General features: G+C 38.8%; 6 protein-coding genes across 22 annotated transcripts; 4 read left to right on the top strand and 2 right to left on the bottom strand.

Annotated features, from left to right (window-relative positions):
- Positions 1 to 36,222: 36,222 nt before the first annotated feature.
- Positions 36,223 to 70,975, bottom strand: hhip (hedgehog interacting protein). Its single transcript, XM_023957598.1, has 13 exons — positions 70,691 to 70,975; positions 66,865 to 67,057; positions 63,337 to 63,481; positions 61,789 to 61,990; positions 57,315 to 57,466; positions 55,717 to 55,890; positions 55,451 to 55,594; positions 55,178 to 55,296; positions 53,627 to 53,750; positions 52,498 to 52,643; positions 50,789 to 50,870; positions 38,976 to 39,124; positions 36,223 to 38,434 (listed from the first exon to the last, which is right to left on the bottom strand). The coding sequence occupies exons 1-13, from the start codon at positions 70,973 to 70,975 to the stop codon at positions 38,238 to 38,240; spliced, it is 2,112 nt and encodes a 703-aa protein (XP_023813366.1). The 3' UTR covers positions 36,223 to 38,237.
- On the top strand, positions 61,880 to 141,716 carry LOC101166773. Its single transcript, XM_023957600.1, has 11 exons — positions 61,880 to 62,014; positions 75,075 to 75,136; positions 125,283 to 125,468; positions 125,583 to 125,747; positions 127,437 to 127,475; positions 127,567 to 127,646; positions 127,780 to 127,876; positions 128,231 to 128,308; positions 131,136 to 131,372; positions 132,590 to 132,686; positions 141,096 to 141,716. Exons 3-10 carry the CDS (start codon positions 125,420 to 125,422, stop codon positions 132,640 to 132,642), a joined length of 798 nt encoding a protein of 265 aa, XP_023813368.1. The 5' UTR covers positions 61,880 to 62,014; positions 75,075 to 75,136; positions 125,283 to 125,419; the 3' UTR covers positions 132,643 to 132,686; positions 141,096 to 141,716.
- Positions 141,717 to 150,451: 8,735 nt separating this feature from the next.
- Positions 150,452 to 177,837, top strand: frem3 (FRAS1 related extracellular matrix 3). The gene is made up of 24 exons (XM_023957553.1): positions 150,452 to 155,627; positions 156,510 to 156,599; positions 167,039 to 167,185; positions 167,750 to 167,980; positions 168,067 to 168,192; positions 168,311 to 168,562; positions 170,977 to 171,126; positions 171,215 to 171,424; positions 171,510 to 171,707; positions 171,797 to 171,961; positions 172,086 to 172,268; positions 172,336 to 172,466; positions 173,604 to 173,762; positions 173,844 to 174,147; positions 174,230 to 174,361; positions 174,452 to 174,783; positions 174,872 to 175,064; positions 175,146 to 175,250; positions 175,544 to 175,671; positions 175,746 to 175,880; positions 175,955 to 176,081; positions 176,167 to 176,354; positions 176,432 to 176,578; positions 176,648 to 177,837. Exons 1-24 carry the CDS (start codon positions 150,599 to 150,601, stop codon positions 177,194 to 177,196), a joined length of 9,411 nt encoding a protein of 3,136 aa, XP_023813321.1. The 5' UTR covers positions 150,452 to 150,598; the 3' UTR covers positions 177,197 to 177,837.
- Positions 177,838 to 177,869: 32 nt separating this feature from the next.
- On the bottom strand, positions 177,870 to 185,664 carry smarca5 (SWI/SNF related, matrix associated, actin dependent regulator of chromatin, subfamily a, member 5). Its single transcript, XM_023957563.1, has 24 exons — positions 185,386 to 185,664; positions 184,009 to 184,134; positions 183,753 to 183,919; positions 183,568 to 183,668; positions 183,370 to 183,470; positions 183,087 to 183,266; positions 182,744 to 182,899; positions 182,506 to 182,637; positions 182,349 to 182,417; positions 182,159 to 182,268; positions 181,832 to 182,058; positions 181,531 to 181,652; positions 181,278 to 181,430; positions 181,020 to 181,152; positions 180,413 to 180,561; positions 180,208 to 180,330; positions 180,021 to 180,128; positions 179,836 to 179,949; positions 179,639 to 179,761; positions 179,389 to 179,521; positions 179,164 to 179,282; positions 178,832 to 179,044; positions 178,607 to 178,717; positions 177,870 to 178,368 (listed from the first exon to the last, which is right to left on the bottom strand). Exons 1-24 carry the CDS (start codon positions 185,467 to 185,469, stop codon positions 178,303 to 178,305), a joined length of 3,120 nt encoding a protein of 1,039 aa, XP_023813331.1. The 5' UTR covers positions 185,470 to 185,664; the 3' UTR covers positions 177,870 to 178,302.
- Positions 185,665 to 185,789: 125 nt separating this feature from the next.
- On the top strand, positions 185,790 to 194,278 carry usp38 (ubiquitin specific peptidase 38). Of its 2 annotated transcripts, none has more exons than XM_020700080.2 (11): positions 185,790 to 185,897; positions 188,183 to 188,873; positions 190,015 to 190,150; positions 190,253 to 190,382; positions 190,528 to 190,629; positions 191,006 to 191,164; positions 191,266 to 191,459; positions 191,543 to 191,636; positions 191,716 to 191,822; positions 192,001 to 193,330; positions 193,736 to 194,278. In XM_020700080.2, the coding sequence occupies exons 1-11, from the start codon at positions 185,883 to 185,885 to the stop codon at positions 193,898 to 193,900; spliced, it is 3,123 nt and encodes a 1,040-aa protein (XP_020555739.2). In that variant the 5' UTR covers positions 185,790 to 185,882; the 3' UTR covers positions 193,901 to 194,278. The 2 variants fall into 2 exon arrangements, with proteins under 2 accessions (XP_020555739.2, XP_011491253.2); XM_011492951.3 differs by lacking the exon at positions 185,790 to 185,897 and adding an exon at positions 186,250 to 186,406.
- Positions 194,279 to 197,278: 3,000 nt separating this feature from the next.
- On the top strand, positions 197,279 to 249,334 carry gab1 (GRB2 associated binding protein 1). 16 transcript variants are annotated; one of them, XM_023957565.1, is made up of 15 exons: positions 197,279 to 197,363; positions 197,864 to 198,036; positions 231,891 to 232,019; positions 233,424 to 233,589; positions 236,659 to 236,884; positions 237,053 to 237,145; positions 237,509 to 238,188; positions 239,054 to 239,148; positions 240,191 to 240,491; positions 243,507 to 243,593; positions 245,056 to 245,149; positions 245,346 to 245,381; positions 245,636 to 245,756; positions 247,389 to 247,517; positions 247,613 to 249,334. In XM_023957565.1, the coding sequence occupies exons 2-15, from the start codon at positions 197,965 to 197,967 to the stop codon at positions 247,769 to 247,771; spliced, it is 2,388 nt and encodes a 795-aa protein (XP_023813333.1). In that variant the 5' UTR covers positions 197,279 to 197,363; positions 197,864 to 197,964; the 3' UTR covers positions 247,772 to 249,334. The 16 variants fall into 16 exon arrangements, with proteins under 16 accessions (XP_023813333.1, XP_023813361.1, XP_023813362.1 ...); XM_023957567.1 differs by lacking the exon at positions 245,636 to 245,756 and adding an exon at positions 246,465 to 246,540 and having other exon boundaries at positions 197,304 to 197,731; XM_023957564.1 differs by having other exon boundaries at positions 197,305 to 197,731.
- Positions 249,335 to 250,499: the final 1,165 nt, after the last annotated feature.

Genomic DNA, 250,499 nt, shown 5'->3' with positions numbered 1-250,499 from the left:
AGAGATTCATTTTAAAAAATGGAGTTTCCTCTTGATGGCCAACAACAACTTAAATGTTATGTTTAAAAAATTAGATCCTGTTGTATCACAATTTTTACAGATAGCAGAATATTTTCTTATCAAAAGTAAGTCAAAGATTTCCCGAGGTAAAAATCTAATAAATGTGAACATTTTATGAAGACAATTAATGAATCCACTGAGTTTTAAAGATGAATTATTTCTCAAACATAATTTTTTTCATAAAAAAATCATTCAAATGCAATGCATTGTGGTCTATATTTGGCAATAGAGAGTATTGATAGACAGTGGTTTTTTGCAGAGACTTCAGGGAAACTTATATGGCACTCTATTGGCGAACACACCCCGTGCACTGTGAGTATTGAAGGAATTCGGACACAACCATATTCTTGTGAGGGCAGGATGTCACACCAGACACGCACTGTCTCATTCATGAGGTGGCTCAAAAGCAGCACTAAGTGTGTATTCAGACCGGAAAAGTCTGCCCGAGTCAGCCTAATTTGGTCCGGATCGAGTCTTGAACTGAACCTTATGCTTGGTCTTTATTCAGACTGATAAACAGCTGGACATTTCTGATTCGAACCAAAGCTTGTAAGCAAAAGCAGGTGACCAAAGATCTCTTCAGTCATTGGCCAAGAATTACAAATAATGTAAGTCCTGCGCTTTGCAATCATTGTCGGGATAGTTGACTTATTTAAACTTTATATATCACTGAATAATTTTGAACGTCTGTTTTAACGTCAGGTACAACACTTGTTCTTGCTACTTTGGTACGGCTGAGGCAATCTGCTAGGCGGTTACTGAAGAGACAACGGCTAAGAAGGTATGCTGATGAATGTTTATGACATAGATTTTCAGGAAAACAGTGTGAGCGATGTAGACCACGTTATCAGTTGTTTCAATGAGTCTGCATTCATCCGACTAGATTTCAATGAGTTGCTGTGTCTTATTGTCATAGTTGCTAACTTCCTGCTATGTTTACGTCTCATAATAACCAGCTACAGTTGGTGTTTGGTCCGGTACGAGCACAGAGCCTATTCAAACTGAGGAAACTCAGTAAACCGTAGCTCAGCCTGATTAAAAAAATCAACTGAGACCGCATCGAAAGTTGGTTTAGAAAGCGGTTCCTGGTCCTGGACCACGGTCTCCTTGTGTGCATTCAGACTGAAAATTTGTTCCGGATTATTGGAGAAAACCAATTCTGAATGTATCCAGTCTCAATACACCCTTAGTTTAGAGACAAGGTTTATTTAGCTGGATGGAATTGTCTGCGTTGTGTCTAATTGTGCCTGGTGTGGGCCATGGAGTGCCATGGACAAAACAACTTATAACTATTACAGGCCTGCGCAACAATTGTGAAACAAAGATAAATAATCTGAAGATGAGACATTTTTGTCTTTTAGGGAATGGTTCAGTCCAATAGAGTAAATACAAACATTTTATAAACATCCCACACTAAATGTTTTTTTTCTTCCAGATTTTTATATTTAATTGTGTAATTGGAATAGCTAGATGGTTTTATAAAATTAATCCCTTTTATAAATTATTTGTTCTGTTTTGATGGAAACTTCAAGATGATAGAAGCTGTATTTATTTATTTCTTCAGCTCCTGAACATCTTTTCAGCCCTCATCTCCAGATGTGCCTTTAAAAAGATTGGGGACTAAAGGAAGGAGGAGGTGGAATAGCTTTCAGGTCGGAGGAAGAAAAGGACATTGAAGGAAACATATGTTAGTGTAATGAAATGCTTCCATTGTCTGTGCTTAACATCGCTCTCCCTATTCCATTGGTGTGCATCCCCCTGATCCTGCCATGCGAAACACTAATAATATTTCAAGTCTACCAAAAGGCCATGCACGTTTTTTTGCTGAATCCCATTTAGGTGTTTTCCAAAGATAAAATTATCATAATACTTCAGCCCAAGACTATGGGCAGCAGACATTATGGACATAATTCAATAATGTATTTGAAAGCACAGAATAAAAAACAAGCTTTCATTAACGTTCAGGTATAAACAGAAGTGGTCCTCATTCTTTTCTTTTTTATCTTTTGTAAAATTACAAAACAAGTCAAAAAGGGGGAAAGATTTTAAAAGTAACTCCATTTATCACTTTTAATTATGTTCCTATATGAAAGCATTTTTCTTATTTTACCAGAATAGATTAATCTAGTCTGCTTTATCTTCTAAAATCAGTTAAAAATCGACCTGTAATGGAACAGTACCTATTAAAATGATACTGTCTTAGTAAGCACAAGAGGACATTGGCAAAAAGATTTCTCTACAACAGGAAGCAGGCCCAGTTAAGGCATTTGTTTTGCTTTGACCCCCTATAGAAAACAAGAAGAGACAAAAGCAAAAAAAATTAACCCGATGTGGACAAAATTGTTGGTACCCCTCAGTTAAAGAAAGAAAGTCCACAATGCTCACTGAAATGACTTGAAACGTTCAAAAGTAACAATAAATTAAAATGTATTGAAAATTAAATAATCAAAATCAGCCATTACTTTTGAGTTGTTGATTAACAGAATTATTTAAAAAGATAAAATAATGAAATAGGGCTGGACAAAAATGATGGTACCTCCATAAAAGACTGAGAACTAATTGCCCAGGGGGTCATGATGAACTCAGGTATGTTCTATAATTGACATCACAGCTGTTTTCAAACCCATAATCAGTCAGTCTGCCTATTTAAAGGGAGACCAATAGTCATGTTGCTTTTTGGTGAAAAGGTGTGAACCACACTGAAAATGGACAACAGAAAGCCAAGGAGAGAATTGTCCCAGGACATTAGAAACAAAATTATAGACAAACATCGCAACTCATGCAAAATGCATGTTGACAAGCCACAAGGCTTCTGGGAAAATGTCCGTTGGACAGATGAGACAAAACTGGAGCTTTTTGATAAGGCACATCAGCTGTTGGTAGACTCAAAAATGAAGCATACAACAAAAAGAACACTGTCCCTACTGTGAAACATGGAGGATGCTCAGTTCTGTTTTGGGGCTGCTTTGCTGCATCTGGCACAGGGTGTCTTGAAGTTGTGCAAGGTCAAATGAAATCTCCAGATTATCAAGGCATTCTGGATAGAAATGTGCAGCCTAGTGTCAGAAAGCCTGGTCTCAGTCACAGGTCATGGGTCTTCCAACAGGACAAGGATCCAAAACACACAGCCAAAAACCCCCAAGAATGGCTAAGAGAAAAGCGTTGGACTATTCTGAAGTGGCCTTCTATGAGCCCAGATCTGAATCCCATTGAACATCTGTGGAAGGAGCTGAAACATGCCATTTGGAGAAGACACCCGTCAAACCTGAGACACCTGGAGCAGTTTGCTCATGAGGAGTGGGCCAAAATACCTGTGGACAGGTGCAGAAGTCTCATTGACAAATACAGAAACGTTTAATTGCAGTGATTGCCTCAAAAGGTTGTACAACAAAATATTAAGTTATGGGTACCATCATTTTTGTCCAGCCCTATTTAAATAGTTTTTTTTTTATATTTCTGTTAATCAACAACTCAAATGTAATGGCTGATTTTGATTATTTAATTTTTAGTAAATTTTAATTTATTGTTACTTTTGAACGTTTCAAGTCATTTCAGTGAACATTGAGGACTTTCTTTCTTTAACTGAGGGGTACCAACAATTTTGTCCACCACTGTAGAACCCAAAAAAGCTCAAGATGGAGCAGGAGCTGTGTGAGTCATACATCCATAAAATAAAATATTTTTTTGCACGATGCAGCCTCTCTAAACGTGTGTAAAAATATAAAAGATTTGTTCCAAGAAATGAGGAAAATGGAAGTACAAAGATGGTTTTATCATGGGATGTTGCCTCTGTTTGCAAAGACAAAAGACTGGGGACATCATCAAAACATTTTACTAATAATGTTCTAGTATGCAGCAGCAAAAAGGAAAACTTGCTAAGATTTTAGCTTTATCTAATGCCTGTTTGCTATGTTTTTTCGTAAAACATACAGTTTTTTAAGATAACGATTAAAAAGGATTTGATGCTCCCAGAATCCCGGGTGGCTGTGGTGCAGATTGGAAAATTGCAGGCTTGAAGGCCTTACCAGCCCTTGTGTCAAGGGTCCTTGGGCAAGACACTGAACCCCACATTGCTTCTGGTGGTTATAGGTTTGTGTCAGTTTGGGGCAGTGGAGCCACTACCAGTGTGTGAATGGGTGAATGGGACTGTGACTTAAGGTAATGAACAAAATCCCACAGGTGTGGGAATTAACTGAGACCAGGTGTGAACAATCACACCTGTTATGTGGGAGTTCTAAAGCGGTCGTCTTCTTTGGAAGACTACCTTGTCTCAGCCACTGTCATTGTAATGTCAAACATCAGGCCTTGGGAGCTTACGCTTTGCTGTTTTTTTTTTTTTTTACTGAAATTGCTTCTTAATCTGCCGCTGAACATGTGGATCAGGTTTGCTTTGCCACTAAAAAGAAAGACAGGACAGGTTTAGTGGAGAGTAAGTAGGCCCTTAAGGCCTGGAGTTTGACACCCATCTGACTTTTTGAACCCAGATTCTTATAAATTACAAGAACATTTATTTTAAAGTAAATTCAACCTTAAAAAAACTCTAAAATAACCATAACTAGCATGATCACAGATGCCTGAGCCCCTGTGTGTGCGCCCTTGTGCATGATCAGTCACAGGACTTTAATGAGACCAACACTAAAAGCTACATTTCAGAGGACAGTTCTAATGAAATGTATCACAAAGCCATGGTGAGACTGCAAAGCTTGGTACATTTCAGTCCTGCTGTTCTCAGCTCACCCTTATGTTGTGGACCATGTACAACAACTTTAGCTGTGTCAAAAATATTAGGTTGATGGGTATTGTGACTATGAGCAAATACACAGATGCTTTTGCAAGGTGACAACTGACTATAGTTGCTCATGCACCAATTGTTTAGTTTTATACTAAAAAAATCACATCTTCCAATTAGTGAAGGGCATTGCCATGTAAAATGTGCTTTTTTTTATACTTGCTTTGACTAAATTTGGAAAACACACCACAACCTTAGGAAGAGGCACTGGAGTCGACCTCATATTTTTGGATGCTATCATGATTCTGCAAGAGGTGGCAAAGTTTACTGAACGTAACTTTTTCTGTTTTTGATTTTTTTTTCCAAAATGTGTTGGGCAACCTGGACATAAATGGAATGCAAAGCTTGCTGTAATAATGTTTTATTAGGTGGTAATTGTTAATTAAAGATTTGTTAATTAAAGAATAATTATTGTATTAATAATTGTTTTTGTGAAACTGTCAGTTTTACCTATCTTCTCTGGCTAGAATACAATAAAGGGTGTCTTTGTGTGTAGAAAGCATTTGAAAAATAGAGCAATGAGAAACATGTTTTTTTTAACAGGCTTTCACTCAAATGAACAATTGTCCAGCTTTAACTGCAAGTCCATGGAATATCATCTTGATTAAGTCTCACGCTGAGCCACATATACTAAACCCAACAAATATCCCAGGAAGTGGGGAAGAAAGTTTTAATTTGGGTCACTGGAAATAGTCAGGCATTTTCCTATTAACATTGACCTAAATAGGACCTTAAGACCTACATGCTGGCCATGAAGCTAGAAGACAGGGGTAATCTGAACTAGGTTAGAGTTAGAGAGAAGGAGTCATTTAGAAACCTTGGAGAGTTGCCTGTCTCTAACCAGACAGAGTGAGAGTGGACTCCAAGGGTGGGATTGGTTACAGCATTAGCTACAAAGACTTCCATGAATTAGCGCAGGGTTCAGACACTTTGTGATGACTGACGCACTCTTTCAAGTATGCAATTCATTTAGCTCTTCAAGGTTTTTGGCAGGTCCATCCATTTTTTTGGAGCAATGCGAAGCATGACTGCAGAGCATCTGGTCAGCTTACATTTCATGGCTCCTTTGGATTGGCTTTTTTCAAGTCCTTCTAGAAATAATACTTAGGGTGTTAATATTTGAATCTTGTCTCTAGGGACTCTTAGTCTTCCTTCCCCACATTTAGAGCACAGACAGACACCAACTGTTTATTTATTAAATTACATTCATTTCCATTTCCTGCCTCAGGTATTTCACAAAGAATGTGTTGTCCTACTGTCTAAAAACCTTTGCGGTACATCTTTGCTCATGTTTCCAAAAGATCAAGACCTACTGGAACTGTCCCAATGCTTTAAGCACTCTAAAATTGTCCCTCTACCCAAGAAGTCACTTATCTTAGGGTCCCTGCTTGACTCTGTAGAGTTTGGCTGCTGGAAAAACAGATCTGTGGTTGATTCAGTCAGCATGGAGATATGATGCATCCTGGCAAAGCCTGCCACCACCATTGACGCAACTTTCATTGCCAGGTGCCAAAGTTCCAGTGAACTGTATAGGAGCAATTGCAAAATTAGTCCCAAATGCAGCAATGGATCACAGGCAGTATTTCCTACATAAGGATATGGACCAAATAATGCAGGAGTAGAAAAAGCAAAACAAAACCGAAAAGCTTTGATTTTAAAGTCCCACACCGACAATCTTTGATCTATTTTAAAATCGTTCCCATTGGTCTTTTAATTTAAGATGATGCTGTTTTTAGTCAAAAGCAAGCAACCTGTGTCGTTTTTATTACATAGTTTTTCTACAGAGCGGCAGTTGTTCATAAGAAACTTGTTGTGGGTTGAACTGTTGGTACGAAGTAAGCCTTCCCTCATTTCCCATTATCCCTTTGTTCATACTCTTAATGCTAGCTAACAGCCCCTCACAACCTCAATCAAACATTAGCAGTGCAACAAAAACACCAAGCAATATTGGAGCTATCTGTCAGAAGTCAGAGCTCTGCCTCCTTTTTCTGGTGACCAACGGGAACCGTCTCCAGAGTTCTGAGTACACTTCATCTTCCAGCAATCCTGGCGCACAGTTTCTGGACACACACCTGACTTTTATTTGCAATCACTCACAGTACACTTAAGCACTGCACTGTGCCTCACTCAGTGCGGTGTGTTGTTTTTGCCACTCTACCAGCATTACTGAGCGTTATAGCCAGACCTGATCTTCTGCTTTCCTGACCCTGTTTTGTCTCTGACTCTGTTTGCCTGCCCCGAATATCGCCTGTCCTCAATGAGATAATGCCATAAGAACGTGTTACAGTAAAAACACCAAAATACATTGCAGTGGGTCTTTAATAAGATAATAATAACTACAGTGATAAACTTTATTTGTATAGCACCTTTCAAGATAAAAATCACAAAGTGCTTCACACTAAAACACAGTAAAACACCAAGATGAACGGAAATGTTGAATTTTCCTTCTGTAAAGTGAAGGCTGTTCACTCAAGAAGGACAAAAAGATTATTTTGTTTAACATTGTATCTTCATTTGTTTATTTGAAGCAAAATGTCATTTGTTTCGATTATTACATTTTATTTCAATTTAGTAATCAGTGTTATTCATTCAAAACTGTTTAAATTCACAAAAATTAACACATGTATTGCTACAAATAACATCAAATTTATGTTTCTTTCTTAAAAAGGAAGAAAGAAAACTTCCAAAGCTCCTACTGGAACTTTTTCAGCAAACAGTTCAGTAGTTTATGCATTTTAAAGCAATATTAGCGCCATAAGTGCATAACTTTCATTTATTATTTATTCTCTACAACATCGTGAGTGGGATCACAAGGGTTACTGGAGCCTATCGCTGTAGAATTTTTCATTTGTTAAAGACTTACGAATAATGTTCACAGCCAACAGAAAAAAATACAGAATGAAGTGTTGCACTTTGGTTACTAATATTGATGAAATAAGCAAATTGAGAGAAGTTTACCATGTAAGTTTGTTGCATAAATGAAATAAACCTCTGAAATGAAAGAGAAACATAGTAGAGTTTGGCATATTTAATAAGAATTTGTAGGATTGGATTGATCCCCTGTCTGATGAATTATTTGTTTTGTATTTTGTTGGATTTATTGATTTATTTTTTGCAAGTGTATTTCAGTGGTTTCGTTTTCTTTTTCCTTCCAGTGTGTATTCAGACTGGAAAAATCCTTTGTTCCGGATCAAGTCCACTGAATTTGTTCCGGATCGAGTCCCGAACATTGCGTTTGGTCTGTATTCAGACTGCTATCAAGTGGACCGTTCTGTTACAGACCAAAGCTTGTAAACATAGGCACTTGACTAAAGAGCTCTTCACTAATTGGCCAGGACCTACGAAGGCTGATCAAAACAAGAAAAAGACGGTTGTGCTGCGCTTTACCATTCTTATCGTTAACTTTATATTTTGATTACCAGTTTTGACTGTCGGGAACAACACTTTTTATTTTACTTGTTACTTTGGTACGGTGAAAGGCGTGCTGCAAGGCGGTTACTGGCAAGGCGATGTGCCATGTGTGCTTTCACTCAGAGGATGCCAGCAACTGCAGTGACGGGGAGACATTGGCTAAAAAGGCAGGCTGCTAAGAGTTTATGGCATATAGATTGTTGGGAAAACAATGAGAAGCAATGTGGATCAAGTTAACAGTTGTTTTAATGAGCCTGCGTTCATCCGTCCACATTTCAAAGTGTTGGTGTGTCTCATTGTTGTGGTGTTCTGCCATTGTTTTTAAGGGAATTTTGTTAAGGAACTACAATCTAGCTTTTAGCATGACGTCACAGCAGCGCTTGTCCGGCGCGTGCCGCGTAAAGAAAAACAGAAAAGCATGTGAGAATCCGTGTCGAATGTGTTGCTGCAAGGTCAGATGACAACTTTAAGCACAATGATCAACTTAACCCTTGTACTATCTTGTGGGGTGAAAATGACCCCACCCTTACATTGAAGTGTTCTCCCTACCATGACAAAGGTGGAGAGGATTTCATGTGATTCATGGACACCAGTGAAGATCACAAATCATTGAAGAAAAAAGGTTCAGCGCAGTGTCTATTGGGGTCTAGATGACCCAACTCCCAACATTAAAGTGCCTTGGATAGCACAAGGGTTAAGACTGGTGATTTCACCATCCTTTGTAAAGATCTGCCTGTGCTCACTCGTGTTCAGATGTTGTGTCTTCAAATTTGTAGTTTCCTACAAATATCACACTGTTGGACGGTTCAGACTTTAATGGCGTGCGTCAATTTCTGGTAATGCACACTCCGTCGGCCGTTAACCCTTACTTATACTATGGTCCGGGTGAATGCTTGATTCTGATTGGCTGCTGGGTGTGGATTAAAAAGTGGTAATGGACAATGCTAATGTACACCGAAAAAAGAGATTCCGGTCACATAGTTTAAATGTTCTATATCACTGTGCTGGCTTCTTTGAAACAAACTTTAGCTTCAGCATCTGGACAAAAAAAAAGAGGTGAACTTTCTCTCTGAACTGATGTTTTTGTCCCAATCCTCAGTTCTGTTTAGTGTTACCTGTTGGGTCCTGTGTGCAGGTTGTCTGAGCTCTATTTACGTGCTCTCTGTGTGGGAGATTTGCTTTATTTCAGTCTGGTGTCCTGGTTTCCTGGCCTGAGTCATGTTGTTTTTGAATCCTGTTACATTTGTGGAGTTTTTCCCCACCTAGAATGGTGTGTTCTGTTATTAAAAGAACTTCCCTCAACCTTGTTGTTAAGTCCTGCATCTGGTTTATCCTGAAACACCTTGACAGCTTTATCTAACGTCTATCCTGAAGCTCAGCATGCATATTCCTTTACTTTGCTGCGCAGTTGAGTTGAGGCGCAGCCATTACCATGACCATAGTATAGGCCCTTTAAACAAACAAAAAAATAGCAAAAATAAAGTACTAAAATAGATTGAATATTTATTTCTTCTGTGAGTGAGCATAGCATAAGTGGTATTAAGCATTTCGAAGTGTCCATTATCAGAAATTAACAGACTTCACATAAGCAACCATCCGATGTGTGTTGTCCATTGATTCCTGATAAAAGACACCTCATCAGCCATTATCCCTTACTTAACATTCAGTTTTTTGCAGTTTACAATTTTGTTTTTTGTTGTCTCACAAACACAAACTTCTATTGTTGTATTTCTACAGTTTTTTTTCACAAGATTCACATTTCGTTTTAGTTTGAAGGAAAAAGGTTTTTACTGTTTTGGGGTTCAACTTTTCATTTACTTTGCTTTTTACTATTGTCTTGTTCTCCAGATATGAAAACAAAATAAAACGACTACTCCTTTGACTGTAAAGTAGAAGGTCATTGTTGTCAATTCCTGTCAGGACCTGTTCAACTCCCCTGCAGGGTTTATACAAAGATTGCTTGGTTTCTTCTCTGATAGTTTGTCCTGTGTGCCACAAGCTGGCCTACATTTACCCCATCTGTGGCCCTCAATTGGTGCTGTTTTTAGAGAGAGAACATCATAGCACAGCAGTGGAACTGATAAATTTACAGATGCAGTTTGGAGGTTGTTGACAGGATCAGCAGATCTAATGTGGGCAGAAGAGGCCATGTGGATTTTTACATCTGTAAGATGCACTTCTTTGAGTCCTGGAATTTTCTGAAATTAAAAAAAAGATTTTGAAATAGTATTCTTTTTTCTTCCTTTCTTTCTTTATGTTTGATTTTGAGGAACCCACTAAATAAAAAAGCAAGCTTGGATGTGTGCACCGACACAAGCACAGGTGGGGAGTCTCAATGGAGTCTTTAAAAAAAAAACAGACAACCTTTCCCAGAGGTTTTTTGAGTCCCAATCCCAATCCCAATGTGATATATGGTGGTTTAATGTACAGATCAAGACTGCATGTTGGACTGAAGAGAGAACCATAGATCTTCAGTTACAAATTTTACATAATAGAGTTGTGTCAAATGTTTTTTTTTTATATAATTTCTTCTGTTATCTCTGTGAGACTGTTTTCAGAGTTTTTTATTTCTATATCCATTCATCCATCCATTTCCAGAACCTGCTGGGTCCTGTTGCCGCTGGAGCCTATCCTAGCACCTGTTGGACAAATGTGGGGTACTCACTGGGCAGGTCGCCAGTCAGTTGCGGGGCTTGTTTTTTTTATTTTCACCTCAATCTTTTTCCTTTGAGGCATCTCATCAGTGGAGCAAGTTACAACAAATAAGAACAAGAACAAACGAGGAAAGGTGGCAAATGCCACATGTTCTGCTTTTTGAAGCTAAGCACTTTATGTATTACAGAATCTTGTTCAAGAAAATTGCAAACTTAGGCACTCCCCTAGACAAATGTGCTACTTCAGAAAATATTCTATGTTTTTTTTTATCTTTCTTTAATTTTCCCTTTTTTCTGGAATAGTCTTGTAACTTTTACATTGAGTTTTTGTGACAAATCCTTTTGTTCTTTTTCCCTTCCTTTTATTATGTAATCTACTATACATAGTATGTTGGGATGCATATGTAGGCTAAAGCTGATATGTGTTGTCTTGTGCTGTTTTCAATAGGATGGGCAGTGAAATCACATTGTAAACTTGACTGAATGCACATCCTTACGTCACCCAGGAGATGTCAGTGTTACACAACGAAAAGTTCAAGTGTTCCTAGAAAGTGAGCCAAAGATGTCTTTGAGAGCGTCTTGGCAGCAACCTGACTCACTTTAAACATTTCTACATGCTGATGGAAAATCAGATTGTAAATCAGGCTTCAAGAAACACGAAGCAAACATTGAAGGTCAGTGTTGATTGGGGCCATTGGAGCAAAAATAGACAGAATAAAGCTAAAATTAAAAAAAAAAACTACATTCCACCAAAGCAGTTGGTTAAAACCTGTCAGTGATGGGAGACGCAATCCGTAGCAGTTGCAGTGCGGTCAGATTGAGGTGAGGTTTTGAGGTTTGTCGGCTCCTTCTCAAGTTTAGCTTTGGTAGACGCTGGTGTTTGGTTTGATTTGTTTTGTGTGAGCTTAGGAATGGCAAGGTTTCTTAAGCAAATGGAGATGTCTTTACATTTTAAGTAACTTATGCACTGCATGTATGCATTGAAATGGTGTCAGTTTAAGGGGCATTGCATATTTTTCTACTTATTGGCTCAGTCAAGGTGGATATAACTTCACAAGTTAAGTTTTCACCTCTCAGATCCTCTTAAAACAGGTGGGAATGGTGGCACAATGTGTATCAAGCTGTTATACAGAGGGCCCTACTGTGGCATTTGTGTGATTGAAAGCCACTAGAAGTGGAATTGCATGGGATCTTTCCCGCTTCTCAGTCTGCAGACCGCTGCCAGCTCCTGCAGTTAGTTCGAGTCCCACTCTATCCTTTCTTTGATGCCCCAGGCCTCTTAACTAGAGCTGGAATGGAGGAGAAATGGAAAGAGCTGCAGGGATATAGCTGGATGTGTGCATGGCATGACTGAGGCCAGGTTTATTAGCCAGCTCACCACGATTGCAGCTGTTGTGGTCTTTCTAACAATGATTGCACTGTTTGGTCCTGTTCAGCACTAACTAAAACTTACTCCTGCCAAAATACAGTGTACACACACGGTTATATGGACGCATGCACAGAAAAACATGCTCACTCATCCACTCCACATTCTAGGAACTACAATTTATTGCAGCCGTTGACATCGTACGACTGGGCTTTAAAGCATGTTTTTCACTAAACCACCTGCAGACAGAAGCCTAAAATACAAATAAATTGAACTCCTAGGAATAAAATGATATTTAGTCAAGAAATGGACGCACAAAAATATGAACGGACAAAGAATGTAATCAGAGCTACAGAAAAATGGAATGTGCTTCTTTTCAATGCCGTTGGGTTTTATTGTTGCACAGTATACCAGCATCCAAAAAAAAAAAAAAACCTTTGGTCCCAACCACTTCCCCTCACCTTCTCCAGAGTGGGCATTCCAATATAGATTAAGAGGAAATCTTTCCTGTTCTATCAGGGATAATCCCTCAAACAAGGCTTTCCCTCTCTCATATTAAGAATGATTTAGGCAAACTGAATTCCGGTCACTTTAAATCTTTGCTTTTATCTCATGATGCCTTTGTTTCTGCTCTTGTACGTACCTTTTGGAGAAAGTAAAAGGAAATAAGAAAAAAAAAACAGATTGAATAGAGTTCAAAGACTTCATTTGGTTTTTATATGTTAGTCTGAGAAGGAATTACAAGAAAGAGAGACTCAGAGGCTTTTTTTTTCTCGGGGTCACACAGAAAGCAGTGTCTCACATGGTTTTACCCAACATAATATGCTTTAAAAGTGACAGAGAGGACACTGCTGCCTTCATGATACCAACAGACTTTAATGGTGGCACATAACTGGGTACATCAGGTTGGCTAAGCCGCTGTGATGCCGTTCTATTTTCACCTCTGAAATCCAACAAAAGCTTTATTTTCATGTCCTTCTTTTCAAATCAAGCCTCATGAATACATTGAATTATACGGCCCCAGAAGCGATACGGCAAGCTTTATTTAGTTAAGCTTGTTTCAGTCAAATTCAGCTGTGTGTAACAAAAAATCTGATGTGAATGCTGCAGGCAAAGAGCTGTCACAGTCTTTCAGCTCCACTGCTGATTTTTTGGGCTGAGGCGAGGCAAGGCGAAGCGCTTGCTAACAAGATTTATAATTTTACGCCAAAGTTTCAAGTGTTTTTCTCTAAGTGGTCAGCATCTAAAAGTTTGAATTCGTTTATGGAAACACCACAGCGTTCCTCTGCATGAGTCTCAAAGGTTCAATGGAAACATAACACTGAAATCATTTGTGAAAAAGCCTTTTCTGATAAAGAACAGGGAGAATTCACAGGCTTTTTTTTAAATGCTAAAGTGAAAGGACAGTATGTGGAAGACAGGGTTTTAGTGGTTTTACAGTTCAGTGGTGGCGTTTGAAAGGACACTCTTTCAGCAACGTGGGTGGCACAGTTGTTCCAAGCATCTCTGCTAACGTATTGTCATTGGCTTTATGCACTTGTCAGCCTCTTTGCTCACTGTCTTGGGGATAAATGTTGATTCTGCTTCATGCAAGGTAAGCTGAGGCAGCAGAACTTGGATTTTTGCAACAGCTTCCATTAGTGTGCTTGTCCACCCGCAGTCATCCTCTGACATGCTTTTTGCTGTGTTTTCTCTCGCAGAAGTCATTTTCGAATACCGGTCCACTGTTCTTGTTGCTGCTCCTCCGTGTGAAGTCCTGTGTGGCGTGTAAACAGGGAAGGAGAAAATAACAAGCAGAAGAAAAAAATCAAAATTTTCCCCATTTTACCACACGCCCTGTTTGGCACACACATCCCTTGCTGTCCTTTATTTGTGGCCTATGTACTCCGGCATTAACTCTTACTATTTTTTGGTAAATAAACCAGTTTCTGGTAGGAATTACACACATCTCGGTGTGAGGTCCTTTCCTTAAAGGGGCCTGGATCCTTTTATCTAAAATGTTTTTTATTTCTGCTTTTGTAAGACACTTTTGACTGCTTTGAAAAGAGAGAAACCAGGTTTTTCTAGCGTTTCTGGGGGTGAGGTTAGGGATTTTTCTCAGCATTGTGGTGAGATTTATTCTAAGAGGCTGCATTTTTTCCTGATTTCGCTCTTTGTTCTCTGTAAGTAGTTCCAGGTTCCCCCCCCCCCATGCACACACCCACCCTTCCCTCTCACACACACTTGGGCCTGTGTGTGTGTGATGTGCACAATCCTTGCTGCTTTTCCACATGGGCATATGTGTGCGCCAGAGGGGCACATGTGTGAATGTGTGCATGCAAGGGCGAGGCGGGGACTTGATGTGACACCTGCCGCTGCGATGAATAGGGTCAGTGGCAGGGTCCTTCAGCAGGCGGCAGCTGCTTGTTGTCACTACAAACCCAACTCTCTCAGTGAATCAAAGCCTCCAGGACTACCAGTGAAGTCCTGACCCAACACACGGTGCCCTTTGCCTTCATCTGCTATCATTACAGCCATTACCTTCAAGCATTGCAGTCCCCCCTTCCCCTCACAGGGTCAAGATCTTTGAGGCTGGGAAGGAAACTTAAAATTGAATCTTGATTTCATGAAGGGAAAAGATCAAAAGCAACCTTCCGTTGGCACTCTCTGCACCTTCTGCAGGTGGTAAGAGGCTTCCAGACAGCTGCTGACAGGAAAAGATTCTTGGTATTTGCTCAGTCTGACCTGTCTATGCTCTCTTGCTGTGTGGTAGTCTGCCTTGCATGTGACGTAGTTGGTCTGAAAACATTCCCTATGGCATGGCAGGAGGAGAGGGGCAGAGAATAAACACAAGAAAAGCATCAGTCTGCGATTTGTTTTGCCTTGGTTTTCAAATGCCTCTAAACCAACTGCACGCCATCTGCTCCCTAACTGTAAATTTACATCGTAGAACCATTTGTATCATATTTGCTACAAACATTTTTGAGACCCCCTTTTCATTTACATGATCAACACCTATAAAACCTTTCATAAGAACAAATTGTGAATAACGATCCATGTTTTCTTCCATATAGTACACTATCCTTCCACTAGGGGCAGTAGAAGGGCTTTTCCTGCTTATTTTTAAAAATGGCTGCTTCCATGAAACGTCAAATTTTGGCGGGAAAAGGTTTGATCATTTTTAAAACTTTATGATGAGAATAACTAATCTATTGTTATTCGTGTTTTAAAATGACTACTTGCTGTATTGAAAGAATGAAAAAATTGTTGATAATTAACTCTTTATAACACAATTACACCTTGTTAAAAATGTGTGCTTTTTGAACAATATTTTCAGTTATTTTTTTAATATAAGATTTTAAACAAAATTTGTTGTGAGCTAAAGCTTTCCAAACCATTCAGTGTTTCATATTTGATCAAATCTATAACTCATTTAAAAAACTTTTTTTTTAATTATAGATTTCTTTAGAGAGTTTTAAAAAATGCCTTAATTTCAAAATATCTGAATTTTATTTTATTTATGTCAATGTAGAGAGTTTACACTCCTGAATGTAAAGAAAGAAAAGACACATCGTCTACCCTTATTCATCCAGCAGAGGTCAGCCTTTTATTGACACAGTTTAAAGTCACTAAAATTCATTTTGAATAAAGGAAAAAATATATAAAATGTACATTCAAGGGTTTCATTTCTGTGACTAGCTGGGGGGAGAATGGAAACAGAAATAAAGTAACTTTACTTTAAGCAAAATATTGCAGGCGCAGGAAATGGAGAGAAAAAACGTAAAGCGTGGCAACAAGTTTTCCTCATAAAAGAAATGAAATAGCTAACAACAGCTAATAGAAATTTCACTTTGCTTTCTTTATGTCAGCTAAATTGTCTGCAATATCCACTTCCCCCTTGCTTTGCTTTGAAAGGCCTCATAGAGTTAAAGTGAAGAATGTATTGGTTTGATCCTTTTGGAAAGTTTGTAGTTGAAGTAGCGGATATTCCTGGATTGTGGAATTCTTCTGGGCCAGCAGGTGTATCCGTCGCCAAAGAAGTCCCCCAAACACCGACAGGTGTAGGAACCGTCCATGTTGACGCACCAAGCATGGCGGCTGCACGTGTGAGACCCAGTCAAACACTCATTCTCGTCTTTAGGTGAAAAAGGAGGAGAAGGGATTAGAAAATCTGTCAAATATGCCTCTTTTGTTGTGAAGCAGATAAATGAATAACTGGGAACGCATGAAAGTAAGCTGGAGCTGCTTCATTGTTATGTCCGGACCAGCTGCTCCGAGCCTGCTTGAGAGATAATTTTTGCAGTCCTCATCACACAGACAAAAATAAAAACAGCTTGTGGGTGAGCTATGAGTGCTCATCAAATAAACATGGTTTCTGAATTCTCTGGTGCCAAGCAGTTCTGCAAAATCCCTCTCGCTGCCAATTAACACTGATGAGAGGAACATGTGGGGATGGACTGTGATCCATTTAGTCATTTACAGTGCTGACATGGTGAAGATCTGAGAGTGTGGGGAAAAATCCTGTGGCTTAGTGGTCATCATGGATTCCTGGTTTGATTCTGGTGTGCAGCCTGTGCTGTACGATCACTTACATATTTCCTTTCAATATTACCAGCAGAATATTTTTCTAAAAATGTTTGATTGTACCTGGGCATTTTGTGAACTCGTAAACTCACCACAGTCAAGTCAAAGTTTCTCAAACCCACAAAAATAATAAAGTTTATAAGCCTAAAAAGAATGTAAAATTTGGCAATTTGGAAAACATTTCTCCGTCTGAATTGACATGTTAGGTTATTTAAAATCTTACTGGGCTCAATTGAGAGAAACTTCATTATTTGCTGCTGTTCACTTAAATTAAACTAATCAAAATGGTCACATTTGACATTATTTTAAAGTATTGTAATCATCAAGATCCAAGATTTTTCAAAACATTTTTGCAAAAGGGCAAAATGTTTTGGAAGCTTTTTAGCCGCCTTGAAAATGAATTTGTGGTCATTGTTTTCTCTGGGAAGTCATTGAAGAAACATGTTTTTAGCCATTCCTCTATATCATATTCCCTGTTTTTCTAATAGTACACTGACATTTCTTTGTTAGGAACTCTATCAGAATTAGGACCAAGCTGATAAGATTTTCCTTCACTTTCAACCCTCTGGTCATGTTCATCTCCTGGCACTTACTTAAATTAACTGGTCTGTTTGAACTAATCTTAAATTAGTGCAAAATAGTATTTTTTATCACCACATTTTTACCCAGCATTCTTCAACAAAAACATTCTACACTTTTAGCTGTGAACAAATTTTTGGGGTGTATTCAGACTGAAAAAGTCAATTGGTGTAGAGCGAGTCCGTTTAATTTGGTCCAGATCCTTCACCTTGCGTTTGGTCCAGGTTCAGACTGCCGTCAACCGGACCTTTCAGCTCTAAACCAAAGCTTGTAAACAAAACCATATGACTAAAGATCTCTCTTTAGGCCAATAAAGGAAAAAATAATGGAAGTCCTGCGCTTTGCAATCCTTGTCAGGATGTCTCACTTATTGACCAATTTTGAACGTCTGTCTCTTTTTATTGCACTTTTTACTTGCTGTTTTGGTCCAGTGGAGGCATGCTGTAAGGTGGTTACTGAGGAGGCATCGGCCAAGAAGGTACGCTGATAAGTGTTAATGACACATAGATTATGTGGAAAACAGTGTGAGAAGCCTTGTGCATCACGTTAGAGTTGTGTTAATGAGTCGACTGCATTTCAATGAGATGCTGTGTCTCATTGTTGCTCCGCTACTGTGTTAACATCCTGTAACGACAGGCTATGGTGGGCATTTTGGTTCAGTTGTTCCACTCTGAGCACAGACTGAGAATACTCAGAGCGAAGTGGAGCTCAGTCCAATTGGAAACCTATGGAGACCACCTCAAAAGAAGGGCCAGAGAGCGGTTCCAGGTCTCAGACCAGGGTCTGCTTGGGTGTATTCAGACGGAACATTTGTCCCAGATCAGGGGAAACGAACTCTGGTTCACTTTGAATAAACCAAATGTGTTCAGTTTGAATGTACCCTTAAAGTTTCACTCCATTCATCTTTTGATGTATTATGCAAGTGTTACCAGTGGTCTTTTATTCATGACTGTGCTAAAATAAAATAAAAACTGTTTTGTTTTTAAGGACATAGTTTCTGCAGAGCTGCAGTACTTCATTAGAAATTTGCCACTGAGCTGTGGGCGGGACTGGTGGCTCGGACAAAGCCTGCTCTCATTTCCCATCATCTCTTTGTTTACACTCTCTTCTGGTAGCTCCCAGCCCCTCACACCCCCCAACCTAACATTACCAGTGCAACAAAAATGGCGAGGAATTTTAGAGCTATCCAATCGTACAGTTTTCAGCCAGATGTCAGCTCAGACAAGAAAAATGAAGACATACGGGGATCTATCTGTCTGCAGGTGATGAATCAGAATGGAGCTGAGCAGGGGAGCTTGTGGCTCGCTGACTGTAGGACTTAACGTCACTGCTACAGGTTTTTCAAATGGCTTTTTTAAATTCACAATAATTTGAATAAGGAAATAATCAGAAACACAATTTTAAGCTTAATTTTCTTAATACATGTCCTCCATTATGAGAAAAATGCTACAAAAACATGTTAAAAACACCAAAAACATGATTTTAATGTTAATGGAAGGATTCCCTCATGTTTGACTATCCTTTTTTCTGCGCATATTGCACAGGCTGCCCAAATCATAACCCATCCACCTCAACAAAAACATGAAACAACTGCATTTTTCCCACACAAAGCAACATTTCATTCAAGCAACTTTTTACCTCGACACTCCACAGAGTTCTTCACAGTCGCCATCACAAAACCTTTCGCACAAACACAAACAAAGCTGCCAAAAGTGTTCTTGCAGGTCTGACGTGATGGACACACATCACCTTCCTTACACTCATCGACATCTGCAGAAAAAAAAAACGTGATTAAAAAAGCAAAACAAAACAATGGCAGTCAAAATCTCTCTCTGCTTGTTAACACATCTTAGTCTGCCCTTTACCTTTTTTTTTTTTTTTCCAAATCCACAAACATGCACACACATGCCTAACCTTTTAAGGACACACGGCCAGTGATTTTTGCTCAAAACAGCAATTTGTTTCCAAAGGACACAAATTAGTACCTAGGTCCTGCAGCTTTGTCTTTGTTCTGAAAGGTGTGCTGCTGTTCAAAGACAAGAATGGACACAAACACTCACATGCTTCCCTTACGTTGTTTAGGGGATTTTCCAAACAGCTTTACTTACAGTATCACAGCTGACTAGGATATGTTTCTGATAATTGCCTGAATCTAAATCATTTGTTAAGTTCTAGTTACCATTGCATCCTTTGTAGTATAACTCATTTGTCTCTAAACGCTTACATAAATTGTGTTAGAGGATTTTTTTGTTTGTTTGTTGCAAACTGCCATAAAAAGCCTGACATGTTGCTTTTTCTGATGTTTGACCGATAATGTGAACACTGTACTCCTGAAGGAGCCTTTTTTCTGTTTGTTGCCTTTGTGGTCAGCTGAAGTAAAGTCTTGAAGAGCTGAGAAAATGGTTTTCATTTATTTCTGCCTTGGATATTGAATAATTCCTGAAACAGTTCCTGCAGTTTGAAACTGTTTTTCTTTCCATCTAAACCCAACTTTCTGATTGTTAAGGGGACTGAAGGTCATGAAGCATTTGCTTATCAAGTTCTGCTTTTCTTGAGATTACATGCTCAATACAAGCGGGTTTTGTTTCATAACTCCAAACTGACAAAACTCTGAAGGACTCTCTGGATGGATGGACACCTCACAGTTTGGTTCATATCCTGGGTGTGGAGCTTGTGGGTACAACATGTAGGTTTTCTGTGGCGACTTTGGCTTCCCTCCCACAGTCCTAAAAGATTCATGTCAGTTAATTAAATAGGGATTCTGAAAAGTGGTCACACAAATAATTGTCTATAGTTGTTTGCTTCTGTGTGGCCCTGTGACAGGATGGTAGCATGTTTAGGGTGTACCCCGTTTCCTGCTTAGAGTGGGTTCTGTGATTGGCTCCAGCAGACTTCAGTGACCCTGAACAGGAGACAGCGGGTGAAGAATATGGAAGTAGGCCAATAACACACATGAAACTCAACCTACTCTACAGTCCCCACAACAGCTTCAAAGGAAACTGTTCTTGCTTGCACAGTCACTTAAATACCATACATTGTCTTTGAACACATATTGCAGCTTATGTTTTGATCGAAAATGAATATATCAACACTTTATATATCATTTGGCAAAACAGCAACCTCTCCCGAATACGGACAGAGTCGCACCGAAAAGTGACTAAATTTGAATAGAACTCCAGAGAGATAACCAGATTAAATGCGGTCAGTGCAGAAATGTAAATCATCTACTACTTTTGTGATGTCATGAAATGTGTCGCTGCTGAAACTCTACCTTCACAGGTTCTACTGTCAGCAGCCAGACGGAGACCAGGAGGACAAAGACAGCGAGCTGCTCCAGCTCTGTCGAACTGACATCCAAACTGGCAGCGCATTGAGAAACAATCTCTCTCCTCTGGAACACAAAAACGTAAACACCGACGTAGGAATAAGCAACATTAACAAGAGTGTAGAAGTTGCTTCAAACACAAAAAAAACCTTTGCCAGCTCCATTAAACTGTCGACTCATTACTGAATTAAGAAATATTCACTGTTGATATTATTTGATTTCTTTCCTTGGTTAAAACCTTGTCACTCACTGGTACAGGTGTATCCATCTGCATTGAGCGAGTATCCAGACTCGCAGTAACAACGATAGCTACCGGGTGTGTTCATGCAGCGCTGGGAACATGGCCTCTCCAGCAAACCGCACTCATTCACATCTGCAGTTAATATGGAACATCATTTAAGCAGTTGGTAAAAATCCTTGCGGTAAATGATGCAGAGGGAAACAAGTAATGGTAAGAAATGAAAAACATAAGGCTAAATCGCACCCCACCTTCATCACAATGTGGTCCTCGGTACCCCGTGAAGCAAGAACACTTGTCGGGGCCCACACATTTCCCGTTAACGCAGGGCTTTCTACAAACAGCTGTGGAAGACGGCAAACAAAAGACACATCTAAATCTGCAAAGAATAACTACTTGCTTTTTCTGATTTATGAAAACAAAAGTACTGTTAATAAATCTTCTGCACAAGGTAATTTTGAGAGGTCATTTATTTCAGCAGTTTAACAGCTGCCAATCACAGCATGCAACTTTATCATTCGTTTGGGGCCGTGTGTCCTGTCTCCCGATGGCCCTTAGGAAGCAAAATGCTCAAATGTTTTTACCAAGTATGTTTTAACTTATCTGCCATTTGCTGGGCAGGCTGTGTAGACCGGGTTTCTTAATGACAACAACAGGCTGTTCATCTCAAAACAGTAACAGCGGGGCTCAGCCCAGGATCATGCCTGAGCTCGTCCCACTAGTCTACTAAAAGATGTCACGTTCTGCCTTGCATAAATGTGGAAAGGAGATGGACTATAGCATAAAGCCTTTACCAGCACATCCTCAAAGATCCTCAGTGGGATAGACGTCTAGACTCTGTGCTCAAAGTGTAAATTGGAAGTGGAAATTGGAGTCAAAGATCCAAATATTTCAGCCTGAAGTTTTGAGTAAAAATTCTTTACAATACTCTTTCACTTCAGCACAAAGATTGGAATGGCAAAATCAGTTAAATTATACTGAAGTATTTAGGGGGAAAAGGTTAAATTCTAAAGAGAAATAACAGACATAAAAGTTGCAGTTCCAAAAAATGTATTATTACTGCTTGCCTTTGTGTCTTTTTGTTGTATGACTAAAGGCTTCTGGCTAAAAAATCATTGTAGACAAATAGTCACTGAAAATGGCTTACGCTGACAAAGGCCATTAACATTCCTCCATCCAAAACAACAGGAAATGTCCCAGCCGTAGTTACAGAGTCCAGGCTGTCCATGACCCTGAATGGGATCCAAAGTATCTTTCAATAACCTGTGGAAACTGAGGTAAGAGTGTCAGGATATTGTGACAAATCATGTGACAAAGTGCCTTTCCTAAACTTTAAGGAACGCGTTATCTAAGAGGGTAAACAATGTCAGATAGAGCTAATGTAAAATGGTATTGTAATTTTTTAAAATACTTAATTAACATTTTTTTATTTATTTCAGTGGTATAAAATAAAAACCAGTTTATTGTAGTTATTTACAGGCTTACTGATGGCTAGGGACACATGTTTACATATAGCCAAACATAATCCTCTTGCTGTTTGTCTACAATGAATTTTAACACATTTCCTATATATACAAAAGAAACTTTACTTTTAGCAACTGATGTAAAAATGAATTGTTTTAAGAACCAACCTAACAATGTAAACTGTAGCCTATGCAGTTTTTAAAGTTAAGCATAAGTAAAGAATACAAAATAAAGTTTTGAGGAGCTTGAATAAGCTACAGAACAAAATTGCCATGAAGGAGCTGCAATCAGAACTCAACTGCTATTAGTAAGTGCCTATAAAAGAGTTGTTTTTGGTAGTAGTTCTAATTCTTTCTTGCAGATTTTTAATACAAGTTGATGAATCTTATTTAAATTCCATATTATTCTACTGAAGTTAGCATATTAATTTGAATTGGTGTATTGAAGACCACTGGATGACAACTAATTACGAAAATGCTTTAATTTTCCATCATCTCCTAAGGTTGGTGTTTATGTCATCCAGTTTTCTCACTTTCTAATAACAAAAAAGGGTTTAAAAAAAGAATTGATCGCATAACTAACTCACACTAATTGCAGTGAAGAAGTTAATTACCTGCACATTCTGGGCTTGATTGCCATGTTACTCACTTAGAAACAACAACCTAATTTTTAGACAATTTCAAATGTTTTTTTCCAAGGTAAAACCAGACGACATAAAAAACCCTCTCACCTTTCCTGATGATGGGCCACTGAGAATAGAATCAAATGTCCAATCACCCCCAAAAACTGTAACATGAGATCAGTCATTTTATCCATCAGAATTTCTTTCTTTCAGCCTAAAACTACATGTTAGATCTTTCTGAAATCTTTATCCTGTCAAACCAGGTCGCTGTTCTCTGAAGAGCGTCTTCTACAAACTGCAGTTTGTGTTTGTCTGAACGGTGAAGTGGGGGTCACATGGTGTAATTGTATGGTGCTGACAGTAAGAGGTGTGTTACCTGTGAGAGAAGAGTAAAATACAGAGGAACGCACAAAAAAATGTTAGGGTTATCACCAAAGCTCTTTTTCATAAATGTCTCTGACATGGTGAGGTCAGTTGAAGTGCAACTTTTAGGTTGGGAGTAAAAAAAGTTGTCCTTTGAGATGTCTTATAACGGGAACAAAAGCTGCTCGCTGATGAGATTTATTGTTCAGTGAACGAGACACTGATAACGTCTAATCTAAAAGTTTTTTCATTTTAGCTAGACAAATGTGGCTGCATGTTTAAAACGGTTGTATTTTAAAAATGAAAAAAAAAAAAAGAAGTCCTGCAGCACAATTTGAGCGTTGGGTGTGGCCGTCAGACCGTCAGTGGCAACCAATCAGAGACTAAGCTTTGGGCATGTGACATGTTTAATGATGGGATCAGTGGGTGGAGTCAAAAACCAACATGGAGGATAATCTAATTGCTCTTGTCCTGAACTTTTAGATACTCTAATTTTATTCTGGTCCCCCCCCCATAGTCGACCCCCTCACATTTTCACCTAGCCAAATCTGTTTTTTGCAAAAAGGTTGGACGTCTCTGACTTAAGCCGTGGATGCTGGAAGTGCAGAGTCAGCTGATTGACGGCTGCCCTCATTTCAACTTGGATCTGCACAGTGCACTGGTACAGTATGTCTCTGTTAATGCCTACTGACACAAAATGGGGGCATCACAGTTTGCTATTTAGATGTATACATATGTATAGATATTGTCGTACTGTGGTTTCCCGGTGATGGCGATTGCGCAACTCTTCAGGACGTGCATGGGGAGGGAAATCACTGCACACGACAAGCACTCTTTGCTGGGAAACTTTTACTCATCTTGAGCAGGTAAGTACAGGTAACGCATTTTAACAGCAACAGGCTTGCAATATTTGCTCAGGCTCTTGATCGGGCACAGAACAGCAGAGAGACCTGTCCATGCGATGAGCGTGAGCACTTACTGAAATCTCTTCATGTTACCCACAACTTAATCTGAACTCCAAGTATCGCGTTACTTCTTTAACCAGTAAGAATTGGCTGACAGGGGGTTATCCTATGTTGAAGTAACTGCCTTACAATATTTTATATATTAACTTGACTGTGATTCCTTTCTTTGAGTCCTAACTTCACCTTACCTTAACAAAACATCAACTTCACTTATAAGCACTAGTTCAATTGAACACACCAACAAGTCATTTAAAAAAAACATAACTTGAACAAATGTTCTTTGATTTAATTTTAAACCTCACCAAGTCAAACACCACAATTGTATCAGGACCTGCCTGTCAAAAAAGGGTCAAATCCCAGCGATGATGCAAGTTCAGGATGGGACAAGTGCAAATGTCATCTGAGAATTTAGCTCTGTCTTTCATCTGTTAGCACTGGTTCAGGGTCTGTGTGGATGCCTTTAGGATTAAGAGCAGAGAGACCTCCCCCCTCCCCAGTTCAATTCCTTGTACCATTTACAAGTGCATGAGACAAGTACCCCAGTGGAGGTCTTTGATTCCTCAACTTGAAAAGGGATGTCTCACAAAAGGATCAGTTATCAACTGAAGTCTCTTTTACTTATTCAAAAATCAAACAAAAAAGAACAACCTAAAAACACAATCTAGATGTCTGAAAAGATTCAACTCTGTCAAGAATTGGAGGTTTTACTGCTGGGCTAGAGTCTATTTACACAGAACCTACATATTTACTGTCAGTTGTACTTTTGTACATGTTTATACAAGTAGTGGTATTTTGTAATGACACCACAAAGTGGAAGAGTTGTGCTTTGTGTTTCTTCTCCATTAAAGAAAAAAAAAGTTGAATCATTGCATTTCCATCATCATATTTAAAATTCAAGATTTTTTGTGCCAGTTTTACAGTTATTTTGTTTCTTAGTTAATAAGATTTGTGGATTATGACTAGAAAATGATTTTTTGCATCCCTTCAAAAACTGTTTTTGTTTTCTCTCCTAAACCTTAATATTTATTACGATGATTGAGATCTTTTTGTCGTAGATTTAAACTTTTGCAGTTAAAAAAAATCTTCTCAAAGAAAGACTCAAAACCTGGGAATATAATCTTGATAAAACTGACTGCTGTCTTCATGTTTTGTGCTTGTGAATCATTTGTTTTATACACACCTGCTTGACAGAAAGACAAGAAGAAGCAGCCAGAGTTTAGACCTACTATGAAGAGCTTACAAAAGGGAAATAAATGGAAATGTCAAGCAAAGGTAACTAAATACATTCCAGAACAAGAACTTGATGTAGGAGCTCAGATGAACACTTTGTACCAAATTTGGGATAAACGTTGCTCGAGGAGAAAAAAAACACAAAAGGAAAAGAAAAAAAAGATGTTTTGCATCTTGTTGTAAAGATGGATGAGTGTAAGGAAAAATGAAGCATGTGATGGCAAACTCACACGCAGGAAAGAAATGAAGACCCCCAAAAAAGAATTGAAAATCCTCACAGAAGCATAGAACAACACACTACCCCTGTGTTTTGACTTATCCCTTTTCCTTTTTTTAAAAGAAGAAGAAAAAAAAGGTGCTTTTTGAGGGTGCTTCGCTGATTTATGACCTGGGACTTTCACCACCACATACCCGTGACAGATTTTGTTTGGAAAATGCTTTTAACAGGTGACCCTCGGATGATCAACAATCCGGGGTCGGGGATCAGAGAGGCTAAGCAAAGGAGTTGTCAAGGTGTGAGAGGTTAAAGGTCGGAGGCCAGAGATGAGGTCACCAGACAGGACACCTTCCAAGGCGTGATGAGGACAGCAGGGGTGCTCTGACAAGAAAAAAATGTTGCCGTTTTCTGTCAACATCAACTTTAAGCTTTCACGCTGACTTCCATCGCACGCTCCAAAAGAGAGTTGTGTAACGCTTTACCAACTTTAAGGCAAAAACATTGATGCAAAGCTGGTTAAAAAGAGACATTCTAAGCTTGCAAAGGCTGATATTATTCCAGAGGATGTGATACATTTTTGCTTATACTTCTATTAAGGAAGCTATTGAGTATTTAAAATTAAAAATGAAACTCCTTTATTCCTTTTTTGTGTCAGAACCTTTTCTTCACACCAGCCTGCATGGCTGTGGGCTTCACTTGAAGTGGAGGTACACAGTGTACTGAGCGGCAGAGCAGCCATTAGATACAGAGCTTTTCAGAGCTTAGCACAACACCACAGGCAGCTTCTGTACCAAAACAACGATTAAGGATTTGGCAAGTTGAGGTGGCCCTGCCAAAAAGCTTTCATTTTTCAGGAAATTTTTTATTTGGGTTATCTTTCTTTTTCTGTAGAAAGAGAAAATGCTGATAAGTGTGAAATTAAATTGATTGAAGTGTTGCAGCGACATGATTTATTTAGTCAATTTGGAAATTGTTTCCTGATGTTACAGCAAGAGTTATGACATTGCAATAAACTAAAATAAGCTATGCAAAATGCACCAATCTTTTTTGGTGCCTTCAGCGGCAGATATTGCTTTGTGGTTAAAGGTAAAGTTTTGTATCCACTTACAATGTTTAGATTGGGAATTCTGCTAAACTATTCATATTTAAATGTGTTTCTGGGGTAAAATCCACATATTCAAACTAAAAGAAACATGTGCTCTGGCTTTAAAACCTTAAACAGATCAAATGTGAGATTTGTTTCTAACACAGATTTGTATCATCCTTTTGTGCAGTTAAGTACATAAGAAAATGGGAATCATCTGGTCACGTTTAACACATGATAACTTTGTGTTAATGCTGGCATGACAGCTGAAATTAAAACATCTTTTATTTTGGTAAAAAATATTTAATCATGTGCTCAAAGCTAAAGAATTTCTGCACAGAACATCACAACATTTGTCTTGCTATTCTCCAGCAAGGTGATGTCTTAACATCCTCGATTTGTGTTTATAAGCTGGCGCAAACAACTGTCACTGTTTGTGAACGTTATTTGCCATGCAGATCTGCTTTTCCAAAATCTCGTCTTCATCTGTGAACTTTGCTGCAGAAATACACAGTTGGAATGGGATATGAATAATGCCATCTGGTGACGTGTTAAACCTCTAAAAAATGTTTAGAAATACATTTGGGCTCTTTATACATGATGCTGCAAACTGTCACTGCATGCAGCTCCTCTGGCAGTATTCACACACACTATATGTTACCAGATTATTACCATTGCAGTCCAGGATGAATGATCTCAGAATGTGCCTGTGAAGCAATTGTAAATTTCTATCTTAGACCACCATAGAATTTACAGAGTAGAAATTCTGTTACCAGCACTTTTGAAGTATCAGAACACAGTACGTTTAGTTTTTTAATTATGAGCTATGCATTAAGCTTAGACTATATGAACTAAAACCAAACTAGAAACTATGGCCTAATAGCAGGCTGAAGCCCCTTTTATAGAACAAAAGGTGCATTTGATGTCTGTATTTGCCCCTTGGACTGATTCAGGTTGATCTGTCAGGTTTGCAAAAGGCCTGCCCTTAAAGATCCACTCTTATGAAAATCTAGTTTTTGGTGTTTTTAGCATGTTCTTATAGCATTTTGTAATGATGGAGGACATAAATAATGAAAATTAAGCTTAAAATGGCATTGTGCCATGTTTTGTGTCATGTGGGTTTTTCATTATTCATATGGTAGTGAATCAGGAACCGGCAGGTGATAAGCTTCCTGCTCTGCTCCATTTCGATCCATCCACTTACAAATAGATCAATGTTCTTCTTCAACTTCCTTGTCTGAGCTGGCATCTGACTCCAAACTGTACGGCTGGAAAGCGCCAATATACCTAGCCATTTTTGTTGCACTGGTAAAATTAGGATGGGGTAGTGAGAGCCTGAAAGCTAGCAGGAGAGAGAGTTAAAAAAAGTATGACTGGAAGTAGGGATGGGCTTCCTCTGCACTAACAATCCCACGCCACATTTCAGAGGTAAATGTCTGATTAACTCCAGCCGATCTGCAGAAACTATGTCCTAGAAAACAACACAAGTTTTTTAATTTTGGCAAAACCCAGCGTATTCCTTACCGTCTAAATGCAATATTCATAACTGTGCAAGAGATTTTGTGCAATCTCACAAATAATCAATCATTTGTGCGAGGTAAAAAGAAATAGAAAATCTTAAAGAGACATTGATAGATGACTAGCTAACGTTCCAACCTGTGGGTTTTACAGAAGTTCAGGAGCCCGATGATGGTGGAGTATAAGCTCTAACGCAGCCTCAATGTTCTGCAAGGCAGGCTGCGGTTGACATTTGGACGTAAAAAAGCATATATGTTGTGTTTTTGTATTTTTATTTTTGAAAGCTCTTTTATATTTGTTTCGGTTCTGTGAGCTAAACATGCAGTATATTTGAGAATATTTAAGGGTACAAACAAGCAGTTATTTTGAAAATTAAAGATAAAGTTTCATTTTGAAAAGTAAAAAACCAAAAGTTCTTATGATTTTAATTGCCTGATTTATACGTTGTCAGTCATCTGTATATTATTTCAGATTTATGTGAGGAAAATTAAAAAATGTTGTAATTTTTTTAATATTTTAAAGCTAAAGTAATTATAGGGAGCGTTTGCTCAAGTTTTATTTTTAAATCTCGAAGAAACACATTACTTGGCATTATGTGTTGTTCTTTGTGCATTCACGCAAAGCCTCTGTTTATTTTCTTGCGCCGTGTGATAAACTGTTTGGCACATGCAGCTCGCTAGATCAAGCCATGCCAGTGCAGATAAAAAGGCGGCAGTCATCTGGCAAAGTTCACTGCCGTGTACACACAAACAACACCGGAGGGTGATGCCAATGACCCCGGTTCTGCCACAGCAAACCACAACTTTGAGAACACAAAGACAGAATGTACCTCTATTCCTTTTCCTCACACCCTTTAAAGTGGAGAAAATGCTTGTTTTGTGAGATAATAGGCATGGAGGCATGTTTATCAGAACATGCATATTTGTGACAGAGTGGAAAGAGTGCTCTGTGCTGCAGAGGTCAGGTGCTGGTGAGCGTTAGCAGACACGTTTATCCAGGTTGCGGATCCTTTTTTGGCTTTGCCTGCATGCGCTCACGGAGAATGCTGGGCCGCAGACTGGTGAGTGTGTCCCTGCATTGACTGTGAGTGATGTAAGATCGAGATGAGCCCTGCAGATTAAGACTGAAGACAAACCCAGACTCCTGCCAAGATGAGCCACAGTGTATACAGAATACTATAACAATACAGCTACACCAGCACTGGCGTAAACCATTTGCATAACTTCTTTTAATGTGTTTCGGAAAATTTCGTCTCTGCTGAGAGGACGTACCCCCTCATGGAAACTTATTCTTTGGTGGTCTGTTTCAGTCAACATCAGCTGTTTACTTTACCTAACAGAGGATCAGAAAAGGGGAAGCTGACCTTGAGGGAAGTGTTGCCTTTGACAGCAGCCACACATGTTCGTGTGGCTTCTATGCAGAAATATATTTGAAATACTTAGGTAGGATAAAGACCCGGATACTCCTGCACACTGACTAAAGACTCAAGCAGAATTGGCAATGTGATGCATGTCTAAAATTAAAAAAATGTGTGAATGAATATGTTAAAACATGAAATGTGAAATATTGATTTCTGCTTTGAAAAATGTTTCAACACAAAGCTGATGCACAATTTTTAGTAACTTTTCAAATGTTCTCTACAGGCCCACTTATACTTGATTTACGACTTTTCCAAAATTCATGAAAAATATAGTAAAAAAAATCCCTTCATAATACTTTATTTAGAAAATGAAAGTTAATATTTTTGTTAAATAACTTAAGGAAATCCAAACGTTTTTGTTTTTTTTATGATTATGCAAAAAAAATGACCAGGTCATTTAATACAGGTAATTGGTTTCAACTATGATTGACCTACATGTATGTTTATTGTTATTTATTATGGACATTAATGAGCTGCAACGTTTAGCCCCAGAGGGACAGCTAGACAGTACAAACAATACTAACAAGTATGGGCTTTTCTGCTGTGTTTAGGTTATGGATCCAATTTCAAGGAAATGGGCAAGATTCAATTCAAGAATTGACAAAGCCTCTTGGATAAGAGGTGAAACGCCTTCTAACTTTAAAACTAAGTACAGATGACAGCCCCTAAACCTACTACTATGATGGAATCAACCTGGATGAATGAGAGTCTTCATGGACATTAAAGCTGGTCTACTTTCATATGCAAGAATGGATTTGATAGATTCCACTAAAGCACAATGATGCACAGTAGTACATTTATCAGAAAACGTCTTTAGGGTTCATGACATTCATGACCTAAGATCCGTGGTTGGATTGCTACTGCAGCATGCTGTGTTCATTTCTGCCATACGTTAACCTGTATTTTAAATGTAAATGAGTAATTGACAGTGTTAATTTGTACAAGTGCACATTTTTGTTTTGCTTCAGACACTTAGACCTAGAGTTTCCTGGATATTTTCATCATTTTTTGTGGTATTCTCCCTGCCCATTTAATTGATATAACAATGATATAAAAACACCCTCTTGACCAGCGCTAAGATGAGCTCAGAAGGTTTGCTTACATGCCTCTTCCCTGAGCATTTTCCCTACTAAGAGGCTTGTTTTCTATTAGCTCTTGATTTTATAAAGAATTATGCTCTCCATTTTTCTTGTTTGATTTCCTTAGATGATAATTCTTGTTTCATTTTCTAGCTCTCAAAGGTCCCATTCTGCATTTTGAATCAACTATTCATCTAAATTTCTGGCACCACTTTTAGGTTCTTGGATTCAATGCTTGTTTACTCTCTCTAACCACAGCACTGATTCGTATCCATGAAATGATGAAATTAAGGTGCCCACTGGGGCTCAATCTGTTATGTTAACACACGCTGAGCTATGGGCAGCACTGAGTGCCGTGGAAACAGGTAAGATGAACAAGGACTATGAGGGCCATCATAAAAGTAAATAAATAAATAAGAATAAAGTAAAATTTATGAGAATAAAGTCGTTAAGTTATGGGAAACAAGTCAAAGTTTTGAAGTTATATTTTCACAAGTCATAAATTGAGAATTTATGAGATTAAAGTCATACATTTATTAATCTACTAAGAAAAATAAAAAAAACAATAACAACAAAAAAGAACCAAAATCATATTTTAGTTTAAGAGACGTGGACCGCATTGTTATCAGTTACTTCAACCTTTTTGTCACAAATAAAGAAATGCTAAGTCTTTTAGTGAGTCAACATAAGATTTTTGAACAAGGACATTGAAAAGAATTAGCAGGAAAATGTCGCACAGATTTGGAAGAAATCGTGTCTTGGGTGGAGAAAGAAATGGTTGGATTGGGTGACTTTAGGGACATCGCTGGTTATGAGCAATTCAGAGGGGCTTTGTGGCTCCCCCAAGAGACATTGAGACTGGCGATAAAGATTCTTGACCCACAAGGAGTAGATTTCCATTCATGTCGTCAGCAGTATAGGTCCAAAATTTGCATCATGGCACATAAATTCCTATGATAAACTAAAGCCTTATGGCATCACCATAAATGGCTGCATTGATGGATTTGGTCGGCATGTAATGTACATCACCAACTTTAGTTAGTGGTGTAAAATGACAATTTTTTTCTCGTACTTTTATGACTTTGTGCTAAAAAATTCATTTATTTTCTTTCTTTTAGTACTCTATCTTAGGGTGGAGATGTGCCCTTTTAATGTTATGAAAAAACTAACGGTCCTGTTGTTCAAAAGACACAAGGAACAGAGAAAACAAAAAAAACATACAGAAATTCCACTTTTCGTCTGTAACGTTGATGAGATGATGCTTCCTTTGCGTTGTTTTAGCAATAGCAGTCAATAGGGGGTCCGACAAACACCAGCAGAAGGCTTGGAAATCGACTCATACAAGATAGTGCACTCACAGACATCCAACAATGAAATTTACTATTAGACTAAAAAGTGCAAAATAATACACACAAAAAAACTGGAAACAAAATTAATCACTTGAAATGTGACATCAACTAAGCTTACAATTTACTACACATTTACCCGTTATTTTCAATTTTTTGGTCAGACTGTGGTGAAGTGGTTTAGTGCAGCCCGACCATAGTGGAAACAGTTACTCATGCTGCACAGATAGTCAAGTAAAGATGTCATAATCATGGTGAACATCAGGATAAGTTTCAAACACTGTGTCCTCTGTGCTCAGGGGTGGCATCCAACAACTGCAGCTGCAGTTCCGAAATATTCATTATAATGTAGCTTTGATTCAGTGTCCAGACTTTAAAAAAAGGGTTAGTGGTTTTTTTTTTTGGTCCTTCTTCTGATTAGCTAGAAAAAAAGACATGGTGGTCATGGTGTTCCCTGTAAAAGACAGAGCAAACAGCTTTATCCAAACCACAAATCAAACACAAAACAGTAATATCATAGTTTTACTACTGAAAGCACTGATGAGGAATTGGATTGGCTGCTCAGAAGAAGAAAAATATGCATGTTTTAAATTATGCATGTAAGTCAGCATTTGTACCTGCTCCATCTTATGTTCACTGCAGGGTATTAGAATATTAGAAAGAGTTTTTGTGATTTTAAAGCAACTTTCATTATGATTTATCTAATGTTTTGGTTACTTGTAGTAGGAGCTTCCTACTATTTAGTGGTGCTATGCAACAGTGAATCAAGAGTTTTAGTAAGAAATGTCATTAGGTATAAGTTATGGCTTATTTATCTCATAAAAGGTCAAAGGGTCGTATTGATTGCACCAACACACCCAACCACGACGCAGACGAATAAAGTATTGTCGATCTGTAGAAACTATGTCCTTGAAAACAATATAGGTTTTTTGATTTTCGCTAAAAACTTCTAAATCCTAATTAAAGACCACTGGAAACTCAGAGGGGGACTTTAAATCAGTGACAACAGCTGACATTTAAAGCAATAAAGATTAGTTTGAGCTTAGCTTTCACAATTTGCACAACTACTCCAGATGCTTTACAATTTTTAGACAAAGTTTTGTGTCTCCCCATAACATGTCATATCATGCTGATAAAAATCATGTTTAAATGCCAAGCTATTGTTTTAAACAAAACGTTTGCAAATGGGAACGTTTTGGAACTGTTGGCTCAGTCTTTTTGTTCTAAATAAAATACGAAGAAAGAATGTTTCAGCAGTACTGGTACTAGAAATTGCATGTGTTAGGCTAGGTTGGCACAACTTCATAAATGTCTGACTGTGAATGTAACTTTGGCAGTTTGTCTCTTGAGTGGTTTTGAAAGAGACTTGTCACCACGTCCAAGCTGACAGCACACTGATTTGTTCACTGCATGAAAGATAACATCATAAAAACTGTTGATCATTCAGCAATTCCTTTGAGAACATGTTTTAGCAGTTCCTCCATTTATTTTTCTTAGTTGGCTCCAATGTAGAACTGGCTGTGCTTAAAAAAACCTGTGAAAAAATGGCTATTTTTATAAAGTACTGGACGTTTTTTGGCCTGTTTTTGAAGATGCCTTATTATAAAAGTGTTATTACTGAATTCCCAGCTTTCTTACCTGGGATTTCTTTTAAAACTAGTAAGAAGTATACAACACATAATCCTAACAGACTGGCTAGATCTGAAGTCAGACTTTCGCTAATTACAAAGATTAGACATTGAATTTAAATGAATAAATATTAGGGGCTTTGCAGGATGAGATGATCCATCCATCATCCATCTTCTTTTGCTCATGCGGAACAGGGTCACGGGGGCAGCAGTCTAAGCAAAGATGCCCAGACTTCCTTCTCCCAGCCTACTTCTCCAGCTCCTCTTGGGGGACCCCGGGGCGTTTCCAGGCTCGCCATGAGGTGTAGTCTTTCCAGCATGTACTGGGTCTTCCCCGAGGCCTTCGCCTAATGGGACACACCTGGAACGCCATCCAGGGTGGCATCCAGTTCAGATGCCTAAGCCACCTCAACTGGCTCCTTTCAATTAAATGATCCACTTGAAAAAAAGGGGTGACGTCTTCTTTCTGAAGTTGTCCTACTTTATGTCTGTAACTTTGTATGTTTGGCAATGATTAAGAGATCTTTAATAAATATTGATGTAATTTATTGAAATCTGTTGTGTCTTTGCTTTTGGGAAGGATTGACAAAGCGGTTTACAGACCTTGTTGAAGGGGTAATTGGGGGCATCAGACCCAGCAGGAGAATCTTTGAAGGTGGAAAAAAAGAACAATGGTTCACATTTTCATCATGAAGCTATTGTTTTTCTTCTCTGCAGGTTCTCTCCTGTTACCCTTTAAGTATTGCTTCCACTGACTCAGTGGTGTATACAACATTATAGCATAGCATTCACTTCCAACCATCTCAGTCCTACAAATATTTGGTATACAGATTTTTCATGTTTATTCAAAGTACTGAGTTACACTGGGGAAGATAGCCAGACAAGGGCCCTTTAGGAGGGAAAGAACTGTTCCAAATGAGAAGTAATGATTCATGCCACAGATAGTGTATAAACTCAAATATATGCTGGATCTTGCAGCACTACTGGCCGTTTCCATTTTATGCTTGTTAAATTGGACCTGATCGTAGCTTAGACAACTGAGTATCACGTTACTCTAAATATGGCTGTGTGTTCACATTTGTATGAGTGCATGTGTGAGTGTGATCAGAATGAGGTGGGTGGTCTCCAGTCACTTATCATTATACAATACGAAAGCCAAATTGGTATTTTGAAAAGGAAATTAATATTGCCATGATCAGTGGCTCCTGCGTGCCTCCACGAACCAGTGGGTTTGTGCTGATTGGAACGAGAGGTGAGATTCCGCTTAAAAAGAGGAACTTTTTAATTTTTTCTTTTAGAATAATACTGAACATTTCATTTGTATGTACAAATTTGACCCTGATTTTTCCCCGTTTAAGTGTATTTATTTTTTTTAAATCTATTTAGTGGGGAGGATTAAAACTAAGAAGAATTCAGCACAGATGAGCTGATGCTTGGAACTGGAAATTAATGTGGTAACTTTAGGGGCTCTCTTACTGTTGTGATTAAATCTGCCAGGCCAACCAGCCACATGTTTCTGACTGAAAAACTGTGCTTTCGTATCCATATTAAGCTCACCTTTCAGCATATCCCTTCAGGGGTCACCGCAGGTGGTTTGGCAGACAGTTTTTACGCCGGATGCCCTTCCTGACATAACTTTGTATTTTATGCGGGCTGGGGACTGGCACAGGGGGTCCCAGACTTGGGCCCCCTTGTGGCTACATAAGCAGTAGTGTGAAGGGTCTTGCTTAAGGACCCACACTGAAGGAAGCTCATTAGACCCTTGGTAAGTGAATCCCGGTTTCCTGCATGCCAGTTCTATTAATCATTCAGAATAATTGCAATATTGCTTATTCCAGCTTATTTTTTCCTTTTAGATTTGATATTTTTCTTAATCATCCTTTGACTTCTGGGTTGAAGCGTGTTCGAAAACAAAAGACACTAGAAATGCAATGCCTTGAGTAACCACTAGGGAACTCTTTAAAGCAATGCAATAAAGTAAATTTTACAGCAGCAGGAAACATAGTTACAAAAGCCTTTTTCAACTCAATGAGCTAAATTTTAAAGTTAAAGCAACTAAATCTTTTCATAAGGGTCTTTTTGACCTTTTAGTCAATATGTCCCATCTTGTTAAGACAGGGACAATTCCTTGCGTCTTAGAGGTCTAAATGTATACACTGTAATGATAAATATTTTTTCCACCACGTAAATTTTAATTTAAGCTTGTTGCTCTTGATAATTAATGTCAATATTTGTTTTACATGTACATGTTTTCTTCAGTACATTTTCCAAAAGGTAACATTCCAAAGCACCACACAAATATTTAGACATGCTATAAATTTTAATAGACATATGGGTATTTTTGAAGAAAAAACAAAGTTATCCTTAGTTTTATTTACAATAGAGGAATAAAAAAAGCCACATACAGCACAATGGTAAAAACAACAGACAACTTAAATAATTATTTTATTTGTGTAACTACTTAAATAATGAAAATGGTTATTCTATTCACACCACACCATCTCAGCAGCTACAATGGAACTTTCACATTAAGTGCTAAAACAATTCAGATTTTCATTTTACATCATGAATTCCATCTTTGATATATTAAAACAAGGTAGAGTGGATCTATTTTAGCAAACACAAGCAAAGCGGGAGATGAATACGTCATCAATTTTGTTTGGAATATGCCTCTCAAAGTAGCTTGAGACAATCGTGTTTGAAACTCAAGCCCAATTGATGGTCATCTGAAGGAAATAGAGATGAAAGAAATGGTCTTAAAAAGGTTTTTCTTGAAGGAATTTGGGTGTGCATGGATAAGGATTTGGCTAGTTTGAACCTCTGTTTGGCACTCATGCACACACACACACTAATGTTGCTCCTGACATTTCCAACTGCTATTTCAGCACAGGTCAAACACTCATTAGAATTTTATTTATTTTTTTGTTAAATTCCAGTCAGAGTGAAATCTGGCCGTCACTGATAAGATCTTCAGTCTTTGATCAAGCTCACAACAAAGACTGGTTTTGACAGTGGTCATCAAACCATATGCTGGGGAAGAGTTAGATGGACTCTACCAACCGCTCTGAATTACTCTATGCAAACAAGAAAGAAGAAAGTCTTACATGTACTTCATAAAAAGCTGCAATATGAATAGTTACAATATAAAAAAATGACATGACCTGACAAGCTTTGTGAGAAACTGCCTTCTATAAAACACCATATTCTCCCATATATTATTACGTTTAGAAAAATAAACCCTCCTCTATGATAACAATTATGCTAGCTTGTTTTTTTCCTTTTTTTGCAATGCTAAGTAGTACTTAGGTAAGCTCTACTGGAAATATACATCAGTTCCTCTTCCCTTTGTAGTTGAGTTTCAGCTTCTGTTTCAGTGTGTTTGTTTGAACGACGCTAGTGGAAAATACAGACGATATGTGTGAGAGTGACACCATTGGAATTTCGTTTGTGATACGCTTAAATTAATTTAGAATAATAAAGTGAATGAAACAAACAAGACACAAAATAAGATAAGCAATACAGTGCATGAAAGTGAAAAAAAACCTCCATTCAAGTTGTAGAAACTGATTTTTATCAATGCTGCTTAGATGACCCCACTCACAAACTCACACCATGTCAGAGTCATGTCCCTGAACTAAATACAATGGAACACATGAAGAGGCAGAATCCGTCTTTAGAATCGTACAACACAAAGCACTGTAAGCTCTACACGACCAATCACTTGTATTTCATCAGTCTGTGTTGACAGATCATTTATTTGAATGGACCATGAACCCCTCTTGAGCCATGCCACCCCTTTCAGTTTTGAATGCTTCAACAGCTCCTGAACAACCAACCGTCTCCACATATTTACCTCAAACTCCACATTTGGGGTTTTGTTACAACAGGGAACACCACGACCCTTTGGACTGATCCAGTCTTGGGTTAAAATGGTCCACTTCTGAGTAGCTCCTACTCCTACAAAAACCCAACCACTCCAGGTAAGCTAATTATTTACTTGAGCTTTCACAACTTTGTCATGCTTGTCAGTGGACTCGTTGCTGTCTGGAGGCCTCGTACATGTCAACGCGGTTTGAATGCCAGGGCTGGTGTTCAAAAGCAAATAGCTTATAGGTGAGAGGAAGAAAAGTTTGGTATAGTTATGTGGGTCCAATGCAGTCTCACAGGGATCCTGTATTTGGATGTTGGTGTGTATGCATTTCCGCGTGGGCTTGAGGGGGGATTTAAAGGCCCTGTTAATGACACCATATATATAGTCTGCTGATGGTTGTAGGTAGATTTGTGTCAAAGCGACCAGTCCCCTCCCCTGCACAGCCCTATACGATGTAGCTGCTCAGATCTAGAAGATATGAGGTCATATCGATGATGTGGTCCAGGATTCCATCTTTCTCCTGGTCGTTGGGCAAACCCCGCTCACTCTTCTCACACTGAAGGCCAGAGTAGCCACTTTTGCACAGACATTTATTGGGTTCCATACACACCCCTCCATTGCGGCAGGCCGGCTCACATTTGGCTACAGTCACACAAGAAAAAGAAGAAAAAAAACACAGGTAAATTTCAGTTTTTTGAACACATAAGAAAAACAAAGTCACAAACAGCATATTTTTGATAACTAACTTTTTGTGTCCTTTCTCACCAGAAAATTTCCAGCCTCAGTTTAAATAGCGGTGGTGGCAAAACATTTACACATTTGTTTGGTTTGGTTTGCTGGGAGAATTTGATCAGAACTGACCACAAGGGCTGGACATAGAAAAAAATAACTGATATTGACTTGTTCTCCACTAAAATAGTAATATCAACTCATAAATTAGTGATCTTTTAAGCAAACCCCACCAGGGTCCATTTGCAAGGGAACTGAGAACCTTGTTTTCGGGGAGACCAGGATTTACTTGTTGGGGTTTCTCAAAGGTTCATATAGTCTTTCACACATGCTAAACAACGTGGATTAGCAGAAAACACAAAATCAGGTCCAGAATAACCAGACCAATGAGAAACCACCTTAAGAGAAGTAACATGTGCATGTTGAGCCGAAGGCTACAACTAAAAACATTTACCAATTCTGCAAAAGGGTCCTTCCCAGCCTGGGCTACAGCAGCACTTGCCAGTTGGAGTGCAGTGTCCATTCTTGCAGTATCTGGAACAAGCTGTCATCAGGAGCTCTGGTGGCTCCACCTGGCGCTGGCACTCTTTGGGTGAAAGGGGCCTGTAGTAGGAAGAAGGACAAGAACAAGACAGTAGGAGTAAGGAGAGTCCATATGGTCCATCAGTTTAGTAATACAACAGTAGAATTAGTCACTAAATTAATGATTTTTTCTTTATACCAGCTGTAGTAAAAGTTACAGACATGACTCCTTTAATCCATAAAGCAGCAGTGTTGTATATATTTATTTTAACTTTATTTTTAACTTTTCCTGTCCAACAGCTGAGCAAACAGATGAGAGCTGAAGGCCTCTTGTCTTGGACGTATTATACTGTTACAACAAGGGTTATGGATCTTCTGACATACGAGGTGCATATTTGTATAAACCCCTTTTGTAATTTAGACTAAACTTTATTTATACAGATTTTATTTGTATCAGTTTTTTGGTGGACCAGACAGAAAAGAACACGAGGGAAGAAGAGATAGGGATGTTAGAGAGGAAGTAGGGGGGATAAGGGCACAAAAGACAGGGAGAAAAGAAGAGGTGTTAAGGAAATAGGAGGATGGTTATTGGGTGGGTGGGGGGTGGGTCAAAGCAGTCCACACACACACTCACAAGTTACAAAAATACCTGTTGGCTCCAAAACATGTCAACATGTACACAATACAACTAGAGCAGCAGTGGGCAACCTTTTTGACTTAGGGGTCACATGGGGTTCTAAAATTTGATAGAAGGAGCAGATGCTTGGAGTGAGAAAAAAATAACATGGAATCTGGATGAAAACATTTGGATTGAAAATTATATTTGAAAACAGAGTTTTTAGTTTAAAACTTTTGTTTTCATTTTAGAGCAGATAGCTCCAACAGCTTGATGTACCTCGTGTAAAACTTATAGAAATGCTGCATTCATGTGGTGTTTGAATGATGGGAAGAATGAAAAACAGCAAATCTTCCAACACCACAAGGATGTTAGTGCAAGGGTCCCCAAACTTTTTCTTTTAAGGGCCACAATAAGTCTTTTTCTTTAAAACTTTAAACTTCTTTCGCCTTTCTTTTGTTGTGAAGCCCTTTGGTACCCTTAGGGAGTGGTAAAGTGCTATTTGAATAATATTTTATTTATTCATGATCCATTTAATGAAATAATATTTATGAAATTAAAAAATGACCAAATAAGTGAAACAAGTGATATGTAATTTCGAAAGACAAAAAAGTCAGGAAAAACTATACTGATACATAAAAAAAATATATATATATATATATATATATATATATATATAAAAAAGTCTGTTTTCTCCCATCGTAGTCCTGTTGAGACTTTGAGGGCTGCAGCTCCTCACACGTCTCACAGTTTGCACTATACTTCCAGTATAAAACTGACTACTCATCCAGTAATAATGAAAAAAAGCAAATTTCTGTCTTCTGCTGCAGCTAAGCATATACCTGCGTTACCTTTTCACCAGTACAGAGTTTCCTTGTTTATTGCAGGAGTTATGTTCTAAAAACAACCAGTGATCAGTGAAATCTGCAAAGTAAAACTCCTCACTACACTACAAACCACTTTTCTCAGACATGCATTTTCACCCTTTTCTCTTGTTTCCATTCAAACTTTTCGTAGAAATTAGGTCCAGGACATTAGAATGAAAACAAAGATCTGATCGTGATCACAGATTTATGTAGATCTGAAAAGCTCTGCGTTTCTGTACAGGAGACATGGCACGGAGGAGATTGATTGACAAGATCTTCAGCCAATCAGGAAACAGAACAGGGTGCGCTGTTTGAAAAAGAAACAAAAAAGCAGCATAATCGTTCTAAAAGAATGAGCGAAAACACGAAAGATGAGATGCAACACAGAACAGTAGGAACGCCTTCTGTTCTGTTTGACAGGGATTTTAGAGGGTTTCAGATCGGGGCAGAGACTGCAGAAGGTTGGATTAAAATGTCACGTTCTATGAGGGTCTCGATCTTGTGGCCAGATTAAAATAAAATCATGCAACTCTGATATTGTTCAGTGGGCCGGACCAAACATGGAGGCGGGCCACATCCGGCCCACGGGCTGTAGTTTGCCCACTCCTGAACTAGAGTTTGCATGCACAAAAAGATGCATACAAACCAACACATGTAAAGCATTTCATTCAATCACACAAACTATTTGTGCAAAGGTTAGCTGACACATGTGCTCGCGTGAGTGTTTATGTTCTGCTGAGGTGGATGATGGAATGTAAAAAAAAAAAAAAAAAAAAAAAGAAAAAAAAAAAAGAGGGAAAGTGCCCGGTCATCCCCACACCAAGAGCCCCAACGAAGCACCAGTGGTAGCCAGGACCCCCCACAAACACCCGCACAGTATAGCAGACAGAGGAAATCCGCCCGCAGAGCAATCATGTCCACCACCCACTCTGGGGCCAGAAGGGACCGACACAGGGGCCCCGAACGCCAGAGAGGCACAGAAGCACAGCCAGAAGAATTGCCCGGGGGCCCAGAGCGGGGACCCACCAAGGGGAAAACACCCCCAGCCCCAGGAGTGTTATATTTATTTGTTTGGTTACTGAAAAGAAACTTTTGATTTATTTTATTAATGATTACCCAACCAACTGTGCAGCTGCAATACACACAGGGGCTTTCACTTTTTGAGTCTCACAGATATAAACAGGATTTGGAAAATTCCCACAGACACAAACATGAACATCTTCACACCATATGCATCAAGTCTGAACCCAAAAAGACATATTGTGATCATTCCATAGAAGCACAAACATCCAGACACGCACACCAGCAACTTAACTAAAAATGAATTATTAAATATCACGCTCTAAAAAATGTGGAAATAATACAGCGCATATATAATCAAGTTCAAATGGGAATTGTTTGCTTGTGCCAGTTTTTCAAAGACACATCCTAGATACATTCCAATGTGAACCCTATATGCATTTGTGAGACAGGACAGATATCATTTGGTTGTTCTGTGGTAGAAAAAAACCTTCGGCTCTGTTAGACAATGAGAAAATGTGCACAGATGCAGACAAACAGGCAGAGTAACTGGAATTCTGTTCCGAGCTGCTGGTAGAGCTGAGAAGCATTAGCAGTGAGGTCAGTGTGCGTGTTTGTGTATGTGTGTCATGTTTAGGCCACAACATAGCAGTCCTCATCGATCATAGCCAACAACAAAACAGTCATTTAACAGTAGGAGCCAAAACTCGATGGCTCTGAAAACAAGTGTGGCACATCATTTTTTTCTCCAAACACCCAAATTAGTTGCTTCTTTCATTGGCCAATTTTTTTTCCTGCTATCATTTACAGATCTTGTGTTTTTATTGTTTAAAACAACAAAACAAAGAGAAAACAAAAACACTGAAGCTCTTTTTCTTTGTCAATTCAATTCCAAATATTTCTTTGGATTCATAAATAATGTCGAGTTGTTGTTAAAAAAGTGTCTTTGGCTGCTACAGTGATAGATTCATTGGTCTGGCAGATTTTTCTACATTTTTCTAAATATTTCAAGTTTTGACAAATTTTTTTCAGAGGGGAGGTTTCTTCAGAGATTTTGAAAAAGACATTTTTTAATTTTTCAAATCTTCTCAGAGACAGCACTGGGTTGTTCTTTGGCTGTTTTTTTTAAATGCAATATTCACAAAAAAGGCTTAAAGTCACAATCCAAGTATATTTCTATCTATTGTAAAAGCATTCCCAGTTGTCTTTCAAGCATGATTGTGTAATTTTGAGCAAAAACCTGTCGTTTTAAGACATATTTTCTGCAGTGCAACAGGAGCTTATTCGAAATTTGCCTTGGAGTTGTGGGCGGGACTGTTGGCGCAAAGTAAGCTACTGTTATTTTGTCAACAACTTTAAAGGCAACATGCTTTATTTAGATTATGTCTAGTGGCAGCAAGCCTCCCCTACACCTACCTAGTTAAAAAACAAACAAATAATAATGCACCTGACTGGCTGTCAATTCTCCCACATCACCAAGTTAAGACAGCCACCAGTTTGAGCAATATTACCATAGAACATCCAACATTTACATTTAGATGGTAAATTCCTTGATATTACCGTGTTATTCAGAATATTATTCATACATTCAACTAAATATGCATAAAAAAAGGGAAAGGAAAAATCGTATAGAAGTCACACTTTTAGGAGAATTTATTTAACAAAATACGGAAACAAGATCGGGCACCCACTCTTGAAAGGCAAGTCATAATAATGGAAAATATAGCAATAATAGACTAAATATATGCACACTTCACTACCAGAACACATTGATATGTATTTAGCTTCCTGAAATATAGAAGGAATCTAGTATATTAGTACAACACATAAGCAATTATTCAGATAACCATAACATGCCAACAAGCCAACTAAACTATTTATATCAGTTCAAATCACTAAATCTGTTTAATTCTTTATCATCCGTGTTGCTTTAAAACAATGTAACCAAGCATGGCGTAAGACTGCGTCGCTGTCAGTAGCTGCTATACATACACCTACAGCTCCCTCTATAGGTCATTTCCGTTTATAAAAAAAACAAACACATAAGTCGCACTTGATTATAACTAACACCCCCTGCCAAACTATGCAAAAAACGTATACTTAAACTGAAAAATACGGTATGCGTTTGCTTTAGAGAAAGCATTGATTACTCTTCTCTACTCGATATTTTTATTTCCTATGTGACCAAATAGAGGTTATTCATTTGATCATATTTACTTAGGAATACAAATAATGCATTTATATAAATGGTACATTTTTTCCAACTTTCATTTTTTAAACGTGCTCCTTTAAAAAAACAAAACACTTCTACTGTTGTGGTAGATGCAGTAAAGAAAAACATCCAATTCGTGTCTCTTAAAGCGGTTACAATTTTGGAGGATAGAAGGTAGGTTGATTCCCATGATCCTTTCAGCACCCAACTCCAGACCTCAACCCTGCTGGCTTTTGTTGTTGCAGGCTGCGTGCAGTTAGAAAAAAGGGAACTAAAGAAGGAAGAAAAGAAATAGAGAAGGAAAGAGAAAGAGGGAGAGAGAGAAAGAGTCCCTGGAGAATTGGGGCGGTCTATGGCTAACACTGTTAATAGCAGGCAGGGGTCAGCAACACAACTAAACAGTCTGTACGACTGCCAGGGTGACTGTGAAAACAACACCTGCTGGTAGCACCACTTGACAAAGGCAGCTGGGTCAACAGCCACTGTGGGAATTTATCAACTTTAGAAGGGGTGGTGTGTGAGAGAAGGAGGGAAAGAGAGCCGGCAATAGTGCTCTGACATGAGTTAAGTACAATAACAGAGATAGATAATGAGAACGACAAAAGTTAAATGGTGGCATTAAAATAAAAATAGAGTCTATGGGTTTAGAAATGGCTGCATAGCTGAATAGACAAAGACTGCAGGTTAGGATGAACAATCTACACCCATTTGCTTTTCTTGTTCATTAATACATCCTAACAAAGACTTAACAGTGCTCTTCCTTTAATTTGTTTGTGATGTGTTTGGCTATTATCTCCATCCTGTACATGTCCATTAAGTATATTACCTAAAAAGTTGGCAAGACAAACACCTCAACAATTACATAATTAAACATGGCTGTGTGGTCTCTTTTACTGTTCTTTTACTGAACATATTATTTATTGTTATGGTGTGTGACATTTATTATGTATTGCGGAGGCTAGGACTTTTCATCCAAAGTAAAAAGGACATTTATATGCAGGATAAACATATACATATAGTACAGACCAAAAGTTTGGACACACCTTCTCATTCAAAGAGTTTTCTTTATTTTCATGACTATGGAAATTGTAGATTCACACTGAAGGCATCAAAACTGTGAGTTAACACATGTGGAATTATGTACATAACAAAAAAGTGTGAAAAACTGAACATATGTCATATTGTAGGTTCTTCAAAGTAGCCACCTTTTGATTTCATTACTGCTTTGCACACTCTTGGCATTCTCTTGATGAGCTTGAAGAGGTAGTCACCTGAAATGGTCTTCCAACAGTCTTGAAGGAGTTCCCAGAGATGCTTAGGACTTGTCGGCCCTTTTGCCTTCACTCTGCGGTCCAGCTCACCCCAAACCATCTCGATTGGGTTCAGGTCCAGTGACTGTGGAGGCCAGGTCATCTGGCACAGCCCCCCCCATCACTCTCATTCTTGGTTAAAATATCCCTTACACAGCCTGGAGGTGTATTTGGGGTCATTGTCTTGTTGAAAAATGAATGATGGTCCAACTAAACACAAACCGGATGGAATAGTACGCCGCTGGAAGATGCTGTGGTAGCCATGCTGGTTCAGTATGCCTTCAATTTTGAATAAATCCCCAACAGTGTCACCAGCAAAACACCTCCACACCATCACAACTCCGCCTCCATGCTTCACGGTGGGAACCAGGCATATAGAGTCCATCCGTTCACCTCTTCTGTGTCCCACAAAGACACGTTGGTTGGAACCAGAATTCTCAATTTGGACTCATCAGACCAAAGCACAGATTTCCACTGGTCTAATGTCCATTCCTTGTGTTTTTTAGCCCAAACAAGTCTGTTCTGCTTGTTGTCTTTCTTAAGCAGTGGTTTCCTAGCAGATATTCTACCATGAAAGCCTGATTCACACAGTCTCCTTTGAACAGTTGTTGTAGAGACGTGTCTGCTGCTAGAACTCTGTGTGCCATTGACCTGCTCTCTAATCTGAGCTGCTGTTAACCTGCCATTTCTGAGCCTGGTGACTCAGATGAATTTATCCTCTGCAACAGAAGTGACTCTTGGTCTTCCTTTCCTGGGGCGGTCCGCATGTGAGCCAGTTTCTTTGTAGCGCTTGATGGTTTTTGTGACTGCACTTGGGGACACTTTCAAAGTTCTCCCAATTTTTCCGACCAACTGACCTTCATTTCATAAAGTAATGATGGCCACCCGTTTTTCTATATGTAGCTGCTTTTATCTTGCCATAATACAAATTCTAACAGTCTATTCAGTAGGACTATCAGCTGACTACTACCACTACAACTATCCACCTGACTTCTACACAACACAACTGATGGTCCCAACCCCATTTATAAGGCAAGAAAATTAAACCTGACTGGGCACACCTGTGAAGTGAAAAACATTTCAGGTGACTACCTCTTGAAGGTCATCAAGAAAAAAGGTGGCTACTATGAAAAACCTAGAATATGACATATGTTTTTAGTTGTTTTACACTTTTTTGTTATGTATATAATTCCACATGTGTTAATTCATAGTTTTGATGCCTTAAGTGTGAATCTACAATTTTCATAGTCATGAAAATAAAGACAACTCTTTGAATAAGGTGTGTCCAAACTTTTGGTCTGTTATCTATCTATCTGCATACACACACACACACACACACACACAGGAAGAACAAAATAGAAGTTTTTTTTTGTTATGCAGCATTCTGGGAGCTGATAGAAAAGGTGACCTTTCAGGCTAGACGTTGTAGATATGCAAGAGAACGAACAACCCACTGTTGATAACAGTGCAAACAACACGTAAAGACACGTGTCTCTAATAATATCCACAGTAAGACCTCAGCGGCCAACGCAGTTTATAAAGGAAGTCTAAAGACTTCATTTGACATTATCTACATTTTTTTGAACTGTGCTCAGTATAGTTTAATCTGTCTTACTTAAAGATTAAATGAACCAAACTCACTCTAAATTTGTTTTGAAAAGTTGTAATTAAACCCAACCTTTTCTGATTGAATGAAACCTAACTTGATCTTTTTTAGTTAAAGGGCCTATACCATGCTATTCTTAGGCCTTTTATAGTAAACAATGCACATGTTTGTGATACTGTATTACCTTTCACTCACAAAATAATGCATTTCTTTATTAAATAATAGTTATTTTTCTGAGCGTTTTTCCAACCTGGAAATAAGACGACTCAATCTCTGAAGCACCGGCTGTCGATCACCGCTAGCCCCATGGAGAAAGTGGGTGTTCGCTTTGGAGTTTCTTTTCGTGAGGAATGAACATTATAATACACTTAAAAGCTCAAAAAATTGATTTTGTATGGTATAGGGCCTTTAAATACTTTAATATTGATGGCTTAGGAGAGGAAACTTAACTCTGTTCCTGTAACTAAGAAGGCAGAAGTTCAAAGTGAAAAGTAAACATACACCTTCAACAGAAGCACAATTCTAATGATCAAGAAGATCCTACAGAAAAAAAGGGACCAATTAATATATGAGGCAAGAAACAAAAAGCTTTTCTCTCCTATCCCAAGCCTGCCAGCCTCTTTTCATTAGAACCTTCAAAAAGCATTTTATATTAGCGCAAACATGTTCAGAAAATTTGTTTTAAGGTAGTACATCATTTTAATGTGGTATCAAATATAAAACCGATCTGTGTTTCAACATCACAAGGACAGTGCACTGTGTTCTGCGTCCTGATTGGCTGCTCATCTTTTCAATTTCTTCTGTGCCGTGAATTCTGTACAGAGAGTGCAGCTTGCCAGAGTTACATAAATCTTCATCGGGATCAGATCCTTGTTTACTGGACTTATTTTCCTAATGTTTGAACTGTGAGACTTTAAACAAAAAAAAAAAAGTGAAAATGTTCATGCTATCTGACAAACGTGTATAAAGTGTGTAGCTTTTGGGTTTTTCAGCCTTTAACAACTATAACCATACTAAGCGGATTTCACCTATCATGGATTATTTATGGAACGTATCTCGTGCGATAAACGAGGGAACACTGTATCATGTAAATGAAAGAATATACTACTAGACATTGTGTGACACAATGTATGTAGATAATGGTCATTTCCTGGTCACTATGCATCATCAACTGCTGAAACAGAAAAAAAATGTATACCAATGCACAGCTCTAAGTAGACAGAGTAGACATGTACACACTGGGAGATAATCTTTGACAGCGAAAAATGGTTTCTAAACAACAGAAAAGAAACCTAAGGTGGGACAGGCACTGGCGTTTAAATTGCCCGACTCAACAGTCCCAAAAATGGCAACTGGGTGGGTAAAAGTAAAGTTTGAAGACATGGAGGGTACATCAATGGGTATTCCATCTGCCAATCAAAAAAAGGATGCCCATTAATATGTAAAAAAAAAACAAAACCTTTTATTAAATCAAAATAAGATTTGGAACCAGACTGTAATCACAGGAGTCCCTCATTAATCACTGTAATTACATTCCCATAAAAGCAGCAACAGGGGAAATCTGTGAAGCAGTCAGCTTTTTTTTTTTTACAATTACTTCAGATAATTTAAGGTTGTAAAAACCTTCACTAAACACTTCGTACACTTTTTTTTCCGCAGACATGAACATTTTTCCTCGTTTAAACTCTCAAAGTTTAAACCTTCATAGTATTATAAAATGAAAACAAAGATCTGCTGCGATCGAAGATTTGTGTAAATTTGGTGAGAAGAAATAGGAAGGAAGAGATTGATTGACAGTGGTTTATAGCCAAACAGAATGTAGAACACACCTGTGTTATAGCGAGGAGCCACTGCACCTTTATTTTTAGAGTACCGGTACATTTGTACTTTTTTAAAGGGGGAGTTAAAAGGAAATTGCTCCCCTTTTCAGTGGTCTTCTAAGGAATTGCAACATTTGATACTTCCTGGTTTGGGACAAATTTGAGAACAGAAGATGAAGGATTGACTTTGACCTGAACTTTTTAGTTTCGTTTTAGTACATCTGCAAACGTTCACCTCATCAGTGAGGTCAAGATAAAATATTTAAGGAACCAGACTTTGGAGCTGAGACATTCAGTCCCTTCAAGAAAATATTTGCAAAGTTTGTACTATTGAGGTAAGGATGGCATTAACGAATGTGAAGGACATCAATATAACAACTGATGGGTAACCATTCTGTACAGTTCAGCATCAGGCTAAATGTCACCACATTGACAGCTCTTTTTTTCCCCTTTTTCTTCAGGTTTTCACTATTTAAAAACAGGAAATGCAGGAACTCAAATATAAGCATCACGCACACCTTCTTTTCATCGCGTCCACCTTAACTAACACTTTACACATTCCACGTGTTTCAAAGTGCCTGGTGGCCTGTGTATTATTAGTGGGGTACTCCAACTGACAAACAAATACCTAGCAATGAAGTCATCTGGCCAGGACATGTTTACACAAACACTGCTGAGCGATTTTTATGGCTGATGTTTTCTTGCGAGCCTTTAACACTCTAACAACTCCCACCCCCCTCAATTTTTCCAAACACAGTTGATCAAAACACGGCACACGATTCTATACTGGACCACAAATACCACTAAAGCAAGCCTCCGTCAGATTAACGTTTAGGATCTAGACGTTCCTGCAGTGTGAAAAAAAAAAAATAGGACGAGCCGCCGGACATGATAAGTTACTGAGTTACTACCCCCGCTTCCGCCCTTTTTCACCTATTAACAAAATCCTAATAACGAAGCCAGTGTGTTAGTAGCCAGGACTTCCACACCACAGGGTCCACACAGACTAAACACGTCCAGTTAATGGTGGAAAGAATTATTCTGTTGAAGAAATGCGTCCACCAGCTTTGCCAGAAAACATAAATACAAAGAAAGCCACTAAAACCTATTTAAAACATCTGTGGTGTAATTAATTGAGCTAATGCCTGGGTGGCACTGTAGTCACCAAGGAATAATCATCCGCAAATATGTTTCTGCTGTGATTAGTTTTATATTTTTACCGTTAAAAAACCAAACAAACAAGGAATTATGTTTTTTATGTACATTAATGTGATTGATTCATCTTGGGCCAACACCTTTAGATTTTTTTTTATTCCCATGCACAGAAACTGACAGTAAACTTTACAAAACGATCAAACAGCACAAACTTTAGATTTATTTAAAGACCCATTGAGAAAAAAAAACATGTTATTAATGTTTTTCCACATGTTTTTGTAACCTGTTTCTCATGATGGGGGACATTTTTAAAGAAACTTAAGGTTAAAATTTATTCCATCAATAAAATCCATAGTGTCTGTAGTTACTAACTGACTTCTTGGTTCTTTTGTTATCAGACATGGGTTTTGTCTGATAACAAAAGAACCAAGAAGTCAGTTGCCTCAGAACTGCACAGCTGGATAGCTCCTACATTGCTTGCCCCTTTTGTTGCACCGGTAATGTTAGGTTGGGGTTGCGACGGCTGTAAGATAGCGGATTAGAGTGTTAAAAAGGGATGACGGGAAATGAGGGAAGGCTTATCCATAACATAGAGGCAGATTTCTAATGAACTACTGCCACTCTGCAGAAACTAGAAAATGATTTTGGCTAAAGCTGGCATAATCATAATTTAAAGACAACAGGGAATGATTTTACAATTGATCAAAAGTTGATCAGAGTGGGACTTTATCAAAATATTTTACCAAAATAGATTGTTGCTTAAGTATTAGCATGAGCATAAAGACTTATTTTTCCGTTATACAAATGAGAATATATCTTTTTAGTTGGATCTTCAAAAACAGACAAACTTAGAGCAGTTAAAAAACTATTCTTTATTTTAAAATTGCAACTTCATAAATGTTGCTTGGCATTTTTTTTGGCAGAGGTGAAAGGTCACATGACACCATTTCCTTGTCTCAATGATATATGCAAGCCATAAATTAGGAAAGAATTGTAAAGAAAATAAGTGAGGAAGTATATTTGATGTTTAATGAGAAAAGTGTCAGATCATGAATGGTATGGCACAAAATTTTGATTCACCTGGCTATTTTTGCTTTTGAAGAAAAAGTAACTTAATTTGGAAGGATTTTTTGATCTTACCTTTTAGGATCTACTAGCTTGAAGAGCTTTCCACTGTGTGACTGAGCCATGTTTTTACTGCTTGCCAGTATGTAGACTTCACCTGCGAAAGAGAAATGTGAAATCTGCTTTACTATCTTACAATTTATTCATTTTCAGAAGCAAACGATAGAATAAAAGTAACATACTCCTGTGTAAGAAGAAAATAAGTGCACCTAGGGCAATGCTGTACATGCCAAGGGACTGTAAGGAAGGGTTTTAACGGGACCATTGGATACTCATGACTGGGAAAGGGGGAGATAATTTAATGAAGAACAAGCCTGCAAGAAAACTCCATAAGGGGACAAATTGTAAACATGTGTCTGTGGGGCCCCTTCTGTGGGACCTACAGTTCTTGCACTGCTTGCAAATCATGATCAAATGCAGGAATCCTGAAATACCTCATCAAGTAATACAGTGTTTTTCAACCTTTTCTGAGCCACGGCACACTTTAACCTTAAAAAAAATCCCGCGGCACACCAGCATCCAAAAATCAAAAAAAAAACAAAACGGAGAAACTCAGTATGTATTGATCTACAGCCCCTCCACAATCTCACATGCATTTTTGAGATAATTGTTGCAGAAAAAGCTGGAAACTGCAGCTGTTTTTTTTCCTAAAAGATGCAATAAAAGTTAAGTTAGAAGATTTAAAAACAGTTTGTGTGTTCGTTGGTTTCAAGACGTTTAACAACAGATCTCCTTGTGCGCTGTCACTCTCACAACCCAATGCATCATGGGAGATGTAGTGCATAAAACGGCCGGCGGAGATCGCGTCTCTGAGCTTCATTGTTTTGTTCACTTGTTCCACGGTCTGATACCGGATTCCTCGGAAAGCTACACCGATAAAGACGAGATTTAGCAGGTATTTTTGTTAGAACTGAGCGATTTTACGAGCTAAATCGGGACAAGGAAGTGAAGACTTTAACCACTTCTGATTGGTCAGACTGATGACATGTGATTAAGTTCACATGTCATCACATGTCACATCACATGTGATTAAGCGACGGGACTTTTCTAAAATACAGCCGGAGCTGCAGCTGAATCGCGGTACGTCATTCTTATCAAAATGTCTTTAATAAAATAAAATAAACGCAAAGAAAAAGTATTTTACGATCTTTTATATTCCTAACTACTCAGTGTTTTATCAGGGGCTGTTTTGATGAACAGAGAGCTGAAATCCCGGAGATGGGAAATGTTTTTATATCAGTTAATGAGGGTGATTTCCCACGGCACACTTGACCATCTCCCACGGCAAAATAGTGTGCCGCGGCACACTGGTTGAAAAACACTGAAGTAATAACTCCAAGACCTGGCAATAACTGTGATCAAACATCTCTAATGGCTGTGTGAGTGATCATCTATAATCAGAAACATCAGAGATGACAGTTATTAATTCGGCAAGTGCCTGGTGGACGTTTACCAGGTAAAATATGAGCAAGTATTAGCAAAGGAAGCCAATTAAAGTGGTTCAGTTTTCAGAAAAACATAAATGGTTTGGGGTAATGGATTTTAAATTGTAGTTCATGGGATTATTGTTTTAATCAAAACCTGCAATAACTTATGTGACGAATCTGATAGGTGATTATAAACAAATATAGGGAAGCTGTAGAACAACAAGGGCAGAAAAAAAAAGGGAGAAGTCCTAAAGTTGTGATCTGTACTTTTTTTTTTAATGTCATGGCATCACCTACCTTGCTCATCCTCTCCAAAACCCAATATGTGTCCAACAATAGTGGAGCCGCAGGAGCCTGCTGAGCCAAGACACATAGCCTTTTCCTGCCACTCTTCACCGCTTGCTGAAGTTGAAAATGAAGACTTTTGAAGAATCTGCAAGTTACTGCAAAGAAACATAAGCAGGTCAGTTACAGCCATCCTGCCCTGTGATTCAGTTTCTAGGAAAGCGACAACTAAGAGCAATAAATGTTAAATAAAAAGGTTTTGCTGTCAATATTACGCAATCACACTGTTGTGGAAGAATACGGCTTACTCCTCTTTATAATCTTCTTTGGGCAATTTCTGTTTGTAGACGTGTTTTTACAGCTGTCATGGAGTTTCAATCAGGCTTAAATGTGGAACATGGTTTAGTCCTCCTAAACTTATATTGGTTTCTCTTAACTATATATAAAAAAAGTAAACAATATTGATAAAATGCTTGTTTTATTCTACAGATGACATTCACATACTCTGCTGTTGCTCCATTTAACATCTTAAAGCAAGGTTTTTACTTCTGATAATATGGTTCAATGACCCATCTTCCTTTTCAGTTGCATAGCTGACGTGATGGTATTGGAGACCTCAGGTTTTAGTTTCAAAACAAACATCAAGCTGGAGCCTTTTCTCTGCCACAACAACATGCTCCCAAATTATATTGACACACAGAATTCTACGACCACACATTGTGTCAAAGGCAGTGCCAACTCCTCATAGTGGTCCCCCACATTATTTACTTCCTATGCTTACTCAAACGTCAGAGTTTGACATCAGCAGCGTAGGATAAATTACAAACCAAAGAAAAGTGTGAACAGGATGTCTAATCTCCATTTACACTCAGAGGGCTGTGACAGTAACACAAAACTTGTTATCCTCTGCATGGGTGGAACTCTGTATTTACGCTGGCACATATCCATGCAAGGAGGAATTCTTTTTGTCATTAGATTGTAGGGAAAAGCCTCAAGAAGTCATGGATCAGATGCTCACTTCACCAAAAGAATGAAGCCAATTTTTAACATAATGTAAACAAAGAATAATACACAATTTTACAAAGAAATGTATTTTTTTGCTATAAAAACAACTACTTGGGTTCCTTTTTTTGGCACTTACCCATTTTTATCACCGAACACATAACTTCCATAGAGTCTTCTAGACTGGCAGCCCCTGTAGATAAAGCCCCCCACAGGTGGTGCCCATCCGTTGGACTGCAGGTCATAGACAGAGGGTTCATTTTCTATAAAGGCACAGGAAGACGCAGGCTTGATTTAAGGAGATCATCTCAAACTAGGAAATGCTTGATTATTTGCAATTTATAAGAATAAACTAGATTTGGCTGAAAGTCAGGACAAAATTGCTGGTCAGCAGGTGATTTGATCACATAAGGAGGCATTAGTGACAGAAACCAAGCATCAAGACTTTACATTTTATCCACCCCCAATCTTACTCTGATAAAAAATAAGTTCAAACTTAAAGATCCACCCACGTAATATTTTGAGCTATTTTTAAAAGGTCTTCCCAGTGGTCTTTTAATTATTATTATTATGCTGTTTTTAGCCTTATTAAAGAATCTATGAAGACAGTTTCTGCAGAGCGACAATAGTTCCTTGGAAATTTGCCTCCGAGTTGAGGTTGGGACCATTGGCTGCCTCTCCTTCCTTTCTGTGTTGAGGAGCGAAGCGGAGCAAGGAACTTGTGGCCCAAGTAAGCTCATTTTCCAACAGCATATTTTCTTCTGCTCTTCATTCACAACGATTGGACCAAAGAAATACTCAGAAATGCGATTTTAGACTTATTTTCTTTACATATATCCTTCATCATCAGAAAAATGCCAGATGAACATGTTAAAATCACCAAAAAACACAATTTTCATCAAATAAACCGTCACTGTGAGGTTTGTTCCCTCCCACTTTACATCTTTAACATAAAGTTTGCTTATAGTCAGTTGTTTTTCCAAATATGAATTTGCAAATCTGTTTAACTGTAGTAAAGACTCATATGTATTCAATACAGTTTGTGCCAAACTATTAGATTTGATGATTGTCCAAACACTCTAATAAAAGTAGTTTATTGTGTGATTAAACAAATGTTTTTGCTTTTTCCAAAAGATTTTTTAAGAATTAAAAAATAATTTAACATTTCAAATAAAGTTGTTACACAGTATCTTTTTGGGATTCCCATCATTTTAGAAGATTTGAATAAATGGATAGAATTTATCTTTTTAAATGTGTGCATGTGCTGAGTTTAATTTCTAGGAAGTTGGTTACATAACTCAAAAAGTATCAGGCTAAATAATTGAAGGTGAAATAAAAAACAAAGAGAAGGAATTCTGATTAACAAAAAACTACATGTATAATTTATAATTATATAATGTCTTTTCAAAAAGTTTTTTTTTGTTGGGGGGTTGCCAAAACTTCATTTTTACAAACTTCAACACAAGAAAGATGTAATTTTCAAAATAAAAGATTGTGAAAGATTGTTTAAGAGGTTGACGGTTTTTCCATTTCATGTAATGTCGTGAAATTAAACTCAAGCAAAGGTTGCGTTCAGTTACTGTTAACATGGGATCTATCAACACTGCAAAACAATGAACTTTTTCCAAATGCAAAAAAGGTAAATATTATGACCATTTCTTTAGGAAGTCTCATGGAAATAGTGACTCACCATAATCTTTCCCCTTAGTGATTTCCAATATTCTTCCCACCGATGTGTTTTTGCCACTGGCGTCTGTGCAGAGTATAACAAGACTTCCATTGTCTGACGGAAGTCGATCCACTGCACACCTAGAACCATATTATACCAGAAATTAATCCAATATAAATAATCAATGATGTCTTTATACTTTGACAATGCAAACTGTTTATTTTCTATGAGTGCATCTACCTCTGTAAGAAAACTTTTTTTTTATACAGAAAACTTCCATCTGCTGTCCCTTACCTGCCTGGATCGTGTAATCCATGTGCAAAAATTTCAGGCGGCTGATTTGTACTGTTAAAGTAGGGATTGTTCCTGGGTATGGAGTAGGCCGACGAGCAGGAATCTGTGTCCACGTCCACCCTCAACACAGAGCCTGTGAAGTCACTGCAGCCCATCACACAAACGCAAGAGAAGAATTGTAAAGGTAAAAGATAAGATGAAGTTCGAACTTGAGTATGGTTAAGGTATATACATAAAAAAACAATTCCATTCACTTTCAGGCTCACCTGAGTCCGTCCATTTCCTCCATATCATCCAGTGTAATCATGCCGTCTCCCAGAATGATGTGCAACAGCCCGTTGGGGCTGAACAAAAGTTGGCCGCCGAGGTGTTTTCTGTGCAACTCGGCAACTTCCATTAACACACGGACTGTCCTTGTGTCCACCTGGTTAGGGTTTTTCCTGTTAGAAGCGTTTAAAAGCCATATCACTGTCATGCACATTTACTGCACACCCATATGGCTGCCACACAAACAAACAAAAATAATATCAAGACATTTACAAAAATGCAAGAAGGACTTCAATTCATCCAATCTTGTAAAAAACTAGTTTTCCAAACCATTTTGGATTAAATCCCATCTATTACACAACTACACCTTTCATTACCCTGTGATTATCAGAGTTTTCTGAGAAACAATTAAAAGATGCCTTGAGGAACAAAATGCTGACATTGCACAGCAAAGAAAATCCAAAACTGGATGAGTTTACATTCTGTCTGCAGATTTAGTCTAATTTAATCTAATGTATGTTGTTGTAAAAACAAGACAGTGGGTGGAGATGTCAAACTATTGCACAATTGCGTACACAAAATATGAAATTTCGAGTTTTGGTAAGAGACAGGTGCCTAAAGACATAACTAAAAATTTTAAGAAATACAGGTCTTGATCAATCACAAAGTTTTTTTTTTTAACTGTCCTCTTTTAAATGGCACCATGACTACTAAGGAAAACTGTAATTAAGATATGCTCATTAAGCAAATTCAAATGCAACATTTGGCACATTCGTGAGAATATGCAGTTTCTATAAACCTCAAACATTGTGAAAGAAACTTGAAGTACCAACCAATGTGACCAAAAAAAAATACTGCCATCATCACGTAAGTGCAAAATCTTAACACCAGGCTTGACTTACATCCCAAATCTCCCTAAAACCATATTATTTTTCATCTTTTTGTCTTATTGCATATCAACAAAATTACTTGACATGCTCTTGTTTTTGTTGCCATGGTTTCTGGTACTAATAGTCTACAACTCATTAGAATTTTATGAGACATAGGTTGTGTTCAAATCCCTTTCTTTATTCACTACTCAGTGCACTTAGTGCATTGATGCTCACTACATTGGCAAATATAGACAACAGTGCATTCCGATTTAATGATTCTTATGTTACAAAAAAGTGATATTGAAATGTATCTTTATAAACCATGCAAGTTTTCATTATTAGAACACAAAGGATTCTTAAATAGTCTTTAAAAAATGTTCATAGTTTAATAAAAATGTGTTTCTATGAAATCAGTGACATCATATTTGGCGGGGGGAAAAAGGTGAGAATGCTGTCCGAATTACTTATAAAAATCCAAAGGCACTAAATAGTCCAGCACAATATAGTTTTTTAGTAGTTGGATAGTAGGGAGGGAACTTGGATACAATTGATCGATACAAGCAATGGGAACTTCTAACAGTTTTTACAGTTTTGTTACAACATTAAATTAGTAAAACACCTTGAGAACTACCCCAAAACCGTAAAAGGCCTGTGGTTTCAGTGTTCCTTCAGGCTGATGAGAGTAAACATTTAAAGGTAGATGTGGAACACACTTATCCCATTACCTTGAAACAGTGTATTCAACCACACGGAGAATGTGGTCATGGGGACCGATGGCCCAGCGCTCTTGGTTGGTGGTATAAGAGACGTAGAGTTTGCCATTTTTTTTGTAATTGGGGTGGAATGCCAGGCTGAGTAGGCCCCTTTCATCTCCACCCTGCAGTCATTTAAAAAGAAATACAAAAGAAAAAAACAAAGAAGGACCAGAAGTTAATTACGTCTTTCCTTGGCTTCTGCAAAGTAGAATGGTGGTGAAATCAATCCCCTGCTCATCTTCATGTGAAAACGAAACTCCTGCAAGCCCCATCCCTCCCCACCTCCATTTGCCCTCAGGTTGCCTAATCCACTTATATTTGTCCATCACACCCCCCTTTTCACAGCCATACTATTATGTCAGTTCTCCTCTGCACACCTTTGCCTTCCTTCTTTAATATTCTATTACCAGCCTTTATAAAACATTTGACTGTTGGAAGAGATATACCCCCCCCCCCCCCCCAACAAACACAGGCACACACTCCCACACACACAGACACACTCCACCCCCCACCCCACTCAGACCAACAAGAAGGTCTGGGGCCCTGTGCCGCCCAGACCCTCCCGGTGGCCTCCATTGTGTGGTGATTTGTGTGTGTAATCTTTGGGGGATATTTGTGAATGCTGAGCTGAGTGGTTAAAAGAATTTATTAGCTCACTCACAGTTCATAGAGAGCACAAAAGTGCAGGGTGCTTCAGTCTGTGCTTTTTGCTCCCAGTCCCCTTACCCTTTCCTGATTCACACAGAATCTATGTAAAATTCGAGCCTTGGATGTGAAGGGGAAAGAATGATGGAGTCGAATTAAGAGGAGAGGGGAAAAAAAATAAAAACTAAACAAGAAATAAGCTGCCAACTCCCACTGTCTTGGCAACATGTTTAGAAAACATCTAAATTGCTTGTGTAATATGTAAACCTTTGTCTCACCCTGGAGGCAGCAGCATCAGTTGTCACCACCCTGGTGGTCTACCCATCACAGTTAGCTATAATCATAAGCTATAGCATTTCATTCCCCAGGCAAACACAGCCAGGTCTGTCCTTTTAATGTTGCATTCTCTTCTACAAAAAGGACGAATGACCAGAATCAAACCTACAGCCGTTTACGTGAGCATCTCCGTCCATACAGCTTTCAGAAGATATTTATTTTTTGGTAAAGAGAAAGCCTTCTGCCAAACCTAACTTTTATTCAGCGAAAGGTGGTGTAGCAGTTTAATCATTTAGGCGTCAAAAAGGTAAATAAGAAAAAATGTGCTTTATTTCTTGGTGACACTTGGAGTGAAACTTACTTCACATGAGGTCTAATTACAACAGTCAAACCAGGGGTGTCATCATTAAACACGTTTTCTTTTTGGCAATGTAGTTGGATTCAAGACAGCCGTAATTTTTCCAGGCAGCAGGATCAGACCAAATTTCCCACGATGCATTTATCTGTGTATTTTTTCCATAATACATGACACAGCATTCTTTTATTTCCTTCAATTCTGAACTCAGGAGTTAAACTTTAGGCCCAGTCCAACTCTTGGCATCGCTCCACGGAAAGCGGAGAATATAACGGATGAGGTGTGGTTATTATCTGATGATCCATTACATGGAACAGTGATCTTGTCTGAACGACAGTGAAACATGGACGCAAAAAGCCTCCTAAGTGGGCAGATAACAAGCTGTTTCATGGAGGATTCTCTACCTCCACGTCAAAGCAAAACCTCATGACTCATGCTAACAGATCATTCAAATCTTTGAAGCAGGAGAAATCTTTATCTGATTGGAAAAAAAAGTAGCTTAATAACATGTGCATTTTCACAGCAGTTAACAAGTATGGCTGTGGCTTAATGTAAGCATTCTGTCAGTAAAGCTTTATATCGCTGATTGATTGCTTTTATCAAAGATTAAAGTTTGTTTCTATAATCCGCAACGTTTTTAGGAACTGCTGAAATAAGTATTTTATGAGTTAAGCACAAGCATTTATAAATAAAAACTATAATTTCCTTAAGTATAAAATTTAACTAAATTTGAGAGTAAAAACAATCAGCCAAAAATGTGGAAAGGTTTACAATTTATAGAAAAGGGGAAAAATCCAAGCGGCACAACATGCCTCGAATTGCACTTGATGTTTGTAAAAATCTGTAATTTTGAACGAAAGAATGGTTTAGAAATGACAACAGCCATTGACTATTGTTGTATGCAGCCATATTATTACCTGTGATTAATACTAAAACAATTGTTTTAAAATGTGCTGATGTGACAGCCATATTAACTCGGTTTTGCAAAGCGGTGTGCTACATATGCAAATTTAAACCTTAATCTCAAATGGTACTGAAACAAAAACATTGCTTGTAATGTTGGAGAAAAAAAGTCCATCTCTAGAAAAAAAAATAAACCACCATGGGGAATAACAGAAGAGTGCAGTTTGGCATATTCTACAAATAAAAGATTTGAGCAGTGCATTTTAAAGGTTTGTTTTGCAGCAAGAACATAAAAGAAAAATAAAACTTTTATACTTTGATGACCAGTAAGGCAAAATTTTGCAAAAATATGATCTATTTTACTATCTGTAAGCAAGGTATCTTTGTTGTTCTGACACTAAAACCTATGTTAATCATGTTCTACAATGTAGGAAATAAGAACCTTTGCAGGTTGGCAGAGGTGTACTTTCATTTTAATAAATGTAAATTAATACATTGATTTTAGCTGACAACAAGACATCTAATCTACCACTTCTGTTTAAATAAGCATCTACGTGACTGGAGGGGATACAGACCGTCTCTAGTTTTGGATAATCTAAAACCTATTTTATAGTATAAGAAGCTATTTGAGGAAAACGTAATATTAGAAACAGGAATTCTTAAATTGAAACATCCTGGTATGTTAAAGACTACTTTGCACACAAGACTTAGAACCATCATCGGTAGGGCATGTTTGATTTGGAATGTGGATGATGACCGGAGAGTCATGAGTGAATTTCAAGAGAACACCCACAACGCAGGTAACGTCAAAACACAGCACCAGTTCTGTGGTCTAATTGACACAGAAGGGATCCCAGACAGGAGGGGCATAGAGGAGCACAAGGAAACACAGAACATTACAATCAAAGCATGTGCGTGGAGCTAATGATAAACTCATTATCTGCCTTATCTTCTGGCTGCCTGGGTTCCTCTGTCTGTATAAAGGCAGCTCCATCCTGTTGATGCTCCCAGTAAACACCTTAGCCCTCCCCAGTTCTGTCAACCCCCAAGTGTTTGTGGGCCTGTTCTAGCAGCCAACATCACAGAATAGGACTCCTGGGACCTGCATGGGATTGAGCCACAGCTAATTGTCATAACAGTCATTCTATCCACAACCAGTTTGGACTAAATTATGATAAGAGAACTGAGAAGAGCAGGAAGTGTATCCCACAGAGTGTAGTTGCCAATTCAAAAGCTGTGGTCTGTTTGACTCTTTGTAAGCAAAGGGGTTTGTCAGCAGAGAGGCAAGGGGCATGTAAGCTAGATAAACTTCCTGTCTAGGAGTGTGCCCCCCAAACCTCCCAGCTATCTCATACCCTTATGGAATCTAAACAATTTCAGAACATTTTTTACACTCGGCATCCAAGATCATGTTGCTGTTAAGAATGGTAAATAAATAGTCTCACCACTAGAATGAAATTAACTTTGCAACCAACATTTCAAGATAATTTTTGACATATTTGGACCAAAACACTAAATGTATCTTTTAGAAGACATCCACGGTACTCAAAGATAGAAAGTGTTTTCACAATATGATGCAAAATATTGATAAGATGAATGAAAAAAAAAGGCTTCTGTCACTGAACTTGGACTTGTTATGCTCACTTTCTTAATAACAAACAGAGTATTGCAACAATGGTGGAAAATCCTTCCATGGATACAGACAGCATTTGTTTAACGTCTGGGCTCTTTAAAGCATGCATTACCAAATACACCTGACCGTAATAAACCAGCCAGAGAGACTAAACAGTGTCAGACCTCTATTAAAAAAATACTTAAGGCAAGGTTTCAATTAAAAAGACTATTAACCCTGTTGGGTGTACTGCTTTGTGGGCTGTATGAAAGTTACAATCATTTTATCTGTTTCAGACCTTCTCAGTGCGATACCAGGCAGTTTAGGAAAACCATTAAAAAAAGGTTGTAGGGAAAATTAGCAGAACAATTTGCACAAAGTTAACACACAGGTAATGTATGTTGAAACCCATTTGATTAATTAAAGATTGTTTGGTTTGGGAATAAAACTGGATACCCTTAATAAACAAGTTCCACTTAACAGGCATTTATCTTGGCTTTGGTCTTTGTATAGTAAGGACTTGCATTTGCACATTTGTGTTTCTGTGGGACAAGTTTTATAACATTACTTGTTTACCTATGTGCTCAAATGACATTGATGTTAACATTTTACTTTTATAAAACCTAAACATTAGAAAGCCAACAAAATCCTACCTTAAGGCCGTTCTGCACCAGCTTGTGGATGTCTAAGAAAGGTTCCTTGATTAGCTCGAGGTTATGGGTGAGTATCCTGACAATTCCCTCCCTCTCCAGGACAAAGAGCCGTTGAGAGCCATCGCCACAGTGAACCACAGCTACTGGCTGCTTTAGACCACTCAACACCTCCTGAGCACAGTAGCAGTTGTGTTTGTGTCTCCTGGGAAACAAGGAAGGTAAAAAGGTCAGTGAAGGATGCCGACACTACAGTTATGAGAAACAAGGGATGTGTACATCCTGTAGACCTAAATGAAGTACAACAGAATATAGGCTTACCATTAACTATTCATGGCATAAAGGAAATTGTCTTAGTAAAAACATAACTATACCCCCTTTAACTGTACAGATTTGTTTGCTGCAAAACTATGAACACCTTTTTCACTAATCCCCCTTTCCTTATTTTTTCGATTCTGTACATTTTATTTTAGAAAAGAACCACACTTAAAAAAAAATGTTCATTAGCAAGAGGGAGTCTCTGGGAGTTGGTGTGTGGTATTTATGTTATTGCCAAGAAAAAACACAAGACACAATACCAATGCTGATGCCACTAGAGTGCTAAATTTATTGTTGGGATATAGAAGATTGGCATAAGAAGGTTGATTGTTATATTTAACCCCTCTTCAGTTGTGTAGTGGTACAATTTAGTATTAGTATTATTTAGTATTAAAGTATTACATTCAAAGCATCAAAATGTCAACCAATAAATATCTTTCTTTTTTAAAGATCATTGTTTTTAATCCAAACAATCCACTGCCATCCTTGCTAAAACCTTTAGAGGAGGAGTTCAATCATTAACTGGCCCAACCTTTTATAAGATCTGGTACAACAGGAGTTTTGTCCATTCATACCATGCATCTCTATTGTCAACATTAAAAAAGCAACAGCCCTTTTGGCTTCCCAATTATTATTACATGGTCATCCATGTAGGGCCAGATATAAAACATTTTAAACATGATAATGTGACTACCTACCACTTAAAACCACATCAAACTGTCAAACATAACCTACAGTCATATGTCATGAATTATTTGTCTTTTTTCTGTTTTTCAATGTTTCTGTTCTTAATCATTCTATACAGCCACTTCTGCTCTCTGGACTCGTCAACCTAAAAAATCTAGGGACGACTAAACGGCCTGTGATTCAGGTGCATGTGCCCCATTGCTGTCTTGCCTCAGGAAAATCAAAAATAAAAGGTAACCCCAGAGGACAGAAAGCAAAACCCTTGTTGACGTGGGGAGCTTTTTTTCCCCACCAAACCTGAGTAAAAACAATTTTAATAAGACCTGACATGACCTGGAGAGTTAAATACCATTTCTGAGGAGTTTGCCAAAAAGGAGCAGTAAAACACCATGGCCGTCTATAACATAAAAGTCACATGTTTACATGTCAAAGCTTAAGTCGTAGAATTGATGAAACATAAGAAATCTACCGTACTTTATTTAAAAAGTAAAATAATTACTATTGTAGCATGCTTGTGTTCCATGGGGCAGCTAGGCAGCAACAAACCTGTTTAGTCCATCTATTTTTTCATCTTCCAAGTAGTTTGAATCTTGCCCGAGAAGTTGCCTCCGTTGAAAATCTGGAAAGCATAAGCCGGCACCTCGCCTCCCATAGTACTGGCAGAATTCGTCCACATCGGCTTGGAACAGTTCTATCAAACACAAAAGATACAAACATAAACGCCAAATCGCAGCTTTGGGTGTTTCTTGATCACTTGATTTGAACAAAAAACAACAAGAAAATGCAGTGTGGTCAATGTGGCATTTCTGAATAAACAGAAACATTTCTTTTAGAATGAGCTATATTGATTTACATCAAAAAAAAAAAAAAAACTCCAAAACTCTGACAGGAGATTTGCATTAGCAGAGAGATTATTCACAGCTGTGGTTTTTCACAACAATATAGTTTAAAAATGAAAAAAAGGAAAGGGAAAAGTGGGGTCTCACAGGCACTCAGTGACTTTAAAACAATCTTGACAATATTGTTTCCTCTACTCTATACCCCAGAGGACGGAGGAGAGAAAATACACTGGTGGTAAAAACACAAACAGGGTCTCCCAGTCCCTTCTTTCATCTCCTTCTGCTGCCACACACTGCACGGGGCTGACCACATTAAATACTGGAGGTGATAGGATATCCCCTCAAACATCTAAACACATCATGAAGATCAAACATGTGTAGAAACACTTGGACAGGTCTGGTCATACCACCCACATGCTTTGTGTCTGCAGTTATCTTTAACATGTCGGTTGGGGACCTTGAGTTCAGGATAAGGGAATGAGTGAAGGGAAGATATATGAGAAGAATGGAAAAGGTGGGAGGCCCATGAGCCAAAGTCGGGGAGGTAAATATCTATATGGGAGAACAGTAGTCAAGTATGTCGCCTAATCAAGTATGTCGCCTTCAATGTAAAACCTATGGTCAGTACTTTTAAACTATCAAACACATGTATTTTTGCAAGTTCTGTTTGACGTGATCATGTAAAACGAATCAACACTAAATGTATATCTGAAATATCGACCAGGGCTGCCCAAGCCTGGTCCTTAAGATCTTATCAGCCTGTCTGATTTCTAGCTTTACTTGCAGCTGATTACCTAGATCAGATATTTTCAGTCAATCAAAATGTAGACACCTGAGTCACCAAAAAACCTGTAGAGAGAATTGTGAAATTGGTAAGCGGTAGAACTTGAAGTTGTAAAGAACAAATCCTTCTTTTAACTCTTCCTCTAAAACAAGCCCCAAGCATCTAAAGATAATGTAAAATGTAGTCAAACTGAACAGTATGTTGCCATTACGGTAAATAGTTGAACTTTCTTTAAGATGTTACTAAAAGGAAAAACATGAGTGGAAGGTAGCATGTCAAAGAAAAAAACAGGCAGCAGACAAAAAGAGGGTGAAGAAAGAGGAAGAGAAACAGAGAAATAAAACTCTGTCCATATCCCTGGCTCCCCATGCTAAAGTTATACTTCCATCTGGTTATCTTCCAAAGCAACCTGGGTGGCCCACCCAAAGTACTTGACATCTTGATGCACTTCAGCAGTTTTACATACACACAACCTTTGTAGAAAAATAAATGTGTCATTCGTCACCACATATGCTGATCTGTGGTGGGCTGAGAGGGGTAAGCAAGACAGAGCATAGCAGCGAACACAGGGAAAATAGGATTCTTTTCTGGATTCCTCTCTTGAGCTTTCTGGGTTTGACTCAGAGCCAATGTTTGTCAGCTTATAAACGTGCAATGTAATGTAATGTAACTTCAGACAGACCGTCTTCTTCTAGTCTCCTTCAAAATTCTACTAGGACTCAATCTTAACGTAAGAATCGACGTTATTTATGTGTTACATTCAGATGAGTATGGTATGTATGAGGCTGATATATGACTGACTTGTGGCATTTGGCATGTAAGTGGATTTAAAAGTCTTTAAAAGTGTTCTGTACTTGCAGATCTCAGCAAATCGAATCAATTTGAGACAGAGATTGGAACATGAGCTTGCTTGAAAAGATATTGCTATCAAAAAAAAAAAAAAAAGGATCATATTTGGTATTGACTTTGAAAGCACAGCCACCAGTTTCTCTGTAACCCTTTAACATGAATGAGAAAATGCTTTGAGAGAAGTTCCTGTATTACAGCACTATAAGAACAGAAAAACTGATAACACCACTGGAATCTTACCAACTGAATACTAGAAATAACCTGCCTTCTAGTATTAAACTACACAATGTTTTAATAATCAATACTTAACCCACAAAAGCAGCTACTTAGTGTCTTCACGGCATGTGTTGTTAGTGGCTAATTAAACTCATAAGGGAGGAGGATGTTTTTAATTGTGCATAGTAGCCGTTCCTTCCCTGGTAGGCAACAAACTTGACTGTTAGGTGAGTAAAGGGTGTTGAAGTATTTCCTCCTGCATCCATTCAAAGAGATAAAGACATGGCATTATTTACATATACTTAAAAAAGAGCCCCGATAGATTGTGCTAGGAGCCAGAGTGTTTGACAACAGTGGCTACAAGATGAAATAGTTATTTTGAACAATACTTAATGCTGGTGCACATTTGTAAGGGGACAGCAAGCTTCCCTTTTAATATCTGTGCATCAACACTGCAAAAGATATCCTTTAACATTACATTCGTATTGTTCAAGGGCTTTTAATGATCAACAACAGACACCATGTTTTCTAACTTGATTATGGTTTGCACATTTAAGATCTTATTTAATGAGGAAAAATGTAATACTTAGATTGACAATTTAAAATTTGCTTTCCTAGGGTTGCAGATATTTAGAAAAGAAAGTTTAATTTTTTAAACTAAAACTATTAAATCAAACTTTAGTTACAGTATAATGATTATGTGATACTTTAATGAGGATCGGAATCGCCTACTATCAGTGTAAAATAGCCTGAAAGTCCAACTGTCAAAATCAACTCGAAGGCGGGAAAGCATCTCAGTCCTATCTCGACCGAAGCTTAAACCCTGATTATAAAACACAAGAGATACAAAACAGGTTGCTTTAAGACAGTTCTTGCTTCTATTTCTAAAGATCTTGAAATTTGCCAATGAAATGTCATTTTGGCGAACTAAAAAAATAAAAAGAATTAAAAAGAAAATATCACCTGTTGTAAGTGACAGAAATGTTTAAATTTTGCTGTACACAATGTATCAGATTTGTTTACATTCTATTTGGCTGTCTACGCACCAAAACAAGGAATAAATGGTAAAAAAAAAAGGATTTACAACATGAAGAGGAGATAATAGATAAGATAAGAGTGGGTTTAATACATTTGCACAGACCAGAATACAGAGTTTTTCCATGAGTTTGAAACCCGGACAAGACTAGAGTGAATTTCCTTAATAAAATAAGATATGATGTAATTTTTAGTTTTTCATCACAGCCTTAACATTACTGGTGTATCACAGAAGCAAATGTAAATTATGTTTAATTATTCTGGATCTTTGTGTTTAATTATGTATCACCAGTTAATAACATGAGCAGTGGTTTCAGTTACATTTATGGTCTGTGTTATAAGTGTGTTTACCTGGTATGTGGCCCCTGCATGTGTAATAGAACTTGTGACAGAAATCCAGACAGAGTCGTGGCAGATCTGGCTCCCTGTGTGGCTGTCTATCTATGTCCAGGGAGTGGAACAACACCTGGGCGTTCGGGGAGCAGCGAGCACACTTGATCTCATCCAAGAGATGTGCACATTCCGTATTATTGGTGGAAAAAATCTGGAGAGAGCGCAAACACAGAAAACAACATGGTTTCAAACAGCAAAACCAAGTCAACATCATGATTAGAACTAGTAAAAGTTTATGGTAATTCTGAAGATGTGTGAAGATGATTTCAGAGTAGGAGATATAGAAAAACAGACTGTTGACTGAGCAGTTAAGTAAACCTTCGCCGTTAGGTCTCACCATTAAAAAAAACAGTTTAATTATTCAGCATTACCTCTTTAAAAACAACTGTGACTTATTTGGATAACATATTTAGACTTTTGTCTGCCTTTCCATGAAATTTGCAAAATGAATTGTTGCGATTACACGGTTGAAGTGATTAAATAACGGAAAACAGATGCCTCGCCAGATTTTTCCTTGTTACCTTCCCCAGATACCAAACAAAAGAGCTAGTGATCTTTTTCCTCAACCCCTGCTTCAGCTTGACTCAAGCAAATTCAGATATTCTGATAAACCCTCACTCTTATTTCCGTTGTTAAATCACATGTTAAAGGTTACTTTTAACTCCTTATGTGATTTTAAGATGTCACTTAGTTATTGCTGGTAGGGGTTGCCATTTGTATTTGTGATATAATCCCATCTGAAAGAGCTGTGGACATTAAGTAAATAAAGACAAATAGCAACTTCAAGTGTGTAACTTGGTAGGTGGGGGGGGGGGGGTAATTTGCAGGAGTACACAAAGAGTTAATCTAAAGGAAATTAGTATGATTATTTACATAACAAATTAGCTATAATAAAACACAATGTAATCTGTTTAAGGCCAAGAGCAGCGATGCTTGGACAAGCATGCAGGCTGGCTGGTAGTGTTTTGCTTTGTGTGGGGTCCATGTGTAAACACCAATTTAAAGATAGACATGCACATCATTCCCACTCTGGTATCAACAAATTAGCAGTCTGTCGAAGTCAATTAAACCAGGGGACCCAAGAGCTAACATATGGACACCTTGCATTGGGTTGCAGTACAAACGGCGACTGTGGAAAGGGTTTTACAAGGTCTATTGAGCTACGCTGAATCGACAGGTGGCGGAGCTGCTGAGAAAAACCTGATGTTCTAGCTGGGGGAAAGCTTACAGGAAATCAGAGAGGATTAAAAACATAAAAATCTTACAAAAGGAATAATCAACTCAAATCCAAATATAAGACTCGGCGACCTGAATAAATATCTAACTAGAATTTGATCAGAAATTCGATTTTCAGCAATGAAAGGGAGCCTTGTGCTGGGCATGACCTTGTATGTGAGCTATGTTCCTCCATCCTTTACTTTCATGCCATGTAGTAATGTGGGCATGCCTGCTCCCCTGCTCTAAATTGCACATTGATTCCGTGTGCCATGAACTGGCACAGGGTCTACAGAGAGTGGCATTTGTGTGCTCTCAGCCATGCTCTGTGTCCATATGTTACCGGGATAGACTCCAATATTGCCATCATCCTACCAGCACAAGAAGACCTTTGTATGTTTCTGTTTTGGTAAGTTTCACAGTAATGTTCCTCAAAATGCCAAAAGAACGCAGGGGTGAGACATGTAGGCTGATAAGGTTTACATGAAAATAGTTGACTTCTGAATCCAGATGCTCAGCTTCATGCAAGAAAACAGCTGACAAAATTGCTTTATTATCAAAAGAGTTGTGGCAGCAACATTGAAACGTAAAAATCTTTACAGATTTACACCACTTGTGTCAGCAAATCTTTTAAAGCTGTTTAGCTTGCTGTTTCTTCCATACACGCTCCAGGTTTTATGCAGTCAATAAAACTGGCAGGAGACATGGTATATAATTTGTTGCTTTATTGCTTGTAACAAATGCTGAAAGAGGACATATTGTCCATCAAAATATAACATTTTCCTAATCTAAGTGCAAAGATAGATATTCATACGGTCGGAAAATTGTAAACACAGTGGTCTTTTGATTATGAATATGCCATTTTATCCAAAATAAAAACACAAACAAACTGTGTTGTTTTCTAGGACATAACTTCTGCAGAGCAGCAAGAGTTCATTAGAAATTTACCTCCGAGTTGTGGGCGGGACTGTTGGTGCAGAGCAAGGTTGCTTTCCGATAACCTATTGTTTACACTCTCTCCCACTAGCTTACAGCCCCTCATAACCCCAACCTAACATTACAGGTACATCAAAAATGGTGAGCAATATCAGAGCTATCCAATATAGCCATACAGTTTTGATCCAGATGCCAGCTAAGACAAACAAAGTTGTACATGGACCTATTTGTCTGCAAGTAGAGCAGGGAGCTTGTGGCCTTCAATGCTTTTTTTTGTCTGCTTCTGATTCACAGCGATTTAATAAAAGAAATACTTAAAACAATTATTTTAAGCGTAATTTTATTTATAGATGTTGTCCATCAAAAGAAAAATGCTCAACTTTCAGGGGAGTGGGTCTTTAAAGGTGATAGAAATCAACGAAAGAGGGATAGACAACTCTAAGCTTTATGGAAACCCTTTTCCTTAGGGATAGGGATGCAAGTTTTCTGGCACAGTGAGTCAGTGAAGAACACACACACACACACACACACACACAAAAAGCATCAACTTGGACAGGGCTGATGACTTGAGGGGGGGGGGGGGGGGGTTGTTCTCCAGCTTCTCCTATTAGCGAAACCAACAAACACAATAGTGTTGTTGTTATTCCTTTGCCATAATCAGAAAGGGCTCTGTGTGTGGGCAGTGTAGTGGGGAGGAGGAGAAGTCGAGTTCGTCCTATTCAGGACCCCCCCCCCCCCCTCTTCGTTCGTATTTGCATGACTTGAGCAAAAGAAATGATGCAATATGGCTTTTTGTCGCAACACAAAGTGAGATACCACCCAGCTACTGAAATATCTGAAGAGTGCTTTACATAACAAAGGACCAACGGAATTTATTTTAGAAAAGTTTGGTACTTACAGTGGCGTCTTTTCTGCATTTCCGGTGTTTACGATATACTACTCCCCTCTATATTTTGTTTTAAGTAAAGTAGTTAGGTACATGCTAACTCTGTGAATAGTGTAATAGGGTTCGCCCAACAATTTTAACCTTTTACGTTAAGTACAATTTGTTCGTCGTATTGTCCCTCGGACGTAGCGTGGTTACATTTTGAAATGAATAAGGGTAAAACAAAATCCTACCTTAGGAGCAAAACGTTTCAATGGTTTCGTAACAGTATAGCAGCTTTCTCTCCTGGCATTTGTAGCCGACTGTTGCAGGACGTAACGTAAATCGGGTTATTGATTGCCATGGTAACGCAGAAGCGCATTGGACACGCCGCATTAGGGCTGCACTCGTATGTGATGCACCTGGTAACGAAACGCTGTTTCACCCAGGAAACTTCGACGTTCTTCTAATTTTAAATGTCAGGTAAACTAAACGAAGCACACAGGTCTGCACGTACAAAAGCGGGAACTCACGACATCAAATCCAGTCATAAATTAGCGGGGACGTAAACGCTAATGTCGCAAATTCGTAGAAATCGACCCAATTCAAAAACTGCTGGCAAAAATGTTCCCCCTAAAAATTCTGTACTTTCCCTTCACTTGCTCATTTCGACATATAGCTGACACAAGAAGACATTAATGTGAATTACACCATCTAAGATCATTTTCTGGGAGGAGAAAACAGCGTGGTAACTGAATTTCAACCTACCCTGGCATCCATACGGTGCAGAATCTGATAGGCAGCTCTCCTGGTGGGACAACAGGACACACGGGAATACAACATGTGGCAAAGTTCTCCGCTGTTGCTGCTGCTGCTGCCGCCGTCATGCAGTACTTTCCGCTCCCTTTTCTTCAGCCGCTTGGGCAAACTCCCGTCATAACATCTTCTACGCCTGGGGCTTATTATTTCTCCTTTCTCGCCGAACTTTGCGTCCCCACATTCCCAAACGTTTACAGCCACGACCAAGACGAGCACAAACTGCAAATGCTTCATAATTTCAGCAAAGCATCAAATGTTTAAGAAAAAAATAGCACAAAAAAAAAAGCTCACAAAATGTATTTTAGTTTTTATAAGCGGAATAAAAATGTGATAAAAAATATATTTGTAATTGTTTACACGACTGCCCACACCTAATGTACTGAAGACTGATGCAAAAACATAAATTATCCTAATTCCCCCCCAAATGTTGATCAAATATTAAAAACACAAGAAATATTTTAAAAGAAACCAATATATCCTTAATTAAAAAAAAAAAAAAGTCAAAAACAAAACAGCTTGATGTTCCTTTCAAATGTTATTCCCTTTGAGCAGTTTGTTCGTGCACGGGACTAAACAACTATGAAAATAAAAAGTTGCCTCTCACTAAAGTCCTCAGAGCGCTCACATGTTTTCCCGTGCTCTTTCCTCCTTCTTTTTAACCATCGCGCGAGAAGCGGGGCGAGCGCGATGACGTATTACCTCGCGGGAGCGCGCGTCGGGCTCCAGTCGCGTCCACGAAGAGGTAAACAGTTACCTGTCAATGCGGTGAAAGGACCCACACACACGCTAGAAATCCCGGTGTTGGAACAGTTTATAGAAAATAAAATAATATTATTGAATAAGTGTGTTCTATTATATTTCAGTTTGCATAGGTTTCCATTCTATATTTTTACGGCAGCTAAAAACAGGTGTGTTGTACTTTAGGCCAGCTTTGACAACAAAGTCGCAAGTCAAATTCAGTTCAATTCAACAAAAGGCTACTATTTGTATTATCAGAGAACTCTTAAAGCTTTTTTATTGTTTTAGGTTTTTTTTTTGTAATTTAATTGTTTTTGCAAAGAAAAAGAGACTACATTATATTTATTGAACCAATAAATGCTTTAACATAGTTACAGTAGACGGACGTACTCTAAACTTTACACAAAAGTCAATTAATTCTCACGTAATTTATCACTTGAGACATGCTATGTTTTTTGTTTTATTCTGCAACACATCACATGCTTTATGATAATGTGAAATCAGGCAGACGTCACCTGATCTTGGGGATCTGTAGATCTCACCCGATCCCTTTTCTCATCTTATCTACAGGAATCTGGAGGACGTGGAATCCAGGAATTGCTGATTTGATTGTAAGCAATTATGGAAATGACTGCGGGTAGTGAAACTGTGGCTGGATTCTGCCAGATCTGACCCTGCCACCCTCACATTCTTTGCATTGCACAGCTGGAGGCGTTTCAGGATCACATATAGCTTGGCTGCATAGGATTTTGTAAACCGAACTGAGGTGGAATAGGAAGGGAAACAATCTGACACCATCACCACTATGCCCACAAACAGAGCCCCCATGTACAGAAAAGAACATAACTGCATTGTTGAAGAGTGGTATCATATGGGATGCAGCTGTGGAGTACAGATTGGAATACATCTGCGAGGAAGGACTGACAAACAAATTCAGTTTATAAATGAAGACATTTGCTTAAAGCACTCTAAACTAGAAAACCTGTCTTTATATTTCAACCCGTTTTAAAGAGGATATGAAGATGATTATCAATAAGTACTCTTTTGTTTTCATTTATGATATTACCTGTTTCAATCTTATTTCTGGGTAATTCCCCATGCTCTCTCCTGTGCAAGGATGTCCCAAAGGATGGTGGTTTGTTTCCAGTAACCACATAGCCATCAACAGTATTTTTCTGTAGCTCCATGAGCCCTCAGTGCTACACCCATTATTTCCTCAACTGAGCAGATGTTGAAAGTACACTCTACCTCAAGTTGTGTTTGATGGTCAAAGCTAAAGTGCGGGTTCAGCAGGGCTTGTCAGCTGAGCTGCAAGACTAAAGAGTATAATCCAAATTTGAAAGTAAGACAATGTCATGGTGAGAAAGCTATTATCGGATATTTTTTTTATAATTTGGAAAGGTTGCTATTTGGGGATACAAGCTTCCCCCTCCTCTCTCTCTTTTTCTTCTATATCACCCCTCCTTTTATTATATATATATATATATGTGTGTGTGTGTGTGTGTGTGTGTGTGTGTGTGTCCAACACACGAGTTCAGTTCCATTTGTCTGCTCAGTTGTTGGACAGGACTAGTTCCAGAAAAAAATGTTGTTGTTTATGTTAAAGTCACAAAACATGAAATATTTTTCTAAATAATCTAAGAAAATTCTAAATGGAATGCTTCCAAAAGTAACGAAGCAGATCTTTAATTTGAATGACAAATGAATTGTAAAAATAAACAACTTTGCAAATGTGCAAAAAGTTTTTTTTCCTTCAAGAAAATTGAGTGAAAAATACTGTTATGTATTTGTTTACATTATTAATGTGCAAATTACTTGAAAATGTTACTGGCTTTATCAGTAAAAGAAATTCATTGATATCAGCCAATTAATTGCTAACAGCATTTACTGTACTTTACTTTGATGGCAGGTATCCTTCACTTAGCTGCACACGGCAGCATTGTATCAACACTCTCACTTTTTTTTTTTAAACCATGCTTTGGCAGGTGTTTGTCGTAATGCCTCTGAAAGTGCTCACAAAAGTCATTAATAGTCTCCCCCTCATCTATTTCTTCAGACTTCAGGGAAAAGCAAGCAAGACACCAAAAGATCAAATTCAGTAGCTAGTTCCAGCTGTGTGAGAATGGCTGATTTCCACTTGAGCAGATCTAAACACATGAGGACATTTTAAGTGTAGTGACTTATGCAGCGTCATCCACAGTGAGGCAGTGACTGAGCCTGGGCTGTCTGCCCAGCATCAACAGCTTTTAAATCATGTCCTTCAGCCACCAGACCACACTACCTCACCTACGGCTTCCTTTACTTTCCTCACTCTGCACCACCCAGGAGTGTCCTTAGGCCTTGTTTGGCTTACGTATACACATGACACGAGAAAGTAAAGCCACCCAGGGCTTCTTAGTGCAGTTGCATAGCACACACCAAGTTGCACAAAGAGGAGTGAGGAGTATAATGGTTCATTTTAACAGTGATTCGATACATATCATAACTTGTGGTTGCGGCTGCGATTCATAGTCGATTTTAGTTCATTTTGAACGATCCGATTCACTGACCTAAAACCGATCCGGGACATCTTTAGCCAAAATGCAACCAATGTGACTCAGACAGTTTTCCAGATTCCTTGTATTTCTTGCAAGATAATCAAGTGTAAATTAAATATGTGAACAAACACACAAGTAAAAAAGAATTCATATTAAATCCATTCACATTTTAATTTCATAAAGTTCAGCCCACTGTTGATTTTCCACATGAAAATAATACAAGCGGAACATTATTAGAACATTCTAGCACACTGCATGGTCACATGTCTTAAATTCAAAGGGTTTCCACACGTTGGCCTGGAATGATCAGTTTTTGCTGCAATCACGTGTATGTTGTCTGCTGTGATGCACTTTTCATTTTTACGTTATAGTAAAATGAACCTACCATACCTCAATGCAAATGGTATTTTCCAAGATCAATTATAGATCAATTTATTTCATTTTGAAACCATTTTTAATGGTATAGGTTGATTGGATTTAATTTGATTAACAGCTTCAGACAGATTGATCTGATTGGATAAATAAATTAATCGTTACACCCCTAGAGTGAGTCCAACTGTTGAAGCTGATCTTGAGTATGCAAATGTAGAATGGATTGTAATAATTGTCTTCCTTTTCAGATCTACATTAATGCTTACTTTGATTTCTCAATGGAATGAAAAGGAGAACAACAGAGTTGGAAATAGCTCTTTGTTAGTACTCACCTAATGCTTTAGAAGGAGTTTTAACCATTTCTGTCCTCTCTTGTAATGGAGAAACACAAATTCCCCAAAGGGACGCAAGAGGTTTCCATGCAGATGGATGACTCTTTGTGGTCACTTGTTTGTAAATGTTTCCATTGGGGGGGGGTCAAACAGATCCCAAAGCAGTACCATGTTAGGCACTGTACATATGTGTGCAAATTGCAGATTCATTACAGTCAAGAATCGCTGCACTGAAAATGATTTGGTGAGAGGGGATGGGGGCAGGCAGCTGGTGGTAAATGTAGCCTGGTGTGGGCAGCAGTGATGGTGGTCCCTAACAGTCCATTCTCTCTGCCTTCCTTCCTTCTCCTTCAGTCCCAGTATCCTGCAGCCCTCGACCCATCTGTTCCTATTTGGCCTCTCAATCTCACCATCAGGTAGGCCGGAGCTGCTGAGAGCTCTTTCAACTCAAGGCATCTGAACAAACCTGACAGAGGGGGGTGCAAAAACAACTGTGCACCTGCAAGTCTTTGTCCATACACTGGAGTCGTTGGTAAATTAGACCTAACCAGTGGGATTAATTGTCAATCCATTGTAGGTTTGTTAAGAAGAAACTCCAAAAACACTTTTCTGTCCTCGTTTTATATATTTGTTTTGGGAGTTCTTTTTTTTCTTGTAAGTATAGGCACCACCCTCCTTCATTTTAAATACATTGTCTACATTCATAATTGTTCATGCTTTGTAAATAAAACAAAACCATGTTTTTCTCTAGTTGCAAGCATTTTATCCAAAGAATTCTTCCAGCTAAACATAAACTACAAGAATTTAATTAATTCTAACTAAATAAGATAGATCAGATGCACAGCAAAATATGGCAACATATGCTTTTTATGGAATTTACAGTCTTAAAACATCAATGGAAAAAGCTCCTAGAACCTGTGGTTTCCAAAAAGGGAAACATGTTTAATGACTTTTCGTCAGAGTAATTTATCCTTGCTTGTAAAGTTCTTTATGTAAAAAAAGTGATAACTTCCTTACAGTTTGAGATCTTTTTATCCATCCCTATCCTATGTATGGTATGCAAACTCTGCCTGACTGGTTATTTAGGTCATATATCATAATTATGTATTTTAAAAAACAGTGTCAAGTGTGGAACATATTTTTCATCTTTTTGCTTCAAATGTAATTCCTCCTAGTCTCTTTTGAATTAGCTTCATAGTAGCCCTGGTATGTCTTTTGGTTAAAGTTTTGTGGTTTGAAAAATGTAAAGTGACAGCTTTGTCACCTCTTGTGTCTGCCTCAGTTTTTCTAAGGTCAGTGTGAGATGAATATGTTTCATTGTTCATGCCTCTGGCACATTTATGTTCTGTCTTACTGTTATTCTTTTTATATTACCTAACACTTAATAGCAGCAGGGATTTTTTTTTCTCCTCATGGCCTTAAGGTTTTCATTAGAAGCAGTCTAAGCTTTTTGTCAGATGGTGGTCTCCATGCTGGCCTAACTCATGGAAGACTTTAATTAGTCTCTATAAACAATAAAATTGATTACAGAAAACAACATGAAATTGAGAATCTCAGATACACAGAGAAATAAAACTATCATTTGCAGGGAAAGAGGATCTTGTGGAAAAAAATTTGGCAATAACTAAAGCTTCATGTGTGATTGCCTACGTGCATCGTACCTTCAGACTCCTCTCAGCAGGGTTCATCTCAGACTAATGGGGTCACTGGCCTGTCTGCCACTGTACGCCCTTTCCCATTCTTCAAACCCTCCAACACATTGACAGATGGACAGACAGCTTGTCTCATGCGCTCTCAAACTAACGATATCTTCGTGCGCGGAGCAATCTGTACAAAATATGCAAACAGTTGCAGGCTTATTAACTACTAAGAACTCAAAAACATAAACACTGCATCATTATCATACCCCTCTGCTCCAACAGTCATCCAAACCAGACAACAAATTAACTAAAGGCAATGACCATAAACACAGGCGAGATGTTTGTACTTTCTTGAGGGAAAAATCATTTTTGTAAATAATTGAAGAATCAAAACATGAATCAGGACAGTGTAAAACCCCAGTTTATCTCAAGTTAATTGCAAATACACAAAACCTTGTCAGTGCAGTGCCCATGATGTTATAATCCAGATGCTGATAGCAGTATTGGACCACCAAGGACTTTAAGTATACTTACTCGAGTTGTTATGCACAAAAAAGTGGATATTTTTCTCGGCACCACCTTAATCTTTGTCAGGGGAAATTTGAGTGTGAGAGAATTCAAGAAGAGCAATCTGGCTGAATTCTGTACATGGAAGCATTTAAAGAAATTACTCTTGAAAATTAACTTCATTTAATGTACTTTATGAATAATCAACAGCATTCCTGAGTCATTCCATTCCTAAACATCTGACAGTCTCTAAAGGTGTCTTTTGGCATCACTGCTATAGATCACAGCAAATGGTCTATGTCACACATGAGTGTGAACCTGTAACCAAGTCCATGCTTGGAGGATGAAGAGGTGATAGTGGAATAAGGCAGCGAAACTTCAAAACTAGTGACCAGAGGTTTAACCCCAAAAAGATTCAGTCACAAAATAAGAGAAATCCTTAAAGTAGCTGTTGCATATGGGACAACCTTAACCAGACGATGAAGGAGTTGTTTGGGTATTGAACAATTTAGCTGCATTGACCATGCTTGCACATCTTTTTTATCCACACAGTCATGCAGCCTCTAATCTTAACCATTTTTATTTCACATGAACCACAACTATGGGCTAAGTCAACATTTTATCAAATGATTATAAACAGCAGTGTCATTACAAGAATTGTTGCCAGCATAGGCAGGTGTTGAACTTCAGCACTCACAAATCCAGCCTTTTTAGTAACATGCTGTAAATTGCCGTCTTTCTATTTACTGCATGACAGAACCACATAAAAAACAAATGGGATGCTAAGACAACATCATCTCACAACTGGAATCCATATTTCTTAGGAAATATGTCTTAAAGTTATGTTGTTTTGGTTTCACAGGCACTGACGTTGACGCATGTGGCATGTTTTATGTTACAATGTTAAATATTCTGGGCCTTTGTGTTCCTGTGGCGTGCCTTTAGCCCACCAAAAGAGTTGCGTGAATTCTGATGTCAGTCGACTGACGCCAACAGCGCTAGTGAGGAAAAACAGCCAGCAAATTGGAGTATAGATTGATCATAAATCATTTGTGCTCTGCAGTGCACCAGTCACACAGAATTTCAACACTTGTGCGTCTAGGCAAGAGTTTTTTTCCCCAAACCATCTCTCTCAACCTTTGGCTTGCGTGCCTTTTCAAAGACTGAAAAAAAAAAAAGCTAAGAAGTGCTGCATACTCAAAATATTTGTGTGCTCATTTGGATACAACAGTACAATCTGATTAGATCACTGTCTGCCATGTTTTTTTACATTTTGGTTTGGCCTGCATTTTTTATGATATAATAGAAGGATAAGTGGTGCAGAAGTTAAACCCTGTTTACACCATCTTTTAATTTTTTTTTTCCAGTTTTGGTCATGATAGAATCCAAATAAAACCACATAAAAAGGCTGAATGAATGGTTAATAAATGAATCTATTTTGCAAAATAAGGGCAAAAGACATCTGTAAAACAAAAACAGCAACAAAAACGGTCATGATGTTCAAAAAAAACCAAATTAAACTGAAAATCTGGAAAAAGTCTCAGAATACACAAATAAAGGGAGAGCACATGAAAAAAAGAAAGGTTCAGAAAATAGAACATTTCGGCTGAATTTGCTGGATAAGAAAAAAAACAATTAAATAATTTTTTTTAATTCTTAATTCAAATTAGAAGGTAAAGTAAAGAGTTTAAGTTAAATTAGGTATTTATATCATAATTTATACAAAACTACAAAAAAGTTTTTTGTTTTGTTATTTATTTTTATTTATATGTAGTTTTATGTTGCATATTTGGAATTCCAAAAGCCAAGTTCCATGACTAGGGTTTGGGCCGCTGAGGCACCCGCCTTCGACTGCCACACAAACCACATAGCACCGGCCCCTTTTGAGGTCTCCTATGGGTGGTGGGCCCATGGAAGAGTGGTCCCATGTTGCTCCTTCGGGCTGAGCCCGACCGGGCCCCGGTCACCAGGCACTCGCCTCCAAGCCCCAAACCCAGGCCTGGCTCCAGAGGGGGGCCCCGGCGACGCCAATCTGGCCTTGATTTTTACTTGTCACCTACGGTCACGAGCTGTGGGTCATGACCGAAAGAACAAGGTCCCAATACAAGTGGCTTAAATGAGCTTCCTCCGTAGGGTTGCTGGCGCTCCCTCAGAGATAGGGTGAGAAGCTCGGTCACCCGCGGATAGCTCGGAATAGAACCGCATCGAGAGGAGCCAGTAGAGGTGGTTGGGCATCTAGTCCGGATGCCTCCCTGCAGAGGTGTTCCGGGCATGTCCTACTGGGCGAAGGCCCTGGGGAAGACCCAGGACACGCTGGAGAGACTACGTCTCTCGGCTGGCCTGGGAACGCCTCGGGGTCCCCCAGAAGAGCTGGAGGAAGTGGCCGGGGTGAGCAAAGTCTGGCCATCTTTGCTTAGACAGCTGCCCCATGACCCGGTCCCGGATAAGCGGAGGAAGATGGATGGATGGATGGATTTGGAATTCCATATAACATTTCCTCATTTTTTCCTGCAATGGGAAATTATTCTGCTCTTGTAAATTTGTATCTTTGAATTAAAGGATGTTTGACTCCAGATTAATTTAAGATACCTTTTATTGCACTTTTGTTTTTGATCACTGTGCTTTTAAACACATTTCAATTTGTTGGTAGACCAGCTACAAATCCCACCAGTCCTTTTTTCACATTCCAATACTTGTGTTCCTCCTGTGGTCTGTAAAGCTGCTTCAAATTGCTCAGCTTCGTGCCCCTACCCATGAGTCTGATCTGACAACGGAAACTGTTGACTTTTTGCTGTTGTGTCAAATGAACCACATGCTCCCATTTGAAAAAGATTAAAAAAAAACAAGGGAAATAATTAGATTTATTATAAACAGGGAGGTTTCCAAGATCAACTCCATTCTGGACATCCTTAAATCACTGTGCTTAGTAAGAACTTTCTTAGTTCTTACTAAGAAAGAACCATAGGAGAAAATTAAGCCGTACTTTAGGAAATGTTTTCCTACAAAAGCGTGACAAACTCACCAGAGGCCAAGGACGGATGTGACATGTGTTTTTAACCATCTTTGTTGCATACTTAGCAACCAGTGATTTAGACATCTATTAATCTTGTACACCACATGAACAAATTACTTTCCAATATAGCTTGCACTCAAATGCAGGGATTTCCAACTTCCTATACAGTTTTCCAGTGGAGGTGTTGTGGAGATGTTCCAACAGGGCAGAGCCTAAGGAGAGACCCAAGATTCCAAGACCCAACCTCCTTTGCGTTCCTGTGGATGAGTTGAGAAGAAGGACCATAGTAAAGCCTGGAGATTTTGTTCAGACTGTTGGCCTTGTGAACCACTTCTGTATCAGTATAAACACAATATATTAATGACCCTCCTGAGATCTGTGCGTTGAATGGGTGCTCATTTGCAAACCGAAATGAATTATCTCCATATTTAAATCCGCCAACAGACATGGAACCACTTTTTCACAAAGAAATTACACCTATTTACAACACTTGGAAAACCAAATGTGCTATTGATTTTGTTCAATTTCAACATTTTTTTAGAACACAACACTACATAATGATAAAAAAGCTACCGTAATTAAGTCAGAGGCAGTCAGAGTGTGTGTCATCAATATGTCCTAAATGCCTTTTAAAGAAAGTTTTGAGCACTAACATACCTCCTGATGAAATTTTTGAGTTTTGTTTCATCATTTTTGTGACAGTCATTGATACCTCTACTGTGCTCTCTGGGGCTTAGGATTGATCAACAAATTTTCAGGGTAATTTGTTAGCTTATTAAGGAAATACATTAAAGGTAATTTTCTTTAGGCTTTACTTTATATAACTGATCTGGTCATTTGGTTTAGATACTAAGTGTGGAAGAAACAGAAAGCCAATCAACTAGACATTTTTTATAGCATGGCCTAAAAGTTTTCTAAGGCATTTTTGCTTGTTTTGTAGTATAAGACTTAAAATGCACAAATTGTTCATTCATTTTGACCTTAAAACAAATTATTTCACATCGTTTCATAACCAAAGACACAAAAGAAGATGGTTAAATGAAAAAAGGCAGCACAGTGCTGAGATGACGCAAGTGGTAGTTGTTTAGCAAGTTGTTTGGAATGGTTTTGTTTCACAGTCTGAAGTTCTAGCTAAATATTTACACGGTGTTTGAGGTGGTCAGAAAGTACACTGAATTCTGCATCTTTCTGTTCAGAAGCAGCAAGATAAAACAGGGCCAAGGTAATGAAGTCAACTTCATCAACTAATGTCATTAGTGAGCAACTGACCCTTTTACCATTAAGGGCCCTTAGACAGATATGAGTGTCATTGACCTAGAGGCCATATGTGGCATGTTTGGGGCCTGCAAAATATATCCAGGGCTCTAACCTATACAACTGAGCCAATTAAAGCTGTGAAAGGCCAAACAATACAATCCATCAGTCAGGTTTCTTGGGTAAACAGGGGTGGGCGGCCCATGTTCGGGTGTAAACTCCAAATCCCAGAGAAGCTAAGGGTCAGTAGAGTTGTTTGATTGTCTAATTGGGGGTTGCCTGGACTGTGTGAGAGAATGAGCGATAAAAAGATGGAGTAATGGAGACTGAGCATGCGATTTTATGTGTGCGTGTATGTGTAAATAAATAGCTATATGTAAATATATGTGTGTATGTGAATGTGTGTGCATTACTTCTCAAACAGTACCGGTCCAGAGGCACAGAGACATCTAATGAATGTGTGTTTGTTCTTCAGACCCCACACATATCTGTTTATTTGAACATCGGATAGTGTTCCTGAACTGTTTTATCCTCCCCGTGTTTGCCACTTAACACATGCACCACAGTGTTGGCTTGTGCGGCGATATGCCAGGATTTTTTTTTAACGGAGAAAAGTATAAGTCAGCTTGACAATAATAATAGACAAACAAACCTTATCTTGTAGTTTGTGGACACAGTGTTCCCCTTCATTATAGTTCAGTCTTCATTATGAGGCTGAGTTATAACCTAAACAGTTCCAGAAGCGTCTGTGCCAAAGGCAATGAGCCAGCGGAAGATTGGCGGTCGGTTTAGTGTCAATGATGTGGTAATGTGGGTCAGGGATAGCAGCAGCAGCGGTCATTGCACAGTGGCTAAAAGCCCAGGCAGACCACCAGGGAGGAGGCCTTCACCTTTTTCTTCAGCCATCAATCACTTGTATAGACATGTGGATGATACAAGCAAACAAAATCCAATGTTCTTCTGTGTACCCTACCATAATAGATGGCTCTTATGAAAGCCAGAGTTACCTTCTGTCAAATACAATGTAATCCCTAATGATTCATGCTGTGTCTCTCATTTATAAATACGAAGGTACACCATGCATCACTTGCAAATGACCAGTGTGTGCTTTTTATGTCCACTCACTATGTAGCTGATATGGACAGCCACAGTCCTCCAAAGGTTTCACAGTTTTAAGGCTGGAGAATGACTGAGACATAGTTAAGCCATAGGAGGAAAATGGCAATTTCAGAAAGACACGTTAGACAGATTTTATCAAAGAACATGCATAAAAACAGCTTCACATAGTCCAGTCACAACAAAAACTTTAGGTCTTCTGAAATCACTATCATCTTCCTATAAAGTAATAACATTAAATGTTTATAGGAGTTGTCCAATGTGACGTATTCATTAAATGTTTTGTATTCTGCTTTTTCTGTCTGTCAACCTGGAGCACACTCTGATAAGATTATCTCAAGATTTATGTAAACCTTAGCATATTATAAATGACAACTCTTGTTTACAGTTATCTTCTTGAAATTCATGCCTAATAACAGTGACAATAAGAAAGAAAATTGCTTTCTTGGAGCTTATTAGGGTTCATTTAAGTTTTGCTGTTTACAGCACGTTTTCTTGTGCATACATGAGTAATGTAAGTATTGAGATATATGTGTACCTTTTAGGTCAGTATAAAAATGTTTTTTTGTTACTGTACTTTTAGATTTCTGTCATGTAGGGCCCTGAGCACTTGTTTTTCTTTGGTGGTGTTGTGACAGTTTTTGCGGGAAGTCATCCCCCCTGAGTCTTTCAGTTGCTTAAAACACTCTACTTCCGCGTAAGAACTTATTGCCCACCCAAAGAGGTTATAGGGATTCTCGACTGCCCTCTCTCTGCCTAAGTGGGTGGTCCTCTGGGGTATGACTGAGGCACAGGTGGAGCATTGTAGGGGTGCTCACAAAAATAACCCCCCTCTTCTCACCAACAACCTCTTTTGCCACCGTTTTCTTTTTTCTTTTTTTTTTTCCATGTGGCCCACAGAAAGGTAGACCGCATATTGCAGAAATGTTCATTACATCATTAAAACAAAAATTGACATACACAAGCCTTTGTGTTCTCTATGCAGGGAAAATTTGAGTGCATTTAGGAAAAAACCTTTAGGAACAAAAAGGAAAGAAATGTCCCCTTCCAAGCTGAAAATATTCTCGTGCTCTGCTCTGGTAAATAATTATGGTTTTGCTGAGCAATGTTTTATAAAGTTTACACAGTTAGTTTAGTTCACCTTATCTGTTGTTTAGAACCCCACAAACCTCCAGGAAGATGTTGACATATGGCAGCTCTGATACAATGTACAAAAGCATGGATTACTCGTGACCATAATAAACAAGAGTATAAAGGAGAGATCTGTGCTAAGTGGGCACCCTGTGAAGGCTGACTCTCCTCAGACCTCCGTGCCTTATTATGATTTCTTTCTTTTTTTTCAATTCAGCTTACTGTATACTAAGGAATACAGGATGTAATCACATTCGTCTCAAATAATTCCACCATGTGACTCAGATGGTAAGTGACTGCCGGCCACCTGCTCCAGTGTTAACAGAGTGGTTTATTGTTAAAGGTCTGGAGCACATTAATGAAGATTGACAAAGAACCCCACCTCCAATTCTTGAAATGTCGAGAATATGTTACTTGATAGTTGTCATGCTTTTTGGCTTGTGTATGTGCAAAAAATGCAGCAGATGCTGACAAATGCTAATGTGCACAGACATATGTGCGTGGTTAATTTACCTGCTCTGAAAGAGGATTTTTAACCAGCAAAACATTGCCCCAAAGTTAGGAGTCAGTGTTAATCTCATAGAACATGCCCCCAAAAACTTAGCATAAAATGTGTCTTAGATCTTCTTTTTTTATCAGAAATATTACTGTTTTTACAACACTGGGAGAAACAAAAAAATATTTTAGGAAATGAGAATAATGTCAAAGAATCAGCCAGCTGCATGTGAGGATAAGTATCTATTATCAGAGTTCCTATCCTCTGACGTCTCGCATAACTTCCTGCTCAGATCTTTGCAGGGTCCAGATGGTCACATTGGCCACTTGGGAGAGTAAGAAGCCTAAAGAGACAGTTTAACAATGTGCAATTAAGGGACAGATAAACTAAATTCTCAACAAAGAGAGCCATTTCCAGATCACTGGCTTCTGAACTTCTATGTTGCATCAAACTGCATTCCTCTGCCATAATAGTAGACGCACATAAATGAGCTTGAATAAGAGATTTTGTCTCCTTTTAATGATAGCATCCAAACAATACTTTACTGATCCAGCCGGAAAACCCTTAGTGTGAACCTAAAAAACTAAGGATTCAGAGCTGACTGATGACTTTTGTGCTTGGATGCATGCTAATTGATACCCAAGGAGATAAGAAATTCTTGACCAATGAGCCTAGCTGCACATATCATTACACTCTTGAGTTTCAGTCTGTTTTGTTCCACATTAACATTTCACAGAAGATCAGGCGCCTGCCCTCTGTGTTTTACCCCAGGGAGCAAGAATCCCCTGCAAACTGACACTGATACAATCTCCAGGTAATAGCTGCAAGACTGAAAGCCTGAGGGTGACTGAGAAATAATGTTTGCGTGTATGCATGCGTGTGTTTGACTCAAAGAGGTGCCCAGTTCCACTGGTGTGGTGGGGGCCAAAGTTCACTCAGAAACGTGCGGGTTGAGGTTGAAAGGTGCCGAAGCCACCGTCAAAGGTGAGAGTAGGATTTCAATCTCCACACTTACCCTCACCGTCCTCCCCTCACTGCTCTGCCACCTACATTTCCCATTATGACAGACATGAAACCCCCCACATATTTTGATATGACTTAGGTCAAAGAAAATGAGGACGTGAAGACAACAAAGTAAAACAGCAGGGACTTCAACTCTAAAAACAAAACCTTTTGTCAACTTTGATTTAATGGACACAACAGAAAGGGATCATTGTTATACTAATGTAGTCCTGAATCTTTTGTTCAAAGTTTTTACGATATGAAGTGTCAGCAAGCCTAAATAATCAATTTAATAAATAGAAAAAAATGTTTTTAAATAATTTTCGAAGTCACAACATTTGTTTTTGCAGTTTAATGTAAGATTACATCTGCTTAAGTCTGTGGTTGAAAAATTTTACTCTTTTCCTTAGAATAATTTACACCAGTTGGATGAATTTAGAGGTAGTGTATTTACATTGTAGCATGCATCTTTAGCATTAGATGACTGACTAGTTATTGAACTATAAAAAATCATTATACCTCTGTTAACCCTAATTTTTGAGTAACTTCCTTATACCTTGACCTTTTAGGGGTTTGAAGTCAGTGGGTGGCAAAAAAATGCTGGTTTGTTTGGTTTGGTTTGTTACTGTTCTTTGGTCAAGTGTGTTGTTGCATGCCTGTAAGTCATAGGGCTGATTCTTAGAAATAACAGAAACAAACAACCCCCAAAACAATAGTCATTTAAGACCCACTTCCATGAAATCGTGTTTTTGGGTGTTTTTAACATGTTCTACATGCATTTTTCTAATGATGGAGGACAGATACAAAGAAAATTAAGATTAAAACTGTAAATCTAAATATTTCTGTATTCAAATTATGTTAAATCCAAAGCAGACAAAATAATGCCATTTAAAAAAAGTTGCAGTTGTTACTTATAAACTACAATCGACAGGCCACAAGTTCCCTGCTAATTCTAAATCCTCCACTTGCAGACAAATAGATCTATTAACGTCTTTGTTCTGAGCTGGCATCTGGCTCAAAACTGTATGGCTGGATAGCTCCTATTTTACTTACCATTTTTGTTGCACTGCTAATGTTAGCTTGGAGTTGTAAGGGCTGTAAACCAGTGGGAGAGAGTGTGAACAAAGGGATGATGGGAAATCAGCGCAAACTCACTCTGCGCCAATGGTCCTTCCTGCAATTCAGAGGCAAATTTCTTATCAACTCCTCCCGCTCTGCAGAAACTATGTTAATAGTCATTATTAAAAGACCACTGGGAATACTTTAACAAAAGTTTAAAAGAGGATCTGAGTGGGGGATTCAAAAAGTACAGGATGAAGCTCTACATTTTGATATAAGAATTAGTAAAAACTTTGTAAGCATATGATTTATAGCTCTACAAAAGGTGTCATATGAGCAAAAATCAACTTGATGGCGGCAGGGCTGGGGAAATTGCAGAGCAGATACCACAAAACTTTTAGTCTTTTAGTCCACCAAACATGTTTTGACTCTATTTGCAAAGTGTACATAACTCATAGTGGTAGTACTTTGGTTAAAGACCACTGTAATCAGTCTAAAAAATCGCACTCAAAGTGGGTGAGCTTTTATGGATCACTTTTCCTGCATTTAATTGGCCAGATAATGTCCATTTACCCATGATTACACTGACAAACAGGGTGCAGGACCTGTTTTCACCAGTATATTCAGTAAATTTTGTTATATTTTGAACAAAGAATAGTTTTCGTGTAAAAAAACTTACTGCAACCAAAAGTGTGAGAACATGTATGACAAGGAAATGATCTATACAACGTCAGAAACTTGAGTTTGCTTAAAAGCAACAACAAAAAAAGCTTGCAGAGCTGTACAGTAGAGTGATGTTGCCTTATAGTGAGAAGGCTGTGGTTCAAATCCCAGCTTGATCATTTTGAGTGGAGTTTGCATGTTTTACTATGTATGCTTGGGTTTTCTTCTGGCACCTTCCTGCAGACTTCATGCTTCATAGGTTAATAAATTACTCTAAATTGTCCCTTAGGGGTGTGTGGCCCTGGCAAACTATTTAAGGTGTACCCTGCTTTTGCTCTTAAGTGGATAAGACAGGTTGTGGCAACCCCAGAGACCCTGCACAGGACCGTGTGAGAGTACCAGATCGGCGAATGAAAAAACAACCATGAATAACTTATTATGAAATAATAACTTTCTCACATGTTGTCAAAGAGTTAACAGTGCTGGTTGGAGAGGTTTTCCTGGCTGAACAACAGACAAATGCAACACACACATTTTCTCATGTGTGCAATGTCATTGTGAGATATTGTGAGTGGGTTGTGGAAATCCTGCTTCCCTGATGCAATGTACACACCAGGCATGTGATCTGTGTTCAAGAATGCGCCAAACTGGCATTTTTAAATGGGCTGTTAGCCTGCTGTGTTCACACTAGACTGCCGCTCGGTGTGAAGTGTCGAGTGGTGCAAATCTCATAAATTGGACTCCAGGCTTTTACTTTCACAGCTCTATTCTGAAATATGAAAGGGGTTGGTGTATAGAATTCTGGCTGGGCACAAACCACAATTATTAATTAATTCTACATGATCAATCTTCAAATGGTTGTTTTGAGAAAACGATACCCATAAGTCATCCGTCTGCTTCCTATGGGGGGGGGGGGTCTTTTGAATGTTTTGTATTATGCAATAAAGTTAATCTATTTTATCACTATGAAATCCAAGTTCCTTATTGGCCAAACTTCAACTGGTTTAACTTTTGATGCGTGTTCAATGGCTGTGCATTTTAAGCCCAAAAACTGACTTACAAGCGTTCATAGCTATGCGTTAACATGAGAGTTTTGAACATGGAAGCCTGAAATGTGCATATTCCACCTTTACATAGACTTTTCATTGGAACTGCACACAAAAACTTTCTAGGACTAAAGGGGATCCATTCCTCTCATGCTTTGTTCTGGAAATTGCCAAATTTTGTGTGCTGCAATGCTACTTACATAAAAAACAATGTAAGCATTACATATGAATCACAAATTAGCAACAGATTTCATTTAGAAGCCCACTGCATTGAAGCTACACCGAAAAAAAGGCACAAAGTAGTCTGACATTCACAGAGACTTGGTGGAACAAATCTTCATGGTGGTGAGCATTTGTATTTGATTACATGTGTAATTTTTTATCCTATAGTGTCTCATTACAGTATTAACCCCATATTTGCGGGGGTTAGGGAACAGAACAGACTATCGAGTGTTTTTTTTAGTTGAAAAAATGAGACTGAAGGTCCTCTTATTGACATATGTTCTGAAAATCTAAATTGCCTTAACACCTGAGCTTTAGCTCCAGTGATTACATTCTTTTAATTACAGTAATTCTTTAACCGTCGTTGCAGTTAATGTAACTCCAGAGGCTTCTGAAGTGAAGATGGATTTGCACCAATATGCAATGTTTAAGAACGTAAAGTGTGTCAGAACTTTGAGGATGGAAAAACTGTGGAGACATTTTTCAGGATTTGTTGTTCAATGATCTAAAACAACAGTGATGTTAGTTTTTTCAAGTTGTTTATGTTACTACTGACTTTAACTAGCAGGTTGACTTGGTTAAAACATGTTTAAAATGACAAACATGGGCCCAAGAAGCCAGCACCTGAGGGACACAGCCGCTGTTGCTGAGGGCCTTTTCCCCCTCTGTCAGGGATGGGGTAGGGGACAGAGGATCAGAGGTCCCATCTTCCTTGTGTAATGTATGTGTGTTTGTGAGCGTTTGTGTGTGCGTGTATTTTTGTGGGGTAAACGGTGTGTACTAAAGGGTGAAGTTAAAATTGGCGGGTAAGGCGCTGAGGGTCCTATAAGTCTGAGAGGGGAGGGACCCAATTTCAGTAGGGGACCACTGCCAAGTAGCTCCTCTCCCCAAGGTGCATCCCATGCTGATGAGCCATCCCCGCACACACACATGACCCTAAAAAGAGATTATTATATAAGGAAGAGGTAAGTCGGGGACAGCTGGTAGACTGTCCCCCGATTGGTTCCTACATGAAATCTAATGTACAAATTAAGTTCAAACCAGCTGCAGATATTTTACAGAGGATAATGATAAACTTTCCTCTCAATAGTTAAGGAAATTGGAGGCTAAACAAAAGAAGAAACGTTGTACAGGCCAGTCCGTAAAAATATTGTCTAAAATTAATCGAGTTAGTGACTTAAAAAAGGTTGGGGACCACTGATATAAGGGACCAATTACTTTCTCTACAAATGGCCAGGGGGATATGTATGATAAAATAATCAAGAAAGGGGTCAATACTTTCATGGTATCATAAGCACTAGGATTTTCTTTCACAACTGTGCTTTAGATGTTGAAGGAGTGGTGGGTGCATGCTTTAAATTGAGCCATGGTTCCTTGGATAGCTGGCAAGTCATTCATTTAAGTAGATTATGCAGTAGTTCATAAAAAACAAAAAGGTCAGGAGTGAAATATGATGAATATAATGCCAGCAGTGTGTCTTCTGCATTTTGAGTTGGGGCAAATTTACCATCCTGGAGTCTTGGAAAAATTGTTGCCCTCTTGCCAAAAGTGCAATTATTTGAAGTAAGGAATTTTTTTGTCCTTCAAAGTTTAACAGTTTTGATATAGAGTGGCCATTATTGGAAATTGTTTTCAAGTTATTGAAATATTTTCTTTTCTTTCTTGAAGAGCTAATGACACTTATGTCCTTGCAGTCTAATCTTAAACTGTCTGATGAAAGTTTAGAACTGTCTTAGTATGCTCTAAGTTCTTACTTTTGACACATTTAATTCTCATTGTGTTTGTTACTGGCATTGACCTCTTGACTAACAAAGGTCCCATGCAGCTTGCCTAGTATTTGATCTGAAAGTGGGAGATTTTGGCTTCCACAACTATCATGGTAATTTCCCATTTGAACTCAATGGTGAGTTTCTGCAGGTGCAAAAATGCTTGGACAGCTATATGTTGGGTTCTGGATGGTGAACTGTCCTTAGAGGTGGCACTTTACCCAAAAAATTAAAAATCCACAACTGTTGCTACTAAGTAATATTATGAATAGTGTTAATATCCCCTATTTCCCCATTATGTGTGGACTTTATATATAAGTATATCTAATCCCAGTGTCTTACTTTTTTTTTTAGCTCAAAATATTTTTGCTTCATTTCAAAAGTCAGAGCTTTCATATAATGTGGATCTTGCCTCAGAATTGCTGATTTTGTATTGGAATCTGTGGAAAACCAATAGAAATACTGTCATGGGTTTTGTCCCCTGTTTTGGTGATAAAAAAAAAAAACCCTGGGTAGTGTCAAATGGCCACAACATTCAGACCTATAAACCATTACCTGAATAAGCCTGACAGTTGCGGTTGTGAGTGATGTTGTGGTTCAGCAGTTTATAAAACGTCAAGTTGAGGAGCTTTATAGCTCTTGACTGAGGCCAAACAACATGTGGGTTGTGCAAGAAGTCAACTTTGAGAGTTTTGGTGAATCATTTATGATACAAATAACTAAAACTCTTGCTGCTAATTAATAAAAAAAAAATTGGAAACTTAAGTGGCGTGATTGATTTATCCTAAGCAACTTTAAATCCACAGTTCTGCAGGTGGGTTGCAACGCAAACACATTCGCTCTTGCATGCGCTCAGCTGACATTCATCTTTTTAAAAAGCACACATAGGTGATATCCCATAAATTCCTTTTTAATGGAGACATTGCGGCAACTTTGGAAAAAATAATATTTTGGAGCTCCCAAATCTGGGGGGTTTAAAACAACAATGGAGCGGAAAACCTGTAACGTTCTGTCTGAAGACATTTTTTGAAAAAGAGGAATCGAAAAACCATCTGTCGTGGTTGATAATTAAATATTACAGACATAGTACAAAATATGTTGTTTGAATGTTTTTGATCATTTTGACATTCTAGTGTTTTTGTTGTTGATTAAATTAGCTAAAATGAAAATATTAACCTTCATATTTGGTGCAGTTGCAAAGAAGTGTTGAACAAATAAGGTTGTGCCATTTTACTAATCTGATTATTCATGAACTTTCAAAATATGTCAGTGTGCTAATTTCTGCTTATTTATACATGTGTTATACAGAAGGGGTGTCTCTCAAAATGATATAGTGACTGAAGTCTACCCAAACAGAAATTTCTGACCCTTTCTGTTTTGTATTTGAGCAATGTATGGTATTTACTGGTACATCCTGCAAATTTGGACCCAGACGGTATGTGATCCTCAGACAAGACAGAGTTTCCTCCTCTTGTAACAACGTTTTATCTGAAGGATCAGTCTGGCGAGATTTTTCAGACACTGGGAGGGACTGAGAGAGAACTTCTCTCCTTTATGATGCTTTAGAGCCTTGAGCTTTATGGAAAAGGAATTCTTGCTTTGTTTTTATTTTCTGTTAATTCAACAATACACGCATTAAAGATTCTTTTAACTGTTTTTAGCAAAGATTTTTTTTTCCAAATATTTTTATTTCAATTTTTCCTTTTGTGTGTGTGTGTTCTTGTGCTGGTTTGCATCTTCACCACTTTCTGTCTCTCCCTATCTCTGCCTAATTGTTGGTGTTTCTATGAAAAATAACAAGGCCCAGGGCCGTGCGTGTGCATGTGTTTTGCACTGGCTGCATGGACTGGATGCTCTGCCTGCACTGGGCCTGCTTCTTGTGTGGTCCTCCAGCAAACTTTATGATTTATTCAGCTAAAGGCAGAGGAGCACGACCCCCAGTGACCACAGAGAGTGAGCTGCACGTGTGTTTAATGATTTCACCACAAAAATGTCTGCTATGGCTTGGCCGACATAGAAGCTCAGAGTCCCCCCACTGAATGGATGAGGGGTGTGTGTGTGCATTTACCTGTTTATGCGTGGGTGTCTAGGGGAGTGGTTTGAAAACATGGTCTGCCTAAGTTAATATAAATTCCTACCACTATGTCTAGATATGGGATTACAAGAAACAAAGTGAAGAGACAAAAAGCGGTCTTCTTGGCATGTTGCAAATGTTTTAGACATCTGTCTTTTTTGCAAAACCCCGTTGTGGTATTTTACTCTTCACCAGAGACCCCTCTGTGGTCTTGCCCCCTGTCTTTCATTACCAGAAGGAGATTTCAGGAGCAACAATTGTGGACACAGACCAAGTTTTCAGAAACATAGAAAGATGCCGAGATGGAGAGGGGGTTGTTATTTAAGAGTTTTTTTTTTTTTTTTTGTCCAGGTCTGCTGGCTCAAGGGAGCCATTGCTGAGAGTTTGGATCTGGATGCCTCATGTGGTGCTGCTTCTCTCTGTGTCAGTTTTGCCGCATCTCCCCACATCTCATTTTTGGACATTCTTGATATTAAAACAAAACAGGGACTTTGCCTTATTTTTCGCAGATTACAAGTAGATACAAACAGGTACCTCAGATGTCGGGAAGAATTGAACAATATCCTTAAAGTGATTGCGCACAAACCTGATCCAGTCTACAAGCAGATTGGAAGAATTTCTGACCAATCAGCATCAACCTTCATGTCCGTTTCAGTAATTGTCTGACTTTCGTGGCAATTTTGTAATGCGGTGCCCTGCTCTGTTTCCAGCACAGAAAAGAGAGAATTTCTCTGCAGCGATTGTTTTGAGACCAAAAATAGTTTTGTTTGCACGTATTTTTGAGTTTCAAGTGCATTGTTCTGTTTCAAGTGCAAAATAATTTTTTTGAGCACACTAAATTTTTTCGCTCAGGGTCCAAGTTTTACGCTCATAATAGTGAGTGTTGCACTTGGGATACTTGCACAAAAATCACTCAATAAAGAATCAACAATGTTTTGTTTGATGAAAAGTCAGTATTGGCTAACAAAAACAGATTTAGACACCAAGCTAATGACTCCTGAAATCTGAATTTCCAAAGATCAGATCCTTTGAATGCGACTAGTTAGACGCTTTTCTTCTTGTTGTCCTCACATATGTTTCTTTTTATTTTCTATTCATTTCAACCATCACCCGCCTCACTATGTGATACAGAAAATACCTTATGTTCCTGATGGCTTAGGAAAATATAAGTTTAAAAAGTAACATTGCAAGAATTATTGCAGGCTTTCAATCACTAGAGAAAACACACAGGGTGCTAAAGCTAACACTTCTTTTCACTGGTGAGAGGTCCTTTACTTCAAAAATTGATTGAAAGACCTTTGTCACAGTTGACTTACAAAAGCGAGAAGAGCACAGATGGAAGCAGCCTGATGCTTGCGATCTGCTGATGACCTGTTCAGGCTTCAGCAGACCCCTGTGACCCTGAACAAGAAGGCAGTCATAAAATGTGTAAAGAGACTTAAAGTTGAATAACCAAAATTTAATTGACCCATTTCTAAAATGTTATCACTCAAAAAGAAAAAAAAAAAGGCAGACATGTGGCCCAAAAAGTACTAACAATTGTCCATCATTCTACCACATCAGAGGGATAAGACCAAAGAGCTACTTGAGAAATGCTCACAGAATTGTTTTTTTGTCATGCTACGGAAATTTGTTTCTACCATGTGAACCCTGCTGTGGACAGAATCTCTCGTGTTGTCATATTGCTTACATCACAGCAGGTTTTTGTCTGTGTCTGCATGAATGTCTCCAGAGTGTCTCCACATGTGTGTCAGGGAGTGAAATCGTATCAAACCAGTCATCATTACAGGCTCATTCCGAAACCTCAGGGGGCATTACACAACGGTGCACAGTGCACAGTGGGTGTGACACAAGCGCGTTCATAAACCCCAGGCTCAGGGCTCACCGTGAGTAATGAGTCCACCCTGCAAAACCTAAGCACACGCCCAGGGGCCAAGGAAATGTATGTGCTCACCATGTCTGGTATGACGACCCCCCTCCTCCACTGGCCAGGAGCAGAAACTCATATCTACTTCTGTGTCTTTGATCTGCTACAATATGGCAAACTGTGTAAGACTTTTGGGCTTATAGCTTATAGCTCAAACTTGCTGCTGGAACCTTAGACAAATACTAATTCTGTGTCTGTGAGCTTCTGTCTTTTCTTTAGATTTTTCTATAACTTTCTCTGTTTTACACACACCCAAAACAAACATCAGCAGGCTCAGACATAAATCAAAATGACTAAAAATGCAAAGCAAACATTTAGTGATGATAATAGGATTTGTTTCTCAGCAGGACTTGCCGTGATTGGTTGATGTACCACTTTTTGCAGTGAAAGTGGAGTTGGATTTATTTAATGTCCTTACTTAGATTAACTTAAGTATAAGTCAGTGGAAAAGTCTGATTGATACAGTGTCTCAAGGTGGCACCCTATATGGGTAAATCCAATTAAATCGTTGTGCTGTCCTAGGCACTTTATCATTGGGAGTTGGGTAATCTAGACCCACTAGACAGTGAATCGCGTAGGGATTGTAAAAACGTAAAACCCAATGCCCGTCACTCACTGCAGCGTTTGAGTGTGTGTTTGGCTCCGTATCTGCATGTGAGCAGTCTTTCTCACATCTAAAGAACATTCAGACCAACCTAAGATCACGTTTAAAGTCTCAACGCCTGCATGAAGCAGAAACTCACCACCTATCAACCAGACTAGACAATCAACAAAACTACCACGAGAAATACTCATCATTTATTAGCAACAGCATAACAATGTTATTAAAAAGGATCCACAGACTTATTGTACTTTAAAAATGTTGAAATTACATCAAATGCACACATTCATTTGTATATTTAGTTTTAAAAAAATTGTCGCGGACTGAGTTTAATTTGGCTGTTGGGCCGCGTTAAAAGTTCTGGGGTTCATTGAAGGCATCAAGCAGAGATCTGATTGGCTCTCAGTTCTGTCGCTCAGCCTGTTGTTTGGACCAATGGGGTTCAGCTATGGGCCGAATAAGGAAAATGGGAGGGCTGGAGCGGGGCAGGTGAATATAAAGTTGGGAGAAACGCTCTCTCTCGTCTCGGCAGGAGAGATTCAGGAGTTGATGAATTAGTTGTACGGCGCTTGTTGCGGTCTACAGTAACCAGAATAAAGAGCTTTAAAAGAGGTTAAGTCTCCGTGCATCAGTGTGGGAAAGAGACACAACATTATTGTATGGCTCTTTCGAAATTACATTTAAAAATATGTGGCGTTTATGGCTCTCTCGGCCAAAAAGGTTCCCGACCCCTGATTTAGTGCCTGTTCGCTCATAATTTTCTAAATATGAGCAGCCAGTGCATAATTCTTGGTCGCACAGACCCATAAGAAGAGTTAGGTTTAGGCTAATATGGTTGCACGTAAATACGTGAGAATAACATCAGCGTTTATATATATATATACCAAATAAGTATTTATATATATATATTATATATATATATATATATATATAAATAACGTTGTATTTTGTCTCAAGATTGGTAACACAAATTCACGTGATTGTTTACAAGGTTTCTCAGCACTGTGCGGAGCGGCATTTCTGCATTCAAAAGCCGCCTTCGCCAGCTCACACACCGTCACGCAGAACAGCCGGACGGACTTCTGTCTGAAGCCTCCTCTGGAGCGCACACCGTAACAAAGCACCTTCCCTTGCCCGCAAACACGAAGCTACCAGTACGGCTGCTCTTCTTAGTGTCATGGTTCACTTGCCTGAGCAGCTGACCAGTACTGTTTGCGCTCCACCGTCTACGCGTGACATAAAAGCCAGAGCAGTAATGACCCACGATCAGAATAAATTGTTTACATCAACAATCGGCATAGCCCACCCATCTTGATCGGAAGGAAATTTTGATCCGAATGAATCCGATTGGGTCAGAATATTCCGAAAGATGTCTTTACATGACACATTTTTATTCTGACGAGAATTGTATTCCGAATACTTTTGGCAAAGGAAACGCAACTATTGATTTATTAGAAACTCCAATCCAAAGTCACCGAACGGTTTTTACAATAGGGACTATCATGAGGTTAAGTGTCTTACCCAAGGGAAGATTTGCTGTCAAACCTCTTACCAAACAGTGATGTTTCAGCCACTGCCACAGTCCATCTCCAACACTATTGTAAAGAATCACTGGCAAGTAAATCTTTGAAAAACATACCTCACCCATTTGTCTCAGTTTTAATCAAGCCCTCACCTTCCGTTCTCAGATTTGAAGCAAACCCTAAAATAGTCTGGGCTGGTTTCAGATAAGAAAGATTTCCAATTGCCGCCCGTGTAAATAAGTTCAACTCAAGACCAAAAATAAAAAACATATGTAAAGCCTAGTGTCAAAACTAAGTTATAGTTACTAGTTACATTGCCCAAAAAGCCATTGAGTTAGTAACTCAGTTACTGCATCTTAAATGTAATGAGTTACTCAGCAAAGTAACTACTTTGCTGAGTAACTCAGACACAGGTTAAATACTTCCAGCGTAATTTGCCACAGGTGAAAATAATGACAGAACGTAAAGACAGCGAGAACGAGAACGGCACGAAAACCGGAAACGCCAAAATAAAGCCCAGAAAAACCTGGAAGTGCAAAAACAAAAGCCTAACCACACCGCCCTGGCCCCAGTACCTGACAGTACCTCCCCCTCAAGGGGCGCCCCTGGGCGCACCACCAGGCTTGTCAGGGTGCCGGCGGTGGAACGCCCGGATCACGTCCTTGTCCTGGATCCTGGAAGCCGGCTCCCAAGTTCTGTCCTCGGGACCATAACCCCTCCAGTCCACGAAGTACTGAAGACCCCGACCACGTCGTCTGACATCCTTCAGGCGGCGGATCGTCCAGGCATGAAGTCCGTTGATGACACGAGGAGGTGGAGGCGGGGGAGCGGTCTGCTGGAGTGAGCTTGTGGCGAGAGGCTTGAGCTGGGACACATGAAAGACTGGGTGGACACGCATAGTCCGTGGCAGGCGCAGTTGGACCGCCACTGGATTGACCACCCTCACCACCTCGAAAGGGCCGTTGAACCGAGGAGACAGCTTCCTTGACTCAGTCCTCAACTTGATGTTCGCCGTAGACAAAAGGACTGACTGACCCGGCACATAGGTGGGTGCCTGTAACCGATGCCGGTCAGCCTAACGCTTGTTGGTCGCGGACGAGCGCAGGAAGGCAGTACGGGCCTCCCTCCAAATGCGTCTGCAGCGTCGGTAGAGATGTTGGACCGAGGGTATGGCCACCTCCTTCTCCTGCTCGGGGAACAGCGGGGGTTGGTATTCCAGGGAACATTCGAACGGTGACATACCTGAAGCCGACGAGGTCAACGAATTATGGGCATACTCAACCCACGGCAGTAATGAGCTCCAGGAGGTCTCATGGCGTGAGCAGATGCATGGAAGGGCCACCTCCAGGTCCTGGTTAGTCCTTTCGGCCTGTCCGTTGGTGGAATCCTGAGGAGAGGCTGGCAGTGGTGCCAAAAGTAGAACAGAACGCCTTCCATACCTGCGAGATGAACTGCGGGCCCCGGTCGGAAAACATCTCCATCGGGATGCCTGAATACGTGATCCACGACCAGTGCGGCAGTCTTCATGGTGGAGGGCAGCTTCTTAAGGGCCACAAAATGGGCTGCCTTGGAGAACCGATCCACCACTGTCATGACCACGGTCCTGCCAGCCGAGGAGGGCAACCCGGTCACAAAGTCCAGTGCGATATGGGACCATGGTTGACTCGGAACTGATAGGGGATGCAAGAGGCCAGCAGGCGGTTGGTTACTCACTTTGTTCTAGGCACAAACCAAACAAGCAGCAACATAGTCCCGGGTGTCTTGCGCTAGACTGGGCCACCAGAACCGGCGGCGCAGGAAGGGGATCGTTCTGCGGACTCCGGGGTGCCAGGTAAGGCGCGTGGCATGACCCCAATGGAGGACCTGACTCCGTACAGCCCTGGGAACGAAGAGTCTATTTGACGGTCCTCCGCCAGGATCCGGCTCCCGGGCTTAAGCGTCCCTGATAGTCCTCTTCAGATGCCAGGAAACAGCACCCAAAACACAGTTAGCGGGAATAACAGTTGTGGGCTGCTGATCCCCTACAACCGGTTCCTGCTGCCGAGAGAGAGCATCAGGCTTAACGTTCTTGGAACCAGGGCGGTAAGACACTGTAAAATCAAAACGGGTGAAAAACAACGACCACCTGGCTTGCCTGGGATTCAGCCGTTTTGTGGTCCGGATGTACGACAGATTTTTATGATCTGTCCGGACCACAAACGGCTGAGTCGCCCCCTCCCGCCAGTGCCTCCATTCCTCAAGAGTAAGTTTAAGGGCCAGGAGCTCCTTGTCCCCCACGTCGTACCTTGACTCTGTTGGAGAAAGCCGATGAGAAAAGAAGGCGCAGGGATGGACCTTACCGTCGGTGCCCGACCGCTGAGACAACACCGCCCCCACCCCTGTGTTGGAAGCGTCGACTTCGACTTTGAACTGGCCGGAGGGGTCGGGCTGGATCAAAACAGGCGCGGTGGGAAGCAGCGCTTTCAGACGTTGAAAAGGAAAAGAAAAAAAAAAGCGGAATCAGCAGCCTCAGTCCACTGAAAAGGCAAGGACGGGGAGGTCAGACCCGTAAGAGGCGCGGCGACCGAGCTTTAGTTGCGAATAAACCTACGCAGAAAATTAGCAAAACCCAAAAAACGTTGCTTTTGTTGCAAGCACTGGCTCTGTCGGTGAGGTGTGAAATGATGAACGCCAACTTGGCACGATCCGTGGGGTAACTGGCTGCCTGGAGCTCAAAGTGAAGTTCACATTGTGTGATGAACGCCCGACAGTCCCCCGAAGCACCGGAGAACCTCTCCGGGCGGCCCAGCGAAACCGCAGGGGTTGAAGGACCTCTGATCCGGAGCCACCGGAACAGACGCGGAGGAGGATGGCTGGAATGAATGAGCCGATGGCAGCGGCTGCTGGATCTGTTGCGCCAACTGGTAGAGGCGATCACCTATGGCAGACATTTGCTGCTCCTGGCGGGCGGACATCTCCAGCATTCCCCTCCGCAGAAAGTTGAGCCGTTCCTCCTGCTGGCGGAGGGAATCTTCTGCGCCTGCTGCGTCCATGATGACGGGATCGTAATGTCAGGACTTGCAGGAGAGGACACAAGCACAGGACGCAGGAGATCGTAGACGAAAATCGTTTTAATGCTCAAAGCTGAACAAACACAACCAGGTTAGCAAAACGATCCCGTAATGAGGACAGGGGAGACACAGGAGAACAGCACGAAAACCGGAAACGCCAAAATAAAGCCCAGAAAAACTCGGAAGTGCAAAAACAAAAGCCAAACCACACCGCCCTGGCCCCAGTACCTGACAACTACTCCAGTTACTTTGGCAGTTAAAATACGGCAATACATTTGATATTTTTCTTTAGCTGCCCGAAAGCATAACAAAGCTGAAATGCTTCTAGTAATTTGGCATGGTTCTACCAGGACATTATGTTGGTTTATTACAATAGAGAGATAAGGGATTGAAGTGTAGAAATGTACTTATTTTTTTATCAGAATTATCACACAACACTGCAATAAAATTAATAAAATTATCGTATTGAAGTATGACGGTTTTTAGTATTTTAGCATTCATATTTTTTGTTTAAATAAACAAAATAGTTTTAATAACAGTAACAAAGGGGGAAAATGAATATTAAAAAACATCAACAAGAATAATTAGCAACAATTAAAGATTTCTCTGTTGCACTTCATATTTTTTTATTATATTGCAGCTTAACCTGAACTTTGACAATGATTTGCTTTTGTAGGATGAGGTCATGACTTTCTGATGATGTTCAGTTTGTAAAAGGCTAATAATTACATGCAGATCAGGAATGTTATTTTTTTAGGACCATTTGTGATTCAAATCTAGACAGCACAACACACACCTAGTACATGGACAGACACAAACATTTTAAAGCCTCCTCCGGTCTGAATCATTGATATAATGAGATTATGTTGTTTACTGTTTCTAATCAGGAAAAAGGAAAAATATTTATCGGAAATATTCAGTTCTGATGAGATTTTCTCCGCCTGTGTCTGCAAAGTTAAAGAAAATATTTGCAGTTGACAAGAACACGTTTACGGTCAACCACAAACGTCACTACTGCGACAGCTAAAAGATCCTTCAATCGCTGCTCTTTTTAGAATGACTTGCTTGGAAGGATGTAACTTATGGGGGGATTTATTGCTGTCATTGCATTAGTTTAAATTTGTAATAAGAGTGTAAGAATGGTAAATAATAATAATAATAACTTTATCACAAGCATTACAATTACATTAGATAAGGTGAGCTGTTCCAAAACAATAAAATGTTGTTGTTTTTTTTAACTTGAGATATATAGATAGAACTGAAGGAGCTCCATGGTCTCATGCAGAGGATGATGAGGAAGATCCAAGATGCTTTCCAGTTTCCATAACATCCTCTTATTACCCACCAGAGTCACAGACTCTAGGGGACATGCCAGAATGGATCTCTGCACCGGTTTGTGGATCTTCTTCCTGTTCCTGTTCCTGTTCCTGTCAGTGCATCTGCACCCCCAGCAACACACTCCACAGAAGAGGCCAAATGCAATAACACAGTCCTGCAAACTCTGAAGGACAGCAGTCTCCTCAGTCTCTCCCGCAATCACCAGTTGCTTTTCCGGTGGCATTTTGTAGTTATTTTCATAAAATGCTCCAAATTGGATACAACCTTAAAATCAAGGGCAATAAATGGGGATGTCTTGCAGGATGCTGCTGTAATTTTGCAGTTAATTACTGTATTATATTAAACTTAAGTCACTTTATACTTTATACCTTGGTCTTTGAATTTTCTTTCTTTCTCCTCCTCTTGTTGTTTGGCAGAATCTAATAATTCTAGTCATATTCACTTGACTATTTTTTCTGATCCCTTTTAACACCCTAATCCCACCCCAACGTTCACTGTCTTGCCACCTTGTCTCTCTTTTAGAAAGTGCTTGTTTTGGACCCTGTCATCAATGTGCACACATGGTACAGTCTTGCTAATTACCACGAGTGAGTCATGGAGTGTTTGAGACACTGTAAGGGATGTTCTCTGCTGTTTTTGGCCACCAGATTCAAACCCATGACAGATTTTCCTATCGCTTCTCACCCTTTTCCGTACCTATGATCTTTAGACCTGCTCAAAAGATGAAAAAAAATGGAAAGGACCTTAAATCACTTTAACCGCTCCTCTCCTCATTTGCGTCATATGAACAAATAAATTTTAAGTTTGTGTCATAGAGAAAGAACACATTTGTAGAAGGTGTGACAGTACTGCAATGACATCACTTAATCCTTTTGAGTGTGTTTGAACAGCTGAACTAGAAACGGTAAAAAGCGTTTTCTACCTTCCCTGAAGGCCCAAAGCGCCTTACAGTCACAGTCCCATTTGCTCATTCACACACACATTCACACTCTGATGGCGGCTCACTGCCTTACACTGGCGCCAACATGTCACCATTAGGAGCAATGTGGGGTTCGGTGTCTTGCTCGAGGACACTTCGACACATGGGTCGGTAGGAAAGGAACCGAACCTGCAATCTTCTGACCTCTCTATCTCTACACCACTGAAGGACAGCTTTAGCGCTCCTCATGTCCCACTAGTAAAAGTAAAGTGTTTGTGGGCACTCCTTGTTTAAGTTGTGAGTGGTGGTCTGCAACTGGTACGGGGACAACAATAACAAGTTCACTTTGTTTCTTCTTCTCTTTTACTAAATCTTTACTGACACGGATTACCTTCAAACATAAGATGAACTTTAGGCTATTTTTTTTTAAGGGAGTTGAGTCAAGGCTGTATTGTTTGGTATTAGTCAAAAAGACGATTTTGGGGAAAAAACATTTCAGTGCAAAAATCTTCTTACCTGAAAGTTCTGATCTACTCCATGAAAATTTACCAAACTCAACAGTAAAGTTGACTGAAGGACTACTTCAGGTGCTATTTAGCACAAATGGGTAGTAGCGAAACTGCAGACTGTAGGATCTAATGGCAACAAGTTGGCTAATAAGACAGAACTGTACTATTGATGTAGTTTTAACAACCCAAGGAGTTTACCCAGCAACAGGTGCTTAGTGGACACATCATCCTACTCTTTGTAGTATGTGTAATTTCACAGCACTAGTTGATGAATAAAGCCTTTAAAATTCAGTGTTTGCTAAAATACTTCTGAATTTATTACAACTGAAATTAAACAACTACATTACATTTTCACTCTGGGATACATAATACATAGTAAAACTGTTTTCAGACTGCTTTTACACCACCACAGAATGACCCAAATTAGACTATATGCCTCTGTTTTAATGACTGGCTACGATTCCAATTTTACCCTTGACAAGATTTAAATAAGGACTCATTTGCTTTAAAAGCAATGGGGTAGGTAGCAGAAGAATAGGCAGAAAAGTGTTCTTTCAGCCAGAGAAATCTATCATTATCCATGTAATAAGGGGCTAACTGCCTTTTTAATGTTGCAACTGAGAGCAAAATGAATGCTTCCAGGCTAAGTGATAATCACAATGCCTTGCCAAAGGACAGGTTGCCAAAAAATCCACAGCAGCTTTCTATTTCTGTTTTTCTGTCTATAAGCCTGGTTTAGAGTGGGTGCTTGATGACCAATTGCTGTCTTAATTTAGAGATGGACATCATGAAAGGCTTTTGATGTCAAAAATCTGTTCCTATATTTATACTTTTTAATGAAAGAAACATGTGGGTTTGTAATGGTGAAAAATGTTTCTCAGTGGGTGGCACTTCTGTAGACAGGATGAGAAGCTCAGCATTTGAAAGGTCAGAGCAAAGGTGGCATTTTAAAAGAATGCCACCACATCTATAAAATTATGAAGAAAATTTGATTAGCTTTGAGGCTCGACAAGGAAGAACAACAAGAGCTGAAGGAGACACGGCTTACTTAAATTTTTTCTTTTTTTCGTTATTGTTCTTTGTTTTGAGCATCTATTACCTCTACAGTATATGTAGAATGAACCTCTAGTCTCATAGGAGGCTTTTCACACGTAAGATTTATTTTCTACTAAAATTGTGGCAGCAAAGAAGATCTACCAAACAAACAACTTTGTTGCTAAATTGAAGTATTGATGAATATTATGAATACCGGTATTTATTTCAGCACAAAGAAGCACAAATACATTTAATTATGTTTGGCCAATACCTTTTTATACATCTGTCCGAAGATCCATCCATTTGTTTGTCCGTGCATCCTTCGTTCCATTTATTCATCTTCTGGATTTTGATTGCACCAATATGAGCAAGGATGCTTTTCTCTTTGATCACCTTCTCCAGATCTTCCTGAAGAACTCTTAAATGTATTCTAAGACACCTGAGGTATAATCTCTCCTGTGTTGAGGGTCTCCAATGAGTCTTCTTCCTAATTTGGTGTGCCCATCACACACAACAACAATGTTCTGTGTAGTGGTATTACAACCCAAATCATGATCATGTGTGCTTTTTGTCTGACTGCTCAGTTGCAGTTATTTGATCATGTTAGATAGAAACCCGTCTCTATGTCATGCATTGGCCATACATTTTATGTTATCTTTATCAGCATTAATTGTGTTGACAATGGAACAGCCTGATCGCTGCATTGTCTTCACTATCAGTTCCTAACATTTTTACCAAGCTTATGTTTAAAACTATAGGTGTTAAACTCCAAGGCCAAGCGTTCCGCGTTTTCCGAGAAACCTGCCATTGCAGCATCGAATTGACAAAACACCTGATCCAGGTTATCAGCAGGAGAAAGGGGAGGGTTTCTGAAAAAATAGAGAGCGCCGGCCTTTAACACCTGGAGTATGACATCACTGATCTAAAGTTTGTGGTGGCAAAACTCGATGACACAATCACCAAGCCTTTCTCATTTTAACCCAATAAATTGTGACTTTGTCATCTTGACATATCTCAGTGCCTTCAGAGGAAAAAACAACAAAGATAATTGCTTTTTTTCTTCTGTCTACCGTGACTTATTAATCACTCTTTTGGGGATCCTCCTACCATACCCGCTCTAAATGTGTGTAATGAATTATTTTAAAAGGGCTTTTTTTATATCTTTTGAAGGGCTCTCCTCTTTGAATCTGGGTATAGGGCAGCCAATGGGTTCAGCTGTCTTTTATTTCTGTGTGGTCTCCATCCCTTCTGCCATAGTGTGGTCAAAAGAATTGAGAGTGCCTCATATAGTCCTTCATCCTGCGCAGTCAACAGAACAGGGGGGCCTCTTACAGCAACCAACAGTCATTTGAAGATGGGGTTTGTGGCTGGTTTCCACCCACAATACCAAGCTGTGTCCCATTAGACTTTGGGATTTAATTTGGGAAAAGGTCTCAAATTGTTTTTGGGACATAATGATCTGTATGTCAAAGCTGTCTTCACCTTAACATATATCTGTTTTTGAGTTAATCCTAAAAAAAAATCAGAATAAATGAATTAACCAGTAAAAACAGAATGCAGTAGTAAATCGTTCCTACAAGAAACTGGTACATGATAGGGAGAATCGTTTTGTTGTAAACATTTTTTGACTAATATTTTCTGCTCCAAAGCACGCCTGTCCACCACTAAACCTTGAGGGCCAATGTCTTGGAGGCTTTAAGAAATTCCATCCTTGCCTGACCAACCTGCTGCTGATAACCTGGACCAGGTGTGTTTTGCTAAAGAGAAGCTGTGAGGGCAGGATCAGATTACCCTGGAGGATTGTAGTTTGACACCTGTGCGTTAGAGATCCTAGCATTTGTTAGGTTGTAGTTGTAACCATTGATCATTCTGTATTGCTATGTTCTTGTTAGAGTGAAAATTCTTCTTCTTTCTGACATCATCAAAGAAGCCATGGTTGCAAAGTTTTCTTCAATTTATGCTTTCATAAATGCAATGCAATTGAGTCTTGGAGATAGCCCTTTTATCATCTTCCCATGAAGTGAACTCAAAGCACTTCAGGTAAAATTGGCAATCATTTTGATTTTTTAAAAGGTTTTTGGATGATCTTTTTTATAATTCCTAACAAATTTCAAGTGGCTAAATACCCCTTTTCCAGATTCCATGGTAGCAACCAATGTGCTCTGATAAATGGCAATGCCTGCCCACCCAGGGCATTAAAATCTGAATGCTACCAAACCAGAACCCCTCCATGCCAATCTTTAAGAGAAAGTTGAACTTTCTCAATTCAACTTCCATACTTCATTTGTCATTTGGGCCATGATATCTGGCTTTTATGTCTTTTAAAAAGGGTTAGGTTTACAATTTCATTTGACTCTTTTGAAAATGTTCTTGGTTGTTCAATAAATTAAACAGTGTCATTTGTAATGTGCAGTAAGTAATGCGCGTTAATTGGCCTGAATGTTATTGTCTTTGGTTTTATTTTCTTGGTATTTTTTCTTTTGGTTGTTTTTACTAATATTTGGTTTTAGATTCAGTAACTTATCAGGTTGCATGGTGTTTCTGCTCATGCTTGTCACAATAACACCTGGCTTTGGTTTGTATTCATCCCAGCTGCTTCTTGTTTGTTAATTGTCTTTTAGTTACACATTGTCAGGTCATGTCACCCCTCTGACATGCCTTCTTGGCACATTTTAGTGATGTTTCAGTTTGGTCTTCTTTTAGTTCAGATTTTTGAGTTGTGTCACATACACTATAGAAGGGTGCCTGTGTTTTTTCCTCTTTCCTCGTTGCTGTCTATGCAGCTTTTCTGATCCTGGCAATCATGACCCTGGCCAAACCTTTGAACTGACTAAATCATTTTTGTGGGGTTTAATCTCCTTACATGTGTTTTCTGGCTCCAGTCTAGGTCATGCTTTGTAAGGAATGTTGATGAAAAATGGCAGGTCATTATTGCATAGCATATCTCTTCTGTCCTGTTTGCCTTAATGGTAATAGAGCTAAAATGGTATGAAATTACTGTCACAGTAAGAGGGCCTTTGCACAACCTGGGTGTCTTGAAAAGCTAGTATACAAGAACAAGGTTGAATATAAACTGAACAACATTTTTTGCAACCTTCCTCTTTTGTTCTACAGCCATATCCTCTTTACTCTTTAATGCTACTCTATTAGGTTTTTATGAACTCAAGTTTCTCTGAGAAGGTCATTGGAGTGCTAATGTTTTGCAGGGTGGGGAACAAAGCACAGAGCCTGTAAAAGAAGCCGAAGTTCCTGAGGGAGGAGACCAAGCAGCTGCAAGCATGGGGTGTGAAGGTTTCAGTTACCTGTTTGTTGCTCGGACACACTGAATCTTCTCCCCACAACTCTGGTCTACCTGGGTGGGCCATATTTGCTTCTTAAGAGATCTTATGGTGTAAAGGAAAGCAAAGACACACACAAAACTAAATGATTATTGTACTCTCTGATGTGATGGACTCTAGCATTCTAGACCTCCGTTGACCCATATCTACTGAGCACAAGTCCTCGGGGTCTTGGGTGGATGTCAAGAGGTGTGGTGGCTGTCAGTGGTTGACCCTGCACCAGCTTTCTGATATCTCCTGTCACACATCACTAAAGCACTTCCCTTTCTTTTTTGGCCTCCTCACACTTCATTCTCCTCTCTAAGGCCTCTCTAGCCCCATACCACTGAACTGAATGTGTTCATGTTTTCTTGAATGTGTGTGTTTTTCTGTTGAGCAGAAATTGTGCCACATTTCAGTTTCAACATGAAACTAGGGATTTGGTTTCAGTTTAACATCTGCTTTATTGTTGATTGGGTTAGGGTTAGGGTTGATTGAAAATCGCACATAAAATGAGATAACATCAAGGAAGTTTATCCTTTTTTTAACAAAGCTAATTAAAGAAGGCCTCATAATAAGAGCTCACTGCCACTCCAGCAACTTAAATCTCAGTTCAGCTGTTTCACCGCGTAGATTGCTTTAGTGAAATTTTGAGGTTTTTCTTGATGAATAAAAACTTTTCCCAGCAATCAAAACAATGAATTGTTTCATTTTAAATTCACACAACAGGTACTAAACTGATCGTTGCTTTATGATTATTTTTTTTGTCATTTTTATATTTCCAGGGCCCATATGGAAGTCATAACACTGAAATTGTAAACTAAGTTCATGAGTTTTAGGATCATTTCACAGAGCTTAAACAAAAAGCAGGAGCATCTGATAATCAAAACAAGAGAAGCAAAAATGAGACTGCACACCAAACTTGGGAATAACACTGGACAATGACATCCAGGCAAGACAAATAAAGCAAGAAAGTTCATACTATTTTTGTTTTAAACTCATAACCCAAAGGAACAAAAAGATGCATGGGGACAAAACAATAATTATTGAACTACACATTTGTGCAAGTTTGCTTCATCTATCTATCTTATTTCAGTACCTTTTCTTTACAGACCCACTGATCAAAATTGTGTTTTTTGTGTTTTCAACATGTTCTTGTAGCATTTTACTGATGATGAAGGACATAGATGAAGAAGTAAGGGTAAATGGCCAACAATGTATGGATTATCAGAAATTAACGCACGACGTGGAAGCCTGAACTGTCCAACGAGAAGAATTAAAAGCCTGCCTTAAAATTTTGAGTCAAGAAAACAAAAATGATTTGTTGTGTTAACATCATTTTTTGTTGTACCAAATTAAAATATCTTCTTTAAACAAGGTACTGGTGTTTTATTCTGATAGAGATTTGAAAGTCATGTAAACTTCTTTTGGTTTTGTTATAACTTAAATAATTTTTCTCACCCTTATTAAAAACTTAAATTGTTTTAAGCAAGGGGTTTCAATTAAATGACGCTGCAAACATTATTGAAAAGGACTCATGTATTTGAGTAGACCTAAAGAAGACTATAAAAGAATTAAAAAAAAAGATACCCTAAATTAGAACTACAATAGTTGAACACCAAGATTCCTCCACACTCTAAGAAATGTGACGCTGAATTTACTTAAGGCAACAGGTTGCACACAATTAGGCTAGTTATGTCACGGTGCCTCTGTCAGGTCCCCCCCCCCCTTCCCCTCTCTGCTTGGCCTAATTCTCCGCAGCTGCCGCCACTCATCTCATCAGCCTGCCAGACCTTCAAAAGGAGCTCCAGGACCAGTATTCTACGTGAGTTCGTTGCCTCTAATGGTGCATGTTCTAGCCTCCTGTGATCCATGTTTGATTACCCTCTACTTCTCGCCTCACGCCTCTTTGTCCTGTTCCAGGAAAACCCTAGTCCACGAGTGAGCGGTCAAGCGGACGTGCCGAGCAGTTTCCATCCACACTCACCTCCTGCAGTGGAGCACTATTGGATTCCACGTCAACTCTCAAGCCACGGTCGGTTCCTCGAGCTGCGTCTCCTGTCCTCGTCTTGTCTCGGATCTACGAACCCACCTCCAGCCACGTCGCCTCCCTTCCGTATCAAGACAACATCACCAGCTGAACCAATAAACCCACTACTTACCATAACTCACCTCTTGTCATCCTTCCGGGTTCCAGCATCTGGGTCTGTCTAGCCTAGTCAGTCATGAGAAGTTAAATATAAACTAAATAATGCACTTAATTCAAATGAGAAGGTTAAAGTAAATCTGATGTAACTGGGAAAATTAAATACAAATTAACTTAGCTATACTGAATTAACTTAACTTCATAATATTAATCCAACAGTTATGTTTATTTAAATCAAAAACTTAAATAACATCTACTCAACCAAAACAAGGTTTACTAAATCTATCTGACTAAGGGTGTATTCAGACTGGACAGATTTGGTTTGGTTAAAGTGAACCAGAGTTCGTTTCCCCCGATAATGCACAACACATTTTTAGTCCAAAGCTTACCCTGGTCTGAGGCCAGAAACCAATCTCGGACTCATCTTTGGAGGTGGTTTGGGTTTGTTTCCAATCGGACTGAGCTTCAGTTTGCTCTGAGATTCCTCAGCCTGAACACAGCCCGTCCTTGGAGTGGAACAACTGGACCAAAACGGCCACCGGAAAAAACTGTTTCCTTGTTCACTGCTTACATGCTTTTCTGTGTCTCATTACGTGTGTGGCGCTGTGACGTCATCATAAAAGTTACCTTGTGGTTCCTTAACAGAATTCTCTTAAAACAATGCCATAACACGACAACGATGAAGGCAACTCATTGAAATGTGGTTGAATGAATTCAGGCTTATTAAAACAACTTTTTACGTGACACACATTGCTTCTCACTGTTTTCCCCATAATCTATACGTCATAAACACCTTTCAGTGTACCTTTTTAGAAGTCTTCTTGTCAGTAACCGCCCTGCAGCATGCCTCCACCAGACCAAAAAAGCGAGTAAAAAGCATTGAGCCTGATGTTGATACAGATGTTCAAAACCTTTGAGCAAAATATAACATTTACATAAACTACCCCGAGAAGGACTTTAAAGGACTTCCATAATTTCTGTCTCTAGTTGCTTTGCCCCACCCTCATCATTCCTGACCAACGAGTGAAGAGATTTTTTTTCACGTGGTTTTGTTTACAAGCTTTGGTTTGAATCAGGAAAGGCAGCGTGATGGCAGTCTGAATATATACCATACGCAAGGTTCAGAGCTCGATCTGGACCAAATAAAGTAGAACAAACGGTTTCCCTGTCTGAAAACAATCTGCAAACTGGCCAAACTGCAATTTACTTTATTTAGGTTTATAAAGGAAAAAACTTTCGGCTTCTCCCATCAGGGGTCGCCACAGCGAAACAACCCTCCCTTGAGGATGAGTCGCATGGTTAACTTGGCAATGTTTTTACGCCGGATGCCCTTCCTGATGCAACCCTCTCAATCCAACCGGGCTTGGGACCGGTACAGCAGCAGAGAAGTAACGTCTTGGTAAAATTGAATAGTGGGTTTAATCTTTAAAATAAAACCATTACAAAAATGTATACAACATAACTTTTTAGTTTCCTAGACTGCATCTATTCATTCATTTTCTTTCCCTGCAGCATCCCTTTTAGGACCTAGCCTAACCTGGCCACTGTTGAGTGAAGGCAGGGGATATCCTGGACAGGTTGCAAGTTTGATCCAGGGTCACACAATCACACTCACAAACCCAGGGACAATTTAGAGTTATCAATCAACCTATGAAGCATTATTTTAGAGTGTGGGAGTAAACATAGTTGGAATGAGCATGCAAACTCCACAAAGTAAGTTTGAACCACAGCTTTCGCACTGTGTAGGTGAGAGCGCTAACCACTGCACCACTGTGCAGCCCATGGAGTCCCAACTTCAAAAAGGCTTCATGAGGCTTCTTTTTCTCCTGAGCAAAAAGCAAACATTTTCCTGCTTAGCACCATTTCATGGTTGCAAATTGGAAATGTCAAAAGAAGATTGTAGTTAAAATGTTAAATCAACTGAACGTAAAAGCTCATATTAAGAAGTTTTGTTTATTTCAGACATATCTGACATAACATTTTAATTTACACAAACAACATGACCATGAGGTTGATCAATTGAATCACAATTGCACTTCTGTCAGTCTGCCCCAGGGCAGCTGTGGCTACAACCGTAGCTTACCATCACCAAGTATGAATGAGGAGTGAATGAATAATGGACACAATGTAAGCGCTTTGGGTGTCTTGAAAAGCGCAGATAAATCCAATCCATTATTATTATTATTAATATGCTATAAGAACAAAAATGTTGAAATGCAATTTAGTAAGTCAAAGGTTGCACACAAGTTCAGGTGAGTTTCCCTATAATTTAAAGAAAACCTTCTGAATCCTTTTTATGTGTTTAATATGTATCTATTTGGCGTGCTGACTTTTTTTAAAATCCATATGTTCAATATAGGAAGAATGGTCTCAAGTTCTGTCCCTTCTAAATGAGTCTCAGAAAGCAGAGAGTAGTTTGTCTATATCTGGAAGCACTTAAATGTTGTTTTAGTTTAACAAACACTTCCGAATGAAAAGCTCTGTGGTTGACCTCAAGGAAATAACTATGGTTTCTGATCAGCTCACTAATTACTTTTCACGGAGTAAATATGAGCAGAAAATGAATAAAAAAGAAAACATTGTAAGCCAGCCTGGTGAACAAGTTCCCTACCGCATAAATGTGGTTTTCAAATGCTTATAGTCTTAAGTGATGTGTGTGAGCTCTGTTTGTGGGTTATTACATTCCATTGTTCATAATGCTGCTGCAGCAGCTCCATAATCCGGGAATTCCATCACCATTCTGGCCTCTTGTCCTCCTTAATGAATGCCTTGTTTGACACTTACACAAATGCAGCCTTTTTTGGTCTTTGCGCTTGTATCCGCAGAGATGCAGCTTCCGTGCGTGTCCTGTTCTGTTACTGACCGGCCTGGGAAGAGTTTGTCACTTCCACACAAACCAGTAACCGACAACTTTGACATCTTGTTTTCATTCAACAAACTGAACTTTCTGACTCACAGTATTAACAGAAGGTGTTGACAGTTTTTTTTTTTTTTGGTGAATGACAGACACTTGGCATAATCCAGACTGCCCTCCTTTTCCATCATTACAGATAGTCACAGTCATGACATTTCCTGCCAAACTTTTATTTTTGTTGCTTTTGAGCACAGTCCAGCTTGGAACATGTATAGTGCGCTTTGACATCCACTCGCTTATAGGTCAGAATCATGGGTTAGGTTCATGATTTGCCTCTTGTGCACCTTCCTCTCCCTGCAATGTAATGTAAACAACTTCAAGTGTATTGCACTGTGCTGCTTCCTGCAGCTTTGTGTGTGGCATACGCACGTCAGCTGATGAGGTTTAAATTGAGTCTGTTTGTGATGTTATAAATATACAGTCTGTAAATGGAAGCAGCCAAATTACCAAGGACTGTTTTGATTTTACTCTCACAGTGTGGGGTAGAATATCGTCCATCAATTGACAATGACATAAAACTGACAATGACATAAAAATCTTTTTTGGATAAGTTATCGTTTCTTTGACCACAGACACCAGCGCTGAATTTGTGTTGCAACATATTTTCCATGTGCCTTGATGATATCAAGAAGGCACAAAAATGTTTCCACGAAAAAGCTGGTGTTATTCAGATATAAACGAGCTTCAGGCTTCATTAGATTCCTTCCTAGCTTGTTTCTTTTTTACATCTAAAGCATGACATCCTAAGTCAACCAGCCACAGTGGATTTTGGCTCATTTTGGGCTTATTTTTTTTTTTTCACTGAGTCATATTTTAGGCTTTGTATCAGATTTGTGTTCTATAAACAAGCAACACAGTCAGATCTTATCCTAAACACTGTTCCGGCTGGTCCAAATGATAGAAACGTTGCAAAATGCTAAATATTGTTATGGCTGAAGCTTTAAGAGAAACAGAACATGAACGGAAGTCTTCAAATGTTCTCGGCAGCAGCCATGGCGCATAGGTAGAGTGGTCAACTTCTGATCGGAACATCACAGATCCTTGGGCAAGACACTGAACCCCACATTGCTCCTGGTGGTTATAGGTTGGCGCCAGTGTTCAGCAGTGGTGCTAACACATGTATGAATAAATGAATGAATGAATGAATGAATGAAGCTTTATTTTTGCAGCGCTTTACAACACTTTCAGGGTACCTACGTGCTTCACAATAAAAGGAAGACAGAAGAAAGTTTAAAATTAGGTAAATTAAGAAAAAATTTAAAACAGCACAAAATTACAAGAAGCAGTCAGCAATAAAATACATAAAAGATAAAAAAGATAGCAATAAAAAACAAGGAAAAAGGAAACTAAAATGCCACTGACTACAGAGCATTAAAAGTACGACTGAGTTTTAGGGCCACCAAAAAAAAAAAGACAAAAAAGTAAGATTACGAGATTTGAAGTCCTAAATTTATAAGATTAAAATGGAAGTCAGCATACAGTGCAGCAAGTGAACGCAGCGCAGCAGCAGCTAGCAGATCGACTAAACATAATTGAACAGGTGAGCTGAATGTTTATTGATAACGTTGATAATGTTTGGAAGCTCATTTGTTTGATTTATGATTTATAAATGTTTTATTTATTGACGGGTGGCTTGCAGGATCTCTGCAGGTCGTTGATGAAGACATCGGTATCTCTGCAGCTGTCCTGTCTTCCTCCACAAAAGACAAGATCTCTAAGTCTGTGTGACGCTTCCGTCTGAGGAGGCGCTCTTTTTGGCATTTTCAACGTTCTTATGGTATGGTGGCTGAGAGGTGCAAGACATGTTTACATTTAAGATACAACAACAACAAATCCAAGTACAAATGAACAAATACTGAAACACAACAGCAAATCACGCAACAAATTACAGAGCCTGAACCAGAAAAACAAATCCGGAGCAAAATACAGAATCACAAAAAACAACCCCATTACATTCAAATGACCAAATTCAGAAACACAACAACGAAAGTGGAGACGCGGCTTCTAACAGAAAGGGATGTAATATAAAACCAGTCGTGTATTATTTTTTAAAGCTATTTATTACGTAGTAAAGTTTTTGTGTCACTTCTGCTATTTAGGGTATTCCCTTTACGTTAAACTACCGGCCGGTAAGTTTAAATTATTATTATTTTTTTTATTAGAACTTCAAAAGATGACTTTCCTTTTTTAACATGTATAGAACAGAGAGAAATACAGATGAAAAATAATAATAAAATACAAAATAAATAAAATAAAACTAGAATTGTAGCCTTGTACAAATGTCATAATATATTGCAATGCTAGGGATTGCTATACAGAATGTTATCTTCAAGGAAAATGTACATTTTTGTTGCGTTTTTGTTTTTTTTATAAATTTACGCAATATAAAATATAAACAGGTCTCTTTATGAAATGTGTTAAATAATGGTTTGATTTATAAAAACATGCTTTTGTGAATGAAAATTTTTCCAGATGTTAATAGAGTATTAAATGTCAAATCAAATAATTTATCACCAGAAACCACTCCAAATAATACAATGTGTTTTTGTAGTTGAATAGGAAAAAGAAAAGGAACCTTTGAAAAGGATAACAAAAAACAATTCTCCCAAAAACTGTTAACATATATACATTCAAAAAACAAATGATCAAGTGTTTCTATAATGTTATCGCAGAAAGAAGTCGGCCGGCAAGTGCAAAAAACGACAGCAGAAGATGGAAAAAAAATTAACGAAAGCGAGCAGCTGCTAACAGAAAGCGAATACCTTTAATACTGAAAATGACGCATAAACGTTACCTTGCTAAAAATTGTTGTAATTTTTATTGTAGTAACACAATTAAAAAAAAATGCTTTTGGATTGTTTCATGTATTTATAATGTCCACATAAAGAAAGCAGTAATAAATAACTTTAAAGAATCATAAACGATTGTGGTACCCCACAGGACAGAGGTGTCATATTCTAGTCGAGACAGGAGGGCCATAAGGTCTACTACCATAACTCTTTGTACGCAATTCATGTGATAAAAATAGATTCCGACGCTTAGACAATCGGCTTTGTGTTGATATTTTGTTTAATTGCATAAACGGTCAAAGAGTTACTGTAATTCAAAGATGGTCAACACTTGAGCTACAGCTCCGGTGTTAAAGGGTTAATGGCCTTGAGATTGAAAATCCACCCCGAGGGTTAAATGCTCAAAAGAATAAAAAAATGAAACTGCAGTGAATAAAAGAGCTCCCACTAAAATCTGTGCACTGTCTTTTTGTCATATGTGGGGTAAATTAGGCTGAGAAGAGGAAAGGGGGGAGCATAAGGTGAGTGAAATAGAGAGTACAGATGGACCACAGCCGCTGACTATAGTTGGACTGATGTGGACGTTTTCACTCCAGGGTCAGATATTTACTCTTAATTAGCTAGAGGAATGCAACGCTTGAGAGCGGAACAGATACGTTACCGTTTTGGACGGAATTTCCTTTCCTTCCGTGGCATGCGCTGCTTTAACCTGATTAGGTATGGCACTTATCAGGGGAGATGAAAGCACTGTGGAGATCGCTGGTGCATTGCTGGACACCCTGGCTCTGCCCCCACTTCACCCCCTGTTTCAACTGCGACCCTCCTCATGGTCGTTACTGGTTGAACTCTGTGTAATGGTGACACAAAAGAAATAGAACAAATAATTAACTTTAACCTCAAAGTTTGACATAAAAAATACAACAAATTGTAATGCATATCCTTTAGGTGCAGGATGAGGCTTAGGGAAGAGTGGCAGGCAAGCTTTGATGGTGTTTCAGAGCTATGTGCTAGTGGCCAGATGAGTGGAATGTTTAACCGAGCCCACTGGAATACCCGTTCAGTTCGTTGACTCTCTCCAGGCTTCCATCAGATGAATCCTTCTCCTTCCTGAAGTCTGAGATTGTTTTCATTCCGGACCACACATCCATCACATTGTTCTGTTGTAGTTGAACTGCATAGGTGTCTGTTACCACCAGTTAATGAATCCCCAGTAGGAATCACATTTGGAAGTCAACCATGTTATAATAATGTACAGCACACACAAAGTTAATTGGATATGAATGCTGTGTTTGATTGTGCATTTGGCTTGTCCGATGCAAATAGAAGAGTGGAGATGGGGGTTAGGTCAATTCAATTCAATTCAATTCAATTTTATTTGTACAGCCCAAAATCACAACAACAGTCGTCTCAATGGGCTTCGAAGTAAAACATGAAATCAAAAGGATCACGAATACAAAGAGTTCAATAGAAAAATACTAAAATGAACTAACAAACTGACTAAGCTATACTGGCATCCCTGCCCTTAGACCCCCCTTCGCATGTAATGTAAGTACCTGGTGGTCTTCCTATTGAAGGGGGCTCACTCACTGAATTCAGGCTAACTGTATATCTGTTTTAAAAAAAGCCTCAACGCAAACAAAATCAATCACTCTCTGTCACACAAACCACTGCTTCATAATTACCGGTACATGCCTTCCTTATCAGTATCCATACTTTGAACCCACTTCTTTTAAAAAGGTAATAATGACTCCCTTTATGTTTAATGGTGTTACAATTCTCCATCCCTGGAGGTACATTTCCAAATGGGAATGATGTCAGATTTTACTACTGTTGCCATGGGCCATATGAGAGCTATCACTTGAAAATACAAGACCTACTTCTGCTTTTGGCCAGCGGCACATCTGGGCACCTTCTGTGGTGGGCTTCAGTTGTGTGAGTGTGTGTTGTGGAGGGTGCATGTGTGAAGCAACCAGTAACGCTTGATGCACAATATTATGGCCACTCACCTTTTAAAGTGATAGTTTCTTTATTTCTTTAATCAATAATCTCAATTTGGACCCTATCTTGAGCTAGTAGTTCCAAGTACCACACATGTTGTATCTGATGTCCAAGCAGACCACAAGCATTTTGGGGTGCCTCAGAGCTGATAGCAAGACTAATTATGCGAATAAATAATAAGTAATGTGTGTTACGGTAAATGACAATGAGGTAATACCCCCTAATTTTCATCTACTACCCGACACAGATGTTGTTTCCTGCTCATACTTATGCTAAAACCTACTCTCTTAAAAACATGAAAGCACATACACACACAGAGCTCAAGAGTCTGTATTTGCTCACAAGTTACTGGAACAGACCACACTTAAGTCTGGAACAGAAGGACATCCAGCCACACCGCCCCCAGGTCCCATTGGTTCCACTGATTGACCTGATGAAGACAAAAGAGTCCCAATCACTAAGTCAGTCTGAATCTGACTACAGTATGTGTGTGGGCATGGATGTGCATGTGTATAAATATGCTTGTGTGTATCTCACCACCTGGCCACACACATAGCCTGGAAGAGGCATTATCATTTGCACATTAAACTCTTGTAAATACTCCAGAAGTTCTGGGGCCAAAATCTGGCTTGTCCCTGTCTTCACCTTCCTTCTTCTTCTCTCCTTAATCCCACACAAGAAGAACCACATCAACAGTCTGTAAAGTGCTCATGTCTGCCTGTGAGTATGCACAAGAACTTAAAAAAGCACCCATTATAGAACAACAAACCTTTGCATCCACTGGTCCAGCATCACCTTTAGGATTACAGTTTAAGTATTTTATATGCATATTTCATTTGCTCCTTAATTAGCTGGTATAATCTTAAAAGTAACTGAAAATGGCATACACAAGAGATAAAGTTCAAAAAAAATGTCAGACTATCAAATGAGATTTTGTCTGTGCAAATGAACATAGAAACAACATCAGCTGGACTTTAGAAATGCATTTAAATTGAATAAAATTAGTTTCCATTGGGGGTTGCACTGTGGGGTAGTGGTTAGCGCTCTTGCCACACAACAAGAAGACTCTGGTTCAAATCCTTGCTGTGACTTTTCTGAGTTAATTTTGCATGTTCTCATGCATGCGTGGGTTTTCTCCGGGCACCTCGACTGCCTCCCACAGTCCAAAAATTTGCTTCGTAGGTTAATTGTTATGTTCTAAAGTGTTAATATGTGTGTCCAGGGTGTACCCTGCCTTTACCCAGCAGTAGCCGGAACAGCCCTGCAACCCCAAAAGGGATTCTGCTGGATCTGAAAATGGATAGTTTTAATGGGACAAAATCAGCAATTAAGAAGCATGTATTGCTTTTTGACTGATTGCACAGTTATTTAAAAGGTTGATACCTGCTCATTGGAGAAACTCTGAGCATCCGATTGTGTGACCACAGGCATATCTAATGAAGGTTTGACAGGTTGTGCTCTGAAATATCCAAGAGTCCTTCAATTAATTGAGAAGGAGAAATGGCTTCAGAAGTGTTATCAGAGAAACAGCTGCTACCACTCTGACATTTTTTCAAAGCCCAGGAAAGACAGTTGCTTTGCATGAGAGTATTGATTGATCGACTTCATTGATGAATCAATTTATAGTCCTATGATCCAACTAGATTGATTTGTCTGAGACAAGTTATAAGTCGAATTGACCTATATATTATAAAATTGTTTAAAAAAATAAATCAATTAATTAATATTGGAAAATACTGTTTGGATTGAGACACGGTAGGTGTATTTTACGATCACGTAAAAACGACCAAGTCATCACAGCGGAGAACACATGATGGCGGCAAAAAATGATCATGCCATCATTCCAGTCCAACGTGTGAAAACACGGAATTTAGCAAAGATATGTGACCATACAGTGTCCTACACTTTTCTAATAATGTTCCCTTTGGATTATTCTCATGTGGAAAAACAACAGTGGGGTGAACTTTATGAATCTAAAATGTGAATGAATTTGCCATTAATTCTAGTAAGTAGTAAGTACTTACTGTCACAAGTCAGAGCTCTGTCTCCCCCTCTTGTTACCAACGGGAACTATCGAGTTCTAACCACAACATCTCCTAGCAACCCTAGCGCATGCCTTCTGGATGACGCACACCTGCCTCCAATTCACTCGATCAATCACAGTTGCTCAAACACTGTGAGTAACAATACTTTGCTCAGTGCAAAGTATTATTTGTGTCACTCTACTTCATTACCAAGCATTGTATCTGGATCTGATCATCTGTTTCCTGACCCTGTTTCAGTACCCAGTTATTTATTTCTGAGTCACACTGGTTGAAATTTTAGCTAAAGATTTTCTGGATTGATTTTAGTTCAATGAATCAGATCGTTCAAAATAAACCAACGTCGAGTATGAATTGTGTCGCCAACCACAACTTATTATATGTATCAAATCCTTGTTAAAACGAAACGTTACTCTCCTAGTTTACAAGCATACATACAGAATAGGTATAAGTATGTTTAAAATTACTCTTTACCTCAACTGGGACATTATCATGTCTTTTAACCCAGGATAGCTCTTTTACTTCCTATTTGAGGTTTGTTTAAAAATAGAAGCATCTAAAGCCATGTCAGTTCCCCATGTAACTGTGAGTTGGCTTGTTACCCAAACAAGTCAAGCCACATTCAATCTGTTAGAATTGTTTATCCTTCCAATTTTTTCCATGTTGGGAAAGGCTGGGGTTCAGTGACATCAAAGGCACCCAAGATGGCACCAACAGTCAGGCCAAATCTAATTTGCAAACAAAATCTCCCTCCAGAAATCACTGTTCTGGTTTACATGACATTTAAGAAACGGGTAACTCAAGTAAGCTGATTGTAGCCTGGTTGCATTTGCAAATCTTAACATGCCCAGCTTGTATGCTAAGCTTTTGTTGGTTTTATGCTTTGAGTCTTACCTTGTGCCCTGTATCTGCTGGTCTGGTGTTTTTCCATTACTTACCTTGTAGCTGTGAGGTTGTGGACCTTTAGGTTCTTAAAAAAAAGTCTGTATTTTTATAAAAATAGCCATGCTAACTTGCCATTTTTACATTGTAAAGAAGTGACTGACTGACCAAATGACAGCCTTCTATGCTTTATAACAATATTGCTTTTATGATATTGAATTTTCCTTAGCACTTAAATTAATCTTCACAGCTTCACATGTTAAGTTAATAAAGTCTTTATGTTTTGCTTCTCCATCAAACAAGCTACCAATGTCAGTGCTGTGAGCTGCTTTCATTCATCAAGCAAACAGACATCAGCTGAATGATAAATCCACCCAGAAGTGTGTGGGTGGCATGGGCTGTGTTCTCTGGGTGGTCATATTTGGGAAATGAAAAGTCCAATAAAGGTGTATAATTTGGAGAGACTTTTCATTCAGCCAGTTCCAGATGCACACAATGCTTGGAGGAAAGCAGTTCTTGTAACACTTGATGGATATTTTACAGGCATTGGCTTTATATTTTCTTTCGCAAGTAAGTATTAAAAAAAGGCAATAAAATTCCCTTTAAAACCATTTACAAGAAGAGAATTAAGTCTTTTAAAAAAAAATTTTTTTTAAAAGATAAGCTCTGGGTTGCTTGAGCCCAGAAGGCAGTTGAGCTTGCTCCAGATGAAATCTGTCTTACCTACACTTTCCTGTTGAAAATACATTAAAGATTTTCTTAGGGCTGTTGTCGCTGGATGTAAGCAGCTAACGGATCAGAGACATTTAGAATAAGATGACTGACAGAGGGCAGCAGGGAAGAAAGGAGAGAGCCAATGAGCGTTCTGTCTTCTTGACCTCTCGGCACAAGAAGTCCTCTAAGTTCAAACTCCAGTGATTACAAGCTGAGCTGGTATTAAAAGTGCAGTTTCTGCCCCATTCCCACCCCCTCCCCCTCGGCTCGCTCCCCTCATTCACAGCAGGCTCGTGTGAGCTGTGTGTGCAAACGTGATCATGTCTACAACTTCAGCATGAGCGTTTTCTGCATTAACCTCTGTGTGTATGTTTGTGCATGTGAGGGAGGGTCTGCATGTGTGAGGGTTTAGTAGAGTAGGTGGGCAGGGTCATGGGCTTCTTAGTGGGGTTCTGGAGCCAGTGGGCCTTCTTCATTGTTCAGGCTTGAGGAGCCAAAGGGGGAAACGAGTATTGACGCCGAAGGTATTGCCTACTTACAACAGGGGGTTAACAATAAATGTGTATGGGTGTGTGTGTGGAAGTATGGAATCTTGTTACCGGGGGCCACAAAAGGTGGGAAAGGGAGAGTTATCATGGATGATTTGGAACAAAACAGAGGAAATTGATTAAAGAAAAGGGAAGACTGGAAAGTTAGAAGGAATCTTTGTTTTCCCTTCAATTTGAGCTGCACACACTGGAATAATGGTATGAAAGCTCTCCCTTTGTCCTTGTGCTGCTGAGGTGATGTTGGCAGCCATTTTACCCTCCAAAACCTTACCATTTATTTTTGTTTGTTTACACAGGTCTATTAGCCATTATTACATTGTAAAAAATGTAGCTTGAAAAGAGGAAAAGAAAACTATTCTTAATTTTATAAGAAGATACCAAAATCTAAAAATAAGGAGTTACACATAAGCATCCAAAAGGGGAAAAATTAGCTTAAAAAGCTAACTGTTAGATCGAATTAATCAAAAACCAAATGTTATATAGCCCAAGACGTTTTGTTTTTTTTTGCTACTTCTTACCAAACAGTTTGTATTTTTTGAGTTTTTGTAATTCATTTGCATTACAGTGACAAAAAATTAGTGTACTAAGTGAAAAAATCACTTATTTTGGAACAAATTGAGAAGACAATCTTGGTACAAGTTGGCCCATCTTAATAAATCCTCATATCATGGTCTTCAAAACAACTGTGTTCAATGGTAAAAACTGTCTGAGTGATTTAATGTGGCATCTCCATGTTATGAAGTAGTTTTTTTTCATAAAATGCTTTTAGATGTCTTATTAACATTTCTTGAAACCAAGCAATTTGAATTGTTTTTTATCTTAAATCAAGTTTTTCTATTGTCGTGAGTTTGGAGCAAAAGGAATTTGAGTCATTTTAATAAAAATTTCCTTGTTTTCATATCCCAGCCCTTAGACAAATAATTCTTAAACGTTGAGTTTGAAAAAAGCTTGGAAAGATGTAGAACAAAGATAAATTAAGACCTGGTAAAAATATTTAGATTCTATAGAACATCTAAAGTCATCTTTGCAAGTATCAAAATATTTGCAGTGCACCTTAAGGCAGTGGTCTTCAACCTTTTTCAGGCCGCTGATCGGTTTAATGGCAGACATTATTTTCTTAGCTGGGGAGGGAATAAACGGAATAGAAGATGAATAGATTTTTTTTTTTGCAGATACGAGGATTTGGTGAAGAAAAGTTGTTCATTTGTAGAAGTTGTTTCTGATTTGTCCCTAGGTGTGAGTGTGAGTGTGAGAGTGAATGGATGTGTGATTGAGGATATTCTACCCTGCAACAGACTGGCGACCAGTCCAGGGTATCCCTTGCCTACGCCCAAGTGGCCGGGATAGGCTCCGGCAACCCAGTGACCCCGAAAGGGAATAAACGGTTAAGAATATGAATGAATGAATGAATGAATGTTTCTGATTTGTAAAAATGTAAAAAAGCAACATCACAGTTTTTTTCTCTCCATGGAATGCATTATAACATTCAGAACTCAACACAAACTCAGATCATCTTTTAGAGCAAAATATTTTTCACATCTTGTTTTTATATTCAGTTTAGTTTTATTTATGTAGCCCAATATTACAACACGGTAGTCTCAATGGGCTTCACTAACTGTTCATAAAATCAGTTATAAAAAACAATAGCTGATTGCTAAATTAAACTATTCAAAAATTAAACTAAACTGGGTATCCCTGCCCTTAGACCACATGTGTCAAACTCAGGCCCGCGGGCCAAATTTGGCCTGTGAATAAAAGTCTTATTTTTTGCACACTTTAATTTGTATTTTGTTGTGGTTGCAGTGTTTTGTGTTGTTTTGCCTCAGGTTTGTTCAAAAAGGAAACGGCTAAAATGTATGTGGTACAACTACTAAATCTGATCTACAGGCTGATTTTTTGTTTAATACATCTAAATTACTGTAATTTTTGGACTATAAATCACACTGGAGTATATGTTGCAGCAGACAAAAATGCATAAGAAGAAAATAAAAATAAAAACATATAAATTACACTTTTGGGGAAAAGTGCAACGCTTTTAAACAAATATGCCAAACCCGGCATAATGCTGCATTCAGAGTGAATGTGTTTCACGAGTCAAATATGCAACTGCTGCCTCTTTTTTGATATGCGTTTGAAGACTTCTGCAGAATGATCTGTAAACACATCGTCATGTCTGGGTTCATGAGATCATTGAGTCTTCTTTTTCAAGGCAATCTTTACCATTTACTGCAGGAGCTGCACCTGAATGAGGGGCGCTTTCAGTGGTACTTCCATATCTATTTGACCCAGTTTGATGACATGCTGTACCGCATTAGTCCGAGGAAGTAAAAAAATAAAACCAAGGACTGTAATGTCTCGATGCAAATAAGAAAAATATCATAAAGTCAGGAGGGAGTTCAGATTCTCTTCCTTGTTTGTTTTGGACGGCGCTTCTTCTTCTGGTTGCTGTCAGTAGCAAATATTGATACACACACCTACAGTGCCCTCTAGGGTTTTTTGGTGGCAAAATAAATAAGCCTTTTTTTTAAGCAACATTTAAGTCGCTCCTAAGAATAAGGCGAACCTCTGGCCAAACTACGCAAAAAGCTGCGACTTTAATAGCTAAATATCCATCAGTTTTCCAACAGATGCCTGCTTCTTTTTATATCTGCTTACCGTCAATCTTTAGCTAAAATAAAAACCAAAAATTGAAAACAGATCTTTACTACCTTTTTTAGCCACTTATTTGTGTCTCCTCCCATCTCTTAACTTTGTAAATGAATGTATACAGTAAAGTTTTGCCAGGCGTAAGGAGAAGTAACTCTATGAAGGTGGTGGATGCGGTTTATGTGTGTGTGTGTGTAAAAAAAAAAAGGGGGGGGGGTGTAAAGAATTAGAAAACAGGTTGTCAGTGTGGCTGAACAGCAAAATAGTATTTTCTCCCCCTGGCTCAGCCTCCACAGATGTTTCATTCAGACCCAATGGCAGGGCCACTCTAAAAAGTGCTCCAGTCTGACACAATTCAGCCCTTTTGTGCGCTGAAGGAGAGAAGCTCAACCCACTGTTTACAGCTCATCCATTCCCCCCTTCACACACCCCCCTTGTCCAACCCCCCCTCCCCTCCCCTCTTCATGTTAGCAGGCGGAACAATTGGGGAGGGCCTTGCCCAAAGCTGGGGCGGTGTGGCAGGTCAACAGAATGGGCTGTGAATCCTGTGCCTCTGAATCCTCCGGGTGGGTGGTCCAACTCTCACACACACACAGAAACACACTCTCTCCTCTTTCCTTTCCACTCCTCTCCTGCCTGATGCTCTGCAATGCAGAGATAGGTGGCCCGGACATGCGTCTTTCTTCAGGATTAGCGGACTCCCAGTCCCCCCCAAAACTGTGAGCGGGTCCTGAGCAAACCCAGTCAGGCCAGACGACAGGAGGGGCCTGCAGTGGCCCACGTGGAGCCTGCCAGTGACTGGGTGGCAGTTAACACTAATCCTGCTACTGATTACCATTGGCATGAGGACGTAAACAGCAATAAATAAAGCTACAAGACTGAGCGCATATTTCTCTCACAGGCGTTCTACTCTCACAGGAAAAGTCATAGTGACAAACTTTATCGGTGACAAGCAAGAATTTTTTAAACATAAAAAATCAAAAGTACATTTTGAAAAACTTCTGCTTCTCATTAGAAAAAAATAATACTGTTGTCTTGTCAGCTTGAAAGCAATGTCCTGGTCTAAAATAGCATCAAATAAAGACAGAAAATGCCTTTTTAATTAGTTACACCAAAACAAGACTCCTGACAAATCCATATTTAAGGAAATGACGTATAAATAACTCATCACATTGAAGGTGCCATCTTTCATGGCATCAATGAATACTTCCGTCTACTAAAAGGTGCTGTCCCCTTGCAATACTGGCATTCATCCTGATCACCTTTAAGTCAGTGCAAAACACCTGGAATGTCAGATATTTTCATAGCACACATCCAGAAAAGATAGATTCTTGTCTGAGAATTTTGTCCTTAGTCACAGTGACATCTAGTGAGCATCAGCAGAACTAATAGTAACATCATTTTGATGTTATTTTGAGCAGGCCCAGTTTCTTAAGAAGAAAATACATTACTGTTTAATTTAGTCTTATCTGTCCTTCAGTGGACATTTTCTAAAATACTCAACTAGCCAAACAAAGAAGAGGATCAATCCTTTTTTCTCAAAGAGGTGAATGAAGATTTTTTGTGACACAGCAGCGTTTTTTCAGCAACATTAAGACTCTTATTTGTTTTTTAATTTATTCATTTGTTCCTTTCATGAAAATTTTTGATTTTGAAATATGTTTACATGTTTGTTGTACATTAGTGAACATTCTCACAGCACTCTCTAGATAGAAGAATGTGCAAAGCGTTGAACTAGCAGTTTCCTATATCTCTAAACATTTGAGTAATCGAGTCACCTCTGGCATCCTGCTGTGGTTGGTTGCACTGATCCTCTTCTCTTTTCTTCTTGATTAGCAACAAGGGCAGCCAGTGCTATTTACTTAATATCACTGAGGAGGATAAGCACCTCATGACAGCAGCAGTGTCAGTTTCTTATAGGGAAAAATATTTATGTTCATTTTTTTTCCAATTACTACTACTAGCAAAACAATTACAATGCCACAACTTTCTTCATCCTTTCTTGGTAAGATTCCTTTCAAAGTTTTTCTGGTTTTAAGGAGGTAAATATGATCAAAGAAATTTGTTTTCCTTATAACCGAAGAGTAAAAAAGGAAATTGTGTAAGAAGTTTCTTTAGAAGTAATTTTGATTCCTATTTTTGAGCATAAATCTATAAATTTGTGTTTAATTTGACATTCATTTTAACAGAAATTCCGCCCAACTGGCTCAGTATAATTTTAATTGAACCTATTGTTTTGTAATTTAAATGCATAAATGTAAAAATAGAAACATATTAAATTGGGGTTTTGTTTTTTATAACCCCTTCATGCTGTATGTCTCTGATTTGTAAGGTGCCATTAAATCTATTAATTTAGGATCACCTTGAACGGAAAATCCATTGAGGAATTTTTTAAAAAATTTGTTTGTAAAATAAAATCCGTCATGGATGGGTTAAGGTAGTATTTCATTTGCTTTGGGGGATTTGTCTTTTGTGCTGCATTTTTTAAAAACTTTTTATATTTTTGGAATTAGCATTATTTGTACATATCAGTGTCAGAAATCTAAAAAAAGACAATGACAAAGCCAGAAAAAGGTTATTGAGTTCAGACGTTATTTAGAAACTTCAAGCTTGTATTGTATCCCTCTTAAAATGAATTATTGTGCTAAATTGGAACTTTATTTTTCCTTATGTAGTGCTGATAGTGGTCTGTGCCATAACGGGTCAGGAGGTCACCATCAAGGCTACAAGCGACAATGTTTTAGACTTTAGCTTTGCAGCATCCACCATCACAAGTGACACCACAGCTACCAGCGAGGACACAACTGCCCCAATGGCGACACAAAGCAACACCTACAGCAGCACGCCAACGAAGAGCGAAGGTGGGGGGGCCTTCCCTGATAACTGATCTTTGGCACAGTCATGTGTAGTTCCTCTTTATTTTCAACAGTTGCTATGCTTGCTGTGTTTTGATATATTGTCATTTCCTGATAAAGGTGGAGAAAGCACAACACAGGATAAAGTGTCTCAAACTGCAGGGTCCACAGAGTCAACCACCATGTCTCCTCTTTCTCCTCCTCATTCTTCTACGTCTCCTACTCCTCCTTCTGGGCCTGTTGAAAGCAAAAAACCTACAACTGGTGCAAACAATAATGACAAGAGTAAGCCAGGGTTTAATATACATTTTCAAATACTGACTTTCATTCTTTTTTCCCTACTATAGTAAAAGTAAATAAATCAGATCCTCGGTTCACCTTTTTGCACTTTTGTTTCAACGCTCACTGACAGCACAGTTAGCTGATGAAATGCTTCCTGTTTCATTTCATTTTGCAGGAACAGGCGAAAGGTTTTGAAAGTACATGAAGCAATGTTTGTTCAGTTTGCACATCAGCTCATTTTTACCAATTTGTGAAAGATTCAGAAAAACATCGGAAATTCTATAGCATCAAAACTCTTATGGATCAAAGGTTACAATGAAAACAAATACATTATTTTTAAAAAGACGGGGATGACAGTATTCTGGCAATGTGTCACCTTACTAAGATTAAGATGAGATGGGACGATCATTGATAAAATTCATTATTAGGTCCTGTTTTTTTCTATGTTCTGTATGTTTAGGGTAAAAGAAACCTATTCTGTTGATTTTAAAATGTAATGAACACACATTTTGAGTTTAAATAGCAAATTAGAGTCAATTTTCTTTGTCGTAAAAAAGAAAAAATTGTTATGAACAGTATATGGTACATTACTTGACATTGAATTTAACCTGATCATAAATCAAAAGATATTTCAACAAGGAATTTTGGCATTGTTATTTTGTCAATATTAATTTTGAGTTTTAATTATCATTATGTAATTAGAGTTTGGTTCCAGCCTCTGTGGCTGTGATAATAACAATACTGTAGAAGAAATGTCTATTTTGCTAAAAGGTTTTCTGATTTTTAACAGTGTAACTACTCATAATCATTAATAGAGATTTTTCCAGTAATGCATTCAACACACTTAGGTCACATTAGATTCATTAAATACAATGAATATTACTTAAACTCTTTAATATTATTACTCAGGGAAATCAGGGTTCAATCCCCAGGGGGCATAATGAGCTTTATCCAGTGTGGGTCCCTCGGCAAGACCCTTTGCACAACTGCCTAACTATGAAGCCACAAGGGGCCCAATCACCTGTGAGAATCAGTGAAAGCTAATTCGCTGTGGTGACCACTGAAGGGATCTGCCGAAAGGTGAAAATCAACAAGCAAAGTAAAGTAGAGTAACTGGGAAGAGGCACTTAAAAAAAACTTTAAAAAATCCCACCCATATTGAGTTTTTCATTTTATATTTTTGCAGAGTTGTCATAATCCAGTTTTATCAGATCTAGTGTATTGTTACCTATAAAACCCATATATGTAATGAGCTGAAAAGAATTTCATTTGTGTTCTGGTCCTTGAAAAAAATGAGCACTGTTGTCAAATCTAACTTCACGTTGAAGATGCTTAAAAAGCTTTAGTGTCTTAACTTTCTGATCAACTAATAATTCCAAAAATGGTCTTAAAGTCTAACAATTGAACAGAAATTTGGCACGGCTGCCAAGAACACTCACTGTAGCATCAATAAATGGACAAAACCATTGCAAAAATACAAAAACCATAGGTTTTGTGTCATTATCAGGGTAAAATTTAGTGCAATGACCTAATAATTTGTTGTTTTGAAATCCTAAGTTTAAACTAGGTTTTTTTTAGGTTTATTTATTTTTAGGAATAGTTTTTTTAAATAACTGTATGATTTGTTAACAAAAAATCTTTGTTTGCATTTGTTATTACATATTTTAAAGTAACTGCTCATGTTTATTGCAGTTACTGTTTCACCTACTGCTGCAGCAGGAGAAAAGACAGGTGAGTTGTTCCCCTGCAGATACAAGGAGCTATAAAAGTTTATACAAGGTCGGCATATCTGCACGTGTTGGAACTTGTTTTGTGTCTACAGGCATCATCATCCTAATCGTCCTCATCATTGTAGTTTTTGCGTTTGGAGCTGCTTGTTTCTTTGCACGAGGGAGAGGGAGGGTATGTTTTTTTTTAAATCCTTTGACTTTTATTCATGATGTTTCAAGCAACTTCAAGATGAGATTGATACGAACAGCAGTTGTAGTTTTAATAGGTTAGACTGTTTCAGTCTGTCCACGTTTTCTTCCTCCAGCACCACTCCATTGATCTGACCTCCAGACCTGATGAAGTTAACGTCCCTCTCAGCGCTGTAGAAGCTGAGTCACCGCCTGATACAGAACCTGAAAAGGGTCAGTCACTCTTCCCCTCTCTCTTCCCTCTGTAAAAGAAAATATATATTTAAAACTTGAAATGTAATAGATAATTAAAAATAAGAAAAAACAAAACAAAAAATATACACCCTGGCTACCCGAAGATACATAACCCCTTATTGTAATAGTAAAACACAAATGGCCTTCAGCTCTCATCAGTTTGCTCAGTTGTTGGACAGGACAAGTAAAAAAAAAAAAAAAAGAAAAAGAAAAGGGTCAGTCTGAAGCTTCCTTCCAAACTAATCATACAAGGGTCTTTGTTTACTCTCCTTTTCGTCTGAAGTTTTGTTGGTTTACAAAAACTGAAACTCTTGATCTATGAATTTTTTTAAGATATGCAAACCTTTCAAAGTTCAGAAAATCCTGCCAAAGAAGAAGAAATCAAACCTGAAGCACAAGAGGAGCAGAAAGGTAAAAGCATCTTTTTTAGTATGAAAAAGAAAGCAAGCAAAATGGTGTCTGGTGTGTTAGTTTGAAAATGAAGTCATCTAAAGATGTGTGCTAAGACTTCCACTTTCCAAAGATCAGTTAAACAGACTAAAAGGAAGTACCATTTGTGACAGCTTCCTGTGTATGATGTAAAACCTCACACTTAAAGACTGTTAAAGTAACATCTTAGCTGGATCGAAGTGTGAAATTTAGATTGACTTATAGCTTATAGCTTCACCCTGTGTGAGGCTGTAAAGAATATCTTATGAGATCTTTCCTGTCAAAGACATCTTGAATTTAGCATTCTATACATTAAGCGTCTTGCTTGCTTGCTGGATGTCTTATCAGCCCATAATGATGGTTTGGAGACCTCTGAAGGTTTCAGACTCTCCTCCACTGCCAGAAAATGAACAGGAAGAAGCGGGTGTAAGTGTAGGGTTTTTCTAAGGATTTCTTTACTGAAGGAGAAAATAAAAATAATTAAAAAACTCCCTTTGATACTACTGAACTAGTGAACTACAAAGACCTTATAATGACTAAAATCAGAAGTTAATTTGAAATCCTTTTTGGTTAAAAATTAAAACTTCTATTTTAAACCTATTTGAAATACCAAACTCCACCACATGATGGAAACGGAAGGCCAGTCATTTTGCTGTGGGGCAGCAGACACTCATTCTCAGTGGGCTTGTGCACCAACCATCAATTTGGCACACTGACCAAACATACAAACACAATATTTTACAGATGTTAAAGCTTATAGTTTGGGGATTTTTGTTGTGAAAAAAAGTTAAAAACTCAATATTGGATTATATGTATGTATTATCATATTTACTTGTGATTCTTGAAGTGTTTCTCTAAAGCTCAGAGCTTTTTAGATGGTGTGTGAAGTTTGAGAAGTTTCCTCAAATAAAATTTCACTGTAACCCTTGTGCTATCCTAGGCACTTTAACATTGGGAGAGGGTCATCTAGACAGTGCTCTGAACTTTTTTCTTTAATGATTTGTGATCTTCACTGGTGTCCATGGATTACATGAAATCCTCTTCACCTTTATACACCTTTGTCATGGTAGGGAGAACATGTCAATGGTCATTTTGACCCCATAGGATAGCACAAGGGTTAAACCACAAAGATATGCTCATTAAAATGGTGACCAAAAAACTCAGCAGTTCTATTTTGCAAAATTGCGCTTTTTAAAATGGGGATACAAATAAAGAAAACTTAGCTTAAAATGGCATTTATGAGTATTTCTTTATTAAAATCTTTGGTAATCAGAAGCAGACAAAAAAGGTGGTTGGAATAAGCTTGTAGCACTGACATAGTACAGTCAGTGGCCCACAACCTCACTGCTTTGCTCCATTCTGATGCATCCACTTGCAGATCCATGCACAGCTTTGTTTTCCTCGTCTGAGTTGCATCTGGCTTAAAACTATACACCTGGATAGCTCCAATATTGCTCAACACCTTTGTTGCAACGCTAATGTTAGGTTGAGAGTGTGAGGGGCTGTAAGCTAGTGAGAGAGCGTTAAAAAAGGGATGATGGGAAACCGTCCTGCCCACAACTCTTAGGTGAATTTCTAATGAACTACTAATGCTCTGCAGAAACTGTGTCCTAGAAATCGACACAGGTTTTTTGATTTGGACTAAAAACAGCATAAGTGGGACTTTAAGGGTATCTATAAACTAAAGTAAACTGTTTCAGATTCAATTTACTTATTGCAGTATGAGCTAAGCATTAGTGGTAATATTCTACAGCAAACCCTAAATGGCATAATGATTCAAATTGGTAGATTGGCTTACGTCCATTTGACTAAGAAAGTAGCTGCAATAGAACATTCATAAAATCCTCCACTCACAGCATCAATTACATAAAATCTAAGAAAGTAAGCAACAACAACAAAAAAAGAATACTAATAATAAAACATCATGCTGGAAGCTTCTGAGTTATACTTTACGTAGGTCCTGGTTTGAAAGTTTCTACCTTAAACTGCTAAATGGGTTTTTATTATCTTGACTCGGAAAAGGATTTTTTACAGCAGAGCCATAAAACTAATTACCGGCCACTGAAAAGCTTTGCACACCTTCACAGGTGTTTCAGTTGTTCCAGCTGACACTTCACATCGTCAGCTCAGGTTCCCACAGGTCTAAAAAGAGCTTTAAAAAAAGGGAAGAAAGAGGTGGGAGACAGCAAGCCTCTGACAAGAAAAATAAACCAGGTGAGAAGGGTAAAAGGTTAAAATAAAATTTAAAGTAAAACTTTAATTTTTTTTAAAATAGTTAAAATTAAATAATTGTAATGTGCAAACAGAAATATTATATATATTACACATTTACCTGTCTTGGTTGTTATTCACGGACACAAATAGATTCCGTGTAACCCAATGACAATGAAGATAGCACTGAGGCACTGGAAAAACATATCAACTAAAGCTCCACATCGTTGCTTTCTCACTGAACAAAACGTGGCCACATAATGACGGGCCTGTCATGCAGTCAAGGGGCCGACCTCATTTCCCAGAACCTCCGACAGCTGCATGACTGAAAATTGTTAGGAACTGGAAGATAATCAGATGCCTCATGACAAACATGGTGGTCTACTCAAATACACCCTCGAGACTACATCACAGTGCTGAAGCTGAATGCACAGCATGCTAATGTAAAGAGCTGATTTGCAGCATCACTCAGAATTGGAAATGCTTATTACAGTATCCCACAGTCAATTTATGGCATAGGCTAAACTGAAAAGTTAATTGTGAGTCATATTGCAAAGTAACATTATCTGTATTATTTTTATTGGTTTGTCTATTCCAGTGGAGGCTGATAAACCTAGTGTTGATCCCAGTGCTGAGTCTGCTGCTCCTGCTGCGAACAGCTCAGACGACAAACCCAAGGAGGATGTTGTTGAGAATAATAGTCCGGCACCTGTGGAGGCCAGCGCAGAGGAGAAAACTGATGACGAAGGCCTTGCCTCTAACAAAACGTCAGTGGAATCGCTGAAGGAGACAAATGAGAACAACAGCAACAATGTTGGCCTCTGCCACAGGGGAGGTCAGTGTTCCATTCTGTACAGTATGTCCACTTCGGAAAAAGACTTTTAGTTCTCCCACAATTCTAACTTCACACAAACCTTCTCTATCCGTTTTCCATTTTCACAAATATGTTTTGAGTTATCATCACCTCTGTATCTGTGTTGACCCAATAGTTATAGCCTCTTTGATGTGCTTATCTCTAAACATTTATAACCATCAGAACGTGTATTTAACATTTTCATCAGGAAACATGACATTTTTATGTAAACATTTATGCACATTCCATTGGATAGTATTTACCAGAGGCTTTGATCTGAAGGGATCCATGGAGTTTCTGCATGTGGGGTTATTTGTCCAAAAAGAACAAAAGATGGGCCTAAGATGTGAACTTTTGGCTTAATCCATTGATTTATGCCTCCTCCGTCACAACTGCCCTAAGGGACGAAAATATAGGTAAATCTGTACGGGTCACGCAGGAAATATCAAAGTTGTAGACCGCTCTATGAACTTGTAGTGCGGAAATGTTCATGAACGAGCATGCTGCAGACAACAGGTCATAGCAAACAAGGACTTACTAATGATTGGAGTGCTGCATTAAGGGCACTGCATGAGTGTGTGTAGCTTACATTATTCTTACAAATACTTCACAATATAATTACCACACACAATGATGCATTTATTTGCATGACATCCTTTAAAGAATGTCATTAAAAATAAAGCTTTAAGAGAACTGCAAGGCACACCTGCACTCCCCTGATGATGCAGCCACTCCTGTCTACGACCCTCCTCTGGCTCGTAGGCGTCAACCCCCCTATGGGTGCATGTGACTACATTACAACCACATTTCTTCCTCTGTAACTGTACTATTAGGATTAAACAAGCTTTCAATAAAAGTTACAGTCTTACCTGTCTTTTAGAAGGCTTTTTTTCCTGGTACTGACACACAATTCTACCTTGTATGAGTAGCAAGGAGAAGTAAAGCTGTGGCGTAAACCCCTACTTGCAGAACAGACCTGTTGTGTTTGTGGAAACTACACAGCCAAGATGGAGTATTAAGCATAGCATAGCACCATAAATGCATCTAATGTTTATTCTCGCAAAAATGTCTTCAAAATACAGTTCAGTCTAGCCTCTAAGGTCGTTCTTTGCTCCCTCTTAACAAGTAAATAACTTGATTGTTTTGAGTCGACATACTCGCGTGTCCTCTGCAAACTTTTTAATGCTTTTTTTCTGCAGAAACCCCCAAAAGCCTCATTCTCTTGGATGTTTGTCTCGACTCTCCTGTTTGAGGTGTTGCCGCAACCTTGCAACTGTCCTGTTCCTGGGAAACTCGGTAAGATTACAGCCAACAGATGCTCTGGTACAGCTGCTTAGCCAGTTCAGATGTTAATAAAAAGGGCAATCCCCACCATGAGCTGTAAGTTTACAGGCCGCATTTAATCGCTAGGCGTGCAACGTTACAGCTTCCTCATATTAAAAATAGAAAAGTCACAACCATTAACTCTAGATTTACAAGATGTACACGCCTCTAAATAATCAGACACCCAGTGATTTATAAATAAGTCAGTGAATGCTTCACCCAAAAATGGTTCTTCAGGGAAGGTATTAGAAGAATGCAACATTTCAATTGCTGACACACTTAAAAAAGCTTTTATCTACGTTTATAAGGTTTTTGAAAACTAATTTTTCACCTAAATCAGACATAAAAAGACCACAGATCAAAAAGTCATTATACCAACTCTTCTTCTGTATTACTGATTATTGTTTGGGCTCAAAGTAATTTGTTGCCGTGTTTTTTTGTTTTTTTTTAACCCGAGGTGCTCTACGTAGCACTGATGGATGGGATCCTTCTCACACGAGTAGTAACAGAGCCCTCTCAGGCTAATCATCATGTGCTTCAGGATGGGGACCCACACCTGCACCTCCCCTCATCCTTTCCTCTTATCAGTTTAGACACAATCAGGACTGCACCCTGAGGCAGAAGAATTCACACTGCCCCTAACAGCCGATGAAGCTCCCATCTGGAAAGCCCAGTGCTCAAGAGATCCTTGTTGGTTACTACAACTGTCTCTCCACGGTGTTTCAGCCAAAGAAGTTTAAATATAAGTATTTGTTTAAAAGTCCCACTCCGATCATATTTAGATCTTTTGTAAAATTATTCACAGTGGTCTTATTAATTATCCCATAATAATAACTATCCCATTGTTAAATCTTACAACTCAAAGGTGAATTACTAATGAACTCCTGCCGCTCTTGAAACTATTTCTTAGAAAACACACTTTTGATTTTGCAGCCAGGACTGTTGGTGTGGAGTAGCCTGTCCCCACATCCCATCATCTTCATCTATCTTTACCCATTCTACAAGTAGCTTACAGCCCCCTCACGACCCCAACCTAAAATTTCCAGTGCAACAAATATGGTGGGCAAATATTGAAGCTATTTCGCTGTACAGTTTTGGGCCAGATGCCAGGTAAGACGAGGAAAATGAAGACGCGCATGGATTTATTTGTCTGCAAGTGGATGTATCAGAATGAAGTGGAGAACGGAAGTGTTTGACCCGCCCAGCTTATTGTCACAAATACAATCCTTTTTCCAACTGCATTTTATTGTCTCCTCCTGAATCACAGAAATCAGAAATTATATCTTAAACTGATTTTTCTTTATATATGTCCTCCATCATGAGAAAAATGCCACTAGAACATATTAAAAATATGATTTTCATTGGATTGGGTCTTTGAGGCCGTTAAAAGTGCAGAGGATTTTAGTGTCAGGAGTTTGTGATCATGGTGAAAGTACCACAAAAATGCTCTTAGTCATGTAGGTATCGTGAATGTCTGTACTGTTAAAGGACTGAGGGACTGGTTGGCCAATATCTTTGTTATTGTGACTACTTTAATACCAGCAGAGGGCCTTTTTAAAACACTAAATAACTTGTTTTTGGGCAGTGAATAACGGAATTTGGAAACAAATAAAGAATTTGAAGTAAAGAAAGTGGACTTCTCAGCCTTTTCCAGCTGGTTTTGGAAGCAATGAGAAAGTTGGAGTTGAAAGGCTGCAGCAGGAGATAATAGATTTGTACAGGCAGGTCATAAACTGTGCCAGCATAATTAGACTGTGGCGCTCTCTTTGTTATTTTCCTGTTACTGCACAGCTTTCATGTCTAATGGTTAAGGTTGAAGGAAACTGCCTGTATCACGTGAGATGAGAAATTTACAGCAGGAAAGAGCTAGAGGGACAAACTAAAATTCTGCTGCGTGAGTCAGGAATGCTTGGAGTTTGTTCAAACCCATCTTCCTCTGTTGAGAGAGGCTATTCATGGGTAAAACTCATGGAGCAAGTTCAGAAGTCAAAGGTGAGAAACAAAAAAAAATACAGACTGGTTTGTGGCCCAATACAAAGTCTAAAGGGGCACTTAAGAGAGCTACATTACATCCTCTATTTTCTGATTTTAATCTGGTATAAAGTCACTACTTTGCAACCTTAGATTTCTGAGAGGAGGTTGATCGTGGCACATGCTCCGAAACCAAGATCTTTATCTCAGTAATAACAGTGAAGAGAAGCTTCCTGCTTGTGTGGTTTGATGTTGTTCAAACCAGCGTGTTGGACATTTCACCTGTGCCGCTTTGCAGAAGGGAGGGACTGTCAGGAAACGCAGACCAGCTCTCTCTAAGCAGCACCACCACAAAACAGCTGGTGGGAACCCCTCCCCCTATGTTCACTTCACATTAGCCCTTGTGTTATCTTATAGGGTCCAGATGACCCCACCTGTGTTATCCCTACCATGACAAAGGTGGAGAGGATTTCATGTAATCCATGGACACCAGTGAAGATCTCAAATCATTGAAGAGAAAAAGTTCAGCGTACTGTCTTGTGGGGTCTAGATGACCCCACTCCCAATGTTAAAGTGCCTTGGATAGCACAAGGGATACTTAAGTTGTGAAGACAGAGGTTGAAGATTTCCTTAATGAACTTACTTAGGGTAAAAATAAACATCCTTTACCAAAAAAAAGTGAAACGTTTACGACATTTAATCGAGGTTCTACTAAAAAAGATGCAACCCTAAAAATAGGAAAAGGACACTAATCTTAAGAAAATCACTCAAAAGTAGTAACATTTTCACATAACAAGACATCTCATAATAAAATATCAACATTTAGAGACAAAGAGTTCCACACACATGTTCAAAAAGGGAAAAATAAACTATGAAAGCTAACTGTTAAGAGTTTATTGGAATTAAATGTTATACAGCCGAATAAGTGTTTTTTTTTGTGCTAGTTCTAAGCAAATGGTTTGCATTTTTTGAGTTTTTACATGCCTAATTGTAATTTATTTTGATTACAGTGACAAAAAACTAGCGTTCATTCGTAATCAAAATTTTGGCTTAAAAAATAATGACTATGGATGGCAGTCTAACCTGTTAACATTAAGCATCTCCAAAATAACATTCATAAAATTGAGGCAAAAATTGCAGTGCAGTTTAATTATTTTTTGTCTTAAATCTAGTTTTTCTACTGTCAAGAGTTTGGAGCAAAAGTATTTTGACTGATTTTAATTATGGCGTCCTTATTCCTGGATCCTCGCTCTTACTGAAACAAAAAATGATTGACTTGTGCTGATTTTGAAAGTTCGGAAAAGTTCAGAAGCACAGATCAATTAAACTTCAACTCTAGTTAAATATTTTGAGTGTCCAAAAAAAGGTTTAAAACTTTTGCAAGTATCAAATAGTTTGCAGTGTTCTTAGAAAGCCTACAAAGAGAAGAGTTGCCATCATCATATCTTTTCTTCATGTTAAAACGACACAACAGCACACATACCTGTAGTAAGAACATACATACATGTTTCATGCTCTTTTTATTCTACAGTTTATTAGGTATCCCAAAAAATTCACAGGCACCCACAGTCCAGCCCCCAAACTTTATAAACTTAAGTTTGCGGTCAAAAATTCTCCAGGTTATTGCAGATTCTGGAAAATGATAGGAAAAATGCTTTTATTGCTCCATGTTATCACTTAAAGTCAGTAATTAGACCATAGTAAATCGTTACAGATCGAGCCAATGAGGGGGGCCAGAATTTACATCTGAGTTCTATAAACAAACCATAAAAAAACCATTGACAATGGCTGAATAAAAGCTAGCAGAGACTTTAGGATTTACCTTTTGGATTCACCCTGAAAGCCTTTGGGATAAAGAAAGCTTCCGGCAGTTCAACTCCTGCCCCCAGTGGCAGAGGTCAGTTTGAACAGTGTAAGTTATGGTATTTACAAGGCACTGTCAGGATCCCACTGATTTACAAAGGTTAAGGAGAGTTATCCTGTTTATTTTGAGGCTTTCAGATTTTCAGATAACATCACTAAAATCCAGCAACAAAAAAGTCTGTGTTTTCTAGGAGGAGGTTCACATCCTTGTAGTACTAAAATACATTTTTACAAGTTTGATTTTGTCATCTTAGACATTTACAAAAACAAACTAGACTAAATTACATAAGCTTCCTAAATGGCGTGCATTGTCTCTTTTGCATAAATAAAAAAAAGGGTTAAATGTCAGCACTTTATCTAAGCCTGAACTTTAGTCATGTCCAGCCTTTACACCCTGTCTGCAAAGGTTTAGGATTTAAACATCCCAAGGTTTAAAGGTCAGAAAGTTCTAATTAAAGGGTTCACTGAGACTGCAGAGGAATAATGTGGCCTCATTGTCAGTGTCATCTGTTTCACATTCTTTCCCTGTTACTGAGCAAGTCACTGCAAATCTAGATGTGCAGCATTTGTTGTATTGCCCAAACTCAGATTCATTTTCAAAAGTGACCGCTGCACAGGGCAAGAAGCTGAAACAAAAATCATAATCTTGTTTGGCATCAAATAATTACCAGTTTATTTTGAAAACTGCAATCCAAATTTGCTCTGCAGCTTAAAAATAAACATTAAATGTTGGAAGGATAGTTAAGGAACTCCAACATCTCCCTCTTGACACTGCCAACAATGTTTTTATTTTGGGAGTTGTGACGTGCACGGGTCTTTGCTATTTTCCAGAGACATTTCACAGTGGTGCATTTCCTGGATTCCTGCTTTCTTGTTTGTCAAGTTGACCTGCAAAACATTTACAGGACAAATATAGTATAGTGTGCTGATTGGTGCTAAATGAAGCAGGATGATGCTGAAATAGGAAAAGCAGTTTGAAGTGAACCGGCGTATTCGTTTTTCTGCAGGTTCAAAGCTGTAGTGTCTAGCCCCCCGACCACAGTTTGCCTGATTAGTGTTTTCCTTGCAATATTGCGGTTCTTCTTTGACAGTCAACGTCTGATTTTTTTGTCAGTGTAATTTTGCAGTTTTTTTTTTTACATAGGGGTACTGTCTTGATTGGCTGTTGAACTTGTCAGTTAATCTCCTCTGTGCTGTGTCGTCTGTCCAGCATGCGTTCAGTTTACCAGAGTTGCATAAATCTTCAATCGCAAGCAGATGTTTGTTTTCATTCAATAAAACTGGGCTTACTTATCTAAGAAGGTTTGAACGTTGGGAGTTTAAAAAGAGAGAAACATATAGTATAAAAGGGTTCCTGTCTGATTGAGAAAAGAAAGGTTTTACAGCCTTTTTTTTTACAACTTTAAAACATCTGTAGTACTGCTTCGCAAATTTCCCCTGTTGCTGGTTATTATTACAACATAAGCCCACGATAAACAATGGAACGCTGTACTGATTTTGTTTCTGCTGGTGGCAGAGTCTGGACAGTCAAAAAAGTTAATGACCATTTAAAACTAAAAAACGTATTAGGACATTTTTTAGATTTCAGTTAGCTTATGGATTTTGTATATATTGTATGCACATAAAAAATTCTAATGTAAACCTCTGAGTTTCTACAATGGCCGCTGTTTGTTATAAAGTGGTCCTTTTTTAACACATTATTGAATGAGGCTCTGCCTCTTTTTTGCCTTCATGCCAGCAACAAAACAGGCTGTAGAAAAACCAGTTAGGTTCTAGGGCAAAGAGTACAAAGGAGTCATGGCTTAGCACCTAGTCCTTTGAAAGTGGCAAATGGTAAATGGCGTATATAGCGCTTTGCCTGACCTACCTTGCTTTAAGTCCCAAAGGGCTTAAGAGTCACAATTCCCTTTTACCCACACACACATTCACACACTAATGGAGGCTACACTGCAGAACACTGGCGCTAAATAACCACCAGGAGCAATGTGGGGTTCAGTGTCTTGCCCAAGGACACTTTAACACATGGGCAGACAAGGTGGGAACGTGACCTGCAATCCTCTGATCAAAAGTCAATTACTTTACCACAACACCATGGCCGTCCACAGACACTGCATTTTTATAAATGCTTTTTTATTTTTATTTTAGGTTCTTAGTTAATGTTATGGTGTGTTATCAGAGCTTAAGTGATCAGAAGGGGACCAATAAAAACACAGACCAGTGTTTTTTGCTTAATTTGGACATTTACTAGAGAGCTATTAATGTTAAACATGAATAAAAATGTCAATAGTTTAGAGTACAAATAGCAAAAAAAAACTTTTATAGTCAAATAATGTTATCAGGCAACAGCTCTTGGTTAATTTTTGTGGGAATGAGCTTACAGTCTATCAATGAACCTTTTTTTGTATTAAAAAAAAGAGATAAATACAGATGTGAACGCTGCTTCAAAACTTACTTTGAACATTTGGCAAGACTGATCCGGAGTCCTAATGACAGATAGACATTCACCTACCTCCTGCTCCACATTCCTCAGGTAGTGTCAAATTGTCAAATTCACACTGGCTTAATGACGTCCCTGTCTGTCATCGTTCACTCACTGCTGAATGTGAACACGTGGATTCCAGGTGACGCTGACAGACAATGTTAAGGCTTCTCCTTCTTAATATATGGCTGAATCCAAAGTCTTTCCCTAGCCCTTCGGATTCTCCCTATCCCTCCAATTGTAGAGGTATTTAATCACATCACTTGGTTATTAAAAATAACCAAATTTCAATAAGTTCCTGTGTCTCATCGTCATGGTTGCTACCTTCCTTCTCTGTTTACAACCCATAATACAGTGGCCATTTCGGTCCAGTTGCTCCGAGCTTGGAGCCTAATCCGACTGAAGAAACTCATAGAAAACCGGAGCTCAGTCTGATTGGAAACAAACGGACAACCTTGAAAGATGGGTCCAAGAGTGGTTCCTGGTTCAGGACCAGGGTCCACTTGGGTGTATTTAGACTAAAAACTTGTTCCGGATTATTGGGGGAAACAAACTCTGTCTCACTTTAATCAAACTAAATGTGTCCAGTCTGAATACATCCTATTTGAAACCACATTTTTCGAAAGTGTAATCAAACCTTTTTTTTGTTTTCTTAATAAAACAGCAAATGCTTTCTGGGTAACCCCGTTCTGACATTTAAAAAACAAAATCAAAGTGCTTGCCTCCCTTCACTGGGGTTGATTGGAGGCGGTCCAACCAGGTCCTATTTTTCTGAGATCAGGTGAAGGTAAGGACAGCTGGAAAAACCTACATCCAGCAAGCCTCCCGGCCAGAAAAAAACAATAAATACGTAAAACATTGATGTCCTCAAAACTTTGATTAAATGTAAATGTTGAACAGATATTTAGTGCTCCCTTTGTATTTCTCTCTTCCCTTTTCAATCTACCAGCCAAATCCCAGAAAATTCACCTCTAAATTAAGTGTAAAAGTGTTGTTGTTTGTGTCTATTTTCATTTTCTGTTGTTTTTCAAAAAAGGGTTTTTATTCTGTGTTTCCTCTTGAAAAATCCAAATGAAATACAGTTTTAAATCTCTCTGATTTCAGTGGGGGGTTGTGTTTCAAAATGATCTCTGGCTTCTTGGCTGAACATATTTTCTTTGATGTTTCTGTTATGGTGTTTTACGGTCTGAGATTATCCCTGGATGTGCTTCATTAGATCTATAAAATCCTCTAAAGAATGTCAATCTTTTAGCACTCAGATTTCAGGACAGTGGTCAATCGGCCTACAGAGTTTTTTTTCTACTCTTGTGGCTCAACTTAATGTACTGAAATGATTGTGGGGTCCGATCCAGAACCTGAGCCTACGAAGTCTTGCCTAAATCTAACAATCCTGTTTAATTATATGATCTTGATTGATAAACTGTTTAAATTTAAAACTGCGGAGGGACAGGGCAACATTTTCAACTGAAATACACAAGGTGTGCTTCCTGCATGATCTTAAAAGCTGGGATTTGGTTAACCCTTGTGCTATCTTAGATGACCCCACCCTTACATTGACGTGTTCTCCCTACCATGACAAAGGTGGAAAGATTTCATGTAATCCATGGACACCAGTGAGGTTCACAAATCATTGAAGAAAAAAGGTTCAGAGCACTGTCTAGTGGGTCTAGATGACCCAACTCCCAACGTTAAACTGCCTAGGATAGCACAAGGGTTAAGACAAAACTTGGATAAATCTAAAGACATGCTGTACCCAAAACTGCTTTCCCTTCACCTAAGGCACTGCAATATTTTGTGTGGACACTTTAGTGTAAATCACATCAATATCTGGGTAGTGGGTGTATGTCAGTTATCCATTCCTACAATTAGATGTTTCCCTGTGAAGGTCAGAGGTCAATACAAAGGCTACACAAGCTTGGCTCAAAACAGAAACTTTAAAGAGAGATTATGTGCCATGTATGATTTTTATTAACAACTGGATGGTTTTCACTCACTTTTCTGTTTATCCTTAACTTATTTTTTGTTTGTGTGTGTGTGTGTGTGTGTGTGTGTGTGGGTGTGTGTTTTAGAATGAAGACGAACCTGAAATTTCCCCGTAACAAAAAGGATTCGAAAATTTCACATCACATGGAAAACCGAGGTCCCCTTTTGGGCTGCAGCATCCTTCTACTACAACCATTGTCAGCAAGTTCATATGTTGTGCTTTCTTCTGCAAATTTTTATTTAATGTTTACTCCTATGGTGGCCAATAGATTTTGACTTTAACAAATGGAAAAAGAAAAATGCACAGTGGTTGCAAGAAAAGCCAACACCGCAAAAAAGAAAATGTATCTTGTTTGCTTGATGACATTGCCATTTTTTAAGCTACTCTACTTGAAAATGCTTCCTGCTATTCAATTCTTCATTAATGTTTTCAGGGCTTTTTTATGCGGTATCATTTTTTTTTCAAATTGCATTGAAATTATTGGAAAAAACAATGATCCAGCATTTCATCAAAACTGAGCATACCTGTAACAAACAGGTTTAAATATAATTCATTTTTTCGGTCAGACATTCAACAAGTATGTGCATGTTAATATCGGACTTTATCCTTGTCTTTTCTGTTATTTGTTATAATTTATCTTCTCTGTATTTATTTTTGTAGCTTTTATCCAACTAAGCAAAAATAAAGTTTCAACTTTCGATTAACATTTTTTTCTCAATGTTTTTTTTTAAACAAATGCTTTATTAAAAAATATTATAGCTTCATTTAGAAATCATGTCTTGTTCCACCTACTTTGTTGTAGCTCAGGGATCTTTGCCTCATAACTTTAAGGATTTTTCTTTTACAATATAGATACCTCTGAATATGAAGTGGTGTAGAGACCTCACACCTTCATTTCCAGTTGTTGTTCCACTATGAAAACAACTTAAAGAGGTTTAAAAAGTTATCCAAAGAGGCCTAATTCTGTGTCTTTGGGTGCCAACCATTGCCCTCTCAAAGTGACCATTCAACTCTTGACATAAATAAAAGGTGACAGGTGTAAAAGATGCTTTTGCGTTTGTATTTTCTATGTAGAGGTAGTAAAAAAATATAAGGGGGACAGGGTTTCACGACAAAAGCCTCTTCTCCTCGCTGATTGGATGATTGTCCATCATTTCAACCAAAAGTTATTTGATGCAATGCTGGATTTCATCATCCGATCACCATTCTGCCTTTTCTGGTTTCTTATTGTGTTTCATTTTTGTAACATTTCATTTTTATTTCTGGAAATGACTTTTGTGTCCCGAAGTGTTTTTTAATTTTTTTAATTTCTTCCGCTTTAGTTTTTGGAATTTTGTTTTGTTTTCTTAAATATGATGCTGTTTTTTTAATTTTTTGTTTTGCTTTTTTTACTTGGCGTTGTGATCTTTAAAACCTTTTTGAGTCAAGTGATTTATTGATATGATTTACACTTCATGGCCACCGCATCTTAGGGCGCAACAAAAAAAGCAAACTGTTTTAAAAAGGGTATCAACAACAAACTTTTGGCATTCTTGTCTTGCAAAAAAAGAAAAAAAATATTTGGAGAAAACTTTTGAGTGTTTTTATATAGTTCTGTTTGCATGTTTTCTGATAGATTTAGTGCAATTTTATATGCAAATGGGATTTATCTGCAGGAATAAGTTCCCCAGTGTTTGGGATTGGTCCAGCTGCTATATCAAGCTTGTTTCTATACAGACTTAAAACAGTCTGCCCACACAAGGCTTTAATCCACCATTAAGCAGATGAGATGTTGCCCTGAGCCTGCGGAGCTACAGGAGTGCTTCTTTAATGCTTATGTGAACCCCTCAAACCTGACCACAGACATGGACACCCTGCAGCAAACCCACTGAGGCAGTACACAAACTTCTTCCACCACAGAACCGGATCCAAAGGTCTCAGTATCCTCTATTTATATGCAGAGTATATTTACAACAACGCTGGATCATTTGAAGGCTGTGGAGAAATGCAAAGAGAAGGTGCTCTTCCTCTGTTTTTGAAAGAACACAAGGAGTTTATCAGGGGAACATTCCTTCCTCAGGTCACAGAAGGATTTCAAAGAGTCTTTCAGATCTCCTTTTCTAAGCTCATGGTCATTCTTTGGAGTTTAACTTTGATTTAGTCTTGCTTTGAAATGCTTGGCCAGTCATCTTTGACTGTGCTTTCTAAACGCACTCAAAAATACACAAAGAGACATAAAATAATAATCTTTTCACATGTACTAGTACTGTCAATCGCATATCCTGGAAAATCCTCATATGAGTTGACCTTTTCAGCATTCAAATTGTGGACAGTTGTCTTTGAAAAGATCCACATTAAAATGTGTTTGCATTTTTATGTGAGCCATATCATAAAAAAAAAACAACACCAAAAGTCAAAAGAGAGCCAAAAGAAATATCAGGTTTTTGTTTTTAACAATAAGTGCTTATTTTAAACTATGTTTTTGTGAGTTTGAAGTTATTAAGAGTGACTATTGTAGATTTTTTTTCATGAACAGATGGGTACAGTTAGCATGCAGGAAATTTCAAAGTAATACCCCACTGTTTTTCCTGCCAATCTGCTTCAGCCGACCCTTATACAACACAAGCAGCGTAAGTAAGGGGAATGTAGGTTAGACACAGGCATGTCCTACGGATATTTCCTTTTTACCACCATTTTCAAATGAGGAAATTAGACAGAGTGTAGTTTGCATCCTATGAGCATCTTACAGGACCGTGTGTATCACGTGCAAACTCCGTGCATGCAGCATTTGCGTGCGGTCAGCAAGGAGCAGGGGCCTGTTTCAAAAAGGAGGTTAAGTGTAAAACCCTGGGTTTTCCATTTCAGAATGGGAGGTTTGTTAAACCAGAGAGGCAGAGTAAGTCAAACCCGTTTCTGAAAGAGAGGTAAGGTATTCTCGGAGTCAGTGTCCATGGTTACTTACGTTGTGAACCTAACCTGGTCGGGAGCAGGTTTTATTCTCTAAACTCAAGGTTCCTGCCTGTCCCCTCCCCTTTTTAAAGACGAAGCGGTATGTTTCGCTTTAACCTTCATTGCCCACATTTCCGTCACACAGAGACGGTCTAAGTGACAAGAATGGCTTGTTCTTTCTTGGAGGACCCAATAGACGAGGAGGCTGCATTAATTCGTAGAGAATTACATTTACGTCGTGCGAGGATTTTGAGACCTAGACTCGATTTTTTGTCATTTCCCCTTACGTTTTTGTTTGAGCGTTACCGTTTTTCGTTGCAGTCAATTACATATATACAATGAAAACAACATTAGATATGTATTGCTATGTAGATGTTTCATATGTCAAATATTGTCAACAAAGCCTACATCCATGACATGCTCAACTTTGACCTGATTGAATTATGTTTTTATACTTCATTTTTAGCTGCTGCCATGTTCTTTTAATTCCTGCAGGATTGCATCTACATGAAAATGAAATCAGGGACATTGGATTAGATTAATGTAACAATTATTTTTTTGGAAACACAATTTGCTAGCACTGCTTACTTTCTTAATCCCATATAAACCTATACCACTTGATCAATACAAGGGTAGACATAAACTCACTTTTAAAAACACAATTGCATTTATTAATATTAAACTGACCAACGTTTGCAAGAGGGGAAGGTTAACAAAAAAGTCCTCTAAACATTACCGACGTTAAATGCATTTTTCCCCCGATTGGTTCTGTACACTATGCAGCATTTCATGCATTTACACCAGGAATAACACTTCAAAAGTACACCTAAATATCACCATTTTTTATTTCACTCCTTAAACTATTTAAAAAGTTATTACAGCCAATATTTTATAACAATGATTTTAATGCAAACTTGCGCATTGACTTGAGCAGCTATGTTTTCCCACGCTAACTGTCTCTGTTTTGCAGATGCAGCGGTGTTGCTTTTCTTCTGGAATATGTGCTCATATTCACTGTAACTCTGCAGCAGCACGTCAAGTTCAGCTGGCGAAAAATACGCAGACCTCTTTTTTCCACGGTTGCCATGGTGACTCGCAATATCTGCGCTCCATTGATAATGGATTCTTCTAGTCGCGGTGCGCACGCTTACCTCCGAATCAGTCCACTCAGAATTGATTGACCTAACTCCGATCAGCTTCTCTGAAACAGAAAACTCAGAGTTGTTAATCTCTCGATTGACCAACTCAGAGTTCAAGTTTAACCTCAGAGTTGGTTGAACCTCCTTTCTGAAACAGGCCCCAGGTGTGTGTGCCTTACTAGATGTCTGCGTAATGGAAATCATTTGACAGCATCACCTGTTCGTCAAAAGTGCATGTAACTTACATTACAACAACGGTACCTTCCATTTTTATTACGTCCCTTAATAGACTATCTTAGATGACCCCACCCTTGCATTGACGTGTTATTCCTACCATGACAAAGGTGGATAAAGGTGGAAAGATTTCATGTAATCCATGGACACCAGTGAAGATCACAAATCATTGAAGAAAAAGGTTCAGTGTACTGTCTAGTGGGTCTAGATGACCCAACTCCCAACGTCAAAGTGCCTAGGATAGCACAAGGGTTAAGTTGACTGCACGAGCCTCAACAGCACTACAAAACTCACCTTTGCTCCCCTTGAAATGCGGAAGACTACCCTCTACGGGCTTGGACAACCCAAAAACGCTCTGCAACCGTACAGTGGTTGACCCGTATGGATGCATGCAGCTAAGCGACTTTATCTGTGCAAACTCTCATTCATCCAGGATAGAAAAAGTTGTTGGTGGATAATGATGCATCACTGACAGCATTTTGTTTGGAATCTTTGGAAATATTTTAATCAGAATAACACTATCACTGGACAAAACATGTACTTGCATTATTCAGAATGTAAGTACCTTAACTGTTCAGAGTTCATCTGAGCTGTACACCAATAGTGATGCATCCACAAGTCTACAACTAATTGATTATTCCTTAAAATAGTAAATGGTAATTTATTGAAATGCTGCTTCATAACAAGACAAAAAGGAGCTCCAAGTATTCTAAATAAAAACACCACTAAAACCTTTTTGAAATACATTCTTCATCCTTAAATGATCAAGACATATCCAACATTTGCCCTGAAAAGGAAAAAAATAAAAGTCAATTCAATCTTCAGTTTGTGTGACTGTCAACCATAAAGAAACTGCACCCTTTAGGCTTTGTGTTTTATTTATCATGAGGTCGTTAAGGCCTGCTGTCACCATCAGCTTCCCCAGGAATGAAGAGTTGATCTTTGGCTGCAAAGCCTGGCCCCCACCCAGGTTAGCACTCAGTGTACTGTGGACAGTCATTAAAGCCATATAACATTTAATGTTCAAGTTACAGAAAGAAAAAAAATACCGGTAAGTGTAACTCCTAGCTAACTTGGTGATTCAGGCTATTGGTTTTGATGCTTTTTGTCCAAAAAATCAAATAAGACCCAAAACCTTAAATTCAGAGCAATAAACACCTGTGTATATAAATGTTTATAATTACTCCATAGTCTTTTTCTTTTACATACTGCTCTCTGTTCCTGTACTGCTGCCGCAATAAGGAAATTTCCCCATCGTGGGACTAATAAAGGAATATCTTATCTTATCTTTTATCTCTTAAACATACATTTTATTACAAGGGTTGTTTTTTTCCTGCTCCTTTGGCAGGGATTTGAGTAAGATTCAAGCTATAATAAGCCTTCAGGATGAGCATCCTTTGCTTATTTTTGGATTGGACAAACGAGGAAGGCAAGTTTTATTTTAAGAATGTAATCAAATAGATGGAATACTGAATACACGGATGCAGTTTGGGGCTCTGCTATTTCGCCCATACCAAAGATGGCTTCAAATTTTTAATTCAAAATAATTTCCATCAACAATAAGTAAGACTCTTTTACAATATTTATGAAAACATAAGACAGGTTGTCCTCATTTACAACACTTTATTTTTTGAATGTCAAGTTTAAATAGGATGTGGTTTGTTAAACATAAAGACATAAAAGGTTTGACTATATCCTAAGTGCATGTATTTTTAGGTAAAAACTTATTGTAAAGCTTGATAAAGCTTTGACCAACTTTCGAATGCCACTTCATAAAGCACAAATCAAAAGATGATCCAAAAAAGTTGCTATGGTATTTTTATTCTAACCGGCCCATGTGCAGCATGCTGAGTACACATTCTCATGTTCTCTCTGCATCCAGAGGAAAAAAGGGAACTGGGATTTTCCCTGATGCAAATCCCTTATTAACCTCTTCCCAAAGTCATTTAGTTTTTTTTTAATAAACACTTTTTGATGAAACTATCATAAACCAAAGTAATTTTGTATGTGTTTGCAAAAATGTTTATGATATTAGATGCTTGCTGTCACATACTGTACAAATGTATTTACGGTATCTGCTTTTATACTTTTTTCTTTTTTTCTTTTTACAAGAAAACACTAATATATATATATATATATATATATATATATATATATATATATATATATATATATATATATATATATATTTTTTTTTTTTTTTTCATTTTTGTGGACACTAAAGTTTATTTCCAAACCTATTAGCTATTTCTTAGTGGAGACATCTGACAAATACAATTTCAATTTATATGAAAATATAAATTGTATATACTGTATACGGTTTACAGAGGCAAGCAGAAAACACATTTTGTCAATACCGTAATTCTTTTATCTGACCAAAATAGGTGGTTGAATAGGTGGACAGGTGACAATCCACCACCTTTTTTCTGCAGCTTCCCTTCAGAACATTCTGTCAGGATGTAAACAGAAGTCATATGATAGGACAATCAAGTGCTGAAATAGTTGAACAGAAGCTAATGAAACTTGGTCAGACTTCTGTTTTTTAATATTCCTTTCCTCTCCATTTATTTAAATCACTCTATCTTTATTTTTTCTCATTTACGGTGTAGACTGGGGTTGACTTTTGATTATTCTTGTTGACTCCATCAACTTGTATTTATAGATCTGGGACCGCATAGCCTAATTTATTTCGTTGAGGTCAACCATTGGGTCAAAGTTTGTCTGCTGGGCCCAGACTTTGCAACGGCGGCCGTGTCCCCGGGGTGCCGGCTTCCTGGGCCCGGCGGTGCTCTCTCCGCGCGGTGGGGGAGTTCACATTACATCTGAGCCGGGGGTGTCTGGTCCCTGGGGGGTGGGTTCTGGTCCTTGCTCCTGAGTGCTGGGCCCCGCCAAATTTCCAACTGTGGCCGAGCCTGGTCGGGCCATATTTATAACACCCCTTGTGGGCCCTCTTTTTTTCCCCGGGGTTCCCCCCTCCTGGGCGGGGGCGGCGGGCCCCCTGCCTCGCTCCTCCCTGGACCAACCGTGGGCCGGGCGGATGGTTGCCTGGAGTGCGGAGCGGGTCTCCCTTGGGGGGTCCTGGCTCGTACCTGGGGTTGGGGCGGGGGGATGCCCGGAACTCCTGGGTGGTGGTGGGGTGCTCGTTTGGGGCTGTGGGCGTCCTTCTCCGGTGGGGCTCTGCGTTGGGTTCTCCCGGGGCGGCGGGGGGGCTGCTCTCCTGGTTGGGCTGGGGCGGCGCTCTCTTTCCCTCCGTGCTTCCCTGGCCTCTGGCTCTGGGGGCCTTGCGGCGGCCCTGCTGGCCCTGGCCTGGGTGGCGGGCTTGGTCGCCCGGGCGGCGGTTGTTCCCTGCCGGTTCCCGTGTGGCGTTGGGGGGATTCCGGCTGCCGCTGCTGCTGCGGTGGGGGTCTTGGGGTGGGGATGGCTGGGCACTCTCCCTCCTTCTTTTCACGTTCCACCATCCATTTTAGAAGAACATAAAACCTCACCTGAGCACTGGTGTTAGCTCACCTTTGCACTAATAGCTTGCATGACTGAATGACTGAAATATTTCACACTAGTTGGTTATCAGGCATAAGTATGCGTGTGAACACTATCTGTTTTGTGTACATGTCGACAGGTGGACATTTTTGCAGCTAGCAGGTGTGTTTATAACATTTGAGTGTGTGTGTGGACAGGCCCCGCCCTTTTTGTACTGCATTTGAACCTTACCATAATGATTAACAACCAGTAAACTTGTTGCTGTATGCTGCTTCATGGTCTTATCCCCCTTCCCCTCCTATTATCACCCCCTACCCCCCCCTTTCTCTAGCGTCCCTCTCTCTTCTTCCCCTCTTTCCTTTTCCGTCCGGACCAACACCAAAGATTTTCAGACATGATTGAAATTAATAAAGTTTGGCCTCAATTACAAAAGGGGTTTATTCAGACATACCTTTGGTTTGTCAGAAGATTAATAACCCCTCTTGTTAAAGCAAAATATGTCCAACACAAGAGGCCCTCAGCCCTCGTCTGTCTGCCCAGCTGTTGGACAGGACAAGTTAAAAAAAAAAAAAAAAAAAAAAAAGTTTGTCTGCTGGGCCTCCAATTTATTTTTCTATATATTTTGTCTTTCAATTTATTTAGTTATTTTTTGTTTCCACATTCACTAGTGTATTTTGCAAAAAATAGAAAATCTATCCATCTTCTATCCCCTCTTTGTCCAGTGGAGGATCACAGAAAGACTGCACCCTATCCAAGAAACTTTAAGGCAAAGGTAGAGCATACCCCCTGGACCAGTCACCATTGTATTGCAAGGCCTCACACACATTTATACTAAGAGGACAGTTAATCATCAGTCATCAGTCAATCTAAATAGTAAGTTTTTGGGGGAAAACCAGAATGCCAGAAGACAACCCAGACATGGTTGAAAGTAAGTCTAACCCTCACACCACTGTACAGCCAAAATATGAAACCATAAGAACTAAACTATTTACTTTTTATTTTATTCTTATTCCCATAAAAACAAGATCAGTCCTCGTTGACACCTGTCCTGCCATCCGATGCTGGTATTGTGCCTCAGGGTGGGGCTGAAGACCACGCTAGTACCGGTGGTTCATGAACACAGGAGAAATGCCTGCCTACTTTCTAAAACCAGACTGTATGAATAATGGCTACATTGAGTTTTCAAATAGACTTTTTCATTTTTTTCTACCAAATAATTAACAATATTCTTTCTAACATATTTTAGATAAATAGATGGCTTTAACCATCATGTTAATAGATAAATTTGTTGGCACTAACTTTGCAAAAAAGAAAGAAAGTTATAAGCTGATAGTATTATATTCTCTACTAAAGTTTTAAAATGTTTGAATAAAACATGGTTTATGCCCGCATTTAATATAATTTTACAAGAAATGAGTTAAATAAACAGAATCTTTTCTAGTGGGGGTTAAGTCATTCACATTGCTACTTTTTTCTTCAGTGAGTAGGGAAAAGGGGATTTAAAGTAGGGTTAGTGCAGCACTTTTTTAGTCCTTTCCAATGATCCTTCTTAAATTAGCAAAGGGGGGTGGAGGTCTCCCCTCCCTGTGCTGAAGGTAGGAGGGGCCCATGTCTGTCACTGTCTACTGTTTCATTATTACCTGCAGAGCCTAGCAGCATTCCCCACACACGACTCTCCCACACACAGAGGACAGGATTTTGTCTAAGTCATCAGAGAAACTTTTTTTGAATGATTTTTTGTCAGCCAGCAGCAGAAATATCCATCTGCTGCTGATTTTTGCAACATACTGCAAGGCAACTAGCAGTGGACATGGCTGGTTGTTTGCCAAGTTTCCAACTTTGTCAAAAGAGGGTGCTTTTAAGATGCCTGCTTGTGACTTTATCGCTCAACTCCTGTTTTGTTCCAGTTTTCTCACAATCCTTTGATCCTGCTCAGCTCCATTACCACAGGTCTAGACCTCTTGAAGACAATATAATAGTTGCTAATAATGGGATCAGGGTACCCTTTGGAAGATCCGTGTTTCTGGACCCAGTGAATGATCTTGTTACTGAAGTTCAGCCTGGTGACCGCTGCCACATCACAGTTCTGGACAATGATCCATTTGGCCAGAAACCTGGGATTTTGACCCCGAAAAAGTTTCCCTGTTCCTTTGGAGCAAATGAAGTGAAATACACTCATTTTGGATCTCGGAGCCCCAGCACGGATCGTGTAAAGCTGCAGCTTCGGTATGACTCTCACACAGACACAGTCATCATTCCTTTCATGCTGGAGGTCGAGGTGGTTTTCCAGCAGCTCGAGATCCTCACCAGGAATATGCCCCTCAATGTTGAAAAGCTCAATGGCGACAGCAATCCCATTGACAAAAAAGCTTTGGAGTTTTCATTTGAGGATGGTGTCACACAGTGTAAGATTACCACCCTGGTTGGTGCAGGAGGTCTTCCCAGGTATGGCGCACTTTTGAATAACCCAACTGATGGCCAAATGGTTGACTGTGATGAGTTTGTAAAGCTGGGGATTCGCTACAAACACACTGCTAAAACCAATTCACCAAACAGGGACTATGTTCCAATGATTGTAGAGATCCAAGATAATGATGGAAAGACAATAATGCAAGAATATTTTCAAATGATGGTTAGAATAAGGGAGGGGGCTGAAAACACTGCTCCCAAAGCCAGCTTTGTTGCCATGATGATGATGGAAGTTGATCAATTTGTGATGACAGCTATTACAAGTGACATGTTGGCTGCTGAAGATGTTGAATCTGATCCAGATGATCTGATTTTCAACATTACTTCTTTTCGGAGCCCTCAGCATGGCTATATCATCAGCACGGACGATCAGAACCTCCCCATTACTTCTTTCTATCAGCGAGACATCAAAGACCTAAAAATAGCTTACAAACCACCTGCAGAGGACTCAGATGAAGAGAGGATTTTCCAGCTAGAGTTCGAAATTGTAGATACTGATGGTGCAGTGTCTGATCCGTTTGCTTTTATGATTGTGGTGAAGCCTATGAATACCTTGGCTCCGGTTGCAACTAAAAATACCGGACAGTTATTGTTTGAAGGACAGTCCAGAGCTCTCTCCAGCTCGCAGAATCTACAGATTAGTGATGAGGATAACCTGCAGGATGTACGAATCAGAGTTGTCGATGGCTTAAAGCATGGAGATCTGTCTGTCCTCGGTACACGCAGAAAGTCCTTTACACCCACTGATTTAGATGCCAGCATTGTTGTGTACCAGCATGATGGCAGCGACACATACAGTGACAATATTATTTTCAGGATGACTGATGGAAGAAATGAAGTAGAATTTTTGTTCCCAATAACCATCGCTCCCACTGATGATGAGCCACCTATTATTAATGCAAACACCGGGCTGGTTCTGTACAAGAATGAAATTATGCAAATTTCTCCTTTTATCTTGAGTGCCACAGATATTGACTCAGAGGACTCTACTATTAAGTTTGTTTTGGAAGCACCCTATTCTACTGTGGGACAGCTTGTGCTTAGGCAAGTAGAGCCACCAGAGGATCCATTTCAGTGGAAATTCAGTGAAACGGATGAGATGTTTGAACGGGTCGTCACCGAGTGGTTTCAGCAGGACATCCTTAATGGAAAACTCTTCTATCGTCACATTGGGCCGCATAGTACCACCACTGTAACAGATCAGTTTGTGTTTCGTGTCCAAGATGATAATGACCCTCCAAATCAATCTGTTGAACATGCATTCACCATTAAAATTCAACCCATTGACGATCTACCCCCAGAGCTTTTTCCAGGCACAACCCTCCACATGACAGTTCAAGAATATGAACTTACATTTTTTAGAAAGAGTTTCTTGTGTTATACTGATCTAGACTCAAATGACAGGGATTTGAAATACACTATCACAAAACAACCAACTGACACAGATGAGAACAATCCAGTTCCCTTAGGTGCAATTGTGCTGACTGAGAACCCTAACACTATAATATCAGAGTTCACGCAAGCCCAGGTCAATCATCACAAAATAGCTTATAAGCCTCCAGATCAGGAGCTTGGCATCACTCCAAAAGTAGTTCAATTTACATTTGTTGTAGAAGACACTGCTGGTAATACAGCAGATGGACTATTTACAATTTTTCTACAGCCAGTAGATAACAAGCCTCCACTTATCACCAACACAGGATTTACTGTGATGGAAAGAAGTACATATACTATTACCACGAAGGAGCTGCATGCTACTGACACTGATACAGATGATGAAAATATCATCTTCACTGTGACCCAGATTCCTCAATATGGTCAGCTAAAGCAGTTAGGAATTGACATGTCAAACGGAGAAAATTTTGTTCTGGACGACATTGCTAACAGCCGCCTAACCTATATACATAGTGGTGAAGAATCCCTCAGTGACTTCATCAAGCTTTCTGTGAGTGATGGTTTCCACGAGGTACCCATTTCTGTGAGGATTACCATTGAGCCAGTCGATGACGAAACTCCAACAATTATGCTCCCAGGTGGTGTACTTGGTACTTCCATTGATGTCTTGGAGACTGGAGCAACACAAATTACAAGTAATATCATTCAGGGTCGAGACGAAGACACTGATGATCTCATGCTTACTTTCATTGTTGAAGAACCTCCCAGACTGGGTGAAATCTTGGTTAATGGGGCTCCTGCTGAGAGATTTACTCAGGAAGAAATCATTAATGGAATGGTGGCATATGTCCATACATCCGGAGAAATTGGACCAGTCAAACAACATGACTCTTTTAACCTAACTCTTTCAGATATGTCTGAACAGTGGGTTGTTGGTGGCAACAAAATCCAAGGAGTTACCGTCCATGTAACCATACTTCCTGTTGACAGCATACCACCCATCGTCAGAGTTGGGAAACAGCTTCTTGTTGTTGAAGGGGAGAAAAATGTCATTACTCTGGACCATATTGAAGCTGAGGATGTTGACACCAACAATGATGACATCATCTGCACTATAATTGTCCAGCCAACATCGGGTTATGTGGAGAACATCTCCCCAGCAGTGGGTTCTGAGAAATCAAGAGCTGGGACCGCCATTACTGCCTTTACCATTAAAGACGTCTCTCTCAGTCACATCTACTATGTCCAAAGCATTCATAAAGGGGTTGAACCTATTGAGGATCGTTTCACTTTCCGCTGCTCAGATGGTATTAACTTCTCTGAGCGCCACTTCTTCCCCATAGTCATAATTCCAGCCAATGACGAAAAGCCTGAGATTTTCATCCGGGAATTTGTAGTAATGGAGGGCATGAATGTCATTATTGACACACCAATTCTGAATGCAGTTGATGCTGATATCCCTGGAGATGATCTATTCTTTGAGATCATCAAAAAACCAAAGCATGGTATGATAGTTCAGCAGCTTGGCACGGGCACTATCCCTGTGGAAAGGTTCAACCTGGAGCAGATCAAAGACGCTTTAGAAATTGTGTACGAACATGATGATTCTGAAACTACAAAAGACAGTTTTGAAGTCAGGCTTTCTGATGGAAAACACACAGTGGAAAAAACTATTCTCATTATGGTGATTCCTGTTGACGATGAGACTCCAAGAATGACTATAAATGATGGTCTAGATGTAGAGATTGGAGAAACAAAAGTCATAAATAATGGAGTTTTAAAGGCAACAGATCTGGACTCTGAAGACAAAGAACTAACCTATGTACTACGATATGGGCCTGGGCAAGGTCATCTTCAGCGCGTTAGCAAATTTGGTGATGTGTTAGGAAATATAACAGTGGGAATGAACTTTACGCAGGATGAAATTGACAGACAAGTTATTCAGTATTTGCACACAGGTCAGGAGGGCATTCGTGACTTGATGAAATTTGATGTCACTGATGGCAACAATCCACTTATTGACCGTTACTTTTACATCAACATTGGAAGCATTGACATGGTTTTTCCTGATGTTATCAACAAAGGTGTGACACTAAAAGAAGGGGGAAAAGTTACTCTCACCACTGACCTTCTCAGTACCTCCGACATCAACAGTCCTGATGAGTACCTCAGCTTCAGTATCACAAGAGCACCTGTTAGAGGTCACTTGGAGTGTACTGACGACCCAGGTGTTCCCATTTCAACCTTTACCCAGCTACAACTAGCTGGCAACAAGATCTACTACATCCACACCTCAGACGACGAGGTGAAAATGGACAGTTTTGAGTTTGAAGTCACAGATGGTTTCAATCCTGTCTTCAGGACTTTCAGGGTATCTATCACTGATGTAGACAATAAAAAACCCATCTTAACAGTACACAAACTTATTGTAGAAGAAGGAGAAAATAAGCTCATCACACCATTTGAGCTGACTGCAGATGATAGGGACACTCCAGACAAAATGTTGCGCTTCATAGTCACACAGGTTCCAGTGCATGGCCAGCTGCTGTTCAACAACACCCAACAAATCACAACTTTCACCAAGCAAGACTTGAACAGAAACCTTATCAGCTATAAGCACGACGGCACTGAGACCAATGAAGACAGCTTCTCTTTCACCGTCACAGACGGGACCCATACAGACTTTTATGTCTTTCCTGATACTGTTTATGAGACACGCAAGCCCCAAATGATGACCATTCACATCAATACAGTGGACAACGGTGTACCCCAGATTGTGATCAACAAAGCATCTCCTTCACTGAAAGTTCTCCAAACAGGACACCTTGGCTTTCTGATCAGTAGTAAGGTCCTTCGATCAGAAGACCGAGACAGTCCTAACCGGGTCCTTAAGTACACTGTGTCTGAGGCTCCACTGCATGGCTTCATCATCAACACTGCCCTGGGCAACAACAGCATCAAGACTTTCACACAAGGTAAGATAGAACAAATGAAATTTATTCTTTTAATATAAGTCTTAAGGACGAAAAAAGTCGAGATACCAACTAGACTTTCTTGCATAAAGTAATACGATGGTATTTATATGATTTTCAGGAAAGTTTTAAGGATGTTTAAAGGAAAAGTAAACCATTATAATTCATGTTATGACTTGAAGGCATCATTCAAAATATTAGTTCAATAGTTCAAGAAAGAAATCTTCCTCAGAACGGAAATAAACCAGTTTACTGCATAGCCTGCTTGATTGGTTGAACACCAAAAGTATGTGAGAAGAATTTGTTTTGTTGGAGACCCATGAAATCTTGTCACCTTAAAAAACAGCAAAATATGCAATTGTCAAGAAATAAGCTCATTTAAGTTACAAGCTAAATTGCCTTGACTTTAAAATAAAAATAGCTTTATGCCAAATAAGTAAAATATATCGTTTCTTGAAAAATCTTTAAAATCTTAAATCTCTTTTAGAAAGTTGAAGAAAATAGTTCAGCCTCAGTCAGCTGGTGGTGGAGAATAGTACGAAACGGATAGTCCCTTCAATTCATTTTGTACTTTACAGCCATCGTGAGTTGTTGTTGCCTTCTTTAGATATTTTGGTTTTTTTCCATTGTGTTTTTTATTACACTCAGCATAGTTTGAATGAGTAAAATACCACTTTTATTAAAACAATGCATCACACATGCTGCTTGGCTGTTTAAAAAAAAGTTTTAAAAACTTTTTTAGAGAGAATGTATTTATTGTAAAGAAAAACATCAATCACTCTGGTTAATTATTTTGTAGCTTTCTCGTTATTAAAAAAAAAAATGGTTCTTTTTTTCATACCATCGGTTAAATGTATTCATTATTTTTATTTGCTACACCAACAGCTGACATCAATGAAATGAAGATCTGCTATGTGCTGCTGGATGGAAACAACGCCACAAGTGATATCTTCTTTTTCACAGTTGAAGACAATGGTAGGAACCCTTTTTATTTTTTTTATAAAGGCAGAAAAACTGAGAAATAGTTTACCAGACTTATTTTTATTCAGGATCTATCAAACGTTTTGTATACTGCTTCATACTGAAACTCCCTGTTTTGTCAATTAAGATGTGTTTGCGTTCCCAAGACCTAGGGTAGCCCTCATCTGCCCCTGATAGAAGCGTCTATTCTGCTCACATCAAAGAAAACAGAAACTTTTAGAGGACAGGGAGTCAAAGGAGCCAAAGCTAGACACTAAGTGTGGGCTTAAAAGCATGAAATGTTTTAAATGTTATTATTGTTGACAACAAAGAGGATTTTTCTTTTAAGACATTGATATTGTGTATGTCTGCTGTACACCATGTCCTGACTTTTCCTGCAGAATTTCTTCTATTTAAAAGCTAAGCTTTTGAGCAAATGCTGGAAAATACATGTTTAATATCATTATGGGCACTAGATGACTTAGCCTTGCTCAAAAAGAAAATTTTCTCACTAACTCACTCATAGCTACTTTAATGCAGCTGGTAGAATCACACAGGCTTGAAACAACACCTTGTTTTTACAGTTTTATTAATGAACTTATATGTTTATTTTTCAATATTCTTGCCTGGACATTAACTCCATATTTATAACTTTCATAATTTTACACACATAAAAAAAGGTTTATTTAGGAAACAAAACAATCAGATAAAAACAAGATGAACTAGTCGATGACCCACTTGTGTGAAGTGCTGGGGTGATTCCTGGTGCAAATGTTACGCTGGACATGCAGTAGCATGCCTCTGCAGTGCATGCTAATGGTCAAACAATCTGCTAATAAATCAAAACAGTTGGGACGTTTGTGCTGAAGGACAAACTCCAGGTCAGTGCAGATTTGCACTCTAGAAAGTCTGAGTTTGGAAAGAGTGTTTTCCAGTTAACAGAGCTGACACTCCAATGTCATGACTTTGCTTTAACTCATTTGGAAACACAGTGATTAATTTCTTTCAAATCTAATAAAAAAGACACTGATGGAAACCAGATATTTTTTTAGCATTCATTCAATAATTTGGTTTAAAACACCTAATATATTCAATATAAATGTGACCCCAGATCACCCCTAAGATGCAAAGATGTGAGAAGTGACTTTAAGGTCTTTGCAGCCTTTTAGAGATTCCTGTCCAGACATGTAATGCAGCAGGCTGTCTTCGAAATAAGGGTCAGGCACACACTCATACCTGCTACATAAACAAATCCACAAAGAACTGCCAAACCCATGGACACAATATTTAACATATTAGACTTATTGAGATTATCAGCACTTAAATAATCAGTATCTAAAGAAGGTGCTCCACAAGCACAGCAACAGTTGAGGCATTGGTGGTGTCATGTGTGAAAGGTCGGAAGTGGGCAATCAGTTTGAAACAGAGCGGGACTCAGTGCAGACATGCTGATTGATGGCTGGCTTACAGACAGTCAAAGTGGCTGGTTGCCAGAAGACAGAATAAACTCTGTCCTACTTTACACAGGGCAGAAATTTACTTTTGTCATGACAATAAAAGTGAGTTGTATGTGAGCTAAAGAAAGAAAGGAAAATGTTTTAAGGATAGGCCATTTTATTCAGATAATGTTCTGGCTTGAATTGTGTCATGAATTGTGCAAGTTAACATGGCATGCACACTTGATGATGAAGGTTATCATTCATCCACATGATGTCTTGAAATTGAATAATGGCATCTGGATGTTAAGTCTTATTTCTCTAACTTGTGCAGCTCTATACTGTCGCACATGATGTTTTTTTTTTATTGTTTACCTGTGGAGATTCATTCCACAATGTAATTTTTATATTAATTGTTCCAAGATCTCAGGATTGAAGGATTTTTTGGTGGCTTTTTTGAAGCAATGAGCTAGCTTGGTATATTTCATAACCCTTTACTTTCATGTATGCATGACCTTTTTTTTTTATTTGTGGGGGGGGGGGGGGGGTTCTTATTTGTTGTACATAGTTGTTTTTTTTTGTTTGTTTTGTTGCAAATTACTACCCAAAGTTGTACAGGAAAGCTGATTCTTGAGTCTCTTCTGCTCTTAATGATGCATTTAAGGTTTCAAGAACTCAATTAGAGCTGCAGTAATTATTAGAGGACACTTGATTACAGCTGTCATCTTTTTAAATAGTTTAACAGCTGCTATTAATGTAAAGTTCATTCATTCGTTAATTCCTCTTCTTCCATTTTAATCCTGTCGGGGTCACGGGGCTGCCGGAGCCGATGCCGGCCACTTGTGGGCGAAGGTAGGGGGCACCCTGGACAGGTCGATAGTCTGTCAAAGTATTGTAAAGTTATTTTATTTATTTATTTACTAGACCACTAAATCCCCTACTAATGATGGCATTGACCCTAGAAATGTTAGCCTGTTCGCTCTGTCTTCAGGGAATTCCTGAGACAAGCAATAAACTGCATGGAAGTGACCAGGTCAAAAACTCCCTGCAGTCATTCAAACAGTAAGACGCTGAAGTAATAAATACTTGTTTTTACAAGCAGTTACACACTTGACAAATATTACTCTGAACCCAACATGCCTTCAACGGGACACAAGGGTTTGGTTCCAATCTTGGATTTTATTGCTCAAACACTCAAGGCCTTCAAATGAACATAGAAGGAAGAAAAGGAAACCTTTGGATTCATTGACATCTCTTTTGTGTGTCGGCTGAGCTCTGCAAAGGGAGGACGGACCCTGGTGGGTGAAGTGTTATGTGATCATTCTCAGTCAAGGAGAGGAATGTACTTCCTCAGAGACTCCAGACTCCATCGGCACAGACTGAGTCAGGGCTTGAAGGGAAGTGGTATCCGAGGCAGACAGGTGTATTTGTGAGAGAAAAGGCCCAAGGGGGTTTCATTTTCAAAGCCTGGGGTCAAACACTCCTAGCTCTGCAGAAAATTTAACCCAATCTCAGATAGCCTGATTTTTGCAGGCTTTCACTATAAAGGTGAGTGTCTGGGGAAGAGAGGAGAATCATCTCACCTAGGTGTTCTCTGATACCAAACATATAGAGAAGATGTGCCTTCCTATAATTTAGCAACAAATTGGTGGACAATTACCGTTTTCTCAGATACCACAATGCAGCATCTCATGATGACTGACACTCCTTTACATCCCTACTTCATATCTATGTTTGGGGATCTTGCATGTCACCCATGTCAACAGTAAGAGGAGATTTATTACCTAGTGGAGCCACAGTTGAGACCCCCCCGTGACTTGGAGGAGGTCCTTCAGTCCTCCACCTCACCCCACTCTGTTCTCCTCTAAGGTCATCTTCTCCCCTAAGAACCCTTTCAGGAGTGTTATCACTATTTCTCGACAACTCCTTCTTTTCCATCCTCTTTGGATTCCCTTTTCTTTTTCGGTAAATTGTGGTAACAAATCATGTTCTGCAGGTCTCTTTTTTCCTTTTGTCATGTTTTCTGCCTTGATTTATGGTGCTTGAATGGCTTCAAGAGCGTGAGCTTTGATGTTTGGGCGGATAAGTTATTCTCGTCCTCTCCCCCTGTGGCAAAGGGGTTGCAGTGTGCACCAAAGTTGTCACTGAGTTGAAGCACACTGGAAAAAATGCTGATTTCAGTTCAATGTGGTAGTAGTTGTTTTTTTTGGTGCAAACTAAAGAACATTCTGAATGGCCCTAAGTATTTAGACTTTTGTCTGAATTTATAACTTGTATCTTATGTCAGAGCATTATGTAACAAAGCTCCACAGAAAAAACTGTTTTACATTTGACATAAAGCCTTAAAATTCTTACAAATATTTAGTTTGGCTTTGGTTTTGATTTACCAGTACTTCAAAGTTTACTTTTTTTATATGTCATAAAGCAACTATGGATGCCACAATTCTCAGTTTAGAACCCAACCGTATTTTACACCATTGAACTGAATTGTGGGGAAGGGGAATTGTTTCATGAAACTGTAAGGTATAGATAATGCTAAATATAAAAAAACTACATGATCACATGAGATCCCTTAAAGTCCTTTAAAGAAGAGTTTCCCAATCCTGGTCCTCTAGATCTACCACCTTGCCTGTTTTCTCTGTTCTGCTTTCTTCAGATTGACTGACTCATTCTGATCGACTGAACAAACCTAATCCAGGTGATTAACAGCAAGAAGTGCAGGAAGAGCTGAGAAACAGGCAGGGTGAGGCAGCCCTGCATTGAAAATTTACTTTAAGGGTCCCCCTCAAAGCTATGGAGCAAACTTCAGCCCCAGACTGCAAAGTCTGTTCTGCAGTTCTGCTATTCCTCCACATTCCGAAGAGCTAGTGGGATGGTTTAGAAATCCCCACAGGAGACTCAGAACACACTGAAAGAACTGATAAATAGACAGAGGTTTCTTACTGTAACTGGTCTCTCTTCGAGGCCATCCCATAATTTATAGCCATAAAAATGCTGAGATATAGCAAATGGACAAATGCACCTATGACTGACCTTCCACAGAGACTAGGGGCACTTTTAACACTATAGGCTCTTTGGTCTAGATCAGAATTAGAAATTCCTCGTTTTGCAGGAATGGAAAGGGCTTTTCTTCAAACCAAACAACAAAAAAGGGTTCACACTGACATCAGTGGTTTTTCACTTCCAAATGAACCCTAGTGTGGTTCAGTGTGATTCACAGTGTGATTGCAAACAAACTGTGCTGCAGACCAGATTGTTATCATCCTTCACTATAATAATCATAGGAGTCAGTTTTCCTTTTTCTGTTTCCTTTTCCTTTCTGGTCAAAACTTGTTTCCTGTAACACTGTCCCCACATAAGTACCTTTGCAATTGTGAGTAAAAGTGAACCAAATCAAAGAAAAGTTTGATATTGTCTTAACGAAGTCTGCTGAACTACCCAAGTGTTAAAGCAACTAATTGTGCACAAGTTTGAATTATCCATCTGTTTCAGTCATTCTTTTTTAATCTAATTTAGTCAAGACTGCATTATTTAAAAACATGACATTTCTCTGTACTGTTTTCACAGCTATTATATTTCCCCATGTGTCACTTTGACGCCAAGTGTGGCGATCAGGAGTCACAGAGAAAGTGTCACTTAGACCGTGAGACACTTTCTCTGTGACCCATGATCACAGAGAAAGTGTCTCTCAGACCGTGACAAATTGCTTGCAGAATCTCTGCAGACTTTTTGCCTCCTGCTGTAAATTCCTTGGAGAGCATAGAGGAAGTCAATGACTCGTCTCACGTTTAGTTTTTTTTTCTGTTTACTTCACCATTAAAGCCTCTCAAGTCAAACCCGCAACTCTTGAGATTAAAATACAGTGAGCGGCTTACTGGAACTTCCCTGTTTTTATACGTACGGAATGATTGATGAAGAAACGTGGTAATCGGGTGGTTGTCACTTGATGAGGATATTCTTAGCAGGTTGCTCTTCCTTGCGTCATACTTGTGGGCGCCAAAGTCTCATATTGACCTTCCGCTCCAATGATATCTCCAGCCAGGCCCACAATCCCTCTGCACCTATGTATAGATGGAGCCAGCAGTGCTGTCCAAATACGAGCTCATGAAGAAAGTGCTGCTGCAGGGAAAAATCTGCAGCTTTAATGTTTACTGGTATTTGAACAATCTCTAAATTCTTTCGTCATTGCCAGTCTTTATTTCATATGGACATTTGAACTGGAAGTGCATCTCTCATACATCGTGTTTGCTCATCTGAGGGATGAATAACAGTCAAGCTAATTTATTAAATTGCCGCCAACAGTGCCCTGTGGAAATGTTTGCAGCCTATAAAGCTTGTCATCCCACAATAAATGATGATGACTGTCAGTTTGAGAGCGAATGGAAATGTGAGCTGACCCCAGCAGCTACTAGGAGCGTTGGATTTTAGTGCTAGAGTCCAATATAGAATGAGTGTCGTGAAAATTGTTGTAAATCAGACCATCAATCACATCTGAAATCACATAGCAGAGGCTGTTTCGACAGCAACCCGTCTTTGCATCCATAGTCTCCCCTAAAAGCTTGTTTTCTGTGTAACTATGAGAAACCCTGGTTAATTCTCGACTCTTTGAGACTCGTGCCAGATACAGAACTTGCAGTCTGACAGCAAGAACAAAAGCACTCAGGAAAAAAAAGGAGATTCCTCACTTCTGCTGGTGTGAACAATGTAGGGGCAGGATGGGAGGTACACCATGGTGGTAAACCTGGCCCACCCAGACTGCGGCCTCCTGTCCCTCTCAGTTTGTTTCTCAGGGAGGAAGGGCAACATGGGGGGAGGAGGTTTGTGTACAGCTGTTGTTCTGCTCCATGCATTGTGTGGCAGGAGAGAGAGAGACAAAAGAGGAATGAGAGAACACTGAATTTGTCAACCCAAAAGAAACTGTAGTAGTTTTGTTTTTCTTTTCCTAAGGTTATTCCTAAATAAAGTAAATTCCTTAAGTTTAAAAGTGTTGAGTATAGCCAAAGGTTTTAAAATCCCACTCTTGTCATCTTTTGATTTTATTATAAAAGGATTCCTAGTGGTCTTGTAATTATCATAATGCCATTTTTTATTATTATTTTTATCCAAAAACACAAACCCTGTTTTGTTTTCTAGGACATAGTTTCTCTAGAGCGCCAGTAGTTCATTAGGAATTTGCCTCTGAGTTGTGGTGTAACTGCTGACTTGGAGTAAGCTTCCCTCACTTTCCATCATCCATCTGTTTACACTGTCTCCCACTAACCTACAGCCTCTAACAACCCCAACCTAAGAATACCAATGCAAAAAAAATGCTGAGAAATATTGGAGCTATCCAGCCGTATAGTTTTGAGCCAGATGCCAGCTCAGACGAGGAAAACAAAGACATACATGGATCTATTTAAATAAAAGTGGATGCATCGGAATGAAACGGAGCTGGGAGCTTGAGGCTTGCCGTTATTGCTTCTACTTCACACCTACATACTTTTACAGAGGGCATTTTTGCATCTGCTACTGAGTCCCAATAATCTGAATAAAGAAATACTTAGAAATACAGTTTTAATCTTAATTTTCTTTATATATGTCCTCCGTCTTCGCAAAAATGCCACAAGAACGTTTTAAAAGCACTAGAAATACTATTTTCATCAGAGTTTATCTTTAAAAGAGAACCATTTCCCCATCATACATTTTAGACAGAAGAGTGTTTGTATTGCTGAGCAATAAATTCTAAAGCTGCCTAAAAACACAATTAAATGGGTTGGTAATACAAAAAAGAAAAGCCCAAACACAATTCTTCCTCTTTTATTGTCAATTACTCATGTTGTTAGTTAGTTAAATAAATTATATACTGTTAGAATGATTATTTTGGGTTATCCTAAATCAACCAGCAAATCAACCAGCAACCACTTATTTCTCTCCTCTTTGCCATGATGGCGTGCGTCTGTTCCCCATAAATTCTTGGATGGTTTAAAATAAAACTGTAATCAAAACATAAATACAAAATCACTTGAAATACCTAATATTAATTGATGAAATCTTCGTTCTTCTTTATTGCCATTTCACATATTTCTCTGACCTACAAACCACTTTGCTATCAGTTTTTAAGTTAACCATTTATATTTTACAGTTTTTATGATTTCTCCATCTGCTTAAAATCCTTTTCATGCAAAAAATGTTTAAAAACCGGATGAAGTTAGTTTTGAAATATCATTCTGAACACTGAAATTGCAACAAACTGGAAGTTAAAATCATTGCAATCACTCTGTTCAAGAAATTGGCAGGGATTTCCAGATTTCAACTTCTCTTTTACTTTGCACCAGCACGTAGAATTCATTTCATCATGTTCTACAAAAACTTTATAATGTCAACACAAATTTCACAAAATTTTCAACAAATTCACATGGATGAAACAACATGCCCTTCAAGACAACATCGATGAATGAACAACTTCTTATGCCAGCCTAAGACTCAATCTACCATCCAAATATAACTTTCTACTATTTAAATATTAAACTGTACACTGTCTACCCAAAGGAGGCAGCATAAACATCATTTGACTCTTCTGGATTTAACAGTTGATCACTTTGTACTGTACAGAAAATGTGTCGAAAAACCTCTGTCAAAGAGTTATTTACTGTTAAATCCTTAAGATTTTTCTTTCTTTTTTTTACATTTTCATGGGTGGATGTCAGTCAATGTCAATGAAAATACCAAGGGCACTGATCCAGCTGGCTAATTACATATTTCATAAGTAACATCAAAATTAAAATATAGGGCACATAAAGCTTTGTGTTTATTTATTATTATTTATTTATCTATTATTCCAAGGTTGGGATTTTAGCCAGCAAACTCTTTAAGAGAAGGGCATATCTCTACCTTCAAGGGTGTCCCTATTACTTTGAGCCAACTGCTCCTTGAACATCTCTTTAAATAGACAGAGCACTCAGAATGTACATGTCGTTATCCTAAAGCTGTAAGAGAATTAAAGAAATAACTGAGTTAAATGCCAAAACACTTCAGTAACACTTTATATTAAGACTCCTTTTCTTAATGTTAGTTAATGCATAATTAAGCATTAATTAACTATTAAATAATTTTTTAGCCGCTTTCATGCACTACTTTGCCTTACTAAGTGCAATATTTAATGCATTATATACAGTTAAAAATGTTTATTATTCAACCTTTATGAATGCATCACAAATTGATTAGCATTATTCATGCAGTAGGCTTTATAATATTAGCTTTATGTTGGATGCAAGTTTGATACAAATTGTAGTCTGTAATTTGAAACACACACAAATGAAAGCTCAGAAAAAGACCATGAAAAGTTACACATTTTTGAAGAGCAACTGTCAATTTTGACACATCAGGAACTAAAGTTTGACCAAAATCAATTATCTTCTGCATTGGCCTGAAAATGCATATTTTTTTAACCACATAAAAGCAACAGACCAAAATCTGTTTGCAGATTTTGGTCTGTTGCTTTAATTGTTATCATTCATTAACTATAAGAACTTTGATTTAAAAAGTCTTTTTGGTCACATTACAAATCACAAGGTAAAGCAGCCCATGAAATTATTTCATGCTACTTCACGTGATGGTTTTGTGTTCTGCTAAGAGGCAAAAACCTAAAGGTGAGTGTACTGGATGCTGTCATTTTGGCTTAGCTGTGTTCATTTAGTAGCTTTAAGGGTATCTCAGGCTCAGAAACAATCAGATTATTGTAGATTTATTGTTTGTGTTTAACTTCAGAAGAAAACAAACAAAATAATAGAATACCTATTTGAATATATTTGTCATTTTTTCTGAATTTTGCACCTGCTGTGACCACCTCCTTTTGCTTCTGCTGCCTCTGCCTCAAGGTGCATGCAGCTTTCCTAAACAGTGACCACTCTAGTGTTGATATGTGGGTTTGAGGAAGTGTGCTCCTTTCATTCCAAATTACAACACCCTCCTGTGTGCTTTCATTCTCTTTTGTCACATCGCATAAACGGACCGCAGCCTCATTCTTCAAAACTGACGCAAACCTGAGCTCAGAGTTTGTTTATATGAGCCTAAATTCTTGTTTTCAAGATTTGATTTTTCTCGTGTCCTTTTAAAAGATAACTTGCAGTCTCATGTAGACTGATTTTTTTTTTCATTCCCCTAAAATCTCAATAAATGTTTCTTGCTCCTCTTAGTTCCTGTAGATTCCTGGGGCTGACCAGCTGTTCAAACCGAGACAGCCCTCCTTTTTCTAACCTCTGTGATTCAGATTGAAATAATCCACCAGGCCTGCCACATGTCACACATCACACATCACAGGTCACCAGGTTCACCTCACTGAAGGATAACACAAAGGATGTGTTTGCAGATTTTGGTCTAACTATTCAGATTATGATCAAGAATCTGCTATTTTAAGTACCCTAAATAGAGCGTATCAAACCAAGGATCTAAACTGAGATGACACTTGAAGGGATTACAGGAGTCATGGGATTAGAGTGAGAGAGATCTTTTATTGATTTTTATTTTTTTATCTGAAAACTTTTATAAATATAATCCAAAAAAGTTATTGAATAAACTGTAAAGCATGCAAATGAAGTAAAATAAACCCAGAATGTGTAGAATTTGTCAGACTAAGGCAAAGATCTTGCGTTTAGCATGAGAGGTGGGGTTTTTTGCATTTCCAGTCACACTTTGGAGTCGGCTTTAACACATGCAGCCCCAACTTTTTCACTTAAATCCTGGGTTGTCTTTCCTTCGCTTAAGTGTAGAAGCCAAATCCTCATTTTAAGGTTGAAAATAAGACATAGCATTTATTTGGAAGTGGCTGAGAATCAAAAGCTTCACAGGCTGCATTTAATTTTAGGGATGCCTCAGGAAAATAATCAGGATTTTGCATTTCCAAACTCCAAATGCCTTCTTTTGTTTCTGTGAGCCCACCTCAGATTGCAGATCATGGGCTTCACTGATTCCTAACTCAAGCAAATTAGATTACAGTACAAAGAAAAAGAGCTTTGATTTTTTTTTTCCCCCTTTCTGTAGCTGGAAATAAACTGAAACCTCAGCCTTTCCGGCTCAACTGGGCCTGGGTCTCTCTGGAGCGGGAATACTACTTGGTAGATGAAGATGCCAAAGTCTTGGAGGTGATACTGAAACGCAGAGGCTATTTGGGAGAAACGTCTTTTGTCAGTAAGTAATAATATTGATGTGATGACAGTTTGATGACAAGTCATATTAGATTATCATTGCAGAAGCATATTTCATTAATAATTTGTTTCCCAAATCAGCTAATATGAAATCATTTTCTCAACCTTTGGCCTTTTTAATAATACAATAAACAACAAAATTACACTAAACCTTTGACAGTGGATGGCTGCCCCTAACTTTTTCACCTGAAAACCTAAGATACATAAATTTAAGTAGGTCCAGATTTAAAAAAAAATCGAATAACTCAATCTTCATTCATAAGATCCAATATTAATTTATCAAATTCATGGGTAGATTTTACTTTTAGGGGCATTTTTTCGAAAAAATTACTTTTTCTGTGAAATTTTCACCTTTGTGATTATAATTAATAATAATGTGGGAACTGTTTTTATATAGATAAACTACATTAGTTCTAAATTGAGAAAAAAAGATTAATTAAACTGAACTTGTTACTCAAAATTGAATGGATTCAGATATTTGGCAACTATATCTAGCCCTAATTCAAAGCCTTTTTTGCTTACCAAACACTTGCGTCCTCTATGGCAGGTATTGCGACTAAAGATGGCACAGCTGAGAAGGACAAGGACTTTAGAGGAAAAGCCCAGAAGCAGGTCCAGTTCAATCCAGGCCAGACCACAGCTACCTGGAGGGTGAAGATCTTTACAGACCAGGAGTTTGAGACCTCGGAGACATTTGAAATAGAGCTGTCAGACCCAGTCATGGCTGTGCTAGAATATCCTGACACTGCAACCGTGGAGATTGTGGACCCTGGAGATGGTAGAAGTTTGGCATTTTAAAATACTTTAATAATGCTCTAACTTTTTAAATAAATGTCTAAATTTTTACTTTTTTTATCAATACAGAATCGACTGTCTTCATTCCTCAGTCTGAATTTAGAATAGAAGAGGATATTGGAGAATTGTTAGTTCCAGTGAGACGTTCAGGAGATGCCAACCAGGAGCTGATGGTCATCTGCTACACTCAGCAAGGTGAGAGGAACCCATTTTATATTTATAGAATTTAGTTTATCATCCTCGTATAAAAACTGTATTTGTCTCATTTCTATGCCCATGGTGTATCATTCTGTCTGCTTCCACAATTCTCCAGGCACTGCGACTGGCACCATACCCAGCACTGTCCTGTCGTACTCCGACTACATCAGCCGGCCGGAGGATCACACCTCTGTGCTGCGCTTTGACAAGGATGAGCATGAAAAGGTCTGCCGCATCCTTATCATTGATGACTCCCTCTACGAGGACGAGGAGAGCTTCAATGTCAGCCTCAGTATGCCGATGGGGGGCCAATTGGGTGCCAAGTTCCCTTCAGCCAAAGTCACCATTTTGGCACACAGTGATGATGGTGAGTGGCGCTTTTTCTCTCTCCGCCGGGTGGAACGAGTACAGCAGAAATGAGGATGGGAAGACAGAGGTTTCCAGTGCTTTGTTATATTTAAGTAGCTTTTGTGGAAATAGTTTAAGATTTTGTGTGTGGAAAATTGGGTTCAAGGAGCCTCTTAAGGTACGTTTACGTGACCACTTCCAAGGAAAAGTCTATGTAAACGTGCACATGCGCATTTCAGGTTTATGCATTCAAAACTATTGCATTCATGTGTCACACAAGTTTCGACAACCATTTTCTGGCTCTACATAAACAATGCAAACGCACGTTGAAGTTAAACCTGGTTGAACTTTGACCAATCAGGGGGACTCAGATTTGGTGGTGTTGATGTATTGATGATGTCCCTTTTTAACACACGGAAGTGCCAACCGTTTGAAAATTGATCATGGAGGAGAAATTAAGAATTGCAGTCAGAATTACATGACAGCAAGTCTGTCTTATATCGGAACAGAGCTGTGAAAGAAAAAGCCTGGAGCAACATTGGCCATATTTGAATTGCTTCCACATTTTGCACCAAGCCTCTTCCAGCTGTAGCTGTTGGACATGTGCTAGTAAACAGTGGAAAAAGAAGAAGAAGAAGAAGCCCCTTTCCTCTTGTCCAGTGTGAACATCATGGGCTAAATGTACGTTCAAGAATGCAGGTTTACTGTCACATGCCCAGAGCAAATATAGCTTTAGGCTTAAGTGACAAGAAGTAACTCATGTGGGCAGTTACTGTAATAACACACATCTCCAATCAAGAATCTCACAGACACTTTCCAGACTCTGTGATTCCAAAGTCTTCCAAAGTCCGTGGTCTCAAAGTTCTTGCTCTCTGTCCTCAGTCCGTCTGCCTGCATTAGATAAAATGCATCAAAGCACAGGTGTTGGGGGACTCTGAGACATGAACCGTTAAAAGAAGTTTAAATCTTGCTGCATACCCATAGTGACACGCCCATCCCCCTCCCAACACCATCTTCATTGACACTCGGGCGAGCTGAGGGAGATGCAGAGGCCATCCTTTTGTCTGCAGGGACTAAAAAGCAGGTGGTAGAGAAAGGGGGGACCATTGTCTCCATGACTGACATGTTTTCCCGCCGTCCCCAGTGTTTGATAGTTTTTGTGAAAAGGAAATACGACTCCTGAGACTGGAATATCCAGCTTTGTTTCCCCCTCCTCGCATCTTCTTTGCCACTGTGGCAGCTTTCACTACATAGAATTTGCTGCATTAGCTTGGGGGGCATTTGAACTTCACAGATAAATAACCAGCTTGCACATTCAAACATGAGAAAAAAGCAACATCTCAGTTGATCGCGATGCTTCTTCTTGGAGGGTCTGGAGGAAGTAAAGCCATGCCATAAATCTGGTTCAGAGTGTGTCTGTGTTTTTCTAAAACCATCTGTCTGCCTGAGTAAACCTGTGGTTTGGAATTCTACCAACATCAGCCTTCTATTGTCATTCTGTTTACCCAAATCTCCCCCCTGCTGAGCTCAAAGTTGCCATGTTGGCATTCTCCCCCAAAAAAGATAAAAAAGTTACAAAAATCTTTCATTGGGAATCAATGTAATTTGTTGAAGTGTCTAGAAATTTCACCCTCAATGTTTTGGGGTTCTTTAAAGCTGATACATAAAATGTTGACAGTTTAGAATGTATGTTATTTAATGAAAAATCTAATTGTGGGGGGTTTGAGTGAAAATCATGAAAGATGAAGCATAATATTTCATGATAGGTGGATTCTTCATTGTAAGTGAATTTCTTAATTTACTTATTTATTTTTTGGTCTGTGTTTCCTACCCATAACATTTTTTCAGATTGCGACAAACGTTGTGAACATGATCCGTGAAGATCTTTACGGCTCTTACTTTTCACTCTTTGCCCTCAGCTTTGAATGAGAAGCTGTGGAAATCTGTCAGTTGATTTTCCGAACACTAGCTGGACTCACAGCGATGAAAGCACTTTTTATATGAAGGTGATGAGAGATGAATTTTTGAATTCTTGCCCTTATCCCTTGTTCAAATTGGCCCCTGCTTCTACTGTTTCTGCAAGCCTCCTCTCCCCTGACCAGGCTTCTTATCAACCTCTCCATCTTCAAACTAGAAACATCCCTTTATGAACACATCCTTCTGTGTGAGCCCACGCCTCATTCTTCAGCTTTATCCTCAAGTCTTTGAGTGGAGATCAGAGACAGCTGTCAAGTTGGACAAGTGAGGAGGAAAATTTGACCGAGCAGAGGATTGGACAGAACATGCTCACCTGTGTTTAAACTCTTTGCAAAGAAGCACACATGTGTGAAGTTTTTTTACTTAATGTTTGATTGTGTTGTTGAATGTTAAGACATCTAGAAAGTGCACAGTAGTAGCATAGTATTTGCTTTGACTTCCGTGTTTATCCCACAGAACCTTCTTTATACTTTGGCGAGACTGAGTATACGGTTGATGAGAGTTCAGGTTACGTGGAGGTAAAGGTCTGGAGGACAGGCACCGACCTGTCCAAGACTGCTACGGTCACTGTCCGCTCCAGGAAAAGTGATCCTGTTTCTGCAGAAGGTAAAAAAAAACAGCAGTTCAAAGGACTCACTGGTTATAGACTCACAGCAGTAAACTCCAGAAACTTTGTGCCTCCTTTGTTTGATAGCTGGACTCGACTACGTTGGCATAAGTCGCAACCTGGACTTTGCCCCAGGAGTGACAATGCAGACATTTCGAGTGACCATCCTGGATGATCTGGGTCAGCCGGAGCTGGAGGGGCCTGAGATTTTTGATCTGGTCTTGAGGATGCCCATGAACGCTGTGCTGGGAGAACCAAGCAAAACAACCATTACCATCAACGATACAGTCACGGATTGTAAGCAAAATAATGTGCACAACAAAAGTTTTGCAGAAAAACCTTTTGAAGACCACCTTGGATAATGGGATTTTTGTGTTGCCAGTGCCAAAGGTTCAGTTTAAAGAAGGAAGCTACAAGGTGGACGAGTCGGAGGGGGAAGTGAGAGCCATGCTGTACCGCAGTGGAGACATCAGCCTCACATCCACAGTGCGTTGTTACACCCGGCAGGGCTCTGCTCAGGTCATGATGGATTACATGGAAAGGCCAAATACAGATGCATCGCTTGTCACTTTTCTGCCAGGTGAGACACTATTTAGCTCTTCTTCTGCTTCTCATTATCTCTGATCTCTTCACACCTGTTCAGTTTTCTCCCCATTTTCTCGTCCTCAGGTGAGTCCGAGAAGTTGTGTGTGGTGAGGCTGATGGACGACTCCATCCACGAAGAGGACGAGGAGTTTCGTTTGGTGCTGGGAAATCCCAAGAGCAAGTCTCCTTATGGAGCCGCGGTTGGGGAGCAGAAGGAAGTGCTGGTCACTGTCACAGATAACAAAGACAGTATGTACTGTAAAGGAAGGAAATGCATGGGCTGAGAGCAAATTTATCCAAAGCATTTTAATTTGCATAAAAGAAAAGAAAAATCCTAGAAATTGCATTTGTTTCTTTTTGTCCTCTCCTTCAGAGGCCATCATCCAGTTTTCTGAGATCAAGTATAGCGTGCGTGAACCCATAGTGAAGGGTAATTTGGCAACAGTGAAGATTCCCATTCTGCGTTTTGGAGACACCTCAAAGGTATCAGTGGTTAGGGTTCACACAAAAGATGGCTCTGCCACCTCTGGAGAGGACTACAACCCGCTGTCAGAAGGTAAGGGAACACAGTCGGAGCTTGTGTCGCGTTTTGCAGAATGCTCACCACGATGTCTGTGTCTAAGATGTGGAGTTCAAGAAGGGCGACAGGGAACACTTTGTGGAAATCGAGATCCTGTATGATGGACAGAGAGAGATGAGAGAGGCCTTCACTGTCCACATGAAGCCCGATGACAACATGGTGGCAGAAATACAGGTGGGTTTAAAAATCAAGTGGTGCGCCCAAGTACAAAGCCGCTGGAGTCCAGTCTGTGCAGAGTGCAGCTCTGCAGGTTTACACATATGAACACGCGGCTTGTCATGTCATGTCAGCCTGTGTTAAAATAGGCCGGCAGCAGCTGGCAATGCTGTCAGCACACCCGCAGCGCAGTTTTATAAAAAGCTTTTCCCTCTGGAATGAGATGCGGAGCAAAAAAGACCATCCTATAAACAGAACCGTGACATTCTACCATTCATCAGCTACACACCGCTCACGTTACACAGACAAGTCATCTCCTCCTGTATTGTTTTGCTCCTCATTAGACCTTAATTAAACTGTGAAATTCCAACGGATTTGGGACAGCAAATAAAAAAAAGGTTTTTCTAATCGCATGTCTGTATGAATACCATACATTTTCAGGAAAACAGGAAAAGAAAAGCTAAAGCAGTTGATTATTTCCTGCACCACTTTAAACGTGGAATTTTGTTTAGTCTGAAATACCGTCTTTGGTAATAATCCTGCAAAAGAAGATTCAGTTTTAAAAAGCCTCAAAAACAGAGTTAACCCCTGGACGCCTTTCGATGAAAATATGCATCAAACCACTTCAACTTTGAATTTACCTTAATTTAGCATCTAGTTGAAAGGAAAATTTAGTGCATTTTTGGTCATAGATGGAAATAAATTCAGGCATCGAGGGGTTAACTATTTCTTAAATATTTTCTTTTTAAATATTTTATTTATTGTTTTACTTGAACAAATGATAAAAGAAAAAAAGAGAGAGACCTAGAGGGTAAAACTTCTTTTTACAGTATGTAACAAAAAACATCCACCTGATGTAAAATTGAGTCATATTAATTGTTACAAGCCCATAAAAAAGTGGAAAGGGGTAACACTTACTTAAAAATTAAGTACATTTTGACCTAATATTACTAAATCCTTAACACAATAATAGATTGTTTCTTACTGTAATCCAGTTAAATTAAATAAAACTGTGTTATTTTAGATTAATGCTATTAGTTCATTTGAAATGATTCAAAAACTGTGCATTAACTTGAGCAAAGGCTTCCTAGGATGCATTGGGAGTTCAAGTTTGCAAATGTGGGGACCAAATGACGTCTACCCTCTTCTTCCTAGATGAACAAGGCCATTGTGTACATTGAGGAGATGGACAGTGTGGCAGACGTCACCTTCCCTGCAGTTCCTCAGGTTGTGTCCCTGCTCATGTATGATGACACAGGCAGAAGCAGAGACAGGCCCCGCCCACCTAATGGATACCCAGTCGTGTGTGTGACGGTGGGTGTAGTTGTTTTGTTTTTCAATAAATTGTGACATTAAACATTTTAAAACAAATTTCTTGATTTTCTTTCCCTCCAGGCATGCAATCCAAAGTACCACGACTTTGACAAAACCGGTTCTATCTGCTCTGCGGAGAACATCAATGACACTTTGACCCAGTACCGCTGGCTAGTGAGCGCTCCTACTGGACCAGATGGAGTGACAAGCCCCATTAGGGAGGTGGACACCAACACCTTCTTCACCAACACCAAGTCAATCACCTTGGATTCAGTCTACTTCCAAGCTGGGTCCAGAGTTCAGTGTGCAGCAAGGGCTTTCAATACCAACGGAGATGCTGGTCTGGAGCTCTCCAGCTCCATCGTCATAATCAGCACTGAGGAAGGTGCGCCGAGGCACAGCAAACTACCACTCACACATGTAGTAGTACTAGTGGAATTGGTTGAGCTGATCTAACCTGCTCACAGGTATGTGCCAGCCCCGCATCCCAGGAACTGTTGGAGCAGAACCCTTCTCCGCTAAGATCCGCTACACTGGCCCGGATGACGCAGACTTCCCCAATCTCATCAAACTGAATGTCAACATGCCTCACATGGATGGTAGGCGTCACATTTGTTGGCACTTTTAGACAACTGCCCATCCTCATTGAATGTCAATATTTTAACATAAGATTTGCTTTCTCTCACCAGGAATGCTGCCAGTGATCTCTACCAGACCTCTCTCCAACTTTGAGCTCACCCTGAGCCCAGATGGGACACGGGTGGGCAACCACCGCTGCTCCAATCTGCTGGACTTCAATGAGATCCAAACCAGCCATGGCTTCATCACAGACGCAACCAAGAACCCCGAAATCATCGGCGAGACTTCGCCATACCAGTACAACACCATCATGCGTTCAGCCAATTCCCTGCGTTTCTACAGGAACCTGAACTTGGAGGCCTGCCTCTGGGAGTTCACCAGCTATTACGACATGTCAGAGCTGCTGAATGACTGCGGAGGTTCGATAGGCACCGACGGACAAGTATGTGCAAGTGCTGCTTAGCTTTATCAAGTAGTACACAAACCTTTTTATCAGCTTCTTCAAAGGTTTTTCTCTCTCACTGATTCAGGTGCTGAACTTGGTCCAGTCCTATGTCACTCTGCGCGTTCCTTTATTTGTGTCCTATGTCTTCCACTCCCCTGTGGCGGTTGGAGGCTGGCAGCACTTTGACTTGCAATCAGAGCTTAAGCTCACCTTTGTATACGACACAGCAATTCTGTGGCAGGATGGCATTGGCAGTCCACCTGAAGCTGAGCTTCAAGGTAGGTTTCTAGCCTTTTCTTGAATATTCTCACAGAAGCAAAGCCAGTGTGAAGTTGTAAAATTGTGTTCTGCTTTCAAAGGAGCCATGTATCCCACCAGCATGCGCATAAATGAAGAGGGCCGCCTCGTGGTCAACTTCAAGACCGAGGCCCGTTTCAGGGGACAGTTTGTTATGTCTCATCCAGGTATGAGAACGGCGCCAGCGTGCACACATGCATACCATAAACAGGTCTTATGGGGTCATTATACACAGGCAGCCGCCTATTGGATTACTCTATACCCCACATCCTATATTCATCTATTTCTGGAGTTCCGCCTCTAGGGGTCTTCCTGTGCGAAAGTGCCAGAGGTCATTTAAACAAATGTCAAAATGATCATAGAGCATTTACAGTTGGAAAAGTGACACAAGCAGATCCTCTAAAATTACTTGAAAATGAAGGAAAAGCAGCTGTAAAAGTTTATGACCCCTTCCTTTCAGGAACCAGTGTGTCATCTGTGGTGATGTGTGCCGACCATCCCGGGCTGACATTTACACTCAGCTTGGTCCGGACTGAGCCCTCATACAACCAGCCCATGCAGCAGTGGAACTTTGTCTCTGACTTTGCTGTGAGTCAAAAAGAAAGAGGTAACAAAGGAACTTTACCTTAAACAATTTGAGGATTGGGTTGTCTGCCATTTAGGTGCGGGACTACTCTGGGACTTACACTGTAAAACTGGTCCCCTGCATTGCATCTCCCAGTGGAGAATTCAGCATCCCTCCTGTCTGCCATCCAAGAGAGCCCCTTACCTTTGACATTGACATTCGCTTCCAGCAGGTTTGATAACTATTTCAAATCAAAGTATGTCCAAAAACAAAGTTGCTATAAGGTGTGTGATGCATTTTCTGTAGGTGAGTGATCCAGTGGCAGCAGAGTTCAGTCTGAACACTCAGATGTTCCTGCTGTCCAAGAAGGAGCTCTGGCTGTCTGATGGCTCCATGGGTTTTGGAGAAGGGACTGATGCTGCGTTCTCAGAAGGTAATACACTACTGCCATCTAGTGGTTGCAAGTTTTTTGAGATGGTGAGCAGTTTCCTCTTTACCTCTTTTATTTTATTGTCCAGGTTCCACAATATATGGTCGCGTGATGGTAGACCCCGTTCAGAACCTGGGTGACTCCTTCTCCTGCAGCATTGAAAAAGTCTTCCTCTGCACTGGAGCAGATGGATACGTCCCCAAATACAACCCTACAAACTGGGAGTATGGCTGCCTGGCAGATGCTCCTTCACTACTTTACAGATTCAAGATTTTGGTAAAAAATAAGAGATTTGGGGATATTAAGGGAAGAAAATGTGGATTTTAGCAAAAATATTGGTGATTGTTCGGCAGGACAAAGCTCAACCAGAAACTCAAGCTTCGTCCTTTGGAGATGTTGCCTTCCAGGCCATGTTGGCTCAGGACACTGCAGGAGCACTGCCTTTGATCAGACAGCCAGGCTCAGATGGGTTCTCCCTGTCCTCATCACCGCTCTTCCAGGTCAGAAATTGTGTGCATCCACACATTAGAGGGGAGGATGGATCATAATCTGTTGTGCTGGTTTTTCAGGTTGCTGCTGGTCGAGAATGGTTCATCCACGCCATCTACACCGTTCGCTCCAGAGAAAATGCCAACCGCAACATTGGCAAGCGCAGCGTGGAATATCTCCATCACAGCGTCTCCTCGTTTGAGGGGCCCAACACAGCTGCTCGCCACCGCCGTGCGGCCTCTGAATTTTCTGGGCCGCCTCTGGCCAGGGACATTGGTGTTGAAAACAGCCGGGGCACCAACATCCAGCACATCGCTCTGGACCGAAGCGACCGCATGGTGATCAGCCAGCGGCAGCCATGGTCCCCCAATCGTGACCCGGTGGAGCGGCCCGTGTTGGAGAGTTCAGCCAGGCACCCAGATACATCCTTCCTGCCCATGCTGGTGGGGATCGGGGGGATGATTCTCCTCATCTGCCTCGTTGCCACCATAGTCATTCTGCTGCTGCGGCGTAAGAAGGAGAAAGAAAAGCACTTCCCCCCGTATACTACCTCCTCTTCTTCGGCCTACGCTGGATACAGTTGTGGCCCAGCAGGTATGTGGAGCAGCTCAGACAGCTCTGAGGTCTAAAAGAGGACCTCCCCTCAAACATCCATCTCCTCTAAAGACTTATAGTCTCCTTCAGTGTGCTTTAGATGCCTAACCTGTGTTGCACTGAACAGAGCCCCGTGCAGCCTCTGGAGAGCACACGTCAGTGCCTGGGGTCTGCAGACAGAGAATGTTACTGTTTTTATGGCTTTCTGATGATGGTTGTTCTCACAGGGATGCACAAATCTCTTTTGTCAGCTGAAAGTTGTAAAATGTTGCATCTGTTTACAATTGCATGCAGTAAATGAAGCAATTTCACAAATGTTATGCAAGCTTGTCCAAGACGAAAACTGTTTTTTAATCATTTCAACTTTTTTAAATAATGTGATTAATTTTTTGTTGCAAGAGAACATTAGAGTGAACTGAATGTTAAATGAAAGAGATACTTGGATGATCATGGCAAGGTTGGATTTTCAGATACTTTTATTTTGAAAAGCCTACATTCATTTTTAGGAAATTTAAACTTATTATAGCTGGAATTTGATGACAATTTAAGAGTGCATGTGATGATAGTTCACCCTGATGACACTTGAAAAATCTCTGTTCAGTTGCCAAATGATATTTAGGTGCTAAAAAACATCAGAACTGTAATTGTCAAATATAAACTATTTTGTGGATGAGTCTACTGTGTAGCAGACAGATCATTTTCCCCATATTTTAGAAAAAAGAAATGTTTATTTGTGACACACACATTGACATTTTTTCTACTTTACATAAAGAAGCGGATGAAACAAATCTTTGCTTTCAAAATAAGGGTACATGTTGTTTTAAGCAATGTAATGCAGTACAACCAATAATCATAAATACATTTATTTCTGTTAACTACAGGTAAAAAAGAAGAAGAAAAAAAAACTAACAAAACCTAAAACAGCACAGCTTCAGTGTTTAGGTAGGTGACAACAAGGCAGGCCCATAGAAGAGCACTTCCAACAGCCAAATACAACCAAACTGATCTACCTGGGACTTTAAACAGTACATTATCATTGCTTTCAAAATGAACAGACACTAGGACTAATGATGCTGTAGCTGGCTGCTGCTTTAAAAGAAAAAAAACAAACAACAATCATACTGCACATTATAAAACAGCTTTACAATTTGAGTTTTTTCCTGCGCCCCCGACCATCAGATGTTCCCTCTGCCTTTCGTTTTTGTGCCTAAAAGAGAAGGAGAAGCTGTTAGGAGGAGCATTTACAAGCTGCGGCATCAAGTTTCAAACATTAAACCTCGGTGTTGCTGTCTTTTTACGCCTGCTGGTGTAAACAGTATTTCAGTTTGACAAAAAGCACTTCTGTTGTGGACCTCGGTTTGTGCTGAAACTTTTCTATGACACGGGTACAAACGCTGCCCATCCATGAGGAGTCTTTGTAAATGTCAGATGGATTTGTGACTTACTGAACCCGTCTTTGGTCCCCGCTTCTTCTTCTCCGCCTTCTCCCTCTCCTCCAGCTCCATGTTCTCCCTCTCTATCAGTGTGATCAGAGTGTTGCATCGCCTTTGGAGCTCCTGCACAACCCACCAAAGAAGACGGGGCACGCACAAGGAACGTTTAGTAAAAGGTTTCTAAGACATTTATGGAGAGGTCATGGATGCAAAGTAAAAGAAATCCTGAAAAGTCACCATGGCAGTCCTGGATTTGAGGAACCAGTCAAAGCGGAACTGAGGCGAGTTCCGGATGCACTGACGGAGCTCATCGTACACGCTCTCCTTGTCAAAGCCCAGCTTGTGAAGCATACAGATGAGGAAGCGGTCCTCCTCCTCGGTGTAGTTCTTCCCTTTGTTGGTGCCGTAGGAGATTCTGAGCTGATGGAAGGGAGCCTTGTAGCGCCCGATCTAAACACAGATTAATGACAACAAATGAAACCCACCGAAGACCTCCTGATCAGACAGACTCAATAATCTTAATGAGATCAAACTTAGAATTTTTTTTTTTTAAAGCTGACAGCTTCTACCTTTGAATCTAGAGCCTTTTTGATGCTAATCCTCCTCTGAATCCGAGCTTCTCCTCTTTCTATCTGGGCCATGATCTTTTCAATATCCTGCAGCTCGTTGCATCGCTCCCAGAATACAGCTGGACGGGGGGAAAAAACACAAATTCAGACCAAAAAAAAAAAAAAAAAAACACGACACTAACAAGTCAGACTAGACCCACTTCAGAAAGGACAGGCAATCTTTACCTGAATATTCCATCACTTCCTCTGGAGATTTCCCCTCAACTTCCCTGGCAATGTTCTCAATATCATCCCGCCCCCACTTTTCATTGGCTTTGATGAACTGGTTGAAGTCCCGTTTGTTCCAAATTGTAAATCCCTGCAAGCAATTGTTAGTTAATGCATATAAACAAGCAGAATGACAACAAAAAGAACATTGTTTTTTAATTTTTTTTATTTAATTTGGGATATATATTTGTGTGAGGGTGGCGTGTACCTGCTGCAGAAGGTTCTCTTTCTCCTCCAGCTCTTCCTCGCTGAGAGCCTCAGCCTCGTCGATCTTGGCCTGCTCCTCTTTCTGGACCTGAGCGGAGTTGGGCAGATCTGGGTTCCGTGGAACCTGAATAGAAACACCAATGTTAACTTTGGGCATCTCTTAACACTACAGGAATCTTGCTGTGTGACCTGGTGTACCTTATATCCTATTGTCTTTCTGTAGTACAAAATTTCTTTTTCTAAAAGCTCAAAGAGACGTGGGGGGAAGAACTGAAAGTCCTGGACATTTGGTTGCTTGGGGGGCCGAGGAGCCTGGAAAGGACAAACTCGTAAGAACACGGACATTACTTCTGTCGGAACCTCTAAGCCTGACCTGGTCCTACCTTTGGAGCCTTGGGCTCACTGACTCGGAGAGCCTCTCTGAAATAGGCATCCACAGCATAGTTGGCTTTCCGTTCTCTCTTCGGTGGTTCAATCCAGTTGGTGATGACCTGAGATGAAAGGCGGAGGATGTGAGCCGAAGCGATCTTCAAAGGCGTCCCGAAGCCACAGCCAAAGCAAACACTGTACCTTCTTCTTCTCTCTGTAGTCCTCCCCTTCAAATGTGTACACGCTGCTGTTCTCTGTGTCCATGGTGAAGTTTCTCAGAGAGCTCTCCCCCAGAGAAGAAAGTTTCTCTTTCATCTCCATAGTCTACAAGCAAACAATATGTTGAACTTAAAAAGATGGACATTTAAAAATGAAACATAACGGAAAAAACTATTTCCAAACTCGCCTTCCTTTCACCACGCTCCAGAATGGCATCGATGTCATCATCCGTTATCTCGCTGTCTTTGGAAGCAAACACGTGTGTGGCGCCGTGACGGATAATGGACAGCATCTCATCCTTCCCCAGTTTGTTTGCACTGGGATCTACAAGTCTTCCTATTGGATTAAAAAAAGGTAAGGATTTTTTTTTTCAAACTGCATCCAATTAAAAAAAGTTTATATGCAGATGGTAAATAGGTTGCTTCACTCGTTCTTATCTGAGCTCGCTAAAAAGCACCGAAATTTTATGTTACTGGCAGCAACATGGCAGTTCATGTCTCATAACAGCAAAACAAGCTGCCTTTAGCTGAGGTCTTCCTGTTGTTTTGTGTGGTGTAGAGCTGCTCAAAGAGGCTCAGTGTGCTCTGCTGCCAACTAGCGGTCGGAGGTTTAAGTGGAAAGCAAGAGTCAGACGCTGAAGGACGCTCAGAAATAATTAAATATCATTGTATTGCCGTCAGTATTGCCAAATTAAATATTTGCGATATATCGCAGAAACTATTTTTTCTAACACCCCTAGTAAATATACATCACGATCCTGATCTAAATTCAGTTTTAGTGTGAGGGAATTTTACCTTGCTGGATGACAATGGAGTCCAAGCGCAGCTTCATCTCAGCCCTCTCCACAATCCTCTCCTCCACAGTGTTTTCAGTGATGAAACGGAAAACACGCACCTGCTTCTGCTGACCAATCCTGTGAGCTCGGTCCTAAAAAGATACAAAGAACAATGAAGCACTTTGTTTTCTTTCCAAGTTATGCGTCCTTAAGACAACTATGTACATCGTACTATCTGAGAAAGAATGAAGGGAGAAAATAGCATCAGAGCACTCACCATAGCCTGCAGGTCAACCTGAGGGTTCCAGTCAGAGTCGTACAGGATGACCACATCTGCTGTAGCCAGGTTGATACCCAACCCTCCAGCCCTGGTGCTCAGCATGAAGATGAACTTGGTGCTGTTGGGTTCATTGTACGCATTGATGGAAATCTGCAGACAAATGTTATTGCTTTGAGAAAATGCAAACAAGTCCACTTCAAAATTCAAGAATGAAAAGAGCTAAAGCCACATCCACAGGGCTGCTTCTCACCTGCCGTTCCTCATGGGGAGTCTGCCCGTCAAGACGACAGTATTCATAGTTCCTCCACATGCAGTAGTCCTCCAAGATGTCCAGCACCCTGGTCATCTGACTGAAGATAAGCACGCGAGAACCTAAACAAGAAACAACAGGAAAACTATACATATATGCAAGATTTCTGTCAGAATGTACGACTTCCCAGCAACACATGTTGGGTAACATTTGATCCAAAAATTGATATTCATCTCCAATGGGGGCAACTGATTATAACACAACAATCTCCTTATTTTCCAAGTGTGTAGCCCAAGCTCACCCTGCACTTTCATCTTGGGCAGCAGCTTGTCCAGCACCACCATCTTGCCACTGTTCACCACCAGGTGGAGATCGGTGGTGTACGGTGGGCCTGGCTCAGCCCCATCAAACAGGTAGGGATGGTTGCAGCACTTCCTCAGCTGCATGAGGACGTTCAGCAGGCGCATCTTGTCCATTTTTCCAGCAGAGTTCAGGATGTCGATGTCCTTCATGAGAATCTTTGTGTACCTGGTGGGGTGTTACATGTAAACAAACAACAATTATGAAAAATTCCAGTGTGTAAACAATGAAAGGACTGATTTCACGTCTGAAAACTCAGTATGCTTACCATTCTCTCTGCATCTTACTCAGGCCCACATAGATCTTGACCTCTTTTTTGGGTAGCAGAGTCTTCTCTACGTCTGCTTTGATACGACGCAGCAAAAAGGGCCGCAACACCTGCACAACAGAAAAACCGCCCGGGCCTTAAAATCCATGGTGATCTACTAAAATCGTGAGAAGAATCGATTTGTACGTACAGTGTGAAGCCGTTCGACCAGCTTTTGGTCACCCAAGCAGTTGTTTGTGTCAAACCATGAATCAAAATCCTGAGAAACATGGAAAGGAAATGTGTCAGAATGTTTTCAGAAATAAGCCAATAAGATTAATGACAACCTCTGCAAACGTTAGGCTCACCTCTGATGAATTAAAGACGTCGGGAAGCAGGAAGTTGAGCAGAGCCCACAGTTCATGGAGGTTATTTTGAAGAGGAGTGCCAGTCAAAAGCAGTCGGTTAGTGGTTTTAAACTCACGCACAATTTCAGAGAGCTACAAAAAAAAAAAAATCATAAACAAAGAAAACTTAATACGAATGAGATCATCCTATATTAAATGAAGTGTAAACTTGTGTCTCCTATTTCTGCCGTGATCAGACCTTTGACTTCTCATTCTTGATCCTGTGAGCTTCATCGATGACCAGGTATCTCCAGTTAAACTTCTTGAAAACCGCCTTTTCGATGATGAGCATTTCGTAGGACGTTACACAGACGTCCCACTCTCCTGGCAGCAGCACATCTCTGATCAGGGCCGTCTGTAATCACAGAAAGAACATATTTAAAATAAAAAGCTCTTTCTCATTTTATAGCACGGTTTTGGCAGTTCACATTGCTCAAGTTTGTAAACTAACCCAGAAATCAATAAGTGCCAACAAAAACCTCAAACAGCAGCAAAAACTTCAGTTTACTTTTAACTATTCGACCAGTTTAGACGCAGCATACTCGCTCGTTTCTGTCTCCGATCAGACAGACTGCACGGAGAGAAGGCACCCATCGCTTAAACTCGTTCATCCAGTTGTAGAGGGTGGACTTGGGGACCAGAACCATGTGGGGACCGGGGATGTTTCTGTAGTGCTTCATGTAACCCAGCAGGGCAATGGTCTGGAGAGTCTTTCCCAAACCCTAGGGGTGAAAGCAGGACGATGAGACCAAGACTAGCAATAATAAACAGTGGCAAGTTTCTGACCGGCTTAAAAAAATGACAGACAATGTTAAATAGACTGACCATTTCATCTGCAAGAATGCCGTTGATTCCGTTCTCATACAAAGAAATCAGCCAGTTGAGACCACGGACCTGATAGTCCCTCATTTTTCCAGCTTTTACATCTAAATAAAGGCACAAAAAATGCTAAACTTACATGGCTGCTCGCTAAACGTTTACCAGAATTTTGTTTCTCTAAAAAAAAAACAGCTAAAATCTTACATGAGGGGGAATCGTCAAAGCGGGTGCAGACATTTGTGGTCTTTGTGCTCTCGTTGAGAAGCTCTTCGTCCTCCTCTTGCTCTGTGCGGCGATGGCGGTTACTGGCAAACCATGAAAACAAACAGAATGAAGACACATTTTCTAAGGGAGAAAAATAAAGCTTTATCCTGGAGTTCTGTACTTACTCCCCAGCAGACAGCAAATTCTGTTTCTCGTCTTTTTTGATCCGAGGACGGCCTGGTTTCATTTTCAGAGGGGAGGTGGGCGTCTTTTGTGCAGCCGGTTGAATGAAATGAGCAAACAACTCTGTCTGCTTCAACAGATATTCAAATCTGTTGGTCCGGTCTGTTTGCTGCATTACACAGAGAAAGGGTTTATTAACCCATCTGATAAGCAGACATCTGAGAATTGTAATGTAGACTTCTTATTATTTATACTTACCACCTTCTCTTCATAACCTGGAGCATCTTCTTTAGTTTTGGTCGATGAGGAGGAGGATGCATCTTGTCCATCAGGACCAGCATCTGAGGAGGACTCCTTTCCGGCATCTGAAGAGTCAGACTTTTCCTTAAAAGTTAAAGGGAAAGGGTTAATTTTCCGGATGTTTCCAACAAATCGGGTAACATAACATGACAGAAAGTATTGGTTTACATTTTGAGGGTTTTCTACACCAAAATATAGGCATTGTTTTTATTAGAAATCACTTAGCAAAACAGATAATATGATTAATAAATTCAGTTTACTTCACAATCACTTTCAATACTCAAAAATTAGAGAAAATGATTCATACTTTCAGTCACTGATCTTATTAAACATACTTCTGAACATCCAACACATTTGTCAAAGCGTGTGCCAAAACAAGGTGGCGATTGATTATAAAAACTTAATTCACATAGATCTAAATGTCATTTAAAAAATGGGGGTGGGTGGGGGTGGAAACAAGTAATAATAATTAAACATTTAGTGGCACTGAACCCCCCCCCCCCAGATGCTATAAGTATAGATAAGTTGTAGTCACAAAAGCTGTTCTAAAAATAAGAAACAAACCCAAAAGCTTGATGATGCCACAGGCTCATCTAGCCGACCAAGTTCCCGAATAAGACGTTTGTAACCGTTATTTCTAAGATTCATGACAGCTCACTGCTAAATAAGCTTAAGTCATCAGGTTAAATTAAACTAATGTTGAAACGACTTTTTTGTGTCAAACATTTGTATTTCTCGCATCATTGAGTTTTGGATATGAAACGAATTATTAATAATGCAGGTGTCATTAGTCGCTACTTATAATACGTCGGTAGCACCATCCTTTTCTTTGGTTAAACTACACACAAAAGTTTTTTAAAAAACAAAATAAGTGCGAAGCAGCATCGCTTTCTTCCGTAGATTATTGCAGCCATTGCTGCGTAAGCTACTCTGAAACAAAGGGACGGATGGGACAGTCAGTGATGGGCGCTTTGCTAACTGTCCTCATAAAATCTATAAATCGACCCCTAAAACCAAATACCTACATTATTTTAAATAACATAATAATAATAAAAAAATGTATATATATTTTAAACTCCTAGTGTAACGATCGGTAGGGGATTAGCGGCGCTATTCTAGTAGCTCTCCTCGAGTCTAGGGGATGTTAGCTTAGAGGAAGACGCCGCTTTGGCTAGTTAGCCGCTGTGGCTAACCAGGTCAAACAGACCATAATAGCAGCTAAATAAAGTTTTACACACTTTGAGGTGGAATGCTTTATTTATGTGTACCAAACCCAGCTGTCTGAAGCAACACGAACTTTCTTTTAGAACCAACAACGACCGAAAACCGTCTTACCTCTTCTGCTCCCCCGGCTTCTTGTTCTTCTTCAAGTTCAGTATTCTCTTCCCGCTGCTCGGCGCAGGTAGTACTTTCGGACATTTTTGATGCAATTCTCACCTTTACTCGAATCCACCGTCAAATAATATGTGTACTGTGTTATGATAGCTAAGCGACGTCAACGAATTACCGAACTTGATCGGGATAAAATAAAAAATCAAGCTGCTGATAGTGAAAGCCGCACCGGTTGGTCAGGCAGCACGTTCGCTAGCACCCGCGCCTCTCACAGCGACAGCCGGGAGACGTAATCTATCGCGAGATTTTCTGTCAATGTTGCCTTCTGGTTTACTGGAAATTTCAGCACTTTAGTGTATAGACGGTTTATAGCAGGCCTGTTTTAATAGAAAGCATTCGTTTCTGAGAGCAGCTACTTTTTAATTCCCTGTATTTTATCTGTCTTTATTTCTTCAAGTCAAATAATAGATATAATAAATAAACAAGATGAAAAAAGCGGAATGTGGATGGATGACGTAAGTTTATTTTTTTCCTTTGCTTTCATTTATTCTATAATTTAAGTATTAACTCTGTGATAGTTTTTCTGATTAAACTAAATATTTGAATTAAATTTTCATTAGACCCTAAGAAGTAGATAGGTTTTGTGGAAGTACTTGATTGCAACAAATGAACGGTGAGTACATTGTTTTAAAGAATACACACTCGCTCATTGTTTTATTGTTTTTATAATTTATTGATTTAAGACAACCAACACATATTCACTAAAAAAACTAAAAAATATTACTGGTTGATAAGTGCTTTTTTTGTTTTAAAGAAAATAAAGTCATTTAAAAACAGGCAAAGTTGTAGCTGCACGATGGGGTCCTCAAAGCATAGCAGTCTGTCAGAATGACGTTGGTGGATGGTTAATCAGCTGATTCCGAAAAAAACAAAATAATGCGGTTTTTATCTTCTCAAAGATGGTTTTTACTATCTACAGTACATGTTTAAATTTGAGTGGAGTCTGTTGACATGATTTATTTAGGTAAGCACAAGTTTCAAACTCCCAGAAATGGTATAATGTGTCGATGTTTACGCTTAGTCGGTGATACCTCCTGACGGTAGTCGTTGACGTTGGGCCCGTGTCGTGTTGCTTTGTTCGTTTTGGTGGAAAAAGTTCGAGTCTCTGTGAAACAACAGACGTGACTTTAATATTACGTCAAATATTTTCAAGAGCTCTATTCTGTATCTCTTTATAGTCGTATGAACCAAAGTATTCAGATTTAGAGTTCGTCTCTTAGCAAGTTAGCCACCAACACAGCAACATTAGAACAGTAACAGCGTCTATTCTATCTTATGTAGTTTTTCCCTTCTTTGGCGCGAAGTATCTTATAATTGTAAGTCTTAAATAGCTCTGTAGTCGTAAAATATTTAATGCAATTGTTAAAAGGCTATGTTTTTAAACTTACCATATTTCTATCCATTGGTGGGAATATCATTTAACTAAAATCAAATAAAAAATAAAAAGTATTTCCTAAACACTTAATAATTACTGTCCTTTTTGCTAGAACTTAACAGTTCTTTATATCAAAGCACTGCCACAAATGCCATTGTTTCTATTATGGGAAATCTTTCTTATTATTTTTTATTTTACCAAAATCATAACAAGTCAATCAGGTGGAATTTATATAACATTATACAAAAAGCATACATTTCCAAAATCTATTTATATTTTGTGTGTGTGTATTTTTGCATAAAATAATTTATGCATCATATATAATCCTGTTTTAAGTTAGATAACATGATCATAGTTTCAGTTTTGATTCATTTTATATTGTTGCAGTTTTTTCAAAGGCTGAGGTTTAAATTCTAAAAATTGTAAAGTTTTATGTTTTTGGGGGAGACTTCAGTTTCATACGTTTTTAGTATGCCGACATTTAGATTGAAAAGGTTTAATCGGATAATCATCTGGCCCGGGTCTGGTCCTCATCATAGAAAAAGTTATACATGTAAGGTGGCAACGTCTGCTTCTTGTCCTCCCCCCTTGGTGGTACATTGTCATTTATTTATTTATTTATTTATTTATAACTAAAAACTAGACAAATACAGTACTTCAAGATCGTGAAAAGTCACAAATACCTTACAGTTTCACTTTCTCTTTCTTTACTACAAACAGCCCTTGTTGCATTTCAGATCAACAAAGACTATACAATACTTTCATATAGAATATGTTTTGGAAATCCTTCGAAAGAAACTTCTTATTTAAGTATTAGATTCGTGACATGCAGTTTAAGCTGTGGCGTCATCGTAAATGTGAGACATTTACTATCTGAATCTGATTATAATGAATCTTCCTTTCAATTATTGGAGACAAAAAATTCTTACGACCAGAACTCAAACAATCTGAGAACTACTCTAGTGTAGTAAACTAGTGTAGTAACTAAATAAATAAAAATATGACGGTTCCATAAATGTAATGTTCAGTTGTCTTTTTATTGTTGCATGGAGGAATGAAGGAGTTTGTTACAACTGATAGTTCCACTGTGTGTGGTCCTCAATAACAATGACAGACGGGACACAAACAGTGTATGACATTTAGGTTTCTTTTTTCTGCAAGGAGCTTTTAAAAACTGTTTTACATCAAAAAAAACTTTTCAAAAAACTTACAAACTTAGAAATAAGTTTTTGCCAGGCCTGTTAAGACTCTTATTTTATAACCACACCTGTGCTTTTCATCATAAGTAAAGTCTTTTCTGTGAAAACTGTCTGTTGATCTATATTTTCTGTTGCCATTCATACTTTTTATCAATGATCTCTACAGATCAACATCATGGACAAGATTTTAGAGGGCCTCGTGAGCTCCGACCACTCCATTCCAGTCAAAAGGGCCATTGTGAAAAAGGTGGTGGAAGCGGCAGAGAGAGAGGTGACAGAGGAGCAGTGTCGGGCCTTGTTTTCACTCACCACCCGCCTCATCTTGCTCGGTGAAGATGCTTTCCAGAAGCAGATCGGCTCCCAGGTTCTCGAAGCATACACACGCTACCACCGCCAGGAGTTTGAGCATTTTTTTAGCAAAGACTTTGTAGTCAGTCTGCTTCAGCAGGGATACGAGCAGCTGGACCACAGAGACCCTACCATCATTGAGTACATCCACAGCTGCCTGCGTCTGCTCATCAGCTGCCCCTCTGTGCTGGACATCTTTAGTGTGATCCAGGTGGAGGTCTTGAGGATGGTGTGTGAACACCCCAAGCCTCTTCTGTGTTCCCAGCTGAGCACTTTGCTCACAGACTTTATGCAGTGTGTACCAAAGGATAAGTCTGCCGTTTTGTTTTGCCAGCAGCTGGTTAGAACCATTAGTTACTTCCACTGCTATGCTAACCAGGAACATGAGCTAAGAGAGTATGTTGGACAAGTGACTAAAGTTAGCACACTGCTGCAAAACATCTGGAAGACGGATCGAGCGACGCTGTTGCCGTCTCTACAGGAGGTTTTTGCTATCATTTCTTCCACAGGTAATGAAGGTCTCTATTGATACAAACATACATGTGTCTTGTATGGTTTTCAATGAACAAAGTCACTTGTGATACTTTGATTTTATTTCCCACCAGGGCTGCACGATACGAGGATTTGCAATATTAGTGATCAATATTGCGATGATGATATAACTTGCGATACAAGAACAAATGGCAAAACAACTAAATACACGATTTCCATTTTAAGGCAATATTTTAATTTAAATAAAAGTCAGCATAACTTAAATTATACTCCAAATGACCCTAGTCTACAAAGAGGCAGGCATCTAACATCAAATGGCTCAATCTGATTGGTCAACATTGTAAAGGGGTCCAGCCAATTGGTCAAATGCATAAAGGGATTTATTTGATTCGTTAAATACTTCAAGCTGCCATAAAATTGTTTTAGACTATTTAAGGAAATGCAATAAGCATTTATTGAATTTTTCGCCAACTTTTGCAAAATGCGTATTGCACAGCTTCATATCGTGAGAACGATAAATTTGCAATTTATTGTGCAGGCCTAGTTTCCACCATAAATCTTGTGTTTATGACTTTAACATTGGTTATTTTCTTTTATTTTTTTTTTTTTATTTTTTTTAACTTTTCCTGTCCAACAGCTGGGGAGACAGATGAGAGCTGACGGCCTCTTGTGTTGGACATATTTTACTTTAACAAGAAGGGTTATGAATCTTCTGACAAACCAGAGGTTATTTTCTTTTAAACATGTACCTCTGGTATTTTATTTTCCTCATGCACCCAGTAACGAGCATCTGGGAGTTTTAATTAAAAGGGTTAGGGTTAATCCACAATAGGTGGAATCTGTGAAGTGGGATTACAGATTTTTGAAGGCTGTAAAAACCCCTGCCTACACAGTTTATTGACTTTTCTGTGTTGTTTAAGCTCAAAGTTCAAACATTTCAAAGAAAAATAAGTCCACTTTCATAGAATGAAAACAAAGATCTGCTCACGATCAAACATGTATGTAATTGTGGCTCGCTGAACTTGTTCTCTACAGGAGACAGAGGAGATGGATTGATTGAAAATGTCTACAGCCAATCAGGACGCAGAACACAAAGTGCTGTAAAAATAAAAGCATGCAAGGATACATTGAAAAAAATCTTGTTTCTATTTGTTCCAGATCCCTCCTTTGACCCATCCAATGCATTGGCCTGTCTCGTCCAGCATATCCCCATACAAATGATCACAGTGCTTATCAAGAGTCTCACCACAGACCCCAATGTCAAAGATGCCAGCATGACTAAAGCACTCTGCAGGTTACTTTCCATGCCAAGTCACTCTAAAGTGGAAAACTTTCTAGTCCTTCAAGTGCCTTGTGAGATCACGATTAACAGACTGAATTCCCGATGTGTTCCTAGGATGATTGACTGGCTGTCATGGCCGTTAGCCCAACATGTGGATATCTGGGTCATCGCACTGTTGAAGGGACTTGCTGCGGTTCAGAAATTCACGATTCTCATAGATGTCACTCTACTAAAAATTGAACTGGTTTGTATTGCAAGTTTGGATTTATTTGTGTTATTTATTGTTTGTTTTCTGTTGGCTTATAAAAAGTGATTTATTTTGTAATAATTTCAAGACTCCCGCTGCAGATTTACATGTATTAACCCACTTTGATTTTTTTCACTTGTAGGTATTCAATCGACTGTGGTTTCCTATTGTTCGGCAGGGGGCCCTAGCCGTCCTTTCCCACATGCTGCTAAGTTTCCAGCACTCTCCTGAGGCTTTCCATTTGGTAAGGGATTGCCTTCCTCCTCACAGTCCATTTCCCTCCCATATAGATATAACCTCCTTATTGGCTTTCGCATTTTCATCTCTTCTGACTTAAATTACTTTGAAGCAGCAAATACTTGTTCTCCCAGGACACCAAGCTCTGAGCCACTCTCGCTAATGACGTGCAGAGCACTTTATTGCCCTGCGCACCGCTAAGTTAGCCAATTTCTTTCGAATCTCAAAAACACAAGTAGTTTTGAAAATGTTGAGCAAATGAGCAAAAACTTTGTGCTTTTGAGTGCAAGATTAGTTTTAGGTGTAATTTCTCATCTCTTTTGCAAAAAAAAAATGTATCCAATGTTTTCTTTTTGTTTTGCCTTCATCTTTGTCGCCCACAGGTTGTTCCAAATGTAGTGCAATTGGTTCACTCCTTAAAAACAAACGGTCTTCCTACCAGTAAAGTCTTCTTGCTGCAGTTCACTGAGCTCATTCACTGCATGATGTACCAATTTTCGGGCTTTCCTGACCTCTATGACCAGATAATAGAAGCCATCAAGGTAAGACATTGGATTTGTGTTCATGTTTTGTTGAGTTGTTGTTTTTTAAATTATTTTTTTACTCTTTTCTTTTTTTTTTTTTTACCCCTTTTTCTATCTAGGATTTGCCAAAACCAACAGAAGAGAAGATCAAGTTGGTGTTGAATCAAAGTGCCTGGACTTCTCAGTCCAACTCATTTGCCTCTGGTCTATTGAAGCAGCCTGGGAAGTCTGAGACAGGCAAGACTGGCCTGATCAACCTGGGGAACACTTGCTACATGAACAGCATCATCCAGATCCTTTTTATGGCCACAGAGTGAGCAGTCGTCACATGCACCCATGCTAAATCAATGCACAGTACAAGAAAACCGATAATTAAAGATGGGATTCTTTTCTCAGTTTCAGGAGGCATGTTTTATCCTTACAGCTAAATTGCTCCAACACACTCATGAAGAAGCTCCAGCTTCTCTTTGCCTTTCTTGCACATACGCAGGTTGGTGCTGCTCTGATTAAAGGAGAATACCAAGTATTTTTACAACTCAGTGACAGTAGTGTTTGTCTGTATCCTGTAGAGGGCAGCATATGCCCCCAAAAACTTCTTGGAAGCGTCTCGGCCTCCCTGGTTTAATGCAGGCTCACAGCAGGACTGTTCCGAGTATCTCAGATTTCTTTTGGACAGGTATTTGAGAGAAAAATACTCTGGATTATTCTACCTTTCTGCATGACTTAAAGTTATATTAATTTTGTGTACATAGCTGGGAAAAAAGTCATCCTCTAATAGGGTTATAGTGAGTTTTTAAGGGATCTTAACTTGAGTTGTTTACGTTTTTGAAACTTGTCTGTCTTCTGACCTAAAGGTTGCATGAAGAGGAGAAAACTATCAGGGTTCTGGAGTCGGCTAAGCCAAACTTTTCCCCGTCATTTGACGCGGACAGCAAAGACCCCAAAACTCTGACATCTTCCAAGGAACACGGGGAATGCTGTTCCAATGAAGCAGAGGCAAAATCTGCAAACGATGGAAGGACTTTAATCGAAAAGATGTTTGGGGGAAAGTCCGTTACTGGCATTCGCTGCATGCAGTGCAACTGCATATCTGAAAAAGAAGAGCCTTTTACAGATCTCTCTTTGGCCTTTTGTCCGTCTGCCTCCACCCAGGACAGCCCTAAACCACAGAGGCCCTCGGAAGAGCCAAAGGTTCTCTGCCAGGGATCTGTCAACGGTGGCAGTGAAGCCCCCGAGACTTCGTCAGCCAGCTCTTTAACTAAAGGCGTCCATTATGATCAAGTGACAAGTGAGCCTCCACTCTCTGTGCCTGACCTGGTGAACTATTTCCTGGCTCCAGAGATCCTTGATGAGGACAATGCCTATTTCTGTGAGAAGTGTCTCTCCCTGCAGAGGGCAGAGAGAAACATGAAAGTGGTGACTGCACCAGAGTACCTGATACTAACCCTGCTCCGATTCTCATATGATGCCAAGTGCCACGTCCGCAGAAAGATTCTGGACAATGTCACCATCCCGCAAGTGTTGAGACTTCCTGTTCATGCCTCTTCCTCATCTGCACAACAGTCCTCTGCAAGCTCCTCTCCTCTGCAAGTAGAATATCCCGAGAGCAGCGAGAACCTGGCCAAGAAACTTAAACCATCGCAAAGGGATGAGGAAGACGAAACGAAGGCAAGAACGGATGGAGATGAGACCAACAAGTCAGAAGGGAACCCATTTCAGTCAGTGCCCTATGCCCTCATTTCAGTAGTGATGCACTCTGGGATGTCATCTGAGAGCGGCCACTACTACTCTTATGTTCATAACACAAATGGAGATGAAACGCAGTACCAAGCCAGTCCCTCTCCTGTCAAAGATTCTTCGGAAAGCGAGGAGGCTGCTAGTAACCTCAGCATATGCACAGCCGTCCCAACTCCAACTAAGATGGACAGCAGTGGACAGGAAGCCAAGAGTTGGCTGCTGTTTAATGACAGCAGGGTGACATTCACCTCTTTCCAATCAGTGCAGAACATTACTAATCGCTTCCCTAAGGACACAGCTTACGTGCTAATGTACAGAAAACAAGAGCTAGCCGGGCCTAGTTTAAACGAGGGACAACAGGCAAACAGAATGAGAATAAGTGCTGAGCCTCCTCTGCATAAAGAATTACTGGATGCTATTATCAAAGACAACAAGTTATATTTGCAGGTAAAAGATGAACTAAGTTTGCACTAACTTCTTTATATTACTATCTGTTTCTGGAGTTTTGCAGTCCCTGGAAAGTAATTGTGTGCTTGGCTATACTTGACTTTAGTTGTCAAATAAAAGTGGAAGTTATCTAATTTATTTATTCTGCTGCACTTTAAATCAAATCCAAACGGTTCTGTTAAAAAGGCGGTGGGTCTAATTTCACGAGTCACTGAGCTGCGTTGTGTTAAACTGACACCCCACCAGAGCTGTTCAAGTGACTAAAGTAAATCTCCAGGAGTGGGAAGGAAAGAGCGATGCACTGCAGCAGCTGCATTATTTCAAAATGTTTTTTATTTCATAATTTTTTTTTTGTGTGTCTTTTTTTTCTACGCTTAATCGAACTTTTTCCTCAAACCATTACAGGAGCAGGAACTCAGCGCCCGGACCCAGGCTCTTCAGGCTTCTTCATCCTCGTGCTCATTCAGGCCCAACGGTTCAGATGACAATAACCCACCAGGGAGCTGCGGCCCATCTGGAGGAGGAGGAGGGGGCGGGGGCTTCAATACTGTTAGCAGACTGGTCTTCTGAGGATTAAAAGGAAAAAAAATGAAAGAATGAACATCCAATTTAACTGATAAGTACACAAAGCTGAATTGTCATCCTCTGTACAGACTACAACCTCAAAAAGTTGCACGGATGAAAATGACGAACAAGTGAAAACATGATCTGTCCTGACTCGGATTCCTGAATTTAACTTTGGAAAAAGTTTAAAGATTTTTTTCTTCTTTTCAGCATCTGGTCATTATTTATTTAGTTTTGTGTGTGATTATTTGCATCATTTTTTTCAGTTTAGCAGCTTGGGGATTGACATGCATTGGTGCAAAGGGAAATGCAAGTGAAAGAACAACTCAGCAAAACACGATTAATGTCCTTTGCTAAAAACATTTTGATTTAAAAAAGAAAAAATGGTTTTGTTAAAACATGCCCAAATGTTTTGCTCATTTTCATGCATCTTAATATCATATGACCTTAACTTATGTTCATGTGTGCATTTTACCTTCAAGAAAAAGAATTTATGGAATTTCCTTTGACACTTCTTTACACAGCCTTCAAACTGTTTTGACTTCTGATTTGCATACAGCTTCTATTCATATGGTGTGAAAAAGGTTTTTCTAAATATTTGCATTTCTTCTATGTATGCCTTTTGTTGTTTTATGAGGAAATTACATGCAATAAAATAATATGATCAAAAAAGATGGAATTTATTATCATTAGGAGCATATATATTACGTGGAAATTAAAAGGATGCATGCGAAATTATTTTTACTCAAAGTAACCAAAAAATATTTAACCAAACGCTATTTTGAAAACCAACAGTGACATGAAATAAAAACATTTTAGATGCATTTTTTTAGCAGTAATCCATAAGTGAGGAGATAATTACAAAGTTATTTATAATTAGCTTTTGAAGTAACTAAGTGAAAAAGATAAACTATGACACAGTATTGATTAAGACAACAGAACAATGTTTGTTGTGATTTGGCCAGAGAACTCCAAAAATAAAGGCCGTCTCTTGGACCTGTAATCTATTATTTCTGTGCAAAACTAATGCTAATAATAATCCTGCTTCTGTATGCTATTTTTGGAATATGAATGAAGAACTCTGGAAACATCTTCACTGAAGTATAGATTCTGGTTTGGATCTAAGAACATTTGTTTTTAGTAGAAAAAAATCTGTCATGCCTACAATATTATTTATACTTACCTACATAACAAGACTTAAAAAAAAAGGAACATTACTTGTGATTTTGCATCACATGCTCAAGGTTCTATACTGGCTTTACTAGGAATACTTACATGAACACTTAAACTGTAGCATTGAATGTTGGCTAGTTTACAATAAAGGTATAATTATCAGTTTCTCCAGTATTGACAAATAACCGCTTAGTCTTATTCATAGCAGCATTTTTTTCTGAATAAAACTGTTTGTTTTATGATATTGACTATAAAATTGCCAAAATAGAATGTTTTGCTGGTCCATAGTCCTATATTTTGTTGAGTGATTACAAATTTTGAGTATTTCAAAATGTTCTCCTTAAACTTACCTATGCATGCTGTAATCATGTAGATTTAAATTCAGTGACTTTAAATTTCTAAAAATGTCCCCTCAGCGCTATAAAGTACTGCATTTGTAAAAGAAGTTGTAGGACATAAATATTGTTTCAAGGAATCTGAATGGAAACTATAGGCAGGAGCAATATTTCCATTTTCTTTTCAAATGATTTACCCAAATTTGGCGGAGTGTGTTTCAGTTGAGATGGTTGCTTATTTAAATGTGGCTTTTATGACCAAGTTGTGGCTTGTCCAGGATGGACCCGAACTGATCAAGTGTTATCTATCCTACATGATACTAAACAAAGAAAGTACACACTTTGAGATGACATTATTGGGATTTCGTAGACTCTTTGAACACAGGATGATCTAACATTAGGCTTAAAAAAAAAAAAAGTAAAATAATGTTATACTAAAACAATAAAAAACTGTGTAATTTAATTTTGTCTTCTCGCTTCTATTGTTCAACAGAGACCATGGATGTGGGTACATACAAGCTGAGAATGATTAAGAAACTAGGATTTATCATACATTTTTCAATGACCAAATGGAACAGCACCAACCACTTTTCTGAAAGTTTTGTTTAAGAAGGGGCACTGTTACCATGAGGAAGTCTGTTCTCCATTTTCTAGGCTGAGCACATGAAAAAAAGCTGCATACGGTTACAACTGCAAACAAATGTGCAGCCAAAACTGATTGCTTCCAAGTCATTGCAAGCTGTTGTGCAAGCTGTTGTGCCTGCAGCTGAAAGAAGATACAGATTTTTAGTATTCATAAATTACTAAAATATATATATATGTATATATATATATATATTATATATAAAATTGAATCATCATGGACTGTTCCCTTGTCCATTTCACAGAATAACAGTTATTTCAAGGTATAAAAGAACAAAAAGGTTTGTTTACTTATGGAATTCCTTTCGAGCTGACAATAGGTAAACAGAGTACACAAAGATGAAAGTTTTTAGCTTTCACTGGTAAAAACTGTCCAGCTAGTACATTTCTGGCTAAAATGATTTCAGTTTATAACTGGTTAAAGAGAATTATGACATAAAAAGTAGACAATCTTTATAATATGTATCTAATTTATTAAGGTTTATTCAAAAAGGATGCTTATCAAACTCTGGAAATGGCATGAAAGCTCAAGACAGTGGTCATGTTGAGTTGTAAATAAAACAAGAAGAAAAATGTTTGGAAGCTTTGATCACTTTTTTAATATAATTTTACATTCAAGACAGACAAGCACCATGGGCAGCACAATTAATATCAGAGCAACTTATTAAGTAGACTTGACGTTTCCTACTCTTTAGCAAGTATTGTGGATAGTGCACTAACTAAGGTGGAGCCTTTGATCATTTTTAAAATGCCAAAATCCGTTTTTGTTATTATATTGAGGGACACTTAACAATACAGTTTATAAGCCCGCCTTTAAAGTGCATTGAGCACCTTTCCCGACTTTTTTTTTAATGGTATGGATGGGGGGAAAATACGTTTTGTGAATGAACTACATGTCCCATGGTTAAAGATCTCTAATTTTCCCGTACGCCGCCTCCCGCCCAGCGTGTTCTTCTTGAAGTAATTCTAACACTGGGAACAACACTGTTGTTTCCGGTTGAGGTTTTTCAAAATAAGTTATTAAATCGGAACAACACCACATTATAGAAGATATGATAGAGAAATATCATATAATTATGAATAATTTGGTTGATTCAAAAATAGATTAATCAATTTGTGGTTGAGCATGATATTTTTTTATTTGTTTTAATAGTCTGACTCATCAAGCTGGAGCTTTATTTTGTTAGAAAAACTTGTTTTCCGGGACTCGTGGCTTTGCGCCTGTCATCTTGAAACTACCCCGTTCCCAAGGAGGTTGAGTTTAGGGAAAGACAAAACCACTCTGTCAATCACAATTAAGGAGCCATGGGAGTAAAATGGTAGGAAAGCTAGACGAAACCACAGTGTTTACGCTGGAGATTGTTTTAATTTGCGCACCGTTGCGTTGTGGGACGTTTTCATCTAACACATTTGGGAATCGCTCCACTTTTGATTGGAACTAGGATGGGACGTTGCATTTAACAACAACAAAGAAATTGGAAAAAACAACAACTTGGCGACTTGAAGCTGTTTATCCTGTACACCTCAGCGTGTCGGGCTGTTTAAAACAAGCACTTGTGTACTTAGCAAGGCGGTGAAATGGAGCACACTGAGAGGATTACTTTTATAACAAGCGAATGAGATACTGGCCGGTTTACCTACTAGTAAAAATCTGTTCTGTTCATTCTGAACACGTCCCTTGTTGTCGGTGAGTTGACTATTGAACGTGCGTGTTTGTTACTCCAGAAAAAAAAGCTGCACCATAGTTAGTTGAACTTTCCTTTTTTTCTTCTTTCATTGCCGTTTCGGTACCGTAAACGCTTCGTGTTTGTTATTTAAGGCAGGCAAACGGACGACCCTGACCAACTTAAGCAGTGGAAGCTAAACACCCGCCGCCGCCGCCGTTCGGACTTCAGGAACAACAAGTAAAAAAGAGCAGCGATGAGTGGGGGAGAGGTGGTGTGCGAAGGGTGGCTGAGAAAGTCTCCTCCTGAAAAAAAGTTGAGACGTTACGTAAGTACACCTTATATTCTTTTTTTCTCCCCCTTCTTCCTTAGTGACGCGACAAGTTAACCTGTTCGACCAAACGCTCGCGCTCCTTTTCCCGTGGACACGTCGGGGTTTGTTGACAGACACGTTTGTAGGCCTCACGTCTGCAGGCATTTCCGACGGTTGGGTTGGAAGTTTCGCTGTCAAACACTCCAGACTCTACGTTGCCGTGATTTTTTTTTTTGTGGTGACTTGTTGTCAACTTAAAAAAGTAGAAGTTTGTTGCTTTGCTGAATGGCTTTTCCCAGAGAAGGTTATGCCTGCTGTTCATTTAATTCGTACTTAGTTTGTTAAAAAAAGAAGAAGAAGAAAAAATAAGACAACAGTTTTGAGCAATTTGGATACAAGTTTCATTTGAAAGGAGACGTGCATGTTTACTAAATTGACGATCATGGATGAGAAGGAAATGAAAGGAATTGGGGAAAAAACAAATATTTTTGCTCTACTTTACTGATGCCTCTAAAAAGTATAGAAATGCATTTTTAATGCAAACAGCAGTCTGTGGAACTAAAAAACATCTGAACACAGGATTTCATGAAGATGCTGCATGTACATGTTTTTGAACACTGGTTAGGTCCCACTCCAATCATCTTTTGATTTAGTGTAAAAGTGTTCCCAGTAGTATTATTATGATTATGCCATTTTCAATTATAAAAAAAAAAGATGTTCTTAAGGACATAATTTCTGCAGAGCCACAGGAGTTTATCAGATATTTGCAAAGCCTTTGCTCATTTCCCAGTATCCCTTTGTTTACAATCTCCTGCTAGCTTACAGCCCCCCCACAACCTCATCCTAACATTATCAGTGCTACAAAAATAGAAAGCCATACTGGAGCTATCCAGCTTTGAGCCAGAATCCACCTCAGACAAGGAAAAGGAAGATATACACGGATCTATTTGTCTGCAAGTGAATGCTTCAGAATGGAGTGGAGCAGGGAGCTTGTGGATTGCCCATTGAAGTTTGTACGTAACAACTACAAGCTTTAAACAGTATTTTTCAGTCGGCTCCTGATTCATCACAATTTGAAGAAAAAAAACCCTCAGAAACAAAGTCTGAATTTTCTTTGTATATGTCCTATATTATAAAAAAATGCTACAAAACATGTTCAAAACACCAAATATCTAATTTTGATCAAAATATGCTCTCTAACTTAAATAAAATATCAAGAATTTTTAGGATATAAGAAAATAATATTAATTGAGATTTGACATAATTTTACTAAATAACGACTAACTTTAAACAGCAACAAAGACAATCCCTTACATATTATAAGCATTGTCTTTTCTGTTAAAAGATTTACAACTGGAGATCAAACAAGTCAGAATATTTACTTCATTTTTTCTCTTGGTTACAAGGTGGACTGTGACCTTTTTATTTGTAGTTATGTGCCTTTCTGAAAACTACTCTAAGAAATGTAGAATTTTATTCAAGAGTTGCATGAGAGCCAGTTTAGCTCGTGCTGGTTTGCGGCGCCTTCCGTTCGTGAAACCAGGGTTCGACTCCGGGCTGCTCCCTGTTCCCTTCTCTACCTCTGCCGGTTCCAAGCCCGGTTTGAGAAGGTTGCGTCAGGAAGGGCATCCGGCGTAAAACATTGCCAAATTTACCATGCGACTCGTTCGCTGTGGCGACCCCTGATGGGAGAAGCCGAAAGTGGAAGAAGAAGAATGCCAATAATATTTTGCCATTTGTCTTATGAGTACTTCTTTGTAAACAAACAAACAAACATGGCAGGGAGGGGTGTAATGATTAATTTCAACAATGATTTGATTCTCATCATAATTTGTGGTTGCTGCTAAGATTCATAGTTGATTTTGGTTCATTTTTGCACAATCCGATCCACTGGCCTAAAATTGATCCAATTGATCTTTAGCCAAAACTTCAACCAGTGTGACTCAGAGAAAAATACCTGTTACTGAACATTGCTGGTGAAGTTTTCCAGATTCTCCTGTATAATAATCAAGTGTAAATTAAATGTGTACGAAAAAACACATAAACAAGAATCAATGGGTAATCTATTCACATTTTAGTTAAATAAAGTTCAGCCCACTGTTGTTCTTCCACATCAAAAGAATCCAAAGGGAACATTATTAGAACATTCTGCCACACTGTATGGTCACATGTCTTTAATAAATTCAAAGTGTTTCAACACATTTCACTGGAATGATGACTTGATCATTTTTTGCTGACATCACATTTGTGTTGTTCGCTGTGATTGTTCTTGGTTGTTTTCACATCATAGTAAAATAAAGCTGTTGGCCCTCAACCCAAAATTTCCAATATTGCCATAATTGATTGATTTCATTTTGAAATGATTTAAAAATGTTATTGGTCGATTCGATTGACAACTTGCCTCAAACAGATAAATCTGGTTGGATCATAGGAATGTAAGTTTTTTTAATTTTTACACTCCTAATGGCAATCCTTTCTATTGATCAAAAAAAAGAATCTTCCCTTTGTGATTGGATCAACAAAAGAGTACGGTAATCAAGAATGACAATGCAGTAACCAGGCAATGTGTTTTGCTGTAGTACATAAACCCAAAGGTCATGCATGTGAAGAATAGCATCTTTTAAGGGATCAGTACTTTATTTTTTATTTTACACAGTTAGGAGCATTACCGGTATTTAGTTCTCACACTTTTGTCAGTTGCTAAAAAACATGTATGATTATGGCATTTCATCGCTGCCATAAAGTGAACGAGCGTGAAGACAACTGAGCGGGGGTATTCAGGAACTGAGTGAGCGAACTCCGCAGGCGCAATTCTAGCTGAGCCACCCCGCATTTTACAACTGCACGCCTGCAATCCTAACTTCCCCTTTGCGCGCTCACCAGGGTTTGCGTGCAGTGTTAAGGGGGCGTTTTTGTCAATTGGGGTGGGCGGTGTTCAGGGGTGGGTTTGTCACTTGGGGACAGAAACCTTTCTTGATTGATCTGATTGGCCGAAAATTGCATGTCAAATCTGGCGAGGCAGCAGGGCGGGACTTTCTTTTAGAGGCATTAATAGAAAAGAAACAACGGCTGTAACGTGGATTAAAACGGTAACTAATGCAGTGATTTTCACAAGAGAGAAACTTGCAGCACAAAAAACCCGCTGCACTTTCTTACCTTGGCATTGGGCGAACAAGTTTGACACAAAGAGGCGAAATTTCTAACTGTGATAGTCAATGAGCCACGCACTGACCTGCCAGACATACACACACAAACACACAATTAAAGCCATATTATTTCTAATAACACACGGCTCTCCTTACAATACAACAGCGCTGGATTAAATGGCGCAGTTTCAGTTATGTATTTAATGTTAAAACATACAGGTAAAATATGCATGCTAGTGTGTGTTTTAAAAAGGCAGCGAGCGCAAAACTGAGTTGGTTTGATTTATTTTTTCAGTCATCAATCAGCATCCAAAAATCCATCAAATTCCTCATCTTCTGCATCTGAAAGGAACAGCTGGGTTTAATTTCTATCAAACACGCCAGCTTCGCTTTCGTCATCGTCAGAGTCCGTCTCATTGCAGTGCGGCTCGAAGCTCGAAGAACAGTGCAAGCAGACGCGTCAGCCCAAGCTTAAGTTCCACAGTCCAAAAATGTGGCGTAACTCGCCCGTTGGTGCGTCCCAGTAAAAGGAGCGGAGGATGGACAGCTTTTCATTGTAATCTGCTGGAAGTTGCTGCGCTCAAGTCGATCTTCCAACACAGGCAACCTTGCCTTTTTTCTGCTGAAACTCAGCTGCTGCTGCGTCTTCTTGTCTTGTCGGAGTTGGTTTTCCAGCGTCTTCACTTACGAACCATGGATTCATTATTTTGAATTCTCTGGCAGCTGCAGTTCGGTAAAGTTAGAAAGATCTTCACAGATTCAGACTTCTGCCCTCAATAACTCTTCTGACAAATGTTCAAATGTGTCAGCAAGTATCTCCGCAGCGGAGCCGGCTGCCAAGGGACCGTCAACAAAGTGTAATTCTGTGACACACCATTCTGTAAAAATCAGTAATCTCACAAAAAAGAATAAATTTCTATATTTATATGAACTGCTAATGAAGACTCGTCAGCATTTTCATGTTACAATGAATATTTTGTAGGAAAGTCCATCTTTATTTTATCTTGTTGCATATAGTTTTTCATATTTATGAGAGATAAGAATCATGACTAAAGTTATCAATAGTTATGAAGATACTGAAGCTACTGTCACCAAACCTTCTGTACGGACTAATCATGACCTTATTGTCATACTAAAGTAAAGACTATATCAATATTTCACTTTGTTTATTTATAGGAATTTTTCCTATTAAAAAATTGGATCAGATTTGGTCAAAAATCCTTAATAGCTGTGAAGATTTAGATCCCACTAAAGGTGCACACAGTAGACAGTAGAAATAAGGAGAGGAAGTAATGGCTTACTGCAGCCTGTCAATGCAGTTGATAATTGGGTTTTAAAATAACAAGTGTGTCCACCTTCTATTATGTAACCAGATGGTTTCCTGTCCACTGGGTTGACATAAAGTGTTTCAAGTTAAACTAATTAAAATTGCACATATAATGCTATATATTTTTAGATCATCCTTCTGGGGAAACGAGGTGTAGGCGTCTAAAAGTGCTGGCAACTATTAAAAACGGTTATGACTTGGACTCTGCAGGTCTTGGCTGGGAAATGAATGTTACTTTGTATGACAGTACAGTAAGACTACTTTACAGAAGTTCATTTTGTCTACATTGTACCATGCCAAAGTTTTAGACAAACTCCAGCATTTTAGTAAGAGGGCCTTTTGAACATAATGTGCTGAAGTTGATTTAAAAGAAAGTTGTGGATGATGAGTGGATGCAAAAGCCAGCTTACTGACGCACATGCCTGCTGTTTTTGTTTCAGCAGGGTAAAGAAGTGATGAGGGTTTGGGTGATACTTGTGTTCGTTCAAAAGATCTTTAGATTTCCCTCCCCACATCTGTCAGTGAAAGTTAGACATTGTCATGTGAACAAAGTTTACGTTGGCAAATCTGCGAGCGTGGCCGGCAAACAAAAGTGATCAAGGTGTTGTAATGACTCACGGCTCAGTCAAAGTCCAGATCACAGCCAGACTGTGGGGAGAGAGCTGTGCATGAATGACTGCCTGTAAATGTCAATGAACGGAGACAATGTCGAAAAGGCAAAATTCATTCACAACTGGAAGGGACTGGTTCTACGAGCCACTGAATCCCAAGACTTCCTTATAGCCGTCTGCTTCTGCGTAATGCTTGGTTTCTGTTTTGGGAAAGACTGTATGGTCTTTGTAATCATTGATCTCATTATTAAGGCACTGTTCAACCCACAAAACCCTTTTCCTCGATGCATAAAACCCAACGGTTTGAAGAAGATGGAATTTTTCTTCTCACCTGACTGCTGCTACTCAGACCAGTGCAGCGCTGTTGTTGATTGGCATGTGCCCACTGAAAACAGATTAGGACTTTGTTGTGCAGTTTGTCAAGCCCTTGAAAGGGCCTCAGTGCTGGAGAACAAAGCTATTCTGGTGGCGCTCGGTTTGGGTTCTCATTTTTGCTGCCATGAGGCCTGTCAGCAGGGACACAATGCCCACCAGTGTTCGATAACCCTCACCTTTGTTTATGGTTAATGTGACAAATGTTATTTACAGGAAACTGAAGAAAAGCATAGACTTACTGTCAATGACAGGACAACCAGACCAGACAACAAAAGCATACCTCTTCATTTTAGTTAAGGATTTGTTAAAAGCGCTTATCACGTTGAACAGACAACACTTTCCGTCAACTTTTGTTCATATGTGTGAACACAAATAAGCAACAATGGTGGCCTGACTGGGCAGTATTAAAATAATGCTAACAATGTAGCTGCAGCATGTTTTTGCAGACACAACAATAAAGCTGTCTAACTCAAACCTGCGTCTAAGTTATACACAATGGTTTAAAAATGGATTGCATGCACAATTAATAATTAATCCTCTTCACTGGAAACACACGATTATTAAATATTAATGTGTGCTAACACAGTAGGTATCCTTATCTGCCCACATTGAAACTAATGTCATTGTGTTACACAGAGCTATGTTAGCATCAATGTGGCCACATTTGTAAACAACAATTTAGAAGTTAGCTTAGAAAAAGATCAGATGGTTTTTCAAAAATCTGTTCAGTATCTTCAGAAGGAATTAATATCAATATTGTTTATGCTAAAATGGTACAGGGGTTAGTATTTACGTGGTCAACATCCTGTCTTTTCCAAAATGTTCTGTTGACTTTGTTTTAAAGCAAAAAGGGGAAGAAAATCTTGGTGGTTTGTCTCCATTTGGGTTTGGAGATTCATGGTGCAATTAGCTTGGGGTTATTTTATTGCTTTGTTGTTGACATATCACATTATGATTATATGGCATAAATAAAAACTTAATAAAAAAGGGATTGCACTGATTACTTATGTGGTAGGTGGTGTTTTTTTTAAGTAATTCTACTAAAATACATGTTTTTAGAACTTTATTTAATCTATCCATTTTGGCTTTTCATGTGTTCCTAATTTAATAGTTTACATAATTAATTTGATCAAAATTATGTTATTTTCTTCTTAAAGAAACATGTTAAAACTGTAAATGTAGATACATTTTCTTAGGATTGTTTATGAGAAGTTTCTTTCATCCGTGGTATAAAGAAATTTTGAACAGCATCTGCTATTGTCATCTTAAAAAACCCACAATGCATTTTGGTTTTCGAAACTATTTACCTAATTCTTCTCACTGTGAATACTTCTACTTCTACTTTTTATGTCTGATAAATGTATTTAAAAATTAACAATGTTGCTCTTAGTGGATCAATGTTTTTCTAAAACAAAAAAAGTTTTTTTATCTGGGTTAATGTGACCACTGTAGCTTGTAGTTTGTATATTATCTAAAAAATGGAATGCTTTTTATTGGAAAAAAAAAATTGGTCATCAATCTAATTGAAAGATGACAGCAAACAGAGCAACTCATCTACTTGCAGTATTGATGAGTATTTTTATACAATAGCTTATATTTGTTAAATATCTTGGATAGTAGTTTAAGGCATACTTATTAATATATGCGGCCTTTTAAAAAGCTAAACGATTTTACTTTATCAATTCCAAACAAGTCCAAGAACTTTTAAGCCTTTATGCTTGTATAACAAAATGATTTATCGTTTCATGCATGCATTTTAAGATTATTTTTTAAAAATACTTTTTTAAATTTAAAAACTCTTAAATAACACTATATTTAAACATCAAATCAATAACATTGAATCACAAATAAAAGTACTATCTCCGTTTTTTTTCTTTACACATGAAACATAGTTCCTTGTTTAAGAATTCCTAATTTACCTTCCTTTCTTCCTTTATTTTACACCTTTGCCCATCTTAAATCATCTCTGTTGAAACAGTTTTTAACCAAATACTTTTGGATTTGGATAAAAATTTGGAAAAAAAAATTCGAAATGACAAATCAAATAATAAACTTATGAAATGTAATAAATTGAATGTATTTCCAATGATACTTAGCTGTAGTAAGACAATGCTTTCAACTGAAAGTGGATTCACATTTTTACATCTGACTAAAGTTACCAAATTAATCCAACATAGTGTTCCTCCTTGCTCACTGTGTTAATTATTTTTCATTCTATAGCAGTAAATGGAATAATTGGCTCCACTAACATTGCAGTAATGAAATACTATTGAAGTTTTAATCAAACTTTAAATCAGCACAAACTTTAGTTTCAGCCATCTGGGCACACAGCTATTGCTTAGCATAGCACATTCATTAAAATAGATACACTTAGTAAATCAAAGGCTAGCTTAAGAATTGACCCTGGAGATCCATTTAACAAAAAATGGCACCGGTTAAGTAGCTTGGTTTTAGCTCTTATTTTGGAATGAGCTAGATTTGACGATTGGGAATTTGAACACATTTGTAAATGTATTTCCCCCCCCCAAGTTATTGCAGGCCATAATTAAGGTGCAATTACAGGGATTTATGTTTTGTGAAATGCAGAATTATAGTAAAGTCCCAACTGACTATTGCTCAAGATCACTTTTAAAGATTTTACAAAAAGTCTAACTCTTTAAGTGGGAAAAAAAGGAAATGAAATGTGGTCTTAAGCCTTTGTGCAACACTTTAGAATGCCTAACAATGTGAGTATACAATAACAGGAGTTTGTGCATCAGACAATTGGATTTGCTTTCTTAGGTTGAAGACTTTGCTGTATTATTTCTATGTTCAATTCTCTATTTGGACTCCTTTATCTCATAGAATATAACTTGTTTCAGATGTAAGATATTATTTCATGCCATTTTTCTATTTCCTAAGTTAATCAGATTCATATTAATTAAAGTCAGATGACAGACTTCAAAAACTTTGCCAAGAAGAGCTGTTTTACAGATCGCCATCCAGACTCAATAAGAAAAGACATAACATTTTAAACGTCTATGCTGAGTAGTTCACTGATCATGACAATTCCCATTAGACTAATGTCAGATAATGGATTGAGACACTTTCTTCTTTTAAGGTTAGCTCTGTTTTATGTTTCAACTTGTCCCAATGACATCAGAGAGCAAAAATAGGTTTACAAGACAATTCTATTTTCAAGAGGTTGATGTGGAGAAGACATAGATGAGAGTAAGTAGAACACGGTTAGAAAAAAAAAGTTTCAATCGCCTGCTTTGACACATAAAGAGGCAGCTTTAAGGTGTTCCATGTTGTTTATCAATTTCTGCACAGTAAGGGAAATGCATAGTTGAAAGTTGATTGCCCACGAATGCACAAGGATAATACACAATAAGGGAATCGATAACGATCATCATGCTTGATGATAAAAAGGGGAAAAGCAATTATGATTTCTAAAAGTGCTTCTCAGTGTAGTTGCATTAGGGAGCCGCCAGTGAGAGCAGCTCTCTGTTCTCTCCCTCTGTCTTTTCGTTCCCAGTGCTTCTTGGCAAGCTCAGCCAGCAGGAATGTGAGGTTGCTTTGTGCTCCTCTTTGCCGGGCTGCTGGGGTGTGAGTTCCTGGTCCCTGGCTGCTTCGAGCTGTTTAGTTTAGGCAAGGATGGGCCGTTCCTCACTGTTCTGCTCTACTCCGCAGAGCATTGCATTGGCAATTGTTGTTTCTGTAACACCAAAAGGGAAGAGGAGCCGCTCCCTGGCGCCCCAGTAAGGCATGGCCGCCCCTTCCTGTGTGAGCCGCTGATGGCTACCAGATGGTGGGTGAAGAAAGAGGAGGATGGGTCTTAGAGAATCTTGTAATACTTGATTCTCTTTCTCATTAATACTGCTGACCTCTGTATTACTTTAAAAAAATCTTTTAATGAGAGATATTTAAACGGAAAGATGTTTTTTCTCAGACTTTAAGATTTATATCCTAGGTGTACCGTATTTTCCGGATTATAAGCCGCTACTTTTGTCACAAGCTTTCAACCCTGCGGCTTATTCAATGATGCGGCTAATTTATGCATTTTATTTCTTTTTTTTTTTAATGCATTTTTCTAACGGCCGCAAGGGGCGCTCGGGCAGAAAGGCTCAGACTGAGACAGGGGGAATACTGTATATCTTCTTTATGTTGAGGAAAACGGAAGTTTAATGTAAATTCCCTTTCTGTGAATGAATAGCACGAACAGACCTTCATTATGGAAAATGCAAGAAGAATTGCACATGACACAGCTTTTAAGTTAAAAGCAATCGTTAAAAGCAGTGTAAAAAAATCCACCATCACCAAGGGGTCTACCTTAAACTTTGAAAACTCTTTCTGTGAACCGTCTTTCTTTGTAAATAAATCATGTGTTGAACCTTTCCTGCGATTACTTTTTTTTCTTTCTGATGGTGGTCAGAAAATGCAGGGGAGGTCCTCTCCGCCGAAGGACCCTCAGAGCCTCCAAAGTGGGTTAATAAAGAATCATTCAACGTTCTTCTGGGGGAAACCTTCTTTTATCACAGATCCCCTTCACTCTGTATTTTAAACATGATCGCGCACCCCCAACATACTTCCTCGCTCCCTCTTGCGCTGCACGTGCTCCCTCCTCTTTCTTACATACGCAGCGGTTTCAGCACATACACATTCTCATTCTACAACACATGTTTCAATGTGGGCACATGCGGCTTATAGACAGGTGCGGCTTATGTATGTACAAAATGGTTTATCCTTTAAAAATGTAATTGGTGCGGCTTATAATCAGGTGCGCTTTATAGTTCGGAAACTACAGTACTTTTTGGCACCCTTTACATTTTTACAACTGCAGGTACATGCACTAGGATCGGGTAGCGACAGTCCAGTGTGAACCCCATATGCAAAAAGCGCCTTCAAGAACCTGCGATTAACGCGTTCTTGAATGTGCATCACATGACTGTAGTATACGTAGCATCAGACAGGAATGGCTTAGGTTTCAGGCTGTGAAGTATTTAATTTGATGACCAGATGCTTATTAACCCCCCCACACACATACATACATCTCCATCCCCCAAAAAATAATTCAATCATACAACATGCCTTTTATTTGATAGGACAACCTGGTATTGCCTTGTTTTGAGGTTGATTTTTATCTTTTTTTATCTAACAAAAGTTTTGTATTTTTAGGGTTAAAACACTTGTGGGCCCTATCCATCAGTTTTTGTGCTTGGTCTGATGTAAATATGTGCAAATAACATCTGTCCAAAAATAAATAAATAAATAAATATTATTACTAAGTTTATGGGGGATGGTATGCCCAGAATAAAGGAACAACTGAGTATAACTGTTGTTCCCAGCAGTCTTGTGATATCCTTCCTCATTGTGCAGACATTTACTTGCAAAAATGCATTTTCAACAAGTTTTTTTTTTTTTTTACAATTTCACAACTTTTTTTTGTGTGAATTCCATAATTATAGAAGACAATGACTTTGAAGGTAAATGGACAAATGTTGTCTGTGGGAACCTAGCTTAGCCTGAATTTTTTTTCCCATGGAGATTATGTTGTATCCCCCTGTTTAACTTGACCCAGTGGGGTGCACTTAGTGACTGAAAGGATCGGATAGTTTGAGTGATTAGGTCTGGTGTTTGCTTTTAAAGGTAGAAGTGCATGCAGTTGTACATGTTCACATTTAACAGTTCACCTGTCTTTTCCCCATACACACATGAATAGCTGGCATTCTAGTAATGTGGTGCTGTGTGATATGAGCCTCGCTGCTATGTCCACAGCCCCTAATATAGCCCACTGCTGTCATGGTACTTTTTACCCCTCTTCACCTGCTCTGTGCCGCGACTGTCAATACATGGGAATGTTTAGCCAAGGCTGTTAGTGGGCTGACTCGGACAAGGGGGTTGTTGGAGTGCCGGACTTGCAACTTAATGTGAAATATTGCAAATGACCTGCGTAATTTCCCAGGTTTCTGTGACTCAAACAGGCGGTGAGTAAAACTATTATCAGTTGGTCATTTAGTTTTTAATCTGCTAGTTTTTGTTTCCTAGTTTTCTAAGAAACCAACAAAGATGAGCTTGTTTACAGGTGATATTGGAGGGATTTTCTAAAGTCTTTTTATTAAGTATGAATAAAGTTTTACCTATTATTGTTCTGCTCTGTACCCAACATAGGAAAAACATGAATGCTGTTTGGCTTTTGAATTTTTTTCTGCACTTATCGGCTGACTTGTGTTATGGTGGTGCATCATAAGAAAAAAGTCACAGGTTTTCAAACCACAAAAACAAATTGGTCATGTTGTCTCTGTGGTACAATATCTATGCCTCATCAAAACCATGAGAGTGCAGGATTCCTTTAGGTTGTGTGTAGCATTATGGGGAACCCCCATCCCACTGCTGTTAGCCACAGGCGCTGAACAACCTGCACCATTTCCCTTTAAAGAAAAATATAGCTTTGAATATTAGCAATCTAATATAATATGTGGTGCTCAGGAGAAGGAACAGAAAATGCATGCTGACAAGAAAGCATAGTTTGCTAAATAATAAGCAAACACCTACTAGCTCCTTCCTAAAATATTGTCACTGAGCAGATGTGAAACTTTGAATGTATTTATCTTGTTTTTTGCAATCTGTAGTTTGTTTGTTTCCTTCCTTTTTACTGGTGTTGATCTCTCTTCAATGTTTTTCTTATGTTTGTGCATAGTCGGATTAGATTAAACTGACAAGTGAGTGCGAGTCTAAGGAAAGAGTCTACAGTAAAGACAAAGTCCCACTCCAATCATCTTTGATTCTTTGATGATTATGCCAGTTTTAGCAAAAATTAAAAAACCAGTGCCGTTTTCTAGGACATAATATCTGCAGAGCAGCAGGAGTTTGTTAGAAATCTCCCTCTGAGTTGTGGGCGGGACTGTTGATGTGGAGTAGTCCTGCCCCTTTCTCATCATCCATTCGCTTGTACTCTCCCGCCAACTTGCAGCCCTCTTCAACCCCAATTTAGCATTAGCGGTGCAACAAAAACGGTGAGCGATATCGGAGCTATCTAGTCGTATGGATTTGATCCACATGCCAGCTCAGACAAAGAAAACAAAGGCATTAGTGGATGTATTTGTCTGCAAGTTAATGCATTGGAGTGGAGCGGAGCAGGGAGCTTATGGGCTGCCAATTGTAGATTGTACGTAACAACTACAAGCTTTGTCAAACAGTATTTTAAACATCTGATTCAACACAATTTGAATAAAGAAATATTTAGAAAGGCAGTTTTAATCTTAGTCTTCTTTATACATGTCTTTCATTATGAGAAAAGTGCTACAAGAACATGTTAAAAACACAATTCTCATTGAAGTGGTTCTTTAACTAGCATGAATCGTAGTAATTTAACTACATTGTCTATTGGATTTGTTTATTGGATAAGATTGTGGCGGTGCTGCAGTAGAGTTAAAATGAATAAATAAATAATAAAATGCCAAATCCCATTGGCAGTTTAGCACATAGGAAATGAGTGTTAAGTCTGTTAAATCCAAAACCAACGAAGTTAAGGATGAACTCTGCAAGGTGGTGCATGTTTACAACGCAAATACTAACATTTCCCTTTATGTGGAGAACACGACCTCCACCATTGCTGAAACTCCCTTTGCTGCAGTGCCAGATAATAAGAGGCTGCAATGCTCGGCGCTTACAGAAAAGAACTCGAGGGCTTTTGCAAACTGAGCTTTAATATGACGCCCTTCCAGTGTTGTTGAAAACCAAGTTTTCAAGATCTGATCAATTTAATGGAACCAGCCCACAGTATTATGTCATGACATGCTATCACCAGACATTTAGAAACAGGGTATCGAGTTCTCTGAGAAGAGCTGTGCAAGATATTACCAGTGTTTTCTGCTGCTAAATTGCCAGTGAAAAAGCTGCGATGGTGCTTCTCGCAAAATGTAGATATGTTCATTTTACTGAACACACATTTTGGCTCAAGCTATTTAGTTAAGGTACAATTGGAATGTTTTGGGGTTTTAGTAAAGGCTTTGCTACATGTGTTAATATTTTGGAAATGTAATACTTTTATATATTTGTGCATTACAAAAATTTTGAATAAAAAATCTATGATGGATTATTATTTTTCCCGATCTATATGTAAATGTTTTTAAAACATTCCCAACCCTATTTTCTTAAAATGTGTCTAAAATGATTGGTGAAAAAGGCAACGATCTTTTTTCGAGCAAGATTTGTGCAAAATGGTAAGTAAATTAAGCTAATTCTTAAGTCAACACAACATTTTCTGAACTTTATAGTGTGATTTTATTTTTTTACAGTTGAAATTTAAAGAAAAAAATAAAATAAAAGCATTGATAAAGACTGAAGGCTCTGCTGTTGGTCCTGTTCTGGTCCTTCACAGTAATTTCATTAGTTACTGTGGTTCTGCTTTTGTTCCAGTTGCAGCCTGAAGCTAGTAAATGGGTGTGCACACACATACACACACACACACTTACAAAACAAGACAGAGATGCAGCAGAGACCCTTTCTCTTTAAAGGGATTCATTTTGAGAGTAACGTGAAGCAGAGCCCTGAAGGACCAACTGCCCTTGACCACCTACTTTTTTCCTTTCTCTGAACCTTCCTTAGGAACTCCACTTACCTTTTTACTGATTTTTTTTTTTTCATTTGCTTTTTTTGCATTCTTTTTTTTTTACTTGTCCTGTCCAACAGCTTGGCAGGCAGATGAGAGCTGAGGGCCTCTTGTGTTGGACATATTTTACTTTAACAAGAGGGGTTATTAATCTTCAGACAAACCAAAGGTATGACTGAATAACATTTTTTTTTCTTTTTTTGCATTCTTGAAAACTGTGAAGTTCTTCACTTCATGTTACAGTTTTGAACATGTCTTTCTGACAACCAGTTATCAGATTTTCAAGGTTGGTATTTTTTCTCTGGCCATTGAAAATTTATTTATTGGAAATACCATAGTATGATAATGTTGGTAAACTTGAAAGATAATTGAAGCATGAATCCTTTGTAAAGCTGGAAAGTTGTTAAAAACCTGATATCTTATTGCATTCCTGCTTTGACTGTGTAGAGAGAGTTATGCCTGGTTCCCTGGTTATTTCTGAAATCATTTATTATGTATTTGATTTTTATTGATAAATCCAAATGACTTTTATGTATTTGAACTTAAAATGCAGCACAATTGATGTAATGCTTTAACGCTTTCTCCTAACCTGTTGCATGCTAAAATTTAATTTGACTGCACCACTTTTTTTCAAACCTATTAGGACTGAAAGGAGAATTGTGTGAGCATTTCTTCTCCACAGTCAAGAAACAGTGTGATCATGTGAACCAAGTCTGCTTTGCCAAAAGAATGTGTTGAATTCCAAGGATGCAGCTTTGACAAGTGTGTGTGACTCTGCACAAGAGCTCTGATTGGGCCAGGTTTGAAGAAGCAAAGCCAGATGGGATGAAAATAGGAGCAGGCAGAAAGCATGTAATGAAAAGAAAGAATTGCAGATACAAAGGCTGTGCAGAAGCAATGCATGTGTAGCGTTTTAGCCATCTGCTTAGCTAGATCAAAATACTAAAATAATGCAATGCTGTGTGGATGTGATGCATTTGTTTTGAGACTAGCATAGTTCTGAAGTCACATGAGCTAGTTTTTATCTCAAGCACAGCTTTTACTATTGATAGCTGTGAGTAGGCTGCCATCTGCACTTGCAGTCCTCAGTGAGCTGACTGAATAAAGCTCTGTATTAAAATGGGTCATTTAGAACATTGAGTCTGGGAATCGTTTTTATCAGCAGTTCCCATAGGTTGTGCAATTTAAAAACATATTTGTGTTGTCGAAGTGCTAGGGTTTAAACATAGACAGTCCTCTACCTTTGCCACAAAAGCAGCTGATTTCCTTTGATGAAGCATTGAGGAAGACCAATGCAAGTTAATGGTTCCCTCAACATTCATTAAAGTGGTAAATATTCTTCCATAGACCTTCTTATGAAGAGGTTGGATAATTTCTTTTCCAAGCCGTTTTATGTCAAGCACAGAAAGGATAAACATTAGGACTTCCTTGATGCATATGTTAATTTCAGTTTAATTTCCTTCCCATTGCTCTATAGATAATGGGTATTGATTTGTGACTAATATTTTGCCCTATCCTTTGCTATTGAATTTCGCAATACCTTTTTACATCCAATAGGAGCAATAACCATAAGTCACAAGATGGGTAGGAAGTTGTAATTAAAGCAACATTAGTTCTGATTTTGTGTATCAACTTTTCACGTCTTAATGTTTTAAGTATCATTTTGCTCCTATGCCAATGCTATACATTCCACCTACTTAAAACCAAAAATTGTTTCTTTCTGCCACATACTGTAGGATTGACATTTCTGACGGCCTCTTCAGAAACTAGGCTACTTCCTTTTTCAAAACCACTCTGTCAGCACTGCTAAGAGGAGCAGTGCAGGCAACTTTTCTTTTCTTTCTTTTTTTTGAGATCGAGGGAACAATGGGAAAAGACTGAAGCCATTGAAATTTAATTGGAAATGCTACAAAAAATGCTCAAAAGTCAGGATTACAATCAGTATTTGAGAGACCATTGTCTTGTGCATGATGAGGTGACAGTTTCAGCTTCAAAGTTGAACAGTGTGCAGCTTTTAAGACAACATTGACAAGTCAATGCCGTTGTCTTACCGTCATTGCAACAGTCGCAAGACTAAAATACAATTTTTTTCATCACCATTGAACAGCAGTCTATTTTTTTAAAAACCTACAACAGCAATGCCTTACAAAGCCAAGACCCTAACTAGCTAATCTTTTCTAACTCACTGCAAGAGCTTTGCTTGGAATTGCCGTTACATCATGTTTAGATTGAGTCTTATAAATATTGCACGATATATTCTTCTTAGAATATATTCTGCTACTTAAGAACAAAATCTGTTTTGTAGCTCTTAGGACCACACTAAATTTAACTCTTAAACTGACTTCATTATTTTAATTGTGTTGTTTCTCTATTTTCTTATTTACATTGTATTTTGGTAGTTTTCCCTAATTGTGTGCCTTAAATCTACATTGATCTTAAACAACATCATTATTAACTAGTCAGTGTTATTCTTCTATATGGAAATATTTAATGTTTTTTATTTAGCTGGAGATTACTAACTATTTGTATTTAAAAAAAGAAAACTCTAAATCTGTTGCCAGTAATTTATGTCCTACTCTTTAAATTTACTGTTGGAAATGTAATGTGAAATATTTGTGCCTCCATGAAATCAGTTTACTTTTGACAAACCAAGTAAAAAATTACAGAAATTGCCAAAGGTGAATAAAATATACAATGTTTACAACTGGTGTGTTGCTCCTAACATATCTGGCTGGGGGGATCTAGCACTGTTAAGACTGCTGCTGGTGATGCGTGAAATTCAACAAGTTAAGGGAAGCGTAGTGGTGTGGAGAAACTCAAGAGTGCACATTCCACACATTGCCTCTAAAGTATGTGTTCTCACTGTGCATACCTGCCTTCATCTGAAAGTGAAGTAGTATCAGAAAGTAACAACTGTGAGTGAAGGTGTGTAGTAGTTTGAAAAGGAGGTGTGTCTTTGGCTTTCCTTAGATACAAGCCTCAGCAGGCCAGGCCCTCAGCTCTGGCAACAAAAAAATAAATATGGACTATGACTATGTAAAACAAAAAAAAAATCTTGTTGGACTCCTGAATGAAAGAAATTATAAACTATTGTTCACACAGGTATATTTGTGATGTTGCACTACTCAAAAAAGCAAATTTCTGACAAGTAAAAGGAAATGAACTCTTGTCTTTTTCTGTCCATCCAGCTTGGCAGTTTTTTTTTATTTAGTTTTTCAACGACTGTAACCTAATCTTACTCAACTAGCAATGCTTTAGCATTATCAGGCTGTGTTCTTATCTCCCATTCAGCCTCGGAAGCCATTTCCTTGTGGGCAGTCTTGAAAGAGAGAGCTGCTAATCACATTACGTCTAAGGTAACATCTTACTGGTCATTTAATGAGATTTAGAAAAGTTTTCATCGCAAAGATTGAATTAGGCTGGTGATGCCAACTTCATGGGGTTAGAGCTGCTATTTCTAGATGGCATAGAACATATTCTTGCTGTATTTTCCTAAACACTAATGTCACCGGTGTTAATAAAATTTGCACCAGTATTATTTTTTTCTGTACTTATGGTATATGAAAGATTTAAAGCTTCTAGTTAGCTAATCGCTCAGATTTGAGCGTGCATGCACCCACATTCACCCACACGCCCGATCATGAAGTCATTTATCTCACTATGCAGTGGTCCCCGTTACAGCAAAAAGCAAAGGGATCACCACTAGTCTGATTCAGCTATGATTGTCTGTTGCCTGTAACTGATATTGGTTGTTATAGCTTGCTGAGGCTTTCTTGACTTTTGAAATAATTGTCAAAGAAACAAATAACAGTACAAACTGTCACTGCAGTTAGTCTTTAATGATTGGTATGGACATATTCATACTTACTTGAACCTGTGCAGAAGGGAATAAAAAGCCAAGCTGAGAACACAGAGTGGGACGGTTTACTTTCAGGCATGTGGACACCGCTTTTAAAGTGCTGGAAGGTATTTTTGGTTCTACCCACCCATCTAGAGCTGGCCACTTGTAGGTGTTCTTTATTGTAGAGGCAGCATGCGTTGGGGGTTGCAGTGGGCATTTGTTGCCAGGGAGGTGATTTGTTATTTTCACCCCATTGTGTCTACTTCCTGTGGGTCATGGGTTATTGAAGCTGGGTGTTGCAGACTTTACAGATTGAGAAGAGGGGAGGGAAGTCAGCAGGATAGGCAGGAAAGTGGTCAGACCTCACTCGACAACAGTGGCTGATCAGCAGCTTGCTGTGTTTTTATCTGAGCTTGGCTAGGACTCTTCCGAACCAGGTAAATGGATATAAATTACATTTTTAAACAAATGTGTTATTTATAATCTTTAAATCTGTTTCTACTCTATCTTTTGCTGATTTTAAACGTTAAATCCTAGATAAATTTGCAGAGCTATGCGAGCGCAACAGGAATGACCTTGGCTTTAGTGTGCATTTTTATAAAAGATCTTTCATTTACGTATTTTTAAATCATTAAGACTTCTATAGGTTTCAAATAAAGTTTGTTTGGGTACTATAAAGAATGTAACTTTGGTTTATACTAAATGCATTATTAGTTTAAAATATATACTTTCTTATTTTGCAACAATGAAACATTTCGTGCCTAAAAACATCAAAGTACTTGTATTTTTTACAGATTTTCCAACTAGAAGTTAGTTTTTTTTTTTAGCAAATGGAGCCTTGTTTTTTATTGACAAATTTCCTCCTCTGCTTTTTAATGTGTCACTTTGCAAACACAATTCCTTGTTTGTGCAGTGTTCTCTCTAAAGTTTGCACTAGGCAAACTTTGAAACTGAACAGTGACAATAGGATGCAAAACAGGAAACCTTTTTGCCCAGAATGAGTGTTGGGAACAGTGGACGAGGACGTTAAATCCTTAACCAAGTGGAAATTTCTATCATTTGAAATTTTTTTTTTTTTTTTACTGTTTGTTTTTTATCTTTTTTTTTTTAAAGCTGCAAGGACCTCAACGTACTTGGGAAAAGGCAGTTGGTTAGTGTATGATGAAAAACTAGTGGTTAAACAGCTGAAGAGTTTCCATCATTATAGGTAACCACTGACGCTTCTGTGCTTTCTCAGTCGTACACAATGCAATGCTGTGTTAATATTTAAACCTGCTCACTCTGTGTTAATGCTTCACACTTTGGGTACAGTTTAAATCTGTTGGGAAGCAATGTAGTAAGTTTGGGAGTATCCACTTTACTTGACTACATTGCAGAAGCACTTATGGGTTTTTAAACTTTATATTTTCCCCACCATTTGAGTCTATTCTCTTGCTTGTTGTGCATATATGAAAAGATTGCTGGAAAACTGTTTATTCTTCTTCTGATAGGAAAGTTTTTGATAGTACAACATGACTGTAAACAAGAAAAAACATCATCTCAGAACTTTTCTTCAAATTTTATCTTTGTTTTCGATTTACAACAAAAGCACTGAAATCTAGAATAGCTTATTGCTGTCTATGACTTTTTGGTTTTCGAGAACAGTGTTTGCAGAGATAGCAGCGGAACTACCAAGGTCTAAGTTTTTTAAAAGGTGACCTCGATTTTTAAGGTTAAGTCATGTGAGAATTTTACAGTTGTGCATAAAGGGAAAGTGAATGTGGAATGTGGAATGGAATAAGAGTTGAAATTAAAGATTGAACAAAAGAAGCATACAAAGCAATATTTTTTAACCATATATATTAGGGGCTCTTCGAGTCTAAAGGAAGTGGATAATCATTCACATAATGACACCGTCTCAACTATGTAGAGTCTTAGAGGGAACATTTTATGTAAACACAGCTGCTGAAGGTTGGTGTTTGGTCATTCTGCAGCTTTGAAGCATTTAAAAACTCCTGCTTGCAGAAGTGGGCTCACACTTGGGTGTCTTTACGATGCATAACAGATGTCTGTTAACCAATTTATTTCTGAAAAGGTCTGAATGGAAGGATGCTACGTTAACAGAAATGTCTTAGCTGCAGCAAATGTTTGTATTTTCTTGTTTGTTTTATATTCTTTTTCTGGCAAAAGGAAACACGTATGCCTATAGCCGCTCTTGTTTTTGCTGTTGCACGAGTGTCTACAGGGGATTGTTAGACTGTTTGTTTGGCATGCAATATCACAATATTGCTGTTTGTAATTTTGCAATTGTGTGGTGTGAATTTGTTGAAGTAAACTATTTATTTAGAATGTGTTCCATTTGAAAGCATTTTGACAAGATCAAAAGTTGCTTCAGGAAATGGGCCTTTTCCCACATTTTTGTAGTATAGAGATTTTAATTTCCAAACGGACGTTCCCATATTGGGAGCACATGCACAGCAAATCCGTTCAATATCAGATTTAACTTCAAATTTTTCATGTGACTTTTAAAAAGATGAATCCATTGTCCTTTATTAATGGCAGCAGTTATCCAGTGTCTCAATATAGGATTGTTCTTATTATTATTATTAAGTTTTGGTATTAGGTCTGCAAGTAACATCAGATAATTGACTACCATAATGCCAGAATTTTCTGAAGATCTAATTTTCTTCATCAACTTGCATTTAACTAAAAAACCTCTAATTATCTCTGACTGAGGCACAAGGGAACAGCGTATTTCTGACCTCTGGTTTTAAAGAGCAACTTTTTTGTTTGTTTCTACCATTTGAAAATATAATTGGTGAAGCTTCTTTAACTTAACTGATCTCTTGGTTTCGAACTCGCGTGATTTATACAAGAAAATTAAAAAATAGCTACTGTCCACTAGTTTAACCATTTGGTTGAGATTCTAACATTTTAAAACATTTCAAAAGGAAGGCTAATATCACAATAAAGTAACAAATATAACCTATTAAAAAAATAGGGTCTGGTTTTCTAAATTGGAGATGTATGACTATAGAAGAGAAGCAGATTCTAAACATTGTTGATGCTTGTTGGGATTTAGGAGTTGTGCTTGATAAATGTAAACTATTGCATAAATACCCATGTGACTAAAATAGCTCATTGCATTTAGTGCATTAGAAGAATTCTGGATTTTAAGCTTTGTTTCCTTTAAATGGGCTGAGATTTGAGGTTCCCAGAGATGTTTCTGACCTGTGTGGGAAGAAGAGATGCTTGCATAAAAAGGGGTCTTGTGTTGTGTGTCAGATTTGCTCTTTTCTTTTTAAATACAAGAGCAGTAGTTGAATTGGAAGCTTGGCTATACTGTGGACAGATTGAAATGCAATTTATATTGCAACTATGAATATCACAAATAAGTTAGTGTTGTAATAGGGCTGGGTTGATAAAATCGATTAATTGATCTGAATCAATCCAAGCAGTATAGATCTATAATCGATCCATTAAAGTAGAGATTGATCTTTTATGCCTTTTCTTTTCTGCTGACCTAACGCATAAATGCAGTTAAGCCAAAGTCCGCTAGCTTGATGCTAACGTATAATGGAATCTCCCATTGGACGGCAAATTCTAACGCTTGGTCAACCTGAACCTACATTGCTGACTAAATATGAATATCTTTAAAACATATAAAGATTATTATTGAATTTCTATACAAATATTTCTAAATGTGTAAACCGTTTTAATTTAAAATTGAATTGAATTGAATGGATCAAAAGAATAGAAAAAAACGTGAATCAAAATGATCCAAGCTCTGGCGAATCGAATCAAATTGATTCTGAAAATTATTGGGGATACCCGCAATAGTGGTAATCTTATACTCTGTATTATTTTTTAATAATGGACATTTTATCTTATATGGTAGTTGGGGATAAAGAGATGATTGCCTTACTATTTAACAGATCATTGTGTAATGACTGCTGAAAACTAAATGTGGACCACTTGCAGAAGTTAATCCATTTAGATAACATATAAGTATTTAATTATTGTTTATACTTTGTACAAATTATGCAGACAGAGACACTGCATTTGGTGGATTTAGTGATTCAAAGTGTTGTCATGGATATCTGATTTAACCTAATGACAAGTGTTTGCTGTAGGGCTGCATAATATTAGTAAAGCATGTGGTAAATGAAGTGGTAAAACTTTGTAGTAACAACATGACTTATAAACAAAGACCTCACAATATGTTGTTAATATTTCTTTAAATTTTGCCAAGTTGACTGCATTGATTCATCCAGACACAATTAATTTAGGAAGACTTCAGTTTACAGTGAATATTGTAATTGCAGCAAAGCAGCAAGTACTGAAGAACACCTAAGTTACCTACTAATTTAAAAACAATATTCCAACTCTCTTCTAGTCTTGATGCCAATCCCCTGAGAAGAAAATTGAGGAATCTTCTCTGACCTTTTGATCTTGCTTGTGTAGGTTTGGAAGCACTAATGCCACCAGTTGTCCTTTCATCTACAGTGGCCTGACAGGGTATATTTTTTAGCATGTAAAGGAAGTGCTTTGGTCCAGTCTTCTTTTATCAAAGAGCTTCCATGAATGTGGTTAGCAAAGGCCTTTTTGATTCATTTTAATTGATGAATTGATAAATTAAAAAGTTATTTTCCTAAATGTCTGTGGTATTTATCAAGACTGGAAAAAAAAAACCTCACATCACACAATCACCACCCATCTGTTTAGTCAAAACACACCCTTAAGTGTATTAGTAGGAACAAATTCTAAAACACTGGTATGTTGTTTTGAGAGGGATAAAGAAATATGGAGAATTTAAACATGCATAAAGTCTCAGATTCTGTGAATATGTCATAGTTGGATGTAACGGGGGAAACGCAACAAATGGGGTTTAAAAAAAACCCCGCATTAATTTAAATATTTTGATATTTTACTTCTGAAGCTTGACGGCTTCACCTAAGAGAACAACATGAATGGTGAAATTAGGGTAAATTACAATCCATGTGTAAAATACTATCATTTAATATATATTTTAAACAAGATATGTCACAGTAGGAACATTACTTTAAATAAAAAAGAATTTGATTGTAAAGAAAAGGGGTTTACTGTTCGTCTGTTTGACCTATTACTGAAGTTATCTCTTACCATATACAAATATAATGGATTATTTGGAGTTACACAAAAAAGGACACGAATTATCCTTGTCCCACCCTTTGGTATAGCTGTTGCTGTTCTCAGAACGTCTGAGGCAACCTGATTATACAAATCAGGAAGTAAAAAGAGGGAGAGGTCACAAATTGCAGATGCTCTCAAACACTGCACAACTTGATAAAGTTACAAGGTTCAAACAAAAACAAGAGCACCCTTCGTACACTCTGCACCTTGAAGAATGAATGAAACACACTGAAAAGCACTTTACACGGGCATTTAACCCCCATGGTAGGCTTACCTTTTTTTCTATAATTTGTGAACATTTTCTTGTGGTTATTAAATCGATGTTTATGTGATTCTTGAATTTTTTATTTGATTAATTTTTTTTACATTTTTCTGTATCAAAAAGTTTCAGGTAATTGCTAGTATTGCACTTAAAGTTTTAAAAAAAAATTCAATACAAGTTTCAATTTGTGATAAATATGTATGTGCCTTGGAGTTAAGTTTTAGAAGAAATAAATAAACATCATTTTGTTCTTAAGGAACCACAAAGTGAGATTAAAGAATTGTCAATAATATTTAGAGAGAAAAGTTAATTTTTTCTGACCTGCTTAGAAATTATTTTAATTGCAAAATGGAAGGATCTAAAATAAATCTAATAACAAAAACTTACACGGAGCATTTCATAATTATTGTTAGTTTATGTGATCTGTGAAGATAGTTGCAGCGATTTACAAGAGTGATCAGAGAAAAGACTACATTTGTCATTGTAGGCTTTTAAAATCTACTCCATCAACATCAGATGGTAAGAATAATGTGAAGTTGCCCTTCTTGCAAAAACTGGCAAGAAACCTGTTGTTGGCAACACAGTAGTAAGATAGATCTTTATAAACATCTGCAGTGCAGCCTTGAATTGGATCGTTGTTGTAAGAATAATTTTAGATGTCATTCAGATTCAACTATGTGAGGAGAAAACCATCTGGGACGTTCACACAGGTTTTGTTTAGTTAAAAAAAAGCATGTCACTGCTCCTCTCTTCACATTCACTGTGCACTTGACTATTTTACTGATCCAACATCAGCATTAAATTCTTAGCGAGACGGTCTTTTCACACCATATAAAGAAGTCATGGTTTGCAACTCCCGTCACTGTTGTGTAGGATGTTGGTATGTGCAATCGCAGCATATGATGGCTGTTATTTGCACATTTTCTTTTCTTCAACACACTTACAACTGGAGCTCTAGGTAATCCATAGTAGTTTGCATATACTACCTGCAACTTTTAATATCCAAGATTCAAATAATGAAATACTTGTGGAAAAGGAATGTTTGTACTTATCACCCAAATTTTGAAACTTAAAATTCATTGTAGTCGACAATAATACTGCAGACAGGGCTCTTGAATTGCAGCTATACTTATGGTGAATATTTATTGCTAGCCTTCTGTATAAGCTGCACGGTGGTGAGGTGGTTGGCAATCAAGCCCTCACAGTGAGAAGGCCCTGTTTTAAATCCCAGCTGGGTTTTTTCTGTGTGCGGTTTGCATGTTCTCCCCGTGACAACAGCCGCGGTTAGATGGGCAGAATATCTTGATCGGATCAATGGTCGGGTTAAAATTCACCCGTGCACATGGGATCAGAAAACCTTTTTCAGATTAGAAGAAACGTTCACATGGGTCACACTTTCGGTCGGAATAAATCATTTGGGCATGCGCAGTAGTGTCGAAAATACCGGAAGGAAAATGTGTCCCGTTGTAAACAAACCTTTGCTGTCACATATATTTATGCAGCAGCTCGGTAAAAGAGGCGATCTTCCAAACGGGCTTTTATTAATGTTATGAATATTATGAAGTGCCTGTTCGCTCATCATTTTATATTTAATCCGTGTGGTCAGTGCTTTTTTTGTGGAAGAACTGAGCTGGAAGAAGAACCCAGTTTTAGGACAGGCTAACACGCGCCAACAACATTAGCCTTTTGATGGACACAAAATCCAGGACCATGCGGGAAACGCTGCAATCTGCAGCTTGTCTGCACGTAAATGTCTGGGAATAACATCAGCCTTTATTTTGTCGGGGGAAAGCTTTCAACGTAACAAACAAAGCACCCTCCCCTCAAACACATGAATAAATCCGGCTGCTCTGCTCAGAGAGGTTCACTCGGTCCACTGGCACCGGAGCCCAAACGCAGAGCTCTGGTGCCGGGTCCAGACCTCAGTGGGCACGCATCCCCCCCGCATCTCCCCCGTGATGGGTGAAAGAGAGCGGAGCGGCGCTTTTCACGGGGCGTCTGCAGAGCAGCTGGTCGGTCCTGTATGCTCTCCAAAGCTTTCTCTCAGCAAAACACCATCTATGCATGACGTAAACCAGAGCAGTAGTGACACACGATCGGAATGACCGTTTACATGCTCCACGATCGGATAAACGATCGGTATAACCCATCTATCTTGATCGGAAAGAAATTTTGATCTGAACGAGTCTATCCGGGGCGGAGTATTCCGAACGGCATGTTTACATGACGCATTTTCTTTCCGATCAGGCGTTCTTTCCGATTACTTTTGCCCATGTAAACGCGGCTATGGGTCGTCTCCTGGCACTCCAGCTTCATCTCACAGTCCATAAGCATGCCTCGTAGATCCAAGTTGTTTTTGTAAATGAGTAGTGGTTCTCAATTGACTTACCTGGTTAAATACAGGTTAAATACATATAATAAAAAATTATAAAAAAAGCAGTTTGTGTGATCATTTGACTTATCCATTTGTATGTCAGGATGTCAATGCTATCAATTGGTTGTATTTTCAAGTTTAAGAATAATCTATTATTCTGTGCATCACAAAAAAGATGGACTAAAAGATTTTTTTAAAGGGAAGAATTGTCATTTTAATTTTTTGTTCTAAATAAACATTCTCATATTAATGTTGGTCATCACCACGATTGAGACAAAACAACTTTTAGACGATTTGGGATCAAAAGTATTTTAAGCTATACCCCCTCATCAACCGTTTAACAAAGAAAATGTCAATTGTCAATGTCTGCAACACCACTGTTATAAGCACCACACCAGGAGCATTAACTAGCAGACCGTGGGTCATCCAGACCCGCATCCGAACTTGATGCAAAACTAATACGATGGGCCCCTCTATTTCAAATGGTGCAACTTTTGTGGTCCTTGCAACCAACACATTCTCACTCCCAACTCGTTATATATGGACGTATTTTCTGGTCCCACTCCACGTCACTTTTTGACGTTTCATGTGTCCCCAATTCGTCGTTTTTTGATGTGCCGTCTAATCCCATTAGATCAGGGATCTCCAACCTGTACCTGTCCGAGGGCCCCAGACAGGATAAAAAAAAAATGGCTGACTTTGCTTCTTTACGCTTTTTTATTTTCTGATTCAGATGTACGTTTTATTTTGGAAAACTACCAGATTTTGTTCATCCCATCTGCCTGTCTTGACGCGTCGCATGACATAAAGCGGTTGTTGCTCGGAGCGCAAGCCAAGTGTTATGAGCCTAAAGCCAAAGGTGAACAAAAGCCAAACAAAAAGACATGTTTGGGAAGTTTCTTTGGGGAGGATAGAGCCAGTGAGGAAACTGAAGAAGAGCCTTCAACTCCAAAGAAACATAAAGCTGCTGTTTACAGACAAAACCATAAGTTTTCCTCAACATATGGATTTATTGAGACGATTGTTTCCACATACCAAGTTGCTCTGCATAATGTGTGGTGACTGACCTTCGAATGTTTCACATAATCTCACAATAATAAAGATGCCGACTCGATGGATTCATGTTTCTATTATATTTAGAAAATACCAGTTTACGACGGTTGTGTCGTTTTATTTTGCTTTATTTATCCTTCGCACCTTAAATGTTGGACACAGCTGAATTTGGCATCCTGTTGTTAGCCTCCACTTTTACATGAAGGGAAAATATTTATCACAAAGTCTAAGTTTAAACCAGCCGCAAATATTTGACAGACAAAGAAGATTCAATCAAATAAAGTTGACGACCTGCTGAAGTCGTTTCTGAACGGAGGAAGCTGGTAAAAAGGACTTTTAGGAAATTTTTCTTACAGAAAGGCTGAATTAAGCAGGAATTTTCTAGTTTTGAAATGCTGCCCTTATAGATTGAAAAACTCTGAATGTAAATTCTTCAGGGGGCGTGTTTGATTTGTGGAAGATGCTAATGAAGACTAGTGGATCCTGCGTTCATCTGTTTTTTTTTGTGATGTCGGCAGTTGTCCTGGGAGTGTTTCTGTTGTGTGTGCGTGAGTGTGTGTGTGTGGCGCACAGTTTCACGTGTTTTATGTTACGTGACATTCAATACTGTCAAAAAGTTCAAAATTGTACTAAATTAATTTGAAGTGAGAGTTGGATATTAATTACATGCAGATGTGCCACCAATCATCAGCTACTTAAAAATGTATTACACTAACTATGTAGACATCTTTTTTCTTTCTTTCCGGACCTTAACTTCAAAAAATTTTTTCCAACTGGACGGCTTTACAATTTAGTTGAAGAGCCCCGCATACACAGACCATAAAGAGGCAGTAAAGAATGTGACTGCAAACTGCCACAGTTTTCTTTCACACTGCGCTGGGATAAAAGAGGATATGGCAGTGTTACAGAAAAGGCTGTGTAAAAGCAACGAGTTGCACATCATCATCAGTCAGCATATTTTGAACAGTTTTGAACTTTGAGTGTCGGTTAAATTAATATCAATATTTTTTTTCCCAAAAGACACATTTTTTATGTATATTGGTGAATTTGTTAAGTTTTGCAGTTTCTGCATCATTTACCTTTACTCTAGATTGCAGTAAAATGATCTCTCGCTCCCTGGCTCTTCTTTTGAAGTACTAAGTGATAGCATTAGATTAGATCTGTATCAGCGTGCGACTGGCTGAGCCATCTGTCCCATCTGAGTGGGCTGTGTTAAATGACCTGCACCCCAGCTGCACTGACTCATTCTGACTAGGACAAATTATCTGTTTGTTCCTCAGAAAAAAAAACAACACACAGCAAAGGATGGAGTGTTAAAAAATCAGGGTCAACATGTATGGAAGGAAGCTGAGGTAGCGCAAAATTTTGATAATGACATACATTGCTGCCATTTTTTTGTCTACCAAACAGCAACAAGTACCATTTTTAAGGGGGGTTTCACTTTGTTAATCAACTGTTTCAGCTTTCCAGCTCCACTTTAACATATAAAAAACAAAGTATTTAATTTCCATGCAGTTTAGGTAGGTTTATTTAATTTACATATGCAGTTTTTTCTGATTTGAATATGTAAAAAGATTGCTTGGAAATGAAGTCACTTTAAAAAAGGTAGCAGTGCAGGAGTGCCAATGCAGTTATCCTCCTCCTCTGTTTGTTTATGCTGTTTAGTGCCAGTAGTTTACACTTGTTATTATGCATTAAGAGGCTAGTTAAAGGACAAAGCCCCCAAATGTGATTAAAAAGGTGTTGACAAACTGACGCATATTACCGGTACACAGTTCAGTTTGTCTGTAACATGACAAAGATGGGGAAAAAATGCTATTTCAGTGATGCTGCAATTCGACAAAAATGTGGTCAGCAAATGCGTAATACCACTCAATAACATTCCTTGTTCTTACTACTAGGTAGCTAAAACTGATCGAATAAAGACGTTTCTAAAAGAGTGCCATGAACGTCAGAGATTTTAGCACTCATGGCCTTGGTGACGAGGTATGCTGAGGGAGAAGGAGGGGAGACAAAAGCTCCTCTGTTTAGTGCTGCAACTTGTATAAGTCGTCTTTGTTTGCAGGGCATGACTAGGATTCTCGCTAAACTTCTATTTTTACTTCCTTGAGCCTCAGAACGCACAATTAACGCACAAGTAAGAGTGGCTGGCCTATGGCTAAATGAGGCTGGTCAACAAACGTCATCTGCCTGCCATAAGGAGCGGGGACTTCCATAACAGATGTGCATGCCTGTGGACCACCATCTGTGAACAGATGTTCATAATCAGTTGATAAGTTTCTGATCCTAAAGTAAAAAACTTTGGGACTTCTTAACTTCTGTACTATGGACTTGAGTTGGAGGGTTGAGCTGTAACTTCTTAACATCTCAACATCTTAAGGTGCAAAGCAACCACCAATGCTTTTTTTGCTTTTTTGACACATGAACAAGAAAAATTCATTCATTCATTCATTCATTCATTCATTCATTCATTCATTCATTCATTCATTCATTCATTCATTCATCTTCTTAACCGTTTATTCCCTTTCGGGGTCACGGGGTTGCCGGAGCCTATCCCGGCCACTTGGGCGTAAGCAAGGGATACCCTGGACTGGTCGCCAGTCTGTCACAGGGTGGAATATCCTTTATCACACATCCACTCACTCTCACACTCACACTCACACCTATGGACAATTTAGAGTTGCCAATCAACCTATGTAGCATGTTTTTGGACGGTGGGAGGAAGCCGGAGATCCCGGAGAAAACCCACACATGCACGGGGAGAACATGCAAACTCCACACAGAAAGGTCCCCCATTGATGTTGTGTTTTTCATGTCCCCCAGCCGGGACTTGAACCGGGGGCCTTCTTGCTGTGAGGCAAGAGCGCTAACCACTGCGCCACCGTGCAGCCCATGAACAAGAAAAATGCATATCTATATAGACATATATCTGTAAGTCTGCTTTGTTCAATCTAAACACCCATTTTCAGCTGAAAAAAAAAAAAAAAAAAAAAAGCTTGTGTTTCTGCCAATGTGTTTTATTTAGAATTGACCAAATGAGTGCATCTTTTTAAAGTCTTTTTTTGTGCGCACGGCATGGCTAGTTTTTTTTTAATTTATTTTTTTACATACACATTGGAAAAGAGAATGATCCTGTTTTATGCTAAATAATATTCATAGGCTCCGGCAGCCCCATGACCCCAAAAGGGACAAAAAGGGTTTAGAAGATGAATGAATAAGTATTCATAGAAATCCTACCAAACCAATTTTTTAAAACTCTTCTTTTAGTATACTTTCACAAATTGTTGTGCAAATTGAGGCATCTAGAGTTTGATGTTGATTTTCTGCCTTTTGTTTCAGATGATCACATTGTATTACCTCACATTTGTGTATGCTAGAAAAGTTCAACCTTTTCATAATTAGTTTACAGGTAAAAATTTGATCAAAAGTAAAAACATAAATGAATCTCTCTTGTTAGTCAAAGTACTTCAGATGGTTTTTGGATGACCATTCCCACATTGATGAGGGAAAATTTGATCAATACTGACGACACAAACCTCCTCAACTTTAGCTTTTGGTGGGTCACATTGGTTATGATTTTTGATTGACATCTGGTGTCTTCTCAGCCTCTTGAATCCTAATAAGACTATGATCACATATCGTAAAATGCCATAGCGCAGCAATCTAAATGCAAGCTTTTCAGCGAATTGGCAGGTGGCCACACTGCAGCATTTGTAATTGGGAGATGGTAGTCATCGAGGTTTTAAGAAAAAGTGAACATTTTACGGCAAGCAGACGTTTTTTTTGACACTGGTCAGTGGTCGCCTGAGCACATTTCAAGGTTGCTCAGTGGCAGTCCAGTGACGGGCGGGTGTCAGGAAGGCAGCAGCGCAATAACTGACTGATAGGAGGTCTCCAAAGTCCCCAAAATTGTATGATGGTTGACCTATTTCAGACTGCCACCCTCCACCATCCCCCTGCCCCTGCGCTGCCGTCCCACTGCTGCCGGCCAATTGTTAGAAATCTGCTGCTACCAATTGTTAGAATCGCTAGCAGCGCGAGCGCTTGATAGGGGATGTTGACGTGTCCTGGGGGACGGCTATGACCAGACATCAATCTAGTGATCCTGGCGACTTTAGGTCCTGCACATAATATGATAACACCGCTGCAACTCTGAAACCTGTGTCTTATTGAAATGTGGTTGATGCTGAGAAGAATACAAAGAAGACGGAACATTGAGTGCTGGACTACTCATATGAGCAATGCACAAGATGGCAAATAGTGGCACATCGTATGGACGGCTGCCATCCAGAGACATTTAGATATCATCCAATCAAAGGTGGCCGCCAAATTTTGTAATGATGTCATCTCCTCCTGATTGACAACCGCCTGACTGCTGCCGTCTACATTCATGACCATGCCAACGATTATCTAAAAAATCTGGCGGCGGTGGCTAATCTTGAAAAGTCTGCCGATGCCATTGCCTCCTTGTTGTGTGTTGGCAGTTTTATTTGTTACCATTGCCTAAGTTTAAAAATTGATTCAACTCTTCCTAATAGGTTTTTTTTTTTTAAAGAAAAAAAAAGATAGATTTGTTGTGTTTCTATTAAGTTAACCATTCAAAATGCAGCCTGGTTTCAGGTTGGATGGTTTATTCTTTTAATAACAGTTAAACTAAAAGTGTAATTCTTTTTTCTTTGTATTTTTGAGAACATTTAAGCAGTGCAACAATAACATAAATTTTGAAAAAAAATAAAAATAGTTAAATTAATTGTTGACTTACTTTTTGTTAACAAAAAAAACAAATTGATTCTGCTTAAACTTCATTTTTATGGCTCACAACAATACTTTTTCCAGTTATTAGACATAAATTAGGCTTTAATGTTTCTTGTTGTACGCCATGTGGACAAGTGCATGCTTACAGTATCTCTTGTACAGTATTATTCTATCTGGATGTTTGTCTTTGCTTAATTCGGCATAGTTGTAGCACAGCTCCATCCAAAACTTTCGGAATCTCCAGTGATATTTGGTGAAGAGGCCTCTGACAGTAGTATGACTCGCTCTGTTGGCATCTCTTTTCAAGTCCCCCAGCCCCTCTGTCTCTGTCATCATCTTAGCATGCCCCTCAATACCACTCACTGTCTGTCCCATTTTGGCTGTTGAACTAGGGTGGGCAAACGGAGAGGGGGTGTCTTCCCGCGTCTCATCCTATCAGAGGACATACTTAAAGAAAAGGCGGGTAGGGATAAAGAGGGGCTGGCAGGCGTAGCCGTTATGTCGGGAGCCCTCCCCATTCTGGTTCAGGATCGTCCTAAGCTGTCCCATTCCCCATCCGGTTTTGTGGCTGACATCTCTATTATTGTTCAGAATTTTAGGTATCAAGAAAGGCTGAAGTGAAGATGTGAGTTCTACAGTGATACTTTGTTTAAATTATGTTGATTCAAGTGAGTGCTGCCTTTAATGGAATATACAACCCAAAAAACAGGACTAAATGTCTAAACATATTCTTCTTGAGCACTGACAAGAGGTATGTAATCAAGTTCCTAATCAAGTTGTCTTTTCTGACTTAACACTGGAGTAAGACTGTATTTATAAAAATCCTAGTGCAATTATATTTGCTTGCTTTTTCTTTTTTAGATGTTTTAAATATCTTTGGCCTTATTGGGTGACTCCACATGTCCAATAAAATGTCTGATTGTGTATTTTGGATTCCTGGAGTAAAATATTAATTCTTGCTGTGGGTTTTTAAATATTTTAGAAATTGCAGGAGAAAATGGATTTACTTCTCAACTTGATGTTATTTGAGCTTTGCTAAAGACTTATCTACAGAAGGTTGTGTGTTCTCATGAACATCCCCACTTCCTTCTTTTGGGTGATGAAAAAATGAATGTTGGCCTCTGATTCCCTCAGTTCATATGGACTTAATACAGCATGCATGCATAGCACATTACATTCTACGGGATAGCCTGCTGTCGGAAATCTTTTGGAAATGCAGGGGATTATGCATTATTATTAGACGAATTATCACCTAACATTGAATTTAAGACAGACTTAACTCTTTTTTTTTTTTTTTTTCTTATAAAATCTTATAGTTTTATCCATAATGATTTGTTGTAATTATTTCTTTTCATTTTATGTTTGCTTTGCATGCATGAGATCAACATGTTTACTGTCTCTCCTGCCTCAGTTCTGAGCATGAACTACTTTCTCAGCTGTCAACACACTCGCACTGGGCGGGCCTGGCCTCTCTGTAACCTAAGATCTTGGTCCTTCTGCTCCCCACAGGGTAACAAGATCCAAGATCACTTTGTCTTATACAGAAGAGAGAGGTTCCCTTAACACACCCACTGTCTTTCTTCAACCATTGCTTTATTGCCTATCAGTTAGATGCTAACCCAGCAGACAGGGGGAAATCCGAATTTTATTTAGAAACAGCCTAGGAAAACCAGGTGGAGGTTCTGTAGACTTTTGCTTACCTTTACTGTTGCAGTTTTCACAAGTTCTTGAAGAATCTTGTTTTAGTTCATTTATCAGCTTTGTGGCACTGCAAATGATTTAGCAGTGCAATGATTCAATTTCAAATTTAATGCACTCTGTTTCAACTGTCTGCTTTTACTGGTAATTGTTGCACCTTTTTGTTTTGTTGAAATAAAAACAGAAGTTTTTTTTATTCTCATTTTATAGAACACCGCTGATGTATTCTGAGGTTTTCTGTTGAAAATACTCCCTGAATTCTGTATGTGAAGCTCAAAATCGCAGCTTTTTTTCTTTTTTTTTGTTGCCTTTTTTTTCAGTTAGCTTTTTCTATTAGCTTCTCTTCAGTCTATAAAGTAGAATGAAAAACAAAATAAATCACTTGATGGCCGGCTTTTCTTTATATATTAGGTCGCTGAAATCTTTTGAACAAAGCTTTTGTTCTGAAAATCCCAGATATATATTTCTGCTTCAGGCTTCTGTCCTCTGGCTCTCGCCACTCCATAGAAAGGGTAGCGCTGCTAAAATTTAAGTGCACACAGAAACAAAAGCCCTCCCGGGATACACGGAGTGAAAATGACATAAATAAAGCTTTTGGTCAGCTTGTGGTCATCTGGGAATGAAACAGTCAGTGTGAGAACATGCGTATAACCTTTGGCCTCATTTTTGTGCTTACCCTGCAGGCATGGAAGAAGCGATGGTTTGTTCTTCGCAGTGGCCGTCTAACAGGCGACCCAGACGTCTTGGAGTATTACAAGAATGACCACACCAAGAAGCCTATTCGTGTAATAGATCTCAACTTGTGTGAGCAGGTATTACTCCTTGTTCCATGGGAAACACTCGATTTGTGTTGTGACAGTTTTGCTGTAGATGCAGTGGAGATACTTGCTACGTTCTTTTTCTTTTCTTTCTTAAATGAGGGTTTGTTTAAAGCCTGCTAGTCTAGCTTTATAGTTCATTCCACATTTTTTTACATTTATGTAAGCCATTATATTTGTGAAAATGAACACTTCTTGGGAACTTCAGTATAACTTGGTAGGTAAGGCTGTTTGTATAACTGGGGGTGGGGTGAAGGGTTGATTCGGACTTAACCAGAGATATAGTATCAATTAACTAAGCTAAATAATACACAATATAATCACTATGACTTAGAAATGACTCAAAAAACTAAAATTGCAACAGTAAAGCCTAATTTATTCAAAGTTTAATTGTGTGGCTAAATGTTTTATGGATGAAGAATGAGGGGGGGAAAACAGAAGGAAAACTTCCAAGAAATGTAGGGAAATCTTTACTTTTAGCCATTATAAAGTTGTTTACAGTATGATTATTATTTATATGTTCTATTCATTCAGTTACCTTTTCATGTAATATTGAGGACCAAAAGAATTGGCACACACGAAATAATTAAACATTTATTTTAAAAAAAATCAATAGTTGCATCATCCAGAACTAAGTTCATCATTCTAAAATATTTCAAGTAAAAAGAAAATAGTAAAAACAAACAGCAAAATGTATTAACCACTGGGTAGTTTTTAATTCTAATCATGTTTTCTCACTCCACTTTTTTTAAATACCATTTCTTAGCAGTGACTTAGTACCTGAACATAATGAAAAGGACTCCTAGAAAAACAAGAATAGAGTCTGAGTCAGAAAGTTTCTGGAAGATGTTATATCACAATGCCTAAAATGCACAAAAACCAGTGAGAATCTCTGACAAGTGATGGTAGTTAAAATGGTTCATGGTTACTTGGGAAGCTCTACAAAACATCATGGTAAAGTAAACAACCCCCAAAAAAATTAAAAAACTCAAGTAAAACCACTTGCATACAATTTAAAAACAATTTTGAAACAGTAAATGAAAATGATAAAATCATTATTTTAGCACGTGTTAAAAAACAGTCTGGGGGCAGTTCTGTTTTTTTTTCTTTCTGAATTAGGCTTAAGGAGGAAGTGTAAGTGTTGCCCTTTGCTATGTCCAGGAGCAGCTGATTAGCTGACCCAAGGGACTGGGAGAGAGGTGTGTGCCTGTAAGAGCTCAGAGTTCAGGGCAAGGCCACTGAAAGCATAAAAACAATTAAGTCTCTTAAACGAACAGGCAAAAAAACCAAGACTTGTTCACCAAACTGTATTTTTTGTTATTAACACAGATCAAACTCAGTCACCTTGATACTGAACCACTATGTTGTAAGACAAACTCTGTTGACGTCTCACCCTAGGTTGATGCTGGGCTGACGTTTAGCAAGAAGGATTTGGAGCACAGCTTCATTTTCGACATTAAGACCATCGACCGTGTCTTTTACCTGGTGGCTGACACTGAGGAAGAAATGAACAAGTGGGTTCGCCACATCTGTGACATCTGTGGTTTTAACCCCACTGACGATGGTAAGCGTTGCCCCATAAGTCGTTATTGTACTCCTAACAATTACAAGTCCTGTTACTGTTGTGTCAATGTTCGTTTCAGGGAAGTTGAATACTCTACAGTAAACAAAACTGATTATTGTTAAGCAGAAACAATGTTTTAACATTAGCTATTTTATTAATCAGCCAAAAAAAAACTTAAAAGTCAAAACGACTCCCTAACCATTTGTAATGTGAGTTAAAGAGCAACATGACATTTTTTTTTCCATTTAGCTTTCAGGATTTATTTATTTATGGGAAATTAATAACTCGCTGCTCTAAACTTGAAATCTCCTCAGCAACAGTTTTTTATTCAAAAGTTGTTGTTTGACAATACTTCTTACCATCCTGCACCAGGCCTTTTGTTAGTTTTTGGTAAAATGCATACACAAAGAGCACTGTAACAAGCATTTTTCGTCTTTTAATTGTCTGTAGTATAGGGCAAAAATCGTAATACAAAAGTCTTTATGTGAAAATGAATCTAAAGTTTTAAAAATCCGACTTTAGTTTGCTGGTGCTTTGAACATGTTTTTTTAAGGAGACCTATATGTCCAGTGATATGAGATCCTTGAACTCCTCCACACAGTCAAGCTCCACTTCTCCTAGGAACCCACCAGATGGATGACATTTTAGCTATTTTATTTTTATTGGTAAATATAATCATAGTTCTGTTGTTGTCCATTAACATGTATGAGTTAATGAGCCACTGCTGAATATTTCCAAGTTCTGCTATAAAAGTTGTAAATATTTTCTGTTTGCTATTAGCATAATCAAAGCCCCAAGTACTTTATAAGTCTTTCAGCCCTTTTTTTCTTCTAGTTCCAATTTCTCTTGCTCCTTAGCAGTAAAATGCATCAGCTTTTAAGTGAGGTTTGACATAAGGGACTGCACAGGTTCTTTTTAGAAGAGGACACTTGTCAAAGTTGTCAAGTGACTCATTGGTTATGGTGCTCTGTCATCCTTGCAGCAGCTATGCCTCAAGTTCAGGAAAAAAATACTAACATTGAGCTCCTCTTGAACAGAATTTTTCATATTGGCTCTTTAAAGACGCACAAGCTAACAGACTTTTCAAGGATAAAAATTGAGACATATTTTTTTTTTCAGATAGGCCTCTTTGGCTGTTATTGTAAAAGAATGTCCTTGGCTCTCTTTCTGTTTGCACTTCTCTGTGTGTGAGACCCAGCTCCCACTCCTCTGTAATGTGTGGCCACACTACACGCAGAGCGCTTCAGAGCCGAGCAGATATTAGAGGAAGGAACATTAGGAAAGCTGGAGGAATGGAAGCTCTCAGAGATGGTGTAGGTGGTATAGATTAGTACTTTCACACACATAAAAAAAGCATTCCCCCCTTTTTTTTCTCTGCAGATTCTTACACAAAACCTAAATAGCAAAAAGGAGCGAACACAAGTGCCGGAATTGACTAGAAATGTTTTTATTAACTCAAAACTGCTTTTGTTTTACAACAAAAAATAGGATTGCTTGGATTATAAGCAGTCATCTTTGTTCACATTTTAGGAGAACAACTCAAGCAGACATTTTTTTTAAAAGATTGGAAATATGGTAACTCTCCCTGTTACAAAGCACAGACCTTGGTGAGGAACTGTATTTATCTAGTGTGGGAAGAAAAACAACAAAACATACAGGCCAAATATCCCAACAATCTACAAATGCCAGTGTTTCATGTCATGGTAAAGACTTTTGACTGTTCTGTAGCATAATCCCTCTTTATTTTCCTTCATTTTGCAGTGCTTTTACTTGTGTTTGGTCATTGTCTTTTTGCTTTTTCAATTTAAGCATTATCAACTGAACACATGGTCTCACATTTGGTCCTCTGACATTTTAGTTTCACCCCAAAAAATGAAAAATCTGAATCAGAAAGTTTTGTATAATAAGGGAGCAGATTCCAGGACCAGGTTGGCTTTGCAAAAGAAGAAAGAACGATAAAACAGAAGGAATAAAAATAATATCCGAAGCACAAGGAAGAAGTGAGGCAGTTCAATTTAAGGAGAGGGAATGAGTGAAAGTTTCTCTCTGTGCATGGGGTGTTTACCTGCAGGACCAAATAAAAATAGTTGCATGCAGGAAAGATCAAATGATTATTTATGCCGCTAAAATAGTCTGAAAAGACTGGAGTGTTGTGTTGGGTTTGGTTGCTAGGAAACCCCTCCACCAAACTCTTTTAGACCTTTACCCTGCCAAAGTTGGCATTTGCAAACACGGCTTTCTATTTATTTTGTGGTTAGTATCACATGTTTGCTACATGACCTGTACTGTGTCAGTGGACATCACAAGCCTACAATAGAAGTTCGTCCTCGACGGTTTTTAATAGGATTTGCAGTTCACGATATCCATATTTACCTACTTTTATTTTTTTGTAGAAAAAACTTGTTTTTTGATTGCAGATGAAGTTTCCAATTCCAATTGGTTAGTTTTTTTTTATTTTATTAATTACTTACATGCTTAAAAACATTTTAAAAAATGGACTCATGGCAGCAACCTCCATGTTATTTGTGCAAACCAACCCGTGTATGCATGATGAACACACAGCAGCCAGCTTGAACCCTTTAACACCGGAGAGGTTGCCTGCAAAACCTAAATACCGCGCTCTTTGGCAAACTGTAAGTCTTTGACAGTTTACACGATCAACATAAATGAGCTGAATCTGACGTGGAGAAAGCGGCTTTTCATATTGGCTATGCACCAATATGCAACACATTTCTAACCGAAAAAGGTTGCATATTAGCACTAAGCTGCTTTCTTCCGCTTCAGAATCCGTTAGAATTGTGGTAACTGCGTAAACAGTTGAAGAGTCACTGTAGTGAACATTGGAGCTAAAGCTCTGGTGTAAAAGAGTTAAAGCCATACAACCGATGCTGAAAAATAGAATTGTTTTTTTCAGTCTGATGTTACTTTTTTTTTTTTTTTCTGATGTCAGCATAGGTGGTCCTTCATTTTTTTAATTGGGACCTATTTTACATATAAGTAGTACAAAGAATGATCAGGCACATCAACAGGATTGTTGTTAACCGCTGTCCTCTCACTGTCCTCCTCAAGACGCATCGAAAGCTGCTCACCAGTCCATTACTGGGGGCCTTGTGGTTGACACGCCTCCACATGCAGCTCTGGGTAATGTTGGTCCAGCAGCATCAGTCCTGTCAGGTGTGCCACCTCCATACCAGCCAGTGAGCGTGCAACACCTGAACTCCCAGTCCAGTTCAGATGAACCTCAGGACTACTTGTGGCTTGCTAACTGTGAGAGCAAAAAACCTGAACCCAACAGGTGAGGTTACTTAACCTGTTCTTTAATAATGCATGCTCAGTTTTTTTGTTTTACTTTCACAACTTCCTCTGTGCAGTTTACAGACCCTTTCCTCTTATTTTGTCTTTTTTTTCTTCCAATTTTCCAACTCTGCTGCTCTTCCTTGTCCTTGTTGGATGTTGTGTGTAGCTCAGTGGAGTGTCAGTCTCCACTGGAGGGAGACCAGGAGTATTTGCTTTTGGAGGAGTGTGAGAGCAAGACTGTTCCTCCACAGACTTGTCTGTGAGTGGCCAGCCCTCCAGCTGGAATTGCCTGCTTGTTTGAAGTGCCAAACGTGTAGAGAAGACAGTCCGATACTGAAACACTAACTCACACACAGCTCTGGTACAAAGTGAAATGACTTCTGGATTGAAATATGTATTAGTCTACCCTTGATATGATAGCATTATAACAAAATAAATCACTTTATTAAAGATTTTAAATGTGTGGTTTTGTCAAAGATGACTGATCATGTGAAGTTAAATGTGGAAATCTTTATTATAGTTTGGAAATGATGCTACAAAGGCTTAATGCCACTGTGTGGATTGTAATATTTTGTCGGTGGACCTAAGTTTACTTAAATGTGCATCCGATTTATGTTCCCAGAGCCCATGCCGAGTGCTCCAAGTCTACCTCTTCAGAGACGGACCTGAATGACAACCTTCCCTCTCATCGCACTCCTACTTCTGCCACTTTCTCAGCCAAGCACATTTCACACAACGGCTTCTTCCCACAACACCCAGCTCCAGCGTCCGCCCCTTCCTTCTACGACTCGCCGCCGTCCCGCGGTGCCTCTTTCTCAGCTGACGCCGGTCTCTACAGCCTCCCACGCAGTTACTCCCAGGACACTGTTCTTCTCCCCATATCTGCCTCCTCTCCTCCCGCTCATACAGACAGCGGGGACGCCTCTGAGCTTTATGTCTTCAACACACCTTCGAGAAAACCCTCAATAGAGACACACATGCGCAATATTTCCATCAGTTATGACGTCCCACCCACACCTGGTGCAAACTGTCCCTACCAGGCCCCTCGCACAATGTCACTGTCAACCGGAGCTGGAGGTTCGGAGGGTGATGTAGTGCCTCCCCCTAGACCACCCAAGCCTTCGCTCAGCTCCTCATCAGGGCTTCCACAACCGCCTGCTGAGCGCTCACCTACGGACACCTTTTGTATGCCTCGTCCAGCCTCGGAGACGGATGGAAACTACAGTGTGCCACCTAGTGCCGGGAGTAAAGCTTTACGAAGCCACACTATTGGAGCGGAGGACTGTTCACGTCTTCGCAAAGGTTTCTATTTTTCTCCCGTCTTCAGCACAGTTTTAGGTGTTGCCTTTAAGCTAAAAAAGCTTTTATTCCCACATAAACCTTTTTTTTTAAGTCTGATTTTGCAGTAAATTCTTTGAGCAAAGATTGATACCTAACAATCTTTGTAGGATCAACTAGAGCTCTAAAGGGGATTGGTGGTGGTGAAATGTTGAGGCTAAAAATTGATTCCTCCACATAGTCCACCCCCTTGTGGTAATAAATGTTTCTGCAGAAATCCCCAATGAATAAAATTATTTTAGCTAAGCTTGAGGTGAAATACCATTGTTGCTTCTGCATTCATTTTGTGAAAGCCATAAAATGAGCAGTTTTTTGAAAAAATATTAAACATTTATAGATTTTTTTTTTCTTCAGGGTGGTCTTTTTTTCTGTCTTTAAATGGACTTGAATCTTTAAGTCTGCTTTTATTAATATAAAGTCATTTGTTCATCCATTTTCATGAGATTTTAACTACGCCAGTGAGTCATACTTTACAGATTCATGCTGAACTATCACTAACCTGAATAAATATACTGTAATGTGGCTTTTTGATTGATTTACATTTGAGACTTGTTTGTTTTTCTTCTTTCCAATAATTTACAATTTATGCTTGATAAACCGTGTGCACTTGCACAGTACTTTATGTCCTTTGGACATGGTTTCTCTTAATGTTTTAGTTTACATTCAGATCAACACCTAAAAATGAAAACATGGCGGTGAGGCACAACAGCAATATTTTTTGAAAATTTCGTATTTTTCCCATCAAATCACATTTTGACTGAGCACTGTGCTGTTCCAGTAAGACATTTGCTGCAAATATTTAATACTTTGTTTGGTTTTGTTTCTGCAGATTTTGGATCCCAGGACTTCTATGACATTCCTAGACCATTCCCCACAGATAAAAGCTATTCATTTGACTTCAACGAAAACCTCAAATGCTATTTTGTAAGTGTTGCAACCAAAGTTACAGGTGGATGTTTTTTTTTTTAACCTTATAATAATGGCTGCTAGTAAGCCTGTGTTGATGACTGAACATTTCTAGAAACGGAATGTTTTAAAAATAATTCATTTATTAAAAAGGTTGCCAGATTTTATAATATTAAATTGGTAACATTTTCTTACTACTCCTGTTTTGTAACTATTGACAGTTAAATAAGTATTTGAGCTGAAGAAAACAAGACTACAGATTATAGCAGCATATCAATTGCAAATTGAAATATGCCAAAATAACGACGTAATTCAATTAACCAAAGTAAACAAAGTTGATCCAGCGAAGTATCTTTGCTTTTGGGCTTTGCCCTTTAGGGGTCACCACATTGTGTCGTTATTTTATGATTCATAGCCGTGTAATTTGGAAGTAAAATACACATACAAGACTCATTTGGGATTTATCAAAATCACAAATGGCTTTTGTTGGCAAAATACAAAAGTGTGTATCAGTAGCTGCTTTGTAGAAATGCAGTCTCCAGCATGTTCAGGTTTTCTACTAAGAAGAAAACAAACTGCCTGTTTTTTCAAAAAAGCAAACAAAAAACAGCAGAGTCCAGGACTTCTCACTTCAAGCAACACAAAGAGCATTGAGAGGATAGTCTGTACTATCTTCACCAAATAATGATGTGAAGCAACAGCAGAGACTGCAGAAATATTAAACTTCTCATAAACACTATTCCACTCCGTACTGCTGTCAGGCTTTTGAAAGCTTTTTAAGTAGTATCAAGTTACACTAAGGATGAGTCCCGTTCTGTCTCTTAGGAAAGCATCATGCACCCATACTCATTATACGATAGAATGCAGTGACTACAGCTTTGTAAATTATTGATGTTTGAAGTTGTTACCAAAATCCTTTTTCTCAAATTCTATGTTTACATCAATATTCAACCAATATAAAGAGCAGAATATGTGTTAAAAAGTGACTGTTGTACTTCGATCCTTTGCTTGGTTTGTTCTTTTTGAACTAAGAGTGTTTTTTTAATTATGCAATCAACAGAAAAACAAAGGAATGATGCCATTAGGGAGCCATTCTACAGAAGAAGTTGACCAGAACTATGTCCCGATGAGTGCCAATTCCCCATCGCACCATCACTCTGGCAGTTTGCTAGAGACAGCGAATGAAACGAACTATGTACCAATGACCCCAAGCACTGTGGAGTTCCCTTCCCTGGGTAAACAGGTTCCCCCACCCGCTCACATGGGTTTCCGCTTAAGTCCAAAGACCCCCCCTCGCAGGCCAGTGCTCAGTGAGTGCCAGCCACCGCCCGTAGACCGTAATCTAAAGCCAGACCGTAAAGGTGAGTGCTTGCATGGAGGTGTGATGGTGACTCCTTAACACATGTTCTTAGTCTTCTTGCTTCGTGATTGATGTGTGTGCTATAAAACCTCTACTAAGTGTTGACTAATGCTATGGCTAACTATGCTTTCATCTCATACTCACCCACCATCCTCCTGTGCAAGATCAGAACTAAAAAACTATCTTTACAGAGCTTTTTTAAGCCATTAATTTCTGCTCTTGTTGTATTATTGTGTACTAATGGGTCTGTCCTTGGTTTGGGAGTGTTGGAAAAACCACTAATTATGTGTTCATTTCCTAAAGCAAACTGGTAAATTAGTTTACGGTTTGTTAGGCTCTTAGGCTGACAAAGTTTACCCATTAGTCTCAAATCTGCTTCAATGTCTTGTCAGTGTGTTTGGCAGATGAAGATGCCTAGAAACCCCGTTTTGCTCCTAAAACTCCATAACTTCTCACCCGTACACATAGGACAGGCCTTGAATAATCGAGTCGTTGTTACATAAACACACATTTTTGGTCTTTTTACCCTCCTATAGCATTCTGTAAAGCTCCTGACACTGATGATACATCATTATAGTGTTCGTAAATATTTATTTTGAGATTTATTCTGCTAGACCTTTACCTGACCACAGTTCTGATATCCTTGTTTCAATAATCTTAAACTGTAGAAAGATCCTATACCGAAGCACTTTTGATCATAGTGTATTTTCCATGCAAAATGGGACAGTTTATAAACTGTCTTCTCATGCTTATAGACCTTCATTCTGCAGCGTTGGTTTAGTGGCTCATCGCAGAAGTTTAAGGCAAAAGCCTGGCTGCACTACACGACACACACTAGGAACCCTACCCCATTTGGGGACAAATTAGATGTATTGTGTGCTCAGACGACACACTCACGATAAGGTGAATGAAAAGCTGTGTCATCTTACACCCTAACTCTCATCTGTGTGCAAAGCGCTCCGAGAGCAGCACATCCTGCCCTGCGTTCTGTACGTTTTCAAGGAAAATAAGAGATTGTTTTACCAAAAGAGATCAGAGTAGTGGTTTATACTAGGATTTTCTGGTTAATTTAAGTGTGCAACGAAATTCTGCACGGCATAAACCGTGTCTTGTAACTTCAGAATGAACACCGCCTATAGGGATATGGAATTCACACATGAATTAAGCTGGACATAGCTCATATCTGGACTACATGCTGCTTCATTGGTGCAAAGCAGAGTCTGTGATCACTGTTCAGGTTCAGAACTTAGGTACCAAGTCTCAAAAATGTCATTTTTATATATTGCATTAATGACATTCAAAAGATGATTGGTCCTGAAATATGTTAGTACTTTCATTCAGCTCAGAATTATTTTTCAAGCCGTTTATCACTGTGAAAGTGTCATCAACATGTTCCCTGATTGATTGACCGTTTAATAAGATTTATTTCATTCGATACTTTTTTTTTTTTTTTTTATTGCAAAGCCAATTCCACCTAAGTACTAATTTAAAATAAACTTGGAACATGGGAGAAGACTTGTATTTTGGAATTGCATGTTGCAAATAAAAATTTATCAGAATATTTTATTTTTTTAAAATTAGAATTATCATATAAAATAAATAAAAACATTATATATAGTTAAAAAAACTTTCCATTATGAACAGTTACAAAGTTTTGGAACTGAAAATGGTACACTTTTGATTTTAAATTGGTGTGCACTCTAGAGATATACAAAAAATCGCTTGGGATAATAGCCATTATCTATTATTTGTGAAGTTTTTATGTCTGGGGGGGACCTATAGGAGCTTCACATACCCCCCCCCCCCCCCCCCCCCCCAAAAACACACACACACTTTAATTTAATGAAAAAAACACCAAAAGATTGTCTCCATACAAAATAACAAACTTATTTACAATTAATAAATACCAAACCAACAATAACTTAACAGGTAAAGCAGAAAGGCTTCAAGTTGAACAAAGGCCAAAACAACAAACAGAACCCCACCAAACTGAAGTCTGAAATCTTACCTGTGAATGAAAGATAAGAAAAATCAACGACAAAACACTAACCTCCCTAGACTAACAGAAACAGGAGAAAACATGTGCAAGAAAATGTCAGTTCACCCCTACAGCTACACTAAACTAAACAAAAGACTACACAGAGTGGGCCTGAACACAAAACCACAAAAATGACAAAGTGCAACACCAACTCAACAGGTGGAGAAGGGCGCCAAGCTGCAGTGGAGACAGGTTGCAGCAAAGCTCCCTTCTCGCTGGCTGGAGGGTCCACATGGTGCTCTTAAAGGCTGCCTCCATCCGCTTGGGTCCAATGAGAGCCACACCTACTCAGCACCACACCTGAAAGTAATCAGAGACAGACACACATACGCACACAAAGATCCGCAAAAACACTGTTTCACGTTTCCACTCTGATACAGAAAAAAATTACATAAAACAAAACGAAAGAACAAACCCAAATACGGCCACAGCAGTAAGACTGTGAGACAGCTTTTTCTGCCTTATTTGCCCAAACTATAAATCTGAAGACTTGCGGCTCATTTCCAGGAAAACTTCCCCAAACTAAATATCATATTTAAAATTATGGCACAACTGAGATTTTCCTAATAAACAACCCTGCAAGCAAATGTTATGATTAGCATGTTGATGCCTTATCAACAAGTCTCAGTGTTCTGCTCCAGATTGAGGTTTACTCCTCTCAACATGACCTGATTTCTCACTGTACTCCCAGTGCTTATACACAGCTCATCCTGCATGCACAGCTGTGATGTCAGTCCTTGTGTGGGAAGCTGTGGATGCATGAAGTGTAGTGCATGTTGGACATTATGGGTCTGCGGTTGTCATGACAATAATCGTCTTGAAGTGTTCTTTTTTTTTTTTAAAAGGTGAGCGGGTGCATGTGAGGAGGTAGTTCTTTCCATACGTCTTGTCTTTTGCTTTGCATGGCAGAGCCCTTCCTGCTGTAGGTCTCAATCACCCAAAGTTCTGTAATAAGCAAAGTCTTCTTTCATCAATCAGGAAGTCCTAAAATAAAAGCAAAAGGTGTCTGTTTAGAGCGAACCGACTCTCAGACCATAGGTGAATTCCCAGGGGGACGACGCAAGGGTAGGTACCCCACACCCAACCGCTGTTGTGAATCTGAATACTCTCCAGTGTCTGACCTTTCCACACACTTCTTCGTCTGATTCTTTGCATGCTGTTTCTAGTCTCCTGGGATCCCGCCAAGTCTTCAGGGCTATGAGTTAAAGATTTTGATTTGAAATATCTACAGGAGATGCACGAGTGTGCTTTTATTCTTCATTGATTTAGTAACACTTGTGAAGAAGCCCTGGAAATATTCTCTGTCATGATTATTCTGATGTCAATCAAAAAGGTCCTAACCTTTCTCTTTCCACGAGTTTAAAACATTGCACTTCGGTTCTAAACATGCACAATTTGGTTTTTGTCACCAAACACTAACATTTCTTTATTTTTCTTACATGATTTTGTAAGGCAGTTGTTTGTTCTTCACGTGGAAACAAAAATATAGCTTGTAATCCAGAAAAATTCTGCATCAACGACTTATTGTACAACTGCACTTTGAACCTAAAGAACCACTCCAATGAAAATTGCGGTCTTGGTGTTTTTAATATGCTCTTAAAGCATTTTTCTCTGGACATATATAAAAAAAACAAGATTAAAACTGCATTTCTGTGTATTTCTTTGTTTAAATTGTGATGAATCAGAAGCAGACAAAAGAGTGCAGTTTGAAAAGGAAAACTACAGAGTACCATAAACAGGGCATGGGTTTCTTCACAAAAAGCTGAAAATTATCAACCATTTAAGTAAATTGATGACTTGTTTTCTGGTTTTACAAAGTACAAAATATTTCAATTGCATGAAAAACATCTTGAATGTATTGTAAAAAAGAAAAGAAAAACTTGATTAGTAAATGTTTAGATCCCAATAAACCCAGAGATTTTAGTCTCATTAAACCATGTGAAAGTTTTATACATTTATTTTGCAAAACCCCATTTTTTTAAAGGATCCTGGTTGTTTTTTATCAACTGATTGTGTTTGTTGTGAAAATGTTGGCAATGTAACCTCTAGTTTCATGATTTACCTTATACCAGTTACACCTTTTTAAGGATGAAGCAGTTTCTTAAAAACAGTGAGTAATGGAGCCGATTGTATAGTTGACTGCATAAACTTGATGCAGTTTTAACATCGGTTGATTTCAATAAGTTACCAAAAAACAAACACTTGCTTCAAAAAGCTTTTTGGGAGTGCGTAACTGGCAGGGCCATTAATTTGGTTGTATGTTATAAGTTTTTATTTTTTGTTGAGTCTTGGTCATTTAAATTGACATCTGTGTCATAAAGTTGCCTCTCCATTTGCTTCCAAAACCCAACACGTCATGATATGCACATTTCCAGAGAACGGTTTCATTTAAACAAAGCTTTTCTGAAAGGAAACCATTCTAAACACAAACAGGTCATTTTTAGCAAATGAAATACTTGGTCCCCTTTCCCCGTTTTGTTTTAACCTTTGGTAGTCTCTGCAACTAGTTGTCTTTTTTTGTGTTCAGTGAGACCTGCTCCACTGGAGATCAAACCATCGTCCGATTGGGAGGAGTCCTGCACACCTGTCCGCTCACCCGTCACACGGTCATTCACTCGAGAGTACGTATCCACGCGGCTTTGCTTTTGCTTTTTTCTACTTTACGTAGTTCTACAGTTTGCAGAAGACTAAGGGCATGTTCTCACTGTTCAGCTTTTGTTCTCTGTGCAAAAAAACTGCAAAAGTAGATCTTTGTGCAGCAACTGCTATTCTTGGCGAGGAATAATAATACACCCTGTTGCCACTTGTTCTTTGTAGCCAAAATGCAGGTGAGACTTTACAGCAAGTGAACAGGTGAGGCGCTGCCCTTTTGTAGTGTAATACGGTTAACAGATGGTAGTTACTAACACTTCATTTAATACAGAGGTCACAGTGTGGGATCTGCCTCAGTGTTCCTTGGTACTAAAAGGGGGTTGTTGTCTTATTTGAAGGGATTTCTGACGGTTTCAGGGGTGTTGACAGTTGTGGCTGTTATGTCTGCATTATGTGTTTGTTCTCATCAGAGTCTGCTTGTAAGTCGGTGTGTAAACCTTGTGAATGCTGCTCAGTTTCTCTAGGTTTCCGGTGCCGAGACCCGTGTCAGTGCAGAGTACGGCCTCCAGCACTGACTCCGAGGAAAATGCGGAGCTAATTATAGGCATGGACTCTAATATACCAACAGACGAACCAGTATGTAACACACAAGTACTGTCTATCTAGAAACAAATCAGCGATTACAATTTCATTTGAAGTGAAAACAAACCAAACAAAACAAAACTCATATGAAGATTTAGTTAAGAAAATACAAGTAAAGGGGAAAATACATAATACAGGGAAAGAAAAGGAAATTCAAAAACCCAGTTGTTTTCCTCCTAAATAGCCAGACTGTAGTGGGAACATAGTACCAGAGGCTGCAGATGGACTCCTCATCATTCCAGCTTTTCTTTGCGGTTTCTTGTCATTTCTGTCATGTTGCTGCTCTTTTAACCTTTGTCTTCCTGTTTGTTTGTATTTTCAATTCTTTGCCGGTAATTGCTTTTTTTTCTTTCTTTCTGTTTGCATATATTTTGGAAAAACAAGAATATCAAATAAGTGGTGGGATTGGCAGTAGAGTAATAATTTCAGTTATGAACCAGCAAAATACTGATGAATGCCTTCAAGCTGTGACTTTTGTTGTATTTTTCATTTTCTATTCTACTAATTTCCCTCAATTCTCTTTCCACTTGCTTTAAGACAGTATTCCACCTCCCTCTGATTTTTATCGCTGATGCCAATTTCTTTTCCTCCAGTTTCCCATCTCTCTGGCCTCCTTCATCAGTTTTCTTTATCTTGCTCTTTTGGTCTTAACCATCTGCTTGTCTCTTGTTTTCTTTGCCAAAAACCCCTCTTATTCTGTAGAGAGGAGTCCTTCTACTGCACAGTCCCCATCACCCCTGTAAAGAGGGAGGTGGAGGAAGTTGACACCATAGAAGAGGTGAGCAAGGTAGACAGGTTAGACATGCATGGTGAGGCCTGTCAGAAATTCATAGGTTGCAGTTTGTGGGTTGTATTTTTAGATCATGAAGAGAGTGTTTGCAGTCTCTGCTGTGCCATTATCATCCGCTCTGCTTAAAAGGTGTGGTTTGGATACAAATGAGTTCTAGATGTAGTTTGTGTCTAGTCACATCCTAGATCTAATACCTTCACCCTACATATAGTTCACAATTAACACAACTGTAGAAATAATTTGTGCTAGTGATGCCACAATACCAAAATTGAACTTATTTTTCCCCCTATACTCCTTATTGTTCCATTTTGGGAATGTGGTGATAAAAATGTGCAGCAAAAACAGTTGAAGTAGAGGTTTGGTTCTTCTAGTCCATATCCTGGAATTTGCTCCAGGATATGGGCATCAAAAAGGATTTAATGAGTAGTTCAAGGTCATTCCATTTCTTTCTGGCTTAAAGTCTACATTGACCACTCTGGACAGTTGTAACCTAGCAACAATGCTGAGTTAATAAATTGCTTATGTTTTAGCGGTTAAACATCAATAAAATATAATCAAACTGTGCAATAATTATCAAAACAACAGCAATTCAGACTTTTAAAAAACATGTTAGCATAATGTGCAAGTCTTAAATGTCCCAATTCTATTTTTTAATACAATTTTAATGAACAGATAAGAACAGATATTAAATTAAATTTCTCTTACAACCCAGTCTTTCTAGTCAATCTACTTTTTCTTGACATCTAATACCATTTTTTTTATTTTGACAGCATGTTATTGTTTTATTGAGTTTTACTGTGACTGCTAGTAAAAGTATTTTCTCATGGTTCACGCAGATCATGAAGCTTTCCACGCCCATGCCTACGGATGGTGGGAGTAGCCCTATGTTAAAGACAAAGGGAGATAAACAGGTGGAGTACTTGGATCTGGATCTAGAGTCTAGCTTGTCTACCCCACCTAGAAAGGTCAGTCTCAACCTTCTGAATCGCACGTTCTCAAGTAAAAAGAGTTTCAAAGATTTTACTTTTTTTGTTGTTGTTTTTTTATTTTGCCTCTTTAGATGAAATCCATGGGAACTGGCATCACCGCGTCGGACGAGCGTGTGGATTATGTGGTTGTTGACCAGCAGCGCACGCAGGCCCTGAAAAGCACCAGAGAGGCATGGAGCGAAGACCGCCAGTGCTCAGAGACGGACACCCTCTCCAAAGCGGCCAAATGAACACGTCCCGACGACAGAGTTGCCTTTGATCAAGCCTTGCCTTTTGATAAAACGATAGGCCTTTGACTCTGTTAGTTCTTCTGAGTGGTCACGGTCCACCTACGCAAGACTGTTAGTGAATGAGAGCCAGTGGATCACTATAGCCACATATCTGACTTCAGTTTACACCGCTGTCATGTCCTAGACGGCACTTTGTGTATTTTTATAGAAAGGGTGTGGGCCAGAAATAAGCTTTATGCAGTGTGAAAGAAGGCGGAATTATCTGGGAGGGAGGGGGCTGTCGCTCTTAACTTTGATCATTCACTGCCTCCTATATGAAATGGGGGGCTTCTGTGTTGTTGGCGGGCAGATATAGATCTAGCAGACATGCAGGTTAACGGTTTCTGCTCTTTTAAATGAATGAGGAACAGTTCAAAGGTCACTTATGGAGCTTGACTTTAACTGACTCACTCTGTCATGTATGACATAATTTCAGAGGCTTTACTCTTTTTTTTTCTTTTTTTTTTTTCTCCTTCAGTACAGTGTAGTTCATGTTCAGTTGAAACATGACCTACTGCGAAAACTTAAGCATTAGAAAACCTGGAGGATTATTCCACTGAATTTATTATTTTTTTCCATTTATTTTGTGAGTGGAAATGCTTCGGCCTGTCTTCATGGAAGTGCAACGACTGTACAAAAGTGTTATGTATATAAACAGAAAAGTGTCCTTTATTTGTATGACAGCCATCCTTTTTTGATTGGAGGCGTCCGGATTCTGCAGGGTAGAATCCAGGAGCCGTGTCGAAAGGGTGTCAGGACTTTTGACTTAATGAATGAATTACTGTGAGTTTAAAGAGCATGACAGGTTTTCTATAAGTTAAGCAAAGACATTAAACGGAGGTTACAAAGGGGAAATCTGGTACTCTACAGAAACGCTTATAATAATAACAATAATGTTCACTTTCTAATTTATTTCATTGAAGTAATTTCACGTGGACTGAGTTTTAGCTCACTCTTTTAAATTCAAATGATAAAAAGATTTTAAACTCATTAAGAGAAATGATAAATTAACCTTTATCTTTAGGTAATTTGTCCTTACTTTGTCTGTACTCCTATTAAGTTTAGTTGAAACCAAATTGGTTTACAGTGATGGTTAAATGTCTGGTCAGCTTATAAGATCACTTAGACCATTTTAACAGTCTGTCTCCATCCATCATCCTGTGCTTTGCTAACCTGTCATCCCTTCATCCCAAGCGTGTGCTATCGCAAGAAGAAATCATCGCTGTACATAGTTTATCTATTGCATCAACATTAATGAAACAGATGTGCCTGTCAAGTCAGCTTTTTGGAGTTTCCTGAACAGACTGGAAAGCTGATCATGCTTTTACTTTTTTTTTTTTTTATGAATCTCAACAAAAGTGTAAATTGGTAGACTAAATAAAATCCAGCTACTTATGACCATTTTAGTTTATTTTGTATTATGACTGGAAAAAGATGTGAAAAAAATGCTTTAAACCAAAGTGAACACCTTGATTTATCTGTTCATTGAGTGGGTTAAAGAATAAACAATCCAGCATAACAGCATTTTTGTCTGAACATTGTAGGAGACCATTTTCATTCTGGTTTTAGAATATTACAATCGGGTTGATTTGGTATTTTTATTGTTGGTAAGAAAATGAAGAGAACTTTTAAAGCTGGGAATAAACATCTTGGTTTTAGACATAAAAAACTTAAAAAGAAACTTGATTGTCTTCATAATATGAGAATATGAGGATGATCTGCTGAGGAAATAAGAGAAACCTAGCCAAACTTTAGAAAATTTAAAGTTCCTGCATGTTAAAAGGAAAATCTGCAACTACGCACATTTTTCGTTGTGCCACTACCTTGATCCTATTTTATTTGAACCAAGAACAAAAGACACTCGTAAAAGCCAAGATTTGTGCATTACATAAACTTTAGAGTAGCCAAAGAGATGTACAACATATATTTTACTGGCATTCTGAAAGTCCCCTACTGGCAAATAAAGGTTTAGCAAAACATATATACAGTACAGCACAGTGTGTGCTAGTTTTATGGGAAAAAAGTTCTCGTCATCCGTCGCTTTAGATAATTGTTCATATTTTTTCAAAATAATTATCGTCATAATACGCTTTGACCAAACTCCAAGTCCTAACGCTCATAAATAACCTATGCCTCTGTCTCTGTGTTTGTCCTGGTTCAATCTGCATAAAATAGTGCGGAATCAAAGAACACAAGGAAACAAAAACAAGTCTAAATGTTTACAACACTTGCATGGTAGAAACACTATTTGGTATGAGCATTTTAAGAACAAATCTCCTTTTTAAAATCAACAACCATTGCTGTAAAGAAGCCACTTTTGGCTGCTTTTCTTCATCAGGATTCTTCCTTAACTGAATGGGCAGGTTGTCTTTGTAGCTGAAACATAGCTGAAGGGAGACTTTTGTTAAGTTCCAGCGGTAAGGAGAAGTTCTAGTCTTCTATAAACGATTCTTGTTGACTTTGTTCCAGAGGACTGTGAGGGTTTCAGTAATGGCAAAACCTTTTTTTCCACCGGTGTTCATTTTTTAATAAAGCTTATTATATATTTTTTTCCAGCACCTTTTGCCATTATTCAGTGTTCCACCTGTCATTTTATTTGATTATATCCCACAAAACATGAGATGATTTCTGATCAAAATCAAGCAGAAACATTTCTCGTGAATAATAATGACGACATATAGTTGCTCCA

This window comes from Oryzias latipes, chromosome 1, assembly GCF_002234675.1.
Source record: "Oryzias latipes chromosome 1, ASM223467v1".
In the NCBI taxonomy this organism is placed as follows: Eukaryota; Metazoa; Chordata; class Actinopteri; order Beloniformes; family Adrianichthyidae; genus Oryzias; species Oryzias latipes.
This window is presented reverse-complemented; position numbering and strand designations above follow the sequence as displayed.

Excerpts from the sequence above, each read along its gene's own strand:
- gab1 (XM_023957565.1), top strand. The coding sequence starts at position 197,965 with ATGAGTGGGGGAGAGGTGGTGTGCGAAGGGTGGCTGAGAAAGTCTCCT. Across the intron at positions 238,189-239,053 it reads CTGTTCACGTCTTCGCAAAG|ATTTTGGATCCCAGGACTTC; the intron begins GTTTCTATTTTT and ends TTGTTTCTGCAG. Across the intron at positions 247,518-247,612 it reads TGTCTACCCCACCTAGAAAG|ATGAAATCCATGGGAACTGG; the intron begins GTCAGTCTCAAC and ends TTGCCTCTTTAG.
- hhip (XM_023957598.1), bottom strand. The coding sequence starts at position 70,975 with ATGAAGCATTTGCAGTTTGTGCTCGTCTTGGTCGTGGCTGTAAACGTT. Across the intron at positions 55,297-55,450 it reads GGATTACACGATCCAGGCAG|GTGTGCAGTGGATCGACTTC; the intron begins GTAAGGGACAGC and ends ATATGGTTCTAG. Across the intron at positions 50,871-52,497 it reads TTTTGGAGAGGATGAGCAAG|GTGAAGTCTACATACTGGCA; the intron begins GTAGGTGATGCC and ends TCTCTTTCGCAG.
- LOC101166773 (XM_023957600.1), top strand. The coding sequence starts at position 125,420 with ATGGCGACACAAAGCAACACCTACAGCAGCACGCCAACGAAGAGCGAA. Across the intron at positions 125,748-127,436 it reads TGCAAACAATAATGACAAGA|TTACTGTTTCACCTACTGCT; the intron begins GTAAGCCAGGGT and ends TGTTTATTGCAG. Across the intron at positions 131,373-132,589 it reads TGGCCTCTGCCACAGGGGAG|AAACCCCCAAAAGCCTCATT; the intron begins GTCAGTGTTCCA and ends TTTTTTCTGCAG.
- frem3 (XM_023957553.1), top strand. The coding sequence starts at position 150,599 with ATGGCTGGTTGTTTGCCAAGTTTCCAACTTTGTCAAAAGAGGGTGCTT. Across the intron at positions 171,708-171,796 it reads GCTTGTCACTTTTCTGCCAG|GTGAGTCCGAGAAGTTGTGT; the intron begins GTGAGACACTAT and ends TCTCGTCCTCAG. Across the intron at positions 176,355-176,431 it reads TTTACAGATTCAAGATTTTG|GACAAAGCTCAACCAGAAAC; the intron begins GTAAAAAATAAG and ends ATTGTTCGGCAG.
- smarca5 (XM_023957563.1), bottom strand. The coding sequence starts at position 185,469 with ATGTCCGAAAGTACTACCTGCGCCGAGCAGCGGGAAGAGAATACTGAA. Across the intron at positions 183,920-184,008 it reads CAGGTTATGAAGAGAAGGTG|CAAACAGACCGGACCAACAG; the intron begins GTAAGTATAAAT and ends TGTGTAATGCAG. Across the intron at positions 178,369-178,606 it reads GGGGACCAAAGACGGGTTCA|GCACAAAAACGAAAGGCAGA; the intron begins GTAAGTCACAAA and ends CTTCTCTTTTAG.
- usp38 (XM_020700080.2), top strand. Across the intron at positions 191,823-192,000 it reads CTCAGATTTCTTTTGGACAG|GTTGCATGAAGAGGAGAAAA; the intron begins GTATTTGAGAGA and ends TCTGACCTAAAG. Across the intron at positions 193,331-193,735 it reads ACAACAAGTTATATTTGCAG|GAGCAGGAACTCAGCGCCCG; the intron begins GTAAAAGATGAA and ends AAACCATTACAG.